The 264430-nt window shown below is 36.4% G+C and overlaps 2 protein-coding genes across 5 annotated transcripts; one reads left to right on the forward strand and one right to left on the reverse strand.

Moving 5' to 3' along the window:
* Positions 1 to 56905: 56905 nt before the first annotated feature.
* Positions 56906 to 108906, forward strand: LOC149805886 (uncharacterized). The gene is made up of 15 exons (XM_089950632.1): positions 56906 to 57282; positions 58478 to 58773; positions 61728 to 61882; positions 64506 to 64639; positions 66827 to 66980; positions 75919 to 76405; positions 77155 to 77380; positions 82077 to 82258; positions 84182 to 84422; positions 88962 to 89158; positions 96463 to 96819; positions 97210 to 97573; positions 98348 to 98468; positions 99009 to 99223; positions 102856 to 108906. Exons 1-15 carry the CDS (start codon positions 57021 to 57023, stop codon positions 103734 to 103736), a joined length of 4272 nt encoding a protein of 1423 aa, XP_089806758.1. The 5' UTR covers positions 56906 to 57020; the 3' UTR covers positions 103737 to 108906.
* Positions 108907 to 114324: 5418 nt separating this feature from the next.
* Positions 114325 to 214930, reverse strand: LOC149805887 (uncharacterized). Of its 4 annotated transcripts, none has more exons than XM_089950634.1 (12): positions 214077 to 214924; positions 207547 to 207620; positions 193720 to 193824; positions 185392 to 185454; positions 172947 to 173050; positions 156412 to 156533; positions 134220 to 134316; positions 130979 to 131148; positions 125909 to 125990; positions 125082 to 125180; positions 123272 to 123359; positions 114325 to 119075 (listed from the first exon to the last, which is right to left on the reverse strand). In XM_089950634.1, exons 1-12 carry the CDS (start codon positions 214136 to 214138, stop codon positions 119032 to 119034), a joined length of 1110 nt encoding a protein of 369 aa, XP_089806760.1. In that variant the 5' UTR covers positions 214139 to 214924; the 3' UTR covers positions 114325 to 119031. The 4 variants fall into 4 exon arrangements, with proteins under 4 accessions (XP_089806760.1, XP_089806759.1, XP_089806762.1 ...); XM_089950633.1 differs by lacking the exon at positions 156412 to 156533 and adding an exon at positions 142625 to 142758 and having other exon boundaries at positions 214077 to 214920; XM_089950636.1 differs by lacking the exon at positions 185392 to 185454 and having other exon boundaries at positions 214077 to 214930.
* Positions 214931 to 264430: the final 49500 nt, after the last annotated feature.

The following is a 264430-nucleotide window of genomic DNA, read 5'->3' on the forward strand; positions in this document are numbered from 1 at the left end:
GTCAACAGCATTAAAAGCATATTCAACAAAAGGAATCTTGCTGACCCATATTTCTTGTCTGAGGGAAGGAAAGGAAGTAACCTATGGTAAGGACTTTAAAAATCATTGGTTTGGGGTTTTGCAGTTCTTCTAGCAGTGTAAAATTTAGAACATGAAATATAATTTAATTTAGAACATAAGATACCTAAAATTGTATATAACAGTTCCTGAAAATTTTTTAAGAATGGCTCACATTAGTAATTAGATCGACTACATCATGATGAACAGGTGCCTACAGTTAAGTATAAACATCGCCAAAACTAGAAGCTTTCCCGGGCGGACATAGGAAGTGACCATGATATGATGATGATGACCTTCAAGCTACATCTAAAGAAGGTCAAGAAAGAAGGCCATACAAGAATAAAATCTGATCTCGAGAAATTGAAGGATCCTGAAGTAGCAAAAGCCTTCTAGGCAATGATTGGTGGGAAATTTGCACCGCTCACTATCCTCGATGCTGACAGTACCAACATGGACACATTGATCACCACCTTCAATACAGCAACGACCAAAACAGCCAGCAATATCCTCAGTAGACATCGCCCAGTCAAGAAACTCCGGGTCACAACTGAGGTTCTGAACCTGTGTGACAAGAGGAGGGAACTGAAGAAGAAAAAGAACGATACAAAAGGGGCATCGCAGTATAAGGCAGTCAACAGGGAAGTCAAGAAAAGCTTGAAAAAAGCAAAAGAGAACTTGATAGAAGAAATGTCCAAAGACATTGAGGGAAACTTTAAAAGGAACAACAGCAGGAAAACATACCAACTGGTCCATGTTCTAACAAGCACAAAACAACGGCAGGTTACCTCCTTACAGGACAAAGCCAGAAACTGCTTCACAGAAGAAAAAGATATTCTGAAAAGATGGACAGAGTACTGCGCAGAACATTACAATCACCGAGCCACAATAGATCCAGAGGTACTGAATGTCCCTCCAGCAACTAACAACGACAACCAACCTATCATACGCGAAGAAGTAGAAGCCGATGTGAGATCACTGAAAAAGTGTAAGTCAGGAGGAGTGGACAACATCCAGTAGAACTAATCCAAGCTGGGGGAGAAGCAATGATTAGCGCACTCACAAACATCTGCAACAATATCTGGCAAACAAGAGTATGGCCATCGCGATGGACCCAATCACTGATAATCACCCTCCCCAAGAAAGGCAACTTGCAACAATATCAAAACCACCATACAGTCAGTCTTATAAGCCATCCAGGCAAAGTCATGTTAAGGATACTGCTGAACGGACTAAAACCACAGGCAGAAAAGATCATTGCCGAGGAGCAGGCGGGGTTCAGAGCAGGGCGCAGCACAACAAAGCAGATCTTCAACCTCAGGACATTGTGTGAGAAGTACCTCCAACACCTGCAAGATCTGTACCACATCTTCGTGGATTTCAAGAAGGCATTTGACAGGGTAGGGCATGCAGCCATGTGGGTGACCATGAGACTGTACAACATCAATGCCAACCACACCACAGTAATAGAGCACCTCAATGACAAGGCCATCAGTACAGTATACTTCAACGGCAGCATAGGGGACTGGTTCAGAACGTCAGTCGGAGTCAGACATGGATGTCTGCCCTCTCCCACACTATTAAACATCTTCCTGGGAAGAATCATGGCAGATGTGCTTGAAAAGCCTGACAGGACGGTCAGCATCGGAGGCAGAACAATCACCAACTTCAGAACAACTTACGTTTTGCCGATGACATTGATGGACTAGTAGGAAATGAGCAAGAATTAACAAGCTTATTAGAGAGCCTTGACAAAACCTCTGCAGCCTATCGTATGGAAATTAGTGCAGAGAAGACCAAAATGATGACCAACAACATCAAGGGCATCAGCACTGACATCAGGGTCCAAGGTACAAAACTAGAAACAGTCCACAGCTTCCAAGTATTTGGGGTCAACTGTAACACAACTGTAACAGATGAAGGATTGAAGCCTGAAATACTCTCCAGGATTGCACAGACAACAGCAGCGCTGACAAAACTGAAGCCCACTTGGAAGGACAAGAACATCGCACTCAACTCAAAAGTCAGACTGATGCACTCACTGGTGATATCCATATTTCTCTATGCCTGCGAATCATGGACCATAACAGCGGACATAGAGAAAAGGATATAGGCTACAGAGATGAGATGTTTCCAAAAGATCCTAGGTGTCACATACAAAGACCATATCACTAATGAAGAAATACAGCAAAGGATAAGACAAAACATTGGGCCTCAAGATGACCTCCTGATCATAGTGAAAAAACGGAAACTGCTGTGGTATGGGCATGTCTCACGATCTTCAGGACTTGCCAAGACAATCCTACAAGGCACTGTACAAGGAAGAAGAAAGAGAGGCAGGCAAAGAAAGAGGTGGGAAGATAACATTCGAGAATGGACAGGCTTGGCACTGAGTGACTCACTGAGAAAGACAGAAAATCGAGAGGAATGGAGGAAGCTAGTTGTTAGGTCTTGTGCGTTGCCCCAACGGTCTTCCAGACTATGGGACTGATGATGACGACACATTAATGATTATATGAAATGATTTTTAATTTAAAGTAGATAAATACAAAATTGCAATATAAGAAGTAACACTGTAAGTTGATTCTATAATTACTGAATATGCTCACTTAGTGAGTCGAGTCAAACTAAACAACAAAGATTCTGATGTGCCGTAGCATAATGCATCTGCAGATTAGGGTCTATGTTTGTTCTGCTGATTATTCCTAACAAACTGCACAGACTCGGATATGCTGATGCAGTTTGCAGTTGGGCTTTTCTTATAAGCAAGTATATACAGTATATTATAAGAGTAGTTTGTAAAAGGCCTGTGAATTATTGCAATTCAATGGATAAAGGTATTGTTACTCATGATTTGGGGGGAAAAGGCTGGAGTGGTGGTGTGAATTGTATGTATGTGTGTATTTAGTCCTGTCTTATGGCACCTCAGCACAAACGTAATAGAAGAAAAATGATTTTGCTTTTAGAAGAACATAATTGTTAACACCCATGTCATGGTAATACCATGCAAATAAATTCAAAACTCATAACTTGGTGATGAATTCATTTGCATGGTATTAAAAACATGACTACATATGAAATTCTTAAAAAGTTACCAGTATTACCATATTAAACTAAAATTAACAAAAGAAATTCAACATACTGTCCTCTTGATTCACTTCTACATTAAATGACTGAAAACTAAGTTGCATATGACCGTAAAAACTGAGAAATTTGTTAGTTGATCCAGGCTGATCAGACAGTATGATTCTAATCCACCAGTTTCTGGTTATATGTGCAATCACTTAACCACAGAGACAGCAAGCTCCCTTGAGTGTGGACCTCGATGATTTCAAAGTTATTTACTCCAGATGTGGGGCTACATGACGTTGAGGACAGACCCCAGAGTTCATGATGACTGCACAGATTAACTTCTGCTGAAATGCCAAATAACTTTCTTTAGGGTTGGAGTAAGGACAGTTTCAGAGTTATAGATCTGGGTATGATATCTACTGTTCTCTGCCAAGAATATTTTGTGTTTCTAATATTGGGTGGTTTTCGGTATTGAGCTCTGTTTGATTTTTGGCTTGGTTAAAATCGGTCAGACTTGGTAAGGACAAAATTCGGAATTTGATCCTTCAGGGAAGTTATTTTGATTAATTTGTTTTCTCCCATCATATATATTCCAATAGCTTATGAGTAGTCCTTTTGAAAATACATCATTTCATTACAAAATGCTCATAACATGTACAGATAATAACCGCGAGTTTTAAGCTATACTGTTCATTTACCAGAACAGGTCATTTACCAGAACAGATTATGGGATGGTCCCTTGTCCTTTGTCTCTCCATCCTTTAGCACAAGTTTGTTATTGATACTCTTCCGAAACTACTTGAATGGTCATCATGAAACTTTATATATACTTTTATCCTTTGGTTTCGTTGGTCTGAAATGAAATGATGGCACTTGGACATCAAATACGGCTACCGCAGTCCGCCATCTTGAAAATCTTATGTAGGCTGCTCTACCTGAATCAGTTATAAATATCAACCTAAAGCCTTCACTAAAAAACTTTTTGATGTCTAGTTGGTCCTAAATAAAAATGGTGCCATTTTGAAAATCTTGTTTTATACCCGTCGTGAATGGATGATCGTATCAGCATACGATTTTCAGAAAAGACTTCTTATTATGTCTTGTTGGTCCTAAACTAAAATGGAGCCGAACTGATGGTCAATATGGCTACCACAGCTACCGTCTTGAAAATCTTATCCCTACTTCACCGGAATGTTTAGCTGAGTATAATCCTGATTCTGGCAGCATTATATTTTCAGTTACTCTCAAAATAGTGTTACCTGACTCGTAAATCGCACACATACTTTCATGCAGGTAGACAAGACTACTCACATGGTGGCTATTTTATTGTTCATAGGATATCATAATCATTATCGTAAAATAATATTATATAAACTTACTGTCATGAGTGACTATCTGCAGAACACGACCAGCGACCACGATTTTTTAGGCAAAATATGCATCCAACACTGATATGAAGGACAGCATTGCAAAAATTGAAATAAACGCCACTTTCCTTGATTTAATCCTTCGTGAACATCAATGTTAACCAGTTCATGTCACTAACTGCCATTATATTGGATAAATGGAGTCTTTGTCTTCAACTATAATATGTCTTCATGTATAATACTAGTAAGTGATCGCATTTTTCCGTATTTGGTTGTCATTATTAAAGAGCGATGATAGTGATTACAACAAAAGTGTCTGCAAATTAGGCTTAAAGTCACAAAGGGTGTGATAATATAATGTACGGGTTTGTTCTTATGTGCAAAACCATAACTGACACTAAAGCAACATTAGATCCAGACAGTATCAATGTTGATCCGTTCTGGCAGGCAGTGGGCATTTTGAATCTACCCACGGATAGGAAACATTTTAAACTTCTTGGTGGACTCAGTAGAGACGTACCGAAATTGCCACATTCCAACACAGACACTAAGAAGGATATTTCTATTTCGAATCTACCCATGGGTAGATAACATTTTCAACTTATTGGTGTACTCAGTAGAGACATACCGAAATTGCCACATTCCAACGCAAACACTAAGTAGAATATTTCCATTCTGTGGAAAATTTAGGCTGACTCTGGATCCAGTAACAGTACATCATCTCCAAAGTGTTACGATCAACAATAATGATGACTGCCACCAATATAATCCAGCAATGATCTAAGAAATTCTCAAAATAGTTGTGGTGTATGTTTAATAAGAATATGAGTGGCAGCACGTTGCGGTTAAAGACAGATTTGATGAGATGATGTGCATAATTTTAAATTTAAAGGAATGTAACTTCATTTAATTATTTGTCCTTTTTGTCCATTTGGATGCTGAAAATCGGGTTGATGAAAACCCTCTCTTTTTATAAAAAAAAACTCCAAATTTTGGAAATCTCGCGATCTGTCTTTGCCTAACGTGTCTTTTCTATCATATGTATGGTTCATTCTAAATTAATATGGTGCTGATCTGAAGTCTGATATGACTGCTACAGTGGATATCTTTAACTGTTTGTTATTGCGAATCCTCCTAAAACTAATATTGCCATTAGCTTTTCACCAGAAGCCTTCTTATGAAGTATTGCTGGATTTAATCATGCTCGCTTCAACATACATAAGATAGGTTTGAAGAGAATATTGGAAATACTGGTCCACGATTCTTCGTTTGTCCACATCTTGATTTGTATTGAGAACATATGACTCAGTGGGTACACGCGCCTCTATATGCAGTCTAGGGTAGATCACTGAACATTGAGAACGACTGCCTGCACTTACAAGGTCAACTTTAAAGAGTTCAGATCTCAAATTTCTGCAAAGGCAGTAGCTGTCTTCATTATTGTTTTACGGCAGTCTATGTTACAGGAATTGAAACAACAGTGCCAAATTGAAGATCGAGATCATTTGTGAATGTACATCACTTACGAAAGATTGAAATCCCTTCATTGGATCGAGTAGTTACACCTGTGGAATTAACCAATTCTAAAACATTGGACAAAATTAAGCATGGCCAACAATCGAATGATGAGTTTGACATGACCGATGGAACAGTCGTTCAGTATCTGACATGTTTCACCTCCGTCAAGCAGAGGGCGAAACAACGTTGTATCTTTGGATCAATTTTCCAAACAAAGTAACTTCCAGATTAAAAATGATCGAGGTGGCTCTATCTCATGTAGAGAAAACCAATACAATGGAAAGGAATCTGTTATGGGCAAGAATTATCAAAACTGACATGGTCAAAGAACAGAAAGAAGTATAAATACCGTTGGAACAAACATGCATTTCAAATAAGATCTTGTGTAGAGTTCCTTGAATGGAAAATCAAGAAGCGCGTTTTACGTTGACCCTCACGTCCTTCATGGAGATGAAATCTTTCAAGGACCTAATTTTTCAGACAGAAAATATACTATATATATATGATCATCAAAATCAATTCGATCATATTACTAGTATTAAGGATATATTTAGATGTATGTAATATTGTGAAAAATGTGAATATGGATTTAACAATCGGGATCAATATATTTGTTGTGGAAGAGAGAATTGTCGTGGTTTTTAAGTGTCCAGCACTTGTATTTCTGAAGGACAAGAAATAGTTCGATGCTCTACCTGCAGACGAACATTTATGAGCTCAGCATGTTACGCATGAAACAGTTCCAACAAAACAGAAAAGTGCTTGCGAATTATTGACAGTGTGTCCAACCTGTACAAAATATGTTCGTACCAATATCCAAAGAGTCATGCGTTTGTGCAGAAAAGAAGCAGTCGAGTTGGATTATCAATGTTATATTTAAATATATGCTAAGGAACTCGAGGAATTACTGAATGAACAAAATAAGAAGAAGAAAGAAGAAGAAAAAAAAACGGGACCAAAGGGACGTGAAAAGATATTTTGGGCTTCTATATTCTTTTTGATTATGCTGATTGGTTGTTTGATCCCACTGATAACACCTTGAACGAAGAAGAGGGTACTCGTTACGGGAACTGACTTAAATAAGCTACAGTCATTGCCCAAACTTTCTCCGGATACCTCGGGTAGTTTCCTTCGAAACGTTATTCAGGACAAGGAACTGAATTTCCACAAGTGACCATGAACGGAGTCAAAATCATTGGCATACAAGTGGGGGCGTGCAAATGAAGGATTCTGTAAGTTAGTAGTCTATGTCTTTGAGTAGTATGCCTAAAATATTTGAAATGACTGAAATGGCTAATGGCCGTTTTCCACAAACTTTCAATAAAGAAGCTAATCAACACGACGTATTTTAATGGGGCCCACTAACATGATCCCGAGGGTATCCGAATAGAACAGCTAGAAGTTTTCTAAGCTGGTACCAAACCCACTCTTCAGACCCTTTTGAGTCGAAGAAGAAATGTTGAAATGTTGTCAATTCCATATGAACATTTTACGACGTTATGGAAAATTTCGAGTTATTTCTGAACTACGGAGGTATCGATCCCTTTAAAGAAGCTTCTACTATTGCCAAAGGGTGGTGATTAGTGTACTGAAAGGATTTCATGCCAGAGAACAGGCTTTCCATTGTGCTACCTCAATCTGAATAATCCGTCAACTGTCCATATTCAGTCCAAGACAAGTGAACATTACTTGCTAAAAACGGTGAAGAACAGAAGATTGAATCGTATTACCTGGATGGTTGAGATTTAAAAAAAAAATAAACAAAGATCGTTTATAAATTGCATACATGTTTATTTAATGGATGCCTCAGCTGTTATGCTCATCGACACTTAAACACAGTCTTTGACAGAACTGTGAAGGAACTGTACCACAAAAACTTACCAATGATGCCAGATTTTGAATAATCAAAGATACCCAGTGGTTGAAACTGGGAATACGACTACGATCGACTTTTCAAAAACAGATCCAGATAGCCGAACCCCGACAACCAGTTAAAGACGTGAAGTGAGGGGTGATAGGTCACATACCATACTGTCCACGTCACCCACACCAATGATCAGCCCGTGTTTACTCCCGTCGAGGGGCAGGTGCTCCCGTTTTCTGCCTACTAATGCCGGAAGACTGACCTCAACATGTTACGGGTGGAATAGCAGGACCACAGCCGGTACGAAGTCGCAATGGAGGCACGGATAGTCAGAGCTCGCGGTGGTGCCAGAGCTCTCGCTGGCGGAGCTCTTGGTGCTCTTCTGCGGGACACAACACGAAGACCTGTTTGGGAGGGATGAGCGTGTGTCGCGGGACGACTTCATTGAGGGGTAATAGCGTAATAGCAGGTGGCGCGTCGGGCACAGTTGTGGTCGCAGAACGCGTGTATCTACCAGGAGATGAGGCGCGCGGTTGACATTCAGCGGCACTGACGTCAATAAGGCGAGTGGACTACGGATGAGGCAGAAAGGCGGCTCCCGAGGACAAGAGATATTTAATCATGCTGCAGTTTCACGAAGCTGTCTCACGGTCCGACGCGGTTCGTCTATAGGACCTAATAACGTAAGCATGGCAGTTTTTCTTGCGCCTCGTGATATTTTTATGTTTCGTTTACGCGCGGATTGCTTCAATTTCTGCATTGTAACGTTGCTGTGGTAACAAGCTGTGCTTGATTAGTAACAGAAAAGATTGAGAAAAAAAAACAAGCTTTGTCAAATTCAACAAATAATTTATTTCCCTACAATACAAAGTTTAAGTGAAGAAAAGAACTTATGGTATTGCGAATTAAATCCCAAAATAATCATGCATGCACAAGTTCTAAAAATGTTAAAGTTCTGAATAAACTTAAGTAGAAATTCAAATGAAGTCCAACGCTGAAAGTGTTGATGTATCTGTAATGACATGCATAATGCTGATGTGCCAAGTCTTTTGTTGGATCACAATAATACAATCCGGGAATATACCCTTTTGTTTGAATTTCACTATAAATCCAAGTCTCTTATTCCAAGAATTTTATCAAAGCACTTCTGTATTTCGCGAGAAAAATCATTTTAATAATTTTTAAAGAAATATGTACAGCCCAAATGAATTACTGATCACAACAATAATACTAACTGATTCTGCTAGATCTTAAAGCACGTATGTCAGACTTTCAGAAAATCGTCAGTTATACGAAAAAATAAGTCGCAAAACAAAATCCCGGATGAGGGTCAAAAGTACATCATTCTAAGATCTTAGTTATAATAAGAAAGTCACTACCAAAATCACAACAGAACATGACAATCATCACGTAGTGTAGCTATAAAAATACAATGTCCTTAGGTCATCTTAAGATAATGATTCTCACTCTGAATTTAAAAAAAAAAAAAAAAGATGTTTACCAAAACTGCCACTGATTCTGGACATGGTCAGCCATTAGATAAAATGATTCATTACCCACAGATTATAATGACAAAAACAACTAGCAAACAAACAATGCAAATTAAATATACAGTATACTCCCCCTGGAAATGAAAAACGATTTATGAAATAAAGCTTTTTTTTATTATTAGTCAAATATACATGTGATAAAAAATTACATAAGACGAAATCTTATGCATGACAAAATATACATGAAACTATATAATAACAATACGCACGTGAAAGTGTATCTGTTATTGTATACTCCCTTAACGTGCCTAATGCCGATATTGTATTCCTGCAACATCAAACTGAACCTTAATTATCTCTGATTTTTGTTTTTCTATCTTGCCAATGAAAATAGTGGGTTTGTGATCGCTATACAGAACAGTCGGAGGAGCTGAACTAATAAATAATAGACTTCAAAGTGTTGCAATTACAATATCAAAGCCAAACATTCCTTCTTGATTGTGGCATAATTTCTCTGTTATTGTATAATTTATTAGAAAAATAGCACAATGTATGATCTACACCATTTTTGTCTTCTTGAATCAATATTGCACCAATCTCAACATTACTTGCATCAACAGATATTTTAAATAATTCTCTGAAATTTGGAACTGAAAGAACTGGTGCAATTTTAGTACGGCCTTAAACTTTTCAAAAGCCTCCTGACATTTTTAGGACCAATGAAACTTGGTTTTCTTGCTCAACAAACTTGTCAGGAGTTCAGCAATTATGGAAAAATTGGAACAAAATTTCCCATAGTATCCAGGCATATAAAAAAATCGGCACCCCATCGTAAGCGAGCAGGTCAAAAGCGCGCCAACAAATGTGCATCGACAAAAGCGCGCACCGAAATATGCCCGTTAAATGCGTGCCGTCAAAAGCGCGCAGCATAAACTTTAAGCATGTAATCTTATTATGACTTTGATAAATGTCTCTTTTCAAATTAAATAAACTAATAGTTTCAATCACTGTTTCCACTGAGCAGACATCAAAGTGTGTATACTCTTAATATTGAGTAGAAATAAAGTAATAGTTTGAATCATTGTTTCCAGTGAGCAGTCATCAAAGTGTGTACACTCTTAATATTGACCATAAATAAAGTAATAGTTTGAATCATTGTTTCCAGTGAGCAGTCATCAAAGTGTGTACACTCTTAATATTGACCATAAATAAAGTAATAGTTTGAATCATTGTTTTCAGTGAGCAGTCATCAAAGTGTGTACACTCTTAATATTGACCATAAATAAAGTAATAGTTTGAATCATTGTTTCCAGTGAGCAGACATCAAAGCATGTACACTCTTAATATTGAGCAGAAATAGAGTACTGGTTTCAATCACTGTTTCCAGTGAGCAGACATCAAGGTGCGTATTTGCACAGTATAAGCCTAGAAAACTATAAATACGAAATTCATTTTGTAAAAATTTAAAACTCATATCTAACCATGGAAAAGACTGAGCAGCAGAAAGAGAAAGAGCATAACTGATGGATATCGATATAGAAAAGACCGAGTAAATGCCGACGGCAGTGCATCGTGGAGACGCTGTAAACGTGATTGTAAAGGCCGAATTAAGGTGATCGCAATGGACACAAGCACTTTGCTTTCTGAGCATAACTATGTTCCAGATCCGGACAGCAATGAAGCGAAGAAGACTGTAGCAAAGATCCATCGAAGAGCAATGACCACCGTCGAGAGACCAGGGCAAATAATTCAGCAAAGCTGTCTCGGAATTTCGTTGCCGACAGCGGGTATGTTGCCATCCTATACGGCTTCATAGAGAGCGATCGAACGACGCAGAAAGAAAAACGATCTTCCATACGCCAACATAACTTCGTTAAACGATATTGCCATTCCAGAATCTCTGCAAAAATCTACAAGAGACACTAATTTTCTTCTGTGGGATTCGGGTGCGTATGATGATGCCTGTATTCTGATGTTCGGAAAGACTGAAAATCGTACCCTTCTACGGCAAAATGATCACTGGTTTATCTTGGTACTTTTAATGTTGCGCCGACACTATTTACTCAGTTATTCACTATCCATGCTTTAATTAACAACTCGGCCTATCCTCTAGTCTACGTTTTGCTGCCTGAGAAAACAGAACATGGCTATGAAAGCGTCATGCAGAAAATTCTCGAACTGCAGCCTGGTCTTAATCCTGCTATCATTATGGCCAATTTCAAGAAAGCCAGTCTAAACAGATGTGCAACCATTTTCCCAGGAGCACGGTTAGCAGGATGCTTCTTCCATCTAGGACAATCTTTGTGGCGCAAAGTACAGGAATGTCATTTAGCGGAAGCTTACCGTGATAATGAAAATGTTCGCATGTATGTCAAAATGCTTTTAGCCCTCAGTTTTGTTCCAGTTGAAGATGTTCCAGACGCTTTTGATGAGTTGGTGGAAAGCAGCCCTCCGGAATTTACACCAATCAATGATTACTAGGAAGAAAACTATGTGGGAAGACGAAGAAGAAACCGTCAAGAAAATCTGAGTTTTCCTATTAATTTGTGGAACATGCGCGACCGTGTAAACCAGTGTATCACGCACTAATAATTCGGTTGAAGCATGGCATGGGTCATTTCAACAGACAGTAGACTGTCATCATCCATCTGTCTACAAGCTGGTTGACTACTTTCGCAAGAAGAAAGATCATGTTGAGATTATGATCGAACGATATCGGGCATGATTTAGACAGCCTGAGGCATGGAAATCAAAGTACGTCAGATTTAATTGACACCTGCAAGGTTTGGTTCCAAAATACGTACATTGATCGAATATCTGCGCGGAATCGCACATAACGTTGCAATTTAAAAAATGATAGACATAACAAAATAAAAATCATATTAATTTTTTATAATTGTTTTGCAGTGTTTGTTTGTCTTGATTATGCAAATAACGTTGCAATTTGAACAGTGATAGAAATAATACACTGAAACTCACATTAATTATATTAAACATTTTTTAAATAGCGAATATTTGCTTATTTATTTGAGATTATAACTTTTATAATTTATGCCTTGCGTGCTTTTGTCTTGCGCGCTTTTGACCTGCGCGTTAACGACGGGATACCCCCAAAATCGGATCAGTTGCTTTTTAATGATCTATAGGTTTAACTTGTTCATGTCCCACGATATGCTACAAATGTAAGACAAGCACAATAAAACTCACTTTTGGATAAATTAATTGTCAAATTTGCATCAGTGACCCTGTAAAAGAATGTCCTACTTATCTCTAAGTGATCTTTCCAAGTGTCGTTGTAGACGATGACATCATCGATGTAAGTATATAGACCAGATGTAATCATGTTCATTAAAAGTTGAAAAGTACAAGGCGAACCTTTCATTCCAAACAGCATCGAATTATATCGATAAAGTCCATCTGGAGTCAGGAATGCCTAAATTTCCTTTGCCCTTTCCGTCAGTGGAATTTGCCAAAATCCTTTTAGAAGGTCAAATTTGATGACATATTTTTCATTTAAAATTTGGTCAATGCAGTCATCGATTATCAGCAATGGAAATACATCTGTTTTGGTATCACTAGTCACCTTTCAATAATCAGTACACATGCGGAAAGTATTTATTGGTTTCAAAACAGGTATGCATGGTGAACTCCAGTCAATTTTACTAGGTTCTATGAAATAATTCTCCAGCAAATACTGAATTTCTGTTTTTAAACATTCCTGTTTGAGAGGATGTTGTTTCACAGGTGTGGAATATATAATTTCAACGTCATGGTAGATTTACTTTGTTCTTGTAGGAACATCTGAAAACAAGTGATCATATTCAAGTAACAGCTGTTTTAGTTTGTTCTTTTCTTGTTGCTGTAGATATGAAAGTTTCTGGTCCAGATTGTTCATAATTTCTGATTTCCGAAGATTCATTACTCCAAAGTCAGTACAGTCCGATTGCATTACTCGCTTAAATCCGCACTGTTGCGACAAGTACATTTAAACTGACTGCATGATTAACCTTGCTATCTCTATCAAAATACTCCTTTAACATATTTACATGGCAAAATTGTGTTTGTTTTCGCCTTGTAGATGTATTGATGATACAATTTAAATCATTTTATTTCTTTTCAACTGTGTAAATGCTGTGTACTTACCCCAAAGAGGATTTTGTGGTATGAACAAGAGAACCAAAACTATGTCACCAAGTTGAAAACTCCTTTCCTCTGTATTTTTGTCTGACCTTAATTTCATTTTACTGAGTAGAGTACATATTAGTTCTTGCAACTTCACAAGCCTTTGACAGCATGTATTTAAAATTGGAAATAATATCGAGAAGATTAATTTCTGTATCTTCATTTGAAGGAAGTTTCTCTTTTAACAACTTCAATGGTTCACCCAAAGTATGCCCAAAACTAGTTAAAGGGACTGAATCCTAAAGATTCCAGAACTGATACCCTAACAGCATACAACTGGAAATTAACACCTTCGTCCCAGTCATTTCCAGTATAAAAAAATATGACAGAATCATATTTTTCAAAGTTTCATGAAATCTTTCTAAAACCCCATTGAATTTCATGTGATAGGCAGAAGACTTTAATTTTTGGATGCCTAATTCACGCATAACATCCTGGAAAATTCCAGGCATAAAATTTGACCCTTGATCGTATTGGACGGATTTAGACAGGCCAGATTGAATTTCAAAAAAGAAAACGTTTTAAAAACATTATGGTCAACAAGTACTGGTTGCCTGGTTTGGTCTTAGGTAAGGGACCGACACAGTCCACCATTATACTGGTAAATGGTTCGTCAAATGTAGGACTAGGTTGCAGATGAGCCATATGTATCTTCTGATTGGGTTTTCCTACCATTTGACAGTGTGACAAGATTTACAGTATTTACAAACACCACTTTTAATTTTTGGTCAAGGAAAGCGATTCAACATCTTGTGATACGTCTTTCTGATCCCCGTCTAAGCTAACCAAGGTTCCGATGTGATAACCTTACCTACACCTTGGCGTATCGAGCAGATATTTCTGTGCTTCGGGTTTGTGAATTTCATTGAATGCGACGGAAAACCATCGCATCCAGTCAAAATTAAGTTGTTCGGATTTTAACACTGTTCCTACATGATCTAGACAAGGGTAGCACACAACTTGAATGGACGCATAAATAAGCACTTTTCCAGTGCCGGTCCGTATTTGGACAATTACCTTTCAATCAAATAGACCTGTAATGACTTTCCTCTGGTGCATAGTCATACTTTTGATGTTAAACTCCCAAAGTATCCTTTTTAGATGAATTGTCCCCCCCCCCCTTTTTTTTTTGGCCGATGTAAACTGCACCTCGCTTTTGGTTAGTTGGCAGTATATACTAAAGGAGGCAACTCATAAAATACAATAGATGTCACTTGGACAAAACACCAATATATCTGTTCGATCCGTCAAGGTGTAGATATGGTTATCACATCGGAATCTTGGCTAGCAAAGATGACCGATCCCTAAATGACCAGCAAATATAATTTAATGGGCCCAACAAAGAAATCCTGTCTGTACTATTTTGGAACTACAATTTAATAGTTAGAGAGTTCACCGACCACTCGTCACCAGCAGGTACCTCAGGTGGTCTCCATTTTCTCACAAGAACCCCATTTTTAATAAAATAACAAACAGGTACTTATGTGGCTTCAGTTTCAAAATAGCCTTTTGAATCAAACAGTAGAGGACAGGATCTTTTTTTTTCCTGTTTGATAAGTGATCTGTAACTATTTCTTCCTTGTGTTTTAATTTTATCGCGCCAAATTCTACATAATAGTGATACAAATGAATTTCGATTTTTGTTTTGTTATACTTTTGCAGTTTAATTGATATTTGTATTAAAATTTGTCATATTTGGCGAAATGAGTTTTTTTTTAAATTTAAAAAAAAAAAACATTAAAAAAAATAATAGATAAAATTTTAATTTTACACACCACCTTGAAGGTAGTGTATACTGCCTTTATAATTAATTACTACATAACATTTATTCGGGTAATTTCATTAGACGTGGTAGGGCACAAAGGTTATATACAAGATTTATAATGCATTCTTTCCCAAAATTTAAAAGTGGATATGATATTATATGTTTGTACAAAGTATAAATAAATTTTTGAATAAAAATTGTAAGCATAGTTCATAAATTCTTATAAAGAAATATTTAACCTGTGGGATAACCTTGTAGTAAATCGCTACCACGAATACTGCTGTTAAAGGCATGCATCATCGATGGATTATAATCTTGACCTGTCATAGCAACTATATAAGGCTTCACGCGATGACGTACATGGTCGAATGACCACACGTCAATAATACAAGTCTGTACTAACCGCACGCACATTAATCATCAAGTCACACATAAAATAGTAAACATGCTGAAAGCAACATCTCACGACATGCAGAGTTTTTAGTAACCAGAAGTGGTATTATATAATAAAATAATAATGCATATGCTGAACGTGGTAGATTGGGTCTCGAAAGACTTCAAATATCACATATAAATGGAAGATTATTTAGGTTAGCAATATGTTTACGAAATCCAATCGTGTAGTAGAGTTTGTGGGACCTGATCAACTGTTTGCCATAAATGTATACAAGATAAAGTGCATCCGATGTTCCAAGTTCATAACGATCGCATTTCCCTATATTATGTTTTTCCTACGTAAAGGATAGTTTATTTGCAGTTGTTCATTGCTCGAACTGTTTGCTGATCTTAACGAACAGTTAAAACGAGGCCTTAAAGTCCGCAAATTAATAAAAGTTCGCAGCGTGTTGTCTCAGTGGTTTGTAGATCTATACCAAACGAATACAGGCCTAACAGTAGTGAAGTGGGACGATTCAGCGTCAATGGGACTTACCATTAAAAACCACCCTGGGACTGATTAGCGTCAATGGGAAATTTAACATTACGAAAACCCCTGGGACGATATAGTGTCAAGGGGAATTTAACATGGGAATATGGGACTGTTTAGCGTCATGGGAAATTGAACAGGGTGGGAGTGTATAGCGTCAAGGGGAATTGAACATGGGAATAGATCATGGGACTGTTTAGCGTCAAGGGAAATTGAACAGGGTGGGTCTGTATAGCGTCAAGGGAAATTGAACAGGGGAGAGGGATATACAACACACACACACACACACACACACACACACACACACACACACACACAATAGACAATAGACATTTGTTTAAAAAAGGTAGACATGAAAGTGAATCTCTTTTCGAGGCATGGGAGTAGCCCTGAAAAGGGCCTTTGGGTTTCTTCTTCTTGTTATTTTTTTAATTTTCTCCAGTTCTTTATCCAGTTCCTGACCTTTTCCACTATTCCTTTCTTCTTCTTCTTCTTCTTCTTCTCATCATTTTCCGGCATCCAGTCAACGCTCTGAACTTGGTCTATATTTTTATCCAATGGTTGTTAAGCCGCTCAAACTCTTCCTTTTCTTTTTGTTTTCTTTTTGTTTTCTTTCTACAGTCGAAATGTCTTTTATCTTCTTGACTTGTTCTCTCATCACTTTCCTCATCATCCCCTCTGCTTTCATCAGTTGATTTAAACCCCATTTCACATAGGACCACTCAGTCCGCTCCAAAATATCTGTTAAAAAACACCTGACTTCAATAGCATAATCAAGGGCCTCTTTCAGTTTACCCACTTTCACATAGTCAAGTTGTATGAAGCCTCTTAACTTTTTGACCTCCTCTTCAATCATGTCCCCAATCAGATCCCTGGCAAGTTTTAGACTCGTCACTTGACTTTTGACAAAGTCCTTCGTAACTTCATGCATCCACTCTTTCTCTAGCCTTTCCTTTGCATCTGTCATCCAGTACCAACTCTCCTTTAGCTCATTAAATAGTTCGATACTCATTTTCTTGGGTTCTTCCGTAGAATGGTGCGAACGACGAACCTTGTGGGTGCTTAAATAAAACGCGCGGACGTGAAGGAAAACATCCCCTACTTTTCTCATCTCATATTATCTACTATCCACACAAAGTTGATGAGCCATATAATCTAACCTCATTATATACTATCCACACACACACACACACACACACAAGCGCGCGCAAAGCAGCCAAAGCAAACCTTAACTATACTATCCACACACACACACGCCAAGCAGCAAAAACATATCCATAATCTACTATCCACACAAACGTACGTGAGCGCTTACAAACACAAACACATACACTCACACTAGGAAAAAAGAGTCAGTGTTTATATTCACACTACTCTACATACACACATTGGCAAATCGATTACTATTTCTTTTCTAGAATATGGGGTAGCCCTGAAAAGGGCTGGGTTTTTTTCCAACTCCACAGACACCTGTTAGTGGTTGCACCTCCCCGGCCTGGCACCGCAAACACATCTCCTACTCCAGTCTCCTTTCACTCTTTTCGCTGGGAGTGCAGAGGCGGGATGAGTGGCTTCAGAATCCCAATCTTCTCTCTCTGGGATTCTGAAATTTCCTTGTTGTGGCTATGGTACAGCCATTCCTCTCTCCTTTTCATCCTCTTCTTTTGTTTTCTTCTCTCCTCCTCTTTCATCCTTTCTTCTTCCACTATAGCCTCTGCGGCCAGCTCATTCAGTATGAGCCTGGCATATTCCAGGTGCACATGAAGTTCAAGAAGTTTCGCTAGCCTTCTGCTCATTTTGTAGAGTTGATCAATCAACAAGGGTAGCTAGACTGCTGTTGTTGTTGTTGAATTGGATTTATGTGGTGTTCTCTCGCAATGAGCATCTACCACTGGTTTATTTGCACACGGTGCAATTTTTGATTACTCCTGAGGGGAGGAATGGTGCCATACCCCTCAGGCATTTATGTACTCATAGAGTATTTTTTAATTGGGCCGTTAGTTTGTGGACAGTAGTGATGTGCCCAAACAGAACTAAATGTATGGCCTAGTCTTGAGTAGGAATAGTACAAACCCACACTCATGTTTTCAGTTGCATTAGCTGCCCCAGGTGTCAACCCAAGCAGTATGTAACGCCAGCTGCCATTGGTCGTCAGCTGTGACGTCACATTAGGACACCTGGGCTTGTGGCAAGTGGAAATCGTTCCACATCTTGCCACGTTGTACGAAATCCGAGCGTGGTAAAGGTGGAAAGGTGCTCGACAAGCCAGCCATGGATGTTGTATACCTCCTGAAACGCCAGCCCGTACTTATTTCAAATCAAGTCCAGTTGTACTAATGGACAAAAAAGTACCAATATTGTGTAAACCACCTGTGCAATTAGTTCAAATCCTACTAGTCTGTTGAATTTCCTATCCCTAAACGTTCTATCTAATCTAGTACAGAAGTGTACATAAACGAACTCCCTATTATTCCTTATTTAATGTAATATGTCTGAGCGACATTTAAAAGTTTTGTCACTGGTAGGTTTTTAGATAGTTGTGAATTCTGAGCGGTGGTCCAATGGTTCAAATTTATAGGTTTAATGGTAAATTCAAAGAGGGAAACCAAACCAATTTAGGTTTCCCTATTAGATAAAAAGACAATTTGTTAGCCCTTAAAAGGACTATTTTGGTGGTGGTGGTGGGTCCACATATCGTACTCCACTCATATTGACGAAAGTTTTTGGCGGTGTGTATCGTCTCCGGGGGCGGTCTGCTGGTGGTAGACCTGGATCGGTTAGGTCTTTCAGGATCCAGTCATGCATTCGAGCCTGGTATGAAATGTTCTGTGATTCCAGCCCGTGGTGTACTTTCACTATGGTAGCGATCATGACTGCTAGATTTAGAGGGCACTCTTGAAGTAGGTCTCCTCTCTTTTTAAAAGCCGTCAAGATCTTTTGACTTTAGTTTTACTTGGCTTGGTGATAGGGCCAATTGCTTCTTCCCATTTGTGTAGTATTAGGGTGCTAAGTTCGTCTAGAAAGAGGATGGCTTCATTTTTGCTGTGCCAAATATTTGTTATGCCGTAATCTTCTGAGTATCCCCAGGCAATATGTCTGTTTGCCTCGTACAGACTGCGTTTGCCCACCCTTGGATCTGCTGGGTTTGCTGGTTTAGGTGGAGATGTGGCTGGAGTTGCGGACTTCGCTTGGTCAGTTAGGGTTGTTGAAATTTCGGGAGATACGGCTTGTAGTGGTGGTGGTGGCGGTGATGGAGTTAGCTTTAGCTTCTTTTTCGTCTTCGCAGTTGGAAGAATAGGTGTTTCAGTCATACTCCGGATGCTTTTTAACATCGGTGAAATTTGTGGTGGTGGTGGTGGTGATTTCATGACTGCTTCAATCTGCTGTGCTTCTATAGTTGTAGTTGTTGTAGAAGCTTCCTTGGTGTTCGCCGCCCTTTGGGTTGGTTGCAGTTCGTTGTTTTGAGTGGAGATGGTGGTGGTGGTGGTGGCAGTCCCAGTTAATAGGGGCGTCTTATTCGGGTGAAGGTGACCCTCTGTTTCGTACGGTCTCGTAACAGGCGTGGTAGAGTGGTTAGTTCCCTGTAGTGGGTCCAGTTTCCTTCTCTGCCTACGTTGCCATTTTTTACGTGTAGTCCGTTTCACTAAGTATAGGTCTTCCTTCTCGTCGATTAAGTGGCCTCCCTCATTGTTGGTTTCCCAAACGAGTAGTAATGTAGTACGTTTCGTCCCAGCTCGTAAGCTCCAATTAGCTGCCTGTTGGAGGCCAATGGCTCTAATGGCACTCAATGCTGGTGCGGGGATTACTGCAATAGCCGGCAGCCATTTTTTCGTGACGCCTGGCTGGCTTTGTTCGCTCTGTGCAGTTCTGCTTTCCATCGCTGTCGTGTTACCTCTTGCTCTGCTCGACGCGACTATGATGAATGATGAAGCTAGACTGCCGAGCGGTTTTTCAATTTATACGAAGAGCACGGACGTGAAGGAAAACATCCCCCTAAGACCCAAATCTTAGTTAGTTAGTTGGATTATAGTGGTTTTCGTTCTTTTGAATATGTACCACTTGTTTATTCACGCACTGCGTGATTTTTAATTACTCCTGGAGGAAGGAAAAGGAGCCTCATCCCCCAGGCTTTTATGTACTCAAAGAGTACTTTTTAATTTAGCCACTCAGGTGTAGGACTAACTAGTCCTTAACAACCTGACTGAAAGGTTAATAAACATGAGTGGGAACAGTCACACCACACACTCGTGTTTCTTAGTTGGATTGAAATGCCCCAGGTGTCAAACCAAGCAGTATGTGACTCCCGCTACGATTGGTCGGCAGCGATGACGTCACATTAGAACACCTGGTCTTGTGGCATTGACGAAGTGGCCCGCTTTTTTTATATCATCAATTGCCTTTCCCAGTCCCATATTCCGGTAGACAAAGCCTTCCTTTTTTCCACTCTGTTTAGGTGGTGCAGGTTCATCAGCTTCATCGCCGCTGAATGATGATACTTCCAGGGCCGCTGCCAGCGTGGAAGTTTCAAATTCTTCAGGGTCGTCTGCCAACATTGCCTGGATTTGGCTGAGTATGTTAGTAGAAATAGCTGTGGAAGCTTGATTTAAAAGTTCAGCCAGATGTTGTTTAAGAGACAAGGTTACGGTTAGGAGTATTTTTTTTTTCTTTTTCTTTTCTTTTTCTTCGTGAATTCCTTATTTATTTTGATTCCTTATCTTATTGGTTTGGAATGAAAACTTGTTTTATGGTTGTTTGTATGTTATTATGGAGTCCTGTTTTAATTAATTCCTATTTTCCTATTTTAATTTTTTGTGGCCTTAATTGGTTTTTATTATTCGGGCTATGAACGGCTGTGTCAGTTTGTGAACCTATGAGACCTAGCAGGCCGTCATAATTCCCAAACAGTGATTTTGTAATATTCGTCCTTAACTGGTTTTCATTATTCGGGCTATGAACGGCTGTGTCAGTCTGTGAACCCACGAGACCGAGCCGACCGTCATAATTCCCAAACAGTGATTTGTAATATTTTTGACTGGTCTTTGATTCACTTTCTTAGATTTTTTTTGATTAGATTGGATTCGTGTATAAAACTTATGATATTTTTGAATGTTAGATTAATATTGGGGTTTGTGTTCATCAAGAATTCTGGGTATGTTGCAGGGGATCCAATATTATGCTGTTTAACTTTAAACTTAGCCCTTTCTTTTTCAAGTGTATGGCAGTTGTTAAAAATATGCTCTATGTCTTCTGGGACCCTGCAGTGGTAGCAGTTAGGGTTATGTGGTTGTGGTCCTATGTACTGTCCGAAGCTGTTAGCCAGCTTGGTTTTTCCCGTGAGTATTCTATTTATGAATTTTTGTTCACTGCCTTTTGTTTTGGGTGGTTTCCTATTTCTACATACTTCTTTAATGATGGTTTTTAGTTTCCTGCCTTGAGTGCTTGTGTTCCATAATTCCTGCCATTTATTATCAATGAGGGTTTTAGATATGCTATTGAGTTCGCATATGCTATAATCTAGGTTGATGTGAGTGGTTTCGTTTAGTTTTTGTTTAGCTGTTATATCTGCCATATCGTTACCTGGTATGTTAATATGGGATGGTATCCACATAAATTCTACTTGTAAGTTATTATTGTTCAGTATTTTTAACAATAAATTGGTTTGCCTAAGATAGTTTTCTCTTGATTTGGTGTTGTTATTAAGTATTGAGTTTATGACGCTTAGCGAGTCACTTATTATTACCGCTTGGGGTATTTTGTTCTCTTTGATCCATTTGAGTGCTTCAGGTATGGCCCAGAATTCAGCTGTGTATATGGAGCAGAGGTTAGGTAGTCTTTGTCCTACTTTAATGTTAAGTTCGGGGATTACGTAAGCTGCTGCTGTTCTGGGTGGTTCTGTAATTTTGGATCCATCAGTGTAAATCTTAATGTAGTTGCAATATTTTGAGTTGATTTCTTCTGTACAGATTGTGTTTAGTTTGAGTTCCTGTTCGTTTTTATTGCCATATTTCGTAATGAGGGTGTTAAATGAGGGGTTGATATTTATTCATGGTTCTTTGTCATAGTGATTTGCAATTTCTGCTTGGAGGTTGTCTATAGGAAGTTGTTCAACTAATTGATGGCCTAATTTCCCTGCTGGTATGTTTTGTGATAATTTAGTTCTAAAAGGTATGTTGCATTTATTTATAGCTAGCCGGGTGGGGTGTGTGTCGGGGTGTGTTGTTAGCCTGGCTGCATATCTGAGGGTGAGTTCTTGTCTTCTAAGGTGGAGCGGCAGTTCTCCAGTTAAGATTTGAAGTTCCACTAGTGATGTGGATGGTAGTGCTCCAGTGCAAATAATTAGGGCCTTTCTTTGTATACTATCTAGTTTCTTGAGGTTATTTTGGGGTGCCGAGTTGTAAATTTGGCATCCGTAATCTAGTTTAGATCTAATTAACGATTTATATAATGCAAGTAAGGTTTCTTGATTGGATCCCCAGGTGGTTCCTTTAAGGGTTGTAAGGAGGTTAAGGTCTTTATTGCACCTTTTGACTAGTTCGTTTATGTGGTGTACCCAGTTCAGCTTGGAGTCATAATGCATTCCTAAAAATCGTGCTACTTTTACGAATTTAATTTCTTGATTTTGGATGGTGAGTTTAGGAAACTGATTTTGTAATTTACGTTTGGTGGTGAATAATACTGCTATGGTTTCTTCATGGGATAATTTGAAACCCCATTTATCAGCCCATTTCCCTATTTTGTTTAAACTTGTTTGAATATCGCTGATCACTTTGTGGTTGGAGGGGTTTCCTGCTCTCCATAATCCACTATCATCAGCAAATTGTGAGAGTTCAATTAGTTTTGATGTTAAGTTGGTGTCCAAGTCATTAATGATGATGTTGAAAAGGGTTGGGCTGAGTACGCTCCCTTGTGGTGTACCGTTTTCAAGTGTGTGTGGTTCAGAGTAGGTGTCGCCGACTCTGGTTGATATTTTACGGTCAGCGAGGAAGTTTTCAATGAATTTAAACATTCGACCTGTGATGGCGTAGTGGTTGAGTTTGGCTAATAAGCCTTTGGTCCATACAAGGTCGAATGCCTTTTCGAGGTCAATAAATACTGCAATTAAATTCCTATCAGCTTTGCGTTTGGAGTTGAACGCTAATTTGATTGCGGTTTCCAATCGTATTAGTTGATCCGTGGTGGATCTTTTGTTTCTAAATCCGCATTGATTATCGGAGATTAAATTATTGCTCTCTAGGTGGTTTTTGAGTCGGTTGGTGACTATGATTTCCATGATCTTACAAATGTTGTTTGTTAGGGAGATGGGTCTGTAGGAGCTAATATCGTTAGGGTCTTTTCCTTGCTTGGGTATTGGAATTACTATTGCGTGTTTCCATTTATCGGGTAGTTTGCCTGAGGTCCATATTTGGTTTAGTAATTTAATAATTGTTTGTTTAATGTTATTTGGGATATTTTTGTATATTGTGTATCCTATTTGATCTTCCCCTGGGCTAGTTTCGTTTTTGGTTTTCAATGCTAGGTTCCATTCGTAAGTTGTAATGTCTTTATTTAGGTTCGAGACTTTGGGACCGATGTCTTTAAAGAGATTACTATGGGTTCTTTCTACTTTGTCCCTATGTAATTGAAATGCTGGGGTGTGGTTGGTGTTGCTACTCATATCTGAGAAATGCTGAGCTAGGCGGTCAACTTTTTCTTTATTAGTAATGGCTCCAGCTATTTTTGGGGTGGTGTTAGTTGTCTTTCCTCTAATTGATCTAATCTTATCCCAGACTTGTTTGGTACTAGTTGTGATATTGATATTCTTGCAGTAATTATGCCAAGTTGATTCCTTTGCCTGTTTAATTATGTTTTTAAGGTTTTTCTCCTTTTGTTTATATATAGTGAAATCAATAGAGTTTTTAGTGCGTTTGAATTTATTGAGGGCTTTTTTCTTCTCAGTGATGGCTTGTTTGCATTCATCATTCCACCATGGGACTGCTTGTTTATTTGGGTTACCACTAGTTTTGGGTATGTTAGTGGTGGCTGCCTTTACTATGGTATCAATCAGGTCTTCGTAATATTTATTAATATTATCATTTTCTAGCTTTTTGGTGTCTATTTTGCTTAGTGTTTCATTAAATGTGGTCCAATCTGTTTTTGAATATATCCATCTAGGGGTTCTTTTTAGCGAGTTGTATTGGACCGTCATCTGCAGGGTGACTATTACTGGAAAGTGGTCACTGCCCAAGGGGTCAGTTTGATCCACTCTCCAGTCCGCCACCTGGGTTATTAATGGCGAGCAAATGGTGAGGTCGATGGCGGACATGAGACCGTTTTCTGGGTTAAGGCGTGTTTTTGTACCGTCACTTAAAATGGCTAAGTTAGATTCTGCGGTCCATTCTTCAATCAATTTGCCTGTTTTGTCCGTCACACCGTCCCCCCCCCCATAGCTCGTTATCGGCATTGAAATCTCCACAGATGACGATCTGATTTACTCGTTTGTGATCATTTATTTGTTTGTAAGTAATTAAGTTAGCTGTGCCTGATGTTCCCCCGGGTCATAAATGTTGAATATTTGTATTTGACCCTTGCCTGTATGAATTATGAGGGACTGAATTTCGAATGCTTCGTTGCTACCTGGGGTTGGTGTTATGGTTATTGTTGTTACATTCGGGATGTTATCTGCTATATAGATGGCTAAACCCCCACCTCCTTGTCCCGTGGTTCGATTTTTGAAGTGACCTGGGGCGTATCCTGGGAGTTTGGGTATTTGTTTGGTTCTGCTTGTTATTTTTGTTTCTTGAATGCATATAATATCTGGTTTGTGTTCTAAGCTTTGTAATTTGGCTTTGAGTTCACTGATATTACTTATTAACCCTCTAGCATTCCATTGCCATATTGTAATGTTCCGGTTTGTTGTATAATCCATTATTGGGGTGGTCATTTATTGATTGTTTTGTGCTGAGGGTTATGATGTTAACTTCAAATTTGATTCGATTTTGCTTATTATGCTTATTATCTGTGTTATTTTATCCGCGATGGAGTGGTGGTTGTTGATAAGTTCGGCTTTGATCTCTATGAGTAACTTTTCTATTGTCGGGTTTGACAGTGATTTGTTTTTGGTGTTAGTGTTATCTGATTCTTCGGGCTGGAGTTGTGAGTCTTTGTGGGATTTGATTAAGAATGTATCTTGTTATTTAATCTTGTTTGATCTTGTTTGACCTTGTTTGACCTTGGTTGGTTGGGTGTTTGGGCTGTGGTTGCTTCAGTTGCTGGTTTGTTTGGGGTCATGATGTGGTGATTTTTATTACTGGGGGTTAGTTTTTTCGCCGCATGATACGGGATTTGCTTGTTGTTCATGATATCTATGGTTTGATATTCCTTGATAGTGTTGGGGCATTCGTGGGATTTAGGTAGGTGGGGGCCCCTGCAGTTGGTACATTTGGGTGTGGTTCTACGACATACACCTTTGTGGTTTCCCCCGCATTTGTAGCATAGTTGGGTATATCTACATCTGTTAGAGAAATGTCCCCAGTGTTGGCAGTTGCTGCAGAACCTGGGTTTGTTTATGTAGGTCTCAAGGCGGTGGCGTTCCCCAGAGTGATCTAGTCTTATCATGGTTGAGAGTGGAGAATTTGATTCTAGTATCGCTGTATTGGTTTCCTGTCCTAAATGATTTTTGAGTTTATACGCCCTATTTATGGGGGTACCACTGTCTTTGAGTTTAGCAGTGAGGGTTTCATTGTTTATCCCTTTATTTTGTCCTGTGAGTTTTAGAACTGTTTTAAATGTGGGGTTGTTCGTGCGGGAGTGTGTGGCTAAGTCATTTGTTCGTGTGTTATTGTTTATTGCCATGAGGGTCTGGTTGCTATTGTGTGTTTTGGTTATTATGTTCTTTGTCCCTATTTGTTTGTGTCTTTCGACGTTAACCCTAATGTTGTTAATAATTTCAATTTCTAGGAATTTGGCCATTTGACTGCGAGTGCTGCAGTGTACTATTATGTACCTTGTGTTTGGCCTAAATATTTTGAATTGTCCTTGATGAACCCTAAGGAGGGCCTGTGTGAGACTGTTAACAGTTAAGTTTATCAGTTTATTGGAGTTGCTACTGATATAAAGTGTGTGTTCTATGGGGTGGTATGAAAATTTAGCCTGTTTCTTTGGTTCTTTGGGGGGGGTGAGTTTGAATCATTTTGGGGGGCAGGTTTGTTCTTGGTAAACATGGGTCCCTTCCCTTTACCCTTGCCATCCCACACGTTAGGTTTTGATTTAGTGGTTGGGTTAGCTTGTGTTTTGTTTCGGCTGCTGAGTAATTGTTCTTCGGTTAAGGATTTTGATGGTCCAGGGGTCTGACTGTTATGATATTTCGGTTTGTTGTTACTGATATGAATGGGTGGAGTTATCGTTACCATGGGCGCCATTTTGGGTGTAGTTTTTCCTTTGTTACATGAGTTGGGCCCTATTTTCGGTGGGTTTCCTATTATCATGGCTATATGTTTTTTTTTCTCCGGGGATTGTGCAATGACCATGTATTTGGGGGTGGGTGGCTGGTCTTGTTTTTGGAGTGGCGATATTGGTGTTTCTATAGGTATTGTATCGTCCAGTTCATTGTTTGCCGATGGATCTAGTAAGTTTTTGAAACTTACAGTTGAGTTGGTACTTAAGTCGGCTGCTGATATTTGAATTAGTTCATTTCTCTCAGGGGTGGTTAGATGCGGTGTTGTTAAATCATTCCTTTCAGGAGTGGATGAGAAGTTGAGTTTCTTCTCGCAAAGTTCAAGGTGCTTGGAGTTTGCACTGAGATCCAATTTCCCCTTGATTATTTGCGGGTTTGCTGTCATAGGGGTGGGGGTTTATGTGATTTCATTTCCTTTTCAAGCCTATTGTTTCTCAGAATTTGTTTTCTAGTGTTAAAGTTAAGTTTGTTTGTGATTGATTGAGACATTCCTACTTTGGTTTTGAATAAGGTTTAGGTTAGTTATTCTTGTTAATTGTGGTTGTGGTTAGGAAGAAACAATGAGAGATGAGATTCTGTTACGTTCCGTGAATCGGAAAATCTCACAGCGATTAGCTTGTGCTTGTAACTTGTGAGATTCTAACCAGGCGTGGTACCAGTGTGTTTCCTAGTACCTGTTTTCGGGAACAGTGCTAACAGCTCGAGTTGTTATTATGAGAAAAAGGTAGTGGTTAGTTGTGTAATTTGTCGTATTTATTCTCTATGATTGAAAATCACACAATGATATTTGGTGCTTTTATCATGTGTGGGTTCAATCCAGTCTGTTCTAGTATGGTTCTTAGAGACTGTTTAAGAGAATAGGCGGCAAATTGAGTAGATACGGAATTTAGTACAAGTAAGGTAAAATATATTATAGTGAGATGTAAACAGCACAGAGTTTTAATTACCCGCAGGCTTAGTAATTTTCCTACCCACCTTGTACTAAAGTACTTAGCTATTATACGGGGTGGTATGATCCAAAATACCTAGATCATCACTTAAAACGCGCGGACGTGAAGGAAAACATCCCCGTAAAACCCAAAACTTAAATTATCAAGATCATGACCCAAAACGCGTGGACCTAAAAAGAAACACTCACTCACTTTTTTATACTACCCATCATTATTCTAAAAAATTTTGACAAGCCACTTAAATAAAATACTTATACACACACACACGCACTCACTTTCCAAGCAAGATAAGGAAGTCATGTGCTTATACACGCACTTCTATTTTTAACTTATTATAGGCAGTCGATTGTTATTTCTTTTCTAGAGGTTGGGGTAGCCCTGAAAAGGGCTGTTTTGTTTTTGTTTGTGTGTGAACTTGAAGCTATGGCAATCTTTTAGGTTCTAAGATGGCGGCCTCCTCTGACGATAGGCTTTCTCGCAGGATAAGGTCTGCTTCTTCGTAAAGAGAAGAAGAACTCTTTGGTATCGATACGACAGTCGACAAAGCCTCTGTCAGGTTCAGATTGCTGCTGCTGATGCTGTTGTTGCTGTTGCTGCTCTCTCTGCTGTTTCTGAAGTCTGTACTTCTCTGTTCATTCTTCTTTCTCCCTGTTAATTTCTTCTCTGAAGAGCTCTTCTATCAGGTCTTCAGTGACTTTTAACATTTTCACATTCTCTATCTCTTCTGGCTTCGGTATGAGACTGTGTCTGACCCTATGCAAATTCACGTAGGCTTCGTTTAGCTTAGCTAGTCTGGAGCACATCTTCGTAGGAGGATGAGTCGATAATGGATGGTTAGACTGGAGATTACCCCGGTTTTAAAGTCAAAGCGCGGACGTGAAGGAAAACATCCCTACACGATTTCGAGTCGGAACGTTCAATGAATGTCATGGGAGAGATAGAGAGAAGTCAAAGAGCATGAATAAGGATACCTATAGCAAAACAAACCACAAAGGCATTTTTGTTTTCAAAACACAACACTTTTTATTCAAAATCACTTAACACTAACAAGTAAATATAACATTTTAACAATAACTATTTAATTTAACATTAAACATTTTTTTTCAAATAACAAACATTTTTTAACTAACACATTATTTTGGACAAGGCTGACAAGGTTGTGAATGAAATTGTGATTTCCACTGTTGGAAGTCATTAGGCCATTGATGGACATTACGTTTCCTAGCTTGAGACAAAAGATAAGTATAATGGTCACAAAACCATCGATGTACTTTCACGTCGTTTCTAGAAGAAGAACGAGGATCAAAATGAGTCACTAAATGTTCTAAGGAATAGCCCAGGCTGCGGTGATGTAGAAAATACACACAATATTGTCCACACACCAAGGAATCTGTGCCTTGTAATTTCACTTTGTTGAATCGTGTGGTCTGAGCATTTCTTCTCATAAAGTCAATGATATCGTCTTCTAAAGGAGGCAATCCATAGGAATCAAAATATTCCACACATCCTTCTTGAGGAAAGTAGACGGCTATCCAGTGGGTTCCTGGTATCCATTTTTGTTTTTTGTTTTCTTGTTTTTTTTCTTCTTCACAGGTAATGATAAGTGATCAATTCGATCCTGACTTTTTGCTTGAAAATGTCTGACAAGTAAAAGGCGTTTAGCTCCGACTTCTTACTCTGGTCAAAGAGAGATTCGATGCGACGAATCTCCAGAGGCGTTAATGGAGGAGAAGAATGTTTATCCAAGCCTTTATACCACTCATTCAACACGAATTCTATCTCGATGAGACCCCAAGCTTTGTCCAGATATTCGTCCAATTTTTCTTCTTGACTCAACATCAGACATTTGTCGTGTCGAATTTGACTGGGATGATCGTTGTGACATCCATAGCACTCTTCCTTGATCACTTCCTTCATTTTTTCTGCCAGGACTGTAGCAAAACAGGAGACTAAATGGGCTTCTTGTTCTGGCCATCTAGACTTCATCATGATGACTTCTTCGTCTTTGTCTTGGGATTCTTCTTCTTCTTCCACAGTCTCCTCACATTCCATGTCCAAAGTTTCTCCAGTAGGTAAAGAGGGATAACAGTCTTCCATAGCTTCTAATAATCTAGAATAACTTCTCTCAAACTGTTGATTTCTATCGTATTGTCAAATTCTGCATACAGGAGGATATTCACTGTGTCTGGTAGAGGATTAGTAAACTGAAGTTCCACTCGAATCTGACCGGATTTTATAGGGTGGAAATGTCCCTCGTCGCTGCCTTGGTCTGGAGTGAAATCAAACGCCCACAAACCGTAGCCTCCTGTATAATCCTCGTACGATATGCCGTGACTGGTGTTGCTTCCTAACTGTCCGGTGGCTTCGTACAGGGACAAGTACGACCTCAAGTAATTCCTGTCACCAAACTTAGGCTCAAAGGGTCGGGTACACAGTGTCTTGCCATCGCGACTGACTTCGATCTTGGCTACGTTGTAATGATGAAACAGGAAAGGATTTTCGTTGTGGACTCCGTTGAAGGCTGAATTCTTGGCGATACCAATGATCAAACGCTTGGGTAACTGGCCTTGGAACAGATGATCTTCGATCATGGATCGCTGTCCAGCAGGAATAGTGAACGTTTTTACTTCCACGCGTCGTATCGGATACTTGGCGGTCGTTCTGCTCAACGTGTGACTGATGTCGTTTCCCACTTTGGGTACCACTTCCACGCGTCGCACGTAGAGCCTGGCTCCTTGGATGATGGTTTTGTACTCGTTAGCATGGGTCATCAAATGAAAAGCGGTACTGCTACGATTCAGTCTCAGGCGAATATCCACCCCGTTCAGTAAATACTTTTCTTTTAACCACATGTCCAAATGCAAACGATCCATCAGTTCTAAACTACGTCCTTGCAGAATTTTATTTCTACGTGTGTTAAACCCCACATTGTGAGGATCGTCATCTGCTGTGAGGGCTGTGTCGTTAAACGTGTTATCACCTGCTGTGTCAGGTTTCCATACTACGCAAGCATCCAGATGAGTATTCTTGGCTTTTTTTCCGTACGTCAAGAGATTTTCCAGGTAGGCACGATAAGGGTAAGTATCTATGCTGCTGCTGACCAGTTTGTTATTCAAGTACAAGTCCACTTCGCTAAGTCTAAGTCACGAACGGTTCTTCTTTTCTTTGTCTTTCTAGCTTTAGAAGTGTGAAGTCTGGTGAAAGGGTGTTTTCTTCTTCGTCTCTTTCTGCCTTGTCCTTGCTGTCTCGTCAGGGAAGTTGGAATGCCTGACTCAGTAGGGTTCAGGGCATTTATAGGAGTTTCTCGTCGACCCAAAAGGTCTTTGCCCGTTTGCAACAAGACATTTTTGCCTCCTCTCAAGAAGGCTTCTTTTGGGTTTTGTTTGTCGATGACGACATTTTGGACAAATTCTTTGCCGTGTGTCAATGCGGCATCTTTCAAGGCATGCAATCCGCGTGTCACCATCGGTTTCAACACCGGAGCCACCGAACGAAAAGCCGATTTTAACATATCTCCTAAACCGTGTCCTCGCTGTCGAGCAACCCCTCGGTACACTGGACACATGACTTACAACTCGTTAGAGAATCGTTTTCGAAAATGGAGTTTCACCGTGACTTTTCTTTTTGTAAATAGAATATTTTGTCCCAGATCTCCTTTTATAGCAATGTTGACCGTGTCCAAATACGACTTGCTGACAGGCAAATAGTGAAGTACGGAGGTGTGTCCCACCACGTTATACTCCACCACATCGGAGTACACAAAGATCAAATTCAGTCCTTGGTTCAGTTCTACTGCGGAACGAAATAGCTTGCTAAAAGAATCGTTGTCGGAAATGACTGGTAATTCGTTTTTCTTGATCATGGCCATTCTCATGTCCATGTCCCCGCCCAACATGTCAAACAATTCAGGACAAAATAAAATGGACACGATTTTACTCCCGTCAAATTTCATCAGGACGCGACGAGCTGCTTTGTGGTACTCCATGGTGACACTTTTTCTGACACTTTCCAAAGCTTTCAGAAACACGACATTAAATCTGGAGGTAATGGTGTTCACTAAATGTTGACCACTAAAATAATAGCCTGGAGGAACGAACAAGTGATAGGTCCACTTTTGAGTTTTGTCATCATAGGTTTTGTTATCATATTTTACATGGGTATTCAAGTACTTTTGCAATTGTTCGTCATGAACTTCCACTGAAAAATAATTTTGATTGGGATGGACATTGAGGACTTGGGTCAGGTGAATGATTTCTACCAAAGCTACTTCCCAATGGGCTTCGTGATCTAATTGGATGGTCTGAGGTAATTTGACCGTGTAACAGTACAAAGTGTTCTTGGGAAACACCTCCAAGGAACTGTCACTGGGTAAGGTTAAGTAAAATTGGTTGTTAGTGTGGCTCATAATTCCAGAGTTCTGTGGCTGTCCGAGGGGTTACTGGACGTCAGAGGCGTGTCTCCGCCTAAAATGGGGTTGTTGTTGTTGTTGGAGTGGTGATTGACACTGGCACTGGACACAAGATTCCCGTTGTTCCCGTTCGAGGAGAATTTCAGGGAGGGATTGGGAAGCAGGTAACCGATGCAACTGCTCAATAAAATGGTCCACAATTGTTTGTCTCCTTGTTGCAAACTCAAATTGGGAATGGCTGCACCGATGACACAATACACCACAAAGATTTGGCAGAAAAAGACGATTTAGGCACACGTTCTCCACACCACACCCATTAGGGTTGTTTCTGTAAATCTTGCAGAGAAGAACTAGGTGAAGGAGTGGTCGCCGTAGCTGCGTCTGTGTGAAAGGGCATGATGGTCCCTTCTTTTTATAGTCGATGACTTGCGAAGCGTCGATCCAAGAATCAAAACTTGGTGGATATCCTTTCCAACGTACTTTGATTTCTTTGACACGTCGTTTGCCCACTTTACGGGTTCTGCGTTCGAGAATGCTTTCGATGTCGTACACGTCGTCTTCTTTTTTGGTGACACGTTGTAACTCGGGCAAATAAAACGTTCCTTTGAGCACTTCTCCGTTCATGTCTTCCAATTTATACACAGCAGGATGACGGCCATGCACTCGTTCAGTGACACGAAACAATTCGGTGGTCCATTTCGGTAAGTAACCTTTGTCGAAAGTGCGTTTGGTTTTGCCGATGCGCACCCAATCTCCTACGGCCAACACTCCACTTTTCTTGGGGACAGCCCTCGTCGGGGACGTACAAATGGGCGATCAGACACCAGCACTTCGTTCTCGGGAGTCACCTCTTGCGGTGCATGTCCAATGCTTCGATGGTAAGATTGGTTGTACGCTTGCACCAGGTGCGGTAAGATGTCGATGTACTTCAGAGTGTGGTGATGCGTAAAATATTTCCACATGCGTTCTTTCAAGGTACGTTGAAAACGTTCCACGATGCTGGCTTTGGTTTCAGGATTCTCGGTGGTAAAAAAATGAATGTCACGTTTCTTTAATTCTTTTTGGGAAGCTTGGTTCAGAAATTCGGTGCCTTTGTCCGTTTGCCATCAAAGAGGGTGACGACCGCTTTGTTTCAACACCCGTTGCAGGGCTCGCACTAACTCGTGGCTAGATTTGGAAGTCAAGGGCACGACCCAGGCAAATTTGGAAAAGACGTCGATGACACAAAACAAATATTTGTAGCCACGATTGTAGCTGGCCAAATGAGAGATATCGGCTAAATCGGCTTGCCATTGATGATCGATGCCTTCCACTCGGGTGCGACTTCTGGAAAACTTGCGCCGAATGGGTTTGTGTAAAGTGTAGGTAGCTTTTTCTTGTAACCATCGTTGCACTTGAGGCAAACAGAGACTTTTCAGTTGAGTTTTGGCAGCACGATACAATTTTTGAACTCCTCCGTAACCTGCAGGATGGGATGGAACGTAGTAAATGCTGGCTAACACCTTTTCCATTTTGTTTGTTAATAAGGCATCCACTCTTCGAGGATGCTACTCTTTTTCTCGTGGGGTATTTTCTTGGCTTGTAATGCTTTACGTGTGCGACCAGCGATAGGTGTCGAAGAGGAGGATGTCTGAACAGGGCATATCGGTTCTTGTTTCACTTCTGTCTTCACCTTCTTTTTCTCTTCTGATGAAGAAGGGGTGGTCATCATCTTTTTAATCCATCCAATTCTGGAGGTAGGTGGTGTTGTTAACTTGCGTATTTTTTCTGGTGGAGTTTGAAACCCTTCTTCTTCTTCTCCTTTTTCTGTCTTGGTCACTGGTAGTGGTAGTGGTGGTGGTAGTGGTGATTGTGCTGGACTTTTCATCAAGGTCTTAAAATCTTTCAAAGTGGGAAGAGCTGTTTCGTCTAAAGATTTTTGGTGAAAGAGTTGCAGTCGTTGCAAGAGTTGACCGTACTTTTGCGATTTTTCTCTTTCGGACAAATCTTGGCGATCCATCAAGGACTGCAATTCGTGTTGTAACTGGGACATCTCGCTCAAATTGGGATTGGGAGGTAAATGCGGGGTGCGTTGTTCTTGCCAACGATGGTATTCAATCCATCGTTTGTAAGGCACTAAAGTTAGTTTTCGTCCTTCCATTGGATGTCAGGGGTCAATTCTGAGATCTTGGGACTCCAGAGGGCCTTTTTATCTTGCTCCCACCAGTCCTCCCAACACGATTCCCACGACACCTTTCAGTAATGGGCCTAGCAAGAGGGGTAAAATTCCTCCACGTTGGACCAACATCTTCTTCTTTTGTCCGATGGGAATTTTCTTTTGAACCATTTGGCGAAGAATGTGACGATGTTAGCCTAAGCATTGTTTCTGGTGTTTGGACAAAGGGATCGTGCCTTTCAAGACGTTCAAACAACATTCGCACACGGTATCGATGACCTCTTTGGATGCCGTTTGAATGAGTTGTTTTCGCAGGGGTGGAGAAGCTTTGGACAGGACAGATAATATGTCCCCATGTTTGACTAAACGTGGAGGCAGTCCTTTCCTTTTCTTTCCTTGGGGTTTAGAAGAGGAATGTTTTCTGGAGGGTGACATCTTTGCATGTGGGTTCCGGGACATTCACCAAACATACACTAACGTCGATGACTTAACACACGCCCTTTTATCTTTTTTTTCCAAAATCGCCAAGGAATACTCCCCTTTGTTGATTCCTCTTTTTCTTTGAACGACTGTATCTTTTCTTAGGGTAACGTCGGATGACGATTCTGCCTTTGTCTCTTTCTTTTTTGATGATAGTGACGGTGTGCACTTCTTTGAGGTGACACCTTTTGGAAGTTCACTGATACCCCTACTTTGTCGCAGGCCTTTTTTATACTGGAACGCGTCGCCACTGATTGTCTTTACGTCGTATCAACTTGAGGACAGGAATGACACGTCGTGCAGGGGTACGTAACGGACTAAATTGAGCCAGTTCTTGCTTGGACAAATCCAATAAACTCTGTAACATGCTCGATCTTTCTTGAACTTTGATTTTGGGAGCAGGTACTTTGTGAGCAGCGGCCACTGCCACTAAATTGGAGGGTCCTGCCACTGGGGAAGTTCTTGATGTCATCAACGGAGAAGTTCTTGGTGTGATCAAAGTCTCCAAGTACTTTTCAGTTCTTGGTGTCATCAACGGAGAAGTGGATGAACCTGAGGCTACCGGAGACGCGGTCACCGCCGTTGCAGGTCGTGGTTTGCGAGTGTAAGGTTGCGTCCTGGCCGAAGTGCCTCTCTTGCGACTAGTTTTCTGTGGGCTTTTCTTTTTCTGGGGACTTTTTCTCTGCTTCTTTTTCTGGGGGCTTTTCTTTTTACGGGGTGGTGACTGGAAAGAGGAGGGTCCCGCCACTGGAGAAGTTCTTGGAGACACGGGTCTCCTTGGGGACCTGGTCTTGCCACCGTGGCTCTTTTTCTTCTTCTTGGAGCTTCGTTTGACTTTTTTCTTGGGGAGAACTTTGGGAGCATTAGGATCCCATCTTAAGAGAGAGCGAATGATGACACCTCCTAGAATACCGCTCCCTTCAGGTTTCAAAATGATTTGTTTTTTGGTCTGAATGTCGATGCGGGGATCGGCCAGTTGGGTCAAAGCGACTTTGTTTCGATCAAAAAAGCGTTTGGTTTGATGAGGAATCTGAATGATCCCTTGCAGTAATTGACGTGCTGTCACCGTGAACCATCGTAAGACTTCTTTGAGACTAGCTTCTAAGACACGAGCCCGTATTTGTGTATTTTTTTTTTTCGACTGATGCCATACAAGGCACGAATCAATTTGACGGGAAAATGCGACTGAAGGGACGTCATGTTCAAACTGTGTGAGACAGACGAAAAGTGTCTGAGGTTTTTTAGATTTATTTTGTAGAGGTTAAGTCGAGGACGGAGACGTATACAGGACAGGCCCTCCGTCTTGGCACCAGTGGTGAAATAATTGGGTACGAAATCGCAAATCATCGGGGTTAGTAGGTTTCAAATCGACGAGTAAATAAGCGTGTCGAGTTTGAGTGGCATCGTCGTACGCCTGAGTCAGCCAAGGCGTACCTAACTGTTTGGCTAAGACTTGCACTTGCGATTTATCTCGAAGGCTTTTAAACAAGACCACGTAATGCGCATTGAGACTAATGGTGCGATGGGCTTTACTTTGTTGAAACAAATTTTGAGTGATGTAAATGACACTGGCATTACGATGATACCCTTTGCGCGTAAACCAAAGTTTAATTTCTTCTTCGTCTTCTCCTAACATGTCGTCGAAAATGACCAAATGGGTTTGACGGGAGTCAGAGACGATTCCGTCGTCTTCTTTAGGAATGCCTTCCACAAACACGTTGGAATCGCCTTGACTTTCTCGCAAGAGGCTGTACGCCGATTGCCACTCTTTGTAACACCACACGATGCATTGAGGCGGCCGATAGATCAAATGATGTTTATGTTCGATCAAACGTTTGACGAATTCGGTTTTGCCTGAACCGCTAGGTCGAGCAATGAGCATGTTAAAGGGATGGCGAAGATACAAAGCCTCCCAACTGGTACGATCTAAGTGTTCGTCGATGACTTTGACAGTGGAGGAAGAGGGAACAGGACAGCAGAGGTAGCTATAGTGTTAGGAATGTCACTTGTGACACGAAAACAGACAAGACAAGAGTTTATATACTTTTTTCAGGACATGTTTATTGAATGTTTTAAACATGAACACGAAAGACAAAAATACATAAAAGCCAAAGGCTTAAGTTCAACGATAAAAGGCACATGAAAACGATCAACGTGGAGTAAAAACAAGTTTCTGTACAACATGTTTTGGGTAATGTTCCGACCAGTTCAACAGGGGGTAAGGTCACAGAAGTGTCCTCCCGAAAGGGTCTTTCAGGAATGTCCATGATAGTCCTGTCCTGAGTGACGAGTTCTTCTTCTGGTACTGTCACTAACACAGGTTGAAAAGTGACTTTTTTTGTTTGGACGTTGAAAGGAAGGATCACAACTCTCGAGCATACTGGGCCACTTCTTGGGTCCAAGCCTCAAAACCCCCTTTTTTCCAGGCACGTACATCTGTCCAGTGGGGGTGTAAGTCACAAGCTACACACACATCATCATACACGTCTTCGGTAGCTAAAAGTTGACGAATCTTTTTTTCCCGTAGAGGTCGAGAAGTATCCAGATGAAAACGCAAGGCTTTGAGCAAAATGAGTCTTTCGTGAACATTTAAGGCCATTTGGGTGGTAAGTACTGTTCGTAAAGACTCCACAAGGAATCGGCTGGTAAACGAAATCCCAGAAAACAAGTCACTAAGACACACACCACTTGTCGACCCAAATTGAACGGAAACAGTTCTTGTAATAATTGATGGTAATGATCCACGGTCTGAATATGGTCATTGAGTTCCTTCCACGGAATCTGTTCAATCACATGTGATAAAAGCCTTGGCATGGCAGCCTGTTTTTATACTCTCTTTCTTTCGGAAGCAATACACGTACTTTCTACCCAGAGATCTTCGTTCTCCAGTTGGAAATTTAAATGCTCCAAACTGTAACCTACACGTCAGAGTTTGATTAGAAGTTTCCTCTTCCACTAAGTAGATTCCACGTAAAATATGTTGGTAATCCTTTAACTCTTCTTCCTCAATTAGTTGCTCTAGGTGAATCTTGAAGTAACCAAAATCACAAACATATCGATCATTGGTGACTTGGAAGTGTTGAACAAGGTCTGACCACTGAAACAATTTCTGACGAATCAGTTCTCTTGTAGCATTCAGGTACCAGTGGTTCAAACACCGGTGACGTAACGGATGCAATTGTTCTTTACGTTTGACTTGTATTTTGACCAGCTCTCGGTAAATGCGTTCTCTCAACTCCACAGGCAAACCACGAATGTTCTCTTGTAAAGTATCCATGAATAGGTCAGTCCGTACAATTGAATTTACAATCTTCTCATAGAGCAAAGGAATCCACATAGTAAGTAATTTCTGACTACTGCCACTCAGGGTAACGTCCAAGAATGTCACTGTAATCTTGTGATGTAAACGGTCTAAAGCGGTATAATAGGATGAACGCACCTTTGATCCAGAGAAATCTAACACACTGGTTGACTTTTTTCACTTTCCTCTTGTGAATTTCTCGGCACAAAAGTTCTACAGTTACCCATTGAGATTTCACTCTGGCAAGTCCCTGCCAAACTTCCTTGTAAATCTTCTCTTGCAGTTCTGTAGGTAATGATTAAATATCATTTTTGAAATGAAGTTTAAATACTGGTCTCGGTGATGTCCAACATTTGACTCCTAGCCAATCTGGTTTCTTCTTCAACGACATGGTAAGTTACTTCAGTGTCTCGGTCACACTAATGACAATTCGGTGACCATCGAGCATGTTCTAGGTAGGCCGAATCTTGTGGTTCCCAGTGGTGAAGTGACACACCGCAACTGAAGCACTTGACTTTATCCCCTTCGCCCATGTAGAAAAATCCGGCTCTGGCTAATTCTTTGGGGGTTGGTCCTCCCAGATACTTAGGCCATTTTCCTTTGAACGATTGAAGACGATTTTCAAAGTCGCAGTATTCCGACAAACGCACAGGGAACGAATATTCGTCTTTCACAGGTTCTTTTCGATGAGGGAAGGGTGACATGGACAGGAGTTTGCTCAGGGCTGGATGACATCTGTAGGGTGGTAGACGTGAAGGTTGACATCCACATTGGCCATGAAACCCAATAAAGTGTCCACGATGACAAGGGTCATCGATTTTGCATCCATCAGGTTTGACACGCACAGCATCACTTTCCATGATAGGGGTAGTGAGAACAAAATTCCCATGATGCTTTACGGCATCGCTAAGGTCACAACGTACAGCATCGCTCTCATCGCAAGGCTCACAACCGCACTCGTCTGCAAACTCCGTTACGCAATTACAATGGTAACCGCATGGACACTTGCAGTTTCCTTCCGGACATTTTCCGTCGCAATGCATGTCTCTTATCCATCCAATATTAGTCACACTAGGGGAAGGTAAAACTTTTTTACAATCCCCAAACTGGAACGATGTCTCTTTCAAAGGATTCATCTTGTTCGCTTGGTCTTGGTAGTTACAATAAACTATCGATCTTGCTTATGGTCCCTTTTTATATACAGACCAATACCGACGTGTCCATACGGTAACGTGAAATGATTGGGAAGTCGCACTCGCTTCTGGTACACGATTTGATAGACTTTTTCCAAGGGTTGACTAACGATGTGGTGAGTGGGTAAACGTACAATCTTGTTTGGTTGATAGATGGTCACTTTAAAGTGGTCATCTTTTCCAGACTGCAAGGCTTTATTCAATACGCCAAAGTTCACCACTCGACTGGTATGATAATTCAGAGTCAATCCTTTCACTTTACACTTCGTGTGCACTTCTCCTTATTTGTCCCGGTATTGGTAGCCGTAATTTTTAGGACCGCCACTTGCGAAACTTAGAATCTTGTCGTCGGGGTGCTCGTCTGTCCAGGCTCCTAAACGGTCTCCTTCGATGTCAGGGTGCTGTTGACTCGGATGATCGATGTAAATGCAACTGTCCGTGTCAAAGTACAGGACACGTTCCCTTAACAGTTCTAAAGCTTCGTACAATTTTAAGCGAGCATGAGCTGTCACGTAAGCCGCAATGATGACATTTCCAAATGGGTCGGCTTCTACAAAGTCCAGATCTTCTTTGTAATTGACTAAGATCAAATCCTCACGAACGACGTCCACGTGTTTCATGTATTTGGTTTTGTCGTGAATCATCTGAAAGTAGCGGGAAGGTTCTGTCAAATATTCCGTCTTGGGTAAACAAGGTCGTTGTGCCATTTTACCACACAAGCAATTTAACATCACTTTGGCAAACGATCGCCTGCCTTCGTTTTTCTCGATGTGGTCTAAAGTAATGCCTTCTTGTGCCCAGTATTTCTCTTTGAATGTCTTTTGGTCTTCGGGTGTGTGACATCAGGAAGGATAGCCACTGGCTTCTTGCTTCAGTTTCAAAAAGGCATCCACGTAGTCGGCGAAAATGCCTTTCTGACTGGGGTCACCCTTGTGGTATTGTTGTGTCTTGGGAAAGTGACAAATTTCGTACACTTCTAACAGTTGGTATCCCATATCCAAAGCTTTGAACAATTCTACGCTGACCCAGGTTCCCGTCAAGGCACGTTCTTCCTGGGTGTGCTGACAAGGCTGGTCTTGGTTGCACGTTTCGGCACATGTACGACACAAGGGAAACATCAGTTTGTCTTGACAATGGTGAGGTAGCACGGGATGGTACAAGTCGGTGGGAGGCAAAACTTTACATTTGATCAAGCCTTCGTATTGTCGAATGTTTTTCAGGTCAATGTGTTCCGTTAACAATTGTGGGTGCCCTACAGGAAAGCGACAATATTTGCATACGTAGGGATACAGCGAACACACGTCCAAGTATTTGATTTCTTCTCCTTTCTCTTTGTCGACTTGGTACAGCAAACAGGTGGCATTAGTCCTTCCTCCGTACAAACTATCCCTCGGGTTCAGGGGGTCCATGAACTGGTAACTTTCCACGAGGCGTTTAAACTCGGGATCGGTTTTCAAACGGTAATCGTATTCGTGTTCCCACATTTCCACCACTTGGTATCCTTGCTGTTCTAACTTTAGGCGTCACTGACAAGTGTCCTGGTACAAGTCTTCCATGGTTCGATGTAAAAACTGATTTTTAGTGTTACGATCAGGGTAACAGATGGGACATCCGTGAAATAAGCAACAGTTAAACTCGTACACGATCTTGGGGTTTTCTAAGTCCCAACCATCGACCGAATACGTTCCGTTGGTCTTTTCGCCCCCCTCCGTTGCGGACATGCTGAATCCATTTGTCTTCTTTATCGCACAAGTAATGTAACCAGCATAGGGCTTTGACCGAGTACTGACGTTTGACAAAGTTGGTCGATTGAGGACTGATGACAGCCACGGTGTTTTCAGGCATGAATCGTTGTCGGTAGACTAAGGAACACGCTTTGGCAATGGTGCAAGCTTCTTTCAAAGGATCGACCCCTCCGTGTTCTATGAACAGTTCTCGAAATTTTCCACAGCAACGCCGTAAAATGTCCACATCGGAACGACAATACTTTAGCATTTCTCTCTGAAAGTCAAAAGGGTCGGAGGCATGGGTCTGGTACCAAGCATAGAAAGCTTCTCGTTGTTCGGTACGCATGTTGTCGGGGTCGTAATAGTGAGCCTCAGGCAAACGGGGAAGAACGGCATGTTGATTGGCTTCGGTATTGAAAAAGTGTGGAAAATACCCTTTAGTCATTTCTGTCATTCCAAACGTTTTAGGCATTCGACTCAAAGGCATGGCCAAGTAACTCATCGAATCTTTAAAGTATACTTGTCCCACTTGCATGAAAATGATTTTGGCTCCGTTCAAAGTCACTTTAGGACGTTCGGTGCCATGTTCCGTATAGTACCTCAAAAGAAACTGTCCATCTTATCCCGAGAAATTGTGAGCCATCACTGTGGCATGACGATGACAATCTCCGTAACGATCGATGTTCTCTTGGCTCCACGTCTTGTCGATGGGGTCTAAGACCCATCGGGCGAAATCGGCTAGCGTGTTCGGTCCTTTTAAAGATTTTTTCACGTCCTCCAGGAATCTTGCTGCAGTGAAGGCAATAACTCAAGATAGGTTCTTGAATGCACTTTTCACACGCTCGATGAGCCACGCAGAGATTAGGAATGTGAATGCCGGTCTCTTGCATGCATTCGAAATCGAAAAAGATGAAATTCCCTTTCTTCTTGTGACCATCATCTTTCTCTTGTTGGGGTTCGTATTTTTGCATGTAGCATTGGTGTTCCAAGTTCACGATTCGGTGACAAATGTGACATTTTTTCTTTCCTTGACATACGTGTGCCTTGGCATTATTGGTAAGTATGCCTTGTCCACAGGTAGGGCACAATTTCAGGAGTTGACAAGCACATTTCTTCTGTGAACCTTGTGTCTTCAAATGTTGTTGGTAGCAGGCAGGACTGACAAACGTGCGCAGACAAGCTGAACAATGCACTCGTTCTTGTCCTTCGTCCAGACAGGTTTGAGAAGCCAAACAACCTGAGCATTTCGATCCACAATGTTTGTGTTGCTCTCGATTGTTATAGCCATAGTCACATTTCTCACAGTAATAACCATATCCCAGGAATCCAGTGATACTGGTAATGGTATCGAAATGGTCATCGTGATGATAGAGGTGAATGTATTTTCCATCCTTAAGGTCTTTCCCTCGAAACAACAGAGGCCCGCGCACTTCTTGAGGGTACACTTTCAAGGTGTATCGTGGAGCTAGGACATCTTGCAATTTTTGCATCTCAGGAATGCCACAGGGTGTGTCTTTGGACAGTCCGGCTTGTTGTAACAGGAGTTCTGCTTCATTTCGTTGTTTGGCTCGGTTGGATTGTTGAATAGTTTTCCAGGTTCTTTTCCATTCTACCGTGTCGTTCTTGTCGGCATAGGTTCGTCCCACCACGATAGCCCTGGCTAAACACATCTAGTCTTGAGAATTGTGAATTTGGACGAGGCTCTTTTTGGTGCTGCGAAGACCGTTCATCAATAATATTTTTCTGTGTTGTCCGGTCCCTTGAGGAGGAGAGACGTGGGTCATGTCCAGTGTGGCTTTTCCATCGGTGATGTCAAACTGGTCATTGGATTGTTGCACGTGTTGAATCTTGTCCATGACTTTGGAAGCTGTCAATTCTGCAGGGCTGCTAAACTCGATCCAAACAGGGGATTTCAAGCCGTCGTGTTGTATGGAAAGTCTCAAGCAATCGTATTCTTTGGGTTGACATTGTCGCTTGAGTGTGGTGAGCAAAGAATCCCACATCTCGGTGATTAACCCTTCTGCTTTCTCTAACGGTACTTCGGACTTGAAATCTTTAAACTTCACCGTGTATTTGTAAGCCGTGGTTCTAAATTTTCTAGAGGGACGCTTTTCCGTCTCTTGAATGGAATAGTACTTTTCAGGGTTGACTAAGGGTTGTGAACTTTGTTTAGAGGAAAACTCTCTGGGTTTGGATTCTGGTTCACTCATGTCCTCTTCAAAATCACGGCATGAATTTGTGCCAAGACTTCAACCATGGTAGTAGGAGGCGATAGATCACGTTTCTGTCTCTTACTTTCTTCTTCTCCTTTCTTCTCGATTGGATTGGATCGTTTCATCTTGACTGCAAAAAGTCAAATGACTTAAATTTAAACACCATGGGTTACTTATTGACAGGACAGACCAGCGTATATAAAGGGTTTGTGTCTTGTCCTTCCGCTATTCATTTCACTCTCAAACCCAGCACAACGATGGACGAGACTACACAGATCGAACTTTTCATCAGAGCTTTGCGAGGGGTCATCCGAAAATTTTCTTCAGACCAGCCGAGGGACTACTCACCCTCCTATCGAGATAAAAGTCAAGATACTTGCTATATCTGTCAGAAGAAAGGGCATTGGTCTTCAGAGTGTCCAGACCGTCAACAATTCAAAACAGGGGTTAAAAGAGACAAAAGTCAAGATACCTGTTATCATTGTCAAGAAAAAGGACACTGGTCTCCAGATTGCCCTAAGAAACAACAGGAGCAAGAAGAAGAGGGGAGTGATGGAGAGGAAGAACAGGAAGAAAGCAGACAGGTGAAGAAACAGAAACAGGAGAAAAAAAGAAGAAGGGAAGAAAGTGAGGAGGAAGAGGAGGAAAAAGGTGTGAAAGTGAAGACATTTAAAAAAAAGAGAGAAAGAAGACAGAGAAAAGAAGAAGCCTATGAACTTTTTAAAATGTTATGTGGTGTTGTGAACTGAATTGTAAAATTTGTACCAGAAAAGAAAGTCTATAAAAAGTAAGTGTCTCTTGGTTTTGATTTTTAGAATAAGGCTCTACGCTCACACACTCCATCACTCACACGTACACTAGGGGTAAATAAGGTTATTTTTTGAGTTTTAATTGATGTTGGCAAATTGAAATATTATTTCTTTTCAAGAGACATGGGTGGCCCTGAAAAGGGCATTTCGGTCTTGTGGGTTTTAAACAACAAAACTTAGGAAGCAATCAACTTTAACTGCCTTAAGCCTTTGCCACGGCCAAGGCCTACTTCTGGACTGCGTACTGTCGATGATGATGATGATTTCATAGAAATAATTAAGGGTGGTACGGTAGGTGTTGTCACAGGGTTGGATTGTTTAGCTCTTGAAGGTCTTTTTCTCTTCGGTCGTAACAAAGAAGTCTGTTACATTTGTTTCAGACTTCTTAACTCCGCTAAAATGTCCAACAGTATCGTGACCGTTTGACTTTCACCCTCTTGTTTCTTGGCTGCTTCTTCTTGTTGTTTCTTTCTTACCTCTTCTTCTTGTTGCTGTTGCTGTAGGAGAAAAGCTTGTTCCGCTTCCTTTTGCTATTGTATAAATTTCTCCAATTCTTCTTTCTGTCTTTGTTTAAAATTCTCCACGTGTGGTAAAGAAGGAGAAGGTGGCGAAGGTTACGGAAGAAATTCTTGCGAAAGAAAATCCACAAAATCCCAATTTACCTCTTCTGGAAGTAAGTCCGGGTTCCCTTGGGTAGTCTCCACGACTGGTGTACCCCAATTCACGGTCTTCTGAGTTTGCGCCATGTTTATGCTCACTGTGTCGCATGGATTGACTGCGCACAAACGCTAGTGCCTCTATATAGGACATGTGACGTCACGGACTGCTTTCTTCCGATTGGACAAAGGGTGACTGAATTTTGTAACGCGTGTTTGGATTGGTCAATGAACTCAATCCGTTTCAATCCTTCCTCTCCCTATAAATAAGCGCAGTTCACTGCATTCCTTCACCTGTTCTCGGCACCCCAACATGTGGACCACAGTTGAATCGTCTACTTTAATCTCATCGATGATGTTCCGGACGGACATACCGATGTATGTCCGATCCAAGTGGACTATTGTCCATAGGACAGACACAAGCCTGTGGATGAGAAGGATTTACGTGGAGAGGCAAGGATGCCTAAAGAGGGTGTTAGTATATGGTCCTGAAGTCAGACGTAGTTTAAGGAAAAGAAGAACATCTCAAAGATGCCCTCTATGTGAACAGTAGGGTATGTTAACATAAACCCAAAGGCCCTTTTCAGGGCCACTCATAGGTCTCGAAAAGATATTCCCTTTCATGCCTAATTTTTTTAAACAAATGTCTATTGTCTATTTTGTGTGTGTGTGTGTGTGTGTGTGTGTGTGTGTGTGTGTGTGTTGCATATCCATCTCCCCTGTTCAATTTCCCTTGACGCTATACAGACCCACCCTGTTCAATTTCCCTTGACGCTAAACAGTCCCACGATCTATTCCCATGTTAAATTCCCCTTGACGCTATAGAGTCCCACCCTGTTCAATTTCCCTTGACGCTAAACAGTCCCATATTCCCATGTTAAATTCCCCTTGACGCTATATCGTCCCAGGGGTTTTCGTAATGTTAAATTTCCCATTGACGCTAAACAGTCCCAGGGTGGTTTTTAATAGTAAGTCCCATTGACGATGAATCGTCCCACTTCACTACTCCTAACCCTTCAGTGGTTTGATAGCCGTCTTTAAATGGCAGTTCACTGATTATATTTATTTAGTAACTGAATACACAGATAAATAAATAAAACTCTTATTAAAAAAGGGGAACTCATACGGAGAATTAGTATTATCTGCGAATAACAAAAATAACACTGGTCTACAATTTTTAGAAGTCGTCTGCTTCAGAGATAAAATGTGCTATTTATTATGGATTTTGATGTGCTGAATTAAAATATGACAATTAAAATAAGTGATTTGCAACTGTTTCCAATATATTTCAGTTTTTAGATTCTACGTCTATGTATAGTGTGTAGATAGTACAGTTTTAATCATAAATTGTAAACTTAGGTCTTTTGATGTGTTTAAGGTTGTTTTATATGATAATATTTCACCTGCCCTGTTTATGTAACACTTTTTAAAAGAAAGGGCTATACTGTATCAATACAATTTATTATGAAACAAGAGGCAAATGATATTGTGCATGTATAAGTACATAGTTCAGAGTCTACTCTGCGCTTCTTGGCTTGTCTCTTGTATTCATTAATTGGAGCATCTCTTGTCACTGTCCAGCAATAGTATGCAAACATTGATGGGCTCCATTTGCCCTGATAGCGTTTCTCCTATGTTGCAATGTCCTGGTGAAATATGTTGCCATGCTCCGCAGCTCGGTGGAAAAAATCTAGATGAAAGTGCAAAAAATGTATCTTTAGTGACATGTTGCAACCAAAGCTTTCGTATGCCTTGAAGAGGTTTTCCACAAATTCACTGTAGTTGTCTGCCTTGTTGTTTCCGAGAAAATGTGTTCCCACTAACTAGAAGGCTTTCCTTGCCGTCTTTTCCTTGCCACCCAGCGCACGGTCAAATGCCTCATCTCGAAGAACTTCACGAATCTGAGGACTAACAAAGACACCTACCTTTATCTTAGCTTCACTTAACCTTGGAAAGTTTCCACGGAGGTACTTGAAAGCTACTTGTGTTTTGTCCATGGCCTTGACGAAGTTCTTCATCAGAGCCAGCTTGATGTGCAAGGGTAGTAACAAAATCTTCCTTGATTCAACAAATGTTGGATGCTGAACACTTTTAGTCCCAGGCTCCAATGGCTGTCAGAGTGGATAATCAATCTTGATATAGTGGGAATCTCTCGCACGACTATCCCATTCGAAGAGAAAACAGCAGTACTTTGTGTATCCAGTCCGCAGACCAAGCAAGTGAACATGAACCTTCAAATCGCCACAAAGTTTATGCACCTCAAAAGTTGTTTCATGTTTTCATAGGTTTCCTTAATATGAACTGTATGACCCAAACATCGCCATTATGCAGCAAAACAGATTTAAGACTCGTCTTTGATGAACCAATGAACAGTCTCCACTCATCTGAACGATGCTGAGGGCTGCTATCACACCATCGATGTTGTTGCTGGCTACAAGATCACCTTCCATGAAGAAGAATGGGACAAGATCCTTTTGATGGTAACGGAACATGGAAACCCTAATATCACCTGCCAGTGGATTCCACTGATGTAGTCTAGATCCCAACTACTCTGCCTTACTCTTGGATAGTTCCAAATCCCTGACAAGTTCATTCAGTTCACATTGTGTAATGAGGTGTGGTTCAGAGGAGGATGGACATAGGTCATGCGACATTGATGGTTTAGGACTAGACGTTTCATCCTCTTCCTCGTCTAACTCAAGTGAGAATGATTCTGGTGCATCAGGAACCGGCAGACCTTCTCCGTGGGGTACTGAGCGTAGAGCTGATGCAATGTTTGCACAGTCCACTTTTTTTCTTCTTTGACATACCTTTCCCAACTGGAGGCACTATGCAGGAGTAAAAGTTGCGGATATGATCTGTTGTCTCTCTCCTAATCATTGGCACTGCAAAAGGCATAGATTTCCTTTTCCTGTTCAACCACTGGCAAAGTTCTGTTGCACAAGTGCTGTAGCATATTTGTGGGGCCCACCTCTTGTCCTGATCTCCAATTTTGCAGTCGAAATAAAGCTGATAGGCTTTCTTAACCATAGTGGTTACAATGCGTTTTTTGTGATGCAAAAGTCACTTCACCGCAAACATAGCAGAAGTTATCTACATTGTTCACACAAGTACGAGGCATCTCTGCTCACTTTGACTAAACAGAAATGTGTCTCTTTGCAAAATCAAACACTAGCAAATAAGAGAACACGACACCGTATGATTTTTAGAGCTGATATAGGGCAATTTGTTAAGCAGAGTGATGGCAGCATAATTACGATTGCATCATCCATAACTTCTAGGAATACAATGATGCAATTCATATCATGTGTGATCCAATACCAGTTTCAGATTGCATCATTCATTGTTGTGCCTAAAAAGCAGGTATTGTCCAAACCCAGCCATAGATTTATTCATGGCTCCAGTCAAAGATGTATTTTAGTCATTTCTGGTTTAAATTGAGATCCATTCCCTTTATAGCTCACTTATCCTACGCTATTTCAAAGTCAAGGGTCGTATATACTGACCCAGAATCATATCTTTAAAACTAGAACCAATGAACAATTTTAAGCATCATTTTCGTTCTTAGTGACCCAGAATTAGTAACGTTTGACTACATTTATTTCGGAAGCATTTTGTCTGTAGACCAGTGTAATGTGACAGGTGAAATTTGTAGATCCATAAAATAACCACTTGTTATTAGTGAAACGTGACATTACAATTCAAGTTTGGTTGAAATAGACAAAGCAAGAAGATGTCAACGACTTTGTGGTGAACCAAATTGTACAAACATTATTTATTTTTTTATTAATCCAGTTTATTTTTTTATGTTTTCTTTGAATAATTTCTGGAAGTGCCCTTTAAATCTTGCCATTACCAAGGACACTGTTCACAAGCAGTGGTGTAGCTAGTATATTTAAGACCCTATGCAAAGCTTAAAGATGGGCCCTCCACAATATTAATACATAAGTAGTGTGGTGGGGCTGTATACGGACACTGGAAAATCCAGTCAAAAAGGTCGTGAGGCTGTATACGGACAAGATTTATACGGACAAAAGGTTGGGACTATATACGAAAAAAGGTTGGAATTGTATAGTGACAATAGGAATGGAACAGGTGAGGTGACGTCATGGTACTGGCCACTGGCAACAATGTTGCAAGGGGCTGACCTCAATCGGAGCAAACAGCGGGAAAGCAACATAGAACGCTTGGCGGGGCGGGACTGGCGGGACATGGACATATATAACACATACAACATACAGACAGAGATTGATGAACATCAAACACATATATGGAAAGAGAATAAATATCTTTTTGATGCATATGAGTGGCCCTGAAAAGGACCTTTGGTTTTCTTGTTCTAATTTATTTTTTTCCTCCACCAACTTCTTATTTTATGTCCTACATCTCGTCTTCTTTTTCTTCTCCTGGTTCTCCTTCTCTTGTTTCGCCTCATCCTCTTTTTTCCTTTAATCTTTTGCTTCCTCTTTTTCAATTTCTCATTCCATGCTCTCATTTGTTTTCTGTCTTATTCATCCTCCTTGTCCTCTTTTACTTTTTTCATCAGCTCTCTCACAATATTTCTTTCGTTTTCTTTACAGTGTTAGTCTCCATCTCAGCCCTGTGGAAGATATAAACACCTTACTCCAACTTCATCATAAAATCCTGTACTATTCCCAGGTCATATATTGCCTCTTGTAATATTTTCATGACGTCTATTTGGTTTGAAGCCATCCTCTTTGAGTATTTTGTGTAGAATGGCGCGAATGACTGATTGACTATTTGGAATAACGTCGTTTTCGCCCGTCAGGGCATGTACAAACAGTTAATGCCATCAAAGCTGGCTGCTTAATTAATCCTGGGGGAAGGAATTAGTGCCTCATCCCCCAGGCATGTATGTGTTCATAGAACACTGATTAATTAGGCCTGCAGGTCTTGGGACTAATAAGACCCTAACTACCTGAATGAAGGGCCGTCATGAATGGGAATGAACCCAACACGCACTCATGTTCTAAGATGAATTCCAGTCTGCCACAACTGAGCAAGGTAGCAAGGGTGTCAAACAAGGCAGTATGTGACGCCAGTAGCGATTGATTGCCACTGTGACGTCACATCGGGACATCAAGCTTTGCACGGGTGGAAATGGTTCCAATCCCCGTCGATGTACGATGTCCGAGAGAGGCAGGAGAGGCAAGGAACCCAGCAAGCCAGCCATGAATGTCGTGTACTCCCAGAAAAACCAGCTCGTACTTATTTCAGATCTAATCCGGTTATGTAAATGGACAATAAAATGCCAATAATGTGTAAGCCACCTGTACAGATGTTCAAAACGGCTGAGTCAGAAATGTTGAAAATGATTCATTCTAAGTTGGAATTTAGTGTACAAAGCGTACATTCGATATACTAATTAAATACCAATCAATAAAGTCGAAATGACTTGTAAATAGTTTGTATCACGCATAAGAGAATAAAATTTTGATGGCGGTAACGAAACAAATCAAATTAGGTTTTATTGTTAAAGTATGTATTTTCAAATAGGTTCTCTAGCCAAAATGAGAACCAGCATCATTCAACCAGGCAACTTTGAAAGTAACTCGGTTATACATCTTGAGTTTCAGGGATGTCTCAGCTTGTCGGGATATGGTCTCAGATAAAGTCTGCCATCTTTTCCCAGTCATGATACTTTTCAGTCTCAGCGTTAATACTGTGCTAATAACGCTGTCCACAACATAAAGTCGCAGCTCTTTTGTCTGTGTAGGCCCGACGAGGTAAGTAGACAGGTACCCGCGAGCAGCTTGCACGTGTATATTTGCCACGTTCCCTTTTCTGCTATTTTAATGTTTCGTCATGGCCCATGTGCAGCACACTTTGTCGCTCCTATTTCTTCCCCTTTCGTATGATGGTCGGCACTCCGGTTAATTCCTTTAGACATCTCCTAGGGTATTCCTGCACTATTCCTGGCTGTCCCGGGCAAATAAGTAGTCCATGTTTGGCTGGTGACTCATCATTATCCCTTATCTTCGCGGGAAATCTCATAGCCGCCACACGGGCGACAGGACGTAGTGCTCCGCAATGTTGCCTGGTAGACGTCCTCTTGCTAAATGAATGCCGCTAATAACGGACGCTTGATTTAAATTTGTCAAGCACGGGGGTTAAGGAAAACATCCCTTTTACTCACTTCACATATTATCTACTATCCACACAGACATACGCGAACTCATACTAATACACACTCTACTATCCACACAAAAGGGAAGGAAAACAAACCCCAAATATACTATCCACATATGGGAAGAAGAAGAAGAAAAAAAGAAAACAATCACAAATATACTATCCACACACGGGAAGAAGGAAAAACAATCACAATATACTATCCACAAACCCCAAATATACTATCGGCACACAGGAAGGAGAAGAAAAAAAAAACAACACAAAATCTACGACCCACACAGATGGGAGAGAAAACAAACCCAAAATATACTATGCACATACGGGAAGGAGAAAGAAAAAAAAACAAAACAATTATACTATCAACACAGAAGTGAGGAAAACAAACTCCATCTACTATCCACAGAAACGTACTCGCACTCATGCATACACAGTATCTACTATTCACAAAAACATACGCTAGCACATACATACATACATACATACATACGTGCATACATACATAAACATACACACACACACACAATTACATCAGAAAGGAGTCAGTGTTTAAAATCACACTGCTCCATATATACACCAATTGGCAATTAGAATAGCCTCCTAGAGATATGGGTAGCCGGGGGGGGGGGGGGCTTTAGCTGCACCAGCTTAATGGTGACACCTCCAAGGCCGAGCATCACAGACACAACGCCGACTCCAATCGTTGTCTCAATTGATTGTTATGGTTGGAAGCGCAGACGGGGCTTGAGTGGCTTCACTATCCGACTCCTCCTTCGTCTATTTTGCACCCGTGGATGTTGTGGTCGCTGAGACTCCCACTCTTGTCTTTGCCTCTCCAATTACACGTCCCAATTTTCTATCTGGGGAACCACGGGTCTTGCTGGTGATAGTGGCTGTGGTGCTTGTCGCTGGGTCGATGTCCTCACCATAGGCTGGACTTGGCTGGTCTGTCTCGGGATGAGGTGAGGTAAGATAGGTTTTTTTCTTTTCCTCCTCTTTCTTTTTTCTCTTCTCCTCTTCCATTTCTATTTTTGCACTTTCTTCTATGGCCTCCATGGCCAGCTCGTCCAGGAGGCACCGGGCGTACTCCAGGTGCATATTAAGTTCCAAGAGTTTTGTGAGTCTACTCGTCTTCTTTCAGTTGATGAATCAACGGCGGGGAGCCAGACTGACGAATTCTTTCGTGCAGAAAAATATCCCGTTACCAAAACGTACAAGACCCATATTATCACAACTAACTACAAACACAACCACATACATATTTTTTGACAAGCTACGAAAACAAAGTAAAGACACACTTCTATTTTTTATACATAAAACAAAGAAATGAAGTGCTTATAGACACATACAATAATATTATATGGCAAATGAACTAGTATCTCTTTTCTAAAGTATTGGGGTAGACCTAAAAAGGGCTGTTTTTGTGGACGGAGAGTTATGGCAATCTTTTATCGTCTAAGATTTCGTCCCCGTCTAGCGGCAGGCTTTCCCACAGGATAGGGTCTGCTTCTTCGGAAAGAGAAGGAGAACTCTTTAGTGTCTACACGGCAGTCGACAAATCCTGTATGGTTCCTGTTGTTGTTGCTGCTGCTGTCTCTGCTTCTGGAGTCTGTACTTCTCCGTCCATTCTTCTTTCTCCTTGATTACCTCTCTGAAGAGCTCTTCTATCAGATCTTCGGTCCCTTTCAACATTCTGACATTCTCTATCTCTTCAGGCTTGGGTATCAGGCTTTGCCTGACACGATGTAAATTCACGTAAGCTTCGTTCAGCTTGGCTAGTCTTGAACACATCTTCATAGGAATATGAGTCAACAATGGATGGCTAGACTTACTTACTTGCTTGTATCGAATTAACGAAGTTTTCGTCAAACAAATACGTCGCTTTTATTCATGCACAGCAGGATATTTAACTACTCATGGGGGAAGGAATGAGTGCCTCATCCCCCAGGCATTTATGTGTTCACATAACACTGTTTAATTCATCCTTCAGGTCGTAGGACTATTTCAGCCCCTAACGACCACAATGAAGGCTATCCATGAGTGGGAATAAACCCAACACGCACTCATGTTAAGTAATGAATTTAAGTCTGCCATCACTGAGTATAGGTGTCAACCAAAGCAGTATGTGACGCCAGTAGCGAGTGGTCGCAACTATGACGTCACATCGGGACACCCAGGTTTAGACGGGTGGAAATGGTTCCACATCTCCGTCGTGGTACATAAGTCCGGTAGAGGCAATGGAAACATGCGCAAACGACACAAAGCCCTGGAATACCAACACGTACTAACCAAATCTAGTTCAGTTATTTAATGGACAATAAAAATACTAATAATGTGTAAGCCACCTGGGAAATTAATCAAATAAATTAAGTTAAACAAAATTAAAAAATGATTCATTAATAAAGTTTGGATTTTGTGTACAGAGTGTACATTCAATAAATGAATAAATACCGATCAGCGAAGTCAAAATGACTTCTGCATATTTTGTATCACGAATAATGACTAATAGGAGGATAAAATTATTGATGGCTGTAACGAAATAGATCAAATTAGTTTTTTAAAATAAAGATATTATCAAAAACGGCTTTCAGCCAAATGAAAACCGAACATTCAAGCAGTATGTCAGTAAATCTCGCTTCATCTGTTGCTGCTTCTCAAGGCATCATCCGGAATGGAAGTTGCTCCGGTTTACAAGGCTACTCATATTCCTTTCTATGGCGACAACTCGACACTGGCTCGGGATAACCTCGTGTCTGGTGCCTTTCCATTAACTCCTATGGTGCAACGTCGTTTCATCAGGCAGCCCAGTTCTTTATCGCTAGCTTACTACCACTCGGTTTCTGGTGGGGCCTCGCACTGGCTACCTCCGTTTTGGTTGCCTCGTGTTCTGGCTCTCCTCCATTTATCCGTTGAGGCTGTACAGCGACTTCTTTATATCTGAAGCTGATTTCCATGATGGGTTGCTCGACAGAAGCAGGAGGCTACCACGTTATGGCCACGTTGTTTTGTAGTGGTCCTATGTGCGGCACGCTTTGCCGGCTTTTCGCTCCTCCACCCATTCATGAGCCTCCGATATTCCGGTCCTGCCTTCTCTGTGTCTACCGCCTGAATGTACAGCAAGGGTGGCTTTCCAGCGAAGAATTACAGCACTACTCTTAGTCGTCCCAGGCAAACATATCGGTCCATGTTTGGCTGGTGGCTCATCATTTCATCAATCTTCATGATATATAGCCGCCACGCAGACGCCAAGATGCAGTGCTCCGTGATGTTAGCTGGTCGACGTCCTCTTGCTGAATGATGATGGTCAGACTATCTATCTATGTTGAATTTATAGAGGATTGCGCTCTTTCGAGCATGTACCTCTGATTTGTGCCTACATGGTAGGCTATTTAAGTGCTCCAAGGGGAAGGAATAGGAGCCACTTCCCCCAGGCATTTATGCACTCAAAGAGCACTTTTTAACTGAAGTTTGATCAGACTGGAGGCTGCTTTGCTTGACATGGTTCAAGCGCGAACGCGATAGAAAACATCCCTACGATATTGTGTTGGGTCGGAACGCTGAGTGTTGATTTTAGGGTGAGGGATAGAGAGAAGTCAAAGAACATGTGTCATGATAAAAACTGAAAACAAACGACTGACACATTTGTTCAAAACACAACATTTTTATTCAAATAACTAACAACCAACAATTAACCATGAAACATTTTTATCTTCAAACAAACAAACAAATATTTTTAAATTAACAATCTATTTTTGACTAGGTTGACAACTTTATGAAGTTAAGCTAGACTTCCACTGATGAAAGTCATTGGGCCATTGATGTGCACTATGTTTCATAGCTAAAGACAAATGATAATCATAATGGTCACAAAACCATCGATCTATTTTGTCATCGTTTCTAGAAGAGTGACGATCAAAATAAGTCACTAAATGTTCTAAAGAATATCCAAGACTGCGTTGATGAAGAAAATACAATATAGTCCACACACCATGGAATCTGTGCCTTGTAATTTCACATTATTGAATCGTGTCGTCTGGACGTTTCTTCTCATAAAATCGATGATGTCGTCTTCCAAAAGTGGCAATCCATACGAATCAAAATACTCCACACAACCATCACGGGGAAGGTAGACGGCTACCCAGTGGGTTTCTGGAAGATGACTGTCGTCCGTGTTGATGACATAAGCTTGATGGTCTTGAGGTTTGCGATGCGGCAGTTCATCTTTGGCACACACGACATGATTCCAAGAAGCAGTGTACAAACTGTTATTCAAAAGGTAAAGTTCCCAGGTATCCATTTTTGTGTTGCTTTGTTTTTCTTTTCTTTTTTTTTACAAGTAATTGTAAGTCATCAATTCAACCCGAACTCTTTGTTTGAAAATCTCTGACAAGTAACCGTTTGTTTCTTCGCTTCCTCCCGCACTGTCTGCGCGTAGACCTTTTAAAAACTGAATTACCACACGAATTTGGCCGGATTGTAAAGGGTGTAAATATCCCTCGTCGCTGCCTTGGTCTGGAATGAAATCAAAAGCTCACAAAGCAAAGCCTCCTGCGCAATTTTCGTACGTAATGCCATTACTGGTGTTGGTCCCTAACTGTCCGGTGGCTTTGTAAAGGGATAAGTACGATCTCGAGTAATTCTTCTCGTTACCCAACTTAAGTTCGAAAAGTCTGGTACACAAGGCCTTGCCATCGCGACTGACTTCGATCTTGGACACTTTGTAATGCTTCACTCGAAAGGATTTTCATTGTTCGTTCCACTGAAGGCTGAATTCTTGACGATGCCAATGATTAAACGTTTGGGTAACTGACCTTGGAACAGATGATCTTCGATCATGGATAGCTGTCCAGCGGGAATGGTAAAAGTTTTCACTTCCACGCGTCGTGTCGGATACTTGGTGGTAGTTCTGCTCAAAGTGGCACATAGAGTCTGGCTTCTTGGATCATGGTTTTGTACTCGTTGGCATTAGCCATCAAATGGAAAGCGGCACTGCTCATATTCACTCTCAGGCGGACATCCACCCCGTTCAGCAAATGCAAACTAGTCCGAGTTTCCTCTGACCCTTGCCACCCCATTTTTTGATATTTGGACATTTATGTCGGGGTGTAGGGTCAGAGCGCACTCCTTATCGGAAAGTTGGAATTCGTGGACATCATTTGCTGTCCGGCATGGGGTAGCCGCTTTCTAGCCGACCCAGCACATTTGAACGACCTTTCATCGAGATATACCTGCATGAAATCGATAGGAATATGATTCATTTTTTCAGAAATTGCGATAATAGCATTCGTTATGTCTTTAATCCGCTGATACACGAGACGAAAGTACATCGTTGCTAAAATTTGACCTGGATCTGGCCATGTGTATTCCTAGTCACGTGACTACACAATTCTCGCAACCTACATCTCAATGGTATCAGAGATCATACAGTCACGTGATATCAACAACAGACCATTTCTAGTATTGCTGTAGGAAAACAAATCGAACATATAAATAAGTCATGTAATTTTTATAGAAAAAAAAGAAAAACATAAACGTCTCAAAATATTTATTGTGAAAACAACGACGAAAATCTGTAAATGTTGCAGAAATTTAAAGACAACCAGATTCACTACGAAGAGCACGTGTCAATGTGGTAGTCACGTGACACCAACAAAGACACATCTCTGACACGTGCTCGGTACTTCTTGAAAATGGTCTACTCCACCCTTTCGCGATACCGACAGGTTTCTGTTCGTTGTTCTCAGAATAAATATGTTGAGAATTAAGTGTGCATTATATTTATTTACAAACATCAAGTGACTTCTATATAATATATCGAAATTATATGCACAACAACTTGGGAAATTTGTTTATTGTCGATATCACGTGACTATATGACATCTGATGTTATTGACATGTAGGTTCTGTGTGCTGGGTCAGCTAGAAAGCGGCTACCCTATACCGACACCAAATGGTGTCGGCAAATTCCAGCTTTTCGATAGGGAATGTGCTCTGACCCTACACCCCAACATAAATGTCCAAATATACAAGTTTTAATTTAATTTTGCCTCGTAACATACGATGGCACACACACACACCTAAAACGGACCCCCTCCCCGAAAAAAAACTCGTCGCTTTATTCGTTTCGTTTCAGAAAAATTAAACATAATTTGTATCGACCAATCTGGAAGCCTTTATCCGGGGATCTTTGAAGCGAGAGGAAAGACAGCAAGATGGCGGTGTAGTGGTGATAAATTCCTCGTAGAAATTTGATCATTTTTAATCGGATAAAACAATAGCTTTCCAGTTTCCGACGTATGGCAAGGTACCATGATGGAAAGAAGCTTAAAACGCGTGCGTCTAGACTTGAACTGGGTACAGCAGTACCTAACTACCAATACTTATCCTTCCGGAGCAACACCAGATGAGAAACGAATCATTCGGAAACGAGCGGAAGGTTTTCGAGTTGTCGATGACTGTTTAATGTTTGTTGGTGACCAGAAAAGGAACGCTAAAGAAGAACCAAAGAAAGTTCCGCTTACTGAAGAAGGAAAAAGAGCAGCCATCGAGAGTGTCCATATTTTAGAAGATGGTAAATGAATGAGGACATAATTTTTGCGCCCGATCATTACACCGCCCAGAAAGTACGGTGAACATGTTGAAAAAATTCCTCGAACGATGCAGTCAATTTAGACTTCCATCATACAGTTCTACCTAGTATATCTGTTATGGACTACGAATAGCCCTTATAACACAATATTAATTGCTTTGTAGCCAAAAAATTAAATAAATAAAAGAACAAAGTAATAAATGTTGCCACCATCACCTCAATTGGATATTACTACATTTACACACTATACCACCAACAAACCTGGCCATTATTGTTATTTTTGTGTGTTGGTTATAATTTGAAATCAGTCCCCGATTGTTATAATGAGTGCATTTTAAAAAAATTCGAAGAAAAAGTTGTGATATTATCGTCGTAATCAGAATATTAATAAGCTTATTAAAAGTAAATTGCACTCACAAAATCGTATTGTTCCTTTGGACTAAGGTCGACCTCATTATCCATGGCAATCTGCGTCCGTTAGTCTATGGATAAGTTGGAATTGTTCATGTCTGATGAATGTGCTTTAATGCAAATAAGAGCTGCTGTCATTTCACAAAATCTACTGAGGCACTTCTGTTGCATCTGAAAGACATTTTATTTTTTTGTTGGTATACAAAGTAAATATTAATCATCAAATTTGTATTGAACATATTTGTTGCTAACAAAGATCTATGAGTCACTATTCTGATGGACTTGTTGTCATTGTCAGCAGTTTGATATAGTTTTGCTTAAAGTTTAACCAAAGTCATAACACTAGATTCAGCAACATCAAATAAAAGCTTTTAACATAATGAGAAACTGGCCCACACTGCTCACTGGTTTATTTGTATTTTAGGGTTAGAAATTTGTATCATTTAAATGGATATGGCAGTACAACTGTGGATATAATAGACACAGATGATGCATACATGTATGTTAATACTTGTGTTGACCAACACAAATTTATGTTAGATTTGCTTACATATGAAACATACCAATTCAGCGGGAAATAAATGTTTTTGAAATTGAGACAACATTTCAATCACAATAGACACTTTCTAGCTATTTGTAATGATGGATTTTTAAAGAATTCTCTTGCAAGTTACACTTGTTTAATGTCTGGTGGTAAACTATTTTTAGCTAAATTAAATCTTGAATTTTTCAGGGTAAAATGTTATCGATGTATTTTATTTTGTAGGCTCCCATCTTGGACTTGACAGGACTATTAAGACCGTGATGAAATCCTACTACTGGGTTGGAATGTACAATACAGCACGCCATTATGTCAATAATTGTCCAGTATGTCTTGCGAAAAAGGCAGCAGCCTCAGTTCATGACAGCCGCATTGTATTTGTTGACCCCAACCCTTCAGTGGATGACACTACCAGTTTTGCAGATGGAAGCTGCTACATGGAGGAAGCTTCTGTTCTGGATAATTGCCCAGACTCCATGATTCAGTCATTAGCACCACCAGTTCTGTATTTTTGGGATAAGGTCAGTTAAATACAGGGTTCATAGAGGACCTTGAAAAATGAATTTTTCCCTCAAGACCTTGAAAACAGCTTGAAAATTCAAAATATTGTCTGGGTACCTTGAAAAGCCTTGATTTTCTTGAAATCGAAAGAAAATAATAAATAGTTTTCGTTTTACAAAATTAAATAAAAAAGAAAAGGAGAAAAAAAAGCAACAGAAAACACTCTCTCGCTAAGTTTGTGCCAAAATGGAAATTTTTCAAAAAATGGCCACTGCGCAGTCATACATTTTAAACTTCTGATTGTACAAAGCCCAGATGTAGCAGTGGTTTAAATATGAATCATTTGCTTCTATATGGCTGGCTGCCAGTTACAACTTCGGTGGCTATATGAAGAAAAATATAAAGTTTTGATTATGAGATCTTTCTCAGAGAGTTTTGCAAATTATGCCAGAAGGTTATTGATTTGCATGCAGTGGGAGAGAGTGCTCCACAGTCACATGCAGCAGGAAAAAAAACCAGGGTCTTGTAATGGCACTTAATACAGGCAAAACAAGAAGCCTTTAGTATGAAGTCATTTTTGACGAAAGAGGTATGTCTGTGAACACAGAGATTCAAGTTTTAAAATAGAAACTGTATGTAGTCGTAATTTGGGATTGAGTGGAAATAGGACAGACAATAATTGCAATGAACACGATAAATCTAAATATATAGAATACAGCTAGGCTGAGAGAAATATTAATATATCTTATATGAAATAGTTTAAAATCTCCATTCACTGTTTTTAGATAAGCGATGATGTAAAAAAACAAATATCTTTACTTTTTTTGTTTATGAGCATGAGTGAAGAAGAAAGGAAGGTACTGAAAAAGACATTGAGTCAACGACAGCTGCTGCTGATGACTGTGCATTGAAATCAAAGATACATAGAAAATTTTCCTTTATCACAACATCAAAATAATTTGAGGAAACGTGAAAAGGACAAAATCACTAAACTTGGAGCTCTTGAAAAACAGCTTGATGACAAGCTACAAGAACTGAAAATATCACGCTAAAATATTTTGGACTTTGTAAATAGTGTAGTGTAGACAGAGTAAAATGAACTTTGTTCGGTGACTACATTATTCTAATGCCCAGATGTAGGATGTTTAATATTAATGGGAAAGATATCATTGATCATAGTACTGACTTCATGTTTTATTTTTGTTTTTAAAAAAATAAGTTTGCAAGAAATGTTCCTTGTATGGAATAATAGTAAGTATTAACTTTTGTTTACATACAGTTTCATTTATGTATCCATTAAAATTAATGTAATAATGCACCTTGAAATTTTTGACAGAAATATGCTATCAACCTTGTAAATAATTGTGATTGCCATATTTCTATAGCTAAAGTTAGCCAACAGAAACAAGTGTCACATGCCTTCCACTGGTCAGTGAAAGTATGTAATATTAAATCACATGTATTTCATGTGTCTAGTTGCAGGTAAAAGATTACATTACAATATGTTGGTTTCTTGACAAAAGATGGGCATTTGCATGTCTTGATTCTTTAAGGGCTTGTCCAGAATAGCTTGTAGTATGGACTTGTGATTAACCAACACTCAACTAGGGGTTTATTTGGAAACAATTTGGGCACCCTGCTAAAGATACCCAGATAGATTATTTAATGGTCAAATGATTGATGCTGGAAAAAATCCCATAATAATTTTAAACAGTCATTTTTTTAATAATATATTTGTTTTGTGGTCAGACTTTCACTTTGGGAAGAATTGTTTTTCAGCACTAATTATTTACTAATCCTGTTCAGCATTCCCCCTCATCTCTCCACCCCCACCCCATCCCCATGTCTGAAAATAAAATTGGGGGTGTTTTTATTTAAAGAAACAGTGAATGGAGGGTTGAACACAAAAGAGAGCAAAATTGGGAACAGGTAATGTATTTTCTGGCTCACCAGGTAATTAAATACATGCTGATCTGTTATAAATCTATATACTGTATTTTATGTCCGAGTAGCTTCTTTGATTGACTTTCCATTAATTGTACCTGACCTGCCACTGAATTTGTCTTTGACAGATTCAGACCCTTTGACAAATGTACAGGTGATCACTGACTCTCTGTCTTTGACCCTTTGACAAATATACAGGTGATCACCATTTGTCTGTAAAAGGTGAAGTCCTGAAACTCTCAAAATAACTTTGTAGGATATTTAGATGCAGTACACATATTGACTCTCAGTATGTGTGAACTTTCCCCACATCAAATTAAAATGCAATTTGGCGTGATTATTATTAACCAAATATGGCTTACAGTACACGGTTGGAGCTCACTTTAGTTAATGTTAACCAGAAAAAATAATGCCTGTTGAATTCAGGATCTCATGTTGTTATTTAGATGTATCCACAATGGTCCAAAGGAACCAAAAATATAAATAAAATAAAAAATATATACCCTATTAAATTTGCAGCATTGAAAGCTTGCATACTGCCAAAGGGTTTTTCATGCTTTGAAGCTATAGTTACTGCAGAAAGAAATTAACATTTAAATATATGTCTTTGGTTATATTTCATAATGGGTGTCATAATGTGAAGACTTTTTCATATTAAATTCGGTTAGGTTTTTCTTGCATCCTGTATATACTCTCAAGTCAAGTCATAGTGCAAATATCGGCCATATAATGCAGCAGCTGATACAGGTCTGTGTTGTTTGTTTTACTGATTATTTTTAACTGCACTGGCTGGCACATTATGTGATGGCAGATCTGGGTCTGTGCATTTGGGCTCCTCTTATAAGCAACTATAATTGATAGTAAAATACATTGTTAATGGTGAACATAGTTATGTTTCAATAAAAAAATAGATGTGTAATAAAATATCTATATGGTTAGAAAATGAATGTGCTACTGTTACTCACTGTGAAGAGATGTGCTTTGGTTTTTAATTTATACAAATATTAATGCATGTATATTGTGTTTGTAGGTTGAATTGATGATGCTGGGACCATTTGTAAAGGGCAAGTCTCGTCGGTATATTGTGATCTTCCTTGATGGCTTTTCTCTGTGGACTGAGGCATTTGTTTTAGAAGTTATTTCCCCTTCATCCATAGCTCACTGTATTATCAATCTTGTCTGTAGGTAAGCATGGTTTGAAATTAACATAATTGTTTTTATGTAGCCACAAAGACTAGTAGAATTTATAATTTACTTGTCCTTCAAAGATTATCATCACTGTAAAATTCAAACTGTTTCATGTCAAACAATGAGATGGAACTCCATGTTTTTTAAATTTTATCATCACAAACAAACTTTTAAGTTATTTTATGTACTTTTCTTTAAACACAGATTGATGCAAAAGCACAACTATCATATCTTGGCAAAAACCTTGTGAGGTAGTCAAAAGAAATTTGGTATGTAGATATAGATGATTTAATTGGATTTTTATGCCATTATAGCAGTTTTTTAAATTTTTTATAGATTGCATTTTGCATTTGTACTTTTTTGGTCAACAGAAGGGACATGCATCTTTCATAAATGCAACTTCAGCTTATGTATTGATTTTATTCATGTAGAAAGGACATAGAATTATCTTAAGTAAAACAATGTATAAAATGGGGTCTATTGAAGGATGCACAGTTCACACTAATTTCTACAACGTCATACTAAATAATAACTGAATGTGTGAAAATCATGCATGATATTTTCAACCTTAACCTTTCATTATATCCTCCAGTATTCTGAAAATTCACTAATTTCATTTCAAATGAAGGAACCATTTCTTTCTTCCATTAATTTTAGTTTTAGAATATACCCAAATTAAAACAGAGAGTAAATATCTGTATACAAGGTTTTCTGTGAAATTGCTTGTGGCCAGATTGTTTTCAAACCTGGTCCTGCTCTGCAAAAGATATAAAGCTTTGTTTGCTTTTACACATGCCATCAGGAGCCCAGAGTGGTCTAAAGCGCTCTTTGTTACGGATCACTGCCATCTCACCTCTGTCTGCATGGGTTTGAGTCTAGGATTCAGCCAATGTGGGTATGTGAGAAAGCTTGCCAGTAGCTTCTTGTGGGTGGGTGGTTCTTGTCTGGGTTTTCCTGGGTTCTTCCTCCACCATTAATACTGGCCGCCATGCATAGCCTATCTTGTGCTGAAAACTGATGTTAAACCCTACAACAACAACAACACATGCCATCATTCTAAACATGAATAGACGTGCCACTGATGTCGATGTGTATTGATTTCACATTCGTTTCAAGTTAGATTGATTAGTTTTGTGCAATTATGTGGTCACAAATTGTGATCAAAGTAGAAGGGCCATTGTTTTCCATTTGTACAATTTCTAAATGAAGAAAGATGCAGAGGATAGGAATCAGCTGATTATACAGTATCAGTCAAGGAACAACTTCCATTATGAAGAATTTTCTAAGTCGGCAAATATGCCCTGTTTTCTAAGTTGGCAAATATGCCCTGTTTTTCATGAAAATATTTTCCAAGCATATTACATGTGATCAAATTATCACAAAATCATTGTAAATGTTTTATATGTTAACATGTCATTTAGAAATACCATTGAGACAGTATTTGAGAGTGGGGATGGAGAGAGCGAGGAGAAAATGTTTAGATGTTGTTATCTTTGTTTATAGGGTACAGAAATTAGAACTGCACATACGTATCTTCATTAAACGTTCACTTTAGAGATTTATGATGAGAAATAAGAGCAGAAAATATAAAGTAGAAGCATGGTAAAATGTTATTGTAGGAGACAATTTGTTACATTTTAATTGGGTGGGGTTTAAAAAAATGTAGTTTATTTTAAAGAGTTATTGTCAGATAATTTTGAATATAAAAAGGGGTTTTGACATTGTTCCTAGTGAGGCTTATAAAATTTAAAATAAAAAAGAAAATATGCAGAGATTGCACTTCTGCATTTGAATGCATAGTATTTTCATAATTCTTTCCAATAATTACAATCTCTTTTTTTCTTCTATCATTCAGTTATTGACCGTGGGTGTAGTATTAGTCACTTCAGTTTGTTAAATGTCCATGGCATTATTCTTCATTTCATAACTGATTGCAAATTCACTATACTCTAGTCTGTGTAGGTGACATGTTTGTTTTTTTATATGTCACTTGTGTTCTGAAGTTATGGGCTTATAATACCTCTGAGTGTTCTAAATGCATTACATCGCAAGTGATGCAGTAGAAATTTATAATGGAAACAAATGTGATTTTCAGGTATGGAAGAATTTTAAAAAAGTTCCAGAACCTCCATAATTTACCTATATAACTCAAATTTAAAATGATTCTGAATATCATTCCAAGGAATCCCTCTTATAAGATAAAGGAAGGAAAACTATCTTGCTGAATGTGAGAGAGGTAGGACCAAAACTTTTAAACTTTAACTTAAAGCCACATAAACATTGGCAAAAAATAATTTTGTAGTCTGTATTATGTAAAATATTTCCTGAAACTCATAGCAGGCCAGTGTCAGCATTTATTCATGTATGTTTCTTCAGTCAAGTTTTTCTTTTCATAATTTTAATCTGGCTACGATTGAAAATTTGTGGCTGGATCCAGAAATGGACTGGAATACTTAGGGTCAAATCCATTAGTATTAAATTCGGATTAACCAAATTTTGGAGCCATAATGGTCAGAGGATGGTTAAGGCAAGTTCCACTGTAAATATTGTTATAATTTGAGATGTGTTTATTTTAATATTGTTGTGATAGATTTCAGGTTATGATCATCTTGGATTTCAGGTTTGGTGTTATGAATAAACTTATCTATCGAGAGGTTGACAACTTGAAGACTGCAGTGTTGGCAGCAATAGATGTATTGCGCATAGAGGGTGATATTGACATTGGCTTGGAAAGCTGTAGACTGGAGAATACAGGTACTGTTAGAACTTTATTTATTTAAAGTTGATTGTACAAGTTTTGATAACTTTAAACATTCACTCTTGACTACTGATAAGGCTGCCTTTTTTTATGTGGAGCAGAGTAGCTTGATGGGTAACAATATACCATTGCAAGTGCTGCAGACTAGAACAAGGACATGTCTTCTGCTTCCAGAGGTGCAAAATCAGGGTGTTTAAGGATACGGGTGTGTCGAAAATCGCACTATTTAAGCCAACAAGTTTAGATTTATTCCCTTCAGTTAGTTAATCCTATTAGAAGAGTATGATTTCTCCATGTCACTAGACATTCTGGAAAGTGTTTTATTCAGATTCCGGAAAACAAAAGCAACTCTTTTCAGTTTTGGATTTTTATTGGAAGTATTTTAAAAAATGTTACCTTCTGATTATTATGCAAGGGAAAGACTTGATTGGAAAACTAAATATCATAGGATGGAGTTATTTGTCATTGATTTAAACACTCAAAACATATTTTTAGTTGGTCCAGTTTTCTCAGTATCAGGAAGTTTTAATCTAATGGATATAAAGAACATGTTTTTCTGCTCACCCAATTGAAAGCTTGGTAGGTGATTTGATGGCATTGCATTGTGTTTGTCATTTGCCTATCATCAATCTGTTCACTTTTGCTAGTTTTGGCTTCTCAAAAACTACTGGACCAATTTGGATGCAATTTTACAGGATTTTTAATTAGGACTTGCCCTCCCCCATCAAAAGAAAAAACAATTGGGGGTAACTTCTAAGTTGTGAATGACCTCCATAGTGACAAGATGGAAAAACCTATTTTCATGTTCTTTTCTAGAACAGCTGTGCAAATTTTGATTTTTCTTTTTAGAATGAGCTTTATCAGAATTTTATTTGGGTTGACTCCACTAGGAACAGTGTAGCTTCCCTAGGAACCATGTGGAAAACTTAATTTTGACATTTTCTCCAGAATAACTAAGCCAATTTTCATCAAAATAGAAATGTTACTCTGTTGAAATTGCATCTGGGGTTTCTCCGCTAGCAACAGTGTAGCTTTCCTGGCAACTGTATTAGACATGAATTTTTTTCCCTATGCTGAATGTGTCACTTAAGAGATTGGTGTAAATTTGAGGTAATAATTGGGGGTTGTAAGAGATGGGGCTTACTGCTTGCTTCTGGCTTAAACCAACACCTATTATTTACTTAAGTTTCCAAACAAAATAGTAGCACATAGTTTTGAATGGTTTTAACCATTCAGAGTGGTCTAATCGAATTGATCTTAATAATAGCAATTGTGTTTTCATAGCACTCATTTTATTAAACAATATTCCTAATTTGGACAAGAAAGTCATTTGCTTCATGTATTTAACAGTCTTGGACTGTGAAAATTGAAAGTAAATTATGACTTCGTTGTAAAGTGATTATTAATACAGATAGATAAAATGCTGAACAGGACGGACAATCATTGATTGAAAGAAATATGAAAGGATGTAAACCATGAATTTATATGAGAATGGTGAGAGCAAAGAGGTACACATTATCCTGAAAAACTTGCATTCTGTAATGCTGTCTCAGTCATTACCAATTATCCTGACAGACTCTTATGCATTTTATTGTGTTTTCTCAGTCAGAACCTATCAATGCATGAATTATCATGACAGACTTGAACTGTGTCAGTCATTTCAATATGTGACAGTTATCATGACAGATTTGAACATTATTTAGTACTGTGTCAGTCCTATCAGTACAAGACAGTTATCCTGACAGACTTTAACATGCTGTAGTGCTCTCTGAGCCATACCTACTAACACATGAGAATAATCCTGACAGACTTTAATATGCTGTAGTGCTGTCTGAGTTGATACCTACTACTGAATGACAGTTATCATGACAGACTTGAATATGTTGTAGTGCTCTCAGAGTCAGTCCTTACCAATACATGACAGTTATCTTGACTGACTTTATCTGAGCCATACCTACCAATATATGAAAGTAATCCCGACAGACTTGAATATGCTGTAGTGCTCTCTGAGTCGATCCCTACCAATACATGACAGTTATCCTGACAGACTTTAGCATTCTAGTGCTGTGGCAGTTAGTACCCATCAAGAAAGGCACATCAGTCTTTAGCAAGCATAACTTTAGTGACTAACATTTAGTTAGTAAATTTTAAAATCACTTATTATACAGTCACATATCTTTCAGTGTATTTCCAAAAGGAAGTCACTCAGACTGTTACAGACTTTGTAGAGAACCATCCTACAGACTGGTTTAACTGCATGGAGCTATGTCTACTACCTCTGCGCATCTCTTGTGCACAGAATGCAGAGTACTCTCCAGTTTACCTGGCTTATGGAAGGTAGGTTACTCTGTCCCTGTATTTCTGTTTTTAATTTTTGAACATCTTCAGGTTATTGACTGACCATGGGTTGGAGAAATGTTGTATGGCAGCGTTATAAAATATATAGAACATAAGTAAGACACTATAGATCAGCATTAACATAATCCTTTTCAGCTCTACTGGCCATAGACTAGAATATAATATGGGATGGTCCAGTATGGCCACAAACGCAGCCATCTTGAAAATTGTTTTGCTACTTCTCATGAAGAAAAAGTTATATTGACGTGAGGTTGTCACCAGAAGGCTTTTTATGATATCTAGTTGGTCTTAAAATAAAAATGGTGCCACTTATTCATCTAATATGGTTGCCACTGCTGGCATCTTGAGAATCTTGTACTGGATACTGATCCTGAATGGATCTTTTGTGTCAGCATAAGGTTTTTATTACAAGACTTCTTGTGATGTCTGGTTGGTGCTAAATAAAAATAGTGCCACGCAAACATCCAGTATTGCCACCACAGTGGCTATCTGGAAAATCTTAGTTTCTCAACTTTTCCTAGAAAGTTTGTCATCTGAACATTGTGCTTTCACCAGCAGACTTTTTGGTGGTGTTTTATTGGCCCTAAATGGAAATGCTGTGCACATGTTATCCAGTATGGCCACGATATCAGTCCTCTTGAACTTGTTATGCTTACATTTCCAAATCGGAAAGTTATAACATGGGACTTTCACGACAAGACTTCAAATAAGATCTTCTTGGTCGAAAATTAAAATGGTGCTGATTTTATGTTTTGAAAATCTTGTTATTGCTGAAGAATATCAGAGGTGTTTTCAACACTGAGCAGTTAAAATGAAGAAATGACCTTATTTTGAATTCCAGGAAATTCTTTTTATTCAACAGTCCAGCCAAGGTGCAACACTAACAATGGTATTTTTATATACAAGAGAGATGATTCCTATTTCACTGTTAGTGGATAATAAATAAGACACATAGCAACAGTATCTTTAATTAATGAACATTGAATAAAGTTGAAGTACATTGCTTTTTTGTTTGATGCATTTAAAACCATTTTTCAGCATATGATACATGGCAGCCAGTATATTTGGTGGGAGGAAGAACTGGGGGGTGGGGACCTGTGAAGAACCACTGACCCACCCACAGGAAGCTACTGTCAAGCTTTCTCACAGACTTACTTTGGCTGAACCAAGACTCAAACCCATGCAGACTGAAGTGAGGTGTCGGTGATCTGTTAAGGTGAGCACTTTAGATCACACTACCACTTGGGGCCCCTAAAGTTGAAGTACAGAAAATCCTGCCTGTCATTAGATTTAGGTAGAGATTCCATTTTTCATTAAAATTTAATTCAATAAAAACATTTTACAAACTTTTAATTTGTATACTTTATAAATTCATGATATCGCAAGTTTACAAGGATGTAAATTTAAAGAATGCTTGTTCATTTTACATTTGAATGTATATTGTTTTGCTTTGATCTTGTATTTGTTGTACATCATCCATTAGCACAAGTTTGCCTTGGTTAATGCTGTTGCTGTGGGTTTATTGCCATTTTCAGCACATGCTAGGCTGTGTATGGAAGCCATTATAACTGGTGGAGAAAGAACCCTGCAAAATCTTATCAAATAATTGTTTTGATTATCTATTTTATTGCAACATGCAGTGGTGGTGGTGGGGCACAAATTCAGAACAAATTTATTTTGTTTCTTAGGTCTTGGGACATGTGACCTAGGTGAAACAAATTTCATTGTAAGTTCTGAGACAGGAAAAAAAGTAATATTTTATCATGTCCCAATATATATGGTAAATGCAGTATGTCAGGAAATGATGTCAGTATTGGAACTTAATGAGCAGCTGCAATTTGTTATAATCTAGGTCATGGCCATGCGTAGAGATTGTAGTGATGATCAGGACTTTGGGGCGTTTTAATCAGTGATTATTTGTATACTTTTTATTCAGACAGATTAAGTTACATGATGTCTGCCACAGCTTGTGAACTTGCCTGAGTTTACAGAAATTACAGTAACTGTAGGGTCAGTCATTGAGGATGTTCTCTGCATCACTAATGGCCATGATTGTACATGAAGACACTGACATAGCTTTACAAACAAATAGAAAAACAAACACAAATGCAAGTACATTGGGGAAAACCAGTACAAATGTACATATGCATGACCTTTACCAGAAAGACAATGAACAAATAATGTATAGTGTCAGAATGTACAAACATATGAATGACCTTCACCAGAAGGGTTAATGTACAAATGATGAATTCTTTCAGAATGTACAAACATATGCATGACTTCACCAGAAGAGTAGTGAACAAATAATGTGCACTATCAAGATTTTTTGCAAATAACATCTGAAAGAAATGTTACAGGACAACAGGGACCGCTCCGGTGGCCTAGTGGTTAGAGCGTCCGCCTAGGATGCAGAAGGTTGTGGGTTCGATCCCCGGTCAAGTTATACCAAAGACTTACAAAAATGATACTAACAGCTGCCTCGCTTGGCGCTCAACATTAAGAGGTTAGTGTTAGGGCTGGTTGGCCTGGTGTCAGGATAATGTGACTGGGTGGGACATCATGCTACATGTCTGTAGCATGATGCCCCAGTGCTAGAGATCACTATAAGCTGTCACACTGCGGACATCATAGAGATATGACTGAAAAATTGTTAAAGCTACGTTAAAAATCCAAATCACACACACACACACACACACACACACACACACACACGCACACAGAACAACAGGAATACAAAGTGAAACACTTGCCAAATACCTCCCACAATTATCATTCAGAACTATTTTTCATATTTTCCATCATTTATTCCTCAGAACAGTTCCACTGCATAGAGGCTGCATGATGTTACAATCAAGAGTTAATCTATTGTAACTGGATTGTTCATTGGCATTCATCAGTGGCTTCCACTGTTTTTGCATTAACTGTTCATTTTCAGGTCAGCAAGTGAGGTTTCATGGCCTTGGCAGGGTTCGCATGGTCATTAAAGGTCACTGAAAGTCGATGAGAAATGAGCACCTCAATTCAAGGCCTTGAAAGTCATTGATATTTCACCTAGGTTATTGAATTTTGGAGATTTTGCTTAAAAAATAAAAATTGATTGAAAATTTTACTTTCGAATAATTTCTGTTTTATGTTGTATGATGATTGGAAGTACGGTTTGATTTTCTGTCATATGCTAGCAATTCCACTATTGTCATAATCCACATGAAGTAATTGGATATCATGCATAGTGCCCCTTTCACATGATGTCATTAACACTCATTGAAATCACTAAGTTTAATTGTCACATTGGGTCCTGGACAAGATGTTCTGTCATAGTTTGAACCATGTATGCAAGGACATCTTACAAATACATGTTTAAAATATAGACTACCTAGACGATCCAAAAAATGCTGAAACCCTGCGCATTTCATCTTCAAGGATTCACTTCGGCAAATAGTAATCACTATCACTGGCAGACGATAGTGATGGCGATTTATTTTAAAGCTGTGAATTATATCAGATTATTGAAGCTAGAAAAGTGTTAAAAATGAGAATTTTAGCTGATGCAGCTTGTCTGAAATTGAGCTTTGAATTGAGTGGGCCACTCATGTAATCAGAACCAAAACTGACGTCATTTTGAAAGCTCGAAAATATGTTACACTGCAGATGTAAACTTTTGGACCAATTTCGGCACACCTTATAACAAATTCATAACTTTTCAAACAATAGATATGTAATTTTAATACATCTTATCACCAGCATTAGCGGTGTAAACTTCTGTACTAATCCTTTGGTGATTGTTATCACCTATCTATGGACTTGTAAACACAGATTACCTCCTCCTTATTCAGGAGGCGTGTTTTAAAGTATTATGGAGAGATTTTTATTTCATACTCAGTTTACAGGTACAAGAATGAGTTCCACTGAAACAGTGAGTAACATGTAGTTGTACTCTGACTCACCTGGATTATATTTAATTTTCTTAGTAAATAATGCAAGGTGAATTCTAATGTACAGTTGAGGATGATTTACCTCCAGATTAGTCTAGTTAAAAAAAAACCATGTGGATAGATGTTTTCTTTTTAATTCACTTGAAGAAATGTAGGGATATCACATTTATTTAATTTAGGGTACAATAAAAAGTGTATATATTTTTGACATGTTTGCAATGTTCCAAAATCCGGAAAATTGTGACTACATGCTATTTTTAGATTTCATTCTTTTAATCAGCTTTTGATATAATATCTTTAGGTTTAAGAGTGAAAAAAAATAATGAGGGTAAATCCCATAAAGTTAAAAGTTGTTCTGAAAATTGCATTTTTCAAAATACCTTGAGCATAGCTACATATAGCCTTATAAGTGTTCAGGTAAATTTAATAAATAATCAAAAAATAAAATTTGGAAGTACATATATTTACATAATCAAAATACCACTGTCTAAACAAGCAGACTACGACATTAATGGACTTAAAATCCTGATACAGTATTATTAAACAGATAGGAAATCTGGCACATTAGTCAGTAAAGCACTGATTGTCCAAAAGACATTTTTATATGAGCAGTGAAAAACATAATAAACATAAGGAATAGTTTCCAAACTTTTTCTAGCTGGCAAATCTAATTATTTGTATGACCCATCAGCTAGTTATTTGTATGACCCATCAGCTAGTTATTTGTATGACTCATCAGCTAGTTATTTGTATGACCCATCAGCTAGTTATTTGTATGACTTATCAGCTAGTTATTTGTATGACCCGTCAGCTAGTTATTTGTATGACCCATCAGCTAGTTATTTGTATGACCCATCAGCTAGTTATTTGTATGACCCATCAGGTAGTTATTTGTATGACCCATCAGCTAGTTATTTGTATGACTCATCAGCTAGTTATTTGTATGACTCATCAGCTAGTTATTTGTATGACTCGTCAGCTAGCTATTTGTATGACTCATCAGCTAGCTATTTGTATGACTCATCAGCTGGTTATTTGTATGACCCATCAGCAGGGGCATTTCATCACTATTCATACACTTGTGTGGAGCAGATTAAGCTCAGAAAAATCAACATATTAATGTGTATACAACTAGATGCAACATATTTTAAAGATTTTGATTTAAATATGACTCTAACAGAGTGTTGCTGGAAGAAAGATTGATGGGTATTGAAGTGTTAGGTATATAGTGAACTGTGGCCATTTTGTCCTCTCCCTCCTTTTTTTGTGTAACAAGTGGGTAACCCCCAACCATTAGATAAAATCCTGGCAGCTTCTCTGAAGTGAAAGCACTGGAGTTGCAGCTGGAGAAGAAAGTATAGAAGCTAAAGGGCAGTGGTTAACATTTGGTTTACAATGACTTTATTTTTAAATATCATTTCCCAATCATATTACACTTATTTATTTATGTATTGAGTTTTGGTATTTGTTTCTTGTACCTAAATTAGTAACTGATACCATGAGTAGTCATTGGAAACAAATGGTCATTGAAAAGTCATTGAATTTCAGCTGTCCAGATCTGTATGAACCCTGTCTTGAGCATTTTTTTAAATAGTGCTTTCTCCACTAGCTGACCTTCTTTCAACATTTTTTTCATGATTTGGTCTCTATTATATCATCTGATTCCATGCATTTATGGGATATAATCAAGATAATTTTCTCCTTCATTTCTGACACTTTTGTATCATACTTGTAGCTATTTTTTTCCGTTTCATTTTTACAAATGTTGCCAATGTTGTTTAATTTCATTTACTGTAATTCATATAAAGTTTCAGATGCAAAAATAATTATTTTTATGAGTACAAAAAAATTACATATAAAGTTTAATCGTTATATTTGGATACTTATCTTAAACAAAAAATTAAAGATTGGAATGGAAAAAGATCTCTGTGACCTAATTTACTTACCCACCAACCTGTACTAATGCAAATTAAAATAAACAGGTACCATTGTTGTCTCATTTTGGTCATACATGCCATAGTTCCTTTCGATAATGCTTGTTTATGAGCAATAAGTAATCAATTATAAGTGAATGATAACTAAGAAACCTCTGTGTACTGCAGACAGATGCTTCCTCAGTTTGTCCAGTTTAGAATGTGATCAAGATGGCCGAGTTGTGTGCAACATATTCCTGCAGCCTCATGAATCAAATTGTAGTAACAATTAAAATAACTCCTAAAGATTGATGTATTTATAAGTCAACATATGTATGTGAGAAAATAGTGTTGTAGTGGTGCATGAGATTGTATTCCAAGTTTAAAAAAATTGTATCTGCTATAGTATGTAACGTTGGGGATTATAATCAAGTTTTATCATGGTTATGATCTTCCTTTTTCATAAGGGCATGAATAGTTTATATTTCATTGTCATTTAGCACTTACGAAAGTTTATTCCAGTTTTTATACTTATGAGACCCATTGTCACAACTAGGCACAAATTACATGGCTCAGTATGGTTATTATATACTAATTAATGCTTAGAGATCTGGCTGAAACCAGATTTACTGTCCAAGTAATTATTGTCGAGGCCAGAATGGTGAGCATGAGGCTCACTGAGGAGATCTAATTAGTGATGCTATCAGTAGTGAAATGAGGCTACCAGTAGGGAAATACACAAACAAAATTAACAGTCATAGGTTGAAGAATGCAGTGTTTGCCAGTCATAGTAAATATGAACGTCAAATGCATTTGATAACTAATGTCTGGATATATATATAAAAGACAATGAAGACACATTTATTTAGAAATATTTACATAAACAATCAAGTCAGACAGTGTTTAGCCAGAGTATCATATGAAACTTTTAAACTCTCGTTTTCTCAGGGGTTTGAAAAATTTAATTGACAGACATCTCCATGATAATGCATGGTCAGTAAATAAAATCAAATTGCATCCAAGAATCAAACCTCTAGAATCAAATCTCTCTTAATAAAGCTTAATACGTATACTAAAAATGTCACAAAGAATTAAATTTACTAAGTGATTTTTGCTTTTATGATAGAAAATGCCATAGTTTTAGTATTTTAATTTTTTTACTTTAATGGCAAAACATGACTACTTCACCAATGGCCTCTGGTCTTCTCTTCAGCATGTGCTGTTATGTAATTTTTATTTGATAGCAAATGTCAGATGCCTTCTGAACTCTTGTGACGTGTTGGACAGAAAGTTCGTGACAGTAAGTCACATGATGGAAAGCCACACTTAGAACTTTGTAATGTTGCAGTTTTTATATGATATAATTAACTGCTACTTCTTTACTGAGATATTAAATAAAAAAGAAAGTATCAGTCATGTGACTTTGTAATATTTTAAACATATTTTATTACAATTTTTGCAACAAAAACAAAATATGTGTATACATAGTATTTGCATACCCTTCCATTTGTCTGTACACCCTACTAATTTTAAAAAGCAACATTGATTTTAAGACAGTATTCATTGCTAAATTCTGGGATCTTTTTGAAACTCTCAACTTCTTTCCCCCACATGTCAGCTAACACATTTAGTACCTCTGTTGCAATTTTAAATAATCAGATTTTCAAGTGTTCTTAAAGATCACTATTAAAGTACAAAATTCTCAACAATTTGGGATTTGACACATGAACAAAGCCAGTAAATGTAAACCAGCTGCATATATGAATAAGTTGGAACCTCTAGCTTTAACTGTTTGCATCTGACATTTACTATGGCCACAACAACCATTTCGAACATATTGTTATTGCTTCTCCTTCTGAAGGTATGGTCATATCATTATGGGTTTCACTAAAAGACTTCTAGTGATGTCTGGTTGGTCCAAAGCGGAAATGGTGCTGATCTTTCATCCAATATGGCCACCCCAGTGACTGTCTTGAAAATCTTGTCATTCAAGTATATCAGAAATGGTTTCAACACTAAACAGTTGAAAAGAAGAAGTGGTGTTCTCTTTGATCACTGGAAGTTATTTAGGCCAGTAAGGTGTCATTCCTTCGAGTGACTCCTGTTATCTGCAGTAAATTAATTCTTCACTTGTGTATACAAATTCTGTACAAAGTCCACTTTTCTTTGTCAAATTTTTGTATATGTCAGCAAAAAGGTACAGAAATGTAGAAACACAAGTTCATTTATACATGAAAAATATATAAACAGTAATAATGCAGCTTCTTGTACTTGTTGTGTTAGTGTAAGTAAATCTTTGGTTCATGATATTGAATAGAATATAGAGTTTGACATAGTTAATATGTCTTAGTTGCATGTTCTTCACACCATGGAACTAACTATATTGCAGTGATTTTCAGCAGCATGAATTAAAAGTAATTTGTGGATAACAGTTGTTCATTGTTAAAATCATGTTAGTCATTTTATAAAGCCATGCATCCAGTAATTTGTGACTGAAGGTGTGGGATTTGGATTTTTAATGTAACTTTCAAAATTTTCAGTTATATCAGTATGATGTCTTCAGTGTGTCAGCTTGAAGTGATGTCTAGTACTGGGGCATCATGCAGCAGACATGTAACATGGTGTCCCATCCAGTCATATTTTCCTTACACTAGGCCGACCATTCCTAACACTAACCTCTTAATGCTGAGTGCCTTGTGAAGCAGCTGGTAGTGTACCATTCTTGTAAGTCTTTGGTATGACTCGGTCAGGGTTCAAACCCATGACCTCCCACATCTGAGGTGGACACTGTAACCACTAGGCCACTGGAGCTGTCGACTGAAGATGCATTGAGCCACTTACTTGCAGTATTAGAATACACACATGCCCTCTCTCCATTTCAAACACACTAATAATTGGGTAAAATTCAACAGACCTGACAGCGCTGACATGGTAATAAGAGATGCTGGTGACATATCACAAATACAGCATCCTGAGTGAGAAAAAAGCTATAGGCACATTTTACACAATGAATGAATAGAATCATGTTATTCTGTCATAAGGCCTTGATGTGTTTTTTTTTTTTTTTTTTAGAGAACCACACTTTCCCCTGCATCTTTCACACAGGACTCAGAGCTTTGAGGAGCGAAATTTAAGCAAAGATGACAAAGAAGAAACTATTACCAACCTTATGAAAACATACAAACTTTTCACCAAGGAATTTTCTAAGGCTTCCATGCCTTCTGAAGATAATGCAGGATCAGCAGAATCCAACTTAGTGACGTCCACTGAAAAACCAGGGCTAGATGGCCAAAATGAGAAAGGAATGACCACCTGGAATGGAATGATGGAGGAGGATGAATTAAGTGATGCCAAAGAAACACCAAGAAGAGGGAGGCCAGCTAAGAGAAAACCAGGGTTACCAGTAAGTAAGGTATTTGATGAAAAGCGAACAAAGACATCCTCTGGGTCTGGAAAGAGGAAAGCAGTGGAGGAGGAGGATGAGACAGATGAAGGGGAACATATTGTTGATGGCTCAGACATGATGGCAAACGAAGTTTCAGAGAATAGGAAAGATAAGGTAAAGAATATGATTAATAATAGCTATGGTGGTAGTTGTTATTACTGAAGGTCTGCTAATTGCTTAGAAAACCCTTTTTAGTTCATATATATATATATATATATATATATATATATATATATATATACTCATAACACACATTCAGCTGAAAACTGCATAGATCCAGATCTGCCACTGCATCATGTGCCAGCCAAATTGCATCAGTATTGTTTGTTAGGAGTAGTCAGTAGAACAAAACCAACATAGACTCTGATCTGCATGTGCATTATGTTACAGCAGATTGGGATCAGTATTGTTTTGAGTTTATATATATATATATATATGTAGTAGATAGTATATACTTATGTCTCGAGAGCAGATTGTTTCACTCAGTTTTTCCATCCTTTTTTCATGATACCTTTGTTTCTTTAGTTTTCCTGCACAAGGCTCCCTCCCCAATGCAGATATCTCCAGTAATTATTTGCACTAAAGACCTGTCTACAATTCATGAGAATCTGAGTATGAAAAAGAAATACTGATATAGACACAGCAGCCATCATTCTTATAATTTGCTGTTTTCTTTGTATTATAGAACATACCAGAAGGAAGTGATGCCAGACTTGTATTTTGACTGTAGAGAGGAACAAAAATAGTAATATAATGATAATTTATGCAAGAATTGCCCATATTGCAGATGATAGTCATCTTTTCTGGTGACCCAGTTAATGTGGAATAGTCCAGTATATGGATGTTTTCTTTATTCATTTCAGATGGACATGGACAGTTACTATGATGCCATATGGCTGTACAAGTCCAGCAAGAAGTATCCCCCCAACAGCTCAGTGGGCTTCAAGAGAGTTATGCGACTCTGTGCCAAGAACTTTGATGCTCAGGGTGAGAAACTGTTCTACCTGGTTGGCAAGAAAAGGAAGCTTGTTGTGAGGAGGAGTGAGGAGCGATGGGGCCTTATGAAGCTTGCTCACATCAAACCAGATGGTAAAGAAATATTTTTTTGCATTGCAGATTTCACAACATATTGTATACAAATGCTAACTGCAGATAAACTTGGCAGGTGATGTGGTATACCGGAGATGGCTTGTCCTTCTCTACCAGTTTCATTTACTTAAAATCTCCTGGACCCTTCATATATCTCATTATAAAACTGCAAGACAGGATTTGGTCAAATTGAAGAGAAAATATTCTCACACAAATGTCATTCATGTTCATAAAAATTATGCTAATCTACTATCAAAGAATACCGCCATTGCTAGAAGATATAAACTCTGTAAGGTATTTGATAAAAAATATATGGATTGTTAAAATATTCGCATAAACTCAGTTTGTTACATTGTTTTAAACTTGTCTTTCATTCTCTGTAATCCAACAGTAGATGATGGACCAGTGTTACAGTCACCATTTCATCTAAGATATTCATTAGGTTCAAAGTTTTAAAGGACTGATATTCCAAATGTTTGCAAGAAGATAGGTCTGGGGATGAAAACATATCTGGCCAAAGGCCAAGTGAGCTTATGGTATGGCCAGATGTCCATCCTGCCTCTTTTGTCTTTCAAACTTGTGAGGTTTCATTTTTTTTTATCAGACTTGGTATGCAAGTTTATGATGAAGATCTTGGTGTTAGGAGCCTAGGCTCGTACAAAAAGTAACAGGAAAAAAGTGGAGACAACAAGTTTTGTAAAATGTAACAAATAATTTATTTCCCTCGAATATCAAGTGAAAAATGAGGAAAAAAAACTTACTGTTTTCTGATTCAAATCCAAAAATAATCCAAGATTTAAAAAAAATAGAAGTCCTAGTAATAAAAGGTCCTGAATGAAACTGAGTTCAAATCCATATAAAATCCAGTATGGAAAACAATGATGTCTGATGTAACCTGTGCTGCAATATCAACATTCTGTTGTTGAATCACAGAAAATATTTTTCCAGTTTTTGAATTCTGTATAAATTTCGATATATGTCCTTGTCCAAGAATTAATTTAGAACACTTTAGTATTTCCTGGGAAAATAATCACTTGAAATCCAATAATTTGAAGAAAATAAAATCTCAGCCCAAACTGGTCATGACAACATAATGTCAAAAGTTTTAAGTCCACTGGCTACTTCTATACAAATTATTAGGTATAAGGCTAACTTAAGATGCAAAACAGATACCTGGATGAGGGTGACATGGTCATCTTTCTAGAACAAAATAGAAGCTTTTTATATGCCTAACATCACGTACTATCAGTTTGGCCTTAACTGAAATCAATGGTTCTTTCTCTGGGAAAGGATAAAAGAATAAAAAAACGGGTTGTTTACCAGAACTGCCACTGTTTCTGAAACAAGGTCAGGAACTAGGTCAGCATTATATACATTGTCTGTATTATTATTTGTTTACATAAAAAATTAAACAAAATGAGTCAGAACTGAACTCTATTCTATTCAAAGCCAGTAAACAAAGTTGCATTACAATAGCATGTAATAGAATTAAAAAAAACTTAAAAACTATCAAACACGTAATTAAATTAAATATATGTAACACTTGGATAAGTTCCTTTATGAGTAACATGCATATTAATGAGGTTATTATGTTTTATTCAACTTGTGAACACCCTAGAGATCGTGTTACTCCTTCAAAAATACATTTCTTCCCTAATCACATTACAGTTAGGGATATAAGCCTGCTACCTCCCAAATCAAGACCATCTAAAAAGACCATAATTTATCTCTTCTGTCAGACAGAGGGTAATAACTCTTAACCATTACCTCCTCTTGCCACCACCAATTGCTGCTAGTTTTTAAGCTTCACTTTCATACTGTCAACTGGGGCCCCAAGTGGCCAAGTGGTCTAAAGTGCTCACTGTTACGGATCACTGCCATCTCACCTCTATCTGCGTGAGTTCGAGTCTCAGGCTCGGCTAATGTTGGTATGTGAGAAAGCCTGCCAGTAGCTTCTCATGGGTCGGTGGTTCTTCCCAGGTTTTCCAGGGTTCTTCCTCCACCAATTATACTGGCCACCATGTATAGCCTATCTTGTGCTGAAAAATGGCGTTAAACCCTACAACAACAACAACATACTGTCGACTTCATATGTGAAACCTTTCATGAATTGATGCCAATATCGGTGTCAAAATTAGCCATCTTTCCTGTAATTTGAATTGATTGTAATTATTCCTCTACAGGTGGTATACATTATTTTTTGAAGTCCCAGATTGCCAAGTGGTCTAAAGTACACGTCTTTACTAATTACTGCCATCTAATATCTGTCTGCATGGGTTTTTAGTCCCAGGTTTGGTCAATGTGGGTATGTGAGAAAACTTGCCAGTAGCTTTCTAAGGGTCAGCGGTTCTTACTGGGTTTTCCCCTGGATCTTCCTCCACCAGTTGTACCAGCTGTCATGTATAGCTTGTGTTGAAAAATGCGGTTAAAAAACTCCTTACAAGTATACTCACAATCATTACAATCGTTTGTTTAAAGAGGTTATGCTTTAGAATCTGTCAGATGCAACTGCTCTGTGATTTTTCTACATAACCCCTCTCCAACAGTATCAGTCTGTGTATGAAATGTGCCAACAAAAATTATAAATATGAATATATTTGACAAAATACACAACTTCAAGCATATGTACAAGCTCAGTTTGTAAAATGTTTATGTCCTAAAAATTATTGTACAATTTATGAACTTTTATTGATATGACCGTGCATCTGTTAATTGCATTGGCACATAATGCAAAATCTATGCAAATCGATGGATTTTGCCTTTTGGACAAATATATTATGAAAAGAAAATCTCTGTTTTTGTTAGTAGATAAAACAGAAATATTTCACTTGTGAAGTGGAAACATTGTATGTTGTCACATGTGGCTTCATGCTCTTTGGGAATGTACTATTAATGCAGTGTAGATCTCTATGCCACACAACTGATGATGTCTCTTATGCACCCCATTGAAGGTCTATATATGAAAATTTTGTTACGTATTTAATTATGTGCAAGAAAAACTTTATTTCTTGTATAAATCATGTCCAGCTTGATGAATTTATTTGGATAGAATTGATGCTAAACACTTTCCCAAATACAAAATTCTTGATTAATATTTTGAAGCAAATTTGACGTGTTTGGTTAAATATAGTGCAGTATTTGCTGATATTGCCATACCAAAATGCAAAGACATTTTTTGCTTATGTTATCACATGTTGTGCATTATTGTAAGATGTTCAGTGTCAGAACTCACATTTTGTAATATATATTTGTATATTTAGCTTTTAATATAAAAAAACACAAAATATACTTTTTGAAACAAATTTAATTATTAAGAGCAAAAGAACCAGTGACCTTAAAAAAAAAACTATTCCTGAGAAATTCTGAAGAAGATTGAGGTTGATCATATGGTGGGAGTTGGACCCACAACCTTCATATCGCAAATCCAGCAGCTTAACCATTGAGTCACCATAGTTCTCTTGAGCATGAATTCCAGTGGTTTCTAAGTTGTGACTTAAGGGGTGGAGTTCCATGGAAGTAAGTACAGATCCATGAAACCATTCTGAATGCACAGATTAACTCTTTGTAATGCCAGGTAAGTGTATACACTTTAATGGTGTGGCTATGAACAGTTTCTGAGTTATAAAGCTGAGCCTAATCCAGGAATCCAGGTGGCAAGGATCAATACAGGTGACAATTCTGCTTGTACAAATGACTTTTTCCTTTGATGCCCAAAAATTGGCTCTTATACCTGATTTAAGAAAGATAAATGACACCAGTAATAATTGATAATGTAGTAAGTATGTGCTCCTGGCTTTTTAATCTTCCATTTACTGTTTCAATACATGTGTGAATTTGCATTCACAAGTTGAAATGTCAATTATTCAGATGAGCAATATTTAGCCCTCTTAGCATTCTTGTTTTGGCCTTGGTCCCTTGAGTGTTTTTAGGTACTTGGAGTTGAGGCAATATCTCTCTGTCTTCCTTTAAGAGGAAATAAAAAAAGTATGCAGCAGTTTTTAATGGACTTTCTTATTGTTTATCAGACAACACATTTTTGTCTCTGATCATTTATCGTCAGTGGACATGAAGAGGACATACATTTAGTTGATATTATGGGGATAGTAGCCCACTTTTAAAGAATTGAGGATGTTCATGGTGTTTCAAATCGCATTGTATTGACATTGCTTCAGCAGAGCCCATTATGACAGATATTTGTGGCAGTTAGATCATCATTTACATCTCAGTTCTTTTAATACAGGACTTGTCCACATTTTAATAGACTAACGAAAATCTTGTTCCGAAAAAGTAAAATGTTATTTTATGTGTTACTGCATAACAGGGCGAGTCATGACATCACACTGGTCTTGAAATTTCTGATAATTTATTATAGATTTTATCGCCAGTTTTGGTGGTTGACCAATGAAAAATCATGTTACATGCACTGGTGTATTACAGTGGTGCATTATGAGATGTTGCTCCTGGGTGCACTAGAGAATATGGAATATTCTCCATAGTTTCTCTAGTTTTCTTCACCTCCATGACCTCATAATACTGTCACCTTTTAAGGAACTGCCACACTGTAGACATTGTAGTGATATGACTGAAAAATTGTTAAAGCTACGTTAAAAATCCAAATCACACACACATTTTTTATGGAGACTGTACATCTCCCTCTCCCTGTTTAGTTTAAAATTTTTCCATTTTTACCTTTCAGGCAGTCACATAAGTAAGAAGAACATGGTAGAGAGACTTGCAAATTTCTTTTGGAAGGGCATGACTATAGACAGTGAGGCCTTTGTGTTGGCATGCCCATCCTGTGATAACTGGGATCCTGTCTTCAGAGCTGATCAGAGCGGCAAGACCAAGAATATTAAAGATCTGTCTGAGGATGACAAGGTGAAATATAGTTTTCATTCCTAGGAAATCATGGTGTGCTGAGAAGCTGGTTGGAAAGAATTACATCTATACATGCTTTAGACAATCACATTAGTTTGTCTGGTTGCTCTTATGCAATATCAAAACATGTTGACCATTGTTCATTTCGTTCGAGCATTATGTGGTTAATGTGTGCAGATAAAAGAATATGAAATTACTTTTATGTCAATATTGTAGCTATTGCACTGAGTGCTATGCTAGTAGATACTAGCTGTTGAACATCACCATGCATTTAATCATTATGTCTGTAAAGAGCTCCTCGATTTTTGAATTTGAATAGCCATTATTTACTTACAAGATAATAACTGTGTTGAGTTGTTGATTGATATAGTGCAATGAATATCTTAATGCCAAGATTAAATAATGATGAATAAAAATGTCTGAACTTCGGGTTCAGTGATAAAGAGAGTAATTTTTGATATTTTATGACCTAAAGAATGTACTTGTTTCCCATCTTACTATCCTAAAAAAAAGTCATTATGCTCATAATTTAATCTTAAATTTCAGTGTCATGTTTTAAATTTGTAAATTTTATCAATAATTAGGTCCAAATTTACATTTCAAATCATCATCTATGACAGTTTCACTGCAGTCTACTTTCACAAAGACCAACAGTGTCTCACTTGGTCCTAGTCAGATTTTGTTTTCCTTTGGTTCAAATCAGTGACAAGTTTTTATTTGTACATTTGTGTGTATTAAAGATGGAAATTTCATTCATTCTGGTGGGGTTATTTTTGTAGTTTGTTTGAATTGGATTACAGTGTTCGATAGAATCTGTTTTGCACTTTATGCATCTGCTTTTGCTCTGCACTTTTCAATTATTACCCAGTGCCATCATCAAAATTTTGTAATGAATCTAAATAAAAATTTGCTGCCTTTTGTACCATGTGATTTTTTAAAGGAAATTTGAGGTCTATATTTCAAATGTTTTGCAAACATCACGTTTAACAGAAAACTTGGTGTTAATTAATATGACTGCTGTGTTTATTTTTTTCAAACATTCTGAAATTGGAGAAATTATGGAGAACTAACTTTTGGAGGGCAAACATTCCAAGAAATTTATATTGGTTGGGGTTAGACTTTGTTGTGGTTATTAAAGTTTTGCCTTGAAAAACTCTCTGATATATATATATATATATATATATATATATATATATATATATATATATATATGAATTATAAAATAAACAACACCAACACGTAGAATGTGTGACCGGTTTCGCTTTAATGCTTCATCAGACTGAATTCAAACTGAATTCAATATCATTGCTTACGTCATTAAATATGTTGTTTCTAAGTGATCAATGAAATAAACAATGATATAAACTTTTTTTTTTTTTTTTTTTTGTGTAATTTATTTTCTTTTCTTCTAATAAGCATGTATTATACATAATACTAATGTTACTAAAACTGTTTATCTCTATTTGTTAATAAATGGTATATATATATATATATATATATATATATATATATATATATATATATGAACAATATTTACTTGGAAAGTGATGATTTATGGAGTTGTTTATATTTGATTAGGCTGCTATTTAACTTTAATCACTGCCTATTATTAACAAGTTGTTTTCATGATTCCCTTTATTTATCTATTCAGACAAATTAAAGTTGGTTTATAGCTAATGCATTTCTGCATATTCCCATGTTTCTTACAGTGATGAAAATATGTTACACTTGTGGACATCAGCAACTTCAAAGCAAGAATTTAGCCTTACTATGATTCAAATCCCTACATTTTTAAACACAAGATATGCTGTTTTTGTTGAATGAGCATTGGTATAGACAGATTGACTTTGGCAATTTTGAAAGTTGCTAGTACCAGCATAACTTAAAATGTTGTAAACCAGAGAACATCTTGTTTTTTATCAGGAGGAAAAGACAATCGACAAACCGGAGGTATACAAAGAACTCCAGGAGTACCTTTCCAGTGGCAGCTTTTCTGCTAATGCATCAGACTCATTGAAGGTGGATGTCAGGAATGTATCAGGAAAGTTTGTTGTGGATGGGGATCATCTTTACAGAACAAGTGGAACTAAAAGACCCAAGAAACTAGTTGTAACCTCAATGGTCAGAAGACGAGAAATTATTGAAGACTGTCACCTTGTTAGAGGTATATACACATTTTGAATGCTGGCAGTGTGACCAAATGTATTAATTTCATTGCACACATTGTATTTATGGAGGTCAGGAGTAACAAAAATGTGAACAAACTCTTTGTAGGACACTTGTTTCATCACACAGAGCTTTACTTGCAATACTATCCCTTGTATAATTGTAGGACTAATACATCTTGTAGTACTCTCCTTTGTATAACTGTAGGACTAATACATCTTTTAGTACTCTCCTTTGTATAATTGCAAGACCAATACAGCTTGTACTTTCCCTTGTCAGGGCACTCTATTATTATGAACTGATGAGAGAGTGGAGGGTTTAAGGTGAAGTTATTTATATTTTGAACATGCATAGTGGAGAGAATGTTGGTATATCTCTAAGTTACTTTTATGTACTATGGTTGAATTTCTTTGGATAATATACTTGTGGAAATTGGACATGATTTAAGCACACAGCCAACTAAAATGACTGCTCTCTTGTGCAATAAAAAAAATCAACCTGAATTCTACACTGTCTTTATCAGTTATTAAAATAGTGAAAACAAATTCTGTGTGTGTGTGTGAGTTGGATTTTTAACGTAGCTTTAACAATTTTTCAGTCATATAGCTACGATATCTGCACTGTGGCATTTTATAGTGATGTCTAACACTGGGCAGTCATGTCACAGATATGTAGCATGATATCCCACCCAGTCACATTATCCTGACACCAGGCCAACCAGTCCTAACACTAACCTCTTAATGCTGGGCACCAAGCGAGGCAGCTGTTAGTACCATTTTTATGTCTTTGGTATGACTCAGTGGGGGATTGAACCCACGATCTCCTGCATCCAACCAATTCTGTCACTCTCTCAAACGTTCATAATATATGTAGGGTACCCCCCAGGACCAATATAGATTGCAGTACTCTCCCTTGCATAATGGTAGGACCAATACTGCTTCAGTATCCCCAGTACATCTTATTTGCCCTGCAACACATCATGGGGATTTTTCCTTTGTAGGATTAGATTAAGAAATGCCTAATTGGATTCAGAAATGCATATGATGCAGATGGACTCAAAATTATCCAATAGATTTAAACCATGTGACCTACACAGTGCAACATCACATGCAAGTTAACTCTGCCAATGTGGAATGTAAGATTGTTTATTTCATCAAGAGTGAACCAGTAATAATGAGTTCATTCTCAACAATTATGCATGCATTGAGGTAGCCCACGTGTATATTGATAAATTTAACATTAAGTATTTTCATATTTAGTACAGTAAAACTAATCTTTTAAATTTTTGTCTTCAAATAAACTTTATCAGCATGATATAATGCATACATGTATATGTTCCTCCAGGTCGCAGGCTGGATAAGCGATACTGAAAGCCACACCCTTTGATGTAAATAAGTGGATAAAACTTAGTTGCTGACCATAGGTTGCACATGTCTGATATAACATCCCCCTGCAAACACACACATCCAACTATATGACATGTTACAAATGCTATTTGTCAAGGAGCTAAATGTGTTGATACTGAATGTTACAAGTTATTATTCTGGGTAAACCATGTTTTTCATGTAACTTGTTCTAAGTGAACACAACAAGAATAACTTGTACTCAGATTTATTGAGACCTCCAAGACTTGTGCGAAAGGAACTCCATTTACAGCAGAAAACAGCATGCTTGGATATTATTGTAATGTACATTGTAATAACAGGAAGAAATGAAAGCAAAGCCCAGATGCCCATGATTATTTCATATTCATCTTTCCCATAACATTCACTTATTTGTACCAAAAATTGATTGTATTATATAAAGATTAGTGACACAGTTTCTCTTTTAAGGATAAACAAAGCAATTGAGCAATCAATACTCTCACCTCTGTCTGCGTGGGTTTGAGTCTAGGATTCGGCCAATGTGGGTATGTGAGAAAGCTTGCAAGTAGCTTCTTGTGGGTCGGTGGTTCTTCCCGGGGTTTTCCCGGGTTCTTTCTCCACCATTAATACTGGCCGCCATGCATAGCCTATTGTGTGCTGAAAAATGGCGTTAAACCCAACAACAACAACAGCAGTCAATACAGCTGTCATGCTTCATCAGATTTTGATAAAGCAATCAGTACAGCTGTCACAATGCATTGGCTATTGATACAACAATCAATACAGCTGTCATTGCATTAGTTATTGATACAACAAAAAAAACAGCTGCCACTGCATCAGCTCTTGATACAGCAATCAATACAGCTGTCATTGCATCAGCTCTTGATTCAGCGATCAATATAGCTGTCACTGCATCAGCTCTTGATACAGCAATCAATATAGCTGTCAAAAATAGCAAAAACCTACAAGTTGTATAAAATAATTTGTTAAAATTTATTTCCTTAAAAACAAAGTGAAAAAGTAAAATAACTTGCAGTATGGTGAATGAAATCGTAAACAGTCCTAAATGTTAAAATGTATAGAGTAATCCAAATGAGTTCCAGTAGTATTCCAAATGATGTTTACTATTGTACTGGTGTACAAATAGTAATGAATGAATCACTGATATAATCCCAAAATGTCTTTAAATGAATTAACAGTTATTCCAGAAGCTGTAATTACAAACTCTGAATGGTTCAAGTACTTTGTAAATCCAGTGAATGAATAAATTAAATAAATGAAGCCTTTCAGCTAAATACAGCTGAATATCTTGTAAGACTGGTGTTTACTACTCAGAATGTCTAATTCTCTAGTAAACATTTCTTGTATGTAAAGCTCAGACATAGTTTCAGAAACAAATGAAAGACACATATTCTTTATAGAAGGATCAAAACTTGTAAACAAGATCTGATGTTAACCAATCAAAATTAGGTCAGTCTGACCTTTGAAAAACTCATGTCCTGAAATTATATCACATGATGTTTACTTGGATAATAATAAACTTTGGAACTTTATGAATGAATTTATACATTATACAAGAATACTTATCATTAAAGTGCAGAGTTTAAGATCATAGAGAAAATTAGTGTTTAAAATATTATTAGTATTTAAAATATTATTAACTTAATGACTGTTACGAACTATGATACTGAAAATAATACACATAATATACACATACATTGCACCTCCCTTCAACTGCTCCAGTGACCTAGTGGTTAGAGCATGCACCTCGGAAGCGGGAGGTCGTGGGTTCAAACCCCGGCTGAGTCATGCCAAAGACTTACAAAAATGGTACTAACAGCTGCCTCGCTTGGCGCTCGGCATTAAGAGGTTAGTGTTAGGACTGGTCAGCCTGGTGTCAGGATAATGTGACTGGGTGGGACATCATGCTACATATCTGCTGCATGATGCCCCAGTGCTAGACTACCGCAATGCAGACATCGTAGTGATATAACTGAGTTCTTTTAAAGCTACGTTAAAAATCCTAATCACACACACACACACCTCCCTCACAATGAAAAAGAAAGATTTATGCAGTAAAACTTTCTTTTGCATATTACTCTAACATACATAGCAGCAGACCATTGCATGTATATTTACATGAAAACAATTTAAATAAATATTTTTAGAGAACTGGAAGATTCATATTAAATTTGGAGTAAATGCAAGGGTTATATTAGTTACGTTGTATACTCTTAAAAGTTAACCCCCAAGATTAATTGCTTGACTAACATTTATTGATATTTGCAAGTAACATTTATATTAGATTACATTAACATATGCAAACTCAGAAATGTCATTGCTGATGTTTTTGTTGTTATGGATTTAACACCATTTTTCAGCACATGATAGGCTATACATAGCAGACTGAATATTTGATGGAGGAAGAACCTGGGAGAACCCCAGGAAGAACCACAAACCCACAGGAAGCTACTAGCAAGCTTTCTCAGATACCAACATTTGCCAAGGCAGAGACTCAAACCCAGAGAGAGAGAGGTGAGATGTCAGTGATCTGTAAAGATGAGCTCCTTAGACCACTTGGCTACCCAGGGCTTATTGTATAAAATAGAGACATTATAAACATGTATGTAGGAAAAAAGGGAAGAAATTAATGTTGTCTTATTTTAAATATAAAACAGTTCTTTAAAACTTAAAAATTAAGAATATGTAGATTATTTGTCGTTTCCAAGAATTTAATCACAACTTTCTTTTTTCTTTTTTTCCAACCATTCTTCACTATTAGCATGAAATTTCTAAAATATCCACAAGAAAGTTCTGAAATTCTTATAAGCAAGTTAGGAATTCCCATATTGACCATCACTCTTAGAACTCCTACAGTGCACTGGGCAATTCTAGAATTACACATATTTTCCCTTTATCCAGAACATATAAAGTACTGGTATAGCCTTGTTAACCTAACTTCTTATTATCATACTTTTGCATTTATGCATCTTAGTATTTGGAATGATAAATTTCAAGTCATTCAGACCTTGTTAAAATGAAAATTAAACTGTTAAAATGAGAACAAATGTATGCCATCAGCCAAATTATATTCTGCTTTCCTTGTTTTCAGCATATGTCCTATAGAGTGGATTCTTTGCCAATAATTTTGCTTATACTTTTTTCTCCTCCAGGACGTCATGCTGACTACCAGAACACCCTGAAACGCGTTGAGGATGATTATTACTGGTTTGGACTGAAGGTGGATGTCAAAGTTTTCATCAGCATGTGTTGTGACTTTGGCAACGAGAAACTTTCAGATATCAGGAAAACCTCAAGACAACAAACACTGCAGAGATATTTCACTTTCAGTGATACATTTGCTAATCAGGTAAGCTTTAAATAACCTGTCTGCTAGAAATTTAGTTTGCGTAACTGTATCATGCTAAAAATGAAATTGTTTTCTGTCATATGCAAGATATTAGGGTTTACTATGCTGGTTGGGAAAAAAAGAAATAAAGCATGTTATTTTACCAAGCTATCTCAGGCAGACCTATCAACTCTTTTTTGTCAGAATAAATATTAAATAGAATAAATATTAAATAATTTCATGGTATCAAACAGACTAATTTCAATACAGGTACAAGATATTTTGATTAATTAATTTGCTCAGTATTAAATTTAGAGTCTTCAAAACTTAATTAATTACATATGATGCATAAACTTTATGGAAGCAATTTTCATTCTCTCTGTACATTTGATTGTATATATACTGTATGAACTGCCTACTTGGAAAAACACAGGAGATTCAGACCTGATAACACAGACTGCACTGATATTTAGGAGTATTTTTAAAAAGCCTTAAACCGTGCTGTCTAACCCGGGGGCTGATTTTAAATGGCCTGCTAGAGCTTGAGCAGCTATATAGTTGTTGCTTTTCAGTTTTCTGCTGCGGCCTTTGGGTTCAAGAAAAACATTTTTCAGTGGCCTGTAGTGTCAAAAAGGTTGGACAGAACTGGCTTAAAACATAGAAGAAATTTTATATAAAAATTGTATGTAACATATTTATTGCAAGAGCATAAAAGAACGAAAAAACAAGGTTCATCACTACTCAGCATATTTCAACATCTCGGTTCTTGAAGAAGGTTCTTGATGTTAGGGGCAAGAAGAAGAACTAACATTGCTCTTTTGTCATGAAAGTTGTTCTTTGTTTCATTGATAGACACCCTTAGTCCTTGAAGCAAGCATAATCTTATTAGCAAATAAAGCAAGAATAAAGTGACATAGAGGTGTGAACATTCATAAGAATATTTAATAGGTCATCATCAGCCAAAACCTGGGAATAGTGATATGTTGATATTCTGTGCTTCCTTGGTATATGGAAAGCTATTCTAATAGACAATGCATTTCTATTTTCAAGTGGCATTGCAGTGGGCAACAATTCCAATTTTGACATGCTAGTCCAGTTAGATTAATTTGTTGAAAATTTTCGAATATTTACAATTTTTGTCCTTGTTTCCATGATAAAATGAGGCAACTCAGATTGCATTTTGCTTACAAGAACAGTTAATTTGGACTGGAGTGTTGTCTTGCCATGCATTGAACCTTATGAATACTTTGAATTGTTGATTTGTCATGGAGTACTAGTTTTCATGATGGAGTACTAGTTTTCATGATGTGTTGTGTCGTGTGTTACAAACCGTAAATTGAACAACCCTTCAAATACTGGTTTTTCTGTGGCAGCAATAAAACACCTTCCGAATGCTACAGATTTAAGTTTTGACAAAGATGTGTCCTTTTTTTTCACAGAACCTCAAATATTTTGCTTGCAAATATGAACTGACATTATTTTACTAGAAGGATAAATTGCTTATTCTCTTTAGTCAGCCTATTAGTACATCCAGACCTAACTTAACAGTTACCTCTGGAAAATAACACAGTTGCCTCATTAGAAAGGTTACTGCATTTGAGAGGTTTATTTCTTCGATGCATTACACTATCATAATTCAATAGGAAAATCTCTATTTCATGAAAAATCTCCCCTCCCAAGATCAAAAAGGATGTTTGCCATATCTTTTGGGTAGTTTTAGTAGCAAAATTGCTAAAAGATCATCTGCTTGCCTAGTTGGAAGGCAAGCTGAAATGTCTCCACTTAGAAGGTTGTGCCAGGTCCTATTGTCAGTTGTTTCTCCTTATGCTTGGAAGCAGGAGTATTCTTGAGGCCTCACAGATACTGAATTCACTTCTGCATTTTCATGAGTTGAGTGATTATTTGAAGTTTTCTCATCTCAAGAAGTTTAATATTACTAGTTATATATTTCTTGCTTTGTCTGCATCATTGATGAAGATTTTGCACTTAAATAGCTTAACTTTTTCATCTATGACAAAAGTGTATTGGCACCAATGTAATTACCTGCCCTACGATCCTTAGTACTTTCAAGTCAACTTTGTACATGACCTTATTTATTTATTATATGAAGCAGTTCATTTGTTAAAGCCTGTTGTAAGATTTTTCATGTAATTTTTTTTGCCATTTTGTGACAACCCCAAAAAAATAAGTTCATTGGGATACTAATTTCACCTGTCAGTGTTCTGATCACACTAGTTGAATGTGTCACACAATGGGCCTTATTAAGTGCCTGAAATGTCAGCAGATTAAGCTGTCAGTGTTCTGATCACACTAGTTGAATGTGTCAACACAATGGGCATTATTAAGTGCCTGAAATGTCAGCAGATTAAGCTGTCAGTGTTCTGATCTGACTAGTTGAATGTGTCAACACAATGGGCATTATTAAGTGCCTGAAATGTCAGCAGATTAAGCTGTCTGTGTTCTGATCTGACTAGTTGAATGTATCAACACAATGGGTATTATTAAGTGCCTGAAATGTCAGCAGATTAAGCTGTCAGTGTTCTGATCTGACTAGTTGAATGTGTCAACTAAATGGGCCTTATTAAGTGCCTGAAATGTCAGCAGATTAAGCTGGCTTAAGACAATCATTTTACCTGTTATTATGACTCTGTGGTCTGAAAATATGTAATAAAAAAGTGAGAACCAATAATTTTTGTAAAATTCAACCAGTAATTTATTTCCATAAAATAGAAAGTGAAAATAGCAAAAATATCTTATGGTATTGTGAAATAAATCCCAAATAATCCTACAACTTCTAAGACAAGACCTAATAAAATTCTGAAAAAAGTTTAATGATAATCCAAAATAAATTTAATACTGCAAGTGTTGATATGACTGTGGTGACCCATGTGTGTTGTGCCAACAGTTTTTTGTTGAATCACAATAATACAATCCAAGCGTACACCCTTGTTTGAAATTTCACTATATATCCAAGTCTCTATTTCCAAGATATTATTTTTGAGCACTTTGTATTTCCAGAGAAGGATCACTTGAATTAAACAGTTTGAATAAATTAATTCCAGCCCAAATAAAACACTGGTAAAACAATAATACAACTGATTCTGCCAGATCAAAGGAATAATTTCTAGAAAAACAGGATTATGTAGTTCGCTAAGTGACCTCGAGTCACAATAAGCATTTTCATAACAAAAAAATGTAATGGAAATTTTTTGGAAGGTTCCACATGTTTACTCAGGCAAAGATAATAACCTTTTAGTTAACCCATACTCATAGAGAAAAATTTAGCCTTGTATTAATAGTTGTTTACAGAATTAAAAAAAATCAATGGTCAGGTAGAAACAAGATCAAGTGCAAAATACAGTTTTCTTCTGCATGTAATCAGTTAAAGATTTTTTTTTTTAAAAACTAACAAAAACTGCAAATTAAATATACATAATACTATATATCTAATATATTTATGAGGTGCAGTTCAGACTATACATGTAATGTATGTTCTGTTTTTGTGGGCCTAATACCATTTTTCAGCTAATGATAAATGTACATGGCAGCCAGTAAAACTGGTGGAGGAAGAACCCGGGAAAAGCCCAGTAAGAACTATTGACCCACGGAAAGCTGCTGACAAGCTTTCTCACATACCCACATTGGCAAAGCTGAAGACTCGAAGCCACATGGATAGATGTGAGATGGCAGTGATCGGTAAAGGGAGCCTGTGGACTTCATCAGCCCCAGCATGCCTTGGACTTCCAGGACTTGGTATGGTGATCTGATTGGGAGATATACCTAATCAATGTTCATTTCTTAGTAGTCTGGATTATGGCACCAGAAATTGGCTGGTTCTGAACCATGTTGTCAGCTCTGGCACATCCTTGATCTTTGTCATCAACAACTGAGATTGGATATGAGGGACTGAGTTGCTGATATACCCAGTCTTTGTCCCAAAACAAACAGGAACTGACACTTGGTCATACCTTAACCAGTTCCAGCAGTATCATGGACACATAGCATAAAACCATCACCAAATTTGGTGAAAGCACAGTGAACCCCTACTGGACAGGTCTATCACCACTTGAAGTTATGTTGCAACCCAGTGCTGTTTATGGCAACTTCTCCTTCATGAACATACAGTACCTGCCATTGACCTTTTGGTGACTCTTAGGTGAGTGCCTGAAGATAACCATGTTCCAGCTTGGACAGACTCCCAACATCATTCACTTTTCCTGATATCATGCTTTTCCAATTCACATTTTGCTACCTTTGGAGGGTTCTTTGCCACCTAATGGATTCAATTTGAGGACACACTCGTAAGTATTATCCTTCTCTCTCAATCTGACATTGTCCTGGATAGACCTAGACTTCTCTACATTACATGCAATAGTCTTCCAGTTAAATCTTCTTATGCTGCAACAAGTTTCAGTTGACCCTTCTTCTGCAGTGATGACTTCAATCACCTTTAGCCAGGTTTGTTAAAAGAAACCTACTCTGAAGATGAAGTCTCAGCTGTTGACAAAGCTTCCATTTTGTGCATGGCCCAGAATGCATCAGCTGACCAGCAGTGTTGCAGTGATTGGCTCTATGCTCATCTTGGTCTTGATGTCTGTATTTGAGCAACTTGAACATAGCCTAGACAACTTCAGTGTCTGTTGGTCAGTCTTGCACATGGTTCACATACTCAAAGGGCAACTCAGCACTTCCTCTCCAGTGCTGTAGCTGCATCCATTAAGCTTTAGCTCGCGTAAAGAGTTGCACTCCTTTCCTCAGATCACATTTTCTGTCTTACAACCTTTTATTTTATGGCCAGATTGACAAGGTCAGAAAACAGGTCACAGAAGGACAAACCTTATGCCAGACCAGCAATTCTGGACATAATACAAGAAGAGAACAATTATTATCAACCCATCTTATATTCACAGCTTCATGCTTAGAGAAAATTAAGGCATTTCTTTGTTTTCCTTTTTCTCATATTCCAAGGATAGTGTGTTTGTCTTTACTCTTCACCACAGAACTTGCTTTGAATTGGTTCTAACTGGAATATACACTTTTATAAAAAGAACAGCCAAATTCCTTCACAACTCACAACTCGCAACACAACACAACTCATTATTCCAGGCCTTTTTAAAATCATTGCTCTCTCAGCTAATATCTTTTTGTCACTTTTTGTCACTTGAGTTTAGCTTGGAAAGAAAACCCTAAGATCTATCCACAACACTGTTGGGGTGAAAGAACTTGCAGATCCAAACCACATGATGAGAATCCCAATTTAGCAAGAAACAAAACCACTTGTTTTACTTTTGTTTTTATCAGGGATTCCTTGTCAACAAGGACAAATTTCCTTCAGTCCCATCTTGTCATTCATCTGGGCATGGGGTTCCAAGCTTTGTTTTATTTCTGAGTTTGTCTCCACCTAAACATATCTTGAGTGTCACCTCAGTGGTTCACCCTTGAAGAGTCATATCTTAGGCTGGAAATCTCTTTGCCTTTTGGTTTTCTCATTGCTGCTGCAAACCTCTCTACTCTCAGATCCTGCGGATCACCCTTCTATTTTTGCTGATGACTAAAACTTTGTCAATGACACTTAATGATTAAAAAAATTGTTTATATTAACATATTATCTTAGCAAATGGGAATATATTCCTGATTTCATGGCACATATCTTGCTGAAGAATAAACTGATGGACATTTTAATTTGTATGGAGGCAGCATGACTTGTCCACTTTCTATCCTCATTCCAAGTTGGTTTTCCCCATTAAGAGTGCTGTGTATCAAAGTATCAAAGGGAGTCACAGTAGAGAGTCATACCAATAACCTAAGTATCACTGATTTGATATCTACCCAGGCCAGTCTGGGTCACCTGCCTTCATATAATTACTTGGGAAATGCATTTGAATCTTATTTCCTTGACAGCGATACAGTCAGTAATATGTTAAAAGTGCTATAAAAACCAACCAACCAACATCCATATATATTGGTCCCCTACATATATACTGAGTCGGGAGATGTTATCTTGAAAGAATATTCATTTTATTTCATCTAACATGTATTACTTTCAGAAGCCAGGAGATAACCCAGTCACAGACCTTTTTCTTTCCATGTGGGATTTTCACAGGTGTTGCTCTTGTCATCAGATCCACATTCAAGTCCACCACATCAGGGTCAGGCTAAAGTTCATTCCTACCTCACAGTACTGACAGAATCACCTGATCCACACTGACTTGGTTCTTTCACCCCTCACAGTCAAATCATTACCCACTGGAGTTATGTTTGCAGTCCTCCTTACAATGAGCTGGAGTGATGTGTTCCAGACACCAGCTACAGATTGAAAACCTGGGTAGACTCTGACCTTGTCTCACTAAATATGTCTTTTCCCTTACCCTCGGATTTCCAGCCTTACAGAAGTAAGTAAATATGTCTGCTGACTAATTCAGAAAACTTGGTGGGAAACATGATGAACTCTTATTCCCCAGTCCAAGCTCTTCCAGGAACATGATCCCAGACTGACTTCTTCATCAGGTGACTTATGCAACACACATGTGCTGTACTGTTCATTGATATTTGCCTTTGTATTCATCTTTTTTTTGTATTGATTGAGTTTTTATCTCCTTGATCCTTGCATTAATGGAGTGTTATTGTGTTAATTTTGAGAGGTTTTTGTTCCTTGCCATGCAAATGATATATCAGTAAATTGAATCCCCCTTCATAGTTCTGGTGCTAGGTAAGTATTGTTTATTCTATTTGATTCCAGAGTTTTGTTTTGTTGGCTGGGCCTTGGCTTGACTCGTGATTAAAACTTCAGTGGCCTTGAAGCTTAAGACCCATGGACTAGTGACGATCATTTTGCATGCCAATATTTTTCAGCTACTAATGTAAGAGAAAACATGTTTCTTTGTCATGCATATCTAATTACAATATGTGCACACCCTTGTAAGCCCTTCTTACAGTTAGATCTCTGGAAGACTGTGCACATCTCTCCAGTTATAACTAATAGGTGTCAGGATTTGTCATCATTCCCTCTATTTAAGGGGAGACCACTCTAGTCTGACTTTACTGTGGGAAGCAGACAGCCTGTTAGCACTTCTGTTCATGAAACAAGCCAAAAGATGTGAATATCAGTAGTAGCCTTCAGTAGCCAGATTTAAGAAGGAGTAGATGTACTAAAGTATTATGATAAGGTAAGTATTATAGGAGCAACATATTTTATTCTAAGAGTTGACTTCCATGGTAACTTGGTGTAAGGAACCAAGTGGCTATTGAAGGCAGGTGATTGCTTTGTAGAATTGACCTTTAAAGCAGGTTTGACATCATAGTAAGCCTGATATATGTTTTTGTAGGACCCTAAGATGGATGATGCAGTGCTATCCTTACTATCCATGCTAGAGGATTATGTTAGCAATGAGATATCTCCAGCAAAACAAGACAAAGCAGGACTAACGATTGATGAATCAGATGAGGCCAATACAAGTACCTCAGAAGCACAAAAATTAGCATCACCGACATCCACAGATACTATAAATGCAGGAGAAGGAAGCACTAAATTGGTGAATGGTATTAAGACTGGGACTCAAGTTCAGCAAGATGGTACCAAAGACAACCAAGGCATGGAGGCAGTCAAACCTGTAGATGAATCTGTTCAGGATAACACACTCACACAAATCCCAGCTGAGCCAGAGACCTCTACATTAGAAGAGGTATAGTAATAGACTAGGATATATAATTTATGAATGTCTTCTTGTATTATGTAGAAATATACTTGAAAATGTATTAAAGCAAAAATATGGATTGGTTTATTGCCAGAATTAGACTATAATGAGATATTGGTATCAATGTTCTGGTAATAACATCATCAACATAAATGCTTTAAAAAAAAATCCCAATAAATATTTTCATTGGTTGTATTCATAATATTTTATATCATGGTACTTTTGGTCTGTGTGAACCAATTTCAGGACTGTGGTTTTTACTATTCACTTAGCATTTTGTTACTTGTACATCATAGTTCAGTGCTCTTCAAATCTTCATTTAACTTGGTTGGATGGTATTGAGGATCAAGCATTATAAACATGATATCAATCTTGCAGCCCAAAACTCCAGTTAAAATTGACAAGAGAAAGTTGAGTGATCCAGTGACCCTTGCAGCTGTAAGGTCCATTCTTTCTTACTCTGAGAAGAGTGGAATGGAGTTGGATCTGGACATTGCGGAAGCACATGAGGAGGAGGTTGTGGAGGAAGAAGCAGAGGATGAAGAGGAGAATGAGGAGGAAGATGAGGACGAGGAGGAAGTTGGAATGATGAAGTCTGGAGATGCTATAGTAAGTCCCATCAAGTCAGGAAAAGATGACCCAGACTATACTCCAGGCAGTACAAAGAGCTCAAAAACTCCACGACCAACCCTGAGGTGTACAGTCTGTGACAAAGTGGTGCATGGACCTATCAAGTTTGCCAGTAAGTAATTAGCTCGACATTACATTTAGCAATACACACTTGTATGGAATAAGTTGCACACAGTCATATTTAATATCCAGCAACCTCCTCTTCCTAATAGAATGATTTGGGTAGAAATAAAGGTAAAAATGTATGAATTTTTTTTCTCACATTTTAAAGGCACCATTTTAATACCAAAATCTTTGTTAACTTAAATACTTGTTACATATAATTCAGTACTGACCTGAATAAAGATGATTAGTTATCAATGTTTGTGGTGATTTGCAGACTTCCTTCTTGGAGAAAATATGTTGTAATTTTATGCAGCAGAATTTTGAAGTGCTGCTGACTTGCATTTATCATTAGAATGTAAAAACCAACAATTGCTGCACACCTCAGAATAACATGATCAATATGGTTTGACCTCGTAGATATGAAGTTTCAATTTTACCTGGGTGTATTTTAGTGCTGTGAGAGTTTGCATGTAAAATTACTTAGTTGCAAGTAATATTATCTTGTTAAATATTCGAAAATGCTAATGCTTATACAAGTTTAACAATCACAGTGCTGTGAAGGAAAATGACAAAGCCAGCAATATGTATACAAGACCTTAAAAGGTCATCTTACCAATCATGGCCATGGCAGACACTGCCCTTGGATTATGAGTTTGACACTCCACCAACCCAGCTGTCATATCTTCTCACTGAAGTGAAAAACAGAGATTGAAATTCTGTAATTCATTTCATGAAACATGAAATGATAAATTTATGGCTTTAATCTCTCTGCCTTTTTCAGTGCACATGTACAAGCACACAGGTCTAAAGCCCTTCCAGTGTGAGAAATGTGGTAAGAAATTCACCAATAACAAGACTCTAAGGATTCATACCCGGAAACATGATGGATATCTCCCATACCTGTAAGTTTGAAAACAATGTCATCAGAGTATATAGACCTTCACCAAGAAATAAACTTTTAACATCACCCGCTTCAGGTTGAAACAGATCTAGGATTTTCTTTCTTCATCTACCTGGCCCCTTTTTGGACAAATGTTAAACTTTAGTGATATCAAGGGCTAATCTTCTTATACACTACTTAAATTGACTAAACTGTTTCAACCTTCAAAGCTGTGGACTTTTCCTTTCCTTCTTGTAAAGTAGTAGTGTCACAGAATGACAGTAAATGACCCAGGAGGGGGATGGTATGAATGCTTTTGCTTTCAAAAGTGAGATAATTTACTGTTAGCATGGGCCTCAAGTCATTCATTACTATGATGGCCATTGTATGAATGCCGATAAATTTTGTTGGGTCAAGACAGTACGTGATTAATTGGACTTCCCTTAAGAGATGAAGTTGGTTTCTTCTGCTGTAAACCTCCTCCCCGAATAGAATCACAAGAGTTTAATTAAATGTTTTGTCCATTCTTATGAGTTTACATGATACAGTCTTTAAATTTCAGGTGTAATCAGTGTGGCAAGGGCTTCCCAAGTATTGGAAGCCTAAAGTCCCATCTAAGAACCCATGACAGGGGTGGGGGTATGCCAGTCAAGTGTGAGTTCTGTAACAGAATGTTTGCCCACAGACATCTTTTGGAGAGACACAGGTTGAACAAGCACATTAACCTCAAAACAGAGTTCAAGTGCTCAGAGTGCAGCAAGATATTCAGCTACCAGAGTAAGTCACTCATTGTCTGCTCTTTCTATCATATACACACATAAGTGAAACCTGATCCCGTAGACACTTAAGTATAAACGACACACACACAAACAAGACAATATGTACAGGTTCCATTTGTTCATTTTCATATCAGTTGCCCTGTATATAAAGGGCTATTGGCCGTTAAGGATAGAGATTAGTCCCTTATAGACATACTTAAATATATATTACATCATATAAGCTTCATTATACAAACTAGCTTTGTATAACATGACATGTTCAATTTTCAGAGCGTTTTATTCTTTAATTTTGGCAACGCATAGATTCTGGAAATATGTAGTGTCATATTTAATATGTGGATATTGTTTGCAATTAAGTGATAAATCCTTGCCAGTCAATACAAATCTTAAAGAAATAAAGGGGTAAACATTTAGTTAATACAATAGTCAATAATTTGTGTCCTTGCATGGGAGTTTCATTAGTTTCAGTAGTTTGGTTTCTATTTAAGACACTGTAGCATTCAGTAGTTTGGTTCATACCTGAGATACTGTGGCATTCAGTAGTTTGGTTTATTGGGGGTTTCATGGTTGCAATGGAGTTACTAATCATAGCACCTAAAATTACCTCCCATAGCTCCAATGCGCATGCCCACAAAAAATTTCCAGTTCTGGATAGTTCACCTTTCTACACTTGGTTAGTGAAACATAAAGTCAACAAAGGAAGGAATCTTAGCTGTACTACAGATCCTTATGGTTAAACCAATGAATCAATTATATATGTCAACATCTTTTGTTCATACTAGGAGAATAATTATAGACATTAAATCAGATAATTAGATTCAGTGTCCATACTTACATTATATCAGATAATTAAATAGAATTTATTTTCCATACTTTAATGATAATTAAATTAAATACACTGTCCATACCTGATAATATAGATCCATTATCCATAATTTCAGATACATTTGTAGGAACATTTCACTTTGCTCTCCAACTTTAAACAGTTATTGCACATTTTTGGTTATATAACATAACTTTAATGAAAACAATCTCAACAATTTGCATTTTTCATATGTTGATATATTCTTCTTTCTCAGTTACTTTTGCAAGGCTAATAGTTCGTGTATAACATGAGTTAAGAAAGTTATAACACAAGGTTGATAAGAAAATTATTACACAAATTCGATACATCAGCTGATTTGTAATGCTGAATATTTTAAACCAGAAACGAGTTTTTAAAAAAATGGAACACAGTGTTTTAATGTATTCAGAGGAACTTAACAAAGCAATAATTACATTAGCTATCATAACGATAAAGGAATGTAATTAATGCAGACGGAATATTTATTCATATTTGGGTGTAAATATCATACAATATTCAGATTAAATAGCATTCCCAATGACGTTTTTTTTTCATTTTCTTTTTGACTTTTGAAACATCAAGTAACGGACGATAAATGCAATAACTTTCAGCATGATTTTTCTTTGCTTATGCTGACACATAATAACTCTCAAATTTGCTGGGGTCTTTAGACAACATTTCTGATTGCCACCAGCAAATTCATCTAGAACAACCTTCTTAGAATTAGTTTAATTCAATTGAACTTTCCTTGCATCAAATATGTAAGTTTTAAAGATCCAATTATTTCACAGATTCTGCCCTATTACTTTGGTTCGCCTTTTAAATCAATATTGATCCGTGTGACCAGATGTACAATTGCAAACAGTATTATTTAAAAAAAGAGACTGTTTTTAAGAACATGTTCTACAAGTCAATAATAAATGGATACTCACAAATATTCATATTTGTTGTCTTTATCTATCAGTCACTCTTTCTATCGTAGCATAATTTTATACTCGTTTTTAACCAGAAATATGTTTATGTAATATAATTATGCGAACACACATTCATTCGAGGACATACATACCCATGCACCAGATGAAAGGAGACAGACATACATACAGACAGACAGGCAGATAGGTAGCCACAAATGTTCTATACATGCTTAGTGTGTCTAACATCAATATTTCTCCAAATTGTATACTCTAAAATTTCCAACCATTCATGGAAATAAAATTAATCATCAAGGAGACTCGTACGTGCACCTGACTGTTCAAACCAGGTTGACATTTGTGCATTCATGAAAAATATAATGAACATTAATAGAAAAGCTACAGTCTAAATCAATAATAAAAGAACCTTAAGAAGTTAGAATTTTTTCTCGTCATTGTTCAACCTCCATTCACTGATATGATTGTAGCTGTAAAAAATAAACATATTTTTATTATTCTTCAAGCGAGTTAAATTGCAAGAACTTTTTATGCAGCGATACACTTTCACACAATCAAATAATACAAACTAGAGTATAAGGTGGTAATGGAAAGATACCAAAGTTCTGAAATGGTCAGAGAATATTTATTTGAAAGCTGTGAGCAGCGCAAGTTATTGGGAAAAAAATAAAAGATGTAAAAACAGTTGATCAAATATTGATAGAATTTCTTTTTAAGATAGTGTATATCAATCCTGCTTGCATAATGTGAGCGGTCTGTCACATTTTCTTGATCTACATCTGCCATCTTAATTGCTTGAACTATCTGGAAGTGAGTTGCACCGAGATGCCCTCTGGTCTTTTCAAGGGGAGATACTAACCATGAAACCCCCTATACCTCAGACACTAGCATTCACACAGATGATGATTGTAAGTTATCTGGAGAAGCACTATACCGTTTTTTTGTTTAACTAATGGTGACCCTAAACTTAGGACAGCTTCAGCATTTGGATAAAATCTCAGTTTCTTCTTAAGGAAGCAGTTGTTTGCGTATCAAACTTGCAACAACAAAATAATGGGTTTGTGCTACAATCCTACAATCGGATCAGCCCAGGTTGGATACTGTGGTGTGTTTTTGGGCAAGGGACTTTACTGCAATTGGTCTGGCACTAAATAATACTTGTGTTGCTGTGCTTTAAAATGCCAAACCAAACTCTACCTTACCAAATCTAACCAAATGATACCTAATCAAACCATGCCAAACAAACCAAATCTAACCAAACCATACCTAACCAAATCAAATTTAACCAAACCAGACCTAACCAAATCAAATTTAACCAAACCATACCTAATCAAAACAAATTTAACCAAGCCATACTTAACTAAAACAAATCTAACCAAACAATACCTAACCAAAACAAATCTAACCAAGCCATACCTAACTAAAACAAATCTAACCAAACAATGCCTAACCAAAACAAATCTAACCCAACAATGCCTAACTAAACTGTTCTGACGCTTAATATGAGCATCATTGTCAACAGTTTATTATGTTGACTTTAAATTCTTTGAGGTATGAAAACTGTGCATGCATACAGAATAATACTGTCATCAAATATATAATACTCGTTAAGTATTCCAGGGTCTGGTCTCACATGGTTATCAGGAACAGTTGGTTTTTATATGCAGGTAAACATTAATTTATGTATAAATTGAACATACTGAGCATGAACTAAGTACCTAAGTGGTAACTATATGTAGTGGTCATTGTAGCAGGTTCAACTGTATCATGTAATTATAAGATGTGATGCTTGACATAATTTTGTGAAATCTATACTTCAGCAGGTGTACTCTGGAATTTTTTGTGTGTCATTCACAGGAAGTCTCAAGCGTCATTTTCTATCCCACCACATGGGTGTCAAAAACCATGTGTGTGATCTGTGTGGGAAGTGTTTCTACAGGAAAGAATATCTGACATGTCATATGCAGCAGCATCGAGGTGGGGCAGATGTAGTGAAAGGGCGAAAGTCCCGCTACAGGAATTCGACAGGTGCAAACATGACAGCAGTCAAGGAAGAGAGAGATTCAGGGGAAGAGGAGGAAACATATGAAAGTGATCATGAAACAGACTCATTCAAAACTAGGATTGTCCTCCAACAGGATGCTAGCGGAAACTTGCGGGTGGTGGACCCAGCTATTGAACAGGAAGTTAAAAGGATGCTTGCTAGTCATATGGGAGATTCACTCACAGATACCATGGTGGTTGAGATTGAGCAGCCTGGTTTAATTACAGCAGGTGGTGACCAGACTGTAGTTCAGTATGAACATGATGCCTCTGAGGAGAAAATAGTTCTTGAGATGTCTGCAGACCAGAAACATTTATTCCAGCAGTATGATGATCGTACCCAGACAACTATTCTCCATATTCAGGATCCAGGCATGGAGGAGCAGACATTGTTACATGTATCAAGTGATGGTCAGAGTTACATAGTGGACCCAAAGGCAGCAGGAGATTACCACAGATCCCCTGCAGTGATTGCTTTATCTTCCAGTGGTTCCAGTGGAAATTTGTATGCTTATACCACCAGTCAGGCAGAGATATCCCTAGCTGGTCAGCAGGGAGAGGTGACAGTAGGCCAGACTGCCGTTCAGTATGAGGTGGAGTGTGTTGGGGATGTAGGAGATGCAGAAGCCATTTCAGCAATAAACCTCTTGGCTCAGGCCAGTGCAGCACAATTTGAATCACCTCCACAGCTCTGACCTTCTGCCAGATAAACATTAAACAGAGACAGGACACTGGTGCTTAGTTTACCTCAGATTCAGATGTACCACAAATATTGACTGATAACTAAAGCTTTTGTAATTCATTTAGACTTACAGTCAAATCCAATAACCTTTTTTGAACTGACTGTACAGCTATTATTCCCAACAACAATTAGACTCACATGACTCATGCAATCATCTGCCACAAAGACCTGATGAATTCACCATGCTTTGATCCAACCTGTTTTCACTTTGGCCTGCCACCACATGGACTTGGGTTGTTTCATGTAGATCATTATTACTTAACACCCCAGACCCATATCAAGGCCTATACCACAAGCATTTGCTGTATTATAAAAAGCGCTGTAAACTTAAGCTGCACTATATAGTAAATGGTAAAAGTGGATGATTTAATTTTTGTCAAGCATACACTAGTAAGAAGCAAAACATAGCAGTTACTTTTCAGGCATCACCATCAACAGTTTGTTAAGGCTTTGGTTCAGGTTTTAGATTTTCATATATTTCATAATCCCCTTAATAGATTTTCATCATATTTGGCATAAATCATTTAAAAGCTCAGATTGTTAATTCTACAATACCTTAAATCAAACATATGACCTTGAATATAATGTCACAGTCATAGAAATTTGTGTTAGTGTTTTGATTCAAATTTTGTTTTCTTCACTATATTTTATAAACGTCTTAATATATTTTCTTCATACATGGGGTTAATTGTTATGAAGCTAAGTCAGTTCATTATGAAACAGACTTGTTTACCCGTTTAACCATGGAGTCAAGCTCAGTCAAAGAAATTTGTCTTTGGTTTGTTAAAGTTTTCATTTGCATATATTTCCTTAAACCCTTTGATGGAATTTCTTCATATTTTGTATGAATCATTATGAAGCTCAGTGACATGCTTTATCCAGCCTTTCAACACTGGGGTCAAGGTTACACATTTTCTACAGCAATGCATTGTGGGCTTGACAATGCAGTACCTTGTCTTCTTATTTTACATGCATATTTCTCACAGATTATGACAGTAGTAATGATGATTAATAGCAAATGTAAAAATGTACGTGTTTATTTTTAGGGAAAGACAGCTGAAAGTAAAAATGAGCAGCATATAAAGATTGGTTTATCTATGTATCTTCATGATTTGGCATCTGAGTGCAAAACAGGTGCAGAAATATTTCAGGTATCTATCTAGCCCACTGTAACAAAGTTAAGCACAACAACATAGTCTTCAGTAATGGTTGATCAGGAACTAAAATTACAAGGAGCTTTTAATAGACTTTGATGCAAGACGATGTAGTTATGTAGGATTATAGGTCAGATTTTGCCCCCACTCTTGGACAGTTGTTGGATGTGCACTTCCTTTACAGCCGTCCGTGTCCACCATTTATTACAGCCATCAAAGTCCACATTTTAATAAAGGGAGAGAAATTACAATTCACATGAAAAAAACATAATTTAATTTTCTCAGGAAAAAAGAAACAAAAGCATTCTCATATTTGTAGGTCTGATTATTTAAGATGGTGTTTTCAGGAATCATCATGTTTGTTTTGCTGTGCCCAGTTGTTGAAGCTAAGCAAAAGCAAAAAGAAACGGTTAAGGCATATACCCATTGTGAAATACAGAATGAAGACAACTGATTGATCTGCAGCACAATCTTGCTAATTAGAAACTTTAGATGGTTACAGACAATTGTCACGGCTCATAAAAAGTTAAAAATATTAGCAGGACAAGGGACTGCACAGGCAAAGTATTCATAGTTACTTGCTTTTAATGGAAACGTATTCTTCTATCGATAGGCCAGGTCCTGAAAAAAGAATAGAGTTGTAAAAGCAAACAACAAACTTAGTTGGCTACACACTGATTGATTATAAACAAAACTATCACCAGTTAGGAACTGAAAAGCAAAAAGCCTTCAGATATGATTAACTGAAAGCAGAATGGGCCATGCATACATTATACAGTAGTCTTAGCTATTGTTAATTCTTAAGTGCATATTATGCTTGTACTTTTGCATTTGGTACACAAATAGACATTGCTATTTCTGTCTTTTTTGCCCTTTATTTTTCATTTTGATACAGCCTCCCCTTTTAGCAAGGATCAGGGCCTGATCTCAATGATTCTTTTTATGAGCCATATCCGGTTTCTTCCTGTCTCCTTTTATGAGATACTCTGCACTATCCACGTGTAACTTGACTTTGTTTTCAAAGGCATTAACTCCCTTTCCTTTGATTCTAGTGTTTTTGCCTTTTTCACTTCTTGCTTCTTTCTCTGCTTTTATGTTATCTTGCTTCACATTTTCAATTTCTGCATCAAAATGCATCCTTATTTACTTTGATTTTGATAAAACCAATCTGCAGAGACTTCCATATCTTCAAGTTCTTTGTGAAAGGTATATACTCTGGTTTACCATAAAGTAGAACAGAATATTTCTCTATGTAATGGGATGGTCAGTATGATAGGCAAAGTTACTTTATAATGAGATGGGCAAAAAAAGGACAGAAAAATAGCAATGTCTGTACCTTGTGAATTCCTTGCCAGTAGCTTCTCGAGGGTCGGTGGTTCTTTCCGGGGATTTCCCGGGTTCTTCCTCCACCATTGATACTGGCCGCCATGTATAGCCTATCATGTGCTGAAAAATGGCATTTAACCCTACAACAACAACAGCCTTGTGAATTCCATTGATGGTTGTTCAGGGGCATTACATTGGGAAATTTACTTCTCCCGTCCAATATATTTAGTCTGAAAATTTATCTCTTAGATGGTCTACTATATTATTTTCTACCATTGCTCTGATTTTTTCGCTATCCATTTCATAAAGCTTGCATTCATCCAAAATGTATGACATGTTTTGTTTGGTTGCTATATCAGTTTCTTGAATACACTTGGCAGACTGTGACACATTCTTCCCTGTTATTGCAGGATTTAAAAAACTATGACTTTTAACTAATGTATAAGGAAGGGGTATTTTACATATCAAATATTCTCCAGTTTTACTAAAGAATGATTTTTTTCCTGAATCAGCTCCTTTCTTTTCTTTTCTCTTGTTTACTTTATAAGCTCTTCCCTGGTGTTTTAAACAGTTAAAATTTTATCATCAAGTAACTGACTCTTTGCTCTAAATTCTTCATTTGGCAAGCTAGTACCAGATACAGTATACAATGCTTTTCTCTTTTTAAACTAAAGAAAACTTTTTTCAGCCATATTGACCATCTCATTACAGAGTGTGTATCTTTGCCTATCATACTGACCATCCCATTATAGAGTATCTTTGTCCATCAAACTGACCATCCCATTATAGAGTATCTTTGCCTATCATACTGAACATCCCATTATAGAGTATCTTTGTCTATCAAACTGACCATCCCATTATAGAGTATCTTTGCCTATCATACTGAACATCCCATTTTAGAGTATCTTGCCTATCAAACTGACCATCTCATTATAGAGTGTGTATCTTTGCCTATCATACTGACCTTCCCATTATAGAGTATCTTGCCTATCAAACTGACCGTCTCATTATAGAGTGTGTATCTTTGCCTATCATACTGACCTTCCCATTATAGAGTATCTTGCCTATCAAACTGACCGTCTCATTATAGAGTGTGTATCTTTGCCTATCATACTGACCTTCCCATTATAGAGTATCTTTGTCCATCAAACTGACCATCTCATTATTAAGGGGACCTCGAGTGGCCGAGTGGTCTAATGCGCTCTTCATTATGGATCACTGACATCTCACCTCTGTCTGCATGGGTTCGAGTCTCAGATTCGGCTAATGTGGATATGTGAGAAAGCTTGCCAGTAGCTTCCCGTGGGTCGGTGGTTCTTTCCGGGGTTTTACTGGGTTCTTCCTGCACCATTAATACTGGCCGCCATGTATAGCCTATTGTGTGCTGAAAAATGGCGTTAAACCCTACAACAACAACAACATTATTGAGTATCTTTGCCTATCAAACTGACCATCTCATTATAGAGTATCTTTGCCTGTCGTACTGACCATCCCATTATAGAGTATCTTTGCCTATCATACTGACCATCCCATTATAGAGTATCTTTGCCTATCATACTGACCATCCCATTATAGAGTGTGTATCTTTGCCAGTTGTACTATTTGTGAATCTTTGATGTACCATGAATGAAAAACGACTGAGAATTTGTTGAACACTATCTGTTGAACACTTGTATAATATGTCTTAGAACTCAAAACTTGTTGACGTTGAAATCCAGGAAGATCCTTTTGTAGTCAATACTCCAAGGTGTGATATCTTTTATTTCTGAGGCTCATCAACAAAAATGTGCAGTTTTTCATTGTTTGTCCTTTCACCAAAAAAAATGTGCAGTTTTTTATTGTTTGTCCTTTCACCAAATAAAATGTGCAGTTTTTCATTGTTTATCCTATCTTTGGTTATTTTGGATATTGGCTTGACTGGTTATAGAATTATGAGTTCCATGATGTATAAACATCATAATTATATGTTAAATGTGCCCCAACAACAACCCTCTCTACAAGAAATGTAGGTTAAGAAGTCTTAAAAGGAAACCTCCCAAAAATTAGTTTTCAATATGGATTTGACTTTAAATTAAAAAACAAAGCCAAAAACTCAGACCTATGTATTTGGACTCATCTCTTAGTACATTTTAACACAGAAAATTGTCAGTGTATATGAGCTAGAAAAAAGTTAGTGTATTTGAGACGGTCAACACATTACTATATAGTACACACTCAGCTGCAACAGTGCAGAATCAGATTTACAGATTTATTCATTATGTGTTAGCAGATTTGGGTCTACACTGTTCTACTTACAATTTCAAGTTAAAAGCATACACCCTGATCAACTAGTACATTATCTAATGGCACATCTGGGTCTAAGCTGCTTACAGTTGGATGTTCATTTTACACCAGGAAAATTCGGTTACGTTTCTGTATAACATTGTCATGATTGGATGCAAAATTCATTGCAATTCCATATTCATATTATAACTGAACTCTTCACTAAGTATCTTGTTGACAAACTATTGCTCATTATAGTATTAGTCATTGTTTTTATGTACAAAGATAAATTGTAATGTTTTCAAGGTTTAAAGTTCTTGATATTATGCAGTGGATATTTTGTGTTTAGATCTTAATTAATACACAAATGATATAAATTAACTTTGTGTTGTATTTTTCATTTCTTGGTAATCATTATGGTTTGAACATAGCGTTTGAGCACCCTGGATCACTCTGGTGTTAGGATCCAAGACACTTATATTAGTCATCTATTACTTTAATTACAATTTGCTAAAACTGATTCACTTGGTACCATGCGAGTTTTTCAGCTGTGTACAACCACACACACACACACACACATACACACACAATCAAAACTGAAAATCCTTGGTACCCAAAAACGTATGCACATACACGCACACACTCAGAAACTCATTAAAACTAAAAATCCTTGGGACACAAAAACATATGCACACACAAACACACACACACACACACACAGAGAAACTCGTTAAAACTAAAAATCCTTGGGACACAAAAACTTTTTCAGTCTTGATGGGTTTTTGCTTTACCAGTGCTTATGAAGATGTGAAAATTGTCTTCTCTAAGTGCTTATATGAGAGAAAGATTTTAGATTATATGGCCAGAAATTGGAATATTTTTAATCCTATCTTGGCTAAACAATTACCAAACAAGATCATTCAGTTTGTCAAATTGTTTAGGCATTGTTGAAATGATGCTTGTTTGAATCACTGTTGTTTTCAAATTCATGCAGAATTCCATTTTCTTTAAAATATCTAAAACAGTAAATGTCTGTATGCCAAATTTTTCCCATAGTTTCTTCATTGTAGATTTTGGCACAGATTCATTCATGCTCATTGACTGGACTCATTTTATTCTATAATGGTGGTTCAGTACTATGATGCTTTACTTTTTGCTTTGCCACTATTAAAATATCATGGTTTTGGGTTATTGTTGTTGTAGGGGAGAGGCGAAAATCTGGAGTTTGTTTAAAACAGATTATAGTTAAATCAGATTATATATTTATAAAAAATGATTTTGAAAACAAACATATTTACTATGAATATTTCACAGAATTTCTTAAGTGATACAGAAATCAGATTTAGGGACCCATTGTCCTCAATTTGTACTGGGCCTGCAGAGCCCTAAAACTGCCACTTCTTTGACATTATATGTAATTGGCTTAAGTTTCTTTAAAATATCTTATTTTGTTCAAAACGAAGTAATGGGATTAATTTTCTTGTCCCTCGACTGTGACCTTGAGGTGCAGGGTCTGACTATAATACTCAACGCATGGGTTAGACATCAGATCTTTCCAGAAAGCCACCCAATGGAAAGATGACATTTCACCATATTGGCAATGGTAAAAAAAAAATTACTCTGAAAACTTAAAACTTTTTTCTATAAATATTTCATATAATTTCTTCTGGGATACAGAAATCAGATTTTGGGGGCCCATTGTCCTCATTTCGTACCGGGCCTGCACAGCCCTAAATCTGCCACTGCTTATACATTATATGTTTTAATTAAAGTTTCTTTAAAATATCTTATTTTATTCAAAAGGAAGTAATGGAATTAAAAATTTTCTCATTGCCTGACTGACCTTGAGGCACAGGGTCTGACTATGTTACATGACACATGGGTTAGACATTAGATCTTGCCAGAAAGCCACCCAATGGGAAGACAGTTCACCATATTGTCAATGGTACTTTCCATCCAGAAAAGAGTAAGCTATTCAGTGATAATATCAAATCTTAATAAAATGATTATAAACTTGATTCAGTTGATTATGCCTTTGTTGCTTGCATTCTACTAATTAGTGATTTGGCCTTTTTATTTTATGACCCCCAAATCAATAGACTACTTCCTGAGCCGACATTTAGGTTAAATTCTTGATCTTTAAATAAAGTTATTGTGCAGAAACAAACTTGGATAAATGTTGCAGCATCATACACTTAGTCATATGGCAGATGTATAAATTTACAGAAGAAGATCTGAACATTCAACACAAAAATAAAGCTCAATGTTTGTTACCTTCAATAGATATTTTAAAATTTTAAAGAGGGAGAGAGACATAGACATAGAGAGACCAAAGTTTTACAGTTTCTCAACTTTGTGACAGTGGCATTTTCTGTGATACATAATGAAATAAAACATAAAATGATGAATGATATATGCAGGCAAATAATACACACATACCTGGGATTGGACCAGAATGAGATATGAAGGCAATTTTACACACATATATTTGGCATGGGATCAGAAAGAAAGTCTAGGAAATGACTATCAGAAGCTTATGATCAATACTATTCCAGTGATTGATTCTCTCTTAAGTTGGTAAAAAAATAGAATACCAGCATTTACCTGCAGTATATATGTATGTTTTCTCTTTTTAAATATACACAACATACCTGAATAACATCAGCTATACAATCTATTTGCAAAAATAACTTGAAAAGCAATTTTTGGTAGAACTAGACATTTCTTGTAGCCTATCAAGTAGTGGATCCAGAAATATCAGTGGTGTGTGGGTGTGAGCTTAAACAAGAAGGTGAGTTATCTGTGGGTTCCAACCCTGCTGGAGTCCCAGGGAACAAAGCCCTAAGATGTTTCTGCATTTTAAGCATTTCCAGGGCATCATTTTATTCTGTAACTCACTGTAGGAGATGTTCCTATTGTTTCACACGTATTATTAGTGGGCAAGGTGTTTTGGTTGCACCAAATATGCTATGAGATGTTCTTCGTCTTGACATTGGGCAGTTGAAAGCTACTCTTCAAACTGGCTGCCATCTTGTGCCCAATTCTATGGAAAATCTTTGTGCACCTTAATCATGTCACAGGACGGACATCTAACTGCATATGATCTCTTGCAGCAGTCATTAACTGAAAAATACTATACTTGTAGGTCTGTCAAAAAAATGTGCAAACTTGTATTCAGGCTTTTTTATCAAAATAAAAAAAGCTTGTATAATCTCATCTTGCATGCATGATAATTTCATATTCTTCATTTACCCTCTCCCACTATGCCCAGTTCCACAAATTGTACTGTTTGGCATTACTTTCATGATCAACAGATTACAATGTAAGTGGTGTAATAATAAAATAAAGATACCCTCAATTCTTAAAATTCAAACTGATATCTTGGTGGGAAAAGGAATATAAAATGGAGTAGCAGCCAATATTGCGAATCCTACCATGACAGGAGAAGTTACATCACTTGTTGAACAGTGTTAAAATTACTACAACTGAAATCAGCTCTACTACATACAGACAGTATGTGCAAACTAGTTAGCTGTAGACTAGAAACTGAAAGAACTAACCTACTACGGGATTTTATTCATTTCAAACAAGTACGACAATTTTCTGCATTGATCCAGAACTCTTCATTTTGCTTTCAAGGTTGTGCTTTCAGCCATAATTATGTTTCTAAATATATTAATCACAGTCTAATACCATAATTATGTCCATAATTATACTGCCCAGCAATCCACAATTATGTCTATAATTATACTGCCCAGCAATCCACAGTTATGTCTATATTATGCTGTCCAGCAGTCCAATACCATAATTGTGTATATAATTATACTGTCAGCAGTTCAATAAAATAATTATGTCCATAATTATACTGTCCAGCAGTCCAATACCATAATTATGTCTATAGTTATACTGCCAGCAATCCCATAATTATAATTTCTATAATTATACTGTCCATCAGTCCAATACCATAATTATACTGCTAATCTAATACCATAATAGTCTAATACTGTAATTATGTATATAATTATACTGCCAGCAGTCCAATCCTATAATTTGGTCTATAATTATACTGCCATAAAGTCCAATACTATTAAAAATAAAAACAACAGGCACAAAAACACAACAGATATACTAACTGCCAGAGATAGACAAGAAACGAATTTTATAGACATATACAAAAAGAGCACATAGTCAATAGAATGAACAGATGAATGTATAATGGCAATACAAACTTGTGTACACACAAATCCTTGGAGAGAGAGAAAACTAGACAGTGAGAAGAAAAGCTAAAGTGAAATGCATTATACACATACTGACTTGGTATTTTACAGTTAAGTCGTTATTTCTGAGTAATTGTGGCAGTTTATACATGCTTGGTTTCTGCCAACAACAGGGATCAATATAAGAGTTTCTAAGTAAGACTCTTTATAGTTATAAATGACAGATTATGACAAAATGATATTCATCCTCGATTTCATTATTTAACGCAAAGTTCACATTTCCTTTATCATAATTATTCTCTAATTATAATGCCCAGCAGTCCAATACAATACTTACGTCTCTAAATATACTGCATAGCAGTCCCAATACCTAAATTATGATTCTAATTATGTTGCCCAGCAGTCCAGAGGAGGTATTTGACATTCTAAGGGCTAACTAAATTTACATCTGTTTGATAGGCAACAGACATACAAAGAATGAAAAAGATTCTTTAATGGCATTACAAAGCTTTAATATAATGCGAGTCTTCATCTTCATGGTTTTGAAATGCGTTTTGAAGCACAAATTCCCAATTAGGAATGAGGAGAAAGATGTGGCTAAATAAAAGTTACTTCTGATAATCAGTTTACATTCAGAATTGATTCTCCATCCTTTTGACTTATTCTAATGATGATCAATTTATTATTTTACACACATACATATATACACACATACATACATTATGGATATTTCATTTATATTGTATACTTAACATTTTGTCCATGATTCTAAGTTGTCAACAGAATGTTTACATAGCTAATGTTTTCCATGATTTTAAGTTCTAAATAGAATGTTTTCATGGCATCTGAGTTCAAGACCAGTCTTGTTTTTAAAGTTAGACTCAGTTTTTCAGTTGGAAATCTTCATATCAGATTTCATTATAGGTACATTAAAATTATGTATAAACAGGGATTTAATAAAAGATTCTTTCTTGTTCTATATCAGTCTGTTGGAATCCATGATAAGAGTTTGTGGTTGACATCAGATATAATTTGAAAGGAATTATTTAAAATATTCATTGGAATTACTAAAATGCTCATTGATGTTTGGACTTTTACACTATTTTGGATTATTATGAACTTTCAAAGACATTCTAGATTGCATCATAGTGTTGTATAAGGACATTCAAGAATACTGGAATTCACTTGGGACAATCTATATTATTGGACTTGTCATAGGACTCTTACGATTATTTCAGATTTAATTTACAATAATGTAAGTGTCTCTTGAAATTAAAACTTTGTATTTTAGTTTAAGACCTAGAATAGTAATAACATACATGCCTGTTTGCTTAATTACTCACTCATTTGAAGATTAGAGCTCATTTGCACAACATATTCATAAGATAAATGCAACAGTGATTTTGCTTGTCACTCTAGAAACAGGATGAGTTTTAGGACATTCTCCAAAATTTTCATACTGTGCTTGCCTTTGACTTAGCCTATGTAATATTAACTTAGGAAAGAATAAAGTTGATGCCTAATCATAACAACAGATCAGGGTACAACTGCTACACTATTTAGAAAAGTAAAAACAAAGACATTTTCTCAAAATTGAATTTTATAACTGTATTTCTTACACAAAGATTTTACTATAACAAGATATGAAAGCCTATAAGTATCACAACATAAAAATAAACCAGTTTAATTGATAATGTTTATAAGATACTAATTTATTCCAGACGATATAGTCCATATACGTCTAAATTAAAATATAGATAAAAATAGTTAAAAAATAGAAGCATGATTGTTTGAGTACATATAAATATATAATGTCTCATTATATCTTCATCATCATGGAATTATATTCTTTAAAAATAGATACAAATGAAAGGTCCCTTAAAGGGACTGATGCTCTATTGGCCAAAATAGAATTTTAAGGCCACTTCTTCCTATTAACTGCTGAGAGTTGACAGCATCTCTGATATTCTTCAGTAAAATAAATAGATTTTCATATTAGCTGCTCTGGTGGACATACAGATGTCAGACTGGCACCACTTTAATGTAAGACCAACAAAACATGACAAATCTTTAGATCAAAACCCCATGCTGATAGGACTTTCCATTTTGGAGGAGTAATGGTAAGATTTCCAAGATGGCAATAATGGACATCACATTGGCACCATTTTCATTTAAGACCAACTTGACATCAAAAGAAGTCTTGGTGAAAACAAAATATTTAGATGACAAGCCATCCTAAGCAGATAAAAAAAAATTTTCAATATGGCCTTTGTGGTGGCTCGATTGGAAGTTAGATGGGTACCATTTTCATTTAAGACCAAGTAGATATTATAAGTCTTTCAGTGAAAACATGATAATAGGGCCATCTGTTCAGGATGAGTAGTGAAAACTAGTTTTAAAGATTACCACCACGGTGGCCATATTGGATGTCTGAGCAGCTTCATTTTAAGACCAATTTGTCACAAGATGTCATTTAGTAATAACCCCATGCTGATACAACCAACCATCCATTCAGGATGAGTAATGGAACACATTTTCGTAAAGATGGCCACTATGGCAGTCACACTGGATAAGCAAGCAAAACCATTTTCATTCAGGACAAACTAGACTTCATAAGAAGCCTTCAGGTGAAAACTCCATGGCAATATTACTTTTCATTCAAAACGAGTGTTAACAAAATTTTCAAGATGGCCAATGTAGTGGACATAAGATCAATACCACTTTCCTTTAGGACCAACCAGACATCATGTCTGCTGATGAAAACTCCATGTCAATTTGACTTTCTGTTCAGGAGTATCAATTACAAGAATTTCGAGGTGGTTCCTCTGGCATCAAATTTGGATGTAAGATTGGCACCATTTTCATCTAGAAAAAAATTAGATATAATGAGAAGTGTTCTAGTGAAAACCCCATGTTGATATGATCATAAATCCACGAGAAGTAGTGAAAACAAGATTTTAAAGATGGCTGCTGTATTGGATGCTGGTGTGGCATCATTTTCATTTAGGTCCAGCAAGACCATGGGATGAATGTGTGTAAAGTTTCACAGTGATCCTTCAAATATTTTCTTTGGAGTAGCTATAACAAACTCATTCTTATGAATGGACAGATGACAAACAACAGAACATTCCATAAGTTCTCCTGGTTTAGGACTAATACAGCTAAAGATCATGCATGCATTGGGTATAAAAACAATGGGAACCTTGGGTAACTATGTGTAATCTGCCCAACATTGGGTTTTAAGGCTGTGTGACTTTTTATCAATTTTGTGAGAATCCTGATATCACAGAGCTAGGCAGCATTTCTATTCACACTGGGGAAACTTGGGTAGGGGGCGGTTTGGATGAAGGATTTGTATGCTAAATCAGATCAATGGCAGGGACTCGATATAGACATGCCTGTTTTTTTTATCAGTGACTTGTATGCTGGTAGGGCATATGGTGCTAATTTGGTCCATAAGTCTATCCATCACACTTTATCTGTAAATTTTGCATTAAGATAACTCAGCAAGGCTGTGATAGGACAGACTTAACACATTTCTAGTTGTCAGAAATCTTCTATTCAGATGAAAATATTATTGTATTACTGTATAATGTATTTATCAATACAAGCATGGTTAGTCTGAAGAAAAAAAACAAGTGTAAGAGAAGCCATCATAAATAACACACATTTGTTGCTTGATGGCATGAAATGATGCAATGCATAAGCAAAATATTAATTACACACATGAATCATCATTATGAGATATTACAGACAGAATATTAATTACACACATGAATCATCATTATGAGATATTACAGACAGAAAAATCAGTGCCTGACACCAAAACTAACTAGTATGGGCTTTGTGTACACCAGAAGTGGTAAATTCAAAAGAAATTTATGAAACAAGTTAATAATTTTGATCTCATTTAACTTTGGGTAGAAAGCGAATGAAAACTTGCAAAAAGTTTCATGAATTTCACTTGAAATGTGTATAAATATAAGATTTTATTTCTGAAATTATGAAACACATGGATTTTTTTAAAAATCTCAAAGAAATTTCTCTAGTTAAGCCAGTTATCCAGTTGATCCTGCTAACTTTACATGAACAGGATAGAGGGAATGTAGTCATCAGTATTGCATGAATTCAACTGATGGCAACATCGAACCAAATAATCTAACATGGCTTCCAGCATACTTTCTGCTTTACAAAAGAATCAACTTGTCTTCATCTTCCAATAAATATATCTCAATCTTATTATCACTGCTCAGAGAGGAGTCTGAAGAAAAAAAATGGAGCTATGTTTTTTGAGCGAAAGAATGAGGTAATCAATTGATAAGCAACAAATAAGCACAATCATATATTCTCATATCTACATAAAAATTAGAATCCACATTATTTTCACACTATTACCTTTACCTAAAATTATCTTTAACAGATGCATTTCCCTAAAATTATATAATCCATGTATCATTTAATGATTTATTGTCAAGAATTCTTTAGATATTTAGTGGGTGTGGTAATTCAGTCTTTTAAACATACCTTAATTTTCATGAAAATATTCATTGTAAATTAAATGCTTTTCTTGTGTTTCTTTTTTTCTTGGTGCAGTTTCTTTTCTTGGATATGTCAAACATAATAATAAAAAAACATTGATAAAAGTGGTAACAGTGATAGGCTGCTACTTACTTCATATTCAAATAAAGAAGTCATGATTGCTTAAAAACACTTTGTCTTAAGATAGACATTCAGGTTTCTTTTTCACTACTTGACCAACTACAAAACTAAAAAATGGTTTTATAGGAGATTATTTTTTATATGCTTTAAATAATTACAATAAATAAAATTTGTGCATTGTCATAAATAAATACAAATTTGTGTGCATTGTCAGACTTTATATTCAGACTTTTAATTTTTATTTCAGATCCCAATAAATTTTTGTTCAAACGTTATTTTATGATACAACAAACAAACAGTATTTTTTTAAAATTGATACAATATAAGCAATTCCATCAAGTCTTTAAAATAATAATAAAATGCCTACTTTGAATGAGTTTTTATGTACTTATTGAATTTGATATTGTTACTGAAGGCACAACAAGCCACAACACTGAGATTTTAAAAAATATTTGTGGGTATTACTATCCTAGTATTTTTTATCTTTATTATAAAGTCTTATTTAAATGGGTTTGTTGATCTGATGTATAGCTCATACATGTATGCTCTTACTAAATTTATTTTGATTTGGTTTAACAGGCCTTCAATACATTCCAGGTTATACAGAATCATTTTCTGAAAAGAGGATAAGGAGGAAACTGGGACTTTGCTATTTTTAATAAAACTATGAAAAAGACAATTAATTGCATTAAATTTTTATATATACCAAGTTTGTCACTAAAATATGAACATGAGTATAAAAAAATTATGAAGATATATCATTTTAATTAATTAAGAAAAGAAGCCAAATGGCAATTTTAGTGCCTTTTAGTGCTAAATGGACTAAATAATACTATTCATCTCAAAATAACATAAGACATTACTTATTTTCATTGATACGTGTATTATGAATCATGCATCATAGGGATAAAAGATATGTCATCTGTGATAATTAAAACTATATGATATAATGAAATTACCAAATAAGATGTCATCTGAGATAATGTGACATTACAATATAATGAAATTACCTAATAAGATAGCATGAGATAAATATACCTCCATAATATTACCTAACAAGATGTCGTCTGAGATAATATGACATCACAATATAATGAAATTAACTAACAAGCTGTTATCTGATGCTATGGCAGACCATGATCTTTGTTGTATCACATAGCTGACATTAAAAAGAATATCTGAAAGAGATCATAGCAATGTCAAGACAAAAGTTATATTAATGACATCATGTGATCAAATGAAGTTGCCCACAACATCATCAGTAATACTCATTTGTAAGTTGAGTCCAACTTCAAACTACACAGATCCAGATCTATTGTCACATAATGTGTCAGCAGATCTGGGTCCGTGCAGTTTGTAAGGGGGAATCAGTAGAACAAACAACATAGATCCTAGTCTGCAGATGCAATATGCTATGGCAGATCAGGATCTTTGTTGTTTGCAGTTTGACTAGACTTGTAAGCAAGTATATATGGCAAGTTTCTGAAGCAGTATTTTGACCTGCATGTTGTAGCATAAAACTCCTTTGTACAGTGAATGACCATGTCTTCTGTACTTTCATTGGCAAGGCAATAAAGTGTTTCATTGGTTTATCCATATTTATTTTGTCACAATCACAGCATCAGTTTCATCACAATCGTTGAAAGCCTGGTATTCCTGAGAAAGCTTCACTGTCTGTGAACAAAAAAGAAAACAAAAATGAATTAATTTAAAAAAATAGATTAAATCTAGCAAGTCACTAAAATGAAAACAGAATCAAGGATTCTCCCAAACAGTATTTCTTGCCTTTGAACTGCACTGAGATAGGTTATAACACTCAAATGCAGCTGATGACACAAACTGTCAGTCAGAAAAGTGATACATTTTTTCATATTTAATGCATTCAAGACACACACAAAATAATGAACTTAAACAGTGCACACAGCTCAAAGTTTGGATGATCAATGACAAAAAACGGAATCTGATCTGTTTTAATAATGTTATAAGCCCATGCCAAATCTGAGTTTGATGCAATCCTTCAAAAGTCATTCAGCAGATATGGTATTTATCACGCAAGGCCAAACTTTTGTAGCAAAGTGGGAATCATAACTCAGTACAAGTCTGCTGGGAAAAGTGAATGTTAAACTTCATCTAGATCTCTGTTTAAAAATTTGCTGTGAATTGACAAAGTCCATCAAAAGTTACTATGCAGAAATAAAATACTTCTAAGAGTGAACACAGTAACATTATCCCTCCCTAATAGAATAAGACAAGGCAAAATTAGAAGTGAATCAAATGTACGTATTGTTCAAAAAGGAAAGGAAAGTAACTATTTTCTAGCAAAAGGATAAACTTACTATTTAAAAGATAATAATGAAAATTGTATCATCCAGTCATTAAAATATAAAAAGTACGGTTGAGAAACACTGAATTTTGTTGTTGTTGAATAAAGCACCCCACTTCATGGTTATTGACTTAAAGTAAGGACATCCCACTTGATGATTACTGACTTAAAGTAAAGACATCCCACTTGATGATTACTGGCTTAAAGTAAAGACATCCCACTTGATGATTATTGACTTTAAGTAAAGACATCCCACTTGATGATTAGTGACCTAAAGGAAAGACATCCCACTTGATGATTACTGACCTAAAGTAAAGACATCCCACTTGATGATTACTGACCTAAAGTAAAGACATCCCACTTGATGATTACTGACTTAAAGTAAAGACATCCCACTTGATGATTACTGAATTTAAGTAAAGACATCCCACTTGATGATTAGTGACCTAAAGGAAAGACATCCCACTTGATGATTACTGACCTAAAGTAAAGACATCCCACTTGATGATTACTGACTTTAAGTAAAGACATCCCACTTGATCATTACTGACTTTAAGTAAAGGCATCCCACTTGATGATTAGTGACCTAAAGGAAAGACATCCCACTTGATGATTACTGACCTAAAGTAAAGACATCCCACTTGATGATTACTGACTTAAAGTAAAGGCATCCCACTTGATGATTACTGACTTAAAAGACATCCCACTTGATGATTAATGACTTAAAGTAAAGACATCCCACTTGATGATTACTGACTTAAAGTAAAGACATAGTAAACTGTCATTCACAGAATGTAAAAATATCATTTCATGCAAAAGGAAATAATATGATGAACACATGATGTCAGTAAAGCACTCTCTTGTTATAATGCTGTGTATGGGAGCAACAGAGCATACCACATTATAGTCAGAGTGCCTTATTGCACGACACATGTGTCTAAAATTGTATCATGCATTAGGAACTACTATGCTTGTAACAAACAATGTACACTCATGTAGCAGACGCTTTAGCTTTTTGTGTATTACATTTGTTTGTGAATAAACCCAACAAGCTGTTTCATCCATTTGAAAGCAGAGATGATAAAGTTAATGATGTGGATGAGTTTGCAGAGTCAAAAAAGAAGCTTTCAAACAAGCCAACGAATAAACATGATATATGCAATGTCACAAAAATCATGAGAGACAAAGTATAAAAAATAGCATTCTGATCATTAAACAGTTATAGAGAAATGTTTGTAACTTTTCACAAATAGAATGGTTCAGACTATGACCAGAGCCATCTAGGATCTATAACAATAGCATAGAAAAGCATACTGAGGCCCAGGATTATCGCATATCTATCAGATATGTGCCATTTTACAAGTCTATCAAAATAAAAATTCAAGAGAAAAAAAGGGACTGAAGGGTCTGTTAGAAATCTAAGATCCTCAGAGCCAATACAACGAAAGTCATATTTCTGCTGGCTTAATGGACTGTCACATAACAGCTACATTGCAATTTTCCCTGTTTAACATTTTTGATACAATGTTAGGCAAGCGACAGAAGCCAGGTCATGTATATAGGTGCGGTGACTGGGTCCCTCCAACAAAGAGCATGCACGTAACAGGACAGAAATGTATGTCTTCTTTAGCTGGTAATAAGAATGGCAATAAATATACTTATATTTAAGTATCTTGAATTGACTCAAAATGTACTTACTTAGTTCTGCAAATCTGAATTACATGACACATGTCACAGGTTCCAAAACTTGATACACACCATGAAATTGGTTTCGACTACATTTTCAACAGATAGGAGTCTCCTTACTGCTCTCAAAATGAAATGAATGTAGTATTCTATAGTGTCCTTTTGATAATTTCAATTAAAAGAATTCATATTTTTCCCACATTATGATGCCAAACAATCAATGAGTGAACAGAAACACAGGTGAAGTTAATCCCTCATTACTGACCCCTCCACTGCTCAAATCACATGTACACTGTATGGAACTGACCCAATAAATCAGGTCCATCACAAGCAGAAAAATAGAATTGCGTTGGATTGACAGGAAAACAAAATCTATACATTCCATACCAACTGGAATAGTTTTTTCAATGCACATTCATTCACAATATGACTCAAAATTTCAATTTGAAGTAGACCAAAATGAGAATTTTTAAAACTAATGTTGCATGCATAATGAAGTTCAAAGGTCACTGGTGGTGCCTTGTGTGCATTGATATTGTTACTGTATACTGATGAATCTATACCAGCGTATTTATTTGGGAGTACAGTATAAATTCAATTACTTTGTTTTTGTAGTGTATTCTGTTATTATTTTAGCCTTAGCTAGGAAAACAAAAGAGTATATAATAAACAGTTTACTGCATTTGTATGGGGAAATATGAACTCATTTTTTCGGACTAATACTGCACTACCAAGATTGTGTACTATTACTCAGAAAAACTAGTTCACATTTTCTCATACAAATGCAGTAACATATACATATTTCAGATTACATCTCACTGAACATATGTATACAAGAGTACTTCTTTATTTTGTTCAACTGTTTTAGAAATTTTAAAACTAGTCACTGCAAATTGCTAATAGTGGATGCAGTTGACAGTTTGTACTGAAATGCACTATTCTAGAAACTATACAAGTACAGTCTGTCTGCTTGTATACATCAAAAACTTCTGTTTGATTTGGATCACCAATAAGCTGAGAGTATTGGGGACCCCTTGGTGTAGGTATCCTCCATATATATGTATGGACAAAAAGGCTCGGTCTTTTAAAGAACAATGTCTTTTATTTGGCAAATTTCTCCCCCACCCACCAGAAGTTCTTATTCAGTTATTAGTGCTAATATCTTATTTTCCTCCAGTAAACCCACAATATATGTGCATAATGCATTCCTGGAAAATCTTACATATGTTAAAATCATGCAATTCAAGGTGAATTTTCCCCATAAGAAATATCTGAAAAATGAAGCTGCATTCCTTGGACATCAAAATTATGATAACAAAATAAACACCTATTTCAGCCAATACTTTATATATTGTTACCCCAAAAATGTAAACCTATTTACATTCAGCTACATTATAGGAAATGCACAAAAAAATACAAAATGGACATCAAACAATCTTCAATCCATCCATTAATGGGGAGTTGCATCTTCATCCCTGTCGAACACCAAAAAAAATCTGGCAGATCCTACTAGGGAACCCATGCTGTGCATTCACATATATATATGTGATACACATCTCGATATCTATTTTTCTGCTTTAGTGTTAATATTAATCACGTAAATGCCAAACATGGGCACACTGAATCCACACAAATCGTGAGTTTATTGTATAACAGTAGTGGACATATGGGACAACAGTCCTCTCCATCATATGATTATACAATAATTGCTGTTTCTTGGGTGTACTTTAATGATGGGTCTCCTTTATAAAGATATTTTCCTATGGATATATTTTACTTCAGAGTTGGCAGGGACATACACAAATAGGAAAATCAAAACAGATATCAGTCCAAATTTAGATCAAAGAACTTGTAGGCTTACAAAGGACATTGCTTGGAACACTGAGAAGTCCTTCTGTACTGGTGACTTCAGCTTCTGATACCCAGTCTGGGGCTTGCCACTTTTGCCACTGTAAAGAGATGTTAAGAAACAATACTATTTAAAAAACAATTGATCAGCATGAGCAATGGATTAATTTTGGCACGGGGACTGATCATGCAGGTATGTTTGTCACAATCAAGACTAAAGTAAAACATTGTATATTCAGTCAATAATTGATCTCTGAACATTTTAATCAAAGATATACAGTAGTTATTCAGTTTAGAGAAAATTTAATGACAGATGTGCTATGATTTACTGTGCTAAAATTTCACTACGTGTGAAGTACATTTCTTATTTGACTTACACTGCTTTTAAATTTGCAAATATGTTAACCCATTCAAAAGGTTTCAAAGGAATTCATCCATTGAGATACATCAAAAAAAGGATGTAACTCTTTAGCAGATGAAGGAAAATAGAGTATCTCCTAATTATACCGAATTCTTCTGGGTCTTTTGTCTGTTGGGGTCCAAAAAAAGACAATGCAATGTAAAGAGTCATAGCAAGGATCATTTAATTACCATGCCACTTAATTACGATATCAATCAGTGGCTTCTCAAAGCTGTGCTATTGTACATAAAAGGTGCACAAAAGTAGCCATCTATATTATTTGCTTGTGCTCTATGCCCTGATTATTAGGCAAGACTACAAGTTCACCAAGATGCTTGATTTTATCATGGGCATTTTGGCACAGTTATAGTTGGGTAAAATTACTTTGTGCTTTTTGACAGTAACTGAATTGTAAAAAATTAAATGATGTCTCACCCAGTCACATTATCCTGACACCAGGCCAACCAGTCCTAACACTAACCTCTTATTGCTGAGTGCCAAGTGAGGCAGATGTAAGTACCATTTTTGTAAGTCTTTGGTATGACTTGGCTGGGGATTGAAACCCAGACCTCCCGTATCTGAGGCAGACACTCTAACCACTAGGCAAATTGCGTTCAGTTTTAACACTTACCTCTTATTACTGAGTGCCAAGAGAGGCAGCTTTTAGTACCATTTTTGTAAGTCTTTTTGTATGACTTGGCCAGGCATCGAACCCCAGACCTCCCTCATTCGAGGCAGACGCTCTGACCACTAGGCCACTTGGGTTCAAAATCGCTCAATGGCATTTCCTGTAACACTTTCCCTGCTCCAATAATCTGATATACTTCAAACTTTCAAAATCACTGTCAACATTGCTATCATCAACCAGTATTTAATAGTAAATAAAAATAATAATAATAATAATAATAATAATAATAATAATAATAATAATGTGAACTTAGCACAGCACCTAATCTTTAAAAGCTGTGAGTGCTGAACAACATTAAATAACATATAAAATATATATATACAATGACAAGATTGCAAAAGCAAACACCATGAAATTACAAATAAATATTATTAAGTCTTTAAACCTGTTCTTGTAGCCAAAATAGGTGAGTTTTTGAGCACTCTTGAATGAGGACACAGTATCTTTGTATCAAGATCCATGGACAATTTGTTCCATGTAGCTGATTCTGGTATGCCAAAAAACATCCAATGACTTTAACAGTGGGAATAATGATTATGAGAATGTCAGAAGAGGAACATAAGTTTCTAGATCGAGTGTCCACCTGGGTGAGGTCCGATAGTTATACTGGACTGAAGCTGGCACATTATGCAATGACAGATCTGGGTCTATGTAGTTTGCAGTTGACCGGACTTAAAAAAGTGATAAAATATGCACACAAAACACAAGCCATGATATTTTGTACAAATGGCCTACCTCAGGGTTTTCACAGGGTAGCACTGCTGGCAGAGGCACTGTCATTGGCACAGTGGCACCATTTGAGAGATTGACTTGAACTTCTAATGAGTACTGACACTGTAACAAGGTGGACAATTACATTTTCACAGAACAAAAACAACTAAATTATGTTCATATGCAAGATATGACTTATAACTGATGGTAGAATAATTTAGAAATTTATACTGATGACTCAGCAATTGACAAAACTCTCTTATTGTTGATAAAATTCAATCATTGTTGAAATCAATAATAAAATATATATTATTACCATAATTATGTATTATTACCAAAGAATTTGAGCAGAAGAATAGAAATAACTTAAAGTAAATAAGCATATCATTAAAGATAGTTGGTGTATCAATTAACATCTTGAGACTGACTTAATTTACTGCCAGCATCTTGTCTTTCCAATTGCTTACATATTTTCATAACCATACTGATTCACATTCAAACTATTATCATACCGTATATGCCTGGTTATAAGACAAGTCCAACTGCAAACTGACAGACCAAGATCTGCCATCACTTAATGCACCAGCAGATGTGAATCTATGCAGATCGTTAAAAGTAATTACAACACAGACCCTGATCTGCAAGTGCATTATGCTACAGCAGATGAGGATCTTTGTTCTTGGCAGTTGGACTCGACTTATAAGAGAGTATAGATTGAATTATCATTCTGTTCCTCATTTCATGGTAAAATAGCTATAGACTGCTGATAAAATCTAGAATTATGCTTGCTGTCCTATTCTGAATAGACTGACATTAATATGATAAAGATGAATTCAATTAAAATTTCTTACCAATATATGAGATCCTTTCACAGAGGGTATGACCGGTTGCATATTACCATCTTTGAGCGGAATCAGGATGTTGTCTAAACCTCTGAAGTGTAAATTTAAATACTATGTTAACATTACATTTCTATCCTAAAATAAATAAATCATTATGTTTTTTGAGTAAGTATATGGAAATATGTATTGTAATAAGTGGTAAAGCCACTGCAATAATACAAAATGTTTTCCCATTACTAATTAAATACTGCCAATCAATGTTTCGATTTCATTCATGAAATATTTCCTTATATCTGCCAAAAAAACTAATGATTATATTTGTATTTTATATTTTTGATGCAAAAATCATTGATTTACATGATTTATTTGCTCAAATGTGTCAATGCAATTACCAACTGCATTATCACATCACTACAAAATTTCAGAAGTTTTACAGTAATTTTAGAACAGCATCTTTTACAAATTTAGCTTGTGCATTCTTCAACTTGTGTATTTTGTCACATTTATGCCTGTTGTCTCTTGAATTTCAAGTTGTCTTGAAAGTGAAATTTCACCATTTCTATGTTAAAATGGTTCTGTATATGGCATGATAACAACTGTCTTTTATTGATGCACTGGACAACTACAATTTGGCATAAAGGCTAATATCACCAGGAATAAAGGCTTAAGTTGAGTGATGCATTGGGCAACTAAAATTTGGTATAATAGCTTATATCATCTGAAATACAGGCTCTGCTATGCTAGTTGAGTTCAGCAGTGGGCAACTACAAATTGGTATGATGGCTTATATCATCTGAAATACAGGCTCTGCTAGTTGAGTTCAGCAATGGGCAACTGCACTTAGATATAAATGCTTATATCATCAGAGATACAGCAAAAACATATCCTTCCATGTGTTTGATTCAAGCTTAATCTTTCATGAAATATAACACATAAAGAGCTGTATGAACTAGTTCCAAGAAAAAAGACCTACGCACCTACACACCAGAGTCATTTAAAACAACATTTAAAATGGATGTGGATTACTAACATAAAATCATGACAAGAGTCACTCAAAGGGTTTGACCTCTGACCTCCTACTGGCTGAAAAGAATTTCCAGGAATCCAAGTTCATTTCTTTGATCTCAGTTTTCTCTTTAAGCGCTGCATATTTAAACAATTTCTTTGTATAATTTTTTAAAAATCATTCTTTATAAAATTTTCGGAATAAGAAATTATGATTTCCAAGTACCATTTTCATTAACCAGCTAAATTATGTTTTAGTGAAAGCCACACTGAGGAATAGCCATATAAAGATTTTTGGGAAGACTGTCAAGGCAGCCGTCTTGGAGATTAAACATAAAGTTGATAAATACTGCAAGAAAGAAGTGTTGTTCTTATTTTTTAAATGTTAGTATGGCTGTCCATTTAAGATAAGTAGCTGCTACCAGATTTTTAAAATTTCTGGAGGTCACATTGGCATCATTTCCATTTAGGGCAAACTACAAATAGCAAAGAGTGTCCCTCAAAGAGTCTGACACTCTCCTGGCCAAAAAGACGTTCCATGAATCCAATATAAGTTCAATTGTTGCAACATTTATAAGATACCAATAAATGCAAAACAAAATTTGTTATTATCACCTTTGACTTTGAACCTGATTTCATGGATAGAAGATCACTTATCTTAGATAACACCAACATACTAAGTTTGCTTAAATCTTTTAGGAATAATTTTAGGGAAAAACAACAAAGTTATTTTTGGCATCATGCAAGGTATTTTTAGATACATCCACAAACTGGGTTAAATGATTACAGAGTGCCTTGAAGAGACTGATACTGGGACAAAAATAAGACCATTTCTTCCATTTAACTGCCGAGTGTTGAGACTATCATTGATATTCATCAGCAATAACAGGATTTTCAAATTAGATGCTATGGTACACATACTGGAAGTCAGATCAGCATCACTGAGGACAAACCAAACATAAAAAAGGTCATGAAGAAATACTGATATGACCATCCATTCAGGAGGAATAGCAATAACAAGGTTTTCAAGATGACTGCTGTGGTGGCCATATTGGATTTCCCAGTAGCACCATTTTCATTTAGTACCAACAAGACCATGGGATGAATGTGTGTGTAATTTGTATGGTAATCCCCAAATATTTTAAGAGTATTAACTATAATAAACTTGTACTAACAGATGGACAGATGACAGATTATGAATGGATGATAAATGCAGGAAAACAAACCATAGGCTTTTCTGGTCTATGACCAGTAGAGCTAAAAATTCATTTATACTTGTTTGTTTTATGTTTAAAAACTAGAGTCAAGATCTGCTCAAAGTTTACTTGTATCTTACAAGTCTGTGTTCATAAGCTCATTTAAGTACAGAACTACAAGCAGTACCTTTGACTTGACCATAAGGACTTGTTTTCAAAACTCGCTTACAAAAAAGTGGATATATTAATAATTTATTAAGAAACATTATCATTTAGAACCACTTAAATATCACAAGAAATGTTTTGATGAAAACCCATCAATGCAACCAATTGTGCAAGAAGAGTACTGCTAACAAGAGTTCTGAGATGACCACTGTCATGGTGCCACGTTAAAGATCAGATAAGCACAATTTTCATTGGAACTAGCTACATAATGCAGTGGGAAAACACCATGTTGATACAACCATCCACCAGGAGAAGTAGCCACATCAAGAATTATAGGCAGACCATTAAGGCAGCCATTTTGAAGGTTGTATCAGCAATATTTTGATACAGAGACACCTGCATGAAGTAATTATTGTTTCATTTTTATTTTCAATATAGGTTTGACCATCTGTTCTGCAAACTGAAATGGCTTTTACATTTGTCAAATTGTTGCAAGGTCATATTAGAATCATTTTCATTTAGAACCAACTACATTTTTAAAAAATGTTTTGGTGAAAATCATGTGTCCATCCCTTAAAGAGTGGAAATGATAACAAGATTTTCAAGGTACCCATCATGGCATCAACTTAAAGGTTTTATCACCATTTTATTCAGGACCAACACGATATTATAAGAAGTCAGACCAACAATAGACCAACTAGATATTGTAAAAAGTTGGGCTGGAATCATTTTCATTTATTATCAACCAGGTATGGTAAGATGTCATTTGGTGAAAACCCGATAAAGCTATGGCAATGCATTTAGAAGATGTAGTTATAACATGATTTTAAGGTCATGCTGGAGATCTTATTGGCAGCATCTTCTGGTGAAAATATCATTCAGAAGAATCAGGGATAAGATTTTCAAGATGGCCACTGATAACATCAATTCATTTCAAAGCTTTCTGTAAAGAGGGTTTGTTTGACAGGCACTATTTTCATTTAGAATGAATCACAAGAAGCCTTATAGTGAACACTCCATATCACTACAGCAAACTGATTAGAATGAGTAGCAATAACAAGATTTTAAAAATGTCCACAATGTTTAGGCAAAGTCCAGGTACAAAGATTTGACAGCCATGTTGTGAGGATCTGATTGGCATCATTTTATTAATAACAAGTAGACATCACGTCTTCCTGTGCTAATTCAATGTAGATACTGCCATCCATTTGTGACATTAAGAATTTTGGGATGGTGACTTTAATGGTTGTCAGATAAATACTATTTTCATTTAGGCATCATTATATGAAGTCTTTCAGAGAAAGCCCTATGTCAACATGACCATCCATTCAGAAGGAGTACAGATAACATTTTAAAGGGCTTTTCTGATGGAAATATTTCATTCAGGACCAACTAGACACCATAAGACTTTTAGTCAAAAACCTCATGTCAATATGACCATCCATTCAGAAAGAGTAGCAATAACAAGATTTTTTAAGATGGCCATCTTGGTAACCATATTTTTTTATATGTCAGACTGGTACCATTTTTATTTGGTGGTGCTTTACACTTACACTTTTCTATTTTGCATTGGGTTAGACTTTCTAAGGAAAAAATTTTCCAAAGTTTTCCTCGCAGATTATCCTTGCCAATTTAAAAAAGACCTTTCATATTTTCAGTATTGTTAAAATAGCTTTTAATTCCCTTTATTTTGGTGTAGGATTGATGGGTGTAATTTGCGTTGTACAGCTTGGTTTTACTTAAGATGTGCACCTATAAAAAAAATACAAGCTGCACTAGATCATTTTCACTTCCTGGATTTCAAAAGCAAATTGTTAAAGAAAGAGCTGGAATTTTTTTATTTTTTTTGGTATATTTTATAATTCACGCACTGCACTTTCAGAAGCTGGTTTTGCCTAGTCTGGCAAAATCTGTTTAGTCTAGACTATTTCAGGCTGATTTTTGGAGCATATGGGAGCAGTCATTTTGGATAACAGTGTGCTTAGATCATGTACACTTTCACAAATACAATCTCCAAAGAAATTTCAGCCACAGTACCTGAAAATTATATAATGGTATGCCAACATTCTCTCCACTGTGCATGTTGAAATGCAAACATCTTCACCATACACCTGTCACCGTCTCAGAAGTGCATAATATCTACAGAGCACTCCCCTTTATGACCAATTATACATCATAAGAAGTCTTTTAGTTAAAACTTCATTTTGATATGACCTTCTGATAGGAGTAGAAGCAATAACATTTTCAAGACGGTAGCCATATTGGCTGTCAGATCAGGATTTTTTAAATTAAGGGCAAATTAGACATCAAATCTTTTAGTGAAGAGCTCATGTTGACATGACCCTCCTTTGAAGAGTAGTAATAATAACATAATTTTCAAGATGGCTGCCATGGTGGCCATATTGCATGTAATAGGGGCACCATTTTCATTTACGACCAATAAGACCTTGTGTTGAATATGCGCATACAGTTTAATAGTAATCCACCCAGTAGTTTAAGAATAGTGATAACAAACTTGTGTTAATGGGTAGACAACAGGTCATCACATAAGCTCTTTTGGTCTCTGACCAACAGAGCAATAAAAAACAACAACATTAATAATAATAATAATAATAATAATAACAACAACAACTATAATAATGATAACAATAATAATAATAACAACTATACTACTACTACTCCTGTTACTAATAATAATAATTTATTGACATACCTATTGAACACTTCAGTATGACTGTTTAAAATGGATTGCTGACCAAGAGTAACGGGTTCCCCTTCTGGATGGATTAACACCCTGCCATCAACTTCATCCACTACACATTTATCCAATCTGGGTCTTCTTTGTGACCCTATCTTGCACATGAACATCAACTCCCGTATCAACTAAAAAGGATAATAACAGCACAACATAGTGGTACCCATCTGTAAAACACTGAGGTTTACCACATACTGCAGTAAGGATTTTTATGATTATTTTATTTTTTTCAATTCTTGTAAACTGAGAAGAAACTGCCTGGGCAATGGAATTCTTAAAATCTGATAAGAAAAAAGTATTTTAAAAAAATGCAATAAAGAGCTCTAATTCAAACTGAAAAGTGATGACAAGTTCACAATATATATATATATATATATATATATATATATATATATATATATATATATATATATATATATATATATATATATATATATATATATATATATATATATATATATGTGTGTGTGTGTGTGTGTGTGTGTGTGTGTGTGTGTGTGTGTGTGTGTGTGCACTGCCCCAAAAAGAGATAGTTGCAACTGATTTGTCAGAACATATTAAACAAATATTTCTTGAAAATAGTAAAAACATCTGAAATAAATCAAGCTACCTACAGAAGCTCAAAAACCTCTGATATCCAACATCATTTCAAGTCTCCTAAACTTTTAACTTTTTATGAATTCACACCTTAAGGACTCAAACATATTCTTTTTCAAAAATATCAGCTTATTAACAAAATATGATGCATTGAAGTTAGCTCTCTGAGCTGGGATGACATCACCCGCTGCTGTGAACACGCGCTCAGAAAAAACACACCGACTTCCAAGAAAAGATGATCAGGAAGAATGCTTGTAGTGGATATTTACAGCATGGATTTGGCAAGAGGCATTTGACTGTCATGCCATCAGGAAGAACACTTGTAGTGGATATTTACAGCATGGATTTGGCAAGAAGCATTTGACTGTCATGCCATCAGGAAGAACACTTGTAGTGGATATTTACAGCATGGATTTGGCAAGAAGCATTTGACTGTCATGCCATCAGGAAGAACACTTGTAGTGGATATTTACAGCATGAATTTGGCAAAAGGCATCTGACTGTCATGCCATCAGGAAGAACACTTGTAGTGGATATTTACAGCATGGATTTGACAAGATGGATTTGACTGTCATGCCATCAGGCAAGAGGATTTTCATTAACTTGCAGTGACTGCAAAGATCTGTAAGTGGTAATTCCCTCTTTATGAGGGTCATTATTGTGGTGCAGGGTGGTTCCACTTTCACTATATGTAGTGGTTCCACAATAGGAAAAGAGGGGTGTTCCCCATCTCTGCCTTAATGCCTTCCTCTCTGACCTCAGTGCTCATCTAGTCACCCCCTGTCTTCACCCCACAATCCCCCTACATAAATCTATCTTGTCCTTTACTTAGTTACTTGCTTTTCAGTTTATTTAATGAAGGGTAAACTTCTCAGTGAGCTTTTGTGTGGTTCTTCTTCCAAACAAATTAAATTCTAAATTTCATGACTGACGTCAGGTCATTTTATTGCAAAATATGCCCTTTGTTACAAAAAGTCCTCCTTGTGCTAAAAGTGCCCATCTATCCTCCCTTTTATAAATAATTCCTAGCTGAAACACAAATATGCATCCTATAGTATATCTAACAAATGTGAGAATTTTGGATCTATGCAGGGAAACATACACAGAGGCATCACCTGCATCATCCTTGACTACAGTCGAACCAGCAAAGACAGAAAAAGAAATGTTCATGTATCTTAGGTGAGGTGGGAGGTAAATCAGATGTGCTTGATGAATGTGATGCAGCAAGCCGAGGGTCAGTTTTAATTTTAACTATGCTAGTAGCTTGAAATGAAACTGTTTCTCTTGCCATTCTACTGTATACTTCAAACATTTTTACATCATTGAGAAATAGCAGAGATTTAAATTGAGGGTTGCACTGCAGACACTAAAGACAAAATGTATTGCTGTAGTGATCACAAATCAAGGATGCACTGGAGACACTACATACAAAATGTATCACTGTAGTGTTCACATAGATCATCATAAATTATTGTACCTCTACTGTGACCACAAACCTTGAATTGTCTGGTGTTGATTGCATCACATTTTTTTAAATGGTGCTGCTAAGTGGTAGGATTACAAACAATGTTGGAGACTTCTCTGTGCAGAGCTTTACTTCTGGATTTATGACTGATGGTAGGCAACAACATCTTCTGTCAGATAAATTTCATCATCGGACAGCACAGATGAGCTTTTCTTTCATTCCTTGACCCTTAATCAAGCAATAACTGCACACTGCATTTTCAGAATGTTGCAGTAGGCCATAATCACTGTTTGAATGTGTGCATATAGAATTTTGCAGTAGGCCATAATCACTGTTTGAATGTGTGCATATAGAATGCTGCAGTAGGCCATGATCACTGTTTGAATGTGTGCATACAGCATGCTGCAGTAGGCCATGATCACTGTTCCAATGTGTGCATACAGAATGTTGCAGCAGGCCATGATCACTGTTCCAATGTGTGCATACAGAATGTTGCAGTAGGCCATGATCACTGTTCCAATGTGTGCATACAGCATGCTGCAGTAGGCCATGATCACTGTTCCAGTGTGTGCATACAGAATGTTGCAGCAGGCCATGATCACTGTTCCAATGTGTGCATACATAATGTTGCAGTAGGCCATGATCACTGTTCCAATGTGTGCATACAGAATGTTGCAGCAGGCCATGATCACTGTTCCAATGTGTGCATACAGAATGTTGCAGTGGGCCATGATCACTGTTCCAATGTGTGCATACAGAATGTTGCAGTAGGCCATGATCACTGTTCCAATGTGTGCATACAGAATGTTGCAGTAGGCCATGATCACTGTTCCAATGTGTGCATACAGAATGCTGCATTAGGCCATGATCACTGTTTGAATGTGTGTTTGGTCTTAGGTCCTTGATAATAATAAATTCAGCAAACATCCTATGATTCATCTACACAGTGCAAGTTTGATGTCCATAAGTGAAATAGTGTATGAGTTATAGCCCATAGAAGGATGGATATACAAAGTAATGCCAATCAACTACTCTTTTAAAAAAGCTGGTACTTTATAACAAGATGTATCTGATCCTGTCACTATACTTGCAAATGAAGGAGTTAAAGAACTTGCTCATTATGTGTAAAAACCTCACCTTTATTGAGATTCCTGTTACATTAACATGTGTGTCATTAGTAATAATGATCCTAAGTTTTGCTGTTCCACCAGACCGGAACCAATGATCTTTTAACCTGTTGATAATGAAACAATACATGATTATTTTCCTTAGTCATATTCACAATAAAGCACTTTAAAAGTTTTTTCTTTCTTTTCTTGGCATAATCTACATTTTTTTAAAACCGCATATGTTCAAAACTGTTACAAAACAAAGGTTGTACATGCATTGGAAGAAACTAAGTGAACCTTTAGAGTATACCTTCATTATAATGCTGTCCCTGTAAGTCACAGAGTACCACCTCAATGCAAGACTGCTTTACAACGAAGTATATTATACATAGTTTTTGGAGATACAAATATCAATATGATACAAACCAACTATGTTATAAACAGTTCAGTGGCACACTGTGTCTTGCCTGTGATGGTATGATTTACAATACAAAAATTAACACAAAATCTTAACTTTGTTGACTTATACTTAAACTATAATGCATTTGGCCACGGAATCACTCTCTTATACCAATGTCTGACTGCCTGCCAATACAGATAATTAATGTTAATAAGCAGCATTTGTCTTGAATAACTATATATATATATATATATATATATATATATATATATATATATATATATATATATATACACACACACTCTCATCCCACATGAAATTCCCATAGTTTTGTCTGGGCCAGGAGGTCTTTCCCTTTCAGGGCTGGCTTCCTTATTAACCCAAGCATTTACCTGGGTGATGGGAGTAGTAATATCAGCTCACTTAAGATAATTAGGGGTTCCTATGATCCAGTATTTCGATGACTGGTTGATCCACAATGTCTGCAGGCATGCCTTACTGAAAGACCCTCTGGAAGACAGTGATTAGTCTGTGGTTATTCCCTGACCAGGGCAAGCTGAATCTGATTGTGTTCAAAATTTCACTCGAGTGGGGGTAAATTTTTTAACAAATTAAGTGACAGCTTTTGTTCCCTTCCGACAGTATCATCTCTCTTAATGAGTTTTTATGAAGACTGCAATGTCTGCTGTCCTCTAGCTGTTTCTACTAGGAACCCTGAACACAGCAGTGGATCTGGTTCATCTAGTGGTTCCCAACCTCCAGGTTGTGACTCAAATACGTTGTTGTGGCACTAAACTAATATTCTGTCATGCACAAACTCTCTGTGGCACTAAATTAATATTCTGTCATGTACAAACTCTCTGTGGCACTAAATTAATATTCTGTCATGTACAAACTCTCTGTGGCACTAAACTAAGATTCTGTCATATACAAACTCTCTGTGGCACTAAACTAATATTCTGTCATGTACAAACTCTGTGGCACTAAACTAATATTCTGTCATGTACAAACTCTCTGTGGCACTAAACTCATATTCTGTCATGTATAAATTCTCTGTGGCACTAAATTCATATTTTGTCATGCACAAATTTTCTGTCACTAAATTCATATTCTGTCATGTACAAATTCTCTGTGGCACTAAATTCATATTCTATCATGTGCAACTTTTCTGTGGCACTAAATAATTCTGTCATGTACAAATTTTCTGTGTCACTAAATACATATTCTGTCATGTACAAACTCTATGGCACTAAATTCATATTCTGTCATGTACAAATTTTCTGTGGCACTAAATTCATATTCTGTCATGTACAAATTTTCTGTGGCACTAAATTCATATTCTGTCATGTACAAATTTTCTGTGGCACTAAATTCATATTCTGTCATGTACAAATTTTCTGTGGCACTAAACTCATTTTCTGCAATGTACACATTTTCTGTGGCACTAAACTCTTATTCTGTCATGTACAAAATCTCTGTGGCACTAAACTCATATTCTGTCATGTACAAAAAATACAAGCTGTTGCTAACATGCTTACTGATTATTAAAGTTTATATTTCTTGTGGATCATTATACCAAGTACATATTATAATACCTTGAGTAATCTGACTGAATCTAAGCTAACAAACTAGAATCTGAAATGAACAACTCTTTTGAATTTTCACAAGAACATTAAGTATTACTTCTGTTACTTTAATTTCCTAAGTACAGAACTTTCTTACTTCCTTATCTTTTATCTACACTCTCTTATAAGTCAAATTGCAAACAACAAAGATCCTGATCTGCCATAGCATAATGCACAAGCAGATCAAGGTCTATGCTATTTGTTGTACTGATTACTTCTAACAAACTGCACAGACTCAGATCTGCCGCCACATAATTTGCTGGCAGATCTGGGTCTAACCAGTTTGCAGTTGGACTTGTCTTATAAGTGAGTACATACAGTATGGTACTTTGTATTTCAATGCAATTTTTCTGACAAAATCTTAAAATAGAAGCCAATTTCATTACATGCAATGCATACTGCATATTACCAACAATCCTAAGATCTTTGAAGAGGGATTACTGATGAAAAGCATTTATGTACAGGAGTGGAAAATAGAAGTAATTATAAGCAACAGAGCTTAAAATTAATGACCAGAATGAAAATCTAACCATGGCTCTTTCTAAGCTATACATGTTACTTTGAAAAGCTGTGAAAAACTGTGATCAAGAAAGGATTTGTAGTTGCTGGTTTTAATGGCACTTTTAAGCTAAATTGTGCTGAGCAAGTGGTGGCTAACTGCCCTTTCCAAGGATGCACAGAGGCAACTGACACAGGGTGGCTCGGCAGGTACTGAACCCACAACCATTGGATTATGAATGTGAAATTCTACCAACTGAGCTACTACTGTGATAAGGCAAAAAAGAAGGGTGTTGATGATTTCCATAGCTTGTTACTTTTCTCTAGACTAATAGTATTTAATTTTAAACATAGGAATCAATGAGTTGGGGTGCCTGAGTAACCAATGGCTTTATTCTGCAACCTCCTGTCCTTTACAACAAATTAAAATGCCTTAAAAAATTACATTATCTATCTGAATTAGTCAAAATGTTATAAACAGCATCTACATTTGACATAAGAGATGATAGGTTAATAGAATTTCCAAAAGTCTACATTTATTTGACAGGAAATTATGATATATTTGAGTGAAATCGGTCTGTAAAAGTACAGATGTCATTGACAGTCATGCCTCTTTCAATATACACTTGTCCTTTATGCAAATCTGTCTGTATGACACTGCCTTTATGTCTTTTATGTTTGGTGCCTTTAATGGACAAGTCTCATTTATGTACATGTGTCTTTAAGGATGTATCCTTCATGCACTGGTGTTCCATGGACTACTGCCCTTTGTCGACATACATTCTTTCTGTACAGATGTTATATATGGACATGTGTTCCTTATGTGCATTTGAAACATGCATTTATAGCATAAAGACAAGGGATTCAGATATGTGTCCTTTATGTGCATGTGTCCTCAGGGACACATCCTTTATGTACAGCGCTTTTTATGGACAGGTGTCCTTATGGACACACCCTTTATGTACTGTGCTTTTTATGGACAGGTGTCCTCAGGGACACATCCTTTATGTACAGCGCTTTTTATGTCCAGCGCTTTTTATGGACAGGTGTCCTTATGGACGAACCCTTTATGTACTGTGCTTTTTATGGATAGGTGTCCTTATGGATACATCTTTTATGTACTGTGCTTTTCATGGACACACCCTTATGTACTGTGCTTTTTATGGGCAGGTGTCCTCAGGGACACATCCTTTATGTACTGTGCTTTTTATGGACAGGTGTCCTCAGGGAAACATCCTTTATGTACTGTGCTTTTTATGGACAGGTGTCCTCAGGGACACATCCTTTATGTACAGAGCTTTTTATGGACAGGTGACATTTATGTACAATGCTTTTTATGGATAGGTGTCCTTTATGCACATATATTCCTTATGTACAGGTGAAATGAGCCTTTATAAAATAAAGAAATGAGGTTCAGAGATGAGCCCTTTATGATCAGATATTCTTATATGTATGTGTCTTAAGGCAGGTTTTACTGCAAATTTAAAGATCAATTCAGTTTACTATTAAAGTGATTGGAAACAGGTTGTTGTTGTTGTGGAGTTTAACGCCATTTTTCAGCACACGATAGGCTATGCATGGTGGCCAGTATTAATGGTGGAGGAAGAACCCGGGAAAACCCTGAGAAGAACCACTGACCCACGAGAAGCTACTGGCAAGCTTTCTCACATACCCACATTGGCAGAATCCTAGACTCGAACCCATGCAGACAGGTGAGATGGCAGTGATCCATAATGGAGAGCGCTTTAGCCCACTCGGCCACTCAGGGCCCTTGACTAAAAACAGGTAAAAAATCAGCAGAAATGGCTAGTAAGCATCCTTATGCCAAAAACAAATTATGTGTAATTCCTAATGCACTGGTTTTAAAAACAGGTTAGGCAGGTATGTTGTTTTTCTTTTTACAATGGGTGAAAAAAGTGCTATGGTTGGCAAGGAAAAATGAGGATGGTTGGCTGACTGGAAACACATATATTTTTGACCTTATATACATCCTAACATTATCTCTGTACCTAATACTGAAATGGAAGGTAAGGATCCTTATGTACACCCTAACATTATCTCTGTACCTAATACTGAAATGGAAGGTAAGGATCCTTATGTACACCCGAACATTATCTCTGTACCTAATACTGAAATGGAAGGTAAGGATCCTTATGTACACCCGAACATTATCTCTGTACCTAATACTGAAATGGAAGGTAAGGATCCTTATGTACACCCGAACATTATCTCTGTACCTAATACTGAAATGGAAGGTAAGGATCCTTATGTACACCCGAACATTATCTCTGTACCTAATACTGAAATGGAAGGTAAGGATCCTTATGTACACCCGAACATTATCTCTGTACCTAATACTGAAATGGAAGGTAAGGATCCTTATGTACACCCGAACATTATCTCTGTACCTAATACTGAAATGGAAGGTAAGGATCCTTATGTACACCCTAACATTATCTCTGTACCTAATACTGAAATAGCAGGTAAGAATCCTTATGTACACCCTAACATTATCTCTGTACCTAATACTGAAATGGAAGGTAAGGATCCTTATGTACACCCGAACATTATCTCTGTACCTAATACTGAAATGGAAGGTAAGGATCCTTATGTACACCCGAACATTATCTCTGTACCTAATACTGAAATGGAAGGTAAGGATCCTTATGTACACCCGAACATTATCTCTGTACCTAATACTGAAATGGAAGGTAAGGATCCTTATGTACACCCGAACATTATCTCTGTACCTAATACTGAAATGGAAGGTAAGGATCCTTATGTACACCCGAACATTATCTCTGTACCTAATACTGAAATAGCAGGTAAGAATCCTTATGTACACCCTAACATTATCTCTGTACCTAATACTGAAATGGAAGGTAAGGATCCTTATGTACACCCGAACATTATCTCTGTACCTAATACTGAAATGGAAGGTAAGGATCCTTATGTACACCCGAACATTATCTCTGTACCTAATACTGAAATGGAAGGTAAGGATCCTTATGTACACCCGAACATTATCTCTGTACCTAATACTGAAATGGAAGGTAAGGATCCTTATGTACACCCGAACATTATCTCTGTACCTAATACTGAAATAGCAGGTAAGAATCCTTATGTACACCCTAACATTATCTCTGTACCTAATACTGAAATGGAAGGTAAGGATCCTTATGTACACCCGAACATTATCTCTGTACCTAATACTGAAATGGAAGGTAAGGATCCTTATGTACACCCGAACATTATCTCTGTACCTAATACTGAAATGGAAGGTAAGGATCCTTATGTACACCCGAACATTATCTCTGTACCTAATACTGAAATGGAAGGTAAGGATCCTTATGTACACCCTAACATTATCTCTGTACCTAATACTGAAATAGCAGGTAAGAATCCTTATGTACACCCTAACATTATCTCTGTACCTAATACTGAAATGGAAGGTAAGGATCCTTATGTACACCCGAACATTATCTCTGTACCTAATACTGAAATGGAAGGTAAGGATCCTTATGTACACCCGAACATTATCTCTGTACCTAATACTGAAATGGAAGGTAAGGATCCTTATGTACACCCGAACATTATCTCTGTACCTAATACTGAAATGGAAGGTAAGGATCCTTATGTACACCCGAACATTATCTCTGTACCTAATACTGAAATGGAAGGTAAGGATCCTTATGTACACCCGAACATTATCTCTGTACCTAATACTGAAATAGCAGGTAAGAATCCTTATGTACACCCTAACATTATCTCTGTACCTAATACTGAAATGGAAGGTAAGGATCCTTATGTACACCCGAACATTATCTCTGTACCTAATACTGAAATGGAAGGTAAGGATCCTTATGTACACCCGAACATTATCTCTGTACCTAATACTGAAATGGAAGGTAAGGATCCTTATGTACACCCGAACATTATCTCTGTACCTAATACTGAAATGGAAGGTAAGGATCCTTATGTACACCCGAACATTATCTCTGTACCTAATACTGAAATGGAAGGTAAGGATCCTTATGTACACCCGAACATTATCTCTGTACCTAATACTGAAATAGCAGGTAAGAATCCTTATGTACACCCTAACATTATCTCTGTACCTAATACTGAAATGGAAGGTAAGGATCCTTATGTACACCTGAACATTATCTCTGTACCTAATACTGAAATAGCAGGTAAGAATCCTTATGTACACCCTAACATTATCTCTGTACCTAATACCGAAATAGCAAGTAAGATTCCTTATGTACACCCTAACATTTACTTGTACGTAATACTGAAATGTACACTCTAACATTATCTCTGTGCCTAATACTGAAATGGCAAGTAAGAATACTTATGCACACCCTAACATTACTTCCGTGCCTAATACTGAAATGGAAAGTAAGAATCCTTATGTGCACTCTGACGTTATGTTTGTGCCTAATACTGAAATGTACACTCTAACATTATCTCTGTGCATAATACTGAAATGGCTACCCTAACATTACCTCTGCACCTGATATTGAAATAGCTAGCAAGAATTCTTATGTACACTCTAATATTATCTCTGGACCTAATACTGAAATATCTAATAAGACTTCTTATGTACACTCTAACATTATCTCTATACCTAAAATTGAAATCTCTAATAAGAATTCTTATGTACACTCTAACATTATCTCTGTACCTAATATTGAAATTTCTAAAAAGGATTCTTATGTACACTCTAACATTATCTCTGTACCTAATATTGAAATCTCTAATAAGAATTCTTATGTACACTCTAACATTATCTCTGTACCAAAATACTGAAATGGCAAGTAAGAATCCTTATGTGCACTCTGATGTTATGTTTGTGCCTAATACTGAAATGTACACTCTAACATTATCTCTGTGCATAATACTGAAATGGCTACCCTAACATTACCTCTGCACCTGATACTGAAATAGCTAGCAAGAATTCTTATGTACACTCTAATATTATCTCTGGACCTAATACTGAAATAGCTAGCAAGAATTCTTATGTACACTCTAACATTATCATTGTACTTAATATTGAAATCTCTAATAAGAATTCTTATGTACACTCTAACATTATCTCTATACCTAATATTGAAATCTCTAATAAGAATTCTTATGTACACTCTAACATTATCTCTATACCTAATATTGAAATCTCTAATAAGAATTCTTATGTACACTCTAACATTATCTCTGTACCTAATATTGAAATCTCTAATAAGGATTCTTATGTACACTCTAACATTATCTCTGTACCTAAATAATGAAACATTGAAATTATTCTGCCTCAAACACCATATTTTTGTTTGAAACTTATTTTCTTCAGAACAGATTCTCAAATAAAAAACGAACATAGTAAGACTTCATGATTTTCATGTACTACTGTAATTTACAAAATGTTCAAAGACAAGGATTTTTTACAAATTCAGCAACAAAACTGAATACATATAAAAATATATATATCTTTAAATAGAAAACACAATATAAGTTTATCTTGAAATAAACTTCAAAAATATTATGTATCAACAATGCTGAATGTGCACAACAAAATCCATCATGAAAATTTATTGGCACCAAATGATTTAGAAAAACAGCATGTCTCCTACAACTCTTGTGGCCCATCTTGAGGATTTAATAAAAGCCTGAGGAGTTGTTTTATCCATACAAAAGCTTTCAGAAATACAAATTTTCCACAACTTTGTGAAGTTGAGGATTGTGTTGTTTATAGGTATGGCCTTATTAAAGATGTATTACAATATTACACAATATGAAAGCTTGAGAAGGAGTTTATTATGGGTAAATTACAAGTATTGCTTTATTTAAGTTTGAGGAAGGCCTTATTATCTGTGAATTACAGTATTACGAACACATTATGTAAGCTTGACTCACCTAGAGGTGACATGCAACTCCTTTTTGAAGAAAAGCCGCCAGGTGACACGGTGGGCCACACTAACAGCTTGAGGGGGCATTTTGGTCAGGGTGAAATTGGGAGGAATTTGATAGATGACTAGACACTGAGACACCTGCAATAACAGATATTTGTATACTGATTTCAGTAAACATAGAAAAGCCAAATACATTTATAAATCGAACACTGAATCACTGACTTAAATAAAGGATATTAGTAATTATAATAAACCAATAAAGAAATCTCAATAAAGTTCACTTCTGGCAGCGAAGAGAGTAAATGTTCTCATATGCTGCAACATCAGTTTTGTTGGTTTGGGTTTAATGCCATTTTTTCTGCACACAGTAAGCTATACACGGCAGCCACAGTAGCTGGTGGAGGAAGAACACAGGAAAATCCTGGTAAGAACCACCCACCTATGGGAAGCAACTGGCAGCTTTTTTTACATACCCACAATGGCTGCATCTGAGACTTGATCCCATACAATCAGAAGTGAGATGGCAGTGATCGGTAAAGTGAGCACTTTAGATCACTCAGCCACCTGGGGTCCGAACATCATTTGAATACGGGTTCCTAAACCTCGATTGCACTGGTTCTTTGAAAATCTAGGTAGGTTGCTGTTTGATAATATTTAGTTTACCATTCTATAAAGGATGACACAGTGGCAGATAAAAACCACATGAAAAGTGTAACTTATATTAATTGACAACTGGTTTGGAATTATGATGGCTTGTATGACCTTACTGTAATGTTACTACAGTGCCAAGTAGATCTGTATTTAAAGACAAAAACTGTTTCCCAAAGAAACCAATACCAAAGCAAATGTGATACAATTAAAGAAATCTTAGTACAAGATACTCAAGATGCCAGGCTTTCTAAGTAAAACTGGCCAGTTTAAGAAAAAAGGCAGAAACTTAATTTGACATAGGTCTTCATGATGTAAATTTTTATACAAAACCTAGTTTCAACCCATAATGTCCATACATTTTTTTAAAAGGAGAAATGAAAGTCGTCAATAACAGAACATACAAGATTTACAGAACTGGATAACTCTGAATGACCTTCCACAGAATATAGAGGGTGTACAAATTGGAAACATTCATTATGTTATCTTCAACATTCTTATTATAGCAAAATTATTAAAATAATGCAGGCAATAAAAGTATTGTAAAGTTTATTATCTTAAACATCATCCATCTTAATATGATTTCATTCTGAGGTTCAAATACAATTCTCTCAAAATAAACAATTACTAGCCATTTCTGAAGAATAACTCATCATGATGCTAATTTGTATAGCATCTGTCCTTTCTTAATTTGTTGTGGAGCTCAAAACAGAACAGAAAGATAAAATTAATTTTTTATAAAGTTGAATGTTTTCAACATTTGCACAAACCAACAGATTAAGTACAAAATTACATCATCAACAAAGTCAACAGGCCACCTTAGGTAAAATTTTCTCACTAAATGAATGTTTTTTCTTGTTTGTTAAACGTACAGCTGGAACATTAATTCCACATTTGCAGTTTAAGAAATGCCAAGTAATGTATCTAACTGTTTTTCAGTCCATGTATTGTAATATTATATCTTATGATTATTTTGCAGTGGTAGCTTGAAGAAACCAAATTTTCGTGTAAAATATGTTTCCTTTCCCGTAAAATATGTTTCCTTTCCCACTCACCATATGTAAGGAGTACATCCATTACCTTGCAAATGCAGCCACTCACAATGTAACAAGGTCATTAGCCACATTGTTTGGCTTGTTTTAGTAACAGAAATGCAAAAAGGTTGTCTGCTTGCCAAAGTGGAAACCAGATGAATTGTCTCCCCTGTATATGGGGGCTGGTGCCCAAACCATTAGTCAGTTACTACTGAGACAGATAGTGCATGCTTTTCAATGGATGCTAACTGTAGGGAGGGCTTGCCCATATTATGATCATGTAACTATTATCAAGAAACATAGGTTACTGCACAAATTGGTTTCTTCTTCAAATACATTATCTACTCATAATATCTTAGGAAAGGAGGAGTTGTGTGCCCTTACTACAAAGCTGGCCATGTATCTGGTCTCCTTATGTATATGAAGCAGCTTGAAGCCATATGAGATATGGGCTAGGATTAATACATGGTTAATGCATACATGCAGATGGGGAAAATTTTGTAACTCTCACAAATCTGGTAGAGTAGAGTAACCTGCATTGTTGCAAAGCTGCTGAATGACTTAAGGTACATGTAGCATGTAGCACTGCTGACGTAGGTCCCACCAAGTCTAAATGAGCCCTTTTGGGATGATATTATTTGAAGTTAAAGCCAGAGAATGTTATATCTGACATCCATACCTTGCCTTGGATGATGCCAATTAGGGATCAGTTGCTCCCAAATGCTTTCCCTGTGGGGACTGCACTCTCCACGTGATCCTATATGAATAAGAACTTAATTTGGTCTTGGAATAGCTCCTTTTAGGTTAAGCAAATAACACTTCACATCCTGGGCAATAAAACCTCAGTGTAAATATCATCCTGTCCTTCTTTGAATGGTTAGAAGATCCAAAATCTCCATCCTCTGATTGGATCCATTCACTTTGGATACCACTTCTGAACCCATACATGTCAAGTATATAACCTTTGGATGAAGGGTCAAAAGTGCTTGCAAGGTTGCGGTCTAATTCCCCATGAGTAGGAGTCTGTTCTTGACCATGAAAGCTGGGCTGTTATGAACCAGTGCAATAGACTTGCTTTTAGCTTAGGTTTACCACAAGGCATATATTTCAATGATTTTTAGCTAGAATGACTGGGAAGCCTAGAATGACTGTGAAACAGGTTTTGTAAGGTATGTGGAGGTTCTAGACCATGGTTCAAAGTGTGTCAGAATCAATGGATGAGACCACTTCCAACAAAAGGCCAAAATTATCAGTCTGGAAAAGTAAAAGTTTGCCCATAAAAACAGAGGTCTTCGTACTGACCTATATCCTCTCTTCCATGATGTCAATACATGTATGAAATTAACAGAAAAAAATACTTGATTGCAAAGCATAGGAGAAAGTTAGCTATCTGTGGCACTGAATAAACTCTCCATTTTCCACTAACTGGGTTTCAAAGTCATGGACCTTTTTACTGAGTAATTCTGTCCTATCTTGTTCTGAGAAGTGTTTGTTTTGAGGACTTGTTTGATATGAATCAGGCATGATGTTTAACATCTCTGGCTTTAGATGGAAAACCAGTAATTACGGCTGAAGATATGCTCTATTTGTGATGACAAAACTGATGGTGAGGCTGTCACTGTGTGAGAAGCTTGTGGAACCGTGGAATTTTCTTTTGAACGGGTAAGCTTTCCACCTTGAGGAATTGACACAAGGAAGATGCATACAGAAAATGCAATCATCCTAAGCTAAAGTGGTGAAGGGGAGAAGGGAGTTCTTTTCAACATCCTTGAGACTGGTACTAAAATCGGCACATTGTCTGACAATTAGAAAGGTAGCTTATTTTTAAGATTCCGTTTTAAAACGTGAAGTAAATATTTAGTGCATCAGGTGTATAGTAAGTTTTCTAGTGCCATACAAATTGTACACTGTCATAAATTATCATGTTCTAGTGCCTTGCAAATTTGAATAATGTGATAAATGATCAGCTCTAGTGCCAAGAAAAATGTGTACTGTCATAAATAATCATGTTCTAGTGCCATGAAAAATGCATACTGTCACAAATTATTATGTTCTAGTGCCATGAAAATTGTATACTGTCATAAATTATTATGTTCTAGTGCCATGAAAATTGTATACTGTCATAAATTATCATGTTCTAGTGCCATGAAAATTGTATACTATCATAAACTATGTTCTAGTGCCATGAAAATTTTATACTGTCAAATTGTATAGTCATAAATTCTCATGTTCTAGTGCCATGCAAATTGTACACTGTCATAAATTATCAAGTTCTAGTGCCATGCAAATTGTATACTGTTGCAAATTATCAATTCTAGTGACATGACAATTGTGTACTGTCATCATAAATGATCATGTTCTTGTGTCATGAAAATTGTATATTGTCAGAAATTATTATGTTCTAGTGCCATGCAAATTGTATACAGACATAAATTATCATGTTCTAGTGCCATGAAAATTGTATATTGTCACAAATTATGTTCGAGTGCCATGCAAATTGTATAGTCATAAATTGTCATGTTCTACTGCCATGAAAATTGTATACTGTAATAAATTATCTTGTTCTACCGCCATGCAAATTGTACAGTCATAAATTATCATGTTCTAGTGCCATGAAAATTGTATGCTGTCATACATTATTATGTTCTAGTGCCATGAAAATTGTATGCTGTCATAAAATGTTCTAGTGCCATGAAAATTGTATACTGTCATAGTCATCTTCTTCTACTGCCATGCAAATTGTACACTCTCATAAATTATCTTGTTCTACTGCCATGCAAACTGTACACTGTTGTAAATTATCTTGTTCTAGTGCCATGCAAATTGCACACTGTCATACATTATCTTGTTCTGGTGCCATGTAAATTGCACACTGTCATAAATTATCTTGTTCTACTGCCATGCAAATTGCACACTGTCATAAATTATCTTGTTCTAGTGCCATGCAAATTGTACACTGTCAAATTATCTTGTTCTACTGCCATGCAAATTGTATACTGTCATAAATTATCTTGTTCTACATCCATGCAAATTGCACTGCCATAAATTATCTTATTCTAGTGCTATGCAAATTGTACAGTCATAAATTATCTTGTTCTACTGCCATGCAAATTGTACACTGTCATAAATTATCTTGTTCTCCTTCTGAATTATCTGCTCATGTAACGAGCAAAGTCTCCATGCCTATTACATATGGGACATTATGATGGTGATCTTAAATAATAGTGTATTTGCACACTTAGCCATTTGTTCTCTTCTTAATATTATTGTCTATAATGTATTCTTTTTTTATGCACCATTTGAATTCAATGGAATTAACAATGTTAGTGTATCAATTAGATTTCTGATTTGGGCTTTGTAAAATTCACTATTTTCTGGAAAATCAGATTCTTGCTGATTTTCTTGATTGCTTTCTTAGCACAACAAGCATGATACCATGGAAACAAAACTTGTATCTTGACATGAAACAGTTATTTTTGATGGCTAATTTTCAGTTTTTGATGCAAATCTGATAAAGCAAAAAAGTGTAAGGGAGGAGACTTGCTTTAGAGCACTGCTGAGTGACTGTTCAACTTGTATATTTTACCATACCACAATACAGTCAGGGGACCCGCATAAGTGCTAAGTGACTAGTCCCCTAATACTATATTATAATACAATACAAACTGGGGACCTGCATAATAGTGTAGAGTAACCAGTCCCTTTGTATTATACTTTATTATATGCTCATTTTTCCCCCTGTTAAATTTACATTGTCAGAATCGTGCAATATTACCCTATACTGAACTCGCGCACCAATACACATATAGCATTCACGTGCATAAAAGAACTACTTTCTGTTGTAAACAAACAATGGATGCAGACGCCAGCACTTTTGATTTGTAAACAAATCATGTACACTCGCGTAAGAGGTGCTTTATGTTGTGGTTGTTTAAATTTGTTTCTGAATGAACTAAAACAGATGTTTCGTGGACTGCCACATACCAGCTTCTTTGGCACATTCCGTGTTGATACAATGTTTCGGATTTAAGCTAGCTACAGTATACAACAGATGCAAGAAAGGGTCCTTACAAATAATATACAAGTGACAAGTCATATACTGTTTTCTTTAGCTGGTGATAAGAATGGCAAAAAAATATACTTACAGTTTTACATCCTGAATTTCCTCAAAATCTACTTTCTTAGTTCCTCAAATCTGAATTACATGAGCCATGTCATAGGTTCTCAATCTTGATTACACATTTCGAAATTGTACTGTAATTTCGATGATAAGTGCAATTACATCCTCCTTACTGCACTCAAAATGAAATAAGCATTAAATTCCATAGCGTCTTTTTGATAATTGCAATTGAAAGACTTCATATTTTCCCCATAGTATGATTTCAAACATTCAATGACAGAAACAGAAACACATTGCAGATGTCAACATGCTTCTCCCTTGCTTCTTCAATCCCATGTATTTCATGTGGAATTGTCACATATAAATCCAGTCGATAATCACAACATTTTGTAGAATTGAAAAAAGTACCAAAATCTATTCATTCCAGACCAAATGGAAAAGTTGTTGCAATGCGCATTCATTCATAATGACTCCAAATTTCAATTTTAACTAGACACACCATTTTCTTTCAAAAGTTATGTCGATCGCATGATTAAGTTCAAACTTATCTGGGTGGAGTTATGTGCACAGTAATAATCTTGTTGTTGTGTAATTATGAATATGCGCTTGTGTAATTAGTTTGGAACGCAGCATACATTCAGTTACTTTGTTTTGTGTAGTGTATTTTGTTAATATAATTAAGCATTAGGTAGAATTAAAAAAATTAGCTTATAATAAAAAGGTTACTGCATTTGTATGGAAAAATATGAAGTCATTTTGTCGGATGATATACTGCATTCCAATGGTCGTGCAGTATTTCCATTCGAAAAACTCATTCATATTTTCCCATACAAATGCAGTAACCTATAAATATCACAACAAGGACTGGAGGTCTGCACAACAGTGTAAGAATTTTGGCCCCACTTTCAGGTTAAGAGTTAGGGTGAAGACAAAGAAGTGAGGCAAACAAAAGCATCTGAAAAGGTGCAGGCAGAGCTTTATAGATTTTATAAAAAATATGACAAAAAATATCACTAAATTTAAAAAATATTGCCCCCAAATATAGGCATTTTTTGGAAAATTGCATTGTATTTATTTACAAATATAGAACTTTGAATTCTTTTTTATCTGTCTGACCTTAAAACCTTATGTTCATAATCAAAATGATCAGAAAAGATATATGTAAATAGTACATGTAGATATGTAGATGAAGAGAAAAAGGAAGGGTTAGAATGCAGATATCAGCAGAAGAGCAAAGGAAGACATATATATGTGTATTGATAATTGGATTGGTAGATAAGGGTTCTGAAAATGGCTAGATTTTTAAAAGTAAGAAATGCTTGCATAAATAACTTTAAACTAATAAAATTAAACAATTAACAGAAATGTGTTAACTTAATTTTTCATCATGTTTTAATATATCATAACATTTTTCTTTATCTATGTTTCCACTTAAACTGAGGTAGATTTAAAGAATCCAACCAGTACAAAAACTAGACAAAGCAGAGTCCCTCAGTGAAATATTCAAACTGGAATGAATTCACTCTTTCCCCTTTTTTCTGTGAAGATTTGTATCCATTCACATGTTTGCCTCCACTTCCATGTCATCCAATTTACACACTGAAATTGGCCAGATACATGCAAACAACCTCTGACAAGCTGATTTTTAGGGTGCCAATTTCCAGGTGGCTTATTGTTCGAGATGAATGTATTTTATTTCCAATCATACTTCTCAAAGAAATCTAATGAGTATGTACATTGTTTTGGAGTGGGTAAACTAATTGATTCAATACTTGCATGTTTCTATTGCCTTGCTTATCTTTTCTGGGATGTAATTACCCTTATCCAAATGAGAAAATTCCATCCTCCCATTAGATGGAAGGTAACAAGACAGAACAGAAAGAATACATACCAATCTGACCTGATGTCACAAGCCCATGTGCAGTTCTTGTCCTATTTAACTGGGACCCAGGCTACTTGTGGGACAGCAGAGCGAGGTGGAAGAGGAGAATCTTGCAATAGTGACAGGTAAGTATCACATCAACAAAATTAGATCCCCCACCCAATAAAAACATTTTAATAGCAGTAATACAGTACCTGTCCCTACTGATTTGTTTCATTTGCCAGTTTTGAAGAAAATTACATACTCAACCTTGTGGTAGGAGTGTCCCCTATGCTAAACTGTCAGTGGATCAGATCACTATTTGTGCTGAAACTGTTAGGCACAAGGAAAATATGCTCTGGTGAGCTAAACCCCAAAAGGTAGAAGGAGAAAGTAGCATGCAACAAGCCAAACAAGGCTCTCATAACATCCTTCAATGACAAATGAGTTAGTCAGGCTGATGATGGAGTAATTGCCTTGCTTTAACTCTGTATGGGTTTTAATTCTCATAAATGAAAGACTCTGCTCAATGAGGGACTGATAAGCTCTCTTGATAGTGAGGACAATCTGCTTGCAAATGGTTGATGCCAAATTTTTAGTGGAGCCCTTCATATGTATGAAAGGACACGTCCTGCCTTTTTTCTCCCTTTTAACGTGGACAAAATGAATTGTACAGTGATCATCTCCAACGCAAATATTACTGACACTGGGGATCTTAATAGCAGGCGGAACTACCAAAGGATGGTGTTTTCTGCCAGAAAACTGGCTGACAAAGGAGAGAAACAGATCTGTAATTACTTTAAAACAGTAAACAACTCTTTTCTGCAAACAGCGAGGCTCACCAAGCTTCCAACTGCATCAGTCACAAAAGATTCTCCTCTCTGCATCACAGACCTTGGCTGTGGGCCATCTCTTGGCCTGGATAACGGCAAGCTGTTCTTGAAAACTTGTTCTTGCCGATGGATCAGCCAAATATGAAGGTGAAAAATCTGTGGGTTGCTGTTAAGAAGACACTCACTGGGCTGTGACAGCTGGTCCTCCCTCCAAGGTAATGTCCTGGGTAGATCTACCAACAGGTCAAGTAGATCATAAAGGAGCCATAAAGGGACCATCACATGAGCTGACCAATGGAAGTACTGACTTTATAAAGCAGCTGTGTAATCAATTTGAAAGATGGGAAGGCATAAGTTAACATATGATCTCCTGCACTCAGATTGAAGGCATCCACTTTCCAATCCCTCTGATCTGATAACAGGGAGACATAAAAGGGGAGTTATTCATAAATCTCACTGCATGTAAGTACACTAAGCACCACCACCCCAACAGTCTGAAAAGGAACCTTGCTATGGACTGGTACAGAGACCACTCAATGAGGACTACCTTGATTCTCCTGGACAAAGTGTCTGCCAGAATAGTTTTCTAGCCAGGAATATGGTGAACATAGAGGTTAATACCCTTGAGGCTGCCCAGTTAAGGAGGTTCCAAACCGCCATGTAAAGAAAAGGAGCATGTCTACCTCTTTGTTGCCTGATGTGTGATATTAATAATTTGGTTCATGCACGACTTCAGGACTAGGAGTACCATTCTCATTTTCAATCTGACAGGTAGCTTCTACCCAGGACCATGAGACCTAAAGAACTACCCCTTCTGGCTATAACTGAGCCTCCAAACACAAATATGACATGTCAGTGTACAATCAAGAGTGGAGTCTGGTGGTGTGCACTGGGAATCCAGACAGAAACCAGTCCCAAATGGCACACCAACCCAAGTTGTGATTAAAAACAGGTCCCAGAGAAATCTGGGCTGACTGGGGGTTGATGTGTCATTGCCAATTTACCACAAGAAGAAACTTGAGAGTGTGGAAGTAAAGTCTTCCTAGGAAAACTATGTTTGCCACTGAGTTCAAGGTCAGCTGGAGGGATAGGTATAGTGAGCTGACACTGAGGTTTTGGCTTGAAAAAGCACCCCCAAAAAGACCAGTTCTGTCTATCCTGTCAAGTGGAACATGAACTCGCACTAGATTAGTTAACAAGCTCATCTGCACAGAAATACAATCCTGGAATTGTACTAATTTTAGGTTTGGAATAATTACTAGCAAGGTCACCATGTACCAGCAGGAAGACAAATCCTGCAAGAGAGACTTTGTTGTTGTTGTTTTGGGGTTTAAGACTATTTCTCAGTGCAAGATAGGCTATATATGGCAGCCAGTACATGGTGGAGGAAGAACCTGGGAAAACCCTGGTAAGAACCACAAACCCACAGGAAGCTACTGGCAGCTTTGTTACATACCAACATTGGCCGAGCCAGAGACTCAAACCCATGCAGACAGGTGAGATGGTAGTGATAAAAAAAGGTGAGTACTTTTGACAGCAAAGCCAACCAAGGCCCCTGCTAGAAAGACTCTTTCAGGCTCTTGTGCAGTAATCATTCATCAAAATACTGGATGATGGGAATCCCAAGAGACCACAGGTGGATGGAAACTACTCCCATCACCCTGGTAAAAGCCTAGGGAGCAGAGGTTATGCAGAACAGCAGTGTTTGAAATAGGACAACCTCCCAATCCAGGCAAAACTGGAGATATCTGCTGTGAGGATGAAAAATTGGGATATGAAGATACACATCATGAAGGTCAGTGGAGACTGCCCAGTTACTATACTTTATAGTGTTCCTTGACTGAGGCAGTAGTTTCCATCATGAATAGTTCAACTGAAGAAACTTTAAATTTCAAGCAGAAAGATTGTTGATAAGTCTAAACTTTTTTGCCTTTCTTGGATAACAATAAAATCAAAGAATAGATGGCCTGAGACTGGTTGTTTTCCACCCTCTCTACTGCACACATCCATAGAAGGGTTTGCACATCTTCCCTAATTTAAACCTGTTTTCTGACTGAGTGAAAAAGGATGGAATCATTGCAAGAGGAGGCCACTCCCAGAAATGACATAAGAGGCCCACTTTAGAAAGACGCATGCATCTTCTGTGATGCCTGACCAAATGTCTGAAAAGTCAAGCACCCATGACAGCATCCTCATCTTGCAATTGAGTCAGGGGTGGTTGGATTTTCCATTCTGTGTTGATGGAAGACCTGGTGATAGAGGTATCCTTGTCCTAAAACACCTCTTATGGAAGAAAACCAGCCTCCCCTTTTTTCTTTGACTCCATGAATAATGAGAGTCTATGGCTCAAAACATCAGTACAACTATGAGACCAAGGTATGGGCATCCGTGGTGCCATAAATGGGTTGGAAGATTCACTCCCTTGGAATGGATACCTCTAAAACCCAAAGGGATTAAGAGGGATCATCTGGTAAGGGGAATGTTGATCCGATGCCCTTCTCTAGCAAGACACATATACACTGACTGCCTGCTCCCAGCAGGATTGATCAGCAGCATTAAGACATGGGGAGGAGGTTAACCTGATCCCTGCCACTGTATTGATGATCAGTCAGGTTCTGATGGAGGAACCCTTCTCAGAACCTATCAATGTGGTGTACCTGCTCATTGCTTTCACTGGGCTTACAGCCTTGGGAAGTTCTGCTCCTGTTCTACCTGTAGGGGGGTACACACACTCTCTTACAGTGTTTTTCTGGCCATGGGAGGGACCCTGGATTGAACCCTAACTGGCACTGACTGCATGAGGTTGACCATCAGGGGTCCTAGGGATGTATACATTTTTCTCCACGGAGAAAGACCCCACACCCTCCTGGGATTGAGGAATCTTCTTCTGATGAATCCCAAACGACTCAGAGAAGGATCCCATACCCTCTTGGAATCAAAGAGATGCAGAGGGAAAGGAGTTATTTCAACTCCCCTTATTATGTGCACCTACTCTCAGCAAGGTCTCAAACCCTTATCAGACCAGAGGCAACAAAACAGACATCTGTCCGTGTGTGCACAATTCATACATGCAAGGCAGGTGGGATGTGTGTCCCATAACACATATGCCCATACTTTACCACACTCTGCAACATTTGATATTTCTGCAATGGAAAGCAATAATATAAAATATACTGACAATGATAACAATTGTGTAAGACTGCTAAAACAAAATATTGATGAAAATGAATGATATGAGACAACAGAAGTGCTTTGTAGATTTATTATATATTATTATTCAATGTACCATCAAACTGTAGATGGATGGATGGATGGATGGATGGACGGACAGATGGATGGATGCATGCATGCATACATGTACGTATGTTGAAAGCAGGCCACAGTAATTCCAAATGCGAAGGCAAAGACAATAATTACCCTAAAAATTCCCACAGAAGCCAGTAATAAATTCTATTTATGATATGGTGGCAACAGAATTGGATGCCAATAGGAATTGCTAAATTACTTACCCTACCTGTGGTGAATGGAGAGGGTACAATAGAACCAAGCCCCACAATATATAAAAAAAGGCTTATATTCAGCAAGCAGTTTAAGCACAATTGATGTAAACTAATGTGTGATTAACGCACATGGGCCTACGATGTTGGGGTATGACTGGGCCTGTGTTCTTTCTGTTCTAGAGCCATAATTCCAAGGGAGGATAACATTTTCTCATTTAGACAATGGTAATTCCATCCCAGAAATGGTAAGCAAGGCAAGAGCAACAGGTTATATATTACTGCAATTAAATATATCATTTACAGTTATCATGTTGTCACCTTGAAATCAGTGACAGGCATCAACAGAATCTTTGACAAGCCGACTCCTTAGGGTTGGAAATCTCAGCACACATGGAGCTCTAAAATGCCAATGGATAGGTTAGGATTTGAAAGTTGACAAATCTTATATTTGTACACATACAGTGTATTATGATTAAAATATTAGATTATTCATTTTCAATTTGTCACAACTTGCTTTACTCACATTATCATGTCTGCATGAGAAAATATGACTGACCTTGACACTAACTACAAGATACAAATCGCTGACTTTGACAGTATAGTGTGTGAAATAAAGGTTCAATAGATGAAATAAACTGTGGACAGTTGTGCAAATGAAGATTATGGTACATAAAAATGTCAAATAAATGTGCTGATATAAGAATTGTGAACTGTGTCAAGATAGAGTATAAAATTTGCAGAACATAAAGCATTACAAACGGAACATGACCTATCATTCTCATTTTTTTGGATTTGTCCACTGGCAAGTACTCTACATATCTGACCTTGTCCGAGTCAAATATGAGAATTGTCCTGGGCAATGAGCAAGCAGATTTGTAAAGCCATGGTCCAGGGATGTGATGCTTTGCTGGAGATATTTTGTTTGATTAATTATTAAATGTGTTGATGAAATACAAATGTCCCTTTAGAGTGATAAAACTGCATAATTTAACCAGACACAATCAAATGGATGGACAAGGGCTACTGTACGTCCTTTCTAAAGTCATACTAGAGATTCATAAAGCATCATGTTAACATGAGATTCATGATAGTGTTTTATGATAGAGGTGTTTTAAGTCAAGTTATCATAACATGAAATGAATAAAGAGGGGTACAAGATGTCAGTTAATCAGCTAGACATTGCATTAGCAGTGACAATGGTACAGGCAGGATCCGCGTACTGTTTTCATCTTTGACTAAGAAAGGACTATGTACAGGTACAAGTGCAGGTACTCTTTATGTTTATAAATTAATAAATAATAAGCCTCCAAATAACACCCACTGAGATTACATGCATTTCATTTTGTCTTGAAAAACTAAAATATATTTTCTTCTATTGTTTTCCATCAAATTAAAACTACTAAATTCTAAATATACTAATTCTATCACCTAAAATTGTTTTTAAAACTTACAAAATAAGAAAAGATTTGAAAACTAAAATGCACAGTAAGTTTCTATGGCCAAAAAGGTAATGATAGTTCAACAACCTATTTCACTGACAATGTAAATCTTGTCCCTAATGACATACCAGAATCAACATTGAAGAAATATTACAAATTACTATCAGTTTTTGAGCTTCCATCTATCCAAAAGTATTTTTCTATTCAGATTTACTTAGGATTTGATGGTCCCTTTTATGTCCACTTCAACAAAGATAAGATGGTACAAACAATTTTGGAGGGATTCTGGGTTTCAAGTGGCTCTAACCTGTATAGGTACTTCTGTACATTAGTCCCATAAGGGTGTGGATTATTACCTGGCATCCACTTTAAATGATCTGCGATGAAATAAGAAACTGGTAACTGTGTGTTCAGCCCTAAATGCAAGTGGGGGGGTGTTTTGTGAAGCAAACTGGACAACATTGATTTCCTGTTGGGTCTGAAATGACATGACACTTAACGGTATACATTTTAAATTCATTTCTTTTAAAGATCACCTATGAAAGCAGTGCCTTAAGTACACAAAATTAGAAGTCCTATCAAGCAAACAAAGGAAACAATTTGCACTCAGCTTTTCAAATTAGAGAATACAAGATATGTTAGTCATTGGGAGCAGTCAAGGTAATTTTTAGACTGACTTTTCAAATTACTAAGTTTGCTAAAAGAAACTATAAAACTTCAAAATCTGAAAGATCGTGTAGCAGGTTCATTTCAGTCTACTGCTATGCACAATATAAGATGTAATGACTCAATTACTACTTAAAATGAAGAAAGAAATTAATACAATAGCGACTTTTCCAGAACCTGTGAACTCTATACTATTTCTACACTACAAAAATATGTGCTACATAGGCAATGCATATCTACGACACCAGAAATTTGATGGTAGCGTGAATAAACAAAACATTACAAGGGCCATAGATTTGATGGTTGAATAATAAATAACAAAATATACTGCCTCAGTAGAGCATACTGTATATACTCGCTTATAAGTCCAGTCAAATTGCAAACAATAAAGATCTTTATCTGGCATAGCATAATGCGCCTGCAGATCAGGATCTATCTTGCTTCTTCTACTGATTACTCCTAACAAACCGCGCAGACTCAGATCTGACATCTAAACATGCAACAACGGATCTGGGTGTGCAATTTGCAGTTGGACTCATTTCATAAGCAAGTATATATGGTAGCTAACATACTACAAATCTGAAAGCAAACAAAACCAAAAAATACTCAAGGCACAATCTTATCAGGTTACAAACCAGTACTTATGAGATTGTCTTTCGTCAGTTCATACAAACCTACAGGTTCTATCAGCAGTAACAATTCTTCTAAATGTTAGTTTTGGGTCGTCCAAACTTTTGACCAGTATCATATGTAGGATGGATATGATAAAAAGCTGTTTCAAGCCTGATACTCAATGTTCTTGATTTGTTTTTTTTCTCTTCATTTTGCTCATTTTATGCAAGTACATGTAAAGACAAATAAGTATTCATAAGATCTTGGGGATGTAAATATTTTATTAAATGACGTGTACTATTATTTTTGGTTCTTCAGTTTGGTTGGCACTAAAGTTTTTATGACCAGTGTAAAAATCAATGTAAAAAAGCAGACCATGACACGAATGTCAAAATTGTTTTAATTCTTTTCATAACAATAATTTCCTCTCTATACAGTTCATTTTTCAACTCCTACGATATCCTCCTGTAACCAGTAATAATGTAGCTTGTATAATGCAGCTGATTTGTGTTTCCCACCAATGCATTAATCCATATGTACAAGCCATCTAATTTTTCAGATAAAATTTTGAACTCATTTGATAATCAAATTGTAAGCAGCCTCCTCACCTGACCTTTTCTTATCTGCTTTTGCTGGACTATCCTCAAAATCGGTTTTTAAACTCTGAATGGTTATCTTTTCTCATCTTCACTTGCAAGTACAATAATGAATTCTAAATCATTAACTTGCTTGAGTCTTTACAGGCATGGTTAAATTTCACACATCTAGGGATGTGTGAAGGCAACATTGGCAGTTGAAGCATTTAGTAGTATCTATTTTAGGATGAAAATTAAAGTGCTAAAAGGCACAAACAGCCTAATTAATTACCACATAAAAGTATACAAAATGACCTAATTATTTCAATTAATGATACTTTTTTGTTGATAACTGTATATAAATCCATGAACAAAATTAACTAAATGACACATAAGCCATGACTAAATAACAGAGTAGTTATTCTCACATAAAAATAACAGAGTAGTTATTCTCACATAAAAGTAATAGAGTAGTTATTCTTACATAAAAATAACAGAGTAGTTATTCTTACATAAAAATAACAGAGTAGTTATTCTTACATAAAAAAGGACAACATGAATCAACGAATTTAGGAAACAAATATCTCAAGAAGATGAAATTTACTGAAACAGAGTTAATCATATACATTAAAACCTGTCTTGTGAGACCACTTCTATGAAAGACCACCTGTCTTGAGAGACCAGGTTCTCCTCACACAGATTTTTTGGTTATACTGTTATAACCTGTCATGACAGACCACCTGTCTTGACAGACCATTGCTTTTTGTCAGAATAGGTGGTCTTTCATGATAGGTTCTACTGTATAAAAATGTTTTGGTCAAAAAAGATATGATAACTGCAGTTATTATGACAATACAGGAAAACATATATGAATATAAATTAGCAGATAAATCAATAAAATATGCTGTCAAATAAAAAATGCTGCAGTTCAAAGTAGATTTAATCATAAATGACAATACTGAAGAAATTATTGTATAATAAATATTGATGGTGATAATATTTCCTTTTTTATTTCATTACTGCAACAAAGTATGAAAAGAAAGGTGAAAACTTTGATGTCTGCAATGTAATGATTTTATATAAGAAAACTGATTTTCTAAACAAATTACAGTTGGATATGTATACTTTATAAAACAAGTTTTGGTCCGTAAACTTTGCTCAGATGTGCAAAAAGCTAAATGGAAATTAAAAACAATTATATAAAAAAATCAATTAAATACAAATTTCACATATACCTGATGACCTCTTAAAGAGATGTGTTGGACTAGTTCAGTATCTGTGAAACCAATTTTTGATCCAAAATATGTTTCATTGTTAATACTAACCTGATCATAATACTTTAGAAGTACCATCACTACCTTGCAAATCCAGCTCTCTAAAGCTAGTTTTTAGCCACAAAAAAAGGTGAATGTAATCTGCCAAGTAGGTGGTAGCTGAAAAAGAGTGATCTCCACTTTGATTGAGGATTTGGTACCAATCCCATTCAAACATCAGTCAATACTGCAATGGAAATGTCTGCTCCAACAGTTTAAGATGTAATTACTGGGAGGATGGAAGCGTGTAACCATATTAAGATTGGGTAAGTATTATAAAAAAATGATTTTTCACTTTAAAAACTGGTTTATTCAAAATGATCATCATACCTTAAAGAATAGGTAAGAGTGAGAGGGAGTTACATCCAGTGGAGAAAGTGCCAGCTCTAATTTCCTAAGGTGCATAGAGCACCTTCAAAAGACATGGGCCAGAGTGTCTCTATATACCCAGCTACAATTCCAGACCCAGTGAAAGTCAAGTAGTCATATCATTGTGAAGTTGCAGAGTGGCCTTTTCTGCTGCTGCTGCTGTAGGACCACATCACATCAAACTGAGCTCTCTGATGTCAAAGATCTCAAGGTAAACAACAGAGAAGTCATCACTGACATCAATCCCTTTGCCTGGACAATTCCATGTAGGGAACAGTTGCACTCAAATGATGCTGATACATGTATGAAACTCTTGAGGTCTTGGGTTAGTTCTCTGTATGCAGAACAAATGAAGATTAATATCCAGGACAACAGAGTCTGAGTTGAAATATGGACCTTAGCTTTTTTTCAGTGGTGGAAACTAATGATATCTCCATCTTTTTTACCGGACTGGTCCATTTCAGGTACCATTTCCAATCCCTTATGAGGTCCAACAAAGGAAGAGATCTCACAACCAAGTCTTTTCTCAGCAATGAAAACAGGGGCTGTCATAGTGAAACTGTATCAACACAATGAAACTGCAGATAGTTTGGGTCAATTGACAAGATGCTGTCTGCTGTTACTAGAATGATTAGAAGGCAGGTTTTATAAGAGAGATGAGTCAATGGTTCAAGATAGAGATTCTAATGGTGATTATTTAGCCAAGTCAGTGGCATATTCTACTTTTAGTCACAGGACCAAAGCATCAGTCATGACCGATACATGTTTGTCAAAAGGGTCAGAAGGTTTATATTTTGGCCTGTATCCTCCCTTCTATCATGATATGTGTCTGAGATTATGAAATATTAGCCTTTTATAGCAATAGTATGTGTCTGAGATTGTGAAATATTAGCCTTTTATAGCGATAGTATGTGTCTGAGATTATGAAATATTAGCCTTTTATAGCAATAGTATGTGTCTGAGATTGTGAAATATTAGCCTTTTATAGCGATAGTATGTGTCTGAGATTATGAAATATTAGCCTTTTATAGCAATAGTATGTGTCTGAGATTGTGAAATATTAGCCTTTTATAGCGATAGTATGTGTCTGAGATTGTGAAATATTAGCCTTTTATAGCAATAGTATGTGTCTGAGATTGTGAAATATTAGCCTTTTATAGCAATAGTATGTGTCTGAGATTGTGAAATATTAGCCTTTTATAGCAATAGTATGTGTCTGAGATTGTGAAATATTAGGCTTTTATAGCAATAGGGATAGCCTCTTATCCTTGAAAAGTAAAAGGAGAAAGTTAGCCATTTGTGGCATAAAGGCTTTAAGCTAAGTGATGTTTTTGTTCGCACCGCTGGGGGAAAAAAATCTCTTCACTCCCAACACATGCCTTCATATTGGTTGGCTTTTTTGCCTGATCAATTCTGTCCATCACCACTTGTTCTGAGGAATGTTTGCTCTTGCAGGCTTGTTTGATTTGATCCAGGCAGTTCAACAGTTCCAGGTTCGTGAGCTTGTGAGGAAAGACCATGAAATTCCTTGGAATTTTCACTGTCAAGTTTAATAGCTTGTTTATCCATGATTTTTCCCACCTGAAGGGAGCAAACAGAATCAGATGGCATTCTTATTCCCTTGCTTTCTACATCTGGGATCAGTGGATTGGAGGGAAAGCATAAAAGAAAGAGACAAAGGTTGGAAGCTGCTAATCCACCTCATTGCAAATAGATCCTCAAAGGCTTAAACCCAGCCAGCAGCGATTCAACTGAATAGCAATAAATGAACTGACCATTCCATAAGAATTAGTCAATTCTGCTGGGACAGTGAGTCTGCTAGTACACTGCATCTGTCATGAATAGGATGAACTTGAGTTTGGATTTTCTCACTGATGATAACACCTGAGAAAATCCAAAATGAGGAGACAGAGGTTTGGGGATCTGGTCCTCCTTTGCCTTCTCATATAATTTACAACAGTGGAGTTGTTGGATAGAATGATGCCATTTCCAGATATTGTCTCCATCTCCGACCACAACTGAAAATGCATTACGGCATTCAATCTGAGATGCATCATCAATGGTCCACAATTGGTATCAACACATTCCTTAAGGAGAAAGACCCCATTTACATGTGTCCTCAACTCAATACCAATGAGTGTAAAATACTGAGATGAATATCAGATTTGTTCTTGTTGACAATTAATTCAAAGTGATGCAATGGAGTTCATTTCTTGACTTAGAACATAACTCATCTGGTTCTTTTGCGGTATGTCATCCAGGCAGATACAAGTCATGAATGTGGAGACAGATGTTTAGTGAGACACTACTATGTCCATAATTCTCATGAAGACCCAAGGAATGATGCTGAGACTAAACGGGACCTTGAACTGGTATACTATGTCACTGAAAAGAACCTTATGAATTCCTGGAAATCTTATCTACTGGAATATGGAGATGTGCATACTGATAATCTAAATTGCAAAATCTCCCTTTTGAACAGCATCTAGAATCAGTCTCTGCACCTCCATTCTGAACCATGATGCACAGATGAAAATTTTCAGAGAGCTCAAGTCTATAACAGGCCAAAGGGTGCCATTGGCCTTTGACACCAAGAACAGTCTCATGTAAAATCCTGGTTAATTTATGTTCCAAAACATTTCTACTATCCTTTTGAGTGAAAAGACTGTCTAATTCCTGTTTCACACTGCTGATAATGAATGGATTTTATTTGAAAGCCTGTAGCAGAGGGAACACATGAAAATGGGGGACATGGGGCATGGGCAGAGAATGTGATCTGGATGCCCATCAAATCGACTTGCAGAATCTATATATTTTCTGTGACAAATGTCTTAGTCTTCCCCTCATCAGAACATGTTGAAAGGACATTATTAACATGGCATAATTTTATGTTTGAGGGAGGTTGGAATGGAGAGAAACTGGGGGAAAAGTGATCCCTATCTCCCTGCCTGTTGTAAACTGCCAATAAGACTGTTTGGTGTGTCCTAGAGGGTCCTTTCTGTTTCTGATTCCCATTCTGAAACAGAGATCTAGGATGTTGGGCCTGTGTAATAAGTCTCCTTGGTGTGCTGTTTCTGGACTTCCTCCAAATGACCACTGTAAAGCAGGTTTGAGAACAATGGTTGGTTGCAATTGAAATACATTCTTATGAAGTTCTTTACGGATGGTGGAAGTGGCTAGAAAAAGTATCTCTTTCTTCAAGCTGTAAGTTAACTGTAGCTACTGTGGCAAACGTGGTGTACTGCTCTGTTCAGCACACTTGCCATCTGTACATTCAAGTGATTCACAAACATGACCAGTGAGGCAATCAGTGTGCAAAGAATGGTTGTTTACTGATAGCAATTCAGACATGCCAACCCTAACAAGACCATCTCAGTAAGGCAGTTGATTTTTTCCATCCATCTGACCAGTTTTCAGTAGAGTGAAAGAAAACATCATGTACTGATATTGTAAAGCTGGAAAACATGCATTTAAAAAGTTTGGTATTTGAAACTTATGCAATGATGGTAAACATTATGTTCAGCTGAAGAGTTTGTAGAGTACACACAGACCTTATTTACCTCAAGTACAGTTGCACAAACTTCAGTTCCAAAGCCTATGCATCTCATTGGTTTCATGCCATTTCTCACTTGATGTAATTATTTTTTTCCATTTCATGTAACAAAAGAAATCTTATCTCCTGGCATGAGACATGCTCAAACGGACATGTGATGTCCAATAAACGTAATTGTGTCCATCCAGCTCATACTCACAAGAATCTGAATCTTGATTTTTATTCTTCTGTACTGATCATAAACACCATTTTTTTAATAAGTGGCTTATGTTCCTATTCATCTTCAAATGTATTGCTTGCTGGATGCCATATTAAAACAATTCTATAATCAACAATCTGATCATGCAGATGCTTTGCAGGAAAAACTATGTGCAGTTTAAAGTGTCTGAAGTACTACTGTAAAGTCTGTCTTGTTCACTGGCTAACTCCACTGAATCTAATATAAAACCAAGATTCAAATTAAACAGGCCTGAGCCAATTATCTGGAGTTTACTGGAACAAACATATTTCAGAAGTGTTTGCTTTTATTTTGTAAGTCAGTATTTTTAGGGTCATTTTTTTAAGATTTTAGGCAAAGTCATAAAGTCTGGCAATTCTGGATAATAAGACAAACATAGAGCCTTTTGTACCAATGTTTTGGAACAGCTGCTGTGTCAATGAAGGAAATTTAATCCATCTGAAACAATTAATGTTTTGACATACCCAGGCGTGGTTCTGGACATCCAGGACTGGATTGTTGCCAAAACTGGGTTGGTAAGCCACGAGGGAGCTATGTGAGGAATCCATGATAACAATGGACTGACATTAGCCTTCTTTTGTAATTATGCAAACAACTAATACATAGCAAAGTGTTTCCTATGAGTATAGGTTAACTTAAGATTAACATCTTGGCCTGATTCAAGGTCATTGTGGATTTCCACATTTTATATTCTAATAATAACAAACAATTTTTTTTTGTAAACATTAAACTCCTTCTAAAAGGTTATTTTCCATTTTTAATATGTTTTTGTTTTTGTGTGGAAACAGCTAATTGTGACCTGAGGTCAAATAGAGGCCTTGTTTTTCCAGGACATAATTAATTCATCCTATATGATCTTGAGGCAGAATCACTTGTGTTACTTTTGTGTCCAGTAGTTAATTTGGGCTGGAATTTTATTTATTCAAATTATTTATTCACTGGTAACACAAAGAAGTGCTCATCAAAAATAAATTTCTTGGAAATGGAGACTTAAATTTATAGTGAAATTTCAAATAAGGATATCTTCTTGGATTATATTATAGTGATTCAACAAAAGATAGTTGTTATATCATCACTGTACAGGCCATCACACTGTTGGATATAATTTGGATTTCCACTAAAGTTTATCCAAAATGTTGTACAAAATTTCAATTTTATTAAATAATAGTCTGATACCTTTGGTAAAAACCAGAAAGAACATATAATTCTCAACATATTTATCTCAAGAATAACTACAAGAAACTTTGCCAGCCTGATTCATCAAGCAGAGAAGTCTGGTTCCCTGCTTTGTATGCTCCCTGTGTGAGAGAGCACATGTCAACGTGGCAGTCAAGTGATACAACATAACCCCAGAAGTTGGTCTCAGAATAAACATAGAGAATTTTGAGCTCTTTCGTTTGTGTAGTTTTATTAAGCCAGTATACGGCTTTCATTAAAAAAAATTCTACAATATTTGAAAATGATGCTTGTGAGATTCTGTGTGCTCACGCGACTAGCAATCAAAATTGCTAGTACCAGCTCAAATTTCATCAACACATTACTGTTATTGTCTTTCATCAGATTAAAGACATAATGAATTTAATACTTGCAATTTCTGAGAAAATAAATAATTTTCATATCAATTTCATGCAGGTATAACTTGATTTAACAACGTTTAAGTTTGCTAGTCCATCTGCTAAGGTGGTGCTCTACAGTTTTGCATTTTGCATAGGGATAGAATTTTAAAGAATTTTTTTCTCACCGGGATTCCTCACCGGTTATGCTGGCTATTTAAAAAAGACCTTGTATATTTTAGGCATTGTTCAAAAGAACCTTTAATTCCCTTTATTTTGGTGTATGATTGATGGGTATAATATTGGTTATAGAGTATACAGCTTGGCCTTACTCCAGATGTGCACCTTTCAAAAACTGCTAAGCTCTGTTTGGTCATTTTTACTTCCTGGAGGTAAATTGTATAAAAAAAAGAGCTGATAACTTGTTTTTACATTTTATATATGTAGTAATTCATCCAGTGCACTTTCAGAAGCTGGTATTGTCTAGTTGGGCAAAATTCATTTTCCCTATTTTAATAAGTGCTAAAGATAGTGTACTTTAGACTAATTCAGGCTTATTTTTTAGGATAAGGGAGCAGTCATTTTAGTTAGCAGTGTGCTTAGATCAAGTACAATTTCCATAAGTACAATATCCAAAGAAATGTCAGCCACATTACATCAATGTAGCATAGAAGTATGTCAACATTCTCTCCACTGTGCATGTTTTAAATGCAAACAACTTCACTTACACACGTTACTCTCTCAAAGTACATAATAACTGGTGAGCGCCCCCTAAGCAGCTATGCTTTAATGCCACCATGCTGGCCTCTTGTGATGCTAGACTGGTCTGTGAAACAAAAGGTCTACTAGAATGAATCTAATCCACTGAGCATTTGGATTATCTCAACAAATATATTAATGGCAAGCATCCAAATGATCCATACTGCAACCTTCTAATATTCTGGCTAGAACTATATAAATTTAACTCAGATCAGTTCAGTTTTGACTCAATTATGTAATTGTTTCGGGCGTCAAGTTGTGGAGGAAAATTCTCTGGTTTTTCCCAACTTTCGTCAATATTTGCAAAATTCAAGGACTTTTCACAGTCAGGAAAAGAATTATCATTTTTCCCAACTTTTTCCTGATTTCCCGGTAGCGTGGGAACCCTGTCCTGTATGCCGTAAGATAACCAGAATAGTCATGCTACCTGACTAGCTACAATCAACCACTTCCGAACGACTACAATCAACCAGATGACTGCAATGTTTTTATCTTTTTGAAAAATGTACCAGAAAAATAGTTTTGCTGAAACTTGAAATAAAACTGATTATCTTTAACAAGCCGATCATTCTGTATGTATACTAAGCAAAGAAAAAATATTTGTCTCAATGTTCTGCAATTATTTGATGTTGCCACAGCAATAACAAGCGAGGCTTTTGTTTGGTCCTTCAAAGAGGGCCTTTAGTGGCACCTTCAAAAACACATGCATATTCATCAAAGCAAGCTGAAGACCTTTGATCATTGGAAGTCATCAACAAACTTATATAAAAGCATTTTAATTTTTAATAGTGAATGGAACATATTTATTTTGCTGTGAAAGTTTCCTATTTGCAACAAAACAGTTCATGCTTGCGATCGCTACTGTTGTTGTTGTTGTAGGCTATGCATGGCAGCCAGTATAGATGGTGGAGGAAGAACCCGGAAAAACCCCAGGAAGAACCACCGACCCATGAGAAGCTACTGGCAAGCTTTCTCACATACCCGCATTGGCCGAATCCTAGACTCGAACTGGTGCAGACAGAGGTGAGATGGCAGTGATCCATAACGGAAAGCGCTTTAGACCACTCGGCCACTCGGGCCCCGGTGATCACTACTAATGGGGTTGTAAAAAATTCAAATTAAAGTTCCAATATTTTGAAACAATAGATATCTGGCCGTCAAGTTAAATGAAGGTAGGACATCTCGCAAAAATGTTTGTTAAACTTTTTCACATGTTCACATTTTCATTTCCTTATTTACAGCCTCATCCACTCGGTAGCCATGGCATCATAATAGTTGTCTCTGGCTGACCTAAATCTAGGCCAAGTTAAGTGCATGAACATGTAGCATATCAACAGCTATGTGCTGCTAGGATAATGAATATCAGAGTGAACTGTTTCGTGAAACATGTTTGTTGACAATGGGATATAGATCAAAAGAGGACTACCATATTTTGTATATACGTTAGTTGTGTTTTCTAACAGGATTTGACTGCTATATGAATTTTCTAACATGATCTAATACTTGAATTCATAGATTTGTCATGTACATTATTTAACTCATTGTGGAGTGCACTACACAAATGTAAGATGTCAATATACAAGTGTATTTCAGACTACTTGTCTTCATTTAATCAAAAATTCCAGTGGGGGGGGGGGGTTTCCATGTAAATTCCAGACATGATTTTGGTCTTCCATAAAAAAAGCTGAAAAAATCTTAAGAAGGGGTTTGGGGGTCCTCTTCCAATGGGGTCTCATGGGTCGCACCCCCAATCCAGGGGTCCAGAAACACATTTTACAATCATAAAAAACTGTTCCTGGTGCAACTTATGATCATAAAAAAAACCAAAATAATCATCTGAAAAACTAATAAACTTAACAAAAATGTTCAAGTTCAATAATTTCCCAATATTTATAGTCACATGAATTTGTTCTCAAATAATATTGTTGCTAATAATATTAAGTTATTTCATGTGCATGTCAGTGTTCACATCGTAATTAAGTCACAATAATTTCTTAATTTTTGCAGCAAATATATTATACTTATCTCTTTTCATAACAAATCGGTAAAATAAACACTCAAGTACATCAACTATATACAAATAATCCCATACATTTACTTGTCTTTTTCTCCAGTGGACACAACCTGTTGATATGCCCGTCATCAACAAGCTCTTTTTGTGGCTTTGGGAAAGATTTCTTTAGCCTTTCTTTTGTCACCACTGACTTTTTTTGCTCAATGTGAAATCATTTCTTTTCCTTCTCAATGACAGCCTTTCTCCTTTCAAGCTGGTACTTGGCAACATGCAGTGTGCATATTCTGTCAGAGGGCTACATCTGTTCTCTCATGCAAAAAATCTTTCTTCTAATAGTAATTAACTGCACTTTTTACAGATGCTTTCTGAGCTTCAGTTTTTCCGTAAGCAGCTTCTTTTGTAGGTGCTGTTCCAAACTCTTCCAACTGCATTTACCATAATTCAGATCTTTATTGCAGAGGTCACAAAATGCAATTTTCTCATAAACTGACCAACTATATTTCCGTCAACTTTTATCTCCAGCCATTCCCATTTCCATAAGTTTTTTAAACCTTTATCTAAACTTTTTATGTCATGGTCTCTCTCAACAACTCAGGATGCCATGTTTTGCAAGCATACTTCTTTCCATTGCCATCAGTTTCAATTACACAAAGATTCAGTGGACGAGTTTAAACCTTTGACTAATCAGAATACTCTATACGAGATTTGTATGCTAACTAATATATGGAAAAAAATAATTTACAAGGGTCGTTGTGGAATGGGAGCAGACAGACCGTTTTAAAAAAACCAGATCAGAGATGATATAAAAAACGGACTATATCAAGAAAAATCTGATTCAGGTCAGGAGAAAAGCGGAATTCTGCTTAAAAACGGAGAAAAATCATGTCTGAAATCCTAGTCACTGACAAGGTTACTTTTTAAAAAATTCACTTGACTGCTTCATTTTAATTTATTTTCAGTCCCCCACCACTTACTTATATAAACATCCAATTATGTCAACAATATTACTTTGGTCCCAAGGATGTTGAGATAAATGGATAGAACTGTATTATGAAAATGGTGACAATTTTTTAAAATTGACAACAAAATATTTAGGTTGGCTAATTTTTGGGTGACAACATTTTTAAAGCCAGCTTAACTGATTTTCAAAGTTTTCACTGGAAAAAGTTGTTCACTGAGGTGGTTTTGACAGCAAATGATGATAGCTTCTTCATCCCTGATGGTATGTAGCACTGGCTTTTCATTAGCCCATGTGCACTGTCTGTCTGGCAAAGATGGTCATTCACAGATTTTCCATCCATCATTTGTATGACCAAATTATTCCCCATACATTTCATACAATTAGAAAGGTTATCCTCAGACAAAGCATTTGTAAGGATGGAGAGCAAAATGATAGCCATTGCAACTGAAATCAGTCGTCACATTAACTTACTGTGACCAGGATACTAATGACCAACACAAATGTCCAAAAAAATGACATTCACAACCTTATCATATGTAATCCAAGACAATTAGTGAGGGAAGTTATATACTATCCTGAGTACAAGTTATCTGAATGGATGTACTACTGACCATAGGTCAGGCAACTAAAATGGTGCCATCATGTATACTAACTGACAGTTTGACAAATAAAGTTATAATCTTCATCTTTAGAACAGATTGAGAAATAGACAGAAATATGGATTGTGTGAGAAAACTTCTAAATTATGAAAACTGAACAAACTGATAACATCTTTTCTAGGGCTTCAAAAAAGTGTGCTTCCTAGTATGAGTTGAAAAAATAACTTAAGTGTGAATGGGATTCAGTGACAATCCCTGAATAAAAAAGCAGATCACTCCTGTCTAACTCCACAATTGTGGGCAGATAAACTCTTATTTTTAATTGCTATAAACTGGCTTAGGAGGGCTAGATGAGCAAGGCAGCGGTTGTACTTCCTAAGGTATCATAGTCAATAATGTATTTGAAGAAGAAATAAAACATCAAATTTACATTTTAAAAAATTCAAATATGGAGGTTCATTTATGCATGTAAATGAAACAAGAAACACATATTAAATCTGTGACTGAGAATAACTTGAAAGGCAAAATGAAAAGCAGAACCAAAAGGAATAAATGCAATCCTTAGAAAATTGTAGATATCTATCCACTGATGGTATACTAAACCTCCTTTTAACTCATTAATCTGCAGTAAGGTTGTACCCAACTTCCGATTTCACTAGTGTCAAGGTCATTTAAGATACACCGATGCAGGTGGTATTACAGAAAAATTGACAGATGTAGCTCTACAATGATACCAAATAATCTCGACTTTCTACTCGCTTTACAAAATACAGAAAAATAAAATTTCTGAGACCCAATATTTTTACACCAAAATTTTCTGATGGTCAGAACCTGATTTTGTATCCAGATTTCAGATGTTTTGGCCTGAGATCTAAGACAAACTGGTCTGAACTGCACACAGATGAACCTTTACAAAAGCAGGATAAGTTTGCGATTTAGAGTAAAAAGTGGCCAGGACAAGAAAATGATGGGTCTCTATAAGCAAAAAGAAACGAAAAGAAAACAAATAACTCTTCATCCTTCTGGCTAAACTAGAATCTCTTGGAAGCAGATTTATTTGGATATATTCAGAAGTAACCCCAAAATGTGTTTCCTACTCCCATTTCTGGGGAAAATGACAAAAATCTCCAGTACTTAATGTGTTAATAGGCAGGAATGCCAGCGTTTTAGTTGATGCATTAAAACAATCATTCAATAAGACAGATGAGACTGAAGATGAGTTTGATCAAAACTAACCTCCAAAATTGGAACATCTTATGTTGTTTGAGCCAACTATTGTTTAAAATGCTGCTGAAACTTTTAAACCACATGAGAAAAAGTTAAGAAATCAACTAATGAAAGACATTGAAGGTTCTTGTTTAGGTATGCCAAGCAATATGTACAAGAAAATACATTGTTACTGGCAAAGTAAATATTCTGCAGCTGAAAATGATTTAATCTTTAGCTGAACAAATCAATAACAAGGTACAGTCATCATTTTAAACTGGTTAAGTAAGGTCTTTTAAATTTTTTTTTACAATACATTACTTTTGCAATATTTTTAAATTACATAGCTCTACTCACACTTCGGGTGGCTACTTTTGTATCAAATTTGTTACCTAACAACACAGTATTGTATACTTTGACAGTTCTGGAACACAATCATATATTTTTTGAAGAGATGCAATTGTAATAGTGGGCATGAAAACATGTCATTTGCTTGGAATTTTACATATGCAACTGTTTACCCAAGCATACACTTTTTGTCCAGTAGCTTTGTACATGCAATGCATACTTTTGCAATATAGCTATAGCAGTATAGAGCTGATGGGTTCTGCAGAAGTTAGTATTGTTTTGAGTCATTATTACATACCCATTTAATCTTACATGGCTGATCTGGTGTTAGATACATGTTCAATCTTTAATTCCTTATCACACATCTAAAATTTCCATATTGCACATCCAGACTGGAACTACTTTTACAACTTGAAATATTCTATGATAGTCCACTAAGAAAATATTGGGAATAATTTATTGCTATGCTTTTAAAGTTATTCAAAAATGTCATCTATGTGATTTTAAGAAATATGGTCTGCACAACTTTATTTTTTAAGGGACAAGTTTAAGTGGATAGACTTTCAATTTGTGTATTAATATTACTGAGGAATAAAATTTGCTTAGTACATCTGAGGATAAAACTGATAAATATTTGCAACATAAAGGTATCACAGACAGCAGCAGATGTTTTGATTGTGATGCAAATGCAGGTGAATTACATCTAGTTACAATGTTATTGAAACTTTTTTATCGCTGGGGCACATGGAGGTTGATATTTTAAATTCTTGAGACTATTCAAGTAGAAAATAAAGGATACCAGAACAATATTGCCAATACTGTTTACAATTTTTTTCTTAAAATATATCCAAACGAATATTAGAAATCAATTCCACATGTTTGAAAAAGACTGAATCTTTGATTATTTAAAAATATATGCATTCAATTATCACTTTAAGTTCAATGCATCAATAATTTCTTGAACTAAATCAAAACAAAAAACTGGAGAGTTTGAAAGTAATGTTAATTATTGAGTGTTCTCTATATAATTTAATGTATTTAATTAATGTCAGTTTGTGAAATTTGCTCAGAAATTTGCTTGGAAGTTGAGTGTCTTTTCAGTAAAAAAAAAGTGTAAGAAAAAGGGTCAGTTACTGGTCCAAAACATATGTACTACTGAAGGAAAAAGTTCACTTGCCTGTGATTGCAGTTAAAATACATTCATTATGTCCCATAGAACACTTTTAAAACTTAAAGCTAAAGAGAAATTCCATAATTCCATATCTGCAATGCATTCAGACAGACGATGCAACTGCACAGTATATATATCTAGGCCTAGCTCCAATTATGCACATGGGGATTTTTCTGTGGGAGGCACAGTATCTTTCATAGAATGAAAAATGCCAAATTCAATTTTTAAAGGTATGCCTTAAAACAAAACTGAAAAGAATGTGTGAATAAAAAGGGGATATATAATAAATACAAAAACAACAGTTTGGGGAAATAACTCGCTTGATAATGAGTAGAAGCATATGTCTCAGCCTAGACACAAACTCTATCCTACTTACATTTTATAATGCTTTCTCTAGGATATGAAAACCAATTTCTATCAAAAATGTGAGTCCAATATACGCATGTGTGATTAACTTTTGAAAATTCATGTGTTGTTTTTTTTTATGTGCATTTTTACAGCACATCAACACATTTAAGGTTATAACACATGCTGTGGCAAGTACAGTAAACTTCCTTGCCAACGGACACACCACTGTAGCCAATCAGAGACTGATCAAATGGTGGGAATTGAAGCTGCACCCTTCTGGTCACGAGTTCAAAACCGTAATCATGGCTCCTTTAAAAATGGAAAATTCACTATAAGAAATGGGATGTCTTAAAACTCCTAATATAGTCTCAAATGATGCAATTTTAGGTGATAGCAAGTGAAGATGTTTTCACTCTGAGTGACTCAATTTGGCTAGAAATTCTTTGGAAAATACTTTTATTTCTGACATTTGCTAGTTTTGACATCCTATGATGCTTTCATGAATCGTGATATTTTGCAATTACAAATGCCAAATCCCAAATTGTCTAGTATTGTTATAAACTGGATGCATGAAGTGGCACATTTTATTTAAAAATTCTTACTTACTTTCATATTTTTAGAATCAATGACCTCTGCTTCTACTGAATAGCAAGCTGTAGCTGCCCATCGTACTTTCATCACAGCATCATGATTGCTGGCATGGAATGTACCTACAACGTAGAACGCAAGAATTATCTACCTAAAACATGCCAGCCTGAAACCCATATATTTGGATTATCAAACTTATTACACATCTCTCAATAATTCGCAAGCAATAGGGTCCATAAACATCGACCCTGAGGGAAACAAATTTTGGGTAACACTAATGTTGGGGGCTGGAGGAGGGAACTATCAACTTTTGTTGATATAGGAGAATTATAATCCTTGTTCTACATAAATATTTGTATAATGGATTTTTAAATTAATGCATGCCATATCTTAAAAGGTCAATAAAATTAATAAATTGGTGGCAGACTTTTAATATAAATCAAGCTGACAAACAGTACTCACAAATCTGTTCATCAGTGTAGTTTGAATTATGTCCTTCACTGTATCAGCATGTGTAACAATCATAAGTAAAAACAACTAAACTAACCATTTACACTCATAGATCAATGGAGTAAAACCCATCATTATGATTGCACTGGGTAATTTTGCAAGAAAGTGATTCTTACTCTAACCATGCAATTTTTAACTGACATCACATGGAAATCATTGCAAATAAACTCCATGACATTTGTACCACTAGAAACAGTTGACTCATGACACATGCACTGTCCTGGAACATGACATCAGCATTGGAAAAAAGAAGCCAAAACAAAACAAAAAAAACCAAAAAATATCAATATTTTATAGGTAATGTAAGTCATTTTCAAGTTTACCACTCCTAACTTTGATGAACAATCTACAGACTAGCCAAGGGAAAAACAGCTGGAGTTGTTCATGGTGTGTGATTTTAAAAAGAAAGTAAATTCATTGACACACAGATCTTACTCTGATGTCAGCACCTTCAATGTACTGTAATTGGTGATCTGTTAATTACCGCTTTCCATCATTGTAATGCACCTTATTATAATACAATTCTGGATATAACATAGTACTACACTGGACCCCATGACCAAAATCACTCCACTGCATAACAATATGGGTTGAAAGAAAACAATTAAAATTTAGACTTACTTCTTCATTTCCTTTTAAAAGACACCATTAATAAACAAAAAGTGACAGGTCCACTTTACCAATGTCTGGAATTTTTAACATAGATTTAATAATTTTTCAGCCATTTCACTATGATGTCTGCAGTGTGGCAGTTTATAGGTGATGTCTAGAACTGGGGCGGCATGCCACTGACATGTAACATCATGTCCTACCCAGTCCTTATTATCCTGACATCAGGCTGACCAGTCCTAACACTAAAGGAAACTGCTACTGACCTTTAGAATACTGTGATTAAACAGGACAAAAGAGTGAAAGAAAATAAAGAGAAAAGAGAGACAGGAAGCTCAATCCCATAGGAAAAATTTAAAATCTTACTGACTTGACAAATCAGGAAGAAACTGAAAAGGAAATATGCATGTATATTAGCAAAGATTTTAAGATTAATGAACAAATATTTTGTGGAAAAGGCCCAAGGCTCAATGCAAAATTCCATCCTACAGCCAGTAATTGTGAAATTCACATGTCAAAAGGACACATCATGATTCTAGAAATGTACATACAAAGTAGACAAGAAGCAAGGGACACAGAAGGCATATATGTAACTAAGGATCGAGAACTAGCCAGTGCTCACCAAACTATCATCTAAGATTTAGGAACACTTAAAAAAAAATCTAAAACCCATTTTAAGGGACTGTTTGAGAGAGATGAAGATGGCATATTTGTGATACGACAAACTTGTTGTAGATGGTTGTGTATGTGCATGATGAAATACAAAATTGTCCAAGTCCAGCTTGGCAGAGTGGTCTAAAGCGCTCACCATTATGGATCACTGCCATCTCACCTCTGACTGCGTCAGTTCGAGTCTCAAATTCAGCCAATGTGGGTATGTGAGAAAGCTTGCTAGTAGTTTCTCGCAGGTCGGTGGTTCTTTCTGGGGTTTTCCCGGGTTCTTCCTCCACCATTAATACTGGCCACCATATATAGCCTATCATGTGCTGAAACATGGCATTAAACCCCACAACAACAACAACAACAATAAGAAATACTTGTATCAGTACAGTTGGTGAATTTTGTTACTGGCAATGACCAATCTGCATGGAAATTTCTTACATGGATGATATCAGGACTGGGAAAAAGTTAGCTGGAAATGCTGAGCACATAGATAACTATTATTTCAATGTTATTATACAGTATAATTTCCTTGGATTTCTTGTGATTCTGACTGATGGTACCAATCAGTTTCATATTGTGGCACACAAAACAGTTGCATGTTTAACACCTAAAATGCTTAAAGCTATTAGGGACTCAGTTGAAACATTATGTTTTGTTACAAATCTGGCTGCAGATTTATGAAATGTTGAAGCTTTATCTAGTGAATCTAATAACATTTTATGGCTAATACTTAAGAGTAAACATTGGTATACCTCATAAAGTTATACTAGGTTTAATACACTATGCAACAAAAAAATTCATCTGTGCACGTGGATAAAGAGACTTTATAGTTTAAAATGACACTGCAAGTTTAAAATCCTTGGGAAAGGTCACATAATTTAGATAACATCTATTATCTGAGGAAGTATAAGGGCAGATTTTATTGTGCATTTATAGCTTCTGAGAAGACCTTTGATAGAACTGACAGGAGAGCTCTATGATGTGACCTGAATGTGTGTAACTTGGGTACAAAGAAATGTTACAAGCAATATATGCAGATATCAGAGCATGTGTAAGAATGCTGAGTGAATTAATTCATGTATTTCAGTGTCCAACAGGTGTTAGACGTAAACTGTTACTGCTGATTTTCTCTTTTTCTAAATGACATGCAAAGGGCACTTTCTGATGGTAACAGTGGTACTGATATAGAAAATGTGTTGAAGATTTTTATTCTACATTATGCAAATGATCATGTATACTGGCTGATACTGCAATCAATTGTTTTTGTAAGATAGACTTGTCCAGTACTGTGACTATTGAACTTTACTGTATATACTCACTTATAAGACAAGTCAAATTCCAAACAACAAAGATCCTAATCTGCCATATCATTATGCACATGCAGAATAGGGTCTATGTATCTATGTTGTTTGTTCAAATGATTACTCCTAACTGCACTGAACCAGATCTGCCCACACATTATACACAGTTCAAATAAAATTATTTTGTTATAAAATGTGATTATGCCTTTTCTACAAGACGTATCCAATTACAGGTATGTACTTTTCATGTCATTCTATTGAATGACAGGATAAATTTAAAAACATTATAAATTTTGATACAATTAAAATCAAGTACATTTCATATGGCTTTTATTATAGGAGTCAATTATATTCCACACATTTTTGGGATGTCATTATTTCAGAGACATACAAACCCTGTATCACTGATTGTCTCCAGTTCAGGTATTTGGATGTGATCATTTCAGAAACAAAACATGCTCTATACCAATGACCATCTGCAATTAAGATATTGTGATGTAGTCATTTCAAAGACATATATGCCCTGTATCACTGACTGTCTCCAACTGGGATATTGGGATGCCATCATTTCAGAGACATAGAGTATATGCCCTGCAACACTGACTGTCTCCAACTGGGATATTGGGATGCCATCATTTCAGAGACATACAGTATTATGTCCTGCATCACTGACTGTCTCCAATTGGGATATTAGGATGTCATCATTTCAGAGACATACAGTATATGCCCTGTATCACTGACTGTCTCCAGTTGGGATATTAGGATGTCATCATTTCACAGACATACAGTTTATGCCCTGTATCACTGACTGTCTCCAATTGGGATATTAGGATGTCATCATTTCAGAGACATACAGTATATGCCCTGTATCACTGACTGTCTTCAACTGGGATATTAGGATGTCATCATTTCATAGACATACAGTATATGCCCTGTATCACTGACTGTCTCCAATTGGGATATTAGGATGTCATCATTTCAGAGACATACAGTATATGCCCTGTATCACTGACTGTCTCCAGTTGGGATATTAGGATGTCATCATTTCATAGACATACAGTATATGCCCTGTATCACTGACTGTCTCCAATTGGGATATTAGGATGTCATCATTTCAGAGACATACAGTATATGCCCTGTATCACTGACTGTCTCCAATTGGGATATTAGGATGTCATCATTTCATAGACATACAGTATATGCCCTGTATCACTGACTGTCTCCAATTGGGATATTAGGATGTCATCATTTCATAGACATACAGTATATGCCCCATATAATTGTCTCCAGTTGGGATATTAGGATGTCATCATTTCAGAGTCATACAGTATATGCCCTGTATAAGTGACTGTCTCCAATTGGGATATTAGGATGTCATCATTTCATTGACATACTGTATATGCCCTGTATCAGTGACTGTCTCCATTTGGGATACTCTTCCTCTTCCTGTACATACTGACTGAAAATTGTTTAATGATTTTTATTCCATGTGTCAGTAATGATCACATTCTAACTCTTTATTATTTTCTTACAGTCAAATGATCTTTCAATACTCCCAACAAGCAAAACATCTAATATGCCAGATTAATCATATGATAATTACGTGATTCTTTAATGCACATAAAGACACTGTACCATCTTTGTTCCTTCCTACTGAAAAGTGTGATTGAGATGTTGACCTTTGTTACATTTTCACAGCTCATTTTCTAAAAGAAAATTTTTATACAGCAGTTAATCATATTCTGAACAATTCCTTCAAGACATGTCATCTTTGGCACTCAGTACTCCAACAAGATACAGTATGTACTTGCATACAAGAGGCCCACTGCAAACTGTACAGACCCAGATCTGCTGTCACATAATGGGTCAGCAGATCTGAGTCTGTGCAGTTTGTTAGGAGTAACCAGTAAAACAAACAACATACATCCTCATAGGGAGGTGCGTTATACATTATCGAACATATCACTTGTTAAGATAAATAACATAGCACCTAATTACATTCATACATATATATGAGAATAAAAATATGTACATGACTGATTTTACTACTGTTTTACTTCATGTATTTTATGAATTTTTTATCATTCTTCAGCTTTATTTTAACTTCTTTTCAACCTGAATGTAGGCATTCATATAATTACAAGAAAGAGTTTTCATTATCATCAACTGAGAAAATTCAATGCAGGACAGATTTGGCAAGAAAGATGAAATCTCAGTAAAAAGTATGTAGATTTCTCATTATTTTCATTAATTCTAGGTTGGGATTGGGCAACCTACTGCATCCTCCTCCACATACCAATCTACTGACTTAATGGATAAAGTCTGTGCAAATTGGCACATCTACCTGCAAACTGATGCATAGTAAAAAGATAACATAATAAAAGCATGCGAAATGCAAAGAACTAATGCACTGAAAGTAGGTCTGTCTTGTTACCTTTCTTTCTAAAATGTACTTAGACTGAGCCAAGAAATACAATAGGAAGTAAGAAAATACAGTGAATTCACTATTTCTTTATGGGATACCAATTTTAAGGGATTATGTTGATGCCTAAAATCACAGATTTAAAAAGCCAATGAACAATTATCTTTCTGTGGAAAACAAAGAACTCCCTCCATGAATTAACCAAAAAAGTGTCATTTTTCACAAAATAATGAAATTGTATACACACAACAGTCAATTAATTTAAAGCAATAATGTTTACAGAATTGGAGTGATGCTAAGACATAGTTATTAAAACTGACTGTAACTTTAAGGTTACATAAAGACTGCTAATTCCAGTATATTACAGATTTTAAGTCGAAAATATCATACACACAGTTAACACCAGTACATTACATATAATGTAATATGAAAGTAACATACACTGCTAGCACCAGTACAGTATCACATATGATGTAACATGGAGGTAACATACACTGCTGACACCAGTACATTACATATGATGTAATACAGAGGTAACATACACTGCTAACACCAGTACATTACATATGATGTAACGCGGAGGTAACATACACTGCTAACACCAGTACTTTAGCATAAATTAGTGTTTATTTTGTAAGGGATATACAAGGTTACTATGCTATATCATGGAGACATATAGGGCCACATCAATAATCATTAACTTTTCACCAAGATCATTATGTTACCATGTCATCGATACTTTTCATCAAGATTATTATGTTACAATGTCATCAATACTTTTCACCAAGAACATTATTTTATGATGTCATCAATATTTTTCACCAAGATCATTATGTTACCATGTCATCAATACTTTTCACCAGGATCATTATGTTACCATGTCATCAATACTTTTCACCATGATCATTATGTTACCATGTCATCAATACTTTTCACCAAGATCATTATGTTACCATGTCATCAATACTTTTCACCAGGATCATTATGTTACCATATCATCAATACTTTTCACCAAGATCATTATGTTACCATGTCATCAATACTTTTCACCAAGATCATTATGTTACCATGTCATCAATACTTTTCACCAGGATCATTATGTTACCATGACATCGATACTTTTCACCAAGATCATTATGTTACCATGTCATCAATACTTTTCACCAAGATCATTATGTTACCATGTCATCAATACTTTTCACCAAGATCATTATGTTACCATGTCATCGATACTTTTCACCAGGATCATTATGTTACCATGCCATCGATACTTTTCACCAGGATCATTATGTTACCATGTCATCAACATTTTTCACCAAGATCATTATGTTACCATGTCATCAACATTTTTCACCAGGATCATTATGTTACCATGTCATCAATACTTTTCACCAGGATCATTATGTTACCATGTCATCAATACTTTTCACCAGGATCATTATGTTACCATGTCATCAATACTTTTCACCAAGATCATTATGTTACCATGTCATCAATACTTTTCACCAAGATCATTATGTTACCATGTCATCAATACTTTTCACCAGGATCATTATGTTACCATGTCATCAATACTTTTCACCAGGATCATTATGTTACCATGTCATCAATATTTTTCACCAAGATCATTATGTTACCATGTCATCAATACTTTTCACCAGGATCATTATGTTACCATGTCATCGATATTTTTCACCAGGATCATTATGTTACCATGTCATCGATATTTTTCACCAGGATCATTATGTTACCATGTCATCAATACTTTTCACCAACATCATTATGTTACCATGTCATCAATACTTTTCACCAAGATCATTATGTTACCATGTCATCAATACTTTTCACCAGGATCATTATGTTACCATGTCATCAATACTTTTCACCAACATCATTATGTTACCATGTCATCAATACTTTTCACCAAGATCATTATGTTACCATGTCATCGATATTTTTCACCAGGATCATTATGTTACCATGTCATCAATACTTTTCACCAAGATCATTATGTTACCATGTCATCAATACTTTTCACCAGGATCATTATGTTACCATGTCATCAATACTTTTCACCAGGATCATTATGTTACCATGTCATCAATACTTTTCACCAACACAATTATGTTACCATGTCATCAATACTTTTCACCAACATCATTATGTTACCATGTCATCGATATTTTTCACCAGGATCATTATGTTACCATGTCATCAATACTTTTCACCAACATCATTATGTTACCATGTCATCAATACTTTTCACCAGGATCATTATGTTACCATGTCATCGATATTTTTCACCAGGATCATTATGTTACCATGTCATCGATATTTTTCACCAGGATCATTATGTTACCATGTCATCGATATTTTTCACCAAGATCATTATGTTACCATGTCATCAATACTTTTCACCAACATCATTATGTTACCATGTCATCAATACTTTTCACCATGATCATTATGTTACCATGTCATCAATACTTTTCACCAGGATCATTATGTTACCATGTCATCGATATTTTTCACCAGGATCATTATGTTACCATGTCATCGATATTTTTCACCAGGATCATTATGTTACCATGTCATCAATACTTTTCACCAAGATCATTATGTTACCATGTCATCGATATTTTTCACCAGGATCATTATGTTACCATGTCATCAATACTTTTCACCAAGATCATTATGTTACCATGTCATCGATATTTTTCACCAAGATCATTATGTTACCATGTCATCAATACTTTTCACCAAGATCATTATGTTACCATGTCATCAATACTTTTCACCAGGATCATTATGTTACCATGTCATCGATATTTTTCACCAGGATCATTATGTTACCATGTCATCAATACTTTTCACCAGGATCATTATGTTACCATGTCATCAATACTTTTCACCAGGATCATTATGTTACCATGTCATCGATATTTTTCACCAGGATCATTATGTTACCATGTCATCAATACTTTTCACCAAGATCATTATGTTACCATGTCATCAATATTTTTCACCAGGATCATTATGTTACCATGTCATCAATACTTTTCACCAAGATCATTATGTTACCATGTCATCAATACTTTTCACCAAGATCATTATGTTACCATGTCATCAATACTTTTCACCAAGATCATTATGTTACCATGTCATCAATACTTTTCACCGGGATCATTATGTTACCATGTCATCAATACTTTTCACCAAGATCATTATGTTGCCATGTCATCAATACTTTTCACCAGGATCATTATGTTACCATGTCATCGATATTTTTCACCAAGATCATTATGTTACCATGTCATCAATACATTTCACCAAGATCATTATGTTACCATGTCATCGATATTTTTCACCAAGATCATTATGTTACCATGTCATCAATACATTTCACCAAGATCATTATGTTACCATGTCATCAATACTTTTCACCAGGATCATTATGTTACCATGTCATCAATACTTTTCACCAGGATCATTATGTTACCATGTCATCAATACTTTTCACCAGGATCATTATGTTACCATGTTATCAATACTTTTCACCAAGATCATTATGTTACCATGTCATCAATACTTTTCACCAAGATCATTATGTTACCATGTCATCAATACTTTTCACCAGGATCATTATGTTACCATGTCATCATTACTTTTCACCAAGATCATTATGTTACCATGTCATCAATACTTTTCACCAAGATCATTATGTTACCATGTCATCAATACTTTTCACCAGGATCATTATGTTACCATGTCATCAATACTTTTCACCAGGATCATTATGTTACCATGCCATCGATATTTTTCACCAAGATCATTATGTTACCATGCCATCGATATTTTTCACCAGGATCATTATGTTACCATGTCATCAATACTTTTCACCAAGATCATTATGTTACCATGCCATCGATACTTTTCACCAAGATCATTGTTACCATGCCATCGATATTTTTCACCAAGATCATTATGTTACCATGTCATCAATACTTTTCACCAGGATCATTATGTTACCATGCCATCAATACTTTTCACCAGGATCATTATGTTACCATGTCATCAATATTTTTCACCAAGATCATTATGTTACCATGTCATCAATACTTTTCACCAGGATCATTATGTTACCATGTCATCAATACTTTTCACCAGGATCATTATGTTACCATGTCATCAATACTTTTCACCAAGATCATTATGTTACCATGTCATCAATACTTTTCACCAGGATCATTATGTTACCATGTCATCAATACTTTTCACCAAGATCATTATGTTACCATGTCATCAATACTTTTCACCAGGATCATTATGTTACCATGTCATCAATACTTTTCACCAAGATCATTATGTTACCATGTCATCAATACTTTTCACCAGGATCATTATGTTACCATGTCATCAATACTTTTCACCAAGATCATTATGTTACCATGCCATCAATACTTTAAACCAAGATCATAAGATTATCATAGCATTATGAACTCTCAGAAGAAGTACACATAAAATGGTTGTGATTTCTGTCTTATTTTAAATAATGAAAAAGATTTTTGATTTTTGTTGGTTTTAATGCCACTTCAAACACATTTCTGGGTTTATCTCTAGGACGCACAGAACAAGCTGACCTAAGCTGGAGCGGGCAGGTATCAAACCTGTGACCTCTTGTTTACAAGTCAGAAGCTCTAACAAATGAGCTACTATGGCTCCCAAATAATCCAAAAGAAAAATTTGCATACAATATTAACAACTGTAATAATTGTCTTGTGAAAGAAAGTAAAGAGGTTAATGAACAATATGTGCGACCTTGTGAAACCTTGAACTATGACCCATTTTAAAAAGCTGTGCAGTGTGTCTGTTACAGAAAACTGATGTGATCTCAATAACTGTCATACAACCTGATTAAAATCAGATCTCTGCTGTCCTACATGAAGATCTGATGACAACCGCTTAATGGTCATGTTCTGGTGACCTTTGAATTAGCAAATGGAAATGCTCCTTTCAAAAATCTGAAAGTGAATCAAATCATTTAGTACACATTCATGCACTTCTTCCTCACTGCTCAGTCTCCAAATGTGAAGATTAAGACTTCATCTGATTGGTTGATAAAATTAGCTGTTAAGGTAATAACATAGGGTACCAGAACACGACCCCTAAGTGGTCGCTGTCAGATCTTCATGTATAACAGAGGAGATCTGATTTCAATCAGATTGCTGTGTCATACTGAATAGTCACCAAGCATCCTTCTTTTCTTTGAGTATTTAATACAAGTAATCAATGATCCTCAGTCTGTGTAAATCAGACAAATTCTTAAACACTCATTCAGCTGTTATTTTATGTAAATTTAGTGACAGGGCACATCTCCCCATAGTCTTCCATGCAATGTCCCTTATATGGGATGGATATTAAATTGGTAATAGCACAAGAAAATCCACACCAACCTGTACATTCTAAAGTAATTTTAGATTGCCTGGACATTAAGCCATTTATAAATTTAAAAAATTCAAAAAGTTAAATCCTTCAATATTTTTAGAAGCAATCAACCTTAATTACCACATCTGCTTGTGAATAATGCATACTCGACTGCAAACAGCAAAGGTCCAGATCTACCATCACATGCTGATGTAACTGACCTGGCCCATGCAATTTGTTCTATTTATAATTGAAACAGAATAGATGTAAATCTGAATCTTGTAGCTGGGAAATCATACAACTTGAACTTGAATTTGAATTAGTCTTGTTCAATTGGACTCTTACATGGCTCTGATATACTTGCCATACAAAGACCTGGTGAAATGCTTCATTTGTTCGCAGTTACTAAAAGAGGGCATTTTTCTGTCAAAAGAAATTTTTCACTATCTCAAATTTTTATCTAGATGTACACTCTGCAATCATTCAAGCCAAAATTATATTGTAATCATAAAGGTTAACTTTAAACATCCATTTGTAAATGGAGCCTGATGCCGGAGGTGTGTGTCAATCAGCGAATGAAACTGCTCGTGTTTTAGTGAAGTATTACATCATTTGATCATCACTATGACATACTACATCACATCATCTCATCAGATGAACAAATCATTTTATCCAAATTATGGAAAGCCTTGTTCTGCTATTAAAAGTAAACAGGTTTTTAAACAGACCCTGATATGACAGATCTCATGGACCAATGTGAGAGGTTTGTTTGAATAAGACAAGAAATTAACCTTTGAGATTTCTCTCAGCCAGTCCAAAAAAAGGTTTACTTTTCAAACACCACATTCTCAATGTTAAACTCAAGCTCATAGTTTTTTGATCTCAAGTGGATTGTGAGATAGCATATCAGTGTCTATGCTGTTCAGGGTTGAATGATCATTATACATTAAAATTAACCGATTCAGCTCCGATCCCGTCTGTAGGTGTGATGAGGCTGTACCTTACTTCAAAGCTCTGCAGCATCAAGGCCATTTAAGATACACCAACGTGGGTGGTATTATAAGAAAGCAGATAGATATAGCTCTAAAATGATATCAAATAATCTGGAAGTTCTAGTTGCACTACAAAATACAGAGAGCAAAACCTCATTTTTTGGACCCGGTTTTTTAATACCCAAAATTCGCTCGAGATCGGAAAGCAATTTTGGGTCCGGATTTTAGACCTTTTTCTAAGGCATACCAGTCTTAACTGCACACAGACAGGCGAACCTTTGCAAAAGCTATGATAAGGTGGGCATTTGGAAATAAACTGTGGTCTCCATACAAAAATGATAGGTCCATTAAGCAAAAAAAAAAAAAGAAAAAAAAAAGATGTTTCTAATACAACTCATGGAAAATCTGTTGATAACTGCTGTATTAAAATGTATTCAGAAATAGCCCCCCAAATGTCTTTCCTGCTTTCCTACGCACATTTCAGGCAAAAACGACAAAAACCTCTGGGGCCGAATGAGTTAAGGAAGCAGTATGCAACAAACCTGGTAGTTCTGACAACAGCTTTAACCTGAAGGGTATCATGTAACTCCCTAGCATCAGGGGATCTGAAATACAAAATTAGGTAAGTTAGCTTTCATCTAATACAAATCTCAATAGAATATAAAAATATGTATTGGACAAGGTTTACAATACTCAAACACATATTCATCAATGCAGTTTTGGCCATGTACCAATAAGGATGCCACCATTTCAAAATGAAGGGACATATACAGCACTAGTTCTTTTCCTTCAACATGTCCTATGGATATAGAGGATCTAAAATGGGCAATGATTTAATACTGAATTTATGAAACAAGAATAATGAATGTCCAGCTTTTAATATTAAATCATTACTCATATGAGATTCTTTTGATCACATTGTTTTTTTTCTCAGTAGAAATTATTTCAATAGAAAGAAGAATGAACAATTTTGTTCATTCTGACAGATGCAGTACCTTTAATTTGTTGTGTGTAAAAAAATAGTCCCAAACAAAGTCGAAATAGTAAAAGATTATACATTTTTACTAACTATAAATCAAAGAATAAGTGTTCATTCAAATAAACAGAACATTTTACAAAGACAAAATCATTTGTCAACACAAAATGTCCAATGTGTGTGATGTCACACTGTCTGATACGGTGCACAGTACTGGTTTGAGTTGGCATACACAACACAGTGCCAGTGTTTACCATGAAATTCCACATCACAACTAAACATTACATTGTTACAATATTTTTGTGAAAATAAGATTACTGGATGCAAAAATAAACATATTTAATGTAATGTATTTGTGACCGGATATTTGAAGTATTTGATTTGGAACATTAGACTGTACAGAAGACGTAAACAAATCTCTCTTTCAGTTGAATTTGCATCCCATATTTACTGCGTAAATATTCTGTGGTTGGATAAAGTTGTCAGCTGGGGAGACTGGTTTATGTCTATTTTTCTGTGAACAATGGTCAGTTTATTTACTTCTGTAAGGTCACATTTAAACCATGCTTGTATATAGGGTGGATTCCATGCTACAGATACACTGTCCCTCCACCCCCACCCTTGCTATCAACAGAGTAACACCCATAGTTTTACTTGTTGTTATTATTCTGTCTTGGGTTTTTTAGCCAGTTTCATGTTATGATATGTTATACTTGACATAACAAACCCCTGTAGAGGTAAATTGGCCATATTGAAACAGATGAGACCATTTTCCCCCAAGTCCCTTTTTACGAGTCAAATCAAAATATGGTGGCCAAAAAGGTTCATTCAAAACAAAAAATTCCAGAAGGTGGGGTTAAAAGTTTTCCCATGATAGCAGCCAATCAGTAAAAAGGATACTGCGCAATAATTTCATGGCCTTTATTTGGACCAATCAGAATCACATAAAGTGATTTTTTTTGCATGTGGTAATATCAAAATTAAGAAACTGCACATACTATATGAAAACTGTACCGACTATGTGATAAATTATACTGTCTAACTGCACATAAAGAATTAGGCCTGGAAATCATAACACTCTTTAGTGAAGTTCAAGCTTGAGATATCATTCCAATCAATCACAAATGATATCACTATTTAAAGGTAGTTTTTGAATGGCTCATAGAAGAAACTCCATCTCAAACTCAGACTTCTATGATGTCCAGGTTACAACTTTTCACAGTTCTTGTCTATTAACAATGCAAGCATTACGAATCTTTGACAATCTTAGACCAAAACATTGTATACAATGGTTTTCAATACAGCAGTTACTTTTTGTTCTGTCATGAAAGCGGTTAAAAATAATATATTTATCACTTCATCCCTTTTACTCTCAAGACGGCTATCATGTTGGCTTGTGGATTTATCTGAAATACAGTAAACAGTGCCTGGAGAGACTATGACACTGGCCTGTGGGGCTATCTGAAGTGGAGGAAACAGGGTGCTTGTACTGATACTATGACGTTTGACCTCTGGAGTTATGTGAAGTGGAGGAAACATGGTGCTTGTAGATACAAGGATGTTTGACCTGTGGAGGTATTTGAAGTAGAGGAAACATGGTGCTTGTAGAGACTATGATGTTGACCTGTGGAGGCATTGGAAGTGGAGGAAACAGTGGTTGCAGAGACTATGATGTTGACTTGTGGAGGTATTTGAAGTGGAGGAAACAGTGCTTGCAGAGACTATGATGTTGACCTGTGGAGGTATTTGAAGTAAAGACAGTGCTTACAGAGACTATGATGTTGACCTGTGGAAGTATCTAAAGTGGAGGAAATAGTGCCTGGAGAGACTAAACACCTTAAATGGAAAACTAAATATCTACATGTGCCAGAAAGGGGATCAAATCCAGATCAGAGGTGTAAAAAAAGCAATTTATCATAGACTGAATGGCCCTTAAGACCACCATTCAACAGAACATAAAATGACTGGAGTCACATATGGTCAAGCTAGTTAACTGGGTCATAATGGTTTCAATTCTTCTGCCAGCAAGTGTGATGGTGCCACATTATAAAACTCCTCATTATACTGCTGCGCTTCGTATGATGTAGGAATGATTGTGAAGCCATCAAATTGTTCTTCTTATCAGGTAGGAATGGCCATGAAGCCCATTAATTGGTCTTCTTAAAAGGTAGAAACGGCCTTGAAATCTATAAAATTGGTCTTTTTATAAGGTAGAAATGGCCATGAAATGTATAAAATTGGTCTTCTTATCAGGTAGGAATGGTCATAATGCCCATTAAATTGGTCTTCTAGTAAGGTAGGAATGGTCTTGAAACCATTAAATTGGTCTTCTTATAAGGTAAGATGGTCATAAAGCCAATTAAATTAGTCTTCTTATAAGTTAGGAATGGCCACAAAGCCCATAAAATTGGTCAAATATGTTATTTTATTATTAACTGCCAAAAACTGAAGACCCTTCACTAATATCATCTAAATAGTAAGACATGGTGTCACATGATTAAACAGCTCCATTTTTTTGTACTATTATGATATAGCTTTGTCGGAATATACCTCAGGATAAGACTCACTTGCTTAAAATGCAGGTCATTTTTAAGTCTTCAATGTACACAGCATAAAGAGGGTGTAATGTAAATGCACTAATATGTCTTACAATTAGATTATGCTGTGAAAAAGAACAGTCTTTATTTAATGTTTTCCTTAATAGTTATATCATGTATTATATTTATCGGTTAAATAAAATGATAAACATTCTTGTATCTAACAAAAATGCAATGTATGTGAAGTTCTCCAAACCCTTGTTTTAATGGTTTACCGAAGTCATCACAGGTGAAAGAATGACATAAAACACCATGAACAAATTACCTACTCTAATGTTTGTGTTCCCTTTTCATGAAGGTATTTTCTAACCTTTAATAAGACTTGTCTAAAGTATGTATGGTCTAAAGGTTTGCTGGAAAGTGATAGAATTATTTTGAACATAAAGGCAAAGTCTAAGGTTTAAATTCTTTCAGAATGTTTCAGCAAATATCTGAACATTGCAAGTAGTATATGAACACCAGTCCCACAATTAACTGAAAGAAACCAGTCTTAAAGGACACCTGCCCATTAAACACAGCTACAGTATCCCTTTTTCCTTAAAGCAAATTTGCCATATTTACTGTAGTTCAAGTTGGGTCCCACTGCAAATAACACTGATCCCAGTCTGTGGTCACAAAATGCATTGATAGATCAGTGTCCATTGTTACTTGCTGTACTGGTTTGTCCAAACAAAGTCCCTGATCTTTGGACACATAATGCACTAGCAGATCAGCATCCATTTTGTTCTAATGGTTTGTCCTAACACAGACCCCAATCTGTGGTCACACAATGCAATGGCAGATTAGTGTCTATGTTGTCTGTTCTGCTGGTTTGTCCCAACAAACCACACCATTCCAGATGTGCTGAATGACAAATCTAGGTCAGTGCAGTTTGCAGTTCACTAATATGCAAGAATATACAGTATATATTTAACCTCATTGTGATTGGTACCTGCCCACAAAAGGCAAATCCTGTTGTCCCATTCATGTTCTTTAGTGAAATGATTCAATGTACACATAAAATTGCTTTCCAATATAAAAGAAATATTATCCCCACATAAAAAACTATATATTTTCACACTTTTGATGCTTAAAGTTCATATAATTAATTTGTAAAGTATACATTTGTGGCCATACATGGCCAGTGCATATTTAACTAGATTTTGTCTTCCATGCATCTCTACAAAAGCAAGCCACTGTATACTGCCTTTATCCATGCTTAGTACAATAAATTTCATATTTCCAATTAGCTTTGGCTTGATTCATGGCACACATTATTTAGTGGTGAGGCAATCAGAATTTAACACCATGACCAAGAACACAACACAGTAGTTTACCAAGGCCGATTCCATTGTAGAATACACTCATGCTAACCATTAAGCCACATTTCATGATTGGCGATTTACGGGGATTTATTGGAGAAAGTACATAGTTCCAGTGTTATAACAGCAAAAAGGCAAAATGTAGGCTTCAATAATTGGTGTTGATATCAATTACACTGACAAACTCTTGCACATTCAAAGGCATGTGTTTTGATAGCTGAATGACCATTAGCCATTTCCCAAGTAAGTTAGCCGTTATTACTGCCTGATTTCTGCAAGTTATCCTTTGATAATAAAAACATACAAACTTGTGTTTCGAAACTTAAACTTATGTAAATAACAATTTGAGTTTTAAGAAGAGAATCAGTAACTAGAATGAGCACTCTGGTGGTCTAGTGGTTAGAGCGTCTGCCTCTGATGCAGAAGTCGTGGTTTCGATCCCAAGCTGAGTCATACCAAAGACTGACAAAAATTGTACTAATAGCTGCCTCGCTTGGTGCTCAGCATTAAGAGGTTAGTGTTAGGACTGGTCGGCCTGGTGTCACAATAATGTAACTGGGTGGGACATCAAGCTACATGTCTGTGGCATGATGCCCCAGTGCTAGACATCACTATAAACTGCCACAATGCAGACATCATAGCAATATGACTCTAAAATTGTTAAAGCTATGTTAAAAATCCAAATCACAAACACACACAGTAACTAGAATATTTTAACTGCCACATGTACATTATTTTCTTCATAAAAATCAGTTTGGAACCGTAAGTGAACGTGTCATCGGGAAATAATGGCGGACATCGCTGTTTTGAGAAGAACTATTTTATTTGCCTCTTTTCGTAAACCATTGAGAAAATATATTCAGGAAAATATAGAATTCATAGAAAGCAGTGTCTAAATATTATGTTATTAAAGATTTAGCTTTAAAATACAATTATGTAGGTCAGAAACAAATGGGACAATGCAATGTTGTGGAATTCTCAAGACGCTGTAAGGTAAAGGTTCTATTCTGAGTTCACTCATTTTTGTGAAAATACAAAGAAGAAAGTAAAAAACCAAAGCAAATACTGTTTAACTAATGCCTAACGTTACACCAAGAATGAGGACAGATAATAAAACCTTGTACTTGCAATCCTATCAATGGACTGTTGAAACGAAGCTATAAAGTGTGTGGTTACATAAGAAAACCCCTCTTTCTAAACCAAGAAGCACTTGCATGTTGGTTGCATCAATTCGGTTGAAAAAAAGGGTTTAGTTAATTCATATACTGACTTTAATTATTCAGTGTGTTCAGCGTGTTGTCTACGAACAGTTACGAGTTTACATGGCAGGAGGTAGTAGCCTACTGCCGAGCTCTGTAGCGTCAAGGTCATGCATGATACACTAAAGATGGTGGTATTATAGAAAGGTAGACAGATGTAGCTCTACAATGATACCAAATAATCTGGAAGTTCTAGTTCCACTACAAAATACAGAGGAAAAAAAAGCTCATTTTTTGGATCCAATGAAAAACAATGTATCTAACACAACTATGCATTATGTTATTGGGAAATCACCTGGAAGTTGATTTATTAGGATTTATTCAGAAATAGCTTTCAAAATGTGTTTCCTACTCGAATTTCAGGCAAAATTGAATAAAACCTCCAGGGGTTAATGTGCTAAGTCATATTGCCAAAATACACTGCATATGAATATGATACAACTCAGAAAATTTTCTACTTGAAAAGAAAGTTTTGCTTAAAACCAATGTCAAATACAAATATGCATACTGAGATATAGAGGGCATAATTCAAATAAGAGAATAAAAACACACACACACATATTGCATGGCTCACTTTGCTCCCACTTCTCCTTGTTCAGCTCTTACTTCTCCCTTTTCTGTCCAAAAGGAGAACTGACTTCTCCCTAAAATTCATGTCTAGCTTGACCCTCCCTAAAATTCAAGTCTAGTTTGACGCTCCCTAAAATTCAAGTCTAGCCTGACCCTCCCTAAAATTCAAGTCTAGCTTGACCCTCCCTAAAATTCAAGTCTAGCTTGACCCTTGATGTTAAATAAGAAAAAAGTATTCTGTTTCAACTTGTGTTAAATAATCTATATATTGAACATAAGTAGATTGTAGAAAAGGCCTCAAGGGAAAGGTTTTGTACAATCATTGTTATATTTTGTTCCCCTTAAATCAATAAGTAAAACGAATAACAAAGACCATGATCTGCTGGCAAATTAGGGACCTATATGATATACACTGTTGTAGCTGGATGTTTCACACAGGTAGATACGGCAAACATCAACACTTCTCATGTGGCATGTGAAATTCTGATATGATACCAAATCTCAAGTGGCAATTGAAATTTTGATGTCTGAAGCAGCTCATAGCACCTAAATACTAGTCTCAAACTTCCTGTTGGAGTAAAATCTATATGATTTGTAATGATCCTCTCAGATTTGTTCTATATACAGTCAAGTATCCATCACCTGAATGCCTGTTATCTGAACTTTTAAATTATACAGCACTCCCTCGTTATAATGATATCCAAATGGAGCCATAAAGTTTACCACCTTACATTGAGATGGGCTTTAAAGTATATATATATATATATATATATATATATATATATATATATATATATATATATATATATATATATATATATATATAGATATATATATATATATATATATATATATAAAATTCCAATTTTTATAAATGAAATGGATTTTCTGCAATACGATTGGCTGTAAACAGTCACATGATACTGATCTGAATTTTTTACACTGATAAATTCTGGGACTACTTTCAGTTTTTGTACTGTTTGTAATATAAATAAACATTGCAGACATGTCATTGTGAAACGATTGTTTCATCTTTCAAATTTTTTATTCAGCAAATAAATATAAATTATACCCTTTTTATACTTTTTCAAATATTCTTTGATTTAAATGCATAGTTTACAATTTGGCGTTTGCTGCATAGTAGTGCAAAATGGCTGATTACTGTGATATTTCACTGCAATTTTCTGTGGATATTTTTGAACAAATGGATGACAAGAAGTTAAAAGAAATAACACAGCGACTGAAGCAGATGAAGATGGATTTGATGATAATGGATGTTACAAATGCTGAAAATGAAACAGAACAACAGAGATTGATAAATTCCCTCACTCAGCAGCCCATGACCTCAGTCACCCTAGCCATACACAACTATAACAATAATAGCTTGGGAACTGGGCCAGTCAATTTTGATAAATTCCCTCACTCAGCAGCCCATGATCTCAGTCACCCTAGCCATACACAACAATAACAATAATAGCATGGGAACTGGGCCAGTCAATTTTGAGGCCGCTGAGGGACATAAACCAACATTCAAGAAATTATCTGAGGAGGACTTAAAAGCTATTGAAATAAATCAATACTCAGTGACTACTAAACAAAACACAAAAACTGGACTTTGGCATTTTCAGTGGTAATTATTTTTATTTTTTTAATTTTAATTTTGTTTTAATATGAAGCAGATGTAATACAGCATTTCCTCATTATAATACTATCAAAAGGAGGACAAAGTATACCATAATGAAACTGACTTATGATGAAGTATATGTACTGTACTCACTCATTATAATGCTGTCCATGGGAGCCACATTTTATACTACCTCACTGTGAGATTATCTAACATTATTCCCTCATTATAATGCCATTCAAAGGGGGCCATAAAGTATACCACCTTAAAGTGAGACTGCCCTTATTATGAAGTTTATGATACATATAATTTTGCCACCAATGAATGAAATGGGATCCATGACCATACTTGACTTAAGACATGAATGGTGTTATAATGAAGAGCTTTATAGTGAAGGAGTAGTGCATATACAAAGAGAAGATTCTCATGAATTCAGGATACACAATAAATTCTTCATAAAGGAATCATATCTGAACATTTACTAATTATCCAGAAAAAAATTATGTCTCTCATTAAGTTCGGATAATCAGTGTTTTTCTGTACCTTCTTTTTCAAAGAGAGTGGCACTGGTTTTCATGTAGTCCTTCCTGGCTTCATACTTGTTCCCATCCTTATCTTTCTCTTCTTCATCGGTACATTCATACACAACTGAGGAAGATAGTGACAACAGGAAGATCAGCTTATCATGAAATCATCTGAGCCTTATAAATGTTATATATACTGTATATACATGCTTATTAGTCCAACTGCAAACTGCACAGACCCAGATCTGCCATCACATAATGTGCCAGCAGATTTTGGTCTGTGCTTGTTAGGAGTAATCAGCAGAACAAACACAGACCTTGATCTGCATGCACATTGTGCTACAGCAGATCAGGAGCTTTGTTTGCAGTACTGCCTTGCATCTTAAGAATATAGACCAGTACATAAGACTTCTAAAAGGGGTCAGAAAGCTGCTTGTGTTGTGGAGAGCACAGTCATGTAACACAGCAGTGTCTGCATGTAAAACAGGTTTGTTGCTATGTTTGTAACGAACTAGGACACAAATAAAAGTTGTGCACATGCCAATAGGTAGAAGGCAATGATATACAGGCCTATGCAGCACATATCCATCAACAAATGCATTAGAATATGTGTATACTTTTCAATGTAATAATTATAATTCTATAAACAGGTTTCAGGCACTATTTGATTTGTGTACAAAGTGCAACTTGTTAACATGTAAATGACTATGTGATACTGTTAAATGACTATGTGATACTGTTCAAGTTACTTCTCTCTCTGAGGCTCCTCAAGCGTCTAATACATCAATGTCTTCTTGTAGGTATGTAATTAAGTCTCATATTGAACACTCTCATGTATCCAACTACACCACATGTCATGGTACAATAGATGGATCTTGTATGTTATCTTCTTCATGTGTTTATGTAAATAATCAAGGTGATGAAAAGAAATCTGTTAAGTCTAAAAACAATACATTGCATACTACCAAATTGTCTGAAAAACAATCCTTTGATCAAAATTGTCATGTGTTTGGCCTCCTCAAAAGAGGTCTGCAAGTAATCAACCTAAATATTCAACACATCCTCCATAAACTGAATGAGACTGAATTAATATTACAGCAAACTAGATCAGTCAATATTCTTGGTCTATGTGAAACTTTTCTTTCTGATGATACTGATGACTTGACTCTCCAAATACAGGGGTTCAACTGTGAAAGAAAAGCTAGGGAATCCATGGAGGGTGGGGGTATTCTTCTCTATGTAGACAGTTCCATTAGTTATAACAGTTTACAGGCCACCTAGTTCCACAGCTGATTGGACTGATAGATTTGAGTTGCAAATTCAAAAAGCATTACTAAAGGAAGATTTAGAAATTATCATATTATGTGATTTTAACATTGACTACATGAAAACTCCTCCATGAACATAGATAAGTAACTTTGAAACATACAACTTTACTCAATTAATTAAGACCCCAACTAGAGTAACAGACAAAAGTGCTACTATCATTGATCATGTCTATACTAATAAACCTGACAACATAAGTAAAATTAATGTGCCAGTGCATGCACTGAGTGACCACTATCCAGTCTGTATAACTAGACATCTGAAATCATCTATAAATGGTCAACACATTGAAATACAATACAGGGGCTTCAAACAGTTTGATGAGGAAATGTTCTTAAATAATTTAGTTTGCAAACCCTTCCAATCAGTCTGCAATATGGCTGATGTCAACAGTGAATTAGACAAATGGTATAGGATGTTCAACAACAGCATTAGACAAGCATGCCCCAATTAAAACAAAAATGGTTAAACACCAAATTATACCCAAGTGGATTACCCCTGATATCAATGAGGATAGGCACTTAAGAGATAATTTCCACAAGAAAAAAGACATGAAAAACTATAAAAAGTGGAGGAATAAAGCTAAGCACCTGATAGATAAGGCACAAGAGAACTACTATAAACAGGCTATTGATGAAAGTAAGAGTACCAAGACATTGTGGAAGCATCTAAAAGAGCTGAACCCACCCAAGAACAGTTGTTTTCCCCTTAGACTTAAGCAAAATGATGATATACATGTAGCAACATCTGTACAAGACACTGTGGAAATGTTCAAATATTTCTTCATATGCATCTCCAGTAACAGTATTCAGAACCAGACAAACATCCCACTTGAACTTGATGCTCTTCTATTATTTATAAGAGCTAAAATTCCTGACAATTATTTTTCACTAACTTATGTTAGTGAAGCTGATGTTTTTGATATGCTAATTAAGGTAAATATTAATAAATCCTCTGGATTGGATGGTATTGGTCCACAAATTCTTAAAATTGCTGCACCAGTAATAACAGTTATTAATGGATTTCATAAACTTAAGTATAATGAGTGGTTGTTGTTGTTGTTGTGGGGTTTAACGCCATTTTTCAGCACATGATAGGCTATACATGGCAGCCAGCATTACTGGTGGAAGAAGAACCCAGGAAAACCCCCAGAAAGAACCACTGACCCATGAAGAGCTACTGGCAAGATTTCTTACATACCCATTTTGGCTGAATCCGAGACTCGAACAGGCACAGAGATGAGATGGCAGTGATCCATAACGGAAAGCGCTTTAGACCACTCGGCCACTCGGGGCCACATAATGAGTGGTAATGTTCCACAAACATTGAAACATACAAAGGTTACACCTATCTTTATGAAAGAAGAAAAGGAGGATCCAGGGAATTACAGACCAATATCAATTCTACCTGTATTGTCAAAATTATTTGAAAAACATGAAGCCATTCAGGTCTATACATTTTTGGAAACTTACTCTCTATTTCATAAAGTACAATCAGGACTTAGAAAGTACCACTTGGGCCAAACAGAACTTACCAAATTAATTTATCTTTGACTGAAGGAAATGGATAATGGACATATGACTGGGATTGTTTTCCTTGACTTAAAGAAAGCCTTTGATCTTGTTGATCATGAAATTCTGCTGCAAAAGTTGAGCTCTAACAGGTTCAACAATCCATCTTTAAACTGGTTTAGATCATACCTAAACCACAGGTCTCAACAAGTAAGCATTGGCAACATTAGCTCTCAAACTCGCACTATTCATTCAGGGGTCCTTCAAGGCTCAGTTTTAGGTCCTCTCCTCTTCCTTATCTATATCAATAATCTACCATTAAATAATGAATCCACAAATACAAATTTGTTTGCAGATGATGCAACCTTGTATACATCTAGTTCTGATACTGAAGTTATCCAAATTAGATTAAACTCAGACCTTATTAGAGTCCAAAACTGGGCACAGCAAAATAGGATGGTAATTAATGAAGGTAAAACAAAATGTATGATTTTAGGGACATCACAAAAGCTACACAATTCAGGGAACTCAGAACTATCTCTTGCAATAAATAATAATTCATTAGAAAATGCCAAACATGAAAAGCTTGTAGGTGTGTCCATAAATTATATATTATGGGATGACCATATTGATAAACTCTATAAAATACTGTCATCCAAAATCGGCCTACTCAGCAGAATCAAGAAATATTTACCTATGGAAACTTGCAATCTATACTATAAGTCACATATTCTTCCAACAATGTATTATTGTTCAAATGTATGGGGAAACTGAGCTAAATCTCAGCTTGACAGGATTTATAAACTTCAGAAATGAGCAGCATGCATAATTTTAGATGCATCTATTGATCATCCCTCAAAATCCTTATTTACAGAACTCAATGTTTCACAATACATGAAAGGATAGATTTTCACAATGCTGTTCTTTTATATAAATGTCTACCTGGAACTGCACCAGAGTATCTTCAGGACTTATTCAGGCCTTTTTCAACACAATACCAGTTGAGATCAATATCACATGGAAACCTTCTAGCACCAAAACCAAGAACAGAGCAATTTAAAAAGAGCTTCCAATACTCTGGTACAGTTCTGTGAAACAAGCTTCCACTACATGTAAAATCTGCTGTAAATATTACCATATTAAATAAGAGATATCATGAGCATGTATGTGTTTCTAATAGATAATGGAATTAAGTATTTTAATAATAAACATGTTAAAATAAACAGTAGTTATTGCTATCTTCATATAATGATCATTGTTATACTCTCCTTAAGAGGACCTCAACGAAGAATAGTCCTTGACTAATGAGTCACTCTCTATATATTAAATAAACCATTATTATTATTATTATTACTTATAAGCTAGTATAGATGGTAAACAAGATTTTTGTTTTTTGTTTTTTGAAATATATTATGCTCCACAAGCGACTGATATATCCAAAGTTCATAACCCAGTTATGCCATGACTTCAACTACGGCATGACTAATGGGCAGGAATGCTACAAGCATTGAGGAAAGTATATTGATATTGCAAATCAGAAGAAGGAAAAAAATTATTTGAAAATTTAGGGATGGGGAAAAAGGAATTCAAAGATAAACCAAGAAATGTGGTTTCTTGATCATGTGACTCAGACAAAGATATATACACAAGGATAGAATGTTTTGTGGGGCTTTCATTATGATTTGATGGTAACAAAATATGCTGACCCCTATCAGGGTCAAACAGGAATATAAGTGAACATTTAAATAGAAACACTGGAAATTTTCATCCAACAATTTCTAATCTTACTGATAAAAACTAATTTTTGGTGCTTCCAACAGTCTTCAGTTCTGCTATGTGTTATGCTAAAGACTGCAAAGGCATAGTTTTTGTCTTTTAATGTCTTGTGTATCCCATTCTAAATGTTTTTAACATATTTTTTGGCTGAAGTATAATTCTTATTAGTGACCATTCATTTCAAGATCTATCTCAGGTTAATCAGAGAACTAAGCTGATATGATTTCTGACTGGTCAGTATTTAATTGCCTTTGTGATACAAGTGCTTAGGTAAATTTGCACCAAGCAGTGATAGCCAGACATTACCAGCAGTTCAAAGATCTAGATATTCCTATGCTTATGTTTCAGTTCACCAAAATAAAATTTTAACTTCATGGAAAATCGAATCTGATGGAAGTAGTCCTAATGGCATACTCTGACATGAAAAAAGAGGAATTATTCCACCAAGATCAAAATGTCTTTCATCTCTGGGTAACCAAGGCACATTGTACTGTATGTTACAATTCATCAGCCACAGCTCTGCAATTCTGTACATCAATTTATCGGCCACTGCCCCATAATATCATGTAAAGTAACCATATTTAGATACCAGTTTCTACTTGATTACATAAAATGTAATATACATAGCATGCAGAAGTATACTACTTATAAATTACTCAGAAACAATTTCATTTTTGAATACATTTCCTGGTTACATGAACATCGGGAAAGAAGCACCCTTACCTCTCTAACCTAGGAAATTGCAAAAAGACAAAAAATAGTCTTTCCCATCAATATAATAACCAAAAGGAATAAACTTTAACCTATTAGTGTATTTGAGACTTGCTAAGATCGTACCAAATGTGTTTCAGGCAGATTGAAATAAATGTTCAAAGATGAACTACATTGTGTGTTCTTTTCTCTTAATTTTCCAGTCATTGTCTACCTTTTAAATCATTTATTTATTTCACCATGATAAAGATTTATTTAAATTTGTTATTGTCAAGAAAGCCTGAAAGGCTAGTGACTACCATATTTTTCCATTTTCCAATGTAAAAAGAGTCCAATGCAAAGACATATGACTACAAAGAAGGAGATCAAGGTCTACAATTTTCATTCAGCAAATAATTTCTAATGAAATCACTAGATGAACTGGACTTTATTCAGAAAATACAGTTATAGCAAAGTCTCACCAGCCTGTATGATGAATGATGACCTGTTGAAACTTTCCTCTGAATCTCTGAATGTTTACTTTCCCAAGATCTCTGGACATCAATAAATAGTCTAATTTGCATATTTGGCTTTGCAATTTAAAGACAGTTCTTCCAAATTCTCTATTCAATGGCAGCTAAATTTAGTCTGTGCAAACCAAACTGAGGGTAATTACTGTCTCAAAGCTGGATGAATGTATGAGCAACTAGCCCAAACCACCTCCAGAATATAAATTTCAGAATTGTCACAAAATCTGTTGTACTGTCAGAGGTTAGGCCAAAAAGTTCTGTAAATTTCCACTCAGCAAATATGTATATTAAACAGCAGCTATCTTTAAATCTAGATATAAACATGTTTTGTTTAGGCTCTTTTAGACAGCAATAAGGAAAGAGTGAACACAACAAGCTTTGTCAAATTTAACAAATAATTTATTTCCCTAGAAAAACAAGTTAAAAATGAGAAAAAGAACTTACAGTTCTATGAATCAAATCCAAATATAATCCAAGAATAATCCAAGAATTAAAAAAAGAAGTCCTAGAAATAAAAAGTCCTAAATGAATCTGTGTTGGAGTCCTGATAAAAAATCCAAGATGGAGGACAATGATGTAAGCAATCGTCAGCGTTGTCCTGACATGTCAACAGTTCCTTGTTGAAACACAGAAAATGATATTCCAGTTTTTAATTCCAAATAAAATGTAAATAAATGTCTTTGTTCTAGAATTCTGTATGAGCACTTAAATATTTCCAGGGAAAAGAATGAATAATTCCATAAAGTAGAATTTCAACTCAAACTGATCACAACAAAACACCTATCTAGTATCAATGGTTTATAGCCTGACTGACTAAATCTTCTGTAGAAAATAGTTATTCACTAATTTAAGATGCAAAAAAAGATTCTCGTATGAGGGTTACATGATCACGTTTCTAGAACACAGAGACTTTTTACATGCCTAACATCATGCACTCCTAGTATGGCCTCGACTAAAACCAATGATTTTTACTCTGGAAAAGAATATTTAAAAAAAGCAATTTTAAAAATGTATTTTATTTCAACTCACTGATTTCTGAATCAAAGTCAGAAACTAGGTCAGCATTGGATACAAAGTTTCTATTATTAGTGATTACTAAAAAACAGATCAAACTGAACTGAATTTTGGAGAACCAAACAAATGCCTGTTTCTTATTGTGGCAGCAATATCAAATAATTGTACTGCATGACTGAGACTGATTTTTTTTCTCCATTTGCTTAGTACGTTTTCATAACAGTCAGTGCTTCAAAGATAATGTTTTCTTTGAAATTTCAGCAAACTATGAATGGTTTATAGCCCGAATGACTAAATTCTCTAATAAAAATAGTTATACACAGAGATGCAAAACAGATTCCCCTATGAGGGTCACATAATCATGTTTCTAGAATAACACAGAAGCTTTTTACATGCCTAACATCATATGCTCCCAGTATGGCCTCGACTAAAACCAATGATTTTTACTCTGGGAAAGAATTTTTAACAAAATTTAAAAGTTGTTTACTTCAACTTACTGATTTCTGAATCAAGGTCAGGAACTAGGTCAGCATTAGTTACAAATTTTCTTTTATTAGTGTTTACAAAAAAACAGGTCAAACTGAACTGAATTTCTGGAAAATGAATTAGATCAAATATAAATTAAATCAAATATACATAACAAATAATCCTAATGGTTATACAAAGGGTTGGACCTGGAATCACCAATGTCTCAGGACAGAAGATTTATTTTAACTTTATCTCCCATTCCTATGCAAGGTCAAATAATCCCGATTTTGGAGTCCAAAAGTCTGCTGTTATGTCTGGGTTCAAATACGTACAACATAATCCAAAATGCACCATGCTTCACAGATGATGATAAGTCCTTCATTAATTGTAAAACACTCCTGTATTGAGTTGAGGGGTTCTCTTTGAATTTAATGCCAGTGTTTGTGACCTGTTTAGGACATGTGCTAAAGTTGGTTGATTAGTGCTCAGAGTTCCAGTCTTGGGTGAATGCACTAGTTTCAACATCATGTTCCTTCAAGAGATAAGTGACAGTGAAGTGGTGTTTTCTGTATATCAAAATTTAATTTTACAGTGATGGCAAATAGTTTTGTACATTTGTATGTTTTTCCATCAATTTTTCTAAAGCCATTAATGATTCCATACAAAACTTTTCCTTTCCTAGGAATGTTGTACAATTCTTCTTTAGTCATGGCAAATACAAGTGCTAACCATTTAGCCAATAATACCGAGTATTAATGTGCAATTTCTACCTGTTTACCAATTGACATAACACATAAGTTTGATTTAAAAACTTTGAAAATATCACTATGTATCAGACCCTGTTGACGCTTGTATACTGCACAGGGCAGTTGAGAGAATGCAAAAAGGTGTAACGGAAATTTTTTAGGCATTCTGAAATTTGACAACCAACAGACAACATAATCACTATACACTTTTTTGGCCAGGAAACTGATAACATTTGAGAGATCAAGATGATTTAGAAAGTTTGTTCCTTAAATAACATTTATTCTTGGCAATATTTATGAAAGGGATATGCAGTTTCAATTACTGTGAAAATCTGAACTAGGAACTAGCCTGCCAGGCAAGAAACAGAATTGAAAACAAATTAATGTAGTCTTTTAAACGCTATTATCCATTACCTCCCCTGACAATGGCTAGGTGGCTACAGTTGTTCACTCCGATTTAGCTTTCACTGGATACAGCATCAATGATAACAGTATTTATTACATATTGCAATCATTATTTTTTTAAATTTGTGAAGAATTGTGTGAATTTGTCACAGCTCTGAACTTAAAATTTCATGTGATCTTATGCTCCAACAATGTATCAGTGGTGCCCATCATTCGTTGTTTTTTGTGCACAATGCATGCATTTCCTCAATTATTTAAGTAAGAAATATTGATTATTTGTGCATATGAACACTTTCAGGTTGTCATTTTCATACTTTTTGGTTGTTGTCTTTACATAAAGTGATAAATATTTGGAAATACATTAAATGCAAGAGATTTAAAGCCAGAGATACATACATCATGTGCCTTGCAACCATTGTATCTGGTCAGCTAGAGATAAATGAAAACGGGGTTGCAGAGTTGCCAGCCCACATTCTTCACAACCATTGGATCTGGTCAGCTTGAGACAAATGAAAATGGGGTTGCAGAGTTGCCAGCCCATATTCTTCACAACCACTGTATCTGGTCAGCTAGAGACAAATGAAAACGGGGTTGCAGAGTTGCCAGCCCACATTCTTCACAAGCATTTATGGAATTGCAGATGAGGTGCAAAGTGTGAGGGGCAATGACAAAATTGCATGACTTGTTTCAATCTGTGGCCTCACAATTCTCCGAAGATGGCTTGGAGCTAACTGGAGCCCGTCTTCAATGTATTAGGCAGCTCAGTCCGTACAATTTCACCCACATGTTTGTGCTTGGCCTCTGAGCATGCAAGTCCAGGTGTATGGGATATAATTTGGAGTTTGATGATCCATTTTGCCATCCGAGTTGTACACCACTGTTCCAGCTGCAAACCATCCAGCTGACCAGCCATACAGGTTCATGACTGACCATAAATCTGTCATTTTGGTGATGAGAGCCTTAAGCCAACTGACTAGCAAATAACTGGGCCATCCATCCAGTTTGTAATAATGACAACCATAAAACTGTCTGGCAGGCACACTTTTTGGCGATATATACATGCAAGAATGGCCAGTGCACTTTACTGGCTGTCAATGGACTCACTGGGACTATTCTTTACAGTATACCCATTGGGGAGATACCCAGACTTACACAGAAATAATGACATTGCTTTGTCCCTGCCCCCAGGAATGTTCTACTCAAATGTAGATGCCTGAGAAGGACATCCATCCCAATGAGTACAGGGATAACCACGATGACACAGCATACTTTCATCCCACAATGAAGTGGACAGAGTTTAGCATTAAGGTAGACATAGAGAAAATCTAGAAAGTTTAGCAAATTTCCAAGTGCACTTCCACACCATTTTCTGCAAGTCAAGCCTTTATAGTTCGGGCCTCTGTCAGCAAAGGTCAAGGAAATATCTGACCACCTGACAGCACAAATACAGAATCCTGGCAACTACAAGGCTTTCTTGTCCCAAAACCAGCTACCTGCATCATTCTCATTATGCTGGTATCATTCATATCATTCGATGTTTAGCAATTATCTACCATCCTTGGATAAGAACATTGTGGCAGTCAACATGACCATGCAGTTTTGTTTAACAAGGTGGATAAAACAATTGTATATACCAGCTCCATGTTAATGCAAAACATGGCTCCTACTTTGTCTATGCTAGACCTGGCATCTAGCAATTTTCTGACTGAACGAAAAATCAGGGCTGTGCACCACATGATGACAAACACCCTGATGGCTTCAGAAAACCTAGATCTGGTAATATGAGAGGCCTGTCTGCACTCCTCCACAATAAAGCCACATCATTCCTTGGCTCTCCAGTTGGTACATTTTGACACCATACAGCTTTCTGGCTGTAAAGATACATAAGCAGGCATTACAAGAACTGCTTTTCCAACTTGCTTTGCTGCCTGCACTGGCTCTCAGGCAAAATCAGTCTTAACTGCACTGTGGAGATGGTCATCAACAAAAAGATAAAGAAGCCAAACACTGTACAAATGCAACAGCTTTCAGCACAGTTCAAGTTAGGTAGCAACAGTCTACACAATTCCAAAGGCAATTTAATAAAGAAGATTGCAAACAAGACTTCTCCTTCCCAAACTTCCTAACAGCTTTCTCTGATTGCCACTCAACTCTGACCATCAATGAACAGTTTGCCAGTTAGTGCTTGATTCCTTTATTTTCACACATTGGATCAGTCTGTTTCTGGAAATTGAATAGGCCCCACAATTTATTTTGGATTGGCTTCTCGTAGCCTACCCCCTCCCCTTGTGCCTCCCTTACCATGACAGACTTGCTGTACAATCAGGGAAAAAAACCAGAAATATTGCAGGTTTGGTCACCACTCAGAAAGCAGACAGTGGTGATTGTTTGCAAGATGAATACATTGAGGTTTTACCACAGGCATTTTCAATTTCCCAAGGCCATTAGAAGTCCCAAGCCAATCAAAAACCTAAGTGGATTCTGTGCTTATGTTCAAAATTGAGATGTCAGAGTTGATCAGATCTTCTGTGCAAAATGATGAATCCATGGTCAGCTTACACCTTACCAACACATAATTCGATGTCCCTATATACATGTCATAAAAACTCCTTCAATTTGGATTCCAAGTGATATTCTACCAATCTTACACTCATCCAATCAGTCCCAACAGCATTCACATTGGTCATCAACTGTTTCATTGTTCTCTTCCACTCATCCTCATCAACAGTGACTCAGGCATATCTCGACATTCTTCAAAAACTCAGAAAAAAATTCCATCTGAACATGGAATTCATTTACCAACCCAACCTTGTTTGTATCCAACAAGAACATGTGAAAATGATTAATGAGTTTGCAGCATCACTTTCCAGTATGGAGTGGATTTCTGCAATTACTTGGTCTGCTCAGTGCAGCAATGGATTTGATCCTTCTCAGCCACCTATTCATGCACCCTTGGCAGATGGCCATGTTGACCCAGTGGAGCCCCTTTTCAAGCTGACTTGAGGAAATATGATGAATGACGGCAACAAATCATGACCTCAAACAAAAAATAGTATCTTTCCTGCATCAGTGGCACAACAAACAATGGTTCATGGCAGGAATTCCTCTCGAAAATCCTCAAATGGAACTTATAATCTGCACAGATACCAGTTCACATATTTGGGGAGCCAACAGATTGCTCAGCTTCACCATGGTCAGTGGTTGTTGTTGGTGTTGTAGGGTTTTACGCCATTTTTCAGCACACGATAGGCTATACATGGCAGCCAGTATTGATGGTGGAGGAAGAACCTGGGAAAACCCCAGAAAGAACCACTGACCCGCAAGAACCTACTGGCAAGCTTTCTCACATACCCACATTGACTGAATCCGAGACTCTAACCCATGCAGAGAGAGGTGAGATGGCAGTGATCTGTAATGGAGAGCGCTTTAGACCACTCGGCCACTCAGGGCCCCCACGGTCAGTGGTAACTAAGGGTCAGATGAGCTACCTTGTCACATAAACCTTCCAGAAATTAAAGGCAGTGTAAATGTTTCAATAATGGAAGGATAAATAATATGGAAAGGTAGTCTTCATTAATGATATACAATTTGGGGGTACTAGCAGGATCAGTGAATTTAGGCAGGAACAATAAATATATAATTTTGATGATCCTGTGAGTTAATGAAAAAAGCTCATTTTAAGCCATACCAATGCATTATATACCATGTACACCACAGACTTATTGCCTTGGCTCTTTAATTACATAAGTTTGGAAAATAATATATAAAGCAAACAACAATAGTGGAGATGTAATTTAATGAGGTAAAGATTGATAACTCCAAACTGGACCACTGGGAGGCCAAGTGGTCTAAGGTACTCACCTTCACAGATCACTCACACATTTCACTTCTGTCCGCACTGGTTTGAATCTTGATTCAACCAATACAGATTATTTGTGAAACCATGCAAGCAGCTTTCTGTGGATATGTGGGTTTGTTGTCAAGATGAATTCACACAAGCTTAAGGTACAAATACTCAGTAGAACTTTCACCTACTGTTGTTTATCTTTTTCCTTTTGTTGGCATTAGTGTTGTTTTCATCACAAGTCCGTTTCCCGAAAGACGGAAAAAGATTTTGCTCATTTTTATCTTTACTACACTCATTTAAAATGTCTTTGCTGATACTCTAGTGCCCTTTAGAAACCACATGTACTGGGTAGCAGTTATTATTATGACCAATCAATGATTTGACAATTTCATCCAAATCAAACTCTGAAAAACCTGTGATTACTTCCATGATTTATATTCATGTGGTCACCACTTTAAACAATTATACAACAAAATAGGACACCATTTATTTGCTGATCAAGTGAAGGTGCATACAGCCACTCAACTGAACATGGTTTCTTTGAAGTTCATCAAGTAGCCTTTGGAGGGCCAATCCTTTTTACAAGATAATTGCAATACGGATTAACTGTTAATTAGTCACACTGGCTTCCTGCCTTTTCACTTAAGTGTAGCTTTTAGTTTTTATGCAGATTAGCCTTGACTGACCAGAATATATGAAATGGGAGAGAATCCTGGGTGAAAATAAAGCATGTCACAGGGATGCATTTTTGGGAGGAACGGTGTATCCTGCGTGAGTTTCACGCATATTTGAAGCTTGGGTCCTCAAAAGCCCTGTTGATATTATATTCCAAATATAATGTGAACTAGGCCAAGGGGTTACTGATCTATATTTAATGTAAACAAAAGCTGCCTATCAAAGACACACACACCAAGGGTTACATGCCTGCTTTTTGGACATTTAAAACAATATACAGTCCCTATGATATTGAGAAGAAAAAAAAATCCCCTTCAAAAGCTCAATTATTCTCTTGGTTGATTCAATTCAAGCATAAACTCCAACATCCAGACACATTTAACTTTTTCTTTCCTATCATTTATCTTAAAATCTTTGAACAGCAACATGAATTAATTCATCCATCAACCAACTTGTTTATAACTTTTAAAGGCAAGACTTATGGTAAAGGCCATAATTTTAAATATATATATTATTACAGATAGTACCATTTTTATACATAGAATTTCAACATCTTTATCCACCTTCATTCTCTTTTTTAGTTTGCTAGTGGTAGTGGTAGCTGTAGTAGCAGTAGTAGAAGAATGAGCTGTTTTTACACGGTGGTGGTGCTATCTTCCATATCATATAGGAATGGTAGAGAATTCAAAGAATATTTGGCCAAGCATGCTTTGAATATATAGAAAATTTCTGCCAGTAGTGGACTCAGGAGGGGATGAAAATTGTATATAATATTGGAAGTGAGGCTTAAACCCTATTATCACATAGGCAGCAAAAACAAAGTAATTTACCTACTGTCAATCATCTTCAAATACTTACAATGTTCATAGCCTAAAAAGCTCAGTCTGACACCTCTTCCAGCAGTGGGATTGATGATGTTCAGATAAACAACACTGGAATGGGAATATATTTTAATTAGATGCAAACTGTAACTTTGTACATAAAAATCAGGCACTAAATGATTTTAAATCACAACAATCAACCATATGCTTTCAACTGTTCTCTGTTACTCAATATCAAACTAACCAAAGATCTTGATGATACAAAGCTTACATTTCAAATTTGATCAAACTTAGATTATAAATATGGCTTCCAGTGGGGGTAACAAGCTCAGCTATAAGATTCAAGATCACTTTATTAGTATATGTCGATCTTGCTCACAACTGAACTCCTCTAATATTTTGATGAGATAAGCATATAAAACAAGTTTGAAAAAAAATGGATCAGAAATATGGCCTCCAGAGTATATAGAAACTCAGAAAATTTTTGATACAAGATTATCTCATTAACATGCATGGATCTTGCTTATCACTGAACAAGTGCATCAAGATATAAACAGAAATCAGATCAGAAATATGATTTCCAGAAGTGTAACAAGCTCAGCCAATCAGATGCATGATCATCTCATTAGCATGCATGGATCTAACTCATCATCCAACTAGTCCATGATCTTATGATTATAACTATATATTTTAAGTCTGATACAATTTGGATCAGAAACAGAACCAAGTGGTAACAAGGTCAGCCAACCAGATGTAAGATCACCTAATTAATGCACATAGATTTCACTTACAATCAAACTCACCTAGGATCTTAATGATATTGGCATATACTCCAAGTCTGATCAAAATTGGATTATAGATGTCCTCCTGAGTGGTAAGAAGCCAATGGTCATTTAGGTGCAAGATCACCTCAATAATATAATGTAAGCAAACTGAAATTTTGACAATACAATATTAACACATATTCCAAGTTTGACTGAAATCAGATCAGACATATAAATACATAATTGTTGTTGCATAATGCATAACTCAGCCTGACATCACCTTCATGGCCAAACCATAAACGCCAATTGTCTTAAGGCCAGGTCAGGTAATAACAAGCACTGATAAAGTTTTATTAATAGTTGTTTTAAAAATCAGCCACAGAAGCCACTGTCATTGTCCAACCCTAAAAACCTGATTTTACTGGGTGAAAGTCAAAGGCTTTGAGTGACCTTGGATATATTGACAGTTTAACAATAAAGGCATAGTTCACACATCAGTAATTACCTTCATTAGCTGCTACACACAAGGCCTCTTATGAAATGTATGCAGTCTCTCATCTAATTCCTGTACAAATTCAAGTGTACAACACAGTCAACAATGAACAGCAGTGTTCACCATTGAAAAAATGCATTTAATTTTACTTCCAAATGTACCAGTCATGAAGGACCTTATGTATAGGCTGGGACATATACAGCAAGGACAAATTTATTTATTCATGAGCTAATTACAAATACTAATAAAGCATAAAATTAGGTCACTAAGACCTTTGCCCATCCAGTTAATAAGCTGCATGATTCTAGCATAAACTTCACCCAACAAATGAACATTAAACACATTTCTCAAAATTCAATATCAATGCATGAAATAAAGGTCACAAAAGCCTTTCTGCATTAGAGTGTAGTGCTTATCCAGATGCATACCCCCACCGAGTTTCAAGATTCTATAGGTAATGGTATGAATATAACATGCCAAAACTCATGAGGTCAAAAGTTAAAGGCAAAAACTTAACCAAAACCAGTAGCAAATCAAATATAGGTAGCAATGAGCTTCTTTATTTTAAGGACATGATACCAACACTAAAGAGATGTGGATATCATTACCAATAACATAATTCCAGCATGAAAAGTGCCTTAGAAATGAACAACAAGCAGAATTTAACCCAAGCCAATGAAGTGTAAAATATGGTCATTGTGACCAACTTCTGCACTGTGAGAGTAGTGCTAATTAGGATGTTTGTTAATTTTAAATCCTAGATCAGACAGTATGTAAGTAGCATGCAAAAACTATATTTTTGGTTATGAACTGAATGCAAAACCTTAAACCAGTCCCATCAAACGTTAAAAGCAGTTCACAATGACATTCCTTGAAGTATAAAATCATCTACTTTAATATTTCTGTGATGAACAGATAAAACACAAAATTTAATCAAAAACTGCTAGCAGAGGAACAGTTCTCACAATGTCCCAACTTTCACCATGGTGCTAAAATTTTATTTACTCATCTTAGGTATGCATAATTCCGATCATTTTGAATCCAACTGCAAAATATTTGCCCTATGGTTACAATTGGTATGCAGCATGAACTGGCCCTTATTAAAGTTATGGTCACCTTTTTCCAGCATAGGTTGAACTCGACATCATCTACACTATCAAACTTGAACATTTCAGTAACAAAGTTTAACATTTTAAAACTTAAAAATAAGGAAATAATAATAATAATAATAACAATAATAATAATAATAATAGAGCAGGTCAAGGATATTCAGGCATCTAAGCCATTTATATATTTTATCTGCATAAACCTGTAATACACAAGTACTATGAAGTTTTTAATCATGAGAGTTTCTAATGTTTATTGTGGAGAGCATGGGAAAATAGGCAGTTGTGTGAAGGCACGGGCCAGAAGAATAACCAACTGTGCAAAGGAACAGGCCTGAGGGTCTGGAGAAGTAGACATGGAGAGCACAGGAGAATAGAAAGTTATGCAAAGTTGCAGGGATGAAGAATAAGAAGTTGTGTGAAGGCACAGGGCCAGGAGAATAAGATGTGGAGAGCACAGGAAAATAGGCAGTTGTGTGAAGGCACAGGGCCAGGAGAATAAGATGTGGAGAGCACAGGAAAATAGGCAGTTGTGTGAAGGCACAGGGCCAGGAGAATAAGATGTGGAGAGCACAGGAAAATAGGCAGTTGTGTGAAGGCACAGGGCCGGGAAAAGTAGACATGGAGAGCATGGGAGAATAGGCAGTTGTGCGAATGTACCGAAACTGGATACAAGGCGGAAGTTACAGATGAGTAAAGTAGAAGGAACATGGGAAGGAAACACTCTCACATTTCATTTCGCATTATGAAATAACTGGCAATTTGAATAGGTCCTTGTATTGATTGCAAGAAATTGCATTGAAAATTATCCTGTAATTGTTGAATACCTTGACATAGTGTTTTAAATTGTTATACCTTTCACCTTATTATTTTCATATTTTATACACCTAGACCGTAAACCTTGTTGACTGGAGGCTCGGAGGTATTTAATCTTTTAAACTGTCCAACCTTCTCAGGTGTTAGTAATAATACTGTAGGGGGCAGGTGACATCCATTATGCTGCAATAGTGACAGGTCTTCTTAAAATGATATGCTGAGAATTAGGCGTGCTTTCATTTTTTACAAGAATTATGTGACTTTCATTTAATATTTCAACTTTTTTGTATTACAGGTAAACCACCGATTTTTCGGCAATGGATGGTCCAGCACCTCTTTTTTTTCTAGAAAAAATTACGAGAGGGCACTTGAAATTCCCAACACCACCAAATTAGTTTACTGGGCAAGCACTCACCTGGATTCTTTACACTGCAGTTGTTGGTGGTGATCCTTGTATTTTGTGCGATTCTTAGCTTATTTTATTTACATTTAACCCTAGCTATGGCTTCTAAGAAAGACGCAAGTGTAAGTGGTGGTGTCAAGCGTAAATACCAGTCAATATCGATACAAGATAAAGTAGAACTGTTGAAAAAACTGGATCGTGGTGTTTCCGTTCGAAAGCTGTGTGACACACATGGTACTGGTTCATCAAATGTTTATGATATCAAGAAGCAGAGGGACAAAATATTGAAATTCTATTCAGACAGTGATTCCAAGAAGCAAATTAACATTAGAAAAACATTGAAAGATGGTAAGAGTACTGAGCATGACCGAGTAATGATGGAATGGTTTTGACAGTGTCGGAGTGACAGAGTGGACTTGTAGGGCAGGATGGTAATGGACCAGGCTCAGTTGTTTCATATAAAACTTAAAGTAGAACATGAGTGTGACTATAGCGAACGATGGCTTCAAAGGTTCAGGAAGAGTCATAGAATTTCTATGCATAAAGAATGTGGAGAAAAACAGTCTGCAGACCACAAAGGAGCTACCAAGTATGTGGACAAAGTTCAGAGCACCTCAGTCGTGAGCAGGTGTATAATGCAGATAAAACTGCAATATATTGGCCATGCATGACCTCGGTTGGTCTGGCAAAACTGTTTATCTGGCAAGGCTTTGGAACCATGGGTGCCGGAAAATTGGTGGTTTACCTGTAACATTATTGGAAATTGGTTTGTTGCAGAATTTGCATGAATAATTTACCTTTTATGTCATGGACATTTAGGTTATGAGATCTGTGTGGTCATGTGACTATCAATGCGAATGGCCTGTACCATGTCAAATTTCACTGATGTTTTCATTTTGTCTCATTTGTCAGCAGATTAATGACATACAAATATCACCATCACAATTTCTGATAAATTAGACATCTTCTTGTTTATTTTGCAGTTATGGATTGATGTAAATTTCTTTAAGTTTGCTAGGCCCACTAGTAAGTGGCTACCATAAGTTGCCACTGCATGATGATGGCAAGTTCCAACCTTTCAAATCGCTTTGACCCCACACCCCAATATAAATGTCAAAATATAAAAAACGTGGTGGGAGGGGTCAGAGGAAGTTCATTCTTGTATTAAAGAAGACTACTTGATCTGTTTCAGGATATGAATGCAATATCTTCACATTTTCTGACAACATGCTGAAAATGTGCCAGATGTGAATAATTTGAATTCAATAATTTCACCCAAATCAAATACTGAATGTTACGAGAAATATCTTGAACCAGTAAACATCAACCTTTTCATTAAAAACACATTAAATCCATATGTAGAAAATTATTTTTCTACATACTTGACATCAGCTTCTTTCTGGTATTTTATATGTCATTTTCATCTTAGTCAATAACACAGATGTGATAATATGAATATACTATTTAAAACAAGACTTGATGAAATAAGGAATAAATATTTATATTTTAACTGATCAATTACATCGTAATTGTAATATTTATACATATCAAGGATTTACAGACTTTTTCATCCTAAGTTAGCCTTGGGCAGCCACTCTGCTAACAATTGATTTTTCCAAAATTGTTTTAATGCATATCTCAGATTTTTTGGTGAATAGGTGTTAATTGATACAAATAAAATTTATGATATTTCTTTGACAAATGTGTGCTTGGAAATAAAAAGACAACAATTGATTTTAAGAAAATACAGCACCTACAGGCAGCATTTATGATGTGATGTTTATATAATAATTACAGGAGACACGATAAATACTGCTTGGCAGACAATGGACAAAACAAGTGCTTACAAATAATTCTCAAAAGTTGGATTCTCAATTATTAAGATGCATGTCACCAATTTGAAGGTGACTACATGATAATTGTTGAGTAATTATTACATTACATTAAGCATTACAGTCTTGCTTTAATTCTCATATATAAAGCTCTTCAAGCTACATCAGCATTCTAACTCTTGCTAATCTACATATATATCTACATGTGTTATTTGCATATATAATTTTAGATAACTTTATCTATCTGCATATGGTGATAAGGTGCCAACAGAAATACAAAGGAAACAAAAGTTTCAACAAATATTACATAATTTCCTTAAAATATACCTCATTTTACATAATGGTTTTGCTCATGTAAGGATATTATGTTTGGGGCAAGGTCAATTTTTCAATGGGTAAGTTCAATTTTACAATCAGCTTGATGCAGGCAAGTCAACTTTTATAAAATTTACAAATCCCTACATGTGGTTTATTTGGCATAAATATAAATTTTACAAAAATATATCCAGACCCGGGTTCGAGTCTGCATAGCATACAAATTACAAATTCTCTAACATGTATCATAGTAGTATTTGTATATATATATATATATATATATATATATATATATATATATATATATATATACACACATGTTACAGCAATGACCCTGTTTTCAAGATTTTTGTCCGTGTTATTAACTGTATTATTTCTGAAAATAATAAACTTTTTAAATTTAGCACAGAGGTGAATGAGCTGCTGATGCTGAAGCAGGTAAAATTGCCGATGCAGATTATACAGTCAAACATTATTTTATTTAATAAGACAGCGCCATTTTCTCAAGTAAAATCGGGTTTTGTTTCCTTACTTTGAAGTGCTCAACGTACCTGGGGAAATAACATAAACTATATTTTAAGCAAATGTAAATGTCACATTTAAATCCCGGACAAAACTTAATAATAGTTCACAGGGTCTGATTCAGCTTGGCATTTGGTCAACTCGTAACCTGTGCCGAATCAGCCTGTAATTAGTGCCTAATACGTCTGGCCCTATCAGCCATGGTTCGAATCTGTCTGCTACTGTACTAACTATAATAGTAACTGTGGTGTTACCACCATCGTTCTGAACGTTACTCTTATGTACTGGTAATATCTTTACATTATATTAATCATACCCATATATCTCTTCCCCTGGATTATATTCTCCTTTGTTTGTTCTGATCAGTATTTCATTCATTTCGCCATAAACTCATTTCTGTTACAATTTTCTTTGCGCATGTTGACACTATATCTTCGACATGAAGAACCAGAATATTACAAAGGGAGGTAACACATATTGATGAGTCACTCGGAATAATCTCAGCCTTTGTCGTCGCTTGCTTGAAAGAAATAGAATCGGACCTACATAGTGGTTATTTTTAACAGTCCTTAGGCTCGTTATTGATCTTTGTTATAATAGGATCATAGATGTCACATTCATGACGTGTAATCGCAATTATGATAGTAGCAGTGCTGGCTATGGAAACTGAAACTTAATTATTTTATTCAAAAGTTCGCTAGAATTATATACGAAATGTGAAGTGCTGATATTTTGCTGACGTCAGTGACGGTTGACATCGTGAAACATTATAGACAAGTTATTCAGGGCCGCACGATTCACCAAAAACCACCCACAAATATTGTGTAAATCAATGAAACATACCCAAAACCACAAGAAAACATTGGAAAGAGTACTATCTTGTCGAAACAGACAACAAATTATGCCGCACTTAGGTTTTGGGTGAATCGTGTGGCCGTGTTATTCATGAGGTAGACGTATGTTCGTTCGCCAGAAACTTAACCAATTCGGGAAGTATCACCATGATTATTTCCGATTTTAGTCTCTTTCTGAGAACTGAAGTTATTCGACTCGCATGGAAAATAGACTTGGATATTTATTAGGTTTATTGCTTTTTTTCCCTTTAAAATAATGAGGATTTTAGCATAGTACATATTTGTCAAATACCAATTATTTTTTTTTAACAAATTGAAGCATTTTATTGGTCTAAGAGTACTGAATGTTGTAGAGATAATTTCGAAGTTCTGTCAGCGTGACTCGTAACCATTAAGTTTGATGTCTGGGCTATAGTGTTTGCATAAATTCCCGATTGTTTTACTCTCTACCGATTTCAATAAAGAAAATCTTTAGTATAATAAAAACTGCACAGAACTTAGTAATTTTATTTATTGATTTATAATTTCTAGCCTAACTGACAAGTTTGGCCCTTACACTGTCATCGTCTGCTCGTTTCATGCTTAACGGAGTTTCCATACAAACACAGCACAATATTGCGTACACAATAGGCGAGTCTATTTTCCTAAGACAACAGAGTGCCGTAGTTCATCCTATTCGGTAATTGCCAGATAATTCCGTAAATTACCATAAGGTTGAGAGTTATATCCCTTTGCACACAAGTACAGAGAAATTTCACATCTTGTCAAATCCACGTGAAAGGCAAATTTGTATTTGTCATTCTTTTCCTTTGCTTGATTCGAGATTGTAAATATCCGAAGCAGACGACGTAGTTTTTGCCATCGATGTATCTACATCTATCAATAGCAATAGGGGTCGAGCGATATAGCGTCAGTGGAAAATCCAGTCAACTAGGTCGTGGGCCTGTATAGCGTCAAAAGTTAGAGCGTCAATGGGAAAATGCATTACAGACCACCTTGGGCCTGTATAGCCTTAAAATGTATAGCAACAATGGGAAAAATACATTTCAGGTAAGGTGACGTCAGAGTTTTAAAGATTGGTAACAATGTAGCAAACGGCTGACCTCAATCGGGACCAAAGAGTAGGAAAAACTCTAGAACGTTTGGGCGGGACAGAGACAGACATAACACATACAACAGACAACATACAAACATAAACAACTATACAACTGACTAAAAAAAAATTAGGCAAAAGAGCAAATCTTTTCGAGGCATATGAGTGGCCCTGAAAAGGCATTTGGGTTTATGTTAACATCATTCCGTTAACACAGAGGGCATCGCATAGGTCTTCTTCTCTTCTTCAAACTTCTTCTGACTTCTGGTCCGTAGATGAGAACTCTCTTCAAACAGCCTTGTCTCGCCACATAAATTCTTGTTTTCCAAACGCTCGTATCAGTGATTCAGATAATTGTCCATGATGATCTGACATTCATGGGTAAGTCCGTACGGAACAGCATTGACGATACGAGAGTAGATGCTTCTACGTTTGTCCACATCTTGAGACGAGAACAGGTGAAGGGAATGAACTTATTTATTGTAAAAGAGCGGATAAAAACGGATTAACTTTATTCACCAGTCCTAACGAGCGTTACAAAATTCAGTCACAGCGTGGAGTCTGTCTACCAATCCGAAGAGAGCTGACTGTTACGTCACATTCCCTAGATAGGTGCGCTAGCGTCTGTGCGGAGTTAATCCATGCAACAGTTTTCAAACATGACAGAAACTAAGAAGACGATGAATTGGGATACACCAGCCGTGGAGACGAGAATCAACGGCATAGCAGTGGCTACCAAAGTCACAGCCCATCTTCCAGAAGAGGTCGATTTTAATTGGGATTTAATCGATTTGCTTTCTTCTTCGCAAGAATTTGTTCAGGTACCAGTACCTTTGCCGCCTTCTCCTTCTTTACCACACGTCGAGGATTTTAAACAGAGACAGAAAGAAGAATTGGAGAAATGTTTACAAAAGCATAAAGAAGTAGAACAAGCAAGTTTTTTCTCCTTCAACAGCAACAGCAAGAAGAAGAGGCAAGAAGAAGAAAACGACAAGAAGAAGAAGAAGCAGAGAAGAAACAAGGTGTAGGAGAGAAGGAGGACAGTGAAAGTCAAATGGTGACGGTACTCTTAGACATTTTGGCAGAGTTAAGGAGTCTGAAACAAATGTATCAAACTTCTTTAACGCGACCCAAGAGAAAAAAACCATCCCGAGACAAACAACCCATCCCTGTTACTACGCCTTCGATACCACCCCTAGTGATTTCTACCAAATCATTGTCGACAGGAGCCAATCCGGAAGTAGGCATTGGCCGTGGCAAAGGCATAAGGCAGTTAAAACTGATTATGTCACGTTCCTGAGTTTTTTCTAAACCAAACAAATACCCAACGGTCCTTTCCAGGGCCACCCACTTCTCTCGAAAAGATATTATATAAATTGCCAAAATCAATTAAAATTCAAAATCCATTTTTTACCCATGATGCACGTGTGTGTGTGTGTGTGTGTGTGTGTGTGTGTGTGCGTGTGTGTGTGTGTGTGAGTTCGTATGTGTAGGTTCTTATTCTAAAACAAAAATCAAAACCAAGAGACACGTTTACTGTCTGGTTTATTCTGGTACTAAATTTACAATTCAATATCACAACACTTTAAAAAGTTCACAGACTTCAGCTGTGTCTTTTGTTAACTGGCTGGTTTTTTTTTTTTTTTTTTTTTTTGAATTTCTTTACTTTTACAAGTTTTTCCTCCTCTTCTTCCTCACTTTCTCCTCGTCTTCTTTGCTTCTCTTTTTTCTCTTTCTGTACATGTCTGGGTTCTTCCTTTGGGGAGGGTACCTCTTCTTCATCCTGTTTGGATCCCTTCTCTTCCTCTTGTAGCTGTTGTTTCTTAGGGCATTATGAAGACCAATATCCTTTCACTTGATGATGATAACGAGTATCTTGACTTTTGTCACTTCTGACACCTGTTTTGCTTTTATGACGATCTAGACACTCTGAAGACCAATGTACATTTTTGTGATGGATATAGCAAGTATCTTCACTTTTATCTCCAAAGGAGGGAATGTAGTCCGTCGGCTTGTCTGAAGAAAACTTTCTTATGACACCTAGCAAAGCTCTGATCAGAAGTTCGATCTGAGTAGGCTCTTCGTTCTGGTCAGTTTCAGAGTGAAATAAATACTGGAATGGAAGACACTAACCCTTTATATATATACACTGGTCTGACATAATATAATAGGGCCCATGGCGTTTAAAATGTAGTCATTTGACTTTTTCAGTCAAGATGAAACGATCGCATCATGTCGTAGCGAAAGGAGAAGAAAATAAGAGGTAGAGACGTGATTTTATTGCTTCCTACAGTAGCTGCAGTTTTGGCACAAATTCATCCCAGTGATTTTGAAGATGACACGAGTGAACCAGAATCCAGACCCAGAGAGTCTACACCCAACCAAAGTTCCCCACCATTAGTAAATTCTGAAAAGGACTACCACATTTGAGAGACGGAAAAGCGCACCTCAAGAAAATTTAGAATCACGGCTTACACGTACACAGTGAAGTATAAAGATTCCAAGTCCCATTTACCACTGGAGAAATCAGAAGGGTTCATCACCGAGGTGTGGGATTCTTTATGAACCACACTGAAACTGTAATGTCAAGCCAAAGACGACGATCGCTTGAGACTTTCCATTCATCACGAAGTCCTCCGTTTGGATCGAGTTTAGCAGTCCGTCAGAACTGCCACCTTCCAAAGTCATTGACAAGATTCAACACGTGCAACAATCCAATGACAAGTTTCACATCACCGATGGAAAAGCCACACCGTTTACGACCCACGTTTATCTTCCCCAAGGGACCGGGCAACGCAAAAAGGTGTTACTGGTCGTAGCATCAAGCTTAGCCTTGCTCAAATTAACAATCCTCAAGACAAAATGTTTTTAGGCGGTGGGACGAACGTATGCCGACAAGAACGACACGTTAGAATGGAAACCAGTTCGACACTCGGACCGAGCCAAACAACGAAGACAAGCAGAACTCCTGTTACAGCATGCGGGCCTGTCCAAAGACACACCCTGTAGCATTCTTGAAATGCAAAAATTGTAAGATGTCCTGGTTCCACGATACAAATTGAAAGTGCACGCTCAAAAAGTGCGCGGACCTCTATTGTTTCGAGGCAAATATTTCAAAGACGGAAAATACATTCACGTCTATCATCACGATGAACATTTCGATGCCATCACCAGTATCACCACATTCCTGGGATACAGTTATTACTGTGAGAAACGTGACTATGGCTATAACAATCGAGAGCAGCACAAACATTGTGGATCGAAATGCTCAGGATGTTTGGCCTCTCAAGCCTGTCTGGACGAAGGACAAGAACGAGTTTATTGCCCTGCTTGTCAACGCACGTTTGTCAGTCCAACCTGTTACCAACATCTGAAGACGCAAGGTTAACAGCAGAAAAGTGATTCTGAACTGCTGAGATTGTGCCCTACGTGTGTACAAGGCATACGTACCAATAGTGCCAAGTTACAGGTATCATCGCAATAACTTTAACATGTTAATTGCCGGACCTAGAGGTTCAGGAAAAACCGAATCTGTCAAAGGTTTGATCGAACATAAACATCATTTGATCGATCATCCACCTCAACGAATCGTGTGGTGTTACAAAGAGTGGCAATCGACGTACAGCCTCTTGCGAGAAAGTCAAGGCGATTCCTTTGTGTTTGTGGACGGCATTCCTAGCGAAGATGACAGGATCGTGTCTGATCCCAGTCGAACCCATCTGGTCATTTTCCGTGATATGTTGCGAGAAGACGAAGAAGAAATTAAACTGTGCTTTACGCGCAAAGGGCATCATCGTAATGCCAGTGTCATTTTCATTATGAACTGCCGCATCGCAAAATCAAGACCATCAAGCGTATGTCATCATCAGTCATCTCCCAGGAACCCACTGGGTAGCCGTCTACTTGCCCCGTGATGGTTGTGTGGAGTATTTTGATTCGTATGGATTGCCACATTTGGAAGACGACATCATCAACTTTATGAGAAGAAATGCCGAGACAACACGATTCAATAATGTGAAATTACAAGACACAGATTTTCCATGATGTGTGGACAATTTTGTGTGTATTTTCTTCATAAACGCAGTCTTTGATATTCTTTAGAACATTTAGTGACTTATTTTGATCGTCACTCTTCTAGAAACGACGACAAAGTAGATCGATAGTTTTGTCACCATTATGGTTATCTTTGCCTTTACCTAGGAAACGCAATGTACATCAATTGCCCAATGACTTCCATTCCTGGAAGTCAAGCTTGATTTCACAACGTTGTCAACCTTGTCCAAAATAGTTTGCTATTTGACAAAATGTTTATTTTTTTTAAAAATTGTTCATTGTTGGATGTTAGTTATTTGAATAAAAATGTTGAGTTTTGAAAAAATGCGTATGTCGTTTGTTTCCCATTTTTATGATGAACCATGCTCTTTGACTTCCCTCTATCTCTCACCCTCAAATCAAACAATCCTAGCGTTCCGACTCTAAACATTGTATGGATGTTTTCTATCGCGTCCGCGCTGGAGCAATATAAAGTGGGGTATTCTCCAGTATTACCATCCATTGTTGACATCCCCCTATGAAGATGTGCTTAAGACTAGCCAAGCTGAACGAAGCTTATGTGAATTTACATCGTTTCAGCAAAGCCTGATACCCAAACCCGAAGAGATAGAGAATGTCAGAATGTTGAAAGTGACAGAAGACCTGATAGAAGAGCTCTTCAGAGAGGAAATCAAGAAAGAAAAGGAAGAATGGACGAAGAAGTATAGACTTCAGAAGCAGAGAGAGAGAACAAAGAGAACATCAGCAATAGGAACTAGAGAGAGGTTTTGTCGACTGCTGTGTAGACACGAAAGAGTTCTCCTTCACTTTCCGAAGAAGCAGACCCTATCTTGTGGGTAAGCCTGTCACCAGACAGGGACGCAATCTTAGACAAAAAAAGATTGCCATAACTCCTCGTCTACAAAAACAGCCCTTTTCAGGGCTTCCCATTACTCTAGAAAAGAGATACTAATTCAGTTTCCTATGGTATGTTAGTAAGTTAAAAAATAGAAATGAGTCTATAAGCACTTCGTTTGTTAGACTTTGTTGGACGTGTGTCTATAAGCACTTCGTTTCAGTAGCTTGTCAAATAGTCTTTTTTTAATAGTAGTTAGGGTTTGTCGGTAAAAAAGTGAGTGATTATTTTAAGTCGAGTTCTATGTTTCTTTAGGTAATGATATGGACAGTGAAAGTTTTGGTGACAGGGATGATTTCCTTCACGTCCGTGCTTGACAAATAAAAATATAAACGCTCGCCAGTCTGGCTACCCATCGTTGACACATCAACTAAAGAAGATGAGCAACAGAATTGCTAAATTGCTTGAACTCCAAATGCACCTGAAGTATGCAAGGCGCATCCTGGATGAACTGGCTATGGAGGCCGTAGTCGAAGAGGCCAGGATAGAAAAGGAGGAGGAGGAGAGAAAAAAGAAAGAAGAGGAGGAAAAGAAAAAACCTATACTACCTCACGTAATGTTGAGACCTCTGTGTGAGGTGAAGCCTGAGGCGATGACGCCTCCACAGAGACAAACACCACACTACAGCCTCTCTCTAACAGCACGACAGCCAGTACCAGTACAGCTGCGTGCGCAGGATATAAGGAGGCCACAACATCCAAGATTGTGAAACAGAAGAAGAAAGAGGGAATGAATCAGCTAAGTTCTGTGCATTTTATTATCTCAGTTATGCTTTTCTTTTTTTAATCGGTAGTGGGGTTCAAATCAACTGGGATGTAAATTCAGACAATAGCCTCTCAATAAACTGCAGACTGCAAGGCATGGGTACTGTTCTCGTTGGGGTATGAATTGATTTTTAATTAGTCCTTTTGATAACGGTCCGACAGAGTTATCAATGTAGGATTATAGTATAGGGAATGACAGGGTTGAAACATTCCAGAGCAAAAATTTGAGAAATTAGAAATCTTCATCAATTTGCAACAGGTGTCATACAATTATATTTTCCGGAATCGCGGACTAGAGAGGATTATTCTGACTTCTACTGGAAAGTTACAATTTACGCAGTTAGAGACAGTATTCTTGATTGGCTAAGTTGAACAACCCAGTTAAGTCCCAGACGGAATTCAAGTTTTAAAGTAATCTGTCTCAACTGTATTATTCAGTCGGAGTTTTTCTGCTGAAAGTGAAGGCTGGCTCCAAAATCAATAAAACTTACTCTTATCGAACTTTGAGAGACTCGAAACAAGAGAAGCAACATAGCGAGTGCTCAGGAAGGAACAGAGGTATTGTCTCAATTGCATGCAACATGTTCCTTAATATTAGTCTGTAACTGTTTGTTGAATTTATTTCGCTTTAAATTCATACTTCAGTTTTACCTTGAGTTCAGAAAGATTATCGTGCATTAGTGGTCTGGAATGGTATATGATTTATGAATTGTAAGCATGTCATACGATATTTCGTTGGTGCGAATGAGTTCGGATTTAGAAGTTTGTTTATGTAATAGAAATAATGTATCATAGGAATTTTATGTATTTCTTCTGATACAAATTATAAGGAAGTATATTATATGTCCTAAATGATTGTACCCTGTATGCCTAGAATATGTTTTCCTTTGTCTGGAATTGTATGTCAATGAATCCTTAATTAGCAAAGTAATGTAATCAGAACAAAGAGTGAAGTCTATTAATTCGTTTGTGTAATTAAGTTGCGATTTTTTTTTCAATCGAGAACCCATGGTGTTTTCATTAAGAACTTGTGTCGACTAACATAGCTAGTAATTTACAGACCACAGTGGGGTGTAATACTTTATTTAAGACGTCTAATTATGTCAGGTTCCAGTAGGAAGCGAATGACCGTTAACAAGACATTAATTTATAATGATAGGGTGTGACACACTTTTGGTTTCCAACTGATCATAGCTTTGTTCTGTTGAATTATAATAGACGCTATCTGAAGTTAAAGAGTTTAAATGTTGTTGATCACAGCAGAAGAAACATGACACTTACTTAGAGCAGGTATTAAACTTTTTTTTTGAAGGAAAAATAGCTCCATACGCTGTACTGACAGTGGAAAAAAGCGCAGTCTACAACTAAGACGGTTGATGACCCGAAGAGGCTAGAGGAGAGGAGAGAGAGAGAGAGAGAGAGAGAGAGAGAGAGAGAGTCATACGGCAATGTTTACCTGTCACCAACAGTTGCTTAGTAAAGTAAAGACCGGATGCATCCAGGTGACATGCCGGGACTTTGATTTAGATTAGACACTCGATTATATGAACTTTGTTCTGTCGGTATAACAGGACGGCTAATTGGAATTTCGCATACATTTTGGAACTCTTTTTTTAACAGAAAGTGAGTCATTCAAGTGTTATGTCCAATTTCATTTTGTTGATGTAATTGATCAAATTGTTATATTTTACATACAGGGGCTAGTGTTATTCTATTATATGTCCCTGCTCGTAAATGTTATTCCATCCATTAATTTCATATTTTTTAAAATTGTTTACTCGATCCGGGATAATACCGTTGTCGATCATCTCCTAGATAACGATAATCAAAGCACCATAAGGAGTGGGGGTTCTCACGTATCATACCACCACCTTCTGACAACCACCTTAAAAAAAAACATACTGAGAAAACTATTGCAAACAATATTGTCATCCTCATTATCATCATCATCAACACCATTAGTAATTAATATTGGCTGTAAATAATAGCGTGAATTTGCTTAAAGAATTTTTCACTTAAATGTGACCGAAGTAGTCATGTATGGTGATTGAGCGACAAGGAGAAATTAACATGGAAATGGCACGTGGGGGACAGTGGGAATTTAACATGGGCGACGTCATGGTACTGGATGCTTGGGAAAATGTCAATAGTTATGCTAGTGGCTAACCTAAAAAACGTGAATATGAAATATAGGGACAATGGGACTTCCATGCAAAAAAGTGAATCAGGAATCGAGGGACAATGGGAATGGCACTTGGGGAACAATGTGAATTTAATATGGGATTGGCACTTGGTGTACATTGGGGATTTAATATGGGAATAACACTTGGGGGACAACCGGAATTTATCGTGGGTGATATAATGAGATTTTATAAGGACAAAAGTGCTTATAGGCGGATAAAGGAGTTTATGGAGACAAATAAAAACATTTACAAACAAACTTATTAAACACAAAAACAAATATTTCTTTACAATAGTATAAACTTATGTCTTTTCTAGGCAGTAAGAAATGGAAAAACGCTAGTATCTATTTATAACCTCAGCTTGTGGGAAAATCCTATGAAAAAATTATAGTATTAATTTTTAGCCATAATTTGTGGTAAAATCATATTTAGAAGCCCTAGTATCTATTTATTGCTATATCTTGTGGAAAATCCTATGGAAAAATCTAGTATCTATTTATACCCTCATTTTTTCGGAAAATCCTATAGAAAACCCAAGTATATGTTTATAGTCTCAAAATGTATCGCCTCAATGGTGTCACAGTACTGGACAATAGGGAAAAATGGCAACAGTATTGCAAGTGGCTGACCTCAGTCGGACGGGAACTTAGTAACATTATTCGAGTTGACCTCAATACGCGCTACTGAAGGTATGTAGGCATGTGAAATGTTTTTTTTATAGGGACAAACAAAACAAATATTCACACACACACACACACACACTCACACACGCACACTAAATGCCCTGTGTTGGCTCAGAATCTAAGAGCAGGAGATGAAAACGCACAATTATTCTATCACATACCTAATATACCATCCAACATCCCATTATGCACTCTATCCAAAATGCCTTGTGTTAGATTAGAATGTAAGAGGAGAAGAAATCTCACAAAATATACTATCCTTACACCCCAAAAATACTATCCATAATACCAAAATACCATCCTATATCTCAACACCATTCAACACCCCTTACACACACACCTTCCAAAAACGCGCAGTGTTAGCTTAGAGAGCACGAGAAGGAGTTTAAAGCAAACAAAACCTACTATCCCATAACCACAAAAATACTATCCATTACACCACATTATCATCCATCATCCCAATACCCTCCACCACCACACATTATCCCAAACGCCTTGTGCTAGCTTAGACTGTAAGATGACGAGATGAAATCTCACAAACAATCACACACGAACTATAACATCCAGTACCTCATACATGCACTATCAATAATCCATGGGTTAGCTTAATAAAAGGAGATGATATTTCACAAACCTACTATCCAACACACCACAAAATAATATCCATCACACCGTCTATACCATCCAATATCCTAGGTCGAAAGGTTTATGTGGTAGATAGATTTTATGGGGTTGAAAGGTGTATGGGGCGAAAGTGTTTATGGAGACAAACAGACAACCAAGACACTATCACAAACAAAACACACTATACTCATACCAACATATTCCAGCAGGGAAACCTTTTAAAAAATATTTAAAGAACACAAACCCTAATCAATCACATACAATAACCAAACCTACCAAACACACACTATCGCACAAACAAAGTTAGTAATTTTGTATAGTTACAACACTAAACCCTCAAATAGAACACACATTTGAAAAGGGAGATGGGGGCGTTAGGGGAATAAAAGACACGCATACACACTCATACAAATACCAACACACTAACCTACAAACACAAATTAATGTTTGGGAATGGAGTAGCATGTCTTTCTAGAGATCTGGGTAGCTCTGAAAAGGGTTATTGTGTCTTGAGATTTCAGCAATCTCCTATCGTCTGTGAGGACTGTCACATCTCGCTGCAGGTTTTCCCACGGAATATGGTCTTCAACACCCATTACATACACACACTCTGTCCCCAAACGCCCTGTGTTAGCTTAGAGTTTAAGAGAAGGAGATGAAATCTCACAAACATACTACCCTTCACATCACAAAATATACTATCCATCACACCACTATACCATCCAACATCCCAATACCATCCAACACACACACACACACACACACACACACACACACACACACACACACACACTCCAACTGCTCCGTGTTAGCTTAGAATATAAGAGAAGTAGAAGAAATCTCACAAAATTTAATATCGCTTGGACCACAGAAAATACACTCCATCAAACCTCCATACCATCTAAATTTCCAATACAATCAGTACCCGTTACACACATACAGAAACTATCCCAAACTCCTAAACCCATCTTTATATGGTGTCAGTGTCTTCGTGTGTGAGTATTTATCTAAAGTTTAAAAAATCAAGACACACCAATGATGGATGAACAGACTGACGAGTTGTTTCCCTATTGTATGCCTAAAGCGAATGCGTAAAGGAAAACAGCCCTTTCATTTCAATTATGACTAAGACATGACCCAAAGGAATAGAGAGAGAGAGTGTCAACAAATACAAAACACACCATCCTTATGATAAAAAATCAAGACGAAGAGACACTTATATTTCTTTCTGGTATATTTTCTCTTTTTAGAAGTTACAATTAAATTTCACAACACATCACTAATAGTCCATTTGCTTCTTCTTTCACTCTCTCTCTTTCCATATTTTTTTAATGTCTTCACAGCCATAGTTTTTGTTTCATCGCCACTTTCTTTTGAACCCTTCTTCTCTTTCTCCTCTTGTTTCTTCTCGTTTTTCTTATGACACTCTGGAACCCAATGACCTTTCTCCAGACAACGATAACGGGTATCTTTACTTTTGTCTCTCTTTCTTGGACGAAGCGGGCATGTCGGAGACAAATGTCCATATACCTTACCGATATATAGCAAACTTCATCAGCGCATGTAAACTTTCGTATGACTCTCTTCAAATCATCGACCGGCAGAGTAAGTTTTCTTGACACTTTATCCTGTGACTTATGCTTTTGTATGACTCTTGGTAAATCTTTGACCAGCAGATCGATCTGTGTTGACTCTTCCATCTTCTTAAATGCGTGGGAAATGAATGGATACTCTCACTCTAAGACACTAAATCTATATAGGGGCCTTCTGCGTGAGAACCCTACTCAAACGAAATTTTTGAAATAAGATGAAACGGTTTTGGTAAGTAACTAGAAGAAATTAAGAGGCAACATCGTTCCGTATCCTCTCTGTCTCTGTCTGTCTCTCTCTGTCTCTGTCTCTCTCTGTCTGTCTGTCTGTCTGTCTCTCTCTCCCAACACACGAACTGAAGTGTTAGCTCATATCCATGCGAGCGATTTCGAAGACGACATGAGCGAGTCTGAATCATTGTCCTCCACTTCTGTCACAAAACCAAGAGAGTCCTGACTGAGCCCAAAATAATATCGTTCGGCCCCTAAAATTATTGCTGCATTAGAGAGATACGCAAAAACTCACTTACAGAAAATGAAAAGGAAGGCTTACACCTACAACCTAAATTGTACAGAGTTCAAGTAGTGTTTAAAACGATTACACTTTTCCAAGGAGAAAGTGACAATAGCGATCCGCGTCACAAAATAAGTTTGTACTATCGATCTTAAAGATGATATTATTGTCTCATATTCAACGTCATCTGTATCGACAATAGAGAGAGACTTAGAAGTTGAAAGAGAGATAATAAAAAAAGAAAAACGGTTGTAAATCCAATAGGACGACAGAAGGGACAAAAATCGAGACCACCAGCGAGGAAAGAAATTTGGTTAGTATCTTATGAAGATTATATTCTACAATCTAGCAAGCCAAAAGTAACTTCCAGAAAAATTGAGAACGATTACGTATATCTACACAGAGAAATATAACGGTTTAGGTTAATGGTTGCTACGTCTGTGTATGTAATGTTCATATTAAATTTTGGTACAAACGATATGTGTGTAAACAAAAGCTAACACACACACGCACGCACGCACACGCACACGCACACACACACAAACAGAGAAAACGGTTACTGTGCGGGGTAATAAATAGTGGAATGGGCGGTGCTTTCTAATGCTTTTAGAGATGTGTAGACAGAGAATTCAAGTTACATTGCAGAGAGAAAGAAAGATTGAAAAAAGACGGAAACGTAGGACACCAAACCTTGGTTTTGTTATTTTTTGCGGTTATAGGACAAAGATAACTAAGTTTCTGAACACAAAGATATATTCGATGTGAGAAATGTTTATAGACAATTGTTTTCATTCTACCGTAATTTTCTGTATATCCCACTAAGAGATGTCATGTTGTGAAGCGCACTCCTAGAGGCTGCAATGTAGCAAAGTGTCCATAAACCATGGACGGGGAAAACATCACCCAAACAAAGTCTTCGTCTATTGCAATCTTAAGTAACAGAGAGAAAAATAGGACAAACATTGTTACATTTTTCGGAACGCACGTGTTGGCTTTAGGTGAAAGTTTACCACAGGGTAGGTCATGAAGTGCAGTTATACTCGCGTTATTGTTGAAAAGGCCACGTATGTATGTTCTTTCCGAAAAACGGAAGATCTAATGTTAGAGTTTTTTTCCGTGACACATGGCAGTGCCAAATAGGATACCTGAAGTGTACAAACTCAAATCAACTCAAGATTTTATAACATTCAACAATTTACTCATGGAAGAAGAAATACAAATTGTTTTACAATTTTTAGTGGTTGTAAGCTTTTTTTAAAAAAAAATATTACAAGACAAACTGAACAATTCACGTAATTATTGTGACAACTGATCACGTATTTGGAGAGGTGTCTTAAAACGGGAAGAGATACCATTAGCATTTCAATCAAGATTATTATGACGGAGAGAGAGAGAGAGAGAGAGAGAGAGAGAGAGAGAGAGAGAATATGTTACTCCTACTTTTTAAAATATCACGACACTTGCGTTTATATGGTGTATTTACCTTAACAAATATTTTTTAAAAAACCCACACATTTCACTTACAAAATCACATCCAAAATAAAAATTCCACCATTATAAAATATGACAAGAGCGAACTGAAGATGTCGGCGAACAATTTGTACCATGGGCGATCCCATGGAAATTGTGTCAGTATTATTGCAAAATACAACACAGCATATTTGGATGAACTATTCTGTGAAAACTTTACATCCACGTGTTTTTAAGCAAAAAGAAGGTCCCTATAAAACCCCATCACATAACCCATGATAAATTTCCATTGTTCCCCCAAGTGGCATCCCCATCTTAAATTCTCATTGTCCTCCAAGTACCATTCCCATATTAAATCCCCATTGTCCCTCAATCGCCATTCCCATGTTAAATTGCCATTGTTATTCAAGTGCCTTCCCATGTTAAATTCCCATTGTCCCCCAATCGCCATTCCCATGTTAAATTCCCATTGTTATTCAAGTGCCTTCCCATGTTAAATTCCCATTGTCCCCCAATCGCCATTCCCATGTTAAATTTCCATTGTTATTCAAGTGCCATTTCCATATTAATTTCCCATTATCGCTCAGTCATCATACATTACTTCTGACCGACCTGCTGGGCAATGGAAATCATTATACACAACAGAGATTTCAGAAATTAGTAAATTTTATTTGGGTTTATCTCAAAATATTGATAACTGTCTCATTGGTTATTTTTATATTATCAATTGAACTTAAAATTTCCAATTTAATAATAATAAATAATGTAACCTAGTGCATATGAATGTTACCGGACTGCCACACAACATAAAACCGTATGCGCTATTGGAATTTCAGACCTAGTAAAGTATGAATCTATAAGCTTTATTTTTATATATTATTATTATTTCTGAATATGTCTTAATTTTGACTTGCAAACTCGCTTTAAATAATGACATAATTTTAGTGTATTGCGTTTGATATGACTATGACCGGCCTGATGCATATTGGAAATCAACAAGCGCAGTGGAACTATACTATATGATGATCCAGCTCCGAAGTATATTAAGAAATACATTAAATCAAGACGTATTGTTTGAATATAATTATGTTGCGGTTTCTTGTGAAGAAAATTCTACAAACTGATTTAAACCATGCTTGATGACAGCCTCGTATGGTTTTAACCAGTACTCGTGTCTGGGACTGAAAAAGTTGTAGAAGAATCTCGTCTTGGGAATAGAACTTTATTACGGCGCTCCTCCACGGTTACGGACCCTCTTTTTGAGTAAATTACAAGTGTAAATAAAATAAATAAAATTAAACAAAGAGCTAATTTATTTCAATATTTGTATCAAAAGATGGACAATTTGCAAAGCGAAATGGTACCTTTAATTGACGTTTATTTTACGTTTAACTCCGCTTTTAATTTTTAGTTACTTATCATTGAAGTGTATTTTACTAAACACCTCGCTATGACAGCATAGAAATATGAGAACACAAATTAGTCCATTTAACATTTCCCGGTGCCCCATCCCCCCCCCCCCCCCCCCCAGTGTCGGCCCGGACTGCATATAGAAGTGTGCCATTTTCATGTTGCTAATAGTAAACTGTTTCGTGAGAAGTGTACTCAGCATACGCTGGAATTTCACATCGGTTTCCATGTCATAGGTCAACGACGCCAATCCAGTTGCAGACGCAGCGGTAGACCAAGTAGATATCTGCTTTTTTGGGTGTGGACATTAATGGTACACACTGACCGCTCAAGTGGCTTAGTGGTAGAGCGTCCGCCTCGGATGCGGGAGGTCGCAGGTTCGAACCCCGGCCTAGTCATACTAAAGACTTTTAAAATGATACTAACAGCTGCCTCGCTTGGCGCTCAGCATTAAGAGGTTAGTGTTAGGGCTGGTCGGCCTGGTGTCAGGATAATGTGACTGGGTGAGACATTATGCTACATGTCTGCGACATGATGCCCCGGTGCTGAACATTACTATAAACTGTCACACTGCATACATCTTAGCGATATGACAGAAAAATTGTTAAAGCTACATTAAAAATCTAAATCACTCACACACCCACTCTGGTACACTGTTTCTACATGATCCAGACAAGTGGAGCAAACAAATGAATATACTGATAAATAAGCAATTTTTCAATGCCGGTCCCACAAATACCTTTCACTCAAATGTACCTATAATGGCTTCCCTCTGGTATGTAGTCATACTTTAGGCGTTAAACTTACAAATTATTCTTTTTAAATCAATTGCCTCAACCACTACTGCCCGATGTTCAATGCACACGCCATTGGCTAGTTGGAATTACATACTAAGGGAGGCAACTCATGAAATCCAATAGATGTCGCAAGGACAAAGCGCTAAAATATCTGTTCAAGCCGTCAAGATGTAGACAGGGTTATGTATTGGAATCTTGGCTAGCAAAGATGACACATTCTCGGTGAAAGTGGTACGTGCTTCATCCTTCATCGTAAGCAGTTTTGGCATAATCCACCTTAACAGGAAAATGACTCTCTTCAACGATGCAGCTGAGTTTCTTATGATTGTATGCACGACATCAGGATATACACGCATTAAACTCAGTCCTTTGTTAAGCTCAACAGAGAAAATATTTGTTGAATCTATCGTTGTTTTGAATGTCTTTTGAATGAGCTGCTACGTTTGTGTTTCAACTTAGTCCGATAAATCACCCTCCCCCCCCAATCTGTGTTGATACTGATGGACGATATAATAAAAATCAATATCGGTACGGATGAGGGTCTGATTCATCGGCCTAGTTTCAACTCAGAATAGCAAAACTGGAGAAAATCTTATAGCGGCTTGCGTCTGAAGCAGTTTGCCGTCGGAATAAAAAAAATACGTTTGAAAACTATGATCAATTTTTGGAATTATATTAGTACATTTCTACAAGTTTACTCCAGTGCTTTTCCAAACTGTTCTTGGTGAGAGAGAAAAAAAAAATGCAATCGTATCAATGCAATGTTTGGCATTAAAATAAAATCCTGCTTGAATTCTAATGGAAGATTTATTCATTTGGAATTCGCTGGTAATAGTATTTTGGATTCGTAAATGATAAGTCAGTTTTGTTAAAATGTTCTTGGACTTGTTCGCTGAATATTTTGACAAAGAAAATGTTCTGATTAGCAATCACTTGAGTGGAATAAATTATTTCTGCCAAAGCGATTTCTAAAATGAGCTTCTAGATCTAATTGTATGGTTTGATGTCATTTGGCTGTGAAGCAGCAAAACACGTTTTTAATGAATCACGTCCTTAGAACTACTCCTTGTTAAGGTTAAATAAAATTGGTTATTTATTGGTCGGTGACTCTGTTTCACAAAGAGTTACTCATTATTAAACGAAAAAGATTCTCCAAATGTTTGAAACGGGGGCTGCTACTGTGATTGGAAGAATTGTAGCTGGCGTTTGAAGCAAGGCTACCGTGGTTGTTGTCCTTACTATCGGTATATTTCAACGAAGGACTGCAAAAAATAACCAATAGAACAGACAAGTAAAAGAGTCAGCAGTTGTTTATGTCCTTGCTGCAAAGACAAATTTTTAACGGCTGCTCCAAATACACGATGCAAGACAATTATTTGGCAGAAGAAAATTTTATTTTTTAGAACCTCCCACATCAAACTCGCAATTATTTGAGTATTATTTCTTTTCCAAGAGATCCTAGTGGTTGTGTAAGGTGTTGTGTATGTCTATCTTTCACAAAATGCTTCACCTAAAAACACAATTATATTGGTAAGTATAATACTTGTAAGCATGGCTATACTTCTTATTCTTAATGATAGATAATTACTTTCCTAACAAGTACAAACACTTTACGGTGCATAAGTTCCGTTTCTTTTCATCTTGTTTCATGTCTGTAGAAGACTATGTGACTGTTTTCAATCTCAAAAAGAAAAGTTTTCTTTCTCTTTGTCAATATTTGGTTTTCCACCACAAACCATGTTATATATTTTTTTTAAATCACATTTAAGCTGAAAATTAAAATTGAAAATGAAATTGAGAAATGAAAATTTACCACCAAAAATAGAGATGAAACTAAAAAATCGTAAATTGACATTAAAAACTTAAAAAACTCAAAATTTGAGAAAGCGAAATAAATTTGTAAATGGTATCTAAAAACAATGAACTGATTATGAAATTTTGACAAACATTTAAAATGGAAAATTGAATAAAAACTAATCTGAAATAGAAAATTCATTATGAAAGCAATGAAAATGAAAATTGAAAAATAAATATGCGAAAATACAAAATTGAAATTGAGCAAAAATGAATGACAGAAGTAATTATGAAAATAAAAATGACAAATAATAAATTGAAAATGCTAAGCAAAAATTATGCAAATTTAAGCAACAAATTTAACCAAATTTAAAACAAAAAATACAGAAAAGAGTGGTACATTATAAAAACATGAAAAATAAAAATTGATAATAAAACTTTCATGAAAAATTGAAAATGAAATTGAAAAGTAATTTGACAAAATTAATATTATAAAATAACATTTGCAAATGAAAACCGAAAATGAAAAATTATAAATAAAAAGTTCTGAAAATGAATTTAGGAATGCACATTTTGAACGAAAATTGGAAATGAAAATTTAGAAACATATAATCTAAAAACAAAATGTATAAATTAAAATGAAAATTAAAAATTGTAAATAAATAGAATTATAAAATTTAAAAATGAAACTGACAATGCAAAATGAAAACTAAAAATTGAAAATTAAATTAAACAAAATTGAAAAGCGAAATGGAAAAGTAAATTTGAAGATGAAACTTAAAAAAGAATATAATTTGAAAAACAGTTTGAAAATAAAAATCCTAATTGGATATGTAAAGAGTGAAATTTTATAAACTGAATTTGAAATTAAAAGTTGACAATGAAAATTTGAAATCGAAAATTGAAAATACAAATTTTCACCGCTAAAGCAAGTTCAGAGTTACTGCGAGCATTAAAATTCGTCTTAAAACAAAATGTTTGTCACCCTCTACGATGACAAAGCGCCTAATTTCTTAACCATTCTTACCCACTTTTGTGACAGTGTATAGGTATGTTTGTTGGTATAGTGTGCGTAAACACAACTACATTGCCTTATTTGTGATAGTGTATATGATTTCATATTCCTTCTTTTATCCTCGCCTCTTAAGTGATCGTTTATGTGTATGCTTGTAAGTATCGTTCGTGTATATTCCTAGGCTAGTAAATGCGGTTTTGTTAGATAGTAGATAACTGGGTATTCGTCTCTTTAACAATGTATTGAATAAAGTAAATGTTGTGTATTGATCGCTCCTGCGTCATGTTGATGTATTGTGCGCGTGTGTCTGTGTGTGTCTTTTCCTTAACAATACCCTTGTCCCTACATTCATGAGTGTTTGTTTTGTGTGAATGTGAAATAGTGTGACTATAAACACTAACTCCTTTGCCGATGTGATAGTGTATGTGCGGTGCGTGCGTGTGTGTGTGTATTTGTTCCCTTAAAAAAACCCTTGTCCCTACTCTGAAGAGTGATTGTTTTGCGTGAAAGTGTAGTAGTGTAATTATAAATATCGACTAATGTGCTGGTGTATTTTTAGATGATGGTGTGTTTCTTAAATAAAAACATCCTTAATCCATTATGTAACGGTAAAAAGTATAGTAGTTTTATTGGTATTAGTGTGTTGGTTTGTATAAAATTTATTTTAGGTTAGGACTTTTATCTCAGTGGATTGTTTGGTATGTGATATGTGTAGTTGGTAAGAGGGGATGTTTTCCTTCGCGTCCGTGCTTAATGTAAATAAAATCTAGCGTTCGTCAAGCCCTAAAGAATCCAACTTGAATAGTAATATAACATTATACGAATGGGAAAAAGCACTGAGATCAAAAAAGGAAACATCCCCAGGAGATCAAATAGGCTATACCATATATAAAAACTTGCCTGAAAATATTACACACACACCATAGTTAAACTGCTTTACAAGATCTGGGAAGTAGGCAAACTACCCAATAAATGAATAAACGCAATAGTAATCCCAATCCACAAACAAGGTAAAGACCCCAATAACATAAACTCTTATAGACCAATCTCCCGGACTAATAATATTTGCAAAATTATGGAAACACACACACACCCGTATAGCCATCAATAAATGCAACACACCTTTCAGCGAAGCTTATGCACCAATTGATTAACCAACTAACAATTGAAAATTACCAAGCCGACCCAAGAACAAACTACTACACAACGCCATGGCTCAATATCAGACCATCAGTTAACACACAAAATACGGAATTTGGCAATAAAAAAGATCAGGAACTAAAACTCAGAAACAATTATCACAACTGAAATTACGATAAAATACCCTAACTCAATTAAAATATACGCTGACGGGTCCAAAATATCAGAGCTTCCCCCGCTCCAGAACAGCAGGAGCAGTGGTAATACCTGAGCTGAATATTAAAATGGACAAAAGGCTACCTAACTACTGCTCAGTTTACACAGCTGCGTTCTGGGCCATCCTAGAAGCCCTCAGATGGATTAAGGACAACAACATACCCAAAGCAGTGATTATAAGTGACTCGCTGAGAGTCATAACATCTATGCTAAAAATAATACTAAATCAAGAGAAAATTCCCTTAGGCAAACATATTTACTAATTAAATAATTGTATAACAACAAACAACAAATCTAATTCATGTGGATACCACCCCACATTGACATTCAAGGAAATGAGTATGCTGATCAAATAGCGAAACAAAAACTAAATGAACCAATTCACATGGCCATTAATTACAGTGTCATGGAACTCCTAAGCATAACCAATAACTTTAATGATAGCAAATGACAGGAATACTGGAACCAAAACACAAAGAGCAGGAAACTATACTCTATTCTAAAATATATCAATAGGAATAAGAAACCACCTAAAATCAACAACAATGATAAAAAAAACCCATAACTAAGATCTATACCGGAAAAACCAAATTGGCCAATAGCTTTGGGCAATACATAGGACCCTAACCCCACAACCCAAATTTTTGCTACCACTGCCGGGTTCCAGAAGACCTATCACATATATTCAACACCTGCCACAAACTAAAAAAAGAAAGAACTAAATATGGAGCAAAATAGGATTGGATCCTCGGAAACATACTCAGATTTTTTAATGAATAACAACCCTAACCTCAATCTCACCTATATAAATATAATAAACTTTATACATGAATCTGGGTCTCAAAACAAAATATAAAATCAAAATTACATAATTCAATTGTTATCAACTAGGAGACTGGCTAATAAACAATACGTTAGGACCTATAAGATCAAATTCCTTTGACCTGTCTTAAGTGACCCGATTTCTTCGGCAAAGAAATCTATCTTATCCAAATAATTTTAGCCAAGAAATAACATAACACGACTAGTACAGGCTCATAAACCTAAATATAGGGAACAAATAAGATTAGATGTCCTTGATTCGTCCTAGTGACCCGAGTGATCGGCAAGGACATCTGTCTTATCCAAATAGACATAGTCTGGTAATAAACATCACATAATTAGTATTCAGGCTAAGAAACTCAAATTTAGGGGGGAAATAAGATCAGATGCCTTTGACACATCCTAGCGACCCGAGTAATTCGGCAAAGATAACTGTCTTAATTAAATAGACTTAGCCTGAAAATGAAAATAACACCAAACAAATCCAAAAGAGATAAAATACAAATAAGGCAACCAGGAAACAAAAGTAGGAAGGGGGAAAACATATTTATATTCAAAAAATATTTATATTATTTTTTATTCTTTATTATTCATCCTTTCAATCTAACCATTTTTTCCCACTTTCTAGCATGCACATAATACCACTAATACCTCTGAGAACTCTCTAGCCGAAGGTGACAGTCATATTTATACCATGATAAATTATAGGCCCCCAACATTAGAGCATATAAAGTGGTCAAACACCCAAGACCATCAGGGCCCGCTACACAAGTAGCATAACTTTAAACAACTTTGGGAAAGAAGGACCCCAAATTAGCGTCTATAATGTGGTCTAAACACCAACGACCATCAAGCCCAGCAGCAAAAGGCTGCAAACAAAACAACGATAATTAGACAAGTAAGACCCTAAAAACAGAATCCTTCATATAAGGTGGTCTCAGAAATCTAAGGCCATCAGGACCAGCCACACAAGGTGACAAACTTTATTAAAAACTGTCACTTAAGATACCTCTCCTAAGCTAAATTCTAAACTGAAAACAGCACAGAATTTTTTTTAAAATTCAAAATTGTGTAGGACGACGATTTAGACCAGATACCCTGAAGTCTAGGAGCACCGACCTGTGACCTTGGAGCCGCCTTTCCACCCTCGCCTCCCTAGCCACAGCCAGATACAGAAAAAAACAGCGTGCAGCGCACGCCCTTAATACTGAAAATCCAGTACCAAACATATGAGTGTGTGATGGGTCCATTCCCACTCATACATATCTAAATGCAGCTTAAGTAGTGACGACTGAATAGGCTGAGTGTGTGCTGGGTCTATTCCCACTCGCCTTCAAGCCCTACATTCAGACAGTTAGAACCTCTTGTAAGGTCCACTGCCTGACAGCTTTAATTAAAAAGTGCTCCCTGAGCACATAATTGCTTAAGGAAAATGGTTCCAATTCTTTCCCCCAGAAGCAATTAAATAGCCTACTGTGTAGGCATAAAGCAGATGTACATGCTCGAAAGAGCGCGAACCTCTTTAATTCAACATAGATAGAATCGCATCATAAAGCGTTAAAATCAGTACAGAGATATTAAACAACACATCTTTAGAAGAAGTGCAAATCCTAGCAGGCGAGCCACCTCTACAGCTACGGCGACATAATTTATTGTAGCTCCGGTATCCTTGACCGAGTCAGCCCATTTTTTTATTTTTTCACGTCGTAGACCCGTTAACCCATTTCCACGCATCGCGTTTGTAAAATGTTCGATTAGTCGTTCAGCTACACAGTTCAGCTTTGAAAATTTCATTGGCGCAAGATCCTTAATATTAGGGTCATCATTTTGCTGATAAATTCCATAAATAACCGTGGTCATATGATACGCTCGAGCGTAATATGGTCTGTCAATTCCAGTCAGCATTCCTGGCTTGAAATTTTTACTTAGCAGAGCGGTTTTTCCATTAGCAAGGACAGGATCAAGTTTCTCATGGATAATCCACTCAGCGTAATCTGTTTTTGATAATACAACATATTTTATTTTGAAAAAAAAATATTTCTGATCGCTTATCGTTCATTGTAGCATCAATGACTTCGTCGATGACTGTCATCGCGTATAACTTTGAATGTCGACCATACGTGAGATGCCCCATCGTCGCGAGATTCTTTTTTAGCATATCGAATAATATTAATCAGATTATTCGATGGATCAGCCAGAGCTCGTCTCCGCAAGTCAGGAGTTGTTCTGTCAAGATCGAATCTGGATTCAGGAAACGAAGTTTTCCAAGGCTTGATAGTAGAAAATCCCCCAAGCTATTCCATATTATATTTAAAACAAGTATTTAACTTAAGATATTATATATATGATGACTCAAAAAAGGAATCAGTGCAGGTGGTTGATGATAGGGTCTTTAACTCCCTGTAACAAAATCTTGCGTAAATAAATTCTGCGGACAGCATTTACAAAGCGTAAGACGAGAAAGTCTTGGTCCAAAACCGTGTTTACGGTGTGGTGTTGGAGTTAGGGGCAAAACGCAGTTGTGAGTGCAATGTGGTGGTAAAAGATATAGAGAAATAAAGCGGTTATGATAAAAAAATAGCAACCCTGATTCTGTCAAAGACTCTGCTCTTGATAAAGTTTTAATAAACCCTGAAGATTATATAGCTAGATGTGAAGACAAATTATAATTTAGGCAAATAATATATATATATATATATATATATATATATATATATATATATATATATATATATATATATATATATATATATATATATATATATATATATATATATATATATATGGAGCAAAAAGAATTTGTCAGTCATACTATCATCAAGAATTATGAAGCATCTGTTGATGGTGTAATCAGACACTGTCAGCGGAAAAAACAGGTGGTACTGTTAATAGTCAGGGTCATCTTAGTTTCAAAGCTGTAGGAGGAAAGAGGTATTACTGCTACAGGTTAGTGTACGAGACGTTTAACGGGGTGATCAAACACGGTCTTGTGATCGATCATATTGACTCGGATAAAAAACTCTTTGAATAACCTGCAAGATATCACACAGAGCGAGAATTGTGCACGTGAGAATTCTGGAAAATGCAGAACAGTTACAAGGAAATCAGTTATATCTGTCAATATTGAGACCGGTGAAGAAATAATATTTCAGTCAGTGTCTGCAGCTGCCAAGTATTTCGGTATTACCTCACGAGGGGTACAACGTGTTGCAGATAAAATAATCAATTTGGCTTTTTCACACAATTATGAAAACTGGATTTCATTTGAATACCTCCCGTTTGACCTTGATAAAATCAACGGAGATTTCAGGATATTTGTAAATAAATATTTTTTTTTGTGGTTAATTCTCTCTTTGGAGTTTAACCCCCAAGAGTCCCTCCCCTGAGTTACACTGGGGGGGGGCCGGTCATGTGTTCCTAAAGTAAAAAAATCTAACAGTTAGTACAACAAGCTGTCGAGAGCGGCGTCCTACACAAACAAGTACAAACTTGAAGCGTTGACAGTGAACTCCGTTGTTTCTATCAAGAACTGTCAGTACAGGTATGTGTAATCATTTATTTAAGACCGTTCGGTTTCCTGTTTTATCTGTATTTTTTCTGTGATTGTATGTAAGAAAACATAAAATAACAAACAGCAAACAAGCCACGTCCATCGCGTAAGCTATTTTCTTTGTTCCAAGTATTAGTTAGCTTATATACTATGGGACACGTTTTATTATTGGGAGTCCTCTCCTGATTGCTCGAAACTCGATAGACAAACACACCTTCCCACCATGTCACCACGTGGTGGGTGCCCTTTTGCAATCTCCCGGGGTTGAGTTCGGAGGAGGGTGTGCAAAAATATATTGAACGTAGAGAATGGCTCCTGTGTATGTTGTGCTGTCCTAGATACGATTTATGCATTGTGCCGTCCTTAATTAATTGTATATACTATATGTACTGTGCCGTCCTTGTGTACCGTGCCGTCCTTACTGTAAATATATCTTCCTGAGCCTGCTAGACTGTCATATGGCAATCTAGGGATTCATGGGAGATTGTGCCGTCCTTAATTAAAATTGTATACACTACATGTACTGTGCCGTCCTTACTGTGAAAACGCCCTCCTGAGCCTGCTAGATTGTCATACGGCAATCTAGGATATCACATGGGTAGCTGTGCTTAAAATTAATATTTATGTACTGTACCGTCCTCTACTAAACACGCCCTCTTGAGTCTGCTTCACTTTATGACAATCTAGGGACTCACATGGGGGAAGTGTTTCGCTCCCGTTGGGCCTGTCATATGGCAATCTAGGAGTTCATGGGAAATTACGCCATCCTTAGTGCAAAAAAACACCATAGGAATTAAGATTTATGTAATGTTCCGTCCTAGGAATTAAGGTTTACTGTAAATATATCTTCCTGAGCCTGCTAAACTGATGTTTGACAGTTTTAAACTTATATTCTTCATCATGCCTTCGAATGCAAGTTTAAATTCATATATATCTTCGGTTGCGAATGAGTGTTCTATTAAGGGGTCCCCATGATACGAACGATTCACTGAAGTAAATTCAGCTCGGGTTGGTTCATGTATTGGCGGTGGTGCCTCCGGGCAACTTCAGGCCATCCAAGCATTGATCTGATCGATGACTGATAGATATCAACGGCGTAATCTGGGGAATTTATTTCAATTGCGGTGGACAGTGTTGGTTCATGGAATGTTATGGCTATCTTGGATTCTTTACCCGTGATATTTTCTATTCTACGTTGAAATTCATCATTGATCTGTTCGATTTGATAATTGCCTGTGGATATTCCAACAAGTTGCCAGTCAGGTGTTCCATCTGGTTTATTTATATTTGCACAAACCAACGAATTATTCGACTGTGGACCGCCGAATGATTTTGACCTGATATTGGGCCAACTGTAGTATACTCGCAACTGCGCAAGAGCTATTTCTTTTACTGGAATCGCGGTTGGAAAATTAATACTGAATTCAGGGTTGGCTGAGCTTAATGATATCGTCGTGGTTCCAGCGGACTTGTATTTGCGGCTATCTGCTGAAGTAGTTCTGTCATTATTTAAACTCCCGTTTTTCAAATCAAGGTTATCTAAACCAATTACTTCATTGTATGTCTTAACCATTATATCAAATTCAGAATCTGATATTGTCGTATCGTCAAGGCTTGATGATATCATCGACGACAATTTAGAATACGCTGTTGTTGCCGTGTGTAATCGCTCAACGTAGTCATGCAGTTTTGTTCTCGTGCACGTGGATATCTTTTTCGCGATAATATTAAAAACCGCAACAATTGTTGGTGATGATGAAACACATATCGTTGCTACTGCTACTGTCACTGGTGTTAGCGCTGATAACACTACGCCGGTGGACGCAACGAGTGTAGATCCAGAGTATTTGTAAACGTACTTACGTGAATGTCATTCTTGGCCCGCAACGTGGATAATTTACCATCAACGGTGCTGTACTTAACGTCAACAAAACATTTGTTGAGGCATCTTTGTCAATGTTGGATTTCCGAGCACTACTATTTTATTTCCGTTCATGCTGAGTTCATCTGTCATTGTGTCGGCGGTATTCTTCAAACGATTAGCAATTTTTTTTGCAATTTCATCTCTGATGGTTATAAACGATATATTTGAGTCTCTGATTCTACCGCCGTCAGTAAACACAGGGATGTTATCCGTGGTAGCACCAACTACTCTCCGAATTATGTCATTCCATTTGATATGCTCGTTTTCAAAACGCCATATTTATCTTAGAAACAACAACCTCATCTCGGTCAATCCCAGAGAGGTTCTTGAAATTAGAGAGTTCGTCTTTAGTCGCGTACTTTGACAAATCTATTTCGTCGAACTTTTTTTACTGTTAGTAGTATCACCGCGGGATCTTCCGTAAATATCTACCATTATTCTTTTCTTTCTGATCTAAATAAATGATTTCTCAAACTGTTGACTTGTATAATTAGATACGACTTTGTGAGGTGGCAACGATGGCGTCGCTGATATAGCCTCAAGTACAGCAATTGATTCACGGCCGCATATTGGTGGCTCGGTTAGTGTTTGTGTTGGTAGCGTTGAGTACCAAACTGGGATTTTGTACGGCGTGATATAGTTGATAAATTCCTGCGGTGGAGCTAACCCATACGAATCGAAATAAACAATTCCACGGGGGTCAATTGCATAAGCTATCCAATCAGTTCCAGGTCCAGTGCTGTTATCGAGATTAATAATATCGGTTTCAATATTGTTTGGTCGTTGTAGTAATTGATCTCGCATAAAAACACCTCTGAAAATTTTATTTTAAGTTGTTAGTAGCATCAAGTAAACCAAAATTTGACATCGGTGAAATTAACGAAGTGTTCCTGGAAATCTTTGACCCTTTCCCCGAGGATGAGCTCCTGGAAGTCTTAGACCTTTTCCTGTCACTTTTTGTAATGCCATTGCAGCAGCTGTTCCAACAGTACCTAACGAGGCTACTTTTGCAACGGCTGGTGCTGCAGCAGCTATTAGCTATCGCTAATGGCACCGGCGGAAAGTTTAAATCGCATTCCAGTCTTGGATTGTTTAGCTTTATCAAGATGTTTGCGACCGTTTATTTTCACCGCCTGTGATTTGATTGTTTTTTAACGTTATTATGGTTTCGGTATTTTTCTTGACGCGGATTGTACTTTTTTAAAATCTGACCAGGAATCAGACTGACACTAACATGATGATATGATGACAGTTATAAAATACTCGTATTTTTAAATCACCGCGCGATTACATGTTTTTGGAAAATACTACATGTTTTCTACTGGCGCATCAACAACTCTCATTAGGCCACCAGCACTTTCAAGCAACATTGCTTTGTCGCTAAGTATAACTGCGATTGCTCTGTAATCAACACCACCATCTGTATTTACGCTGGCTCGAAAGTGAATATCAACAACATATTGTCTGGATAAATCAAGATGCTCCAGCGAAAAGTAATAGATCGGATATAGATTTTTAAAATCTACCTGTGATATTTTGTAAACCAGTGTCTACGTTTTGATCGCGTCCCATAAATGTCATTAACCGATTATATACACGTGCTATATGATTTTGTTCATACTTACGTATTATGTTTTCTGTCGGTTCTTGTCCGTTTATTCGTAAAGAATCCTCACTAATTCCAAGTCTGTCAAATATCATATGGCTACAATTTTGTGAGTTTAATCGATCATAATTCTGAAATGCCACAAATACATATCGCGGTGCAGAAACGCCTTGCAGTGATGCTACATGCCATGTAAATTGTCCGTTGATGTTAGTTTGCATACTATCCGTGATTACTGTCAACCATGACAGCAAGGATTTACCACCCGAATCCATAAAAGACAGTAGTCGCTGTTCTTCGGCGATCGTTGGAGTCATTTCCGGCATCCACAACGAAAGTTTTGTCAGTATTAATTTACCAGCATCACCAACATAGCTCCAAAGATAACTTTTCTAACACCTCTACAAAATCCAAAGATGTGAGATAGTGGAATTGCACATGAAAAACCTCTACGACCTCGTTCCAACATTGCTCGGCGGTTTAAAAATCCTAGGTTGAATTCTGAATTAGCACCATGAACCACAGGCCACACATCAGAGTCAGCATTATTGGCATTGTTTCTTGGTTGTCTTATATTATACTGTATGTCGCTAGGATGGTCGCAAACATCATTGTGGGGCCGGCTGATTTTGTATAATCATCAGGGTATCTTGCTAAACCTATTATTGTTGTGGCAACGTTGATGTCCTTCTGAATTGTCTCGACGTTTTTTCTATCAATCGATTATGTAGAGCTGTCAAACAACGCCATGATGCCGTTATTGACAAAACCAGTTCTAACATCATCTACATATACAGTATCGTCTGTTTTTTATAATTTCACCTTCTACCTCAATAAAAGCCTCAGTGGGTAGAAAGTATCTACTTGTATCATGGACTTGTAAATCAATCTTTCCGCGTTGATCTGGTAGTCGTGTGTCATAAGAATAAAACTGATAATCACGTACTGATTCATCCTTGAGAACTGGTGCGTCCATGTCGAATGCTGTGTCGGATATATGTTTGAACATTTTATTATAACCGCGTTGATCTAAATCATGGTCGCGTAGGCAAGCCAAACACACGAGAAATACTTCGGGAAACTCCGCTTCCTGCTATCAGACTTAAAGCAATATTTTTTATGCTTCACCAGCCAACTCTGCCAATTTTTATTTATGGCTTGATTTATGTTTTTGCTGACATTTGCAGGCATTACTTCAGTGCTTGATAATTTCACTGGTTGAGATCAGACCACTTGTGGTCTGCGTATTAAACGTGCTAGTCTATCGTTGATTGCCGAGAATGCCTTACCAGCAACGTCGCTGAATGCACCAGAAGCTTTTTCACGAACAACGTCAATAGCTTTCATTGATAATTGTTTTGAGATTGGTGCCGCTTTTGGAGCCAGTCTTCTAAATAATCCCTGAAAAACATCACCAAGTCTATCTCCGTAAATCGCGCTGTAAACGGGTAATCGTGAGTTTGCTACTCTGACCATTTCAGGTCTACGTTGAGTGTTGTGTATGATCATCTTATTTATTATTCACTTATCTAATTACTGTAGCAGTCATCAACGATTTCATCAAAAAGATATCGATAAACATTAATACCCATGATACCGCCTTGAAATAATCGTCGACAAATATCAGCTGCTTCATTGATTATTTCCGGAGAATTATTACCAGCACGTTTTCCTACAATGAGAACCTCTAGTCGTTGCACGTCAGAAAGAATATTGTTAGCGCGTGGAGTAAGACCACTTCCTCCTGGCGCAGTAATGGAAGAAAAACTTCTTCCGATTGCTCCTTCTTCCTCACTTGTTGTTTCCGCTTTTTTCTCAAATAGTCTTAAGGGTGATCTTTCTACATTTGCTTTTTTAAGTAGCTATTTAGACCTTTCAAGATCCGACATCAACTTTTGCTGCGGTGAAGACGATTGTTGTTCTTCTATTTGTTTCTGCGGTGGAGGAAGTTAATATTAAGGTTCCTGGTGGGGGGTGGGGGTGTAGTCTTTGTTGTTGTTGAAGTTGTGACTCCAAACAAATTTATTTATGTGGTTAATATATACAATGTATATTTCATCATCATTTATAGCCTGGGGTTTGTTATAATACACGCAATATAGCCATTTAAAATAACTATCGGTATTTATGTTAGCATACTTAGGTTTTAAAATTTTATACTTTGAGGAAAACTATCAAATGTAGCACGAGAAAAATCTTTCTCTTGAATTTTTCTCTAAGTTTTTCAACAGCACCTTCTCTAAATTTACTAATCAGTTCAATATTTTCTTAATTTAGGTTTAGGTGCAAGTTCTTTTTTCACGTCGGCGATTTCAGTACGAATATTCTCTTGCATTTCTTCGTCTACAGAAGGAGGTTGAACTGCAACTATATCAGTTGGAAGTTTTCGTAAAATCTGTTGTTTTTTTTATAGTTCTTTCTGATATTTGTGCAGTTTGCTTAGCGGTTTGTTTTTATACTGGAAGAAGATCCTCCCTAATGGCCGTTAAAACTCCTTTAGTAACTTTTGCAATAGGTCTAAACAATTGTTTTGCACTTTCTGCGAATTCAATTTGAGATTCTCGACGTTCTTGTCATTTTTGTCTAACAGAATCACAAACAGGAAGAAATTGCTTTTTGCCTCTAGTATGAGACTCCAACGCTGGTGCCATTGCGATCCCTTTTTTGCGATTTATTTTGCAACTTTCAGGAAGGCTTATTTTTGCAATTCCAGGGTGAGTCAGTTAGAGTCTGTTCGCACTCTCTGCTGCTCAAATTATTGGAAAATTTATTGATTTGAAATGGAATCAAGCTAATAAAATAAATGAATACAGATTATAAAAGTGTTATATTTTCCTTGATTCCTTAAAGTTATACACGAAATTAAAGAATGGCAAAAAATACATTGAAAATTGTTCTAGCTGTAACACGACAATCATCAACTATCTTAATAAGCAATCTTATGATATAAATTGACGAAAAAGGGCTTTAAAGCAATCGCGAATGCAGACCCAGAAAAAGTGTATGAAATTGCTAAAACTTACGAAGGTAGGGGTAATTATGTGAGTAACATATATTGATTCTTTACAGAAGATGACTGGCTTAGACATGTGTATCTTATCTCTACTAATCAAAATTTTCTCAAGGCTGATGATTCTGATTTTCAAAAATTTAAAAGAGAATTGAGAAAAGTAAAACAACAAGAAATTTTAACTGAAGATCAACCACAAGGACCTTCCTATCAACTTCCTCCACCGCAGCAACAAATAGAGCGACAACAGCAACGAACGCCAACGAAAAAAAGTCATCGAGATTCGTAAATATATTTTTTTCCTGAATTTATCCGAGATATTAGAAATGATCACTACAGAGCAATAGATATTGCTGCACGTGGATATGAGGAAAGAGAAAAATATGTAAAACCTAATTTTGCTAAAAAATGAAAACATGAACTTTGGGTTAAAGACATATATCTCATTTTTAAAAGTAAAGAGTCTATCAAACCGGATGATCAAGATTATTTTGTACAAGCTAGAAAATATTCTCTTGGATTAACAAGTCCAACTACAGAATAAGTTTACGATGCACCTGATACCGGCGCTAACGGAAGTGGTTTTCCTTCCCTGAGGACTAGAGGAAGTGGTTTTGTTGCTTGTCCTAACAATGTTCTTTCTGACGCTAGAAATTCTGATTGGAGGAAAACGTGCTGAAAATAATTCTCCAGAAATTAGTAATGAAGCAGCTGATATTTGTTGAAGATTATTTACCGGCGGTATTATGGTTATTAACGCTTATCGATCTCTTATTGATAAAATCGTTGATGATTATTATAGCGATTAGGATCGCTGAGATTAAGATCACTGATTAGATAAATGACTAACAAATAAAATGATTATGCACAATGCCCAACGTGGACCGATCATAGTTAGGGTAGTAGAATCACGATTACCAACTTAAAAAGCAGCTTATGGAGATGGACTCGGTGATGTTGTTCAAGGTTTATTTGTGAGGATAGCTCCAAAAGCAATACCAATTGCAACACAATTAGGAATTAAAGCTGTCGACGTTGTTCGTGATAAAGGTTATGGTGCTGTTAGTAATGTTGCCGGTAAGGCATTTTCGGCGATTAAAGAAAGACTAACACGATTAATACAAAGAAAACACCAACCAGTAAAACTGGGCAGCACTGAAATAATGCCTGTAAATATCAGTAAAATAATAAATCAAGCTGCAAATAAAAAAACTAGCAGAGTTGGCTGCTAATGAAGTCGCTCCTACAAAATTGACTAATGAAATTATGCCGACTAATACAAGTTTTATTTCAGGAAGTGGAACTTCTCGAAGTGGTCTTCGCGTTAGACGAAGATAGTTATAATAAATGTTCAAACGTATATCCGGTCCAGCGTTTGACATGGATGCACCAGTTCTCATAGACGAATCTATACGCGATTATCAATATTATTCTTATGACGCACGTGTGCCAAATCAGCGTGGTCCAATCGAGTTACAAGTTCATGATACAAGTAAATATTTTTTACCTTCTGAAGCATTTTTTGAGGTAGAAGGAGAGCTTGTAACAGATGTTCCACTTAATACAGCATATGGAGCTGATGTTATAGTTGGTTTTGTTAACAACCGTGTTATGGAGTTATTTGACAGCGCTACGTACATGATTTACGGAAAAATACATTGAAATAATTCAAAAAGATGTTGATGTTGCAACAAATATTATAAATTGAACAAGATATTCTGATGATAATACAAGATCAGCCAGTCCGTCAATGATGTTCGCCAAAGATAACACTGATCATCCTCAAAGTGTTAAGGAAGTTGTGGGAAATGTAAGAGCCTCTGAAAGAGTAACTGATGGGCCAGCAATTGTAGCAGTCAATGCAGACTACAACTTAGGTTTTGCTATACGTAAATCAATGTTGAAAGATGGTCGTAGAAGATTTTCATGCGCTATTCCATTATCACACATCTTTTTGATTTTGCAGAAATGTCAGAAAAGTTATCTTTGGAGCGAAACAAGCAGTTGTACTTGTGAGAAAGGGTTACGATAATGATGCTATTTGGCGACCAGGTGCCGTTGCTGCTGGTAAAGCAACATTATTTAAACTTTCAGTTTGGATGCCAGTAATGACTCCATCGCTTGCTAAGAACAAAAATTAATTTCTTTTATGGATCAAGATGGTAAATCACTGTTATCATGGTTAACAATGACCGCAAATAGCATTCAGAGTAATATTGATGGGTTATTTACATGGCATATTGCATCACAAGAAGGACTTTTTGTGCCAACGCATATATTTATCGCGCTACAAAATGCTGATTGATTAAACAGTCAAGAACATAGTCATACGATATTTGACAACTTTACAGTTAGTGAAGTTTCTTTACTGATAAATAGACATCAAGAACCATCTGAAGATATATTATTAAATTTTGAAAATAATTACATAGCACGTGCATATCATCGCTAAATGACATTTATGGGTCGTGATCAAAATTTAGATACCGGTTTACAAATATCACAGTCAGATTTTAGAACTTTATATCCGATTTATTACTTTTCACTGGAACATCTTGATTTATCTAGACAATCTGTTGTTGATATTCATTTTCGATCTCGTGTTAACGCATGTATTAATTAGAGAACAATCGCTGTTATACTCAGTGATAATTGGATGCTTTTTGAAGGTGCTGTTGGACGAATGAGAGTTGTTGATGCTTCATCAAATGATGTGTAATTAAATCACGCACATATATAACAATGACACATCATCATATTAGTGGCAGTCTGACTCCTGGTCAGATTAAAAAGATTCAATCAAATTAGACAAATTACTGCGGAATGAAAATATCACTAAAATCAGAACAAATCGCAACTGGACCGAATAAACTATCATTGTCAGAACGTCAACTTAAGCGCTTTCATAAAGCCAAACAATCAAAGACTGGCGTCAAAGTTAGTCTTTCTGTGGGTGCGATTAACGACTCGATTAAGACAGGTGGTATATTCCACTTCTTGCAGCTATTCCAGAGTTAATGTCCGCAGCCGCACCTGCCGTTGCAAAAGCAAACGCGTTAGGTGCTGTTGGAACCGCTGCTGGAATGGCATTAAAGAGAGCCACAGGAAAAGGAATTTTAAAAAGGCCACGAACTAAGATTACCAGGAACAAGATATGGACGTGGTCTGAGGGCGTTTAACCGCTCTACCAATATCGAATTTTGATTTACTTGATGTTGCTAAAAAATTAAATATCATAAAGTTTAGATGTATTTTTATGCGCGATCAATTACCAAAACAACCAGATAGTACCGAGACAGGCATCATTAATCTTGGTAACAGTTCTGGTCCATGAACTCATTGGGTTTCATACGCGATTGATCCACGTGGAATTGTTTATTTTGATTTGTATGGATTGGCTCCACCAAAAGAATTTATAAGTTACGTAAACACAATAAAAACTCAGGCGGTTTCAATGCCTATCTGGTATTCAACATTACCAACACAGACAATGACAGATCTGCCAATATGCGGCCGTGAAGTAATTGCTGTACTTAACGCTATATCATTGTCAAGGCCACCTCATAAGGTCATGTACGGTTATACAAGTGTGCGATTTGAAATTCGTACGATTTTAAAATCGTGATTTAAATAGATCTTAAAATATAATGGTAGATATTTACGGAAGATCTGCGATTTAGGGCAAGAATAAATTTCGACGACATTGATCTGTCGAATGACGCTACTAAAGATAAACTTGCTAATATTATGAATCTTTCTGGAGTTGATCCAGATGAGGTTGTTGTTTTTCAGGACAGACATGGTGCTTTGAAGACAAGTAATATCAAATGGAATTACATAGTTAGACGAGTTCTCGGATCTAATACGGATAATATTCCATTATTTACCAATGATGGAAAAATCAGGGACTCAAATATATCATTTGCAACTATTAGAAATGAAATTGCGAAAAGTGTTGCTAATTGTTTTTGATCTACCAGTGCCACAATGACAGTTGAACTTAACATCAATGGAAGTAAAATAGTTCTTCTAAAAGATCCAACATCTGATGAAGATGCCGCAACAATAAAATATGTAGACAATAACTACGATAACGTAGATACTAAATTAACCATACTACGATCTGAGTATGACATTCACGTAAATGTTTTCAAATCTTCGTAGAAATTTTAGAAAAATTAATGAAATCGCAGATGAATTCTTTGGAGCTCCGTTGATCGTTGACGTGAAACTCGTTGACATTAACACAAAACTTGGTGATAATAAAACAGCTGTGTCAGATATTGAAAAGATTAATAAACAATTAGGTGTTATTGGAGATCCTAAATCATTTTCAGAGCTGATCACGATAACGCAGAGTAATATCGATGATATTAGAAAAAGACTAGAAGATGTTATAAGTGGAATTCGTGATATCATTAAATAAATTAACATTATTAAAATTTCCCCCGGAGCAACTCAGGAGCAGATTATCAATTTTGTGCATACTGTAGCGTCTGGACAAGCATTATGATCATCACGCGATAAAACCATTACACATCGCGCTGAGGTTACCGGTATGTATAGGCTCGTAGTACTTGTTGTTGTAACATTTATGATATCTACCACAATTTCACGGCGTTATTCATCAGGTGGATCTATGTTAGTGATGTTAGATCAAAACGACGAGGTAACATTTACTGTGGAACCGGAAGAAAAAAAAACTCGGCTTGATTTACAATAGGTGTCTTGAATTAGTAGCTAAATTCCCAGCTAATTAAATAACGAGCCTTCAACATTTGCAGCTCATTACAAATATAATCAAGTACGTTTATGGCAAACAAAATTAAAAAATATCATTGATGTATATACTATAAAAGTAAAAAAATACAACAGACGCATAATTGTCATTGATATAATTGTTTATTCGGCGTCTGCTGTTATCGCTGGAACCGGCATATTGTTATCAGCAGTAAAACAATGACGCTACCAACAGTTGTAAATATTTGCATTTTAGCTGCAACAACATGCGCTGGCCTTCTTAATATCATCGCCAAAAAATATGCACGAGGAGTAGAGAGGGTGAACAGATAACAATTTGGAAGGGTCCAAATGCCGAAATAAACCTTCGTAAAAAAAGATTAAATAACGTAAATAACGTTAAAATCAAAATATTCTAACCAAGCAGAGGCTTCTCTAATTGGGTTAGTTTATTAATTTTTTTCTTCATGTACTGAAAATATAAAATACGCAAATGTATTAAAAAATTGAACCAACTGGAGGTCGCAACCTTTCTTCTGTTATTAACCAAAGATTTTATCGAGACTTATACGATATCGTGATCAAGGATCATGTAAATTTATTGTTATAAATCCGTGAGGGGTTGACTGTGCTCGCGAAATAAAGTTTTTAAATTTAATTATATCCATGTCGCCGCTACACCAAGTCTGATGATTATTTCGCAACGTATATGTATCAACTCCATTAAACTGAACTAATATAGTACAATTATCTTTGATTTCTTTAGGTATTTGTATGTATCGCTGAGTAACATAAATCACATCAGTATGTCTGCCTCGAGAAAATATTCTAGCTGGATTTGGTTGTTTGTCCAGCATCACATCATCTTATACAACTAAATTATCAATAAATCCATCAAGGTCGTCTACGGATGGTGCTTCATCAATATCGGTAATAAAATTAGTAATATCATCACCGTCCTCGTCCAACAATTTTGCATATTCATTCAAATCTTTCAGCACTTCGTAGCATCGCTGATCGTCTACAGACGGAGATACTAAATATAACCTATCCCATTTGAAATATCTCATTGTCAAATTAAGTAATAATTTCATCTTACCACTTCCAGATGGACCTATTATTATCATTCTGATAGAATATGGTAGCGCTGGATGATATTTGACTGGCTCTTGTTTTCGTGTCGCTGAGAAATCAATGATATCCATGTTATATAAATATGATAAATAATATGGACCAATATTATGTTAGATGTAAAGCACATACTCCCACGAGTCTGCTAGCAACATTAACAACAAAAAATAAGAAGCGTGCACTCACAGGAACATGTGGGCGATGTGGTACAAAAAATACAAATTTATTTCTACCAGTAAAATTGGTGGTGATATCGCTACTTCATTAGGAAAATTATTAGGAACTCCATGGGCTAAATACCCTGGAGAAAAACACCTTCCTGGATATAATTATTGCAGTCCTGGAACTCGATTTGATATCCGACTTGAGCGAGATCAACCAAGACCTGGTGAATATCCAATAAACGTTATTGATCAAGCATGTTATGTTCATGGTGTAGCTTATAAATATCCAGATCTGCAACAACGACATATTGCAGATGTGAAGTTGATTCACTCGTTAAATTCCATAAACAATAAATCTTTAAAAGAATCATTATCTAATTGGTTGATAAGATCTCCGATGAAAGGTAAATTATTATTCGGAGCTGCTAATTAATCAACCGATTATTATAATGGAATCGATTTATTATAGCCCAAGAGGATATTGGAAAGATAGAGCAGCTATTAGTAAAATGTCACACGTTCTGTTGCTACCACCACCGAAACGAATTATGTACTCACACTTTGATGTCAGCACCCCAATGAAGTTCATCAAGCAGATATTTTGTTTTTTGCACACGAAACTATTAAATTTGGAAGACGTCAATCAACGTACAAATACGCATTAACTGTCATTGACATTGCAAGTAGGTATACAGAAGCATAACCATTATCAACTAAAACAGCTGCTGAAGTTGTATCTGCTTTTGAACGGATTTATCAACGAGGACCCTTACGATGGCCACAAATATTACAGGTTCATCCTGGCATGGAATTTCTTGGTGCATTATCATCTCTGTGAGAAAACATAATGTAAAAATTAGACGAGGACATACTGCAATTGATTGTGATCAGGCAATTGTTGAACGATTTAATAGAAAACTTGCTGAGCGGTTATTTGGATATCAATATGCAAAGGAAATAATTCAAGATACGAGACCCCGCGAACGGGTTGCAATAATTCCATATGTGATAGCTGCATTAAATAATGAAATTACTCGAACAACTGCGTTGAAACCTATTAATGCGATTACAGAAAACCATAAACCAATACAATGACATGAATTTTCAAAACAACCAGTATTAGGTAATGTTACTATCAGGTATTTATATGGACGTGGTGAACTAGAAGGTGGTAAAAAGAGCGACTGATCTTATTTGGATTATTACGACACATCAAATTTCTAGCGTGGTTACATCTATAGACTTTCAGCTGCTCCTCAACATGGATTTGTACGTGAACAATTACAAGCAATTCCTGAAGATACACAATTACCACCGCATTCACTTAACTATCACCCCTACGTCGATTACACTCAAGACAGGTTAGCATTACATTTTCGCGTGTATGACAAAGACTACAATTAATTCTATCTACGGTAAATTGTCTTGAATTGTTAAGAATATTGTTCCACAGCATTAGCGTAGTACAGCTCGTACAATGATTATTCTGTTGTTGTTTAAGGTCATCATAAATTTAACATCGAGATCAAAATTGCGTTTTTTTTTATCACACTGTTTATAACTAACTAATTTTTTCCTATTTTATCAACAGAAACTTCGTTGTTTCCTTCGAGATTTTCTGTAAAACGTATGATAACCCTACGTCGCTGATGTATTCTCCTAACTCTAGAAACTGCAAGATAAACTAAATTTGACCATTCGATATGGTCATCAATAATCCAACTACTAGTATCTTCAATAGTTAATCCTTGCGATGAATGAATCGTTATAGCATATCCTAGCATCCATGGAGATTTGTCCTTGACGGAGTCAGGCGTTAATACGCTCTCAGCAACAATGACAGGAACTAAAACAATATCATTTAGTACAAGATTTTGTTTCCTTGAAGGCAAGGAGCCTGGAATTTCAACTTCAAAATTTGTCGTCGCGTATCTGCTGGGTGATAACACAATGGTTCAGGTATATTTGAAAACGTTTCTTTATGTAACAACATTGTTTTTGAAGTGTATCACGAACTATCTTTCTACATGCAACTATCAAATCATCTGGTCTCCATAAATTCCAAAAGTTGTTAATATGAGTTTCTAAAATTATTTTACGCATTATTTCACATAGAATTTTATTTGATTCTAGTCTGATTAGTTTCTGAAATTCAATTAATTCTGGATCAAGTGCTCTATGATCATCAGTTATTTCTTCATAACAATCAAGAAAACTCCTTAACCATTCGTGTGGAGACAATCCAACAATAGGTGGTGGTTGACTATGATCGCCACACATTATTATAGCAGTATTCTTCAAAAGTAGCCAATCAAGAAATATTTTCAATATGTATTCAGCGACACTGTGCATATCTCATCCCAAATAATAATCATTGGAATATATTTTTCACCCATTCGTTCAGGAGTCCATGCGTATCCTTTCCATCCAAAGAAAGCTGTGATAAGTACAAGATTTCACTCCTCCTTCGTTCATTTCTCCGGCGAGTCTGTGTGTAGGTGTTAAAACAATCATATCAACAAAAGAATTAAATGAATTCTGGCAATGAAATAATTCAATCACACGTGTTGTTTTACCAGAACCATCGTACCCGTTAAGATAAACAGTTCTATGTCTAGATACAGGATCATATGCAGATGGTGCTGATATTTTTATATATTAATTTTTTTTGTAATAATTATCTTTAATCGAAATATAAGCGGATTCAGAATAACTAAGTATCTTTCGCCTCATGATGCATGATTGTATACATTTATCAATTCTGTGTCTTTACTGACATAAAATTAATCTGTGCCAACTCTTACTGCGGACTGATAATAAATTTATCGAAACTTACGCTAACATCGAAGATCTTAAGTGAGTATACTGCGGTGAATCACCATCAATATAATTCACAATTGTACATAATTTAGTTCCGTCCGATAAGTTAACATCCCTTCAACTTATAAACGTTATTTTCCTTCATTGTATCTGCAATTATAAAATCTAGCTCAGCACCATCTATAATTAATCTTGTACAATATCGTTTATGATCATATGATCCTCCTTGGGTGAATTTACCTAATATTTTTCTGCCAAGAATTTTTGCGATTTTATTCTTATAATCAGTCGCATCAGGAATTTTATCTTCTCAATACTTCTTTTGTGGTGGTAACCAAACATCTCTCTGCGAACTATATGATACTATTGTGTCACTTACAATGAATGATATCAGTACTTTTAATCAAGCATATATTGCAGTAATACTATTTGTGCCCACATTATCATCTGAAAAGTGTTTGCCACACCAGTCATAACAAATCATATGGAGATCTTTGGCAAACTTAAATTACTCGATACAAGCAAATTCAGTCAAGTCAAAATCTGGTAGAGGTCCATGTATCGATAATCTGGTCATTTCATGGGTTAGATGTCCAAATATGTTAAAATATTCAGAACATTCTCGAATTCCAAGAAAATTTCTGGGATAACATGCAACCATATCAACCGAAATAACATCGTTGTGATCGTATTTAGTATTCCATAATCCACCGTGTCCATATTCGACACAACTTGATGTTATGTCATCGAGAAAACCAAATCGAGTTGACTTTTCTCTCTAACAAAATGTGTCACAGCAGATGGAATAGTAAAACAATTATTCAGTAGTTGTTTGACATCGTCATAAGGTAACTATCGCCGCGCAAGATTTTTCATTTCTTCGTGGATTTTATGCGATAAATAACGCCATTAGACCGTACAAATTGATCATAGTTTCCATCGGAACTTTGAAATAACCATACTGATACAGGATCGTTCTTACTTATTTCGTTAATAAAATCAAACATATCACCGTTATAAAATTTAACAGTTCGATCTTGTGGAAATATTCTCACCGCAGAAGTCCAAGCCAGCGCATTGTGATCAACAATATTTATCGGAGCTCCTTTCGATATATATTTCGATTCGTATAATACTTCTATTATTGTTTTTACTATTCTTGGGAATTTTAGTGTTTTTTTCTAACTTAGCAACATCATTTACTGTAGTTCCTTTATCCTTGACTGATTTAGCCCATTTGTATATTTTTTCACGTCGTAGATCTGTTAGTTTATTTCCACGTATCGCGTTTATGAAGTGTTCTGTAATTCGCTCGGCTACACAATTTAACTTTGACAATGACGATACTTTCATCGGTTTGAGATCATTAACGCTAGGTTTGTCATTTAGCGGATATATTGCATAAATAATTGCAGTCACAGGATACGATAGCTCATAATACGGTTTGTCAATACCAGTCAATATTCCTTGTTTGGAATTTTAATTTAACGTAACAATTTTTTCATTATGAAGGACAGGGTCACGTTTGTCACGGATGATCCAAGTATCATCGAATACAATAAATTTTACTCTGAAAAAAATATCTTTGATTGTCGAGATAATTAATAATCGTCACCGCTCTTTTATCGTTCATTGTAGCACCAATAACATTTTGATTGTTAATAATTATAAACGTAGACCACGCATGAGATACACCATCGTCACGAAATTCTTTCTTGAAGTACGAATAATTTTAATCAGAGTTTTCGTCGGATCAGCCAGAGCTCGCCTCGGAAAATCAGGGGTTCTTCTGTCAAGATCGAATCTGGATATAGGAAACTTTGTTTTCCAAGGCTCGATTTTACATAATCTCTCAAACTTCTCCATATCATAATTAAGACAAATATCTATTTAAATTGAAATATAATTGTATATTTATAATGTTTCAAACAAAACAAATGCAATTGATCAATGATAGGTTTTGTAATTCCATGTGACAAAGCTTGTGTAAACGAATTCTGCGGACTTTATTTACAAAGCGTGCGGAGGGGAAGTTATGGGCCAAAACCGTGTTTACGATGTGGAGTTGGGGTTAGAGAAAAACGTAGTTATGTGTGCAATGTGGTGGTAAAAAGTACAGAGAGCTGAAGCAATATTATGATATAAAAAAATAACAATCTTAGCAGCGTCCTTGATTCTCAAGGGGATAAAGTTATAAGAAACATAAGATATTAACTCCCTAGATTTTAAAAATAATGATTCAGACAAATTTATATTCAGACAAATAATATTATTATATAAAATGGAGCAAAATGAGTTTGAGAGACATCCTATCGTAACGAATTACGAGGTATCCAGTGATGGATAAATTAGAAAAACAACTAAAAAACGACTAAAAAAAAACAGTTGGTAATATCACGAATACTGGTTATCTTATGATTCCTAGTAAGGGAAATAAATATTATCTTTCTCATAAATTTATTTACGAGTGTCATCATTGATTAATCGAAGACGGTCTTGTGATCGACCATATTAATAGCCAGAAACTTGATAATAATTTATGTAATTTACGTGCTATTACACAAGGCCAGAACAGCTTTTTTGGAAATACTGGTAAACATTCCAAAACTGCAAGACTTGTTAAATCCGTAAATATAGAGACTGGTGAAGAAATGACATTTCAATCAATGAATTCAGTGAAAAATATTATTATATCTGCCAGCGTTCAGTTAAACATGCTGCAGATAATATTAACAAATCGGCTTTTTTCAAAACAAAAATAAGCAGAAAATAAGTTTTCATTATTGTTGAAGGAAGATATCTACTAATTACTATTTGTTTATATTCTCCATCGCTAAATCTTAAGATTGAAGGGAGATAACTCTGTCGAGGATACGTTGTGCTATTAGAGTTATCTCCATTTATTTTATTCGCTTTTGAATAAATAATATTTTTTTCAGTTGTTGTTCTCCCCATTGTTAACCAAATCGGTATTTCAAAAGAAAGTTATCTTACTAAGTATATTTTAACTCTATAAGACAGAAATTCATCTTCAATGACAATTATTAGATTAAGTCCAATAATATAATCCCTGACTATCAAGGGAAATAACTGTGTTATAACTAGTAGAAAGATTAAATAATTATCTTATTTGTGTTTTACCACTAGTTTCATATTTAAATGCTTTTTTGTGGTTGTTTCTTTCTTTTTTTTAAAGAAATATTATATTTATTTTTATGAGTCTGTTACGTTTTTTGCTTCATTTAGATTTTGTCTGCGAAAATAATTAATATAAAATGAAAATACAATCATCAAATAAGCCCCGCTCATTCCGTAAGCTAGTTTTGAGTTTCTGAGTATTAGTTAGCTGATATATCATAGAACCCTTACATCATTGGGGGTCCTCCCTGATTGCTCGAAATTCATCGGACTAGCACACTCTCCCACTCACCACGTGATGATTGGGTGTGTGTGTGTGCATGTGTTGAACGTAGAGAAGGCCCCTGATTTGTACTGTGCTGGTTAAATACAATTGTATATTGTGCCGTCAGAATTAAATTAGATAAAATTGTATGTTGTGCCGTCCTTAAGATAAGCTAATGTTGTGCTGTGATAGAAGTAACCCAAACAAATATGTTTTGCTTTCCTTAAGTTAACTTTAATGTTATGCTGTGATAGAAACCAAACAAAATTATATGTTGTGCTATGACAGAATTAAACCAAGCACAAGTATGTGTTGTGCTATAATAGAATTAAACCAAACAAAGTTATATGTTGTGCTATGATAGAATTAAACCAAACAAAATTATATATTGTGCCATCCTTAAGATACGTTCTTGTTGTGCTGTGATAGAAACGTTCAGCAATGACCATTTTATTTTAAAAATCTTTGATTTTAAATGTATATTTAGTATATATTATATACTGTATAATGAACTATGAAAATATCAATGCTATTATTTCTGCAATAAAAAAATTAAAACATGACGGCATAAAAATATCAGCTGAACTTAATCCTGAAAAAATTATTTCTGATTTTGAATCATTACAAGAACGTAAATTTTGAAGATATATATATATATATATATATATATATATATATATATATATATATATATATATATATATATATATATATATAGATAGATAGATAGATAGATAGATAGATAGATAGATATAGAATAGATATATATATATATATATATATATATATATATATATATATATATATATATATATAACACCATCAGAATCAAGTTTATTAAACACATCCAACAAGCTGTTTCAATCGCTGACTATGGTCAAAGAAATAGAAGTGCAAAAATTTGCATTTCTCTCAAGCGTGATTGAAAAAATTACATCAGAATTATCTCACGAATATGAAACAAGAAAGATTATTAACACTCTCATAGACAATTAAGAAAGATTATGTCTGCAAGTAACTGTTACTGGTGAAACAATCCATAGTGAAAGTGAAAATATTGACAAAGTCACAAATGACCATAATGATAATGAAATTGAAAGTTCCATCAGTGACTTTATTAACAACGTCATTTCTACAGAGAATTGTGAAAGTGAAAGTGAATATTTATTCAGATTATAATACTTATCCTCTTGACTGTCAAGGTTCAATGGATTCAGGTTATTTTTATTATGTACTTTTTCTGTTTTCAGTAAGATTTTCATTATTTTAGTACCTATTACCCCATCAAATTATAAAATAAGAATGGTTTTCATTATTTTAGTACTATATACCCCAACAAATTCGATAATTATTATTTTTAGTGCTATATACCCCATCAAATTTTTAAAATTCTGATAATAATATTTATCCTTGACTGTCAATGGGCTCAGATTGTAGTATTTATTCTGATGATAGTATTTATCATTGACTTTATAATATTTGTTATGCAATTTTCTGTTTTTCAGTATTATTTTCACAATTATGAGCATCATATACCCTATCAAATTAAAAAATCTGACTACCTTGACTTGTCAAGGTTGAGTATCATTTACCTAAAATCTGGACGAGAATCACTAAAAATAAATTCTGTTATAATATACTTTTTTGTTCCTTGACTTTCAAGGATTATTATTAGGTAATTTGATGAAAATGTTTGATAATCTCAAAAATTATGGGTAATATACCCATCAACTTGATGAAATTGTTTGATAATCTGAAACACTATGTGTAATATACCCATAAAATGATAAAATCTAACTAATAATCATTAAAAACATTTTTTTGTTATAATATATTTATTTGCTCATTGACTTTCAAGGGTGAAATTATTATGTAATTTTTTTCTTCTGCTTTCAGTACGATTTTCATTATTTTAGTACTATTATGCCCCTTCAAATTATGAAATCTGACTGCCTTGACAGTAAAAGGTTGATTATTATTTGTCTGAAATATGAACGAGAATCAGTAAAAACAACTCTGTTTTATTTTATTTCCCCTGATTATGAATCAATCAACAACGGGAAGATCTATGATCTTAAAATCGTTAAGATTTTACATATAAATTTGTATTAAGAAATTCTGCACGTAAATCAATAGGTGTCAAGATTGGTCAGTATGTTTGAAATATATTCACGATAATAAATTATTATGACACCGTAGATAAACAGGATTAACCAGTTTTTGTACAATCCGGAATCCCGGAGATACTTTCAGCGTCAATGTATATAAAATATATTCCTGCTAAGCCTGATTTGATTTTTCAAGATCTATTTGATAGCTGCCATCAATTGCATCACATACAAGATTGGCCGCGATTGTTGATGTAATATTAACAATTTCTGGTGATATATGTCTGCCACCACCGTATGGATCATTGTCATGCTTGATAATAACTGGAGGTGGAGCTCTTTTTCTCCATGCCTCGAGTATTTTGGGAAAATATTCATTGATAATACTATTGAGTGATAATATTAGTTCGTCAGTGTTAAATCCTGGTAATATAAAATTTAGTAAATCTGCTTCAGTGATTTTATAATGATTGATATATACTTGCCTAGTGGATGTGATTTTTTCACCTCATATATCATTAGTACTATCATTTATTACCTCAACAATTACTCGATTACCATATTTAAGGTCTGACACAATTTGATTTAAATGTTGCATCGTTTCGATAATTGTTTCTCTTAGATCTTTATTAGGATACTCCAGGATATAATTTTAAAATAATTGCACTAATATCGTTAATGCAGTTATATGTTCAGTTTTAATTGTATCAGCCAGTGATCTGAAATCTCTTTCATAAATAATATGATCGAAAGTTTTTTCATTATAATCAATTATTGATATCGGTGTTATGGGAAATCTTTTACTATTTTCAATAGTATATTCATTCGTGTTAGTCCATGGATATTTATTTCGATATTTGGGAATTGTTATAAACATTTTCTAGTCAGTGGAAAAATCATCTCGTCACGGTTATGGTGGTCCTTGATACACAGGTGGAATTTCAGGCCATCCTAAAACTGATCTGATTGTTGATTGATGAATATCAAGGGCATAATCTTGCGAATATATTTCTATCGCAGCTGATAATGTTGGTTCCTGAACTGAAATACATGTAGCTATTTTCGAATCTTTTCCGGTTATTGATGTTATTTTGCATTGAAATTCATCATTGATTTGTTTGATTTGATAACTGCCTGTAGATACGCCGACAACATTCCAATCGAGTGTTCCATCTGGTTTATTTTTATTTGCAAATACAAAACAAATTATTCGCCTGTAATCCACCAAATGATTTTGATCTGATATTTGGAAAACTGTAATATACTCGTAATTGTGCTAGTGCGATTTCTTTCACTGGAATTGCAGTTGGAAAGTTGACGTTAAATTCAGGATTAGTCGAACTTGCTGATATCATCGGTGTCATTGACAGAGCTGTATTATTTACAATCTGTTATAGTAGCTCGTTCAGGGTTGACATTATTATTATTATTATCCAAAATTATAATTTTCTAAATCAGACGTGGATTTTATCAAATTTGTACCTTTGTGGTAAATTTTAATCAATCTGAAAACTCAAAATCAGAAATTATTCTATTATTAAGTCCTGAAGGTATTAACAAAGATAATTTAGAATATGCCACTGTTGCTGTATTAAGTTTTATTATATAATCTTGTAATTTTTTATTTGTGCATCTGGATATTTTGTTTGCAATAATATTGAGAATTCCAGCAAATGTTGTTACTAACGAAACACAGATTGTTATAATTATTGCCACTGCTGGCAATGGTGCTATTGACAGCAATATGCCAGTTCCAGCAGTAACATCAGATGCCGAATGAACAATTATGTCAATAGCAAGTATACGCTGATTGTATTTTTATACTCTAATTGTATACTTATCAATGATATTTTTTAATTTTGTTTGCCATAAACGTACTTGATTATATTTGTAATGGGCTGCAACATGTTGAAGGCTCATTTTTTAATTAGCTGGGAATTTAGCTACTAATTCAAGACACCAATTGTACATCAAGCCGAGTTTTTTTCTTCCGGTTCCACAGTAAATGTTACCTCGTCGTTTTGATCTAACATCACTAAATAGATCCACCTAACAGAGTCAGTGGATAACGCCATGAAATTGTGGTAGATATTATAAATGTTGTAACACCAGGTACTGTAAGCCTATATATACTGGTAACCTCAGCGCGATGTGTAATGGTTTTATTGAGTGGTGACCCTAATGATTGTCCAGACGCTACTGTATACACAATATTGATAATTTGCATTTGCATTGCCTATCAGTAAACTGCAGCTGATGCGATTTTTGGGTGTTGCAGGATATTATTGAAAATTTTGCCCCATTTTTTTCCATAACTGCTGAACCCCTGACAAATCTTTTGAGCAAGAAAGTAAAGTTTTAAGGAGGTTATCGATAAATTAAAGGTGATACTTATGAGTGCAGGAATTCTTTCAGCTCCAGATTCAACCAACCATTTAAAATGTCTGTTGCAAGTGATGTAGGAGTTGGTCATGTATTTATTAAAGACAAAATTGCTGTGGATTTTCCATTGTGCTATTTCTCTAACAGGGGCCCAGAGTGGTCTAAAGCATTCTCTGTTATGGATCACTGCCATCTCACCTCTGTCTGTGTGGGTTCGAGTCTAGAATTCGGCTAATGTGGGTATGTGAAAAAGCTTGCCAGTAGGTTCTCGTGGGTCGGTGGTTCTTCCTGGGGTTTTCCAGGGTTCTTCCTCCACCATTAATACTGGCCGCCATGCATAGCCTGTCGTGTGCTGAAATATGGCATTAAACCCCACAAGAACAATAATTTCTCTAAAAAATTAAAAAACCACCAGAGAAATTATTCCTCTTATGAGAAGGAATGCTTGGCTTTAATTTTTCCTTTACAATACTTTGAAGTGTATATTAATTCAGGTCTTTCTCTATATATCTATTCTGTACAACATCCATACTTTCATGAACAAAAGAAAAAATAAAAATCAGAGATTGCTGAGATGGAGTTTCTTGTTGCAAAATACAACACTGACATTAGGCACAACAAGAGAAAAGAGAATTTAATTGCAGATGCATTTCACATGTCTAAGTGATATAGTGCTTTGTTTTGTATATTTTATATATCATTATGTTTGACTAATAAATAAAGAAAGCTTTAATACAAAAATCCTTTTTCTTTATGAGGGAAGGTAATAAGTACATCTGTATTGTGTGGATGACCTTGGACAGTATGACCAGAGTTGTAACACATCATAATTATTGGAAAATAAATCTGGTGGATGAAGCAAACCAATCAAGACACCACGAAAAAATAGAATATGCAAATTATCCTCAATTAAGGAAAATGAATTTTCTCCTTGAATGTCCATTGTTTGGAACTTTTCAAAAATTATATATCTATGTATTTTGAGGAATAAGTATGTACCCCATGTAGTATTATGAAGAAGTATATACCTATGTACTATGAGGAAGAAATACCTACGTACAAGGAGGAAGTATATACCTAAGTATAATGAGGAAGAAGTTGTTGCTGTTGTTGTTGTATGGTTTAAGCCATTTTCAAGCACAAGATAGGTTATACATGGCAGCCAGTATAAATGGTGGAAAACGAACTTGGGGGGCGGGGGACCCCAGAAAGAACCACCAAGCCATGAGAAGCTACCGGCAAGCATTCTCACATACCCACATTGGCTGAATCTGAGACTTGAACCCACACAGACAGGGGTGAGATGGCAGTGATCCATAATGATGAGCACTTTAGACCACTCAGACACTCAGGGCCACTGAGGAAGAAGTATATACCTATGTATTATGAGAAAGAAGTATATACCTATGTACTATGAGGAAGAAGTACCTATGTATTATGAGGAAGAAGTACTTATGTACATTGAGGAAGAAGTATATACCTATGCATTATGAGGAAGTATGTATATATGTATGTACTATGAGGAAGAAGTATATACCTATGCGTTATGAGGAAGAAGTACCTATGTACATTGAGGAGGAAGTATATACCTATGCATTATGAGGAAGAAGTATATACCTATGTAATATGAGGAAGAAGTACCAATGTACACTGAGGAAGAAGTATATACCTATGCATTATGAGGAAGAACTACCTATGTACATTGAGGAAGAAGTATATACCTATGCATTATGAGGAAGAACTACCTATGTACATTGAGGAAGAAGTATATACCTATGCATTATGAGGAAGAACTACCTATGTACATTGAGGAAGAAGTATATACCTATGCATTATGAGGATGAAGTATATTCCTATGTAATATGAGGAAGAAGTGTATACCTATGCATTAAAAGGAAGAAGTATATGCCTATATA

The sequence above is a fragment of the Sinohyriopsis cumingii genome, chromosome 2 (genome assembly GCF_028554795.1).
Source record: "Sinohyriopsis cumingii isolate HCF-2022 chromosome 2, ASM2855479v2, whole genome shotgun sequence".
In the NCBI taxonomy this organism is placed as follows: domain Eukaryota; kingdom Metazoa; phylum Mollusca; class Bivalvia; order Unionida; family Unionidae; genus Sinohyriopsis; species Sinohyriopsis cumingii.

Excerpts from the sequence above, each read along its gene's own strand:
- LOC149805886 (XM_089950632.1), top strand. The coding sequence starts at position 57,021 with ATGATGGAAAGAAGCTTAAAACGCGTGCGTCTAGACTTGAACTGGGTA. Across the intron at positions 82,259-84,181 it reads ATCTGTCTGAGGATGACAAG|GAGGAAAAGACAATCGACAA; the intron begins GTGAAATATAGT and ends GTTTTTTATCAG. Across the intron at positions 97,574-98,347 it reads TGGACCTATCAAGTTTGCCA|TGCACATGTACAAGCACACA; the intron begins GTAAGTAATTAG and ends TGCCTTTTTCAG.
- LOC149805887 (XM_089950633.1), bottom strand. The coding sequence starts at position 214,138 with ATGAATGAAATACTGATCAGAACAAACAAAGGAGAATATAATCCAGGG. Across the intron at positions 142,759-172,946 it reads TTGATTCTAAAAATATGAAA|GTGTCTCAGTGTCTAGTCAT; the intron begins GTAAGTAAGAAT and ends CTGTTATTGCAG. Across the intron at positions 131,149-134,219 it reads TAACAGGAATCTCAATAAAG|TTGATACGGGAGTTGATGTT; the intron begins GTGAGGTTTTTA and ends TATCCTTTTTAG.